At 36.1% G+C, this 288,358-nt stretch overlaps 2 protein-coding genes and 2 pseudogenes across 3 annotated transcripts; 1 reads left to right on the top strand and 3 right to left on the bottom strand.

Moving 5' to 3' along the window:
* Window positions 1-8,288: 8,288 nt before the first annotated feature.
* On the bottom strand, window positions 8,289-11,400 carry LOC149564565 (putative disease resistance protein At1g61300; annotated as a pseudogene).
* Window positions 11,401-110,394: 98,994 nt separating this feature from the next.
* On the bottom strand, window positions 110,395-110,691 carry LOC149564564 (protein RALF-like 19). Its single transcript, XM_089816199.1, has one exon. The coding sequence runs from the start codon at window positions 110,689-110,691 to the stop codon at window positions 110,395-110,397; it is 297 nt and encodes a 98-aa protein (XP_089672325.1).
* A 7,733-nt stretch (window positions 110,692-118,424) lies between these two features.
* Window positions 118,425-118,787, bottom strand: LOC149564563 (protein RALF-like 33 pseudogene; annotated as a pseudogene).
* A 23,363-nt stretch (window positions 118,788-142,150) lies between these two features.
* On the top strand, window positions 142,151-282,655 carry LPXB (lipid-A-disaccharide synthase B). 2 transcript variants are annotated; one of them, XM_089818116.1, is made up of 8 exons: window positions 142,151-142,606; window positions 202,403-202,487; window positions 202,856-202,961; window positions 203,132-203,355; window positions 214,895-214,973; window positions 273,953-274,191; window positions 280,107-280,333; window positions 282,062-282,655. In XM_089818116.1, exons 1-8 carry the CDS (start codon window positions 142,350-142,352, stop codon window positions 282,264-282,266), a joined length of 1,422 nt encoding a protein of 473 aa, XP_089674242.1. In that variant the 5' UTR covers window positions 142,151-142,349; the 3' UTR covers window positions 282,267-282,655. The 2 variants fall into 2 exon arrangements, with proteins under 2 accessions (XP_089674242.1, XP_089674241.1); XM_089818115.1 differs by having other exon boundaries at window positions 202,388-202,487.
* Window positions 282,656-288,358: the final 5,703 nt, after the last annotated feature.

Genomic DNA, 288,358 nt, shown 5'->3' with positions numbered 1-288,358 from the left:
CTGAGCAGGTTTTCTCTAGAGGTTCTACTTACATTTGGTTGGGGCTAAATTTGCTTACATTGAGGGTAATGACGCCTCTAGTGGCATTGCCATGATGTGGAACCCAGACAAGGTGGTCAGAATGGTCACCTATATTAATTCCTATTTTGTGGTCACGAGTTTCACCTCTCATGCTATTTGTTTGAATCTTTTCAATTTTTATGCCTACAACAATAGGAATGGTAGACTAGCTCTCTGGGATGAGGCTACTAAAGTGGCTAAGACTATGAGACAAGAAAGACTTGTGTGCATGGGGGATTTTAACACCCCTCTATATCCATCAGAGAAACTAGGGGGTTTGGAAGACTTTTCTAATAGTATACAAGATTTGGAGGGCTTTCTTGGAAGGAATGACTTGATTGATATTGATCTTCAGGGTCTTGCATTCACTTGGTCAAGTAATAGATTGAAGAAAAATTTGATTCTGGTTAGACTTGATAGGGATCTTATTTCTTCTGGTTCGGACATTCTTCGACATTCTTCCTTAAAGGCGAAGCCGATGACTATTTTGGATCACTCTATGTTGGTTTTTTCTTGGTTGGAGAATCAACCTACTAGATGGAGGCCTTTTAGGTATGAAATCATGTGGCACTCACACACGAATTTTAGAGATTGTATTGTGCAGTGGTGGAAGGACCCAGTTGAGGGAACGACCATGTTCCGTATCGCTAGAAAATTTGAAAGAATATGAAAAGAAGTGCAGGGATGGAGCAAATCTTCATTTGGGAACATCTTCAAAGAAAAGAAATCTACACAGAAGAAGTTGGAATCCCTCCAAAACCAACTTATTCAATACTAATGATCAACATCAACAGGAGGAGAGGGAGTGTCGGAACTTATGGAAGACACTCCTAAATCGGGAGGAAGTTTTTTGGATATAGAGATCAAGAGTTTAGTGGTTGGAGGAAGGTGACCGAAATATTGCCTTTTTCCATACATCAACATCAAGAAGGAAAAAATGTAACACCATAAAAATGTTGGTGGATGATAATGGTCAGAAAATTAATGATATGGAGGAGTTAGAAGGTAAAGTTTATCTCTATTTCAAGGATCTATATAATCCCACTATTGTGTAGGTCAACAGTGACATGCAAAATGATATTTTGAGATCTTTTCACCCAGTTGTGAATAACCAAATGAACGAGGACATGATTTCTAAGGTCAAGGAGGAGGAAGTCAGAAAAGCTGTGTTTAGCATAAATTAGTACAAAGCCCCTGGTCCTAATGGATTTCCCTTAACTTTTTTTCAAGAATTCTAGGATATTGTCAAGTACGTTTTGATCCATACTGGTAGAGACTTTGTTAGAACGTACAATTTACTGAAGGAACTCAACCAAACATTCATTATTCTTGTCCCTCAGACTGATAACCCTAGTCATCTAGAGGACTTTCGACCTATTAGTCTGTGCAATACAATTTATAAAATCCTTGCCAAGATTATAGTTAATCGAATCAACCTCCTTGATAAGTTCATTGGTCCCTACCAAAATGATTTTGTCCCTGGGAGGCAAATTCTAGATGCAATCATAACTACTCATGAGGTTATCCACTCTATGGATAGGAAAAAGAACCCAAGTATGGCTCTCAAACTATATATTTCCAAAGCCTATGATAAGGTTAGGGAGGAATTTTTGTTTTCTATTCTCTCTAAACTTGGCTTTAATGAAAATGTTATCAAAATTATCAAAAATGTAGTTAATATTGTCACCTTTTTGGTGCTTGTTAATGGGGCTCCTAGAGGTTTTTTTTCTTCATCCCAAGGGCTATGCCAAGGTGACCCCATATCTCTTCATTATTGTGGTTGAGGTTGGAAGGTTAAGAGGTGTTAAACTTGCACCCTTATGTCCTCAAACTATTCAACAATTTCTAGATGACACCTTCTTATTTGGTATCTCCTCTGTCCATGAAGCTAGGGAGTGGAAAGTTGTCCTAAACCAATATGCAGAGGTATTTGGACAATACATAAATTATCAGAAAAGAAAAGTGTATTCTTCAACACTATTGCCAGTCTGAGAGGTAAGGTTACTCAAATTTTGGAATGTCAGGAGTCATTTTTCCTGAACACTTATCTGGGGCTCTCGCTCACAATTAAAGAAGTTTCAAATCAGTTTTGGAATGGTCTTGTTGAACGCTTCTAAAGAAAACTGACAAGATGGAAAGGTAAGATTCTGAGCAGCGTTGGGAAACTCTAACTTCTCTCTGCCTCCCTACAAGGCATCCCAATTTACTTCCTATCCATTTTCAAACTCCTTAGTAGATTCAAAGATATCTTGGAAAAAATATAGTGGAACTTCTTATGGTATGGCATCGAAGAACAAACTACGATGAGTTTGGTAAGTTGGGAAAAAGTCTATCATCCTAAGAACCTTGGAGGGTTAAATATAAGAAGGATTGGACATATGAATAAAGCCCTCCTAACCAAAGTTGGTTGTAGGTTGATGAATTCGCCAGGTAATTGGTGCAACATTATGAGAGCCAAGTACCTTGGAGGAGAATTGTTTAATCATGCCCTATGGACCCAAGCTCTCCCCTAGGGCTCTAAAATTTGGAATAATTTGTTTCACACCCAGAAAATTATGAAGATGGGGTGTCATTGGATTGTTGGGAGTAGTGACACCATTGATTTCTACGAGGATCAATGGCTCCAAGATTACCCACTCAAACACACTAAATTCCTCCCTTTGCATGAGATATACACCAGAGTTTATGGATCCATGACTCGAAACTATATCACCCTAGATCACCAATGGATTGGGATCTAGCACCAGGGGTCCTGAGGGGTGGGTCTTGCTCTAGAACTTCAAAATCTACTGAACAATTATAGGATCCCCCTTGTTCTGATTAAGGACTCCATGGTTTGGAAGCTTACTCCCTCAAGGGACTTCACAGTGAAGTTGGCTTACCTATGTTGCCTTTTGGGGGGGGGGGGGGGGGGGGGGGGTGGGGTGCTAGAGAGATTAGAGAAAGGTTTGGCACCCGTGGATCCTTCCAAAGATCATTTTTTTCTGGTGGACAACTTTACATGGGTCTATCCTTACTATGGACAATTTCCAAAGCAGAGCATGTCAGCTTGCAAACTATTGTGTCCTTTACCTTCAAGATACAAAATCTATATCACACCTTCTTATTCACTACCATTTTTCCTCAGAGGTGTAGAGGGAGGTACTTGCCTTTTAGGGAATCCAATGGTGTGCTAATGAAGGTCTACAACAATTTGTTCACTAGAATGGCTCGTCTTCCCACCCATGCCTAAATAACTTATGGTTAATAATTCCTCCATATGTTTCATGGGAAATCTAGAAGGAACAGAATAATAGAATATTTAGGGATAAAGCTACTACCAATTTGGGGATGGCACAACAGGTTATCAGACTCCTAAAGGAATGTAGTGGTATTTATTAGTGGACGTGAGAGGTAGTGGGCTTCTTCCTAGGGAGTGGGACATATGGTGGCACAATTTGATAACTCCAAAGCCTTGTCTAGGAAGAATACGGTGTGGAACCCACCCCCTTGAGACATGGTTTAAGCTTAATTTTGATGGGTCAGCCATGATGGGAAGTTTTTATGCTGGGGGTGTTTTATGCAATTCTACAGGGAAAATGGTTATGGCTTATTCTGGAAACTATGGGGGTGGCTCAAATAATGAAGCTGAAGCCTTGGCTCTTCTATGGGGCTAGAGACTTATGAGGAAACATGGAATTAACAAGTTGATGGTTGAGGGGGTTTTGATGCTAATTATCAAAGCCGCTAAAGGGGACAGTCAGAGTTGTTGGGCGATCAAGGTGATAATTGAGGAAATTTGTAAGTTCATGGAGGAATACTAGGAAATCCAGGTGGATCATATTTACTATGAAGGTAATGGCATGGTGGATGAGTTGGCTGAATTTGGACACAATGCCACAAGGCTAACTAAATGGGAGGACATCGGCCTAATTCCATCATCAACTAAAATGTTGATGGAACGTTAAAGTACTTCTAACACTTCCATATGAATCATCACACCAAGTGGCACATCTTCAAGTTTCTGCATGGGTAGGAAAGAAAAAGGTCTGATAAAGTTTACATTTGGAAAGATTATTTGTGGATATGCTTTTATGATCTCCTTGTCGTAAATGTTATATATTTCTAAAAAAGGACGAAGGTAATGGATTTTCTTAGATTCAAAAAACTGAATGCAAAAGATAATAATGACACCTCGCTCATACCCCACTATATTTACAATTGGCGTCATGCGATTATGGAAAGAAGGGGATAATTCACACGTGCCATGGAAAGATGTTTTTTGGGCTTCGAAAAACCTTGTGGCTTTATGATGGCTTTCTACTGTCTCTACATTTGCATCTTGAGTATATTTTGTTTAACTTTCGAAAAATGTCTTACCTATAACTCAAAAATGTCAGAAAATTCTAAGGAGTTAGCGGAAAAATATGAAGAGTTGCAGGTTGAGTTGGGTGGTGATATGGGCACTAGTGATCATGTTGAACCTATGGGAGTGGAGGAGTACATTCGTAAGAGTGAAGCGGTGACTGTTTATCTACGAGAGGGCGACCTATTACCCTTTATGGAAGGGATGATAATACATGAGGAAAACATCTCTATGCGGTACTTCAATTTGTGGAATGATAGAAGGGTGCTTGTCAATGGGATGAGTTTTGAAATCACTGAGGGTCTTATTATTGGGGTTGGTGGATTTCCCATGGGTGGCAAGAACTAGTGCAAACAAGCTCGCATGAACGATAAAATCAGCCTATGGAAATTCTTCAAGTTTAACAAAGAATTGGTTCATATGCGAGGTGGGTTTTCCAGGGAACACCTCCTTAGGCCCTGGGACATCATCTGTTATGCCATTATGACCTAGCCTCTCTTGACCCTGGCCTTGAGCTTAGTCATAAAAAAATCAAGAAAACCCCAAATCCTAAGGTCAAAATTAGTCTCATAGACTCTGACACAGATACTAGGAAGAGCAAATAGAGTGCTCACAGATCCAGAAAATGCCTCCAAATGGACAAGTTTAAGTCTCCTCCCAAACAGGTCCTCAGCTTGAAGTCTACTAAAAGTGACATTAAACCCCTTAAGAGGAAGAAACCCCACTAGGAAATTAGCAAGAAGTCTAGCTCCAACCCTTCCAGCCCTTCCCATATTTATGATACCCTGGAGGCTAACCCTTCCTCGGCTAGAAGCACTGGTGGGGACCTTACTTCCCCTGGGAAGGACACTCCCAAAGTCAAGGGAAAAAAAGGAAAGCATAACCATGACTGAAGTTATTGCAAGGCTCGACTTGACAGGCTTGAACAGTCAATGAAGTATTTGGTTGATAATCATACTAGCATCTGCCAAAGATTTGAAACCTTAGCAGAGTTCTCCACCAAAGTGATGCATTTTGAGGCTACCACCCTTTACTTTCTACTAGGTGAACAAGGATGTGAAGGACCTGGGAAAGGAAAGCGAAACTTCCTACTCCATATATGGCTTCCTAGCAAAGGACTGGATGAAGACCCTCCTGGTCAAACCTGTCAAGGAGGAGGGGGTGACTAGGGACAAGGATGCTCCTAAGACAAAGGATGTTGAGGAACTAGATAAGAAGGAGGGCAATTAGCACTATTGGTTGTTTTTTTTTCTTTAATGATATCTTGTAATTTGAACTTGATGCCTTATGTGGCTTTTTGTTATTTGTATGAGTTTAATTGCTGGAGTGATAGTAGTAGTACGATGTTTTACAACTAGAATACTTTTCCCATTTATCTTCTTGGTCACAATAGGACTAATGTTGTTAGGGATGTTATGGATTATGTTAGTGTTTTGAAGTCTAAAATTGGCATTGGTTAGATGATAAGGAGGTAACCTCTGGCTGATCTTTCAATCTTTTTGTACTCCAGGGTCAGTCCCCCATCTCTCTTGGCTGCTATCTATATACTTCAAAACTTTAAGAGAATTGTGCAGTATAGTTGCATTATTAGAAGAATTATTCTTTATCTATTGTAACAAGTTATATGTAGCTTGTCCCTAACATAGCATGTCTTCAGTTCACATGTTCTTTTTTGTACCTTCCTACTTTGGCAATGAACCTTAGTTGCAATTCTGAAGCAGCGAGCTCATATCTATGTTCATGTGTTGTTTTTTTGTTCATTATTTGATAAATATTTTATGTTTTGAATATTGAAGCTAGTTGATTAGTCAAGTAAGATTTTGATTTATGTTGATAGATCTAGGAGAGAACTTTGATACTATGTTGAAAACATGGAGAAGAGGAGAAACCATATTAAGAGATGTAATTAATATAAGCCAAACCTATTAAAATTTTAGCCCAAATTCACTATCTTATAAATATTGTAGCATGGAGTTAAATGCAAACTTGATAGTGGAGAGGTACAATGTGATTGACATTGGTAGTTCCAAACTAGGTTAGGCATTTGGTTCTATGAATTTTCGGTTGGTCTATGCCAACAATGTTGGGCTAATAATTAATTTTGTCTACTAGTGAATTTGAAATATTCTTAATGAGTCCATTAGGAGTCAAGTCATGTTGAATACAACGCTCCAATATTGAATAAGAAATGAGGTTCAAATTGTGCCTCAAGGAAATTTGGTGGAATGGGTACTCCTTGATCCTTGGCAGATTAGCCAATGAGGTGCAACCTAAGGCTCGTGTTGGCATATCAGGTAGCTAAAAATTGACCTTTTAGATATCAAATCCTCCATAAAAAAATATTTTATACCCATATCCAAGAGATCTATTAAGAGAGTTTCTCCTTCAATTCATATTTATAACAATTCCCAATTCTGCGTTGAATGGACCTGTTGAAAATGTTTCAGAGACTTTCTAGAAAATGCAAAAGGCGGGTATAGCACCAATCCCCACAATCTCTACTAGTGTTCTCCTTGCAAGGTAGAAAAATTGGATTAATTGAGTTCAAAACCATGGCACAAAGGTTTAAATATGTTCTCAGATATGTTCTCATGCAATGGTGGTGCATTGTTGCACACGCACCAATAGACGTGTATTGAAAAATCCTTAGAAATTTAAAGCAATGTAAATGACAAGTGTGAATTCAAATGCCACTGCTATCCATTCCTCCTTGTTCTGTACCAAAATATGTATAAAAAATGTGGAAAACATAGTGGATTTATCTGAGAATTTCAAGATATATCGTATTAATGATCTGCATCCTCTGTATTGTATATTTGTGAAAAAAAATGTTAAGAAAATAGTGTGTTTTCTGCATCTGTAGATTTCTCTGAATTTGTTTTCTCTGTCTATCTATACGTTCTGTTGAGTGCATAACTAGTAGCAATTCTTTATAGGTAATATGGTTCAAATGCATGGTTGACACACATACAAAATGTGGAAGCGCAGACTGAACGCGACAATTATTTAAAAATCACATTCGATTTTCTGAAAATTTCAAATAATCTGTTCAAACTTTTATGTGAAGTTGTTTAACTTTGTTTTTGTATTTTCATTGCGCTTACCGTATGGTTGCAGGCATAGGAATGGAGAATAGGAATGCATGTTGGGAATATGAATGGCTATTCCAATAACAACTATTTTTTGGAATGGGTATAGGCTCAATTTAGAGGCAAAATGGGAATATGTATTCCTATTCCCTATTCCAATTAACTAACCAAACGGAAAATAGAAAATGTATTTCAAATTTTTTATTCCTATTCCAGCAACCAGAGACATAATTTGGCCCATCGCAATCACTAACTCGTCTTCCATGATGGGGAATATAACTAGGATGAAAAGGTCGGTAGAAACATGAATATAAAAGTCTTCGGTCAAAATATTGACCGACCAATGGCTAGGGCTAGCAAGTTAACAATCAATTAGACAAAAAGAAAACAAACAAAACAATCTAGATAAAATCTTAAATTTAAAAAATGCTACATCACTATTGTGCAATATTTAAAACTATAAAAAATTATGCACATTAAAAGAAAATAAAATAGCATCGCTAGAAACAAATGCACACAAGCAGTACATGAAAAATATGTATATTACAACAACATAGAATCGCATCACCAGAAATAAACGCACACATGGGAAAAAGCTTGATGAATTTATTCATATGATGTAAATATAAGAATCAATGTTAATATAAATCAAAATATATAATAGTATATATCAAATATAACAAAAATTGTACCAATTAGAAATCAATCATCACAATTATGATCATTGGAAAACATGAGTAAAGATGAGGAATGTAAAATTACACATTTCATACAATTCTTTAACATATCTCTACTTTTGTTCATCAATACACATGTCGATTTCTATTAAATTATACCCATAAAGTCGCTCCAGAAAATTACACATACAGTATCCGAGAAACAGTGAGATGGAAGTCACACATACAGAATTCTTAAGAAAGAAGAAAGCAGAAATTGAAACAGACGGTTGTATAAACAAAATCCTCTACCTGTCGGTGATGATCACCCGCGGATTACGGGCTTTAACTTCCCTCCAATCTTCCCCTCCTTCTTGCAACCTGGAGCATAATCTATATGAACCACGATAGTTGAACTCCTTGAGCATTACTAACTTCTCCAATCCCCTTAATCTGGTCAGAAAGCGACACACGAGTAGCTTAAAAACCTCAAGGCGCGGCATGGCTCCGTCTTCCAACTCTGGAAACTCCTTCAGTCGAGGGAAATCTTCAATCAGCAAAAACCGAAGTTCCGGAAAGGCCCTTGACTTTCCAAAACTCCTGGGTATCTCTCTGCATCTCTCGCTAGACTCCAACCACAAACTCACTAAGTTTGGCATATTCTGGAATTCCGGACAACTACTCCATTCGCATTTCACTAACCTGAGCTCCCTGAGATTTACAAACCTGCTAAAACTACTCGTAACAGCAAAGTTTCGTAGCCGTAATGTTTCAAGATCTGTCATTATTTCCAATTGATGCACTGGAAAGGCCGGCGCATCTTCTCTTACTCTTTGATATCTGGCATTGTTTTCAATGGAGTTTTCAACAGCGAGATGGCGCATCTTCCTCAACTTCCTTAAAACTCTTTGGTTTATACACTCTAATTGCGATTGCGTGTGAAGGCAAATGCTTAGTTCTTGCAGCTGCGTCATATCGCCGACATCCTCCAACTTCAACTCTTCATCTCCGTGAACAGAGAGGTGGAAGCAGTGAGATCTCAGCGTCCGGAGAGACTGGAGATTGCAGAATTCCTTTGGCAAATAATTCAAGAAACGTACTGGTGGAGATTGCAGTATATTGATATGCTCGAGACGTTTCAGTTCACAGATCCACGCTGGTATCTGCCTTAAAATCGGGCAAAAAGAAACATCAAGGAAGCGAAGATTCTTCAACCCTCTAACACACCCCGGTACCTTCTCGATCTCTGTCCAGGATAAGTTCAACACTTTGAGAAGCTTCATGGCTTCAACACAGTCGGGCAGTGTTTTGATGCTACTCCCGCTCAAGTCAAGAACCCGCAGCATTTTCATATTCATCAAGTGTTTTGAGGCCGCAGTATTATCATACATGTAATCTTCATACAATGATAATGTGCGGAGACGTTTGGGGAAAAACGCGGGAACCATTTTAGCCATGACATTGTTTTCTGTCATTTTCTTGGGCAACAAAACCCTGCACCAATCAACGCTGTTTTTCCTGAAAGAGTTATTTGTGAAGGCATCTTCGATATCAAAAGTACATTTGTTTTCTTTACATATATGCACAGCCAGATCGCGAAACAAATCATGTACCATGCAATATTTCTCGAGTCCAACATTGATTTTGTAGTCATATAGCTGTTCTTCCACCACTTGAACCAAACAAAGATTGGCAAGCTCATACAAGCAATTCCATCCAAGGTCCCGCTGGTCTTCTCCCTCTGGAACAAACCCTTCTGCTATCCACAGATTTACAAGGTACTCGCAGTTTATTTTCTCATCCTCCGGGAAGAAAGAGAGATAAGCAAAGCAAGCCCTGAGGCGTGCAGGCAAGCAATCATAGCTCAATTTCAGAACTTGCAAAGGTTTATTAAGAGCAGATACATCTTTCAGCTGACTTAACTTGGACACCCATTCCCTTTGGAGTGTGACACCTGCCAGAGAAGCTGCAGTGGCCTTGATGGCCAACGGAAGGTTCCCACATTCCTTTGCAACATTGCGCGCTACATCCATCAGGTACTCAGGTGCTCTGTTTCCTCCATACCCTGGAAACCCATAAATACAAAACAATCTCCAACTCTCTTCTTCACTCAAACATTCCATCTCATAAATCATTGCATTTTTCACATTTCTGCAAACGTTTCTGTTTCTGCTCGTGATCACAAGCTTGCAGTTGTGCCCAATTCTCAGACCAAGCCTTTGTATGAGATTGTTCTCTACAATTGACTCCCACACATCATCCAGAACAACGAGAATCCTCTTTTCTTTCAAGTGGGGTTTACTCAGTATCTCATTAATCAATTCCTCTGCTCTTTGTTCAGACACTCCATGAATCTCATCCTTCAGATCTAAGTGAGAGGCTATGTCATGCTGCAACTTGGAAACATAAAAGGTTTGAGAAATTGAAAGCCAGATAGCTTTGTCAAACCTGGCTTTGGCAAAATTGTAGAGATGTTGGAGAAGAAAAGTCTTCCCTACGCCGCCCATTCCAGTGACGGCTATAACAGAAATTGTAGGCTTGTCTAGCAGGCTTGCCAAGTGCTCAACTTTGGCCTCTATACGTCCCACTGGATGTGAATCAACCGGCAAAGTGCTCGATCTCTTCGAGTACGCTCTTCGGAATGTCATTGTGCTGCTTGATGCTTCTTCTCTGGACGAATTATCATGAACTATCCTTAACATCGTTCCCACCTTGATAAGAGACTTGATTCTACTCTTTAACTTGCTAATTTTTCGTACCATCTTGTAACGAAAACCCAAATTACCAGTAAAAACACTTCGGACTCTGTTCGTGTAGAGAGGCTGTGCAGTGCATCGTTCAAAAAGGTCCTCTGCACGCAGGGCAACGTCTCGAACATCTTGCAGCCATATCTTCACGCTCTCCCTTTAACTGCACTGTTGCTCGGCATCGTTGAGAAAGCCCTCAAAAAATGCAAGTTCTTTCTTCAGCCATTCGAAGTCCTCCCTGAAGTTCACGACAAGGCTTATCTGCTTTGATATCTGTTCAAGTGCCAGCTTAACAGACATCTCGCACAGTTTCCCAGCCACAGCTCCTCCTACTAGAGATGACATCTCTGGCATCTCTGAATATTGCAGGCAAGGAGCCAAAGAATTGACGAACCTCCACTGTCACTCTCTCAAACGACGACTCTCAGAATATGTGCGACTTTGGAGTGAGGGAAGGTGCACGGCTATTCATTAACAACCATGGTTTAACGGCTATAATCATATTTTGATTATTGATCGTCATTGATAAGTAGTTATATTCATAAAATAGACTAAGTTGAACAGAGAGATAAGTATTATTAGTCCCCGGCGCAGGAACTAGTGTCTTCATCTTACCCTCTATTTATTAATTTTTAGGGAACAATTATTCTATTCCTATATGCTTATATACTTTTAAATCTATTTATGAAAACAAAATTCACTTTTTTCAATTGGCTAATAACTATTTTTCTGGGACAAAAATACAAATATTTTCTAACAATTTAGCATGCATTAATGAATTCATTAATTACAACTTTAGCTTTTCCATATTTGTAACAAGTTCATTATTAATTACAACTTTATCTTTTCCACATTTGTCACAAGTTTATTAGAATTTCAAAAAAGTAATATTTTTATCTTCCACAACAAAAATAATGTCCAATCAATATTAATTATCACAATTTTTAGTTTTGAAAATAGTTTTTAAAAATGTTAATATATTTTAAATTATTTTAAAAATTAGTTTTATATAAATCAATAATCATTGTAAATTATCAAATTTGATTTTTTATTAAAATATATTATTCATATTAAGAGTTGTGTTGCTTTATATATATAGACTTTACTATATGTTAATAAAAAAAATTTAAAACATTTAATTTCTAAATTTAACTTATGTAATAAAATTCTAAAAATCTTAAATTTTTTAGTTAAAAAACTATTAATTCAAATCTAGTGAGTTTACAATGCATTACATTAAATTCTATATTTTTAGACAATGGTTAGTGCCACATTATTCTATAAAACTAAAATTTAAAATATTAATTAAAAATCTAAATTAAATTTGTTAAAATTTATAACTTCTCTTTTCAAATACATTGTATGTCTTTAAACATTGTATGTCTTTGACTATTACATCCATATGGTCTAAAGATTAAATGATTTTTTATTCTATTATTAAAATATAAATCATTAACTGCAAAGACAGGGACTCAAGCTCTTCCAGAGCTCTTGTTAATTCATAGATTTGAAATTCAACATTTTATTTAATTGAATTATAGAAACCAAAACACCATTAATCTATTTTTCACAATTTGTTTAGTTCTAAACCATTTCACATTTCACATTTTTTGTAATAAAAAAGTCACATCCACAATATTTCAGACATATTGTTTAACTAGGACTAAAAATATAATTTCCATATGTTATTTTATATTTAAATGTCATTAATGCATGAATTTAGTATGTGTTTGCATTAATTTGATGTAATATTTCATTTGTTGATTAAATTAGTTTATGGTTTGAAGAGAAAATGTAAAAGTCTTAAATATATTTAACATTTTTTTATATGTGTGTAAACCATTGCTCTTATTTGAAAATGAAAGATTTAAAAAATTATGACTGCTTATCTCTCTATTCAACTTAGCCTATTTTATGAATACAACTATTTATTTCTCTGTTCAACTTAGCCTATTTTATGTTCATACTAAAATTTGTCCATGCTTAAAGGAGGAAATATATAAGGATTTTTTTTTTGTTTGGTTAATTGTTCAATATAGCCATTCACATCTTATCGGTTCATGATCAGAGATAGAAATATGAAAGGCTTAAACATATATAATTATTTTATATAAATACTTCTCGGTTCAATATGAGAAAATCTAAAGACAACTTTTTAAAAAACCAATTAATACCATATACCCTTTCATATTCTAAAATTGATTTAAAATTAGAAGAAATATGATAGCCTTAAATATATGTGATAATTTTTTATGACTAAATCTTTGTTCGACATAACATAGTCCTTCATATGTTGAAATTGGTGAATGGATAGAAGAGGAAATTGAAAAGCTATCACAAAATTGTAATGATTGATTATATGTTTAATATCACCTTTCATGTGTGTTGGAATTGGTTCATTTTTACCAAAGGAAACATTAGGCATAAATATATGGTAAACAATTTCACCTTTTAATGAATTCTCAACTTGCCTCTAAATCGATATGTTGTGCCAGCTTGCCTATATCATAACATAGTATTTCCCACCTTTAAATTAACAATAATTGGTCTCATTAAAATACACGAAAGGGCAAAAGTTAAATAAACGACTTTGAAGAAAATGTGCTATGCTAAGGTTTGTACAGTTTTCATCTGAATCCTCGTTGTTTTGTCGCCTATCATATCGTATTTACTGGGGGACTCATTTTCATTTATAATGGCCTCGGTATTCTCCGACCCAACAGTTACTGTTGCTATTGGAGTCACTATAGCTGGAGAGAATGGCTCCACCGAATAAACACCTCCGCAAGTTCATACCCAAGGTGTTCCATGAGGTAATTCCTCTCTTGATATTATTTTGAGTGTCAAAGAATTTGATAGTGCGCACACTTGGCTAGAATAGAAAACCCTAATTGGGCATTCTTTGAGTCACACTCCATCTAAAAGCATGTTGCATGAATGGTTTCCAATGTCTGGACACCTCAGGTTGTCCACCTTGAAGGTATTCAAAGCCTTACCAAAGGGTTTTTCCTTTTTGGTTTTGGCAATCCTAGCCTAGTTGAGCATGTGGTTATTTGAGGCCCTTGGACTATTAGGTCCTTTGTTATGGTTTTTTAGCATTGGTCATGCAATTTTGTTGTTTCTAATGGCTGCAAGCTTAAAGTGCCCATATGGTTGGAATTCCCTAGGCTTCATATCCCATGGTGGTCCTTTCTACTAGCCATTGTGCAAAGTATCGGCAAGGTTGTTTGCCTTGAGCTATACAAGTTTTTCAATGCTCGGCCCCAGCGTAGGGTTTATGTTGAGGTCAACCTCTCTAGGGACCTCAAAGAATCAGTGAAAATATAGATAGGTGGTACCACCTTCACTCAGAGGGTGCTTTACCTAAACCTCTCGAATACATGTTATCGGTGTCAATCTGTAGAACACAAGATTAGGGATTGCCCTCTACTGGAATGCAATCATCCATTATCCCCAAAGCCAAATCAGCACCGATCACCAAAAAAAGATGAATGGACTATTGTTGTGAAAAAAGGCAAGGGCTCCACTGTAGCTAAGGCAGGCTCTTTGCCTAAGGATAATGGTTTTCACAACTCAAGCTTGGTGTTATTAAAGCCTTTAGTCCCTATGCTCCTATCTCCACCTATTTTAAACCCTGTTGCTTAGGGGACAGCAGGCATTCATATCCTTAACTCTCGTCCTTCATGAGTTTGAGCACCACAAGCGACGTCAATGATTTCATCTTAGATCCTATGTCATTCTCGTAACCTAGAAGGTCACGATGAGGTACATAAGAATGGGGAGAAGATATGGTGGGTCACCTCTCTTTAGGAAACTTCATTTGATACTTCCACATTTTTGCACAACAAATTCTCCTCTCTTGGGGATGAGGAAGAAATGCAAGCTAGGTTACCATGAATTGGCTCTCATGGGATGTGCAGGGGCTAACAAACCTCCCTAGAAAATATTATATTTGTGATACCAGGCATCGGCTTGGTCATCTTCATGTTGTTTGTCTTCAAGAAGTTAAAGTTGTTGGGTTTCTTCTCACCTTAGCATACAGTGTTATTTGGTCAGACAGTGGCTTATTTGCTTCCCAAAATGAGGCTAGACGAGGTGGTGTTGTTACTCTTCTCTCTCCTCATTTACTTTCATCTGCTATTTCGCATGGCTCTAATGTTTGTAGAGGATTGTTTGGATTTTGTTGTCTTTTTAAAATCATTCTTTTGGTATTGTTAACATTTATGCCCCTAATGATGTTGTTGAACGTTCACACCTATGGTATTGGTTAGCACATCACTTGCCATCTGTGACCTAGGTTTTTTGTGGGGATTTCAATATGGTTGAGTTGGGTACTAACAAGGAAGGGCTTCTTCCTTTTTGATGGGTAGTTGACGAGAAAGAGGCCCAGTTTTACATGCGAAGTGGAAGCATGATATTCCTACTGCAAAAGGTACTTGCTTAGCTGAGACTGATTTCAAAAAGATAAGTATTGACATGGATGTGTTACCTGAAGATCCTACTTAGTTTCTTTTTGCAAGGGGAGAATGGTGTAGGAGCACCTAGGGATCATTGTGTAAGGTCCTAGGAGTTTTGGCTTGTAGGTGGTTCTAGCCAGCCACCAGGCAATAAGGGCTGAATATGAAGCCCCAAGGGTGTGATTACAGTCATGCAAATAGGTAGGTGAGTGTGAGAAAGTGGGGATTTAAGTAGTGTTCTTAGAATATTCAAAGTTGCTTGTAATTGTTTGAATGGATCAAGGGTTGACCAAGATTTGACCAAAAAACCTAAGTTGGTAAATCATGTTAAAATTTTGTTTTGGACCTTACTTGACTCATTTAAGAGGTCTTGAGGTCTATACATAGTCAAACTTCAAAGTTGTGAAAAGTTGCTCAAGCAACTTTGTATTTTGCAAAAGTTGCACTCGACAAAATTGACAATAATTTGCCAAAACCAAGCAACTTGCAATTTTTCAATTATCGGTCCATATAGGAAGTTGCCACACATTCAAAAGGGGTATAAAATACCATTACACACCCAGGAGAAGGGTTGGTGTTCAGATTGTGCGAATTCAACTTTAAAGTAATATCAAACTTGAAACATTTTCTTGTTACAGTCAACTTGCATGCTCAAGATCCAAATGTGAATGGATTGATTGGGCTTATTGCTTTGAATTTATAGTTAGAGGAATTAATGTAGTTTTCAATAGTTTTATTTGGGTTCTTGAAGTTTTGTCTAAGTAGGTGTTAGAAAATCAATTTGTTATTGTATAGTTCACTACCCTGTTTGGAGTAGCATTGAGAAAAATGGCTCTCTCTTTAATTCCAATGGTCAAATATTTCTGAGACTTTGGAATAAAGAAGATATATATATTTCTATTTTGGAGTGGTTGGGAGATGGTTTTCTATTTTTAAAGAAAAGTCCTGGGTGAGTAGGAGGCTACTCATTTAGGTGAAGTTCAACAAGATAGAGGTCAAGGGTATAGCAGATGGATTGAAATGATCAATCCAATTGTTTGGAAGGGAAGAGTGATGAATTAATGTACAAAAACCCAAGGGACAGTCCATCCTGGAAGGGTTTCAAATGACCCTAGTAAATTGTTGTTTGGAATCCTTAATACCCTTTAAAGTAGGGGTAAATTGGAAAGGGGTTGTACGAACACCTTGGTGACCTAAAACCAGGTGGATCTTGGAGTACTCTAAAAAGGGTATCTTGATCTAGAGTTTTTTTGACAAGTCCTTTGGAAAAAAATTTGGGACTAGAAACCAAAAGGTCAACTAGGAGGCCTAATTGTTACCAGCCCTAGTAACCCTTCTAAACAAAGAAATCTTGAGATCATATGCAAACTAATGACTTGAGTACCTTCAAGCACCTTCAAAATTATGGAATGTATTATAATGGAAGCTCTAATAGTTATGGAATACTGATGAATGTCTTAATTCATTCTATGGTGGGATTTAAGACAAGGAATGAAGTTGAACCTTGGAGTTTGTGAAGAAGTTAGAATTTATGGGAGTGCATTGGTGGAATAAGGGGATAGAGATAGTATTCCCTTAGTGTCAAGGTGAAGATAAGACCCTAAGAAGGCTTTAAAAGATCCTTGAGTTCCTTGGTGGATAGATTAAGGTGAAGTAGCAATACCTCCTCATTATGGTCCTTAGACCCCTTTTAAACACACATTACTTGAAAATTTAGAAAACTTTTTTCACATATAAATATATATTATGCCAAGGAAATTCACAAAATGCATTAGTGCTATAGTGTGCATGTGTTAAAGCACGCTAGTGATATTTTTTAAATTTCCTAACCATGTGGTTCGCACTATCCAAACCATAGTGCGATTGTGTAATACCACGATTGTGTTATTGTGCGATCACATTATGCTTTGAATTGGGTAAAAAGGAAAGTGGCATCTTTTTGGTACCACAACTTTGTGCACTTCCCCATGATACATTTTATGTTTGGATTCAAACTTGAAATGGTCTACTTTATCACATGCAAGGTTCTATCAATCTTCATTTGACTATTTCTAGTAAGGTTACGTATACTACCTTTGTTTTCAGTCCTACTTTCGAAGAATTTCAAGTTAAGAATGGTATTTCATGGCTCTCTTCTATGAAATTTGTATCTTCTCCTATTCACATATGCATTAAATTTCCTCAAAATGGATAATTTGCTACCATTAATCATTCTCTTTATAAAACTTCACATCCTTGTGATTGTGCTCAGATAGACTTTTACTAGCCATCTCCCCTCAAAAACCACTTTCTCATCTTGATCCTTTATCAATTCTATCATTGATACAAGGTAGATAAGATTGTTGAGCTTATCAAGTTCCTAAGGCTCATCCTCCTATAGTTTTCTTTCCTACCCCACCTATGTTTACTATTTATAAAACTTTTCTTGTTCCCTCTTTGAAACCTATGTTAGTTAGCCCTAATCTTTCAAGTTTGTCTCGCAAGACCATTTGCACTAAACATGTTTATTAGCATTGAAAGAACCATTGAGCTAAGGTCGATGCTCGTACTCTTACTTCTCAAATTGTGTGTCCTTCTCAATCTTTTCTATCCTTTAATAAATCCATACTTGATCCTTTGCAAGTTAGTCATAATAACAACATGCAAATAGACAAACACAATGATTTTGTTTGTGTCTAAAAATTTGTTAATCTTGATGAAAAGGATCCTCTTGATGATGACATTATTGATTCTAATGAAAAAATGCATGTTAGTGTTGACAAGAATAATTAAAAATATCGACATGCATTATGATTTTCCTGACTGCTTTCTACCAAATGACACTTACTCTTTGTATCGAGCATAATGACTCCCACTAGAGTCTCTACATGGATATGCTTATAGTTCCTACTACAATTAAAATATTGCTCCTGTTGTGAGTTTTCCACCTTTCCCTGATGATACAAACTTCTATGGGGGGTGGGAGTAAGTGACACAATTTAAGTGGACTTCTCTTTCATGGTAGTCTTTTTGTATTCATGTCATGTTTCCTCTGCGTTTAGATCTTCGTTATATGTTTTATCTGTTGAAATAATTGATTAATTATGCATTGTCCTCAAGATGTTACACAAAATTTCATATCATTGTGATTCAATGTATGTTGAGTTCACTCAGGCATTGAAGACAATTTTTTGTGTCTACCGAGCATTCCAAAGTTTGCATAGTTTAAAAGACAATGTCTACAGAGTTCACTTGGGTGCCAAAGGAAGTTTGTAGAAGTTGAGTGTAAACCAAGCTCACTTGGTTATGAAAGGAACTTTGTGAATATGCAATGTTAACCGAGTTCACTTGGTTAACACAGGAAAATCATTTATGAGTTAGTCTCTATCGAGCAGGGTTGAACTAACAAAGGATTTTTTTATTTTGGCATATTGAGTTCAATTGGATTATTTGTTGGTTCTAGCCAACAGAGGAGATGAATATTGATTATTCTAAGTTATATTCCAACTGACTTAATATGAAAGATATAAATATAAGGTCAAGTTTAGAATTAGAAGAAGAGTATGCATGGAAGATAATTGAATATTTGATGATGCCAAGAGGAAGTGAATTAGAAGGATAAGAAAAATATCCTTGTTGTGATGCAAAGATACATTCAATCAAGAAGGATCAAGTATACAATCCAGAATCGAGCTCTGAAATCAACAATTCAATTACATAAAAAATCAGGTCATCTCATTATTACTCTCTAACCATTGTAGCAATTATCTAAATCTCTTAACAGAGTTGTCTTAACAGCCATTAGCAAATCCTCTAACAAGATGACATTTTAAATTGAATTGTCTCAAGACCTCTAACAAGACCTCTCCTAATAGTGTGATTAAATCCTCTAATGGGGTCACACCTAACAGTGTGTTTTGTAACCTTTAACAAGGTTGGCTTCTAATGGGGCTCACTTCAAAAGAGTGAAAATCAGTAACTAGTCGTAACTGGTAGTTTTTTCCAAATTGGGTTTCCACGTTAAATTTTGGTGTCAAATGTGTTTATGATATTTCTATTATATATTTGCAACTAAGTAATAATATTAATCACAGTTAACATCTTAAGATTTTCACGTTAAGCATTTGTCAAGCTATTTTAGTATTTACCGAGTTACAACATTTTTCTGTGTGTTTGTCGAGCATCAGCAAAGTTAAGTTTTCATAGAGTTGTTTTGTATTGACATCTAAGTGATCAAATATTTATTTTAGTAATAATTGATTCACCCCCCCCTCCCTCTCAGTTACTCCACTTAAATTTGCAACAATTGGTATCAGAGCTTTTAGTTCTTACAGAAAAGATTTTAAGGACCTAAGCTAAAGATGAAGATGTCTTATAGAAGAGAGATTCCCAAGTTGAACTGAGACAACTTTGCAGCATGGAAAGGACTTATGAGATTACATCTAGAAACTATTGGTAATTCAGGTTGTAAATATCTTGACACTAAATACAAGATGCCTACTGTAACATTATCAGTTGAAGATATTGCTGAAAAGAAAAATCATAACATCATGATGATTGACATTGCATCTGCTCTTAATTATGTTGCATTTGATGAAGTCAAAAGTTATACTACAGCTCATGATATGTGGATCAAATTGAAAACCATCTATGGAGGAGGTGACAATGTAAGCAGAGCCAAAGCCAAAAGTCTCAGAGGACAATTTGATCAGATGAAGATGAGAAGATGAAAACATTGCAAAATATGTTGGAAGAATCAAAGCAAGCATGAGTGCAATCAAAGCATCCAGAGGATATATTGATGACAAAATAATTGTAAGCAAGGTACTCAAAACCCTTCTTCCTATCTATGTAATTAGAGTGTCTACTATTCAAGAAATGAGATTTGATCCAAATAGCAATATAACTTTGGAAGATTGACAACTTTTGAGTTGGAAAACTATGATAACTATATTCCTAGTTCCAAAAATATTGAGTCTACATTTGAAGCCAAGCTTTCACTCAAGAAAATGGGTAAGAAATCAAAGGCAAATCAATGAGGAAGTGAAGAAGAAGAAGAAGAAAGTTTATACAATGATCTTGACATTGTTGAAGCCCCACTTGCAAGAAAATACTCCAAAGGCAGAGGAAAGTACAAGTGTAAGATTCCTCTAATATGTTTTTCTTGTGAAGAATTGGTCACATTGTTGCTAGGTGCCCAAACAAAGAAAACAAAGATGAAAAAAAAAGTAATAATACAAAGGCAAGAAAGAATTCAAAAACTACAAGGACTACAAGGAAAAAGGTAAGAAATTTTGTTTTATGGCTAAAGATTCTGATAATAGTGAATATGAAATGGTATATATTGTTGTAAAAGATGAATCTTATGATGAAGGAGATAAGATGACACTTATCTCTAAAATGATACATGGATTATTGAAAGTGGTTGCTCACAACATATGATTGGAGACAAAATAAAGTTTGAGAACATGGAATATTATGATGGTGGTAGTATGAGATTTGGAAACAATAAACCTTGTTGCATAAAAGGAAAAGGATGTATCTTATTAACCAATGAACTTAGATGTGACAATGATTATTGGGTTGAAGGACTAAAGTATAATCTACTGAGTGTAGCATAGTTGAATAACATTGAATTCAAGGTAAAATTTATGAATGGGAAGGCCAAACCATTAGATGGAAAAGGAAATCTAGTTGGATCTGGAAAACAAACAAAAGATAATTTATTCTATCTATATCTTAGCAAAAGTTTATGTTTTATTGCTCATGTAGAAGAAAGTTGGTTATGGCACAAAAGAAAGAACTATCATTCTGAAGAAGTCTTATAACTTGTTCATACAGACTTATGTGGACCTATTGGAATAGAGAGTTACAGTGGAGATAAGTTTTTCATTATTTTTATTGATAACTATTCTAGAATGATGACTATAATGTATCTAAAAGAAAAATTTGAAGCTTTTCAAAAATTCAAGTGGTATCTGTCAAGAGGAGAAAAAGAAATTAAAAAGAAGCTGAAATGTTTGAGACAGATAGAGGTGGTGAATTCATTGAAAATGAATTCATTTCCAATGAGTTCAATGAATTCTGCATTGAAAAAAGAATTAAAAGACAAGTGTCAGGCCCTGCTACACCTCAACTGAATGGTATAGCTGAAAGAAGGAACAAATCCATCATGGATTGTGCAAGAACGCTAATGATAGAAACGAATGTTGCAATCAAATATTGGAAGGAAGCAACAACACTGTAGTACATACCTTCAACAGCTAAAGAAAGACTCAAAGCAAACTCCTTATGAACTATGGTATGGCTACAAACCTAATATAAGTTACTTGAAAGTATTTGGAAGCAAATGTTATATCTTGAAAGAATCTACGAAAGGTAAATTTGATGTCAAAGGTGATGAAGGAATATTACTAGGATACTCCTGCAGAAGTAAAGCATACAAATATTTGAATTTGTCTACTCATTAAATCATAGAAAGTGCACATGTGAGAATTGATGAGTTCGCAGAAAAGAGTGAAGAAGAAAGCAACAAAGAGCTTGAGGATTACAAAAGATTTGTTTACTACAAACCTAATACCCTACCAAATCTATCTGGAAGACAGGAGGCCTCACCTCTCGAGTCTTCAAAATCTCCAATAGCTACCGAGTTGCAATCATTACAACCTGGGTCACAATTTGAAGGACCCGAGTCGGAATCAAAAGCTATTGAGTTGTTACTAGAGCAAACTGAGTCTGAAGGACCTAAGTCATAGACAGAGGGAATCAAGCTTAATACAAAAGATCATGAGGAAATTTGTGAAACAAACTCCAAATCCAAACTACTTGTGCTAGCAAGATATGTAAGAAGGCATCATGCACCTAATCAAATCACTAGAGACAAGTCAGATGGAACAATGACAAGAAATAAATTGAAAGGTACATGTTTACTTGCTGAATTTGAACCTAGAAATATTAAAGATGCTTTGGATAATGAAATTTGGATTGAAGAAACAAATGAAGAAATAAAACATATAGAGAAGAACCAAACCTGGACTCTTGTTCCTAGACCCAAGGATAAAAATGTAATAGACACAAAGTGGGTATTTAGAAATAAGCTAAATGAAGATGGAGAAGTTTCCAGAAACAAAACAAGGTTAGTATGTAAAGTTTATTCTCAAGAAGAAGGTATTGATTACGGTGAAACTTTTTCTCCTATTGCAAGATTAGAAGGTGTTAGAACTTTACTAGCATATGCAACTCATAAACATTTTAAAGTTGATCAAATGGATGTAAACTCTGCATTCTTGGATGAAATTCTAGATGAGAAAGTCTACATAGAACAACCTAAAGGTTTTGTAGATCCTAGCAAAAGAGATATGGTCTGTAAATTACACAAAGCATTATATGGTCTCAAGCAAGCTCCTAGAGTTTGGTATGAAAGACTTCCTAACTACTTGATATAGATTGGTTTCAAAGAACAAAATAACAGTAGTATTTATATCAAAGAAGGATTAAACAAGAAGATTGTGTTGGCATAAATATTTGTGGATGACACTTTATTCACAGGAAATGATGACTTGTGCAAGGCATTTTTAGAAGAAATGAGTAAATAATTTGAGATGTCTATGTTTGAAGAGATAAAATTCTTTGTTGGATTGCAGATCTAGCAAAAGAAAGATGGTATCTACATTACTCAATCTAAATATATCAAGAAGATACTAAAGAAATTTGGAATGGAAGATTCAAGACCAATTGGAACCCCTATGTCCACTAGACATAAGCTTTCCAAAAATTGCAGTATGTAGTGCATACAAGGCCTGATATTACATTAGCAGTCTGTATGGTGGTAAGATTCTCAACAAATCCCAAAGAAAATCACATGATGGAAATCAAAAGAATTATGAGATATTTGAAATGTATCAAAGAATATGGTTTATGGTACAAAATTAGAGGCAATTTGAATTTAAAAGTATTCACAGATGCTGATTAGGCAGGAAATATTGATGACAGAAAAAGCACTAGTGTGGAGCATTCTTTCTTGATAAAAGACTAGTGTCTTGGACAAGCAAGAAACAAATTGTATTTCTCAGTCCATAGTAGAGGCATAATATGTGGCAGTAGTAGTTAATTGTTTGGTTCAAATAATTGTTGACACGTATAAAGATAGAGATCGAGGATCCAATGGCTATATACTGTGATAACACTAGTGCAATCAATATATCAAAGAATCTAGTGATGCATACCAAAAAAAAAAACTTTGCTATAAAATATCATTTTTTTAGAGAATTGGTACAAGATAAAGAAGTAAGATTGGAATATGTCAATACAAAAGAACAAATTGTAGACGTATTCACCAAACCATTACCTAAGGATGCATTTATGTATCTAAGAGGTAAGTTGGGGGTCATTCCCCTATCTAAAGCTCCCTAAATGAAGTTTAGTGATGCATCAACTAGAGCATGTTGAAGATCAATCAGTTGGTGCAGTATTGACAATGGCATATTGCAAATGAATCAATACTTGAGGTACATTGATACTCATTGAATACTGTCTTTGGCATGAGATGTCAAAGAGAGAGAAGTTTACTATAATATCTCATAGAAATTTTGTAAAGAGAGAAAGAAAGAGATGTCAAAAGGGAAAATGAATTTGGTCTGATATCAAAGACATAATTTGCTGCAGACAAAAGTTTTCTGACAGAAGAAGAAACTGAAGGCAGAAAGAGTTCACACTAATAGAGGGAGTTCTCATGGATGAGAATCAGAATGAAAGTAAGGATATATTCCTTACTTTATTCTTGCTCTAAAATTTCATTGCATTATGACATGTTGTGTTGCCATCAATGCCAAAGAGGGAGATTGTTGAAATAATTGATTAATTGTGTATTGTCTTTGATGTTACACAAAATGTCATGTCATTGTCAGTCAATATATGCCAAGCTCACTTGGGCATTGAAGACAATTTTTTTGTGTCTACCGAGAATTTCAGAGTTTTCCTAGTTTAGTAGACAGTGTCTACCGAGTTCACTTGGGCACCAAAGGAAGTTTGTGGAAGTTGAGTGTTAACCAAGTTCACTTAGTTAATGAAGAAAATGTTGGATGCAACCAGTGTTAATTGAGCTCACTTGGTTACCGAAGGAACTTTGTGAATATGGAGTGTTAATGAAGTTTACTTGACTAACACAAGAAAATTATTTTTGAGTTTGTGTCTACCAAGCAGGGTTGACTAATGAAGGATTTTCTTGTTTTGAAATATTGAGTTCAATTGGATTATTTGTTGGTTCTAGCCGACAGAGGAGATGAATATTGATTATTCTAAGTTATATTCCAACCGACTTGACAATATGAAAGATATAAATATAAGGTCGAGTTGATAATTCGAAGAAGAGTATGCATGGAAGATAATTGAATATTTGATGATGCCAAGAGGAAGCAAATTAGAAGGATAAGCATAATATCCTTGTTGTGATACAAAAATACATTCGATCAAGAAGGATAAAGTATACAAGCCAAAATCAAGATCTGTAATCAGCAATTCAATTGCATCAAAAATTAGGTCATCTCATTGTTACTCTCTAACCATTGTAGCAGTGATCTAAATCTCTTAACAGAGTTGGCTTAATAGCTATTTGCAAATCCTCTAACAAGGTGGAATTTCTAATTGAATTGTCTAAAGACCTCTAACAAGGCCTCTCCTAATAGGGTGATTGAATCCTCTAATAGGGTCACACCTAACAACACATTTTATAACCTTTAACAGGGTTGGCTCCTAACAAGGCTCACTTTAGAAGAGTGAAAATCAATAATTAGTTGCAATCGATGGTTTTTCCTAAATTGGGTTTCCACATTAAATATTGGTGTCAAATGTGTTTATGATATTTCTCTTAAGTGTTCGTAACCAAGTTAAAATAATATTAATCACAGTTAACATCTTAAGATTTTCATGTTAAGCATTTGCGGAGCTATTTTAGTATTTACTGAGTTACAACATTTTTTTGTGTGTTTATCGGGCATCAACAGAGTTAAGTTTTCATAGAGTTGTTTTGTACTAACATCTAAGGGATCTAGGATTTATTTTAGTAATAACTGATTCACCCCTCCCCTCTCAGTTACTCCTCTTATATTTCAAACATTATCTAGATTGCTTTACACAATTCTTGTTGTTATATTGGCCCACAAGATGATAAAATAATTGAACACATCATACACAATATTCTATTTGTAGATCTCTTCTTTTATATGTTGTATGTGTGCTATTATATGTACATACACTCTTGTTTACTCTACTTGGATGCTTGCGACATGGTAGAACCAATTCCCTTTGGTCTCTTAGTTGTCAACCTTAAAAGACTCTTCTTCATATCTCTTATGTATTTATCCTTCATTCAGTTGTATCTCTACTTACTTTAGGGAATGATGACATTTCATACTTGATATAATATTGCATATTATTGTATGATCATATTGATCTCAAAGTTAGTAGATTTCTTTCATGTTCTCTTCTTGTCATGTGTATATCTCCCTTGAAGAGTTCTCTCTTGGGGGCATTTTATAGAAGAAAATTTCTGGTAGATGCATGTATGCCTCCATTAAAGATGTTTATTTCCATTAAGTCATATGAAAAAAATCTTTAACATGCAGGCATACTCTTTGAGCACTTGTGCATGCACACACTTTAATAGTTCAATACCTCTATCAAACTATAAATAGATTAGGTGTGTTGATCCTCATTTCTCTTTCTGGACCCCTCTTTGATTATTTATACTCTAAGAGCACCGATCCTTTCTTTTCATCTTTTTTTGAATTATTAATAGTTCAAGAGGTCTAATTATTATTTTTTATTGTTATTTGGACAATTGACAGTCTAAGAAGTTTGATCTTGTTTCTGATCCCTTAAGGGCGCACACATCCTTATGCTTGGGTCTCTTTTTATCTTATTTTGGGACATAGAGCTCTTTTGAGGATGATTCTTTTCTATGAATTGACTAGCATGTTGCATGCACTTCCTAGACTATTATTCAACGCCATCTTTTGCAGCAACACACTTTTTTTGTATAGTTCAAAATGAAGAACACAAACCTTATTGGACGAGTTGACTATAATTTCTCTCTTTTTCTCTTTCAATGTCACCTCTCTTGTTATGATTTTGGGTATGATGAAAACTCAATTCAATTGAGAGCTTGGTAGTTTCTTCATCTCCTTACTCATGATGGGATTGAATCTTTCTTTCGATCTACTTTACCATGGGTATAATGTAACTTGTACTCTCACTAAAGTGGGGGATAAATTAATATTATCTCAAAATGGAACCACTCATTATTTAAGACCTTTTAACTCTCACCTTTTAGTGATCTTATGGGCCATGGATGGATTCATGTTCAATCACCTTTTTGTCTTGACCAATCTTGCTTCTTCCATTTTCATTTGTATTCTTCTCGAGACCCCAAGGTTAAACCTTCTTATGATAACCTTAGAATAAGTCGATCCAGGTCAACCTATTCCCCAAGGACTTTGAGTTTCGGGGCCACTTTTGTCTTAGAGATTCTAAATTCGAAAACTGGATGACCTCGTTGGCTTGCTTTATTTTTGTGCCCAAAAACCAAGTATAGAACGAAGCATATGCACTTCATTTTCACAATAAAAAAAATCATGCTATGTACAAGAAAACTTAAGATAACATATTTCATAAGGCACTTCAATCATCCATCAAGGATGCAAGGTACTAAAGATTCAAGGATCCATTGTGAGCATTTCCTCTTCAAGATCTAACATTTTGTTGGCCATCAAGGGAGGAGATCTACACTACGAGATTCATCTTCTTTTGCTTTGATGTACATTTACATCCATGACTCCATGATGTGGTTTTGGTAGATCCATTGTAGATTTCCTACATCTTTCATTGCAAATTCAACATCTACAACATACAAGCATTGCAAAATCCTTATTGACAAGGGGTTCATCCAGTAAGGTAAATATTTATATTTTTCTTGCATTCTTTCATGCTTTACATTTTATTTCACTTCAAGGTTGACTCCTCAATCTATGGCTTGACCAAGGCAGGCCAATCCCTAACAAAAAAAACCATTTTTTCTTATTTGCAAGAGTAAGATATCCTAATTATGTTTATAGATATGAAAACTATTCACATAAAGATTTCTAAAGATCATGGATTCAAGTTTTCTATAGTGCCTGAGAAACATGTCCATCATCCCATAAAGAGTCCAAACACATTTCCTCCAGCTTGACATGTTCCTAGAGATCTGAGACAAATAAAGTTTGCAGAGTTTTATGTCATGATTATAGATCCACAGTCAAAATTACAGTTACAGTTTCAAATTTATGATTTTTGGAATAAAAAGACATCTTCTCTTGCATATTCCAAGATAAGTTTTTAATCATTTCTTTTGTCTCCTAGTATAGACCTATTTCTATATTTTAATTGGGATGATTGCATACATTTAGTACCTAGAACTATCTTATTGTTGTCATTAAATCAATTGGTTCAATTTCACATTCATATTGCACATCTAAAATCAAATAACATTGCATGAAAGAGGACTTGATTGCATACTTCCTTGATATAATTTGGGTTTAGTATTGGTATCCCTTCATCCTACTTGGGTTTGGCTAATTTAACTTGGGTTATATTGAGAGCTTTGTTTGGAAGCCCCTCTTTCTCTTGTATTATATAACTTAATGCATAAATGGTAGGTTAATGACCTCAACTCACATAGTTTATATTAATAAACTCATTGACCCCATTTCACCTATTAAACAATAGCTAAATCTTTGAAAAATTATTGTAAATGACCAAATCCTAAACTACAAGAAATCACCACATGGGTATGGGAAATGACCACTTTTGGACCCTTATATGCATAATAGATTCAATAGTGTTCATCTTTACTACTTAGAAACCTGAACAATTAGTATACATGACCAAACCCTAAACCACACATGTAAATCACAAAATTATCAATTTTACCTAAGTTTGTCTATCTCATTTCATTTCTTGAGAAGAATAAGTTACAAGCTATAATATTTAATGCTATGCTATTAATCAATAATCACATGTTGCAGTGATTATTTTCCCCTGCTAGAAATTTGTGAAAGAATACAAATATTTGTGGATTGATTTTCATTGTAGACTCAACTATGAAACTTGTACAGTGAAAAGGACCCAGGGACTTCAAAATACATCCAGAAACACTGAGCTTTGAGATTAGAAAATCGAGATTGGTTTATTGGTCACATCAGTTGTCCTTTATGGTTGTAAAGTTTGGGATGCCAACATGACAAAGTGTGGCTAGAGTCAGGTAGAGAGGATTCAGAAGCACTTAATCACAAACAATCTTAAAGTCAAGACCTAAGTACCATGTGGAATTTTCTTAGTAGAAGCAAGTAGTTTCTTGTTGGGGGTAGCATCAACAATGCGACTAATAAGTAATTCAATGAAACTTGGAAACATGGATAACCAGTGATGACCCAAAGTTGCAATGAAAGAGGACTTTGTCTATATGAAGAAAATATGGATGAAACAAAACATTAAATGGTTATGTGGAACATCGAGTTACAAGAATGCCCTAAAACCAATGCGGAAAAAAAAATGTTTGTCATAGAAAAATCTCAAAGTGCCATGTGGACTAGTGACCTGGGTAAGAAAAAAGGTCCATTACATCAAAGTGTTTAACCCAACTCAAAAAACACGGTGATAAGGCTTATGTGGGGGAAACTATTAAGGGGAATGCTAGATTATAATAACTCAATTGAGGATAGGTTCTCATCACCTTTGTTTTGAAACAAGTAGATGGAAAAGGCTCAAAGACGAATGAAATCTTCTAGATGGATATGATTGAGGTTGGATGTGATTGAGGCACATTATATGATGATATCATGACTCAAATTCATTCCAAAGATGATATCATATACATTGTAATTGCAGAGGGTGAAAGGAGATAAGATCAGCCAAACTCCCACTCAAGATTCAATGAATGAATGAAAGACTTTAGTAACATCCATGAAGCCACAACAACCAATAGATTCGGAATCAGCACACATCCTAAAAGACAAAGAAAGAGAAAAGATAATTTTGGTGTTAGGTGGCTTCCGTTGGGAATAAGCACACATCCTAAAAAGACAACAGATAGAAAAGAGAAATTTGGTGTTGGGTAGCTTCCGTGAGCCCTTAGACTATATGGTTCGAGGGAGTCCAATTCTATTCATTCATTCATTTCCATGCAATTTTAGTGGGACAGCGCAATTTGAATGATGAAAAGCTTTAAAGACAATACGGTACGATGTCAATGTTATTGATGACTCGCATGGGAATTGTCGCACTGCACTGCATGTCATTTCATCCGACTTCCATCGTAGTAAGCAAGATAATGGAGTAGTCAAAGGCTGTAAGGAGAATCGAGTACGATAATAGCTCACATGCGAGCTGTACAGCTTACTTTAAATAAAGTAATGTTATCGTCTGCTCCACGCCAGAAAAGTAATGCTAGGTACGTGAAAGTGTGGACAAATCAAGTCACATCAAAGATAATGCGATACCAACTCAGGTGCTTTCGCGGAAACAAGATCATGTCGCAGACGAAAGACAACAAGGATAAGAGAGAACCTAATAGACCATGAGTACATTGATACTTAGTACTGTAGGATTCAAACAACAGCAGCCACACAATAAAAAAAATTATAATAATCAAAACAGGGAGGCTCTGTTTTACTGCAGAGAAAAAAAATTGATATATTATTTCGACAACAAATTGCTGTTCAGTCAATACATTTATTCAAATAAAATTTATTAAAACTAATTTCTAACACAGATCAAAATATAGAGTAGGAGTTCTGGGAGTAGTTTTAGCATTATTCCATGCTTATGATTAAGGATGGGAGAAGAAGTAACTAAGACTAAACTAAAATGCATTCAAAAATACCATCTAATGCATGCCATATGTACAGCATGCTTCTTGTTTAAACTACTCCTAAATTGAAGTATTCTAAAAATTATTTATAGAACGGTGGAAATGGAGCGGTGGAGCTGGAGTTTGAATTGAAGATCTCAGCATCAATCTTCATGTACATCCCCTTGTATAAGATCCACAATCCAAATTGTGTGAAAGTAAAATTTAAATTCTTAAGAACTTTGTATTGAAACTTTGAATGTATTGGCCTCCATACCATCAATATTCTTGTGACACATTGTAGTCATTCTTGTGGCAACTAGATTGTACTTCCATGCCTAACATGTTATGCTATAAAATTAGGGTACTTGCAAAGATAATTTTATTTACCAAAATTTTCAATGAATGTTGCATGTACCTCGCTTTCGCATAAGTGAAGTCAATTATTATCAAGAGCCTAATATTACCAAATATTTTGTTAATTCTTAATATCTCAACAAACTCTCTTCCCCCAAATTTGAGCTTTTTAAAAAGGGATGAGGTCAGGATCGTGCCTCAGGCGAATTTGGCAGTGTGGATGCTCCTCAGTCTTTGGCTCTAAGCCGAAGAGGTTTCAGGGACGCGTGGGCTCGTATCAGGTACTTAAAATGTCTTTGTGGATGACCTCCATCAAAAAAAATTGTGTTTTTGTCTTGAATTCCCACTTCAATGGTTGTCACATAATACATCAAAAGTCCCATAATATATGATGTCCCATAATATATGATGTTAATTTTTTGTGACATAGTCAAAAGGTATTGCTACGAAATATAAGGGGCTTCAATATTTACATCAAAAAGATAACTTAATCTCCATTACTATAAATAGTTTTCTCGCCCTTAACAGAAGAAGAACATGTCATAAATCCCATAATGAGATAAGCCATAAACAATAAAATGTGATATCAAACCATCCAACTAAATGCACAACATCCTTACAGAGATATTAATGAACTAGGGGAAAAGACCTAATTATTGATAATGAGTTTTACAATTGTTATTATTATAGTAATAGATATCTCTAATCAAAGTTTAAAAAATAAAAACACATGTACTAATAGCCAATCACACATGTACTAATAGTTAATCATTATTTTATCTTTTTTTGGCTCATTTGTGCACCGTTATTGAGACATTTCCTAAAGACTATATGGATATTTAGCCATACTTAATGTCATTTTTGAGTGAGCAATGATTAGTGATGAACATATCAGGTATTGGGTGAGCATTTTGAAATGGTACTTTTCGACCACTTTGCACTCTAAAATTCCTATAGAGAGATTTTTTGAATTCCCAAAAACTAAAGCCTCAGCTTTAATCACAATACTCACCTATGAAGTTACACTGAAAAAAAACAACAAAATTTGACTCACATTTTAGGAGTTCTAGGTACGTGAAGTTAGCTTGGGCAGCTCTTGGGTGTTTTCCCCCACTTGAGAAGGGAAATCATAGTTTACGTTCAAGAGTTTTTTGTAGCTCTTATACCTTGCAAAATTATGTTTATAAATATTTTAGTATAGAGTAATATGCTTATACATTTGAGATATCTAATTAATAGTTATCATTAATAATATTATCTTTTAAAGTTTCTAGAAATTCAAGTGACTTGAAGATATTATTATATTATAAATGTCTCGATATTAAACCCCAAGTTTAACAATGGATGTTACTTCTACAATTATTTTTATAATAGATTACGATCAAAATTACACACACACACACACACACACACACACACACACACACCATAACAATTAAAACCTCGTAATCTCAAATACTAGACAATATTCTAAAATCCTAACTTCATCATGCAAAGGACAAATCATATTTAATACACATGAAAGTCCAAATATCACATTTATTCCTTCCATCTCGCCCCTTACCACACCCCCCCCCCCCAACCTCTCTCTCTCCCACACACCCTCCATATTCATTGTATATATTCCTTCCTCTTTCTTTATCCCTTTCTCACACACACAAATCCCACTCTCTCCTTGTCACGAACATAACATGAACATGTTGATAATGGGACATGATTATCTTTGTGACTCAAAATATAATATCATTTGGTAAATAACCTATCAATTAACCCGTCTTTCTCTTATGTATAGCCTACTATTGAGTAGCAACTAGTTTATTTTCTTGAAAAGTTATAAAACAGTACATACAAAAAGTGAAATTCATGGTTGGATAGCCACCAGAGGTAAGAAAAAGAAACTTAGAGAATCAAGTTCATGGTTGGATAGCCACCACCCTACTATTGCACTTAGTGCACTAAGATATTAATTAAGTTGATAGACTTCTTCTACTATTGCACTTAGTGCACTAAGATATTAATTAAGTTGATAGACTTCTTCTCCTTGAAAGACTTTGAACAAATTGTTTGGACAATTCGACAATCTTACGAAATCCAGCGTGGCACTTTTGGTTTTGGCCAACTCATTCATGTTAGACATCACAACTATTAGAAAATTGTAATGGAAATTTTGTGTCTTTAGGTAGTTCTTTGGTAGCGAGCAAGGCATAATTTTAATGGAAATGCACTGAGTTTAATGAAGCTGACATCACGAGGAAAACTGACTTTGGATTTTGTAGATTTCTCAAGTCTTTTTAGAGTTGTCGATGCTAGTTTGTTGTTGTGCTTAGTTTATTCTTATGGATGATGGGTTTGTAAACAATCCATGCCCTCTGACACCAAACCTTACCTCTTGCTATTATTTGGGTTTTTCTATTTATGTCTGCATGCATCTGCCTCCCTCTAGCCTTCATTGTTGCGTCACTATTTTTGCATGTTTAAATGAAGATTTGGTAATAGAATAAATAGGGGAAATGCAAAGACAAGAATTGTCGAGGTTGTGGATGGAGGGGAGCATGCTACTCCGAACATTGGATTGTGGTGCTCCTAACTGAAGGATGAGATAAAAGGATTTAAGGATAACATAAATCTACCAATCTGAGACCAAATCAAGAACACACAAATCCTGGTGATGTTTATTCTTGTATGCCTTATGAAAAAGGTTTTCAAATCTTTGTTTGTTTAGCCATATGATACGACGTGGGCTCCCATTGAGCTTGCGTCTGAGGCTCTGTAAAGTTAAAAATGTAGCTTTCTATCAATCTAGGAGAATCTTAGTACTAATTATGTCTAAACATTGTCGGTAATATTTGCACTGAAAGCGGTACCCGTAAATAGGATAAACAGTGCACACTTTTTAGAAATGTTCACTACAATTGAAACAAACTTGTGTTAGGAATTTACTTCTTGTACCAAAAATATTTGGGCATGTCAACCTTGACATATTTTTAACCTATACCTAGGATTTTATAGTGGTAAAAAGCATTATAATTCACACGATAATAAAATGTTGGAACTACAGTTGAAACAATTGTCATTGATGTCAAAAATTATTCGTGAGATACTTTCTACTCGAGTAGAGTGACATATCAAGTTGATTAATGAAGAGGATCTGAGAAGAGATAACAAAGGGACCTAGGGGAAAGGTTGAGTTATATGAAATTACAATGGACACTTGATTAGTTAGACTTTGACAAGATAATGTGTTGTTTAATCATAACACTAAGTGGAGAAGATAGTTGTATTGAAGACTAGAAGGAATGATCAAAGGAAGCCCAAATGCATAGGCTTGACTAAGAAAAAGAAAAAAAGAGCAGAGGATTAAGGAACTAGAAGGATATGCCTAGTGATGCTAGTATTGATCGAGTGATAGAATAAGATGAGCAGAATATAGTATCAATCGAGCATCAGTATTGATCGAGTATCATAGTGTGCCAAATGGAACACTTAGTATTAACTGAGTAATTCAATGATGATTGAGTGTCAGATCTTGACAGTGTTGGTCGAGTGACAACATTTGATAGTTTGTGAGAAAATCTTGATTTCCAGTCGACATAGTTAAATTCTTGGAATATGGAAAGTGTGTTGAAGATAAAAATTGATGAGATGAAACATTTAACATAAGGAAAATCGTGTTTGAGCATTTCTATGCATGGATTCAAAGAGAAGTTTAAAGAAGTTTCTTGAAGGGAAAAATGATAACGGTGAATTCAACGAATCTAATCAAAACCCTAAGATATACGGTGATGTTTAAGTGGCAAAAGGTCAAGGCCACCTATTTAAGGAGGCATAAGAATAACCTAAATAGAAGGAGGAATTTGTTTATGCTATTGACTGACAAACTTAAGCAAGAGGCTGAGAAGAGTTGTTAAGAGGTGAAGTGTGATAGCTTGAAGGAATGCCGAGAAGATTAGAGACAAATATGATAATGGAGGTAAGTTTATGGATCAACATATGAGATACATTATGATTTGAATTTGCAAAGTGAGTTGTATTTATCAAATCAACCTATTGCTACTTTCTGACCATTGTGTCATTTTGAAATCCTTTAACTAAGGTTTACCTAATAGTCATTTTTAATCCTTTAATCAAGGTGACATTCTAATGGAATATTCTTAAGCCCTCTAACCGAGCCACTCCTGACAGGGTGATTAGATCTTTTAATAGGGTCACACGTAACAATGTGTATTGTAACTTTTAATAGGGTTGGCTCCTCACAGAGATCACTTCAGAAGAGTAAAAATTTGGTAGCATGTTACTAATGGTTTTTTTTTTTCCAAATTGAGTTTCCACATTAAATCTTGGTGTCATACTTGTGTTGATGTTATTTAATATGTTTTACTGTTAATGTTGTGCATTCTGCAAGTTTGTTACTATTAGGACAATGGATTACACTATTTATGTTGCTGAGTATTTCTTTATAGAGATCGAGCTACTTAATGCTTAGATATGAAGTACTTGTTCAGTGATTAGAAGTTGAATTGGTACATCTAGACTAGAGGATAACTAATTTACCACCCCCCCCGCCCCACTCGTTATTCTAAATCATTCTAACAGACAATGTATAGATGGTGTTTTAGATTAAATAACATTGTAAAATATGATACACTCATTTACATTTGATTCAGATCAATTTCCTATTAGACAAAGTTAATTTCTTCTCAAATAGTTTGCATGAACTGAATAAAGAAGACTCACATATAGAGTAAACATGTGATAGTCACCATTTGGAGCAATTTGTATTTGCATGAAATAAGGAGAATTGCATGTCCAATTTTGTTTCTTTTGCAACAATAGTAAATGATTAATTTGATTTAGTTAAAAGTTCCATCATCATATATGTCAACTACAACAAAAAATACATAGGAGTCTTGAGTCAGTTGCATGTAATAAACTTGTATTAAGAATAAGATGACATGGATTGTTATTGAGTTGTTACCCACGTAGGTGATGTGATATGAAGTTGTCCTCTCTGGTATTTAAGGATGTTATGTAATCATATTTTTGTGTATGGAATAAAAAGATAATTTTATATATGTTGTAGCAGATCTTTGTGTATTTATTGACATATATATTATGCTCTATTGTGTATTATATATTTTTCCCCATCTCCCCCATGTCACCAAATTTGCATAAGAACTATCAAAGTGGTATCAAAGCCTATTGTAGAAGATCTTGGAGAGCCAAAATAAATGGTTGAATGATCATTGTCCTTTTCAAGGTGTTAGAGAAGCAGAATGCGTGAAAGCACAAAAAAAATTGTGAAAAAGAAAAGTGGATTGCTAGCCATAGAAAATTCTTAGGAGATTGCATTTGTTGGAGAAGAAAGAAATCTCTCAAAGGAGTATGCCATGTTTAATGCCCACATCAGAGCAAGGGAAAAATTGGAGAGTACATTATTGGAACGATCTCTACAACAGATTGTAGTCTTAAAGATGAACATAAGTTGCTTGCACAAAATTTGAGAGGGGATGATTAAAATATTGCCACCATTTGATGATCATTGTTAGTAAAAAAGGAGACTATTATTGTTTCTTGTTTGAAGTTGAAGATCCCAGTTAATCTAAAATTGTGTGAAAGGATATCAAGAAGGAGAAGGCAACCAAAGTTAAATTAGATAAGGTGAGTTGAATTTTTTAATTTTTTAGTTGAAAAATGGGGAAAATAACAATAAAATCTGAAAATGCAATTTTAATAAATCGTTTGAAAAGGGTAAATAGTGATTTTTTTAAAGATTTGTGGAAAGTTGGAAAAAAAAAAAAGAATTAGAGGAAAGGATAAAAGTGTTTTATGAGATTAAAAAGAAAAATGAAGAATTAGAAGAAAAGGAAAAAGAAAAAAATAATTATGATATTAAGAGAGGGAATGAAGTTCTAGAATAGAGGTTGAAAACGTTAGAAGAGGAAAATGTTGAGATTAAAAATCAATATTCATATTTGGAGGATAAAATTAAGAAATTAGAGGAGGAGAATCCTTTGTTGAAAGAAGAGAATGAATGCTTAAGAGAAAACACATTGGCTCATGATGTTTCGTGCGGAATAAAGGATTTGAGTTCATCATTTGATAAAATTGTTCATGCTAAAGATGTTTGTAAACATATGTGTGATGATGAACATGTCAAGTGTAATGATGATGCAAATATTTTTTGTTATTTTCATGATAATATTGGTTTGAAGATCATGAAAAGAATGGGTTTCAAAGGTAAATGCTTGGAAAAACATGACTAGGGAATGACAAATCTAATTGAGAAAATAAGCAAGCCAATGTGTGAAGGCCTTGGATATTCTATAGGAAGCGGAAAGATGAACACGAGTTCTTGTAAATTAGCCGAAGGAATAAAGACTATGTGATGTGCATATTGTCATAGGTCAGGATATCCAGAGGAAAGATGTTGGGATTTACATCCATGTGGTATTTTGGGATAGAAAAACCATAGTGAGAAGAAATGTTGGAACTGTTGGAGTTCCAATTTAACAATACCAGATGACAAAAAAAGGATGATACTTAGGTTTTAACCACTTCCCATATTTGGCACATGCTATTCTAGATCTGGACCAACTAACAAGGCAAATGGTGCCTTCTACACTTTAGGTTCTGCTAACCAAGGTGGGTTAAACTAGGGATTTCAATCATTTTTTGAGTATTATCACAACACACATCCCTTACAGCAGACTTCATCTCTAAAATTTCTTGAAATTGCAAAATGACAATAAGCTCACAACAACCAAGTAAAACTTGCTAAACTTTTGCAACAAGTGATGACCAACATTGGATTTCATTTCCACAAAAAAAATGTAAATGGATTTTAATTTTAAAATGAATATTTTTTTTTGCAAATTATGACTATCTGACATAGTGCAAGGTAGGAGAATCCCCAAAGGAGATGTCCAAACCCCGAACAAATAACCACACTATGGAAACACAACAAAAAGAAACAACAATGCAAGATCTGATACCAAATCACAACTCTTTATTCATAAAATAACTAATTACATGCAATATGCTTGGCTATAAGGCCTTCTGGGTTAGGGCCAAATATATACAGAAATTACAATACTAGTTCTACAAGATCCCACAAGATCCAATTACTACACACAAATCCAGCTAGTCTAGATCTACAACTGGATAAGAACACCAAGAAGAATCCACACATATACCCTTAGGTCCACCAAGCAATCCTCTTGTTCTTAAACCACAACCCTAACTCTTCAAAATCTACACTTCATCCCCTTCTCCAAGCTGGAATGAATCTTAATACAAAAGACTCTACAAGACCCCTTTTTATACCCAACTAAGCCACAAGTCGGCCCAACCCATTACAAACTAAATCAAATCCCTTATATTAAATATAGGTCAAGCCACAAGTCAATTACAACACTAAATTAAATACCCATACATAAATTAAATGCCAAAAATTGGCTCATAAACAACTTAGCACCAACAGAAACCAAGTGTCAGCAAAACCAAGCTGAGCACCAGTAAATTTTCAAGCATTGTCGAGCTCTAGAGACCATGCCGAGTTCCAGAGACCATGCCAAGTTCCACAGACTATGCCGAGCAACACAGTGTATGCCAAGCTCCTAGGCATAAACAGTACCCAATAGCGACCGAGCACCACTCCTTTGACCAAGTGCCTGTCCAAGAACCATCCAAAGCAACTATTGAGCCTCCTCCCATGAACTCCAAAGTAGTCATTGAGCAAACCCAAAATGCTCTTGCATTAGACTCCCTAGGTAAATAGAAAAGTGTGTCCCACACTTTGATGCCCAAAGAAAGATCAACAACCATCTTCATCTTCACCAAAGGCTTGTACTCCAATAGGGACAAGAAAACCAACATGCAAATCATCCACATTTGCATCACCAAAATCTTAACCATCCAATCAACATGCTCACTTTCGGGAACTTGAACTAAATACAATGATTCATTAGCAAATCCTCATCCACAACAATAACTAGTGAATCCACGCCAGCAACAAAAAACTTCACATCAACAATAATATGTAGATTTCCATCAACACATTCCAAAATCACAACACTAGCGGTCTCATTGCTTATAACAAGATGCTCTACAACACATAACTCATCACCAACAACAACCTAGTCCTTCACAATCAAGTGCTCTATAATTTCTATGTTAGACCCAACTGTCTGATCATGAAAACCAATCTCCATCTCAGCATCAACAAGGTTAGGAATATCCTCAGCAATAGCCTCCAGTTGCTCTATAGGTTTTGTATCAGACTCCACAAACTAATCAAAAAATTCAAACTTTTCCACCTCAACCTTGCTATGCCATCTTCTCTCTCAAACAAGTCTTCTAACCAACTCTCTTCCAAATCAGGAAACTCCAACTCCACAAACATCTACAAAAGTCAACCATCCCTTCCTTAACTCGATTAACCAAACTAGCTTCAAACTGAGTAGATATCTTAGAAAGCTTCCTCTCCACCACATCACTGAGATTCACAATCATCCCAGGGTTCAATCCTCTCGGAGCCATCTTTCCAAGATCTTCACAAACAAATATTTCCCACGTTCCTTATGATAAACCTGAATTGTTTGCAACTCAAATCACAACCTACCACCTTGCATAAACAATCAAGAACCAAATCACAAGTCTAAGAACATGGATCAACAATCCATAAACTCCCTGCGATCATGCCAGATCAACCTTCCATATTCGCATCCATCGATCCATCTGTAAGCCCTCTGCAATTGCAAGTCAAAACCACGATCTACCACCTCACAACCAAGAGATCTAGGACTCCAAAATCAAAAATTCAGCACTAGATCAAGATATTCTTAGATCAACTTCACCAACACAAGGTCTTGGTGTAAATGCCACAACTTTGACCATCTATCCATGCACTCAGGAACAACCTTCACTCTGATACCACCTAACACAATGCAAGGTAGGAGAATCCCCAAAGGAGATGTCCAAACCCCCAACAAAAAGCTACACAATGAAAACAAAACAACAAGCAACAATAATACAAGATCTGATACTAAATCACAACTCTTTATATTCATAAAATAATTGATTACATGCAATATGCTTAGTTGTAAGGCCTTTTAGGTTAGGGCCAAATACATACAACAATTACAATACTAGTCCTATAAGATCCCACAAGATCCAATTACCACACATGAATTCTAGCTAGTCCAGATCCATAACTAGATAAGAACACCAAGAAGAATCCACACTTATACCCTCAGGTTCACCAAAAAATTCTTTGGTTCTTAAGCCACAATTCTAGCTCTTTGAAATCTACACTTCATCCCCTTCTCCAAGATGGAATGAATCTTAATCCAAAAGACTCTACAAGACCTCTTCTTATACCCAACTAAGCCACAAGTCGACCCAACCCATTACAAACTAAATTAAATCCCTTACATTGAATATAGGTTGAGCCCCAAGTCAGCTACAACACTAAATTAAATACCCATACATAAATTAAATGCCAAAAGTTAGCTCATAGACAACTTGGCACCAACAAAAACCAAGATCAAACTAAGTGTTATCAAAACCAAGCCGAGCACCAGTGAATTCCCAAGCATTTTCGAGCTCCAAAGACCATGCCGAGTTCTAGACACCATGTCAAGTTCCACAGACCATGCCAAGAAACACAATGTATGCCGAGCTCCTAGATTATGCCAAGTTCCTAGGCACAAATTGTACCCAATAGTGATCGAGCACCACTCCTTTGACCGAGCACCAGTCCAAGAACCATCCAAAGAAACTACTTAGTCTCCCATGAACTCCAAAGTAGTCATCGAGCAAACCCAAAATGCTCCTACATCACTATCTTGCTTGATATTCAAATTTTTGACCAATGCCTTAATCCATTGTTATAATAGAGTCATATCACTAAACTAGATCTATTTAATTATCTTGTAATCAAATATATCAATTGAACATTAAACCCTAAGTTCCATACTTATAATATCCCCTCCATACACCAATAACCCTACCACTTCACAAAAACATTTACTTAATTCATTTAATTAAAAGAAACAATAAAGTAGTATATGACTCATTGATATTGCATTCAAATAACCTGAACTTTGTTTGAATTTACTCTCAAGGTCATAGACACATAAAATGGAGACAAAATTTAGAATGCATAGATATCTTGCAACTGCTCTTTGTATTTATATTTCTTAAGAATGATACATTTCAAGATATAAGACTCTAAAACATAACAAAGAACTGAAGAACACTTTCTCATTTAATTTACATAAAAAATTTGAAAATACAAGCTAGAACAACATAAACTATGCATAAAGCATGGGCAGACTCAAAGTGATTTTTCTATCAAAATTGACTCAAAATTAGGAACCTCACTCCACATCTTGGAAATCCTTTTATAGAAAAGTGATTTCAACAAGCTTCAAATGGGAGGACACATGTTCAAAAACTAGATGTAACAATATTGTTCCACAATAGACAAGACAATTACATAAAAGAATATTGGAGATGGCCAACATTGAACAACTATCATTTTGGATGCTCAAGATCAACTTCACTATTTGTAATGTGAGACTACACACAATATGTGAACCAAAAAGATAAGATATCCCTTTGATATAGCTGTCCTTCCTCTATTTTTTCATTTCAACTCCTTCCAACTTGCTCAGTCACTATCTCCAAATGGTATTTCTTTGATGTTTTCCACAACCTTCCACATGGTAATATTAGAATCTTCATCTAGCTAGATGGCTTCCCTAATAGTATTCAACTCATTTAAACACTTATTCCACTTTGCATCTACTATAGCTCTCACCTCTGCAAGTGTCTTGTTGATAACCACCTCAAATTTATACATAACATCAATAACACCAAAAACTGTACCAATATCAGTTTCATTGTTTCAATAAGAAACAAATCTCTCATGCTTCAAGATGTTATAAAATGAATCAAACCATTCCTTACAATCCCTTAAGTTATTCTTATCATCAATAATTTTTGTAATAAAATGAGGTGTCCCATTAGGTCTTCATCTTAGTGTTTATCAACTGCATTTTTCAGGAGAAGAAACCATTTAACTCCTTAGCTCTATTTATCATCTTCCTTGTGGAAATGATAATTTCTTTGGGAAGTTATTTCTTTTGTGCCAAAATTGGGACAATCTTGTCAAAAAACAAAATGTAAGGGCCCCACTTGGTAAACAATGGAGAAAGTAAAGATAATGCCTTTGAACATTAATACTCTACACCTTGTAAAGTAATGTAACTACTATGGAGATTTAGTGAAGCCTTCTTTAGGATATTTATCTTATGTGACATCATGATTTCCATTGTCCTTACTTCTATTTCTTTATCCACTTCCAACTTGTTGGCACTCAAAATTGAAGCCCTGATTTTGAGTACCATTCTAAATCTCGAGTCAAGTTGAGCCCCTATAAACGTTTTTCATGCATGTGTACCTGACTGTCATTTTGAGGCCTATGAAGTGTTTCATGTTTATAACACCTTGAATTCAATACATACATGTATCTTGTGATGATATATTGTCATTCCAAATCATTCTGTGAAGTTTCATTTTGAGCATTGTTTAAATTTGCATTTTGTCAAGCAGCAACATGAAGCCTAGTTTGCAATTGAATATCTTGCACTCAGTTAAGTTTCATAACTTGCCACTTTGGGAGCATTTAGTATCCATAAAAGGAAACCTATCCTTCATATTTCAAGTCATTTTGATATGTTTTGACTTGATTTTGAATCCCTCAAAGTTGGTTGTTTATCATTGTCATGTTGATGCATATTTCTCAGAATTCCAGGAAGCCCTATTTGATCAGTTATAGCTTTGACCCAATCGATCAAATTGAGAAACTTCCTTTTGCATTACATTCTAGGGGTCAAATGTCTACTATGTTCCATATTTGAGCCTATGAAGAATCCATTTGAATAGTTTTTAAATGCTATTCCAAATGTAACTTATGATGTTTTACTAGTGTCTAAAAGTGCAGATTGATTGGTAGCCTTGTTTGGGTGTCATAACTCTGAATCTGTGATAGATGAAGTTAGGTTGATCGTACGATTGTGTTATAGACTGAAGATATTCCAAGTATGCCAATTTGCAATTCTTGATGAATCCATATGCATACTTTCCCAGACTCATTTTGTTTGTGAAAATGCTATTATGCTAGTTGTCCTAGTCCCATAATTAAAAGTGCCTAACTTTGTAACCTTGCCAAATTTTTTCAATTTTTCATCATAGGCCTAAATCAAAGACCTATACTCTCTATATGACATAAACTAATGCCCCAATTTTTAGAACCCCTAGTTTCAAAGCCAAAGTCGAACACACTTTATTGTTTTCTGACATTTTTTTTGTAGATAGTTTTAAGTGTGAAACTTTGATGGTCAATATCTCTTGACCCAGATGTCGTCATGACATGAAGTCTGAAAGGGTACAAGAATGTAGACCAAAGAAGCGATGTGTCAGTTGTTAGAGCCTGGTGGTTTTTTTTGGTAAGTTTTTTAAGCCACTTTAGGAGCCTCTTAACAGGAAATGGACTGTTGTCAGAGCAATGAAAAATGATTTTTAAGATTTCATGAAATTTGAATCAAATTAGTAAGGCAAGTAAATTGGACCAATCTAAAGAATCAACTATTTCAAATGCAAATTATTTTTAGCCAAACCCACTTTAGGGGCCAACTAATCTTATTAGGACAACGAGATATTATAAATTAAAAATGTTCAAATGTTTGAATGATTCTAGTTAATTAAAAAAAATTACTATGTTAAATTATCATTCAAGTCTCAAATGGAACGGTGATTATCATTAAGTGGAGAGATCATTCTATCATTTAGGAACATAAATTACAAATGAGGACTGTGGATATGGGCCAATCATGGTGTACATATCATCATACCATTAGAATAGGTAAAACATTGGCTTAAAAATTTTTCATAAAAGCTTGGAGATGGTGGTGATAATAAAGAAAATTTTGGAGCATCATTTGTTCGGTAAGTGGCCCCAGCCTTCAACGATGAAGTGAAGATGTGTCACATGACTTTTAATACAAGTGTAAGGATTATGCATGGCAAAAAATGAAGGAGAAAATTGAACATACCCGGGATGTTTCAATACCCATACTTGTAAGTATAATGGAGAAAAACTAACAGGGATATTTACATCTTATCTTTATTATGGAAATAATGCTCAACCTACTTGTCACCAAGTATGAGCATTAGAGACTTCACATTCCAATGTGATGATATGCTATATAAATTATTCATGTGGGGACATCTTCCAATTAAAGTGCAGATACTTTTTCTTGAATGAATTTTGCAGCCTTTTGATGCAATGATGCATACTAAATAGAACTGCACACACATTACCTCTATCATGATTGTGAACAAACTTTTGAGTCCCTACTACCAAAGATCTCAATCTGTTTGCTCAGCTACTACATGCTTAAATACTAGGAATAAATGATTACATTGTGATTTTTCTACCTAGTTCCAAGCCAATACATTACTGGAGTTGGAAAATGTGAGAAAGGCAAGGAGAAGTTTGAAATATAATATTTTTATTAGGTATCAAGAGGAGATGCATCTTGGTATAGCCTGAACCATTGGCATAATGACTGTCGCTGCTTAGTGTGTAATTCCATGTCAATGGTGAGAAGGCTTGATTTAATCAAGCATATCATAGTGCATAATAGGTGTTATGATTCAAGTTTTTGGTATGGATATCCTTTCATATTTGAGGGTTAAACAAGTCACTCGAATGGAAAATGCATGAGTATCTAAAACAAAAAACAAGTCTTCAATATCAGTTGTGGTGGGATGAGGAACATTGAACAAGGAAATGAGATACACATGGAGAAGACTAGCACCATTTTAGAAGTCTTTTCCCCAACTTTCCTAGATGCGTCTTTAGCCTGCGCTAAAGATGAAGTATGAACATCTTGTTTGGAGTTTTATTTCTTCTTTATCAAAGAAGGAGCTAGTGAAACATCCAAGGATGAAAGTCTAACTTATCAAAAGGCACCGTGTATATGCCTTTGACCACTTCCCTCATCTATGGTGATAATTTTGATTGGGTAGGCACTGACCAAAAGCCAAAAATATCATAAAACTATTACAATTTTCTTCTAAATGGCTCACAACTAAAAAAAGGGGGCAATAATGAACATGGAGGTGCTTTGTGTATACAGTGTTGCTTTTGTCAATTAGTGGCAGGAATGCATGAGCATGTTTTGAAGTATGCATTTCATAGGAGACGGTATTGATTTCAGATATCTATGTGGGAGAGATTAGAAATAGTTGTCACAAAAGCCACATAACTGAAGCATGAGTGGGAGGAAGAAATATTTTGCTAATCCCACATTGTCAAGGGTGTGGTCTCTTTTGTTCTTTTTATACCTAACCCCAAGACATGTAAGTGTCTTAAGAGATACAAGCCTTTTAAAGGCATCTAGCTCATGCATGTGGGGCCCATGGCTAGCTGGCGATGATGCAAGACAAATATTGGACAAATGCATGCAAAGTAAGGTGGTGATGTGGCATAGTTCCAGAGGTGGGCTCAAAATTTGTAGCTTCATGGCAGTATGGGCATGGTTAAGGGAAATAACTGAGAAGTGGAGATAGCCATTAATCTCTACTTCTCTGGTTAAGTCTGGTGGTCATCCTAACAAGTGGAGAAGTAGAGATATGGTTATCACAACATTGCAGTAGTTTGCTTGCAGTTGAGAGTGAATGCGGAGAAATGGTTATCTCATCTCAACAATTCGAGGCAAGTTGAAGGCTAAGGTGGAGATGCAGAGAAAGCTTGACATGTGGCAAGGAGGTGTTGATAGGGCGATGAGGTGGCATATCCAACTTAATGCAAAGTTTGAAATATTAAAAACTATTAAATTTGAAATATTAAAAACTATTAAAAAATCCCTTTAGAAGTTGAGTGCACATTCTCAGATATGACAATTTTAAATACACTTGGGATATAATGTAAAATTAAGACTTTATTAAATGATCAAATATTTTGAACATTAAAATGCTCTGTTCATGACCAAGGGCCAAAATTTTCAAACGCACACCAGGGGCCTTATTTTTTGCCAAAATATCAAGTGTCATATATCAATAGAAAGGGGACGATGAAGTTTTCAAATTTGTAGCCAAAAAATGTGTAGGTCATTAGTGGTGAAAGATATGGGCAGATTTTTAAAATCAAGGGCATTCTTAGTAGAACAAGTGTTTTTCATGATGGAGCTTTAGATTCAGTTAAAAGAGAAATAGAGAAGTTTGTTGGCTCCAAATTTGGGGGAAAATGTTTTTAGGTGTATTATTATGCCTCTAAAACTATTTGGCATGTGTTTTGACATGAATTTTAATGACATATTTGTCTTCCTACAAATTAGTTGTGTTTTACATTAGTTTGAAGATATTTTGATCACATGGTATAGGAAAAATGATGGTATTTGATTTTCAGTTGAAGGAAGTGAAAAGAGAGGTTCTGCAATAGCAAGTGGAAGATTTTTAAGTGGACAAGTAGCAGTTTCAAACAAGATTTGAGAATTATTCCTGTCTTCTTATTCTCCTCTTTTCTCTTTCTTTAGGGTTGTTGGTTGGTTCCAAATTTTTGGAGAAGTTTTCCATAGCTATGATACTACCATGCCTAACATTTCTCTCTTGTATGAACATCAATGATGAAATTATAGAGATAGATCTACTCTATTCAATTGTTTCATTAGTTATTTTCATGCATCTTTTATGTATTTGTTTCAAAGAAATGAATAAAATGCAACAATGAGTTTATCTTCAATTTGATTCTTGTCTCCTATTTATGTTGTTTGTAATCTTTTGTGGTTTGTGAACAAAGAGCACAAACCCAGTTGGAACATGTTTTAGGTTGTATGTTTTGGCATATTTTGCTTATGATTCAAGGAGTCATGTAAATGCTTGATTTATCATCATAGAGTTGCAGATTTCATGAAGGGGTTGGTTGAGTATGAGATTTACTTTTGATGTAGATGTCTTATTCATAAAGTGATAGGATAGATCTGGATTTTGTTGAGAAAAGATTGATACAAGTATGAGGATGTGTTTCAATCATTGTTTTGTCACTGATGTCAAACCTACTACTTGCTGGTAAGGCAACTGCTTAGTTGATTTGAGTACTATCATTTGTTTGATTGATAAAGAGAATTTGATCAAATGAGATAACAAGAGCACCTAGAGGAAAGGTTGAGTTATGGTATGAAAAAGGAGTACAAAGATTAGTTAAGAAAATGATGATATAGTGTATTGTTTATCTACTTAAGGCTGCAAAGGTTGGATACACTGATTAAGTCTAGAAGAACAAGAATGAATAATTGAGTCTACCAAGCTTGACCAAGTGCACAGTAGGTGCCAAGCAAAGTTAGTGCAAACCGAGCATAAACTCAGTTGGAGTCGAGCAAAGTGAAAATTTAGTGTATGCCAAGTGAACATAGTGTAAAAAAAGTAAATTTTAGTTGGTGTCGAGCATCAGTAAAATTTAGTGTTTGACAAGTAAACTAATGGAAGATGAGTGGAAAAATAGTACGGAAGCCACATGACAACATATTGATGCTGAGTGCCAATATTCATGTTAAATCATAGGTTTGACATATTTGAGCCCTATTTTGTTTTCTTGAATTGTGTGAAGTGTGTGGAAGATAACTATGATGAGTTGGTGGCACAAAATTCATGGTAAACCATTTGTGGTAAATTCAAGGAGGATTGAAGAAGAAGTTTCTAGAGGAAATAAATGGAAAAGTGGGTAGATTCATTATATCCTACCTAATCTAACCTAACCCTAAAATGGATGATTGTGGTTAAATGGAAAAAGATCTTAAATCTCTATTTATAGAGAGAGCTGGTCAAAAGTAAAGGTTATCATATGCGAGAATCTTGAGTCTAGGGTATTGCTTCATTTAGTGGTCAAAAATAAGAGACTACAACTGGAATGCAAAGAAAGAAGGCTTAGGAGTATGAATACTTGAAGGGTGAACAAGCTATTAGAGCTAAAGTGTGTGAAAGCCAAGCAGAATGGAGGACTAAAACAAAGATTTATAATCTAAAAGTGAGTTGTAATTTGTTATCAGATCAAGCCTTATTACTACTCTCTAATCATTGTATTAGTCTAGGGTAAATCCTTTGGATTAAGGTTGATCTAATAGTCATTTGTAAATCCTTTAATCGGGTGACATTCCAAGTGAATGATCTAAAGTCCTCTAACAAGGATTACTCCTAATAGGGTGATTGGATTTTTTTAACTAGGTCACATTTAACAACGTGTATTGTAACCTTTCATAGGGTTGGTCTTTCATATGACATCACTTCAGAAGAGTGAGAATTAGTAGCATGTTACTGGTGGTTTTTCCCAAATTGGGTTTTCACATAAAATCCTTGTGCCAAATGTGTTATTGAATGTGTTATGTTTTATGTTTACATTTCTGCAAAGTTGTTTTGACCTAGGACAATAACCTGCAAAGTTTAAGAGTTGTATGATCTAATGGATGCATGCATAATAATATTTTATGGATATGGGTCTACTAAGCATTGAAAAGTTTTATTTGTACATCTGGACCTTAGATAACTAATTCAGCCCCCTCAGTTATTCTAAAGAATTCCAACAATTGGTATCAGAGCCTAGTACTTAAGAGGACTAGTTTGAAGGTACTAGAAGTAAAAGATCAAGATGTCAAAAAGAGAGGTACCCAAGCTTAACAAGAAAAAATTCCCTACATGGTAATGTTTGATGAAGCTACACCTAGGAGGTCTTCGAGATCATGCACAATCTACCTTTATCATTGAGAATGTCAATCCTACTAGAGCCCTAACTCTTGATGATCTTAAAAAGAAGAAAGAACATAATCAGACAATGTTGGAGATTGCCTCCGCCCTAAGTTATTCTGAGTTTGATGACATCAAGGGTTGTGATTCTACAAAGAAGATGTGGGATTATCTTTACACCATTTATGGAGGAGACATAAATGGTCAAAGAGCCAAATTTGAAAGTCTTAAAGGTAAGTTCGATGATATGAGAATGCAAGAAGGTGAGAATGTTGCTCAATATTGCACTAGAATAAAATATGTTGTTAATGCTACAAGAGGAGCTACTGGTAAGATAGATGATGATACTATATTAAGCAAAGTATTGAGAACCCTGTTGTCTATTTATGCTATGAGAGTTTCTACCATACAAGAATTAAGATGTATACCAAGTTCTAATCTGACTTTGGAAGGTCTAGCAGGTAGGCTCACTACCTTTGAGCTCTCAAATTTTGATAACTTCAAATATGACAATGTTGAATCCACTTTCAAAGCTAAGCTATCATTAAAGGAACCTAAAGACAAGAAGAAAAAGGTAAATATGTTTCTAGTGACAATGATACAGATGAGGAAGATGAAGAACAACTTGAAGCACTGCTAGCAAAGAGATTTCATAGAGGCAAAGGAAAATTTAAAGGTAGGTTACTTATCACGTGTTTTAATTGCAATGAGGTTGGCCATATTGTTGCTAGATGTCTAGAGAAGAAGAACAATAGGAGTGGAGACAAATATAGAAGTAAAAGAGACGAGGACAACAAAGATTAAAGAGACAAAGGCAAGAAGTCTTGCTACATTGCAGAAGAGGAAACCATAGATGGATCTAATGATAATGATGATGTAGTGGTGTATGTTGCAATGAAGGATGAATTTGATGAGGATGAGGCAACTGCACTGGTATCTTATGTGAACAAGAGCGATAGATGGATCATTGATAGTGGGTGTTCACATCACATGATTGGAGATAAAAGTAAGTTCATTACCCTGAATTATTATGATGGAAATAGTGTAAGGTTTAGTAATGATGCACCCTATTTGATAAAAGGAAAAGGATCTATCAAACTCAGAGAAAAGATTTTATGTGACGAATAGTTTAGGTTGCAAGGTTGAGTTTGAGAAGAAGATAGCTAAGATCTATGATACTAATGGAAAACTAATTGGGAAAGGTGATCAAGCTAGAGGTAATCTATTTTATCTTGATATGAATGATGCTACTTTTCTTGTTGTAGAATTTGATGTTGTGTGGTTATGGCACAATAGGTTATGTCATGTTAAGCATGATAACTTGGTAAGTATTAGTAGCATGAAAAGAGTGAGAGGTTTGCCTAAATTGAAGAAACCTTACAATATAATTTGTAAACATTGTCAGTTAGGAAAAATGATATAATCTAGTTTTAAGAGTAAGACTCATGCCTCTGAAGAAATTCTTGAGATTTTTCATATTGACTTGTGTGGACCAATTAATGTGCAAAGCTACAAGGGTGACAAGTACATTATCCTATTTGTTGATGATTATTCTAGGATGATGAAAGTTATGTTTTTGAAACAAAAATCTGATGCTTTCCAAATGTTTAAGTGGTACTTAGAAAGAGTTGAGAAGGAGACAAGCAAAAGCCTGAAATGTTTGAGGTTTGACAGAGGTAGAGAATTTACATCAAATGAGTTTGAGATGTTTTATAATGACAGAGGAATCAAAAGACATGCATTTGCACCTAGGGCTCCTCCACAAAATTGAATTGTTGAAAGGAGGAACAAATTTGTAATGGACTATGCTAGGAAACTTATGATGGAGAAGAATGTTTCTTTGAAATACTAGAGAGAGGCTATAAGTATAGCCTTCTATACCTTGAACCATGTGCAATTCAAGAAAGGTGCTCATTCAATAGCTTTTGAATTATGGTATGGATACTCACCCAATGTAAAATATTTTAAGGTATTTGGAAACAAGTGCTAGATTCTTAAAGATTTCAAGAATGGTATATTAGATGTTAAAAGAAAAGAAGGTATATTCCTTGGAAATTCCACAAGAAGTAAAACTTATAAGTGTTTAAACACTAACACTAACAAAGTTGTGAAAACTGCAAATGTTAAGTTTGATGAATATATAGAGGTACATGAGGCTGAAACTATGAAGGAACTGGAGGAATACATAAATTTTGTATAATTTTATGAAGGAATACCTATAATGAAGATTCTTTAAACCAAGTTTCAAATCAACAACAAGTTTCAGTGACTGTCGAGTCACATACAATGAATGTCGAGTTGCATTCAGGAGCTAAGTTACAGACAAAAGATGAGACTCATTCTGATTATGAGATTAGTGTACACAAAAGAGATGTTGAATTACCTATTAGAGAATTTCATAGTGATTCAAAAGTTGATAGACCTAATGAGGAAGGTAGATTAAATCCAAGATTTTCAAATTATGTCAAAAGACATCACCCTAATCAACAAATTATTGGAGACAAAGATGCTAAAATAATGACAAGAAATATGATGAGAAGTGAGACATATTTATTGAGCATGCATGAGCCTAATTCGGTGAAAGATGCCTTAGATAATGTGGATTGGAGTAAAGCCATGAAAGAGATTGAGAAGAACAAGACATGGACTCCAGTTCCTAGACCAGAGGACAAGAATGTGATAGGAACCAAGTGGATGCAAAGAAACAAGTTAGATGAAAATGGTGAAGTCACAAGGAATAAGGCTAGATTAGTTTGCAAGGGGTATGCATACGAATAAGGAATTGACTATGGAGAAACATTTTCCCCTGGTGCAAGATTGGAAGGAGTAAGAACTCTACTTTCTTACTTTTCATACAAAGGTTTCAAAGTTTATCAGAAGGATGTGAAGTCAACATTTCTAAATGACATATTAGAAGAAGAGGTTTACATAGAAGAACTAGCAGGATTTGATGATGCTAACAACAAGAACATGGTATGTAGACTACACAAAGGTTTATATGGTTTAAAGCAAGTGCCAAGAGCATGGTATGAAAGACTTCACAATTATCTTGTGAAGCTTGGATTTGAGAAGACTAATGATAACAACAATCTATACTTGAAGACAAAAGGAGGTAAAGGTATTTTAATAGCAAAAATTTTTGTTGATGATATCATATTTGGAGGTCAAGATGGATTATGTAAGGTATTTGCAAATGAAATGAAGAAAGAATTTGAGATTTCTATTTTTGGAGAGATCAAGTTCTTTGTTGTTTTGCAAGTATATCAGATGAAATATGGTATATACATCACTTAGTCTAAGTATGTGAAGGAAATATTGAAATTTTTTGGAGTAGAAGATTCAAAACTAGTATATACACCTACAGTGATAGGACACAAGTTGTCAAAGAATGATGATTCAGCTTATGTGAATTAGACATTGTATACATCTATGATTGGAAAATTGCAATATGTAGTACATAACAGGCCCGACATTGCATTATCTATTGAGATTGTTGTAAGATTCTCTGCTAATCCTAAGGAGAATCATTTGATGGTTGTTAAGAGAATAATGATATATCTAAAAGGAACATAATACTATGGTTTATACTACAAAAAAAATGAGAAGTTTGAGTTGAGAGCCTATACTAATGTTGAATGGTCTAGAAACATTGATGACAGAAAGAGCACTAGTGGAGGAGCATTTTTCTTAGGAAAGAGGTTGGTCACCTGGACCAGCAAGAAATTAAATTGCATATCTCAATCTACTACTGAAGCTGAATATGTGGCTACTATAGTAAACAATACCAACATTGTATGGATCAAATCGTTACCCAAAGGTGTGAGGAATGAAATCACTGAACTTGTGATACTTTATTGTGATAATGCTATAAATATATTAAAGAACCCTATGATGCACATAAATACTTAACACATTACAGTCAAGTATTATTACTTGAGAGAGTTAGTTCAAGACAAAGAAGTGAAGATGGAATATATGGATACAAAAGAGTAGATAGCTAATATCTTCACAAAAGCTTTACCTAAGGATGCTCATGAGTATCTAAGAGGTAAACTAGGGGTGATACTCCTATTTAAAGCTACTTAAGAAGCATGAGTAAGGCCTTTAATCAACCAAGCTGAATGTTGCATCTTACAATTTGATGTAGTGGATATTACTTTGGGAGCTACCTAGAGCAATGAAGTAGCCAAATTAGAAGATTTACAGTCACAATGAAAGGTGATAGAGGGAGAATCTAAAATTGATTATATCTGCATGTTGAGATGATAAGTCTTTGGCATTGTTGTCAAAGAGGGAGAAATAAAGAATACCAAACAAAGGGAGAAATGAATTCAATGGGAGATAGTGTACCTGATAGTTACTAAAGAGGGAGAAATGACTAAAAGAAATCCATCTACCGTGTATTGAGGGAGATATAAGAATATAGAAGAAAAAGAGACAGATACCTAAATGTTAGAAAGAGGGAGTGATTAGATAAAGTCAAAAGGAGAAGCCTTGCAAGATGACAAATGAAGGGAGTCATAAGGTAGAGTTGATTGTCTGTTGATCATAAGAAAGAGTTGATTGTCTGTTGATTAGAATAGAATTTTGTAGCCTATACAAAAGATGAAAGCTACTGATAGAGGGAGAGATTTCAATATAAGGAATTATTTACTTTTTGGTATTGTTGTTGGTTTTGGTTTTCCATCAATGCCAAAGAGGGAGATTGTTGAGAAAAGATTGATATAAGTATGAGGATGTGTTTTAACCATTGTTTTGTCACTGATGTCAAACCTCCTACTTGCTGGTAAGACAACTGCTTAGTTGATTTGAGTACTATCATTGGTTTGATTGATAAAAAGGATTTGATCAAATGAGATAACAAGAGAACCTAGAGAAAAGGTTGAGTTATGGTATGAGAAAGGAGTACAGAGATTAGTTAAGACAATGATGATATAGTGTATTGTTTATGTACTTAAGGCTGCAAAGGTTGGATACACTAATTAAGTCTAGAAGAACAAGTAAGAAAATTTGTGTCTGCCAAGCTTGATCGAGGGCATAGTAGGTGCCGAGTAAAGTTAGTGCAAGATGAGTAGAAACTTAGTTGGAGCTGAGCAAAGTGAAGATTGAGTGTATGCCGAGTGAACATAGTGTAAACTAAGAAAAGTTTAGTTGGTGCCAAGCATCAGTAAACTTTAGTGTTCATCGAGTCAACTAGTGGAAGACGAGTGGAAGAACAGTATGAAAGATGAGTGACAACATAATGATGTCGAGTGCCAATATTCATGATAAATCATTAACTTGAAAAATCTAAGCCGACTATTTTGTTTTCTTGAATTGTGTGGAAGATAACTATGATGAGATGGTGGCATGGAATTCAAGGTAAACTGTTTTGTGGCAAATTCAAGAAGGATTAAAGAAGAAGTTTCTAGAGGAACCAAGTGGAAAAGTTGGTAGATTCATTGTATCCTACCTAATCCGACCTTACCCTAAAATGGAAAATTGTGGTTAAACAACAAAAGATCTTAAATATATATATATAGCAAGAGCTAGTTAGGAGAAAAGGTTGTCATGTGTGAGAACCTAAGGAAGACAATGAGTCTAGGGTATTGCTTCATTTAGTGGCCGAACAGAAGAGACTATAATTGGCATGCAAAGTAAGAAGGCTTAGGAGTATGAATTCTTGAAGGGTGAACAAGCTATCGGAGCTAAAGTGTGTGAAAGACAAGAAAAATGGAGGACTAAAATAGAGATCTTTAATTTGCAAGTGAGTTGTAATTTTTTATCAGATCAAGCCTTACTGCTATTCTCTAGTCATTGTATCAGTCTAGGGTAGATCCTTTGGATTAAGTTTGACTTAATAGTCATTTGTAAATCCTTTAACCAGGTGACATTCCAAGTGAATGATCTAAAGTCCTCTAACAAGATTCACTCCTAATAGGGTGATTGAAATCCTTTAACCAAGTCCCATTTAACAATGTGTATTGTAACCTTTAATAGGGTTGGCCTTTTACAAGGCATCTAGAAACATCAAATGATGGATGATTAATTCTTAGTAGAAATTAATATTTCTAACAAGGAAGTATGTAGAGTTTCCTAGGTCTAAACACATTAAGCATCTCAATAATAAAAAGTAAATTATTTCCTATGTTGCATAAACCCACCTCAAATTTTTGATGTTGACAAAGTAAAGAATAAAAATAGTCTCCATTAACAATATTTAATACCCTCATAAATTGGAGAGGGGAAGCATATTTCTATTTCCAAATGGATTACTTGCAATTTCAACATCTAAGAGCATGGTATTCACTGCTTTTGACAATGTTTGGAACTCCAATTCATTTTTGGGTCTAGTCCTAGAGTTTTTACTTGTGTTCATATCCTTTTGATCTCTATGCTTTTAATTTCATTTTTCTTCCTTGATGTTTTTCTTTTTTCTTTGGGTGGCAAAAAATTATTTTTAAGAAATAATAATTGGATCATATATAATTTTCTCCCCTTGCTAAACAGATGAGTCTCATCCACATTGATTACATAAAGAACTATTTGAAATATTTCGTTTCACATTAGGACAATCTATTAGAACTAAAATTTGCAATTTATTCCTATGAAAGTTGTCTAAAGTTAGGCTTTTGTAGGCTTTTGGAAAGGGGAACTACATATTTATCAAGATTAGAGTTGAAGAAAATAATATAAATATGACAAGTAGTTAAAAATTCAAAGAAACCCAGACAAAATAACTTATCCCACTTAAGATTTCAAAAAGGTGCAAGTAATCTCTTGGTTCATTTATGAATAGAAACATAACAAACTAGTATAAAGAAAAAGATTAAGAAAATTTTACTTGCCTTATGTAGGTTACAAAAAGGGAAACGCATTTGTCCTCATGATTGAAAGATATGATTTAAACAAGAAATATGATAATATAATGTAATCTATAACCTTTCAAAAGTATAAGAAAAATTACTCAACTCTAATAGGTTTGGATATGCCGCCTCAGATTGCAAAGAATAGCAAAGGAAAAATAACAAACCTGACAAACCCTCTTAGGTCTATGAAGTTGCAGTGCTCATTGTAGGGGACTTCAAACCTATGCAATTGAAAAAAATTAAGTCCCAATATGTCCTACCACAAAATCCATGATGAAGGAAGCATAAATGAGTCTTCATAAAAGCAATTCATTATATTGAACATCTACCTCATGCTTTTCATTGAGATACATATTCCTAAGGCCTCAACCATGAAAAATAACACTCAAAACCAAATCTTAACCACACGCCTAAATATTTTCTACCTTAAAATAATGGAAAATTGAGAAGGTTTACTTTAGTATGAAATATTTTCTACAATGGTCTTTTTCTCCATTTCTTTTCAAAATTTCTCTCCTCCCTCGTAATAGAGGAATTGTGTGATTGGTGGATGAGGAGTTCATCGTTGATTTACACAATGAAATCCTACGTAATGGTCACATTGTTGGAATGAAATACATAATTAAAAAATGAAAACCTTAAAAGATGCAGATACTTATCACTATAGAAAGAGGACATCTATGAGCTTACATGATAGATCACTATAAAGAAATACAAAATGTCAAACCACAAGAAAGATAGGTAAATAAGATTACAAAATGCCATGTAGCATGTCATTCTACATTGAAGCTCATTTTTATGGAAAATTTTATGAATAAGAAAATAAAAAAGATCACTGAGAAAAATAAGCTTCACCAATGAAAAAGAGGAATTTGATAGTGAAAAAATCAATTTAATAAATATGAATCGGAGAACCATATGATATAGCAAATATTTTCTGATTTGCATAGTTTCCTAGCCGTGAACTAATATGAAAAAGGGAGTTGAAAAAATCACTCCTTAACTTAGATGACAAGGACTAATAAGGTGTAAAAAATAGTACATTTGGAAAACATTTAATTTACCTCATGCTTATATTAAAATCAAACTATTATGAGAATAATTAAGCATTGCATCAAGCATCCAAGATGTTTGAATACCCATAACAAATGGGATATCTTCATCCCAGGAATTTTTGGTAGAAGAAGGCTTATTACTATAACTTGCAAAATGATTTAAAAGAGAATAAAATAATATATAAACAAAACTTGACAATACATACAATTGGAAAGGAAAAAATTAGATATTTAGAAATGCATGAGGGAAACCCAAAGATGTTTTTAATAAAATCTAAAAGTATTTCTAAACATGAGGGTGTAGCTTGTCAAATAAGATATTATTTTTCTTTCCATTTCCTCTTAACACTATATTTGTAAATGAGTTGCAAACCTTACCTAATTAGGCAATTACTTTTTAGCGCCCATTTGTATTCCCCATTTCTTATCAGTTTCAATCAATCAACACTCTGATAAGTACAATTTTGATTTAGTCATTTATTTAACTAGAGGAGATGAAGTTGGAAGTGGTCTTTTATGTTTTAGTGGGGTGATCAATGTCAACTCTACTTATAAAATGTCTTTTGAGTTTAAAAAAAATGAAAATAATGACTGAAGCTAGCAATAAATAAGAATATGAAAGGATTTGGCCCTTCTATTATGAATGATTTGGTATGTAAATACGAAATTGTTTCAATCACTTGTAATAGAAGATTTATTAAGTGGCACTACCATGTTATTTTGATTTACCTTTTGATTTAACTATATTGATTATCCCTCATTCTATAAAAAGACACTTCTAAGCATCCCCATAAAATGTAAGATTATGTCTCAAATGTTTGTAATATTTAAATAGTTTCTGTAACAAAATATATGTGATTTTTAGATAAGATAAATAGTAAGGCAGAGATTAGATTTATGAATAAGATAAAACAATAGTATAAGTATTATTGTCATTAGTTTATATGTGTAAAAAAACTTTCATAACTTTTATATTTTTAAATAGAACAAAATTTGATAGAATGAACATAATTATATGTCACTTTCTTAATCTTACTTGTCCTAATATCTATATTTGATTTACATTTAGGGTTTAGGGTTTAGAGTTTAGTGTTTTGGTTTTCATGATGAGTTAGGGTTTTAATTTTTCATTAAGTTACTCCAATTGTAGGGCTATGGCTTGAGTCTTAGGAGTTGTGGTAGAGATATTTTTAAAATAAAAAAAGGAGAACATTTTTTTACAGAAGATGAAATTGGCTTTAGTCATTACAAAGGGCTGAAGCTTGGGAAGGTATTATAAGTTTGCATGAAAGTTGATATGGATTGTGAGATGGTAGGGTTTTATTTATACACCAAGGGGTAGTGAGATGGAGGGTTAGGATGCAAGGATGGAAGAATGATGAGGAAGAACTAGGATGCTTTGAAAGGGGAGCATATGGATTGTGCTTGTTTAGGACTCTAGCCTTGTGACAAGTGCCACAAGGGAATTGGGTGGTCAAAATGGAGGGTCAAGGGAGTAATTAGGGAAGATGAGTGTTTAAGAGGATGTAAGAGGCATTAATTCTCTTGGATAGGGATGGAAGAGGACAAGGGAGACTTGTTGAATTTGGCTTGGGTTACCAAGTCTAAACCCTTGCTTAAAGTTGTGCACATGTTTAGGAGGGGGATTGGGCTTGGCTTAGGAAGGGGGTTGGGGGCAAGTGGCTTAGGTTTGATGGGATGGGTTAGTTATGAGGCTAAGTGACGTTAGTATGGGTGGATGGGTTGGTTTAGGGGTTAGGATGATTTATTAAATGATTTATTTAAAAAATATGGGGATGTGGGATTAAATTAAATAGATTTGGACATTTATTTAGTTTAATAGAGGAATAGGGTTTTAATTGACAAATTGATTTTGGGTTATCCTTTGATTCTATCAATCAGACTATAGTTAATTAAATAAATTAATTAACTAGGAGATGATGATTAATTAATTAATTAATTAATTAATATTTAATCAGTAATTTCCTAGGAGATGACTAAATAGGATTACCTAATGGTGTAATCAGATTTAGGTGTCTACAGATGCCACATAGATGCCACCTCCCAAAGGCCTCTCTCAAGCCTATAAATAGAGCTCTTGTCTCAAGCATTTATCATCTGCCTCATTTGCATTGTTATCATGATAGTGTAGTGTTAGAGATTTCTTAGAGATTTGCATTCTTATTACTAACCCTTTTGTAAATGTTAGATTTCTTTCATTTATGCTTGCATATTTCATGATAGCCTACTATTGATAGTTTACTTCATTGCATACCATTTCCATATTCACATATTTAGAATCCTTTGAGGTTGGCTCACTCATAGCCATTTCTCAAAAGTATTCTACACACTTTTAGTATAGATTCATGTTCATACTCTTTCATTCATTCAATCAATTTTGAAGGGACTCATCATAGTTGTGTTTGGGGAGAGCACATCCACATCCCTCATTTTTTAGCATACCAACAAGGCCTCTTATGGGCATCTTTGTTTAGTTTCTTTGAGATTGCATGAGGATTCTAGTTTTTTAGTTGCATAGTTTTAAAACTCAAGTCTAACATTAGTTGTATTTTGATTTGTTTTAAATCTTTGATATGCACATGTACAACTAATGTTTGTTTGTTTACACGTGCTCCTGACAAGTTAGTTTTTCTTACATATAGTTTGATATGCCATTATTCAAACATGTCAAGATTATTTGCATTGATCTGTGATTTGATATTAAACATATGGGTCATGATTAGTAATCTTCTACATACGTTTCTATCTGTTAAGCCATATGCTAGATCAAGTACTATTGGTGTAACATTGGGATCTCCATTATGATGATTTTCTTTAACCAATGATGCAACATCATCCCATGTTAATGACTAACCATTTTCTTGAGACAATTGAATCCATACCATCATCCAATCAAGATTATTTGCAATATACAAAGCGACTAGACCAGTTAGAAACAACTTATATAGATGATGGATAAGAATTAATTAACTACAATAAAATCTTATAGTTAATTCTCACTTTTCTCAATCTACCTTTCCGCATCACCTCCCCTTCAAATCTATTAATGGAGTTGGGATCCCAAATGTGATCTACATAGAACTTTGATGAAAATTTGAGAAGATATTCACTAATGTACACCATGGTCTGGTATACTATATATCCCTCTACCATAGAACACTCAAGATGTGCTCTTTATTGAAACAAGCCCTTCATAAATTTCAAGTACCTCTCAACCATCCACATTGACCTAGCTTGTATAGGTCCACACAATTCAATCTCTTCAACTTGATGTATGAGGTAATGTCCTTGAATATTAAAAAAATTTGAAGGTAGACACTTTTACATTTCACACATAAGCTATGGATTTTTTCTCTTCCAATATTTTATATTTTTTTTGTCAATTTCTTTAGATGATAACCACCTAAAAGAGATTCAACACACAAGAACATATAAATGAGATTTTAAATAAAAATATATAATAAATTACATAAAAAGTAAAGTAAGTCATAAACATAATATATGTACAACAAATCTAAAAAAATAACACTTCCAACCTCATAATTTTTCCAAGATCATATATAACTTGTTTAATACTATTGTCAAACTAGTGAGGGAGGGATAGAGGTAGAGCATACTGGAATCATTAGAAAATGATATTTTCTATATATTATAAAAAATACAATAGGTAGTACATGCAATTTTATAAATATATTGTAAATAGAGAACATATCTTACCTTGACGAAGGTATGCCAATCATGTGTTTTCAACCTTGGCCCAAAATCACCTTTCTTTGATACAAGACTGCTTATATTTTTAGCGAATCTTGTGGAAAAATAAATATCATGACTTCTTTTAATACATTGCTTTGCTGCTCCATTAATAACCAAGGAATGACACTCGTATTTATGTGGTCTCTATTGCTATTTGATTCAATGAAATTTTTTACTACATGATTAAATTCATGAATGTCATTACAAAATTTGGCAATTTTTTTCTCTATCATGCCTTCCATCCAATATTTTCCATAGTGTCTTTGTTACATTCTTTCCAATATGCATAGCATCAAACAAATGCACAATTGGGAGATCTTTGTAGTATGGTAACCTACTAAATTGAGTAGGACAACTTTTTATTCTTCTAGGAATTTGGTCATTGATGCCTTGATGACCTTCATGAGTATTAATTACATCGTTACTAAATAAAAGATAATATCAAAATATAAATTTCAAACATTAGACCACAAACTGAAAATTACCTTGGTAATTTAGTCAATCATATTCCAACTTCCATAGATGTGGTGTCATTCTTCGTGGCCTTGATGTTGTCTCTTCTTTCTCATTAAAAATATTTTTTTTCAGTTATTTGATACTGATGATTATTTTGGAGAAAGTGCATAAACTCATCCAACACCTTCTTTCCTAAACTTCTTGAATGTTGAAATTTTATCTTCGGACCACAAACTAGACATGCAAATTTTCTCTTTGTCTAAAGACCTAAAAGATCATGTAAAATTATCATGCACAACATAAACATACAACAATAATTTGTAAGCATTATAACAAACCAAAAATATGTGACCTTAACAATATTGTTAGTGTAAATAATTATTATTTACGCTTTACATAAGTTTACTTAGGATAAATGCATTATTTTATTATTTATTAGGTTAGACACCTTGGAGTATGCTCACTCACATGAGTTGTCATGTTGAAAACACAACACAGGAGTATGCAACTCTAATTTAGCACATGGTGTCTACAACACTAGAGTTTGCATAAACAGTTGAGTCATAATGTAGAGAACACAATTTTTCGCACTATTATTCTAGCACATATTGTCTACAACATAATTGTACTTGTTATACCTTTGTAGGCTTATCCTCTCATCATTGCACTAACTCCTGTGCTTAATGGAGGATAACCCACACCTGGTGGACACGTGTCTGGTTGTAAGACTTATCATGTTGCTAACTCCTAGGCATTCTAGATGCATCATAGAGGCCTTTATATAGAGGCACCTCTAGTGTACTATACAATGAATTGAATATCATTTTGATCATACTTTGTTGGTCTTTTGTGCTAATTATTTTGCTTCTTGGTCTTGGGTGAATTTTGCCCTAAGATAAATTCTTACATGGTATCAGAGCCATAGAGGTGTCATTCCATAGTCATTGGAGACCGATCTTGCTTCACCTCTCTAAGGACACCTCGACTCAGATCTGGAGAATCTGTAGATATTGGGAGTGTCTAGAGCCAAAAAAGACCTCATCATTGCATCTAGAACGTTGATTCGGTGAAAATCGACTATAAATTTTCCTATGCAAGACCAAAGTCGATTTTGAGGCCAATTTTTTTTTTGCAAATCGCCACCTAAAGGCCCCGATTTGAAATCTGGTATGATCTATTAGATCTGCAATTTATTTTATTTTCAGATCTATAATTATTTTTTCTCTGCAATTATTTTTGAATTTTTGCATTTTTCAAAAAAAATTTAGCCAGTAGGGCTTGTAGAGAATTTTTTTTTGTAGGCACTAGGTGGTGAAATCCCAGCCTTGCATGGAATATTCCATTCTAATATGTAGAATATTCTATTTAATTGGCAACATATTCCCAACAAATTTTGATAGGCTTCATCAAACTATCTAGCCAACAAGATTATCGGCAATACACATCTGACAAGTTTATCCAAAACCCAATGGTCTTTGTTATTACAAAATTCGTGACTTTCTTTTTTTAAACATCTTTCGGCACCATTTTTCAGTGCATGTGGGACAAAACAAATCCTTTGCAGTAGTTTTAAAAGTACTCTCGATGATGGTCTCTTAACTCCTAGCAGCTTTGTAACCTCCAGCCCCATGCAAAGCTCTGGCACCCGACACTGGCAAGTCCTTCCCGGTGGCAATTGTCTCCCTCCCAATGATAGAAGTCTAGCTGGCATTAGAAATCCTCCGTTGGTCACCGTTTATTAAATTTTTGTCAGCAACTCCGACACAAGATCTAGCCCTGCCACACATCAAATTGTGCAGCCCCACCAATGCTGCAACACGTAGGTAGACTCGTAGCACTTCAATAGACTAACATGTGTGTACCAGTCAACACCCTAGTGCCTAACACATCCACAGTCGTATAACTAGCTAAGCAGTCCACCTCAATGCATACGTAGCTTGACACATTAGCATGCACACTTAGTGATCTGTACATTTGATTCAGCTGGTCCATACAGTCTATATGATGATGACATCATCCTAACATCATCTTCCATGTCATCCTAGGGGCCAAATTTTGCTAACATCATCATTTTGCTATGTTAAAATGGACGGTCATCTAATCGTCATCCAGAGGCAAAATAGAACTACTGCGAGGGTCATTTGACTATAAAATTTAACCTCGTGTTTTGCTGATCAAACCCCTCTCCAGATTCATTTTTGATTTGATAGTCTAAATTTGGGAGGCCATATCTCAGTCATTCAGGCTCCAAATCAGGTGCAATTTTTTTTTATTTTGGGTAGAAACTTCTAAATGTTTTAGTGGTATAGTTATTTTCTAGCTTTGGTGCATGAATTTTTCAGAAATTTTAGTTTTTGGTGGTTGCACCTATCCAATCTTGTATTTTGCAACTTCAAACACTCCATACGGGCTCATCTAGACTCGAAATCAGGTTCCATTTTTTTGAAAGTTTGCAATTTTTTTGTCTACTTTCCAAATCTACAATCAGATTATAGGCTTGTGTGGATAAAAATATCACTTTTAGAATTAGGTCCTTTTCTACATTGTAATGCTTTGATATAACTTCAGAATTATTGTATATCTGAGATACATAGTAATGTTCTAGTTTTGAACTTCAAAAGGAGGTTGTAAATAGCAAATCAGAAGACTACTAAGGCCAAAATTGGCAAGTGGCTATTGTAAATGCACTAAGTATAAAGTGCCAAAATCTTTCATTTGGGGGGTGGGTGGTTTCTTGATTGAGTAAGTAGGGGGGTGTCTCTTGTTGTGTTCCTCTTTTTCTACTGTTATCTTTCATTTCTTGCATCATGAGAAATTTTCAGTTTTCAAAATTAACACCACATAACTATGCTACATGGTCAATTAAAATGTGGTGTCAATTAATGCATAATGAAGTTTCTTAATATGTAGATGGTACCCTTCCTAAACCAATAGGTTATCAAGTATCTAAAAATGATATTATTGCTTGGGAAATGGCAGATAGAAAAGCCCTAGGTGATATTATGTTAGGGGTTGCAGACAAAATCTTCTATCAGATCAAGTATAAGACATCCAAGGATGCTTGGGATGCCCTTGAAAATCTATAAATGTCTGAAGAGGATGTTTACAAAATAGAAGATGAGCTTGTCTCCCTAGATCCTAAGACATTTGATTCTATTCAGGATTTCATCGTTAAGGTGAATGAAGCTTGACAACTGAGTTAGTCCTATTAAAGATGAAAGGTTAATCTATCTCATTCATAATAAGCTTCCATCTAAGTACTCCACATTTGTTTCTTCTTACAACACCACAAAGACTACATTAGGGGCTGCCTATCAGAAAGTCACTTTTGATCGTTATGTTCAACTGTTGGATGATGAAGAAAAGAAGTTGAAATCAATGGGAATTCTCAAGTCGTCGAAGTCTAAGGCATTGGTGGCTAATAATGAGGGTTCTCAAAATTGAGCTGCTCAAACTTCAAATAAAGGAAAGGGTAAAAAGAAGAAGTGGAAGAACAACAAACAAGAGGAAACAGAAAAGTCAACACCAACATCAAATCAACAAGGCAAGTTGCCTTGAATACAAACAAGAAGGGGGACACTAATAAGGGGGAAAAAAAGTGTGCTTATTGCAAGAAGTTGGGTCATGATGAACATGAGTGTTACCATAAACAGATTGATGAGTTGAAGAACATCATGAAGAAAAACAATGTTCCAATACCTAATGCTTATAAGGAGAAAGGATCTTCATCCTTAGATTCTAAGGGCAAAGGGCATGCTTTACTCACAAACAGTATTAGTCAAGGAGAATAGATCATAGATTCAAGTGCCACACATCATATGGGTGTGTCAAAGTGAGATTTCTCTTCCATAACACATTTAGAGGTACCACACATCTTCGCAGGTGATGATACAAAGGTGGAAGTTGAAGGTAAAGGTGAAGTGGAGATGAACAATGGAATGTTCAAGGATGTTCTATATGTTCATAACCTTACCTCTAACCTTCTTTTAGTCTACCAAATTACTCACTATGGAGGTGGTAATAAAGTGGAATTTCTTCTAGATTCAGTGGTAGTGAAAAGAATTAAGAATGGCTCAATGATTGCAAAAGTTAAAGCCAATCATGATTCAATGCTTTACACTTTCTCCTCCTTTGTGCCAAAATCAAATGCACAATCCTTGTTATTACATTCAAATGAAGATTTAGTAAATTGTGGCATGAGAGATTTGGACATCTCAACTATAGATATCTTTAGTAGCTTAGCAGCAAGAAAATGGTCAATGGTCTACCTCAAATTCAGTTTTTAGAAGGTGTTTGTTCAGATTGCTCACTTGGAAAACATCTAGAAAAATTGTATGAAAAGGGGAATTTTTGGGGAGCATAATGTGTTCTTGATGGTTTATAGTGATGTAGCAGGACCATTTCCAGTACCATCATTTGGCAAGTCATGCTACGTACTCACCTTCATAGATGACTACTCTCACTTTACTTGGGTTTTCTTCATGGCTCACAAGAGTGAAGTGTATGAAAAATTTCTCAGATTCAAGGCTCAAGTGGAAAAGTAGTCAGGGAAATTCATCAAAGTTCTTTGAATAGATAATGGGAGGGAGTATGTGAACACAAGACTAATAGAATTTTGCACTCAAGAGGGTATTGTTGGTAAAAGGAAAAATGGAACTCTCAAAGAGATGACCACTTGTATGCTATTAAACAAGTCTCTTGATTAAGTCTTTTGGGTAGAAGTAATGAATTGTGCTAACTATATCCAAAATAGAAGTTCTCAAAAAGCTTTGGATGGTGTAACTCCTTTTAAAGCATGGACTGGCAAGAAACCTACAATTAACCACTTTAGAGTCTTTGGTTATCTCACATGGGCAAGAATTCCTCCACAGAAACGCAAGGCATTGGAAGCTCAAAGAAAACCTTGCATTTTTGTTGGATATGCAAACTCACATAAATCCTACATGTTGATGGATCCAGAGACACATGTTATATTCTATGAGAGGAGTGTTCAATTTGAAGAAATTTGTCCAAGCTTATCTTCTTCAACTCCTCCTTCTTCCTCCTTCATTGAAGAGAGTGATAGTGAAAACAGTGACTTGGAAGATGTTTTTCCCTGACCTACACAAAGGTATCAACCAATTGAAGTTGAGGATCCTCCCACTACATCTTATTCTAGACTTATATGGGCCAAGCAAACATTGGATACCGTAGGACCATTGGCAGGAAATCCTTCTAATACAAGGAGGACAAGATCACAGTACAACTCACTCCCACATGCTTATATTGTAGTTGTTTCATATCCACAATCATTTAAAGAAGCATCAAGTATTCCACAATGGGACAAGACAATGGAGGAAGAGTATAACTCTCTTATGAGAAATGATACATGGAACTTAGTCTCTCTTCCTAAAGTAAGAAAATTAGTTTGGTGTAAGTGGATCTATCGGACCAAATTTGTAGTGGATGGAAGTGTGGATAAAGATAAAGCTTGACTTGTTGCAAAAGAATTTTCTCAATTACCAAGCATTGACTATGCTGAGACCTTTGCACCAGTGGCAAAGATGAATTCCATTCATTTGATAATAGTTATTACAACAGCTTAGAGATGGGTTGTTCATCAAATGGATGTGAAGAGCGGATTTTTGAATGGTGATCTGTATGAGCAGATATATATGGAGTAGCCATAAGGATTCATAAAAGATAATTCCTTGGTTTGTAAGTTAAAGAAGTCTATCTATGGACTTAAACAAGCTCCCAGAGCTTGGTATGCCAAGATGGATTCCTTTCTTCTCTCTAAAGGCTTCACCATATGTCATTCTGATCAGAATGTCTACATTTTTCATAGGGATGATTCACATTTGCTCCTTGTACTTTATGTGGATGACTTGATCAGTATAGGAAGTATTGCATCCATCATTAACAATGTTAAGGCTACTCTCAAGGACAAGTTTTTGATGACAGACTTGGGACTACTACACTATTTCCTTGGTATAGAGATACATCAGTCTTCATCAAGGATAACACTATCACAACCCAAGTATGCTCTTGATCTTCTATCTCAGTTTCACATGATTAACTGCAAGGCTACATCCACCCCATTCCTTTCTGGTGTTAAGTTAGAGACAAAGTGTTCCTCTCCACTTGTTGATGCGACTTTGTATAGACAGTTGGTGGGAAGCCTCATCTACTTGACACATACATGCCCTAATATTTCAGTTGCAGTTGACATGGTTTCTCACTTAATGAAAGAGCCACATGAACTTCATTGGAAAGTAGCCAAATGCATCCTACATTACATCAAGGGTACACATACATGTGGGATACACTATGTAGCTAGTACAGGTCTTCAATTAGTGGGATACATAGACTCAGACTATGTAAGAGACCTTGATTCTCACAAGTCTACTTCAGGATATGTGTTTCACCTTGGTTTTGGCCCCATTTTTTGGCAGAGTAAAAAGAAAAACAACATTTCTCTTTCATTGACTGAGGTTGAGTATTGAGGAGCTATGAATGCAACCATAGAGGCTATTTGGCTACAGTAAATTCTAAAGGAGTTTGGATTTGATCTACCCCAACCCATAGTCATCCATTGTGATAACCAGAGTGTTACTAAGATCTCAAAAAATCCAGTGAAACATCAATGCACCAAACATATTTAGGTTCATATGTATTACATCAGAGAGTTGATCCATGAGCAAGTCATCACACTACAGTATTGTCATATAGAGCAGCAAGTAGCTGACATCTTCACCAATCCTTTTGCATAGGTCAAGTATATTCATTTGCAAGATCTCCTAGGGGTGAGGGATTTTTCACCAGGGGGGTCACATGATCCTTCTCTTCTATATTATACATATCTCTCTTTTTGGGGGAGGGGTTTTCCCATGAGGTTTTCCCTCTTTCTCCAGTTGCAGAGAAATTTCATGCATTTTAGCATTGCATTGTACTTGGGTACCTAACACGACCTAGTAGCCAAGACCCTTTATATGTTTCATCATAGTTTTTGTAAGCTTAAGTGCATTCCCCCAAGTTGAACTTAAGGAGGGGTGTTAGTGTAAATAATTATTATTTATGCTTTACTTAAGTTTACTTAGGATAAATGCATTATTTTATTATTTATTAGGTTATACACCTTGGAGTATGCACACTCATATGACTTTTTGTGTTGATAATACAAGAGTACACAACTCTAATTTAGCACACGGTGTCTACAACACTAGAGTTTTCATAAACAGCCGAGTCATGTAGACAACATAGTTGTTCACACTATTATTCTAGCACATGTTGTCTACAACATTATTATATGTGCTACACCTTTGTAGGCTTATCCTCTCATCATCGCACTAACTCCTATGCTTAATGGAGGATAACCCACACCTAGTGGACATGTGCCTGGTTGTAAGATTTATCATGTTGCTAACTCCTAGGCATTCTAGATGCATCAAAAAGGCCTTTATATACTTTATATATAGGCACCTCTAGTGTACTATACAATGAATTGACTATCATATCATTATTATGATCATACTCTATTGGTCTTTTGTGCTATTTATTGTGCTTCTCGGTCTTGGGTGAATCTTTTCCTAAAGAAAATTCTTGCAAATATCATATACCACAAAAATGAGTAGCCCAAGTGCATCATGTATTGTCCATACAAGCATTGGACTACATGGAATTGAAATTGTCTTTGTCCTATTGATCTAGAGATTTCATACATAGAAACACCATTCCATAACTTTAACAACTCGTCAATAAGGGGCTCAATATACATGTTGATATCTTTAACTTGGTGCTTACCTAGTAATTGAAAGAAAAAAAAATTACATAATTATTATAACCATTTTGATTAACTTTTTATAAATTAATTTAAATAACTATTAAATGAAAAAATACCTAGTACAATCATTGAAAACATTATGTGCTCCCTCTTTATAGAAATTCAAGGAGGAATGTTATTGTTAATAACAAAAATAGGCCACACTAAGTAAACAGATTTCATATCTCCAAATGGGCTGACACTGTCGGCTGCCAATGAAAGCTTGAGATTACGAGGCTCTTCTTTAAAGTGTGGCCATGTTTTTTCTATCTCTTTAAATGTAGAATCATCCATAAGTATTCATATAATGTCATCTTGAGCTCTATTGCATGCATGGTAATCCATAAATTGTGCCAAGCTAGTGCACCTGAATAATCGTTCAAGATGTGGAATAATGAAAATGTACTTAAAAACCTTGTGAGGCACCTTTTTGTTATTTGATCTCACTGATATCTACTATTATGACAATTAGGGCATTCTATTACAAATTCATGTTGTTTATGATATAGAATGTCATCATTAGGACATGCATGTATTGTCTAATACTTCATTCCAATTTATTTCATAATGGTGGATAATTATTGGTAAGAACAAGGCAGAATATTTGATGGTGGTAACAAAAAATTACCTATCAACCTACAACAACAAATATGAATTGTTAATATAATGAATATTAATGGTAGGCTAACATTCAAGATGACAAAAATGGCATACCTTCACATACGTGACATTGTTACATTGGATAAACCATTCATAACCTTCAAGTTCACCAAAAACACTTTAGCATAGAGAAGATTTTTTTGGGAGCCTTGGTATAGGGGCTTGTATGCCTTCTCAAGTATAGGTATATCTAAACCATCTTCATCATCATTATCACATGCATTAGTACCATCATCATGATCATCTTTATCAGTTGTGCCAATACCATCTTCTTCAATCATGTCCTCTTGCACATTATCATCTTCTTCCATGGGAGTGTTGTCCTTAGCTTGGATATTCACACCTCCATATTCTTCAAGTTGGAAATCCACGTTCACCAATCAATGAATTTTGTGGCCCCCTTCAACATGACCATGTTGCCTATGATGACTCTGCGCTGTTGTGATTAGAATTCTTCAATTCCTTTCGTCCTTACACTTTTTGCAAGGACAACTACATTTATCAACTTTTCTTCATAACTGAAACCACAATCTAGCAATTGTCTTGTTATTTTGTTCTAGGTTCATATTGCTAGACAAGGTCTTCCTTCACTAGAAAAATATATCTACAAAATTATTGGACATGTACTTAATGTTTATATTTGCACATATGGTTGTGAAAGAAATTTTTTGTGTAATTAATGTGTATATTTGCAAAAATATTGGACATTTTTTATTTAATGTTTATATCTGTACATATGGTTTTGAAACAAAAAAAATAGTCTAATTAATGTGTATATCTACAAAAAAAATTGTACATGTTTTACTTAATGTTTATATCTACACATATGGTTTTGAAAGAAAAATTTGAGCACCTTGCTCAAATTCACCCATATTATAATCAATCAAAAGTTGTCCACTTACAATGCTCTTTTTTAATTGTACAATAAAAAATGCTCATTATATAATATTTTGATGCAAGGAGGGTGCGAAGAACTAGGGACAAAGGCACACTTAGCAATCCAAACCAACCTTATAGAGTTAACACAATGAAAGCAAACAGACAAAGAGAACAACACCATAGAGAAAGAGAGAAAGAACAATATTCTTTTATTGATTCATCAAATGATCAGCATCCATGCCCAGCTATAAGGCCTTCTGGGTTATGACTAGATACAAAATATATTTCAAATCCAAGATCCAACTTCAAATTCACACTTCTAGACACACGCATCAAACTTTCTCAGTCCTCCAAAATTTGCCCCCAAATCTCCTCTAACTCTAAGCCTAAACACCCTATTGATACTTGCCAAAACGACTTATAGAAGATTCTATAACATATTAAAATAGAAAAGCCAACCTAAAAAATGGTCTATACATATCCCAAGACAAGATCTTATCATAAAAGTCACAATCAAAATTAATCTCGCAAGTCAGCTCCCATTAAGAACCAAAACACAAAAAACTCATCCAAAATGCTGACACTCATCATCAATAGGAACACTTGACACATGAAGGATCACTCAGCACATGAAGGATCACTTGACACACATTGTGGAACTCACCAATAATGTGATCTATTAGATTTGGTGCTCTACACTCTCTCCACACCTCAAAAAAATCAGGATCAATATCATACAACTCTTTCATGTCATGAAAACCAAAAACTTCAACCTTCATCTCAGTCAAGAATGAATGTCTTATACTCAATGCATTAGTAACTCTATTAGTAACTCTACTCTTATGCTTAATTACAAATGTAAAACTCTACAAATACTCAACCTACTTCATATGTCTCTAATTCAATTTATGTTGACTTCCCAAGTACTATAAAGCTTTATGATCAGTATACAACACAAACTCCTTAGCAATCAAATAATGTCTCCACTTCTTCAAAGCTTGAACAATAGCATAAAACTCTTGATCATACATAGAATACTTCCTTTTAGCATCATTCAACTTCTCACTAAAGCAAGCAATAGGTTTACCTTCTTGACTTAATACAGCTCCTATTGCACTACCACTTGCATCACATTCAACTTCAAATAGCTTATTGAAATCAGGCAAAGCCAACATAGGTAACTCATCAACCTTTGGTTCAAAGTCTCAAAACTATTATCAGCTCCATGGGTCAACTTGAATTCTTTTTTTTATCTCCTCTCATTGTCTCAGTCATAGCATTACAAAAACACTAAAATTCTTTATAAACGTCCTGTAAAAACTAGCCAAACCATGAGATGATCTTATCTCACCCACAATCTTAGGTGTAGGCCATTCCAAAATTTCTTTAACCTTCTCAGGATCCATTTTCAAACCATCAACTAAAATCACAAATCCCAAATACACAATATCTTCTTGCATAAAAGAACACTCTTTCAGATAATCATCAACTTCTCCTCTTGCAATCTCTGCAATACTTATCTAACATGCTCAAGATGTTCTTCCTTAGTATTACTAAATATTATAATTTCATCCAAATAAACAATCACAAACTTACCCAAAAATCTTTTTAGAACTTCATTCATTAACCTCATGAAAGTACTAGGTGCATTAGTCAAACCAAAAGGCATACCCAACCATTCTTACAAACCATCTTTTGTCTTGAAAGCAGCCTTCCATTCATCACATTCTCTGATTTTGATTTGATGATAGCCACTCTTGAAATCAATCTTGGTAAAATACTTTGCCCCACTCAAACAATCCATTATGTCATCCATCCTCGGCATAGGAAACCTATATTTCACAATGATCTTGTTAATTACTTTGGAATTAGTACACACTCTCCATTCTCCATTATTTTTAGGTGCTAATAAGTAGATAGAACACATGGAATCAAACTTTCTTTGATTAATCCCTTCTGCAACAATTCATGCACTTGTCTATTAAGTTCTTCATTCTCAGTAGGTGTCAATCTATATTGTGCTTTGTTCGACAAACTAGCTCTAGGAATCAAACCCATACAATGACTTATACTTATTAATGGTGGTAAACCATTAGAAATATCCTCTATGAAAATCTCTTTATACTCGCTCAACAATTCTATAATTTCCACTGGTACTTGGTCAATATCACCAGTTTTTGTTGCTTAGTCATTACTACCAACACTCGGTCCTCTAGAAACTATAGAAAAACAAACTCTATTCTTCTTCACTTATTTTTCCAATTGCTTTCCATTAACCATGCAAAATCTCACAGTGGTACACTTAACCTCATCTAGACTTTCAATCAAAGGTAGCAATATTTTCTTTTTCCCACTACCTAGAGAGTTTATTGATTCAATCTTCCATCATGTACAACATATCTATCATATTGCCAATGTCTACCCAAAAAAATATGACAACAATCCATAGGCATAATATCACACAAAATGTCATCAAAGTAAAGTCCAATCTTGAACTTCACAACACATTGCTCACATACCAATATCTTATGGTCATCTTTGATCCATGAAACATGATAGGGTTTAGGATGCTTTAGCCTCTGCAACTGCAACTTTGTAACCATCTCTTCTAATGCATAATTTGTATAACTTCCACTATCAATGATCACCTTGTAGCATTTTCTATTCATCTTACATCTAGTCTTCAAAAGACTTCTTCTAAGGACAGGTTCCTCATCACTTCCCTTATTACATAAGGTTCTTCTCACCATCAAATTTTCTCCAGCCTTAGGTTCACTAGGTGAACTCTCAATATCTTCTTGAATCACAACATTTTGATTACCTTGCCCACTTTTAGAGGATCTACATTCAAAAGATTTATGCCCTTCTTTACCACATTTGAAACAATTACCATGGAAACCACCTCTAGAATAAGAATTATCTCTTCCTTGGGAAGAACCAGTACCTCCTCGATATGAACAATGACCTTTCCACTTAGTCTTGTCTTTGTCATTATTCTTCCATTCAGATTTTCCTTTATCTTGCACAAAAATATCAGATCTACCACCTTTACCATAAGATCTTCCTCTACCTCTTTGGAATCTACCACCTCTACCTCTTTGTCTTTGCTCATGCTTCTTTGTCAAGATCTCCTCAACTTTCAAGGCATATTGATATGCTTCTTCTACACTTTCCAATTTTACAAAACTTATTTCATCTTGAATTCCAAATCTCAATCCATTTAGATATCTTCCAATTTTCTCAACATCATCATCCACATGTCTAGATTCGATGTCCAATCTATAGAATTCCTCAGTATACTCTTTCACATTCATGCCTCTTTGTCTCAAATTTTGCATCTTTCTCAACAAGCTAACTTGGTAATCAGCAGGAAGAAAATCGTTCTTTACCTTGTTCACCATCTTCAGCTAAGTCTTGATCTTTTCCTTTCTTCTCCTTTGTCTATTAGTTTGAAAATTCTCCCACTACAATGAAGCATGATCTTTCAACCTAGTAACAAAAAATTTCACCTTCCTATTATCAGGAATATTTTCATACTCAAAGAACTTCCCCATATCAGAGATCCAATCCAACATAGCATTGGTGTCCATTTTCCCATCATAAGGAACAACTTCTACAACAAGCTTCAAATGTTCCCTAGACAATACTCTTACATATATTTCCTCATCTTGATCTTCTTCAAGTTTTAGGTTAGGGTTTGGTGTTACCGCTTCATCATCACTCATATCCTCAAGATGTGTTCCTCTCCTCTGGGTTGTCTCTACAACATCTAATCTGGCTGCAATTTGTCTCAATGTATCCAATATGGAATTATCAACATTTCTTCTACCATGAACCATGTTTACAAATCGGGTTCCTGCAAGATAATAACCCTCTGCAAGTTATAGGTCAAATCTACAGATCTGCAACCCTACAACCAAATCTAAATCAGGGTTCTACACCATCTAATCTCCACAAGGATGAATCTCAAGCTCTAATACCACCTGATACAAGGAGGGTGAGAAGAACTAGGGCCAAAGCCACACCCTGCAATCCAAAACAACCTTGTAGAGTTAACACAATGGAAGCGAACACACAAAGAGAACAACACCACAGAGAGAGAACAATATTCTTTTATTGATTCATCAAATGATCAAGATACATGCCTAATTGTAAAGCCTTCTGGGTTATGGCCAACTACAAAATATGTTCCAAATCCAAGATCTAGCTTCAAATTCATACGTCCAGACACATATGCATCAAACTTGCTTAGTCCTACAAAATCTACCTCCAAAGTCTCCTCTAACTCTAAGCCTAAACACCCTATTTATACTTGGAAAAATGACTTATAGAATATTCTAGAACATATTAAAATAGAAAGGCTGACATAAAAATGGTCTATACACATCCCAAGACAAGATATTATCATAAAATTCATGATCAAAATTAATCCTGCAAGTTAGCTCTCATTAAGAACAAAAATACAAAAAGCTCATTCAAAATGTTAATACTCGACATCAACAAGAACACTCAGCACATAAAGGATCACTCGACACACACTGCAGAGTGAGATGGGATAACATGCTAATCTAAATGTTAACATGACATGGGATAACTTCAACTTTGAAAATACTACAAAATTATTGGCACTCAACAATTGCTGCAACTCGATAACAATTGGTAGAATCACACAAATGAGTAGAATAACAAATCAACCTAGGATGCTCTTGCATCATATTTAATCACCAAGCTCATCACCTTGGTATTTAATTGTTCATCTACAATAAGTTCATAGTCAACATGGTACACATGAGATCTCATTATAGCATATTATTCTTCTACAAATCATTTTCCTCACAAGGAGTACTTGAGCTCACTCGAGGAGAACATGTTAGCCCAACTTTATAATCAAAGTGTTTTATCTCTTAGCTCCTCAAGTACTATTGTACAATGTGAAATTTTTTATTCTTACTCTAGTTCACATCTATTATAAATTCTCATGGATAGTTATTGAAACTATACCTCTCCATGTTGAAATCAAATTTCATAGATATTCCAATGTTGCTTCTCACTAAATCCTACATTCACATCACTCTAAGCTTTCCTTTTTGGTGATTTTTTTTTTTTTTTTTAAATATAGTAATAAATGCAACCCTATACCTTGAACTAATTAAGAATTTTAGATGAATTGATTATACAAGTTTAAGATATAACTAAAGTTAACCCTAGAGTACCCTTAGATTTTATGAGAAAGTTGGCTCTGCAGTATTTTCTAGTTATATTTACTTTTAGGATGACATAGTGATTAAAGCAGAAGAGTTGGACAAGGTTCCAATAAACTTAAAATTGTTAAATGTTCCAAAAAAATGGAATTCTTATATGTTGGGTGTAAAAAAATCCAAAGTGGGGCAACATATACTTGAAGACATGAGAGGTGTGGACCCAAATGATGAAGGGAAAAAATGTTATATGTTGAAGGCAATATGCAAGGGGATAAAAGAAAACTTGGAAAAAATATCTGCGATGTGAAACAACATAATAGATGCTATAGTTAGAAAAGTAGCAAGGATGAAATATGGCACAAACCATATCTAAGACACATGCAGGAACCAAACTGGTGTATCAACATTCTTGTAAACTTAGATGAAAAATAATAGAATTCCTTGATAATTTTTGGTAAAAGATGCCTAAAGAATAAATGCAATCTAAGAAGAAATATCATTTAATATTATGAGCTCATTTAATATAAGTTAATAGGAATAATCTAAAAAATGTCACAATAATACTTAGCCTACCAAATGAATGTCTTCCATTAAAAAATGGACTTGTTACCTTAACTTTACATAGTTTTACTGTGACTGAAAGTCATCTAGCTCCTTTTCAATCTAGCTACATCTCAGAAGCTTTTTAATTTATCAATTTTCCAACTCTTAAATGAAATAAGCAATTTGGATTCTTCTATCCAAATGATCATTTTCTTGAAAGATAGGATTCCTTAAAAATGCAATTGTTCCAACGACATTCAATACTATAAAAATAGTTGAGAAGCTAGAGATGATGATGCTAATGTTGAAAATCATCTACCTATCACTTATAGGTTACCATTGATGTTCCTAATATAAATGGTCACAAAGACAATCTTAAGGTTCATGCAAGCAACAAGAAGCTGGAAAAAGATGTCTTACTTGATGTTGTTTCCATGAGAACACTGGTGTTTAGTGGTGCTGGTCTTGCAAACCTCTTAAATAAAGTAGCAATTTTTGCTGGAAGATGAGGCAAACAATACATATCAAGTAAGGAAATAGATGATGCAATAGACAGGATTGTGGCTGGTATGGAAGGCACATCAATGATTGATAGAAAAAGTAAGAGTTTGGTGGCTTTCCATGAAGTTGGATATGCAATTTGTGTGTAAGGACACAAAACTAAACATTTATTGGTACTTTATTGTATGCTTTTATGTAGACCCTTCACATATGTATGGACCACAAGCTGGAAGTCTGATTTGCAATAATATATGATATCAATGTTTATTGCAAATCAGACTTCCAACTTGTGGTCCATACATATGTGAAGGGTCTACATAAAAGCATACAATAAAGTACCAATAGATGTTTAGTTTGATGTACTTACACACAAATTGCATATCCAAGTTCATGGTAAGCCACCAAACTCTTACTCTTTCTATTAGTCACTAATGTGCCCTCCATACCAGCCACAATCTTGTCTATTGCATCATCTACTTCCTTACTTAATATGTATTGTCTACCTCGTCTTCCATCAAGAATTGCTTCTTCATTCAAGAGGTTTGCAATATCCCATCAGTCATTGATGTGCCCTCCATACCAGCCACAATTATGTCTATTGCATCATTTATTTCCTTACTTGATATGTATTGTTTGCCTCATCTTCTAGCAAGAATTACTACTTCATTCAAGAGGTTTGCAAGATCAGCACCACTAAACCTAGGTGTTCTCATGGAAATAACATCAAGTAAGGAAATAGAGGAAAAATGGCCACACTTTAAGGAAGAACCTCATAATCTCAAGCTTTCTTTGGTAGTGGATAGTGCCAATCCATTTGGAGAGATGAGATCTACTTACTCGGTGTGGCCTATTTTTGTTAGCAACAATAACATGCATCCTTAGATGACCATAAATAGGGAGCACATAATGTTGGCACTGATTGTTACAAGTATTTTTACATTTAATAGTCATCTAAATTAATTTATTATAAATAATCCATCAAAATACTCATAATAATTATGTAATGTTTTTGTTCATTCAACTAGGTAAGTACCAAGTTAAAGATATCAATGTATATATTGAGCCCTTTGTCGATGAGTTGATGGTGCTATGGAATGGGATCACTATATATGACATCTCTAGACCAATAGGAAAAATACATTTTTTTTCAAACAAATGATACATGTTCTTTCAAATCTATCAAAAACCATCATTCTCTTATCACTTAGGTTTTCTTAGATAAAACTTCAAGGTGACTAGCAACTCTAGTATGATGTAACTCACAAAATATAGTGAAAAAAAATATAACTGACATAATATGCACTCCTTGTAATAAATGGTAGAGTGTGAATGCAAATTATCAATAATAATTGGAAGCTTTAGGAAGGAATGAGAATTTTTTAATGTTGGTTGGATATTTCTTCATAACTATCATTATTGAGACATGGAGTTGTAGAAATGATGTATTATTAGTGTCTAGAGGAGGTTCCACTTGGTGTAGAAGAAAATATTATTTCTTTAAAAGCATAAGGAGATCACCATCCTCTATTGAAACTTCCAGCTCTTGAAGATCATAGAAAACCCAAAAAAGTGCCTAGAGTTACTAGTTCAAATGTGCTTGTTTTTTATATAACCATTTCTACTTATATTGCTACGGATCCATTTTCGTGGGACCCTTTAATCCTTAATTTTTTGTATACTATGAATAGTATGAAAAACTAAATGTATAGATATTTGGACTATCACTTCATGACAATGACTTCTAATTCAATAGTGATTTAAGCTATTAAGAGCGACTTATTAATGGTAATGTTTTCACCTTGTTGGTTGTCATTGGAATTCTTAAGTTGTTTATTGATTTTAATTCTCTAAATATCAAGTGTCATTGTTGAACACTAGATCAACAATTCCCTTCAGTAGGAATTTTTTCTTTATCAATTCAATAATGATTGAATGGAGATTTTGATAGATACAAGGAATATGGTTATGTATTCTCATCATTATTTTTTATACCAGCATTTTGAACTTTCTAGTTGATAAACTACTACTTGGCAAGGGACCCCTTATCATGATGTGAGATTTGTAGTACCTAAGCCTAGACATGCCATGTTCTCTGCAAGGTTCTTTTGTTCCCAGATATTCCTAAAAATCATTACAAGGAAACTAATAGAAAAAATTGAGTTTTTAAATAATGAAGGCTTCTATAATAACTTAGAAGAAGGAAGCCCTAACCACTTCTTGTCAAGATAGAAGCTAGAAAGAAGTGCCAAGACATGTATTTAACTCTAGCATATCTGACTATGATATCAATAATAGTGATGAATTTAGATCTGTGTCAATTAATCATCAACAAGAGTCCCACAAAATTAATCCCTAGATGATTCTTATTACTAGAAAACCTATGATGTTTGATATTGGTGCGAACATGATTCCATTGGGAAGTGGCTCAAAAATTCAAAATACAAAGTCACTCTAGGTAAAGAAAAGGATTAGGTCCCAAGACAAAAAAAAATAGAGGCCTTTATTATCACTAATGAGTATACAAATAATCTCTAGAGTATAAGCTATGAACTAGGAAAAATGGCAAAGAAAAGGTTCAAATACATAAATTCAAATCATCATTCTCTTTAGTGCCTAGAAAATAAAATATGTAATATTAACTGCAAAGTATGTAATAGAAAAAAAATGAAAGGGGAAAAGCATTTTCTCAACCCCAAAATAGAGTAGCACCCATTCTGAAGTAGAAGGATGAACGTTTAATTAAATGCAGTAATAGATTCAAGGAACTCTTGAAACTTCATAGGAAAGAGGGAGGAAGATTTCACATAAATGAACCCAGTTGACTGAAATAGATCACAATGCCCAAAAATGGATAGGCTTCCACAGCCCACCCAAAATACCACAAAATCTGCCAACAACTACAATAGATCAGACTATGGCATGTCTTGTTAATTAGACCAAGTAGAATACTTATTGGAAGCAAAACATTCCAACTAGTTGTGATTGTTTGTTTGTTTGTGTGTGTGTGTGTGGATAGCTTATTCCTCCACAAAATATTAAATATTAACTACTTTTTCTCATTCATTGCAAAGATCAGAATCACAAATCAAGAGAGCTTGAATGTGTTGGTGCTCATGAGATTAGTGAAGTTAGAGAAGTTCATTTCCTTGTAAAGTGGGGGTGATGTTCATCAATGACCTCTAGAGTAGGTCCAATTTTCATCAAGCTTCTCTAGACTCATATAATACCTTGCTTGATAGAATTGTTCAACACAACAATCCATGAATGGAAAAACTCAAGAAATATACATGATAGAGAGTCTATGGGTAATATCATTAAGAAATTAACTTGAAATCACCCATGCAAGTCTATATGCTAGACTCAATGTATCTAAGCTAAGAACTCATGAGCACAATTTGATCAATTATAAAATATGATCCGAAACATCGATCAAAAACATTATGCACAATTGAATGTGCATTCTAACAGATTGGTGAAATTGCATGATTCTTAAATCAAGACATTTTCCTATTTGTAATACAATCCAAATAACATGAACAACCACATATGAATATCATAATGGACACCAAGATCTCATCTCTTCAGTTTGGACTGAAGTGTCCTCTTTTTTGGTTTCTATAGAGGAAGAGTTGGTATAAGACTTTATATGTATCACATATTTATATCTGTCATGCTTGGAAACCTTAGAAGCCACTATATCCAATAAGATTCTGATTATGCCCTTGTGAGTATTCATTACTCAATGTTGTAGAAAAGCATTATTATATAAAGCTTATCTTGGACTTCATTGAATAATTTTGAGTAAGGTATTCAGTGTGATTACAACACATTGGAATAGAATAAATAAGATTCTCAAAGGGTCACTGTCATGTCATGTGCTCTGCCACTAACATCCTTGTGCAAAATACAATCATGTGACTATATTATCATCTCACATAGAAAATCAAGTAGCATCTAAAGAGAAGTCCTCTGCTGGTTGTCGTAGATTTCTAAAATTGCTTGTAGACTTTGACATATTTTCTGAGTTGAGCATAAGATTCCCATTACACCTAAATGAATGTGTCCATTTCTCCTCTGGCAAGATTGTTGTGTGGTTATAAATGCAAAAGGTGAGATGATTTTGAATCAAATCCTTACTAGAAGCTCATAAATCAAAGGGGTACCAGTACTCAAACTCTTTTTTCATGCGCTTTAGCAAGTTAGCAAGAATATTCAAGTGTGGAAAAGGACCCCTACAAAACACATAATTCCAAACTTTGTCTATCATCTGCTCAACTTTTACTGTAGTGGCAGCCTTACCATAGATATCTCCATTTTGCAAAAGGTGAGCAACATTTATAATATGCCATGTATAGTGTGGAGTTAGATAAAAATTCTACAAGAAACCGTTCATCTCATGAATTCTTGTTCCAAGGCCAAATGATCTAACAACAAGAGGTGACCTCAATGGAAGACCAATTACGTCATGTCCTATCAACTCAACCACGCATGATGGATTTTTGGGGACCTTGGACATATTTTGATAAGCAAGATTAAGGGTAGCCCTCTAAGTGATAATACAATCTCTAATTGCACTATCATTTATACATATTTTAAATGATAAATTTTATTTTTTTTAAAATAGAACTAGATGTCGTAATTTCGATGCAAAGGAGCATAGCATTTCGATGAGGATGTTATATGAGCCACATGAGTTTTGACCAATATTTGTCACAATTTTGACGCATAGATGCATAGCATTTCAACGGGGATGTTATATGTGCGATGTGCGTGTCAACTAGTATTCGTCGCAATTTTGACAACCATTGGTCACATAGGTGGAAAGTGTAGTACACAATGCTTGTGAGTTGAGGTAGATATCCTGACAATAGTTTCATTGATATATCTACCATATTAACGTCACAATTTTGACACAAGTTTAGGGTGGCGTAAAATCAATGAAAAAAGACCGATGACAGTGTTGGTCACTTTGTCGACATAGTGGATTCAAAATTATGATGAATCCTCGTCAAAAATTGGGTCTAAATTTACTAATTTTATCTTACACACCTCTTTATTTGTGAGATCCATGTTTGTGTTCTTATCATATTATCATCCTCGCATTATTGTAGATGCTTTTTTGTATAATGGAGGATGATCCATCTTTAGTCAACATGTCATCTTACACCTTGTGTGGTTTATATCTTATCTCTAGCATCTGTCCTACTCATCATGCATTGCCTATATATGCATGCACACCTACATATATTACAATCAATTATTACTTTGATTATCAATCATCATTGTATCTAGTCATTTGAGGATCATATCACTTTTTTCTATCTTGTTGTGCTATCTTTTCAACTTCTAGATCCTAACATTTGTATTCTTTATTGAAGGAAAATTCTTAGAATTTGAAATTAAATTAAATGAATTTAAATCTATTTTAACATAACCCTAGATAAAAATTAAAGTTTTATATGAATATTCCAAATTAAATAGGCAAGAGCCTACAACACAATGGTAAATTGTGAGCCTCTCATGTGGGAGATCTTGCGTTTGAGTGTACTCAATCTTAAAACATAATGATAATTAATTCAACAAATAATAATAAGTAATCTAGGCTTCTACACATAACATATAAAAGAATCCAATTTAATCATAGAAATATATCATTTTGATGTTTTATTAAGATTGAATTATTTGTTCAAATTCTTGCTAGAAATTTGCAAACTCAACTTAGATAAACATAAATAGTCTACTTTACATGTATTTCATTTAAATAATTTTCATATAAATAAAATATTAAGAAATCTTAATATTTATAAAAAAAATATTGCATATCAATCTATTATTATATTAATATGTTCTTATTAAAGTAAACTATGATTAAATGAAGAATAAAAGAGCCAAAACTATGATTTAACAAATTTAATCCATCATCATTAATGTTATTATATTACAAACTTGTTTGACAAACTTGATACATTGTTAAATAATATAATTTCCTTTCCAAGGCCTTAATTATTTCGTGCTTATAAACCTCCAGGAGGAGGAGCCTCCCTTACTCTAGATGAACCTCCTTTTGGGTATCCTAATATTGATTTGATTGTCAAATATTATTTTTGATTAAGACTAAAATGATTTTTTGTTGCAATGGGCCTAAAACCCCAATTGTTTAAAGATAAAAATTAAACTAAAAGTAACAAATTGAAAGTGTTCTGAGCAACAGACACACCCACAACCATTACCAACATTACCTTGAAAAATTTAGCACAAAACCTAGTGAAACAAAACAGAACAAACAAATAGTCTAACTAGAGAAAAAGAAACCAAAAATAGACAACATAAAGGTGGAAGAAAATAGATACATTCTTCTACCTTGTCTTTCATCTCCTATCAAATGCTTTTAATCTTCTTTATGACCTGATTGATGTATTTCTAATCTATCTAAGACTCTTTCTTCTTCTTCTTCTTCTTCTTCTTCTTTATATTGGAGTGTGTTCGTTACAGGGGCTAGCTTCTACATCTTCCTTCTCGGCTTCCTCCAGGTTGACCACTAGCTTCATCTCATTTCCCTGGTCTAAATAATTCAACACCCTATTCAAACACTTGACTAAAGAATCCAACATTTCTCGACATTTTCTCGGAGCATCATTGGTCATCTTTTCCTTTTTCAATCTTCTTCATTTCTTTTATTATCTCCTAATTCCCCTATTGCTCATTAACAATCTCCTTCTTCTCTTGCTCATCAATTTTGTTCTGCATCTCGTAAATTTTTCCTTCTAAATATCTGCATTTTAAGTTCAACATTTCAAGGGAGTGAAACATCCATTTATCTAGTCTAAGTGAACAAAGGGAGACCGCTTGAGTAGTTTGTAGAATCTTGTAAGGAGGATCAATGAGAAAATCATTAATATTATCCTTAGTGATCTTAACATTGAATTCTTCCTCATCAACAATTTACAACATGGGGATTATCTCCTTCCTGTTCTCTTTTTTTTCACAGAAAGCTTTATCCCTTTTCTCAAACTATTTTGGAGTAGGTGACATGCCTTTAGTCTCCTTCTCTTCCAAATCTTTCAGATAGATGTGCACATCGTGGTCAATCAAATCATCATAATCAACAAGCCTAATAGCTTCTCTAGGTTCTTCCTCATCCACATTTTTTTGCGGTGAAATGTTCTCTTTTAAAATGATAGCCATAGGGGTAATCATTTCTACCTTAGTAGCCTATATATCTTTATCTTTTTTTGGAGGAGAAATAACATCATTTTGAGATGAAAAAGGAGAAGTAGGGGAACCCAGAACATCACCCCCACCAAACATTCTTTCAACAGATTCAAAGCTTTCCTCTTTTTTTGAATCATCCATTTCCATCTCTATTTTCCCATGTTCTTCTATCTCATATTTCTCTTCTTCATATTCACTATCTTCTTCATTGTTGGATACAAGTTCTACATAATTAACCTTAGGCTTCTTCCTTTTATTAGAGCTAGGGATTTCCAACCCTAAATCACTTAAAATCCTTTTATCTTATCCACTTTTTCCCCATAATCCATCTTTTTACCACTGTGTTCCATGATTTTCTTTGAAACTAAATCAGGCACAAATTTCTTATCATTCTCATCAAACCCTCTTGTATTATGGGTTTGTTAGGGTTGGACCACAAAGAATTAATACTATATAAGACAATGAACATAGCCAATAAAAAGGAAAGTTCACCCTTTTTTTTATACCTAAAATGGTTTAACAACAAAAAGTGGTAAGTATGGGCCCCATCATATCTCCCATCTAGAGAAAGGTATTCCATTACTGCAATTAGCGCATGACTCCGCAATAACACAAATTCTACCCTTCCCTTTGACTAGCTGGTCATTTATTTCTTTGGGGAATTTTTTAACTACCATTTTAGAATACTTAAGATCTTGGAAGAAGAACTTACCTTTTTCACTGAGCCCTATAATCTTTGCCATGATTGCAACTTTGAGTTGTAGTTTCCTCACTTCCAATTTAATTTTTCCATTGTTCCAGCTTTTCAAGAACATATTCATGACTTCTAATTTCTCTATCCTCATCCTCTCCATATATGATTTGAGACCTCCTTCTACAAATTCCCACACTTCCTTCTCTTTTCTCCATTTTTTATAGTTATTAGGTTCCATTTTCCTTATTTTACCACCCATTTTGGCAAGTTTTAGAGCCAAGTTCTTTATAATCTTCCTAAAAAATTAAACTTCACCAATAAGAAATAACTCTAAAACTACCCATAAAATGTGTGAATTAATTGTTATCACACTATTCCAACTCAGACTTTTCCCAAAATTATTACCTTTCATTTTCCAAAATGCTTCTGCTATGTATAGAAATGAGCAAAATGACTCCACTTTTTCTTGTTATCTTTTCATTATTAATAAGTGCCTTAATTTCATAATTAATCTCATCCTCATGATTCCAATGTGAGATGATTCCCTTAGTAACCAACCTCATTAGCAAATGAGTCAACTACCTTATTCGCTTCTCTATACAAATGGGATATATACACTTTATCAAATTTGATTAAGATACTTTCTGCATCCTTGATAATATTTTCAATACTCCATGATGGGGCCAAAAATTTAGAAATAAAACTAAGGATATTCAATGAATCACCTTCTCTCTTTATTCCCTTAGCATTGATATGACTTACCAATTTTATCTCATGGAGAAGCCCCATAGCTTCTGCTAATTGATTGATTTTTAAACCAACTAGGACCACCATTGCTTTGGGAATTTTACCCTCTTTATCCTTGATAATTTCACCACAACCACCAGGCCCTAGATTTCCCTTTGTTTCTTTGTTGAATTTCATCTTAATCCATCCAACAGAAGGGCGATCCCATCTAGCATTTTACCTATTAGTTTTTATCACTACATCTTGATCATTCAGTCTACTAGAATTACCACTAAATTCAATTTCAACTTTCTCCTTATACATAGAATATAATTTTTCAATTATATACTATGCTTTATATGGAGAGAAACTAAAGAGAAAGGTTGGGATTTATCCCTAAAGACCATATTGTTCCTTTCCTTCCAAAGATTCCATATAACATAATAAAAAACCAACATCCAACGGCTATTTTCAATGTTACCTTTGGAATCTTTTCACATCTACCATAGATCCAAGATGCCCTCTCGCATTGTCCAAGTAAGGTTGCAACACTTAAATATATCCATCCAAGTATACGAGGAAAAAGGACAAGAGATAAAAATGTGGTTCACTAAATCACCTTGGGTTGCAAAAAGAAAACACCTTTTCGTAAAATACATACATCTTTTACTAAGATTTTCCAAAGTCAAAATTTTCTCTTACAAGGAAAGCCATTGAAAAATAACAATTTTTGGAATGAGTTTTTTATTCCACATCGAGGTCTGGATTGGAGGATCATTATCAAAGACTCAAATGGCTTGAACACCATATGAAATGGTGAACACCCCTAAAGGATCTCCATCCCAAACCAAATATTTCTCATTACTTGGCTAAATGACAAAAGCATTGAGACTAGTTGGATAAATTTCAATTCAGGAGCAATTTTCCCAATTCTCGCCCACTCCCTTCCTCTCTAGTAGTTACCTACCTTAGATGCATACCTCTGAACACTATTGGAGAAATGTTTAGCACTCCCCTCAAGATTTGTGACAAGGGCTTAATCACCTCTTGTGTACTATAAGTTGAGTGGTCATATTGGATACTAACAGATCAATCTTTTGGTACAACATAAACCCCAGTCTAACAAGTAGTATTAGAGCTTGGTCATAGGTTTGAATCCTCAGAACCTTGGCAAATGCTAAGGGGGAGATTATTGGAAAAATGTTTAGCACTCCCCTCAAGATTCTTGACAAGGGCTTAATTTATTCCTCTATACTATAAGTTATGTGGTTGTATCAAGCACTAGCTGATTGGTCTTTTAGTGCAACAAAAATACCACTCTAATAAACACATCTCTCAATAATCGAATTGGAGGCAACTATAGAAGAGATAGATTCATCCAAAAGATAGAAATAATTGTAGAAGTTGACAATCTATCCATCACCCCCCTTCCATCGTGTTTTAAGTTTGGTTGTTACTTTGGCATGTTGGATTTCCTTCCAAAAAGTATACCTAGACAAGCTTTCTTGATTTTCAGTGAAGTCAGCCAACAAAGGGAGATCATTTAAGTATTTTCTTTTTGTTATGTTATTCCATTCCTTCCTAACTCCATAAATCCTCCAAATTTTCTTGGCCATAAGAGCAAGATTCATGTTTTTAACAGATATGAGCCTTAAACCCCAACTCATTTTTTGTCAGTGAACCAAATCCCAGGCCACAAGTACAATACTTTTCTTTTCCTTAACAGTAGACCACAGGAAACATTTTTTAATTCTTTCAATTAAATCTTATTACTTTCTCAATATTTTGAACAAGCTTAAAGCTTACATTAGAAGACTTTGAAGGTGATAGAGACATGCTCTGATACCACTTGATGGAGACACAAGTCAATTATAAAATGGACACAACTGGAAAGGGAAAACTTTATTAATTATGAAAATATACTAATACACTTAGTGCAAAGAAAAAAAACTCCAAAACATGTCCTATGGGCTTACAATAGTAAAAATCAGGAGATAATTTCTTCTCCTAGTACCTTCTCTCAAACTCCACTTCGAACTACCTTTTACAATGCCAAAAATATCCTTAAATAGATTCCAAAGGGTTAAGGATTAGGAATACATTCTAGAAAGTGCTAGTTGACATCCACCGCCAAAATGGAAGGCTCTAGAAGTTACTTTAGAGGTCAGTGCAAAATTAGAAGATTCCATAAATGGTAGCCGAACTTTCGGGAGGCATAACTTTTGAACCGTAGCTCTGATTGACGAACCGTTTACATTTTTGGAAAGCTCTCAAAGTGCTCTATAGCCCTATGGACCAGATTTTCTTGTCCCCCATTTTTCAAGCCTATACAAGTTCATTTAATGCCTCAATCCTGATTTTGAAGCATTCTTAGGAGGTCTCTAGAAACCAAAAAATTGCGATAACTTTCAAACTGTGTAGCCTTTTGACTTGATTCTTTTTTTGGAATGTTCTAAATTATAATTTTAATCATACCTCCAATTTACACCTTATAATTCACCATAATTATGGCTCAATTACATAGTCCTATTATTTTGGCATTTACATGTATCCCAAGGTGCTTAAATACTCTAACTTAGAATACTAATAGTGGAACTGTCAGAGTTGGAAGCTTTATTTGACCCAAATGGGTATCCAGAAATGAAAACACATAAAATAGAAACTATGTCTAGTTACATTTTTTTTGGTGACATAGGATTGCCCTTATACCTCTGGATGCTCCTACATCAAACACCCAGGGTAGATTGAAAAGTGACCCTGTCACTTTATGGATGGTAGAGGAAATCCCAAATGGGAAACCTCGGCTGCTAATATCCAAGTTGAGTCCTCTATTGATTGTCCTTTCCACTTAATCAAGTACTCTTCATACTTCCTATTTCTGGTACTCCTACCCATACGGCTATCCAAAATCTCTTCTATCTCCTCCTTCTTAGAAACAGGAATTGGACATGGTTCTAGCATCACCCCCTCATCTGCACCATCATCATGATACTTTGTTAAGTCTGCAATGTTGAAGATAGGAAAAATGTGAATTCCATCTTGCAACTCCACCTCATATGCATTTCCTAAGTCATGTTTCTTCAGAATTTTGTAGGGGCCAAACTACTTCATTTTCAGCTTGTTGTAAGTATCTACTGGAAATCTTTCCTTCCTCAAGTGTACCATGACTAGATCCCCTACTTGGAACTCCTTATGTCTTCTCCTTTGATCAGCCCTAGCTTTATATTGTTGATTCATCTTGATAATGTGTGCCTGGACCTCCTCATGTAGGCACTTGATATGTTCAAAAAAAAATTCTACTTTAGCACTTGTCCTCTCCCCTTGCTTGATCTTCCTCAATTCTGGTGCACTCCTTGGGCTACTTCCATATGCAATTTGGAATGGTGATTTACCTATACTCCTATTTATTAAGTTATTGTAAGCAAATTCTTCTTGTGGTAGAATCAAATCTCATCCCTTGGGCTCATCCCCAACTAAACATCTTAGCAAATTGCCCAAACTTCTATTTACCACTTCTGTTTGGCCGTCAGTCTGTGGGTGATGTGTGGAACTGAATTTCAAGTCCGTTCTAAACTTCTTCCACAATGTCCTTCAGAAATACCCCACAAATTTAGTATCTCTGTCAGAAACTATACTCCTTGGGAGACCATGTAGTCTCACCACCTCTCTGAAAAACAAGTTTGCAATATGGACAACATCATGAGTTTTGTGGCAAGGAATGAAATGTGCCATTTTGGAGAACCTATCAACCACCAAAAATACTGAGTCATTATTGCATATGAGAAATATGTTAGCAAGTAATACTAATCTATTAAAAGAACAAAAGCATTAACTAGCATAAAAACCATAACATATATGAGAGACAAAGTGAAACCCTCAAATGAGAATATGAGCCATAGAATGGCTCTCCCAATGAGGATGGTCACTTGCTTTGGGGATGAGTCTATTTGCTTAGATTTGGTATGTATGCCCAAGGTTCTCAAAACTAGCTTCAATGGAGATGAAAAATGGCAAATTGGTAGCTTTGTGAGCTCTCAATTTGGCATCATAAGGGTGTGGTTAAGGGCTTTGGTTTCTCAAACTAGCATTATAACTTTGGCTTAAAGGTTGTGATGAAATGGCTTAGGAGGGGATTCAATTTATGGGCTAAGGGCTTGAGGGATGGAGGGCTAAGATGGAAGGAAAGATGAAAGCTTAAGGAGGGCTAGGATGCACTCAAAGGGGAGCACATGGATTGTGCTTGTTTAGCACCAATCAGGGAGTGACACATGTCATAGGGTGAGTGGATGGAGGAAAAGGGATGGATGAGTCAACAAAGGAGGCTCAAGGGATAATATCTTCATAAAGACCCTTCATTATGGCTTGTAAGAGCTTGTAAGAGTCTTTATGGCTTTTGGAAGAGCATTCATTGTTGGCTGGTTGAGATATTTTGGAGGGAGTTGAGATTGTTGACTTTCCTTGGCTTAGGAAAGTCTTAAGCTTGCTTAAGGAATGTGACAAAATTAGGGGGTGGATTAGGCTTGGGTTTAGGATTAGATTAGGGATGTTAGAGATATGCAAGTGGATGGCATTCATGAGGGTGGGTGAGTTAGTGGCTAAGCTTAGTTAGTATGGGTGGATGGGGTGGATTAGGCTAAATGGAGGGTTAGAGATAAGTTAGGGGCTTTTAGATTTGAGGGATTTATTTATGAAATAGATTTATTTAATAAATGGGGATTTTGGAATTAGATAGAAGAATAAGATTAATTGATAAATAATAGGTTATTTGATTTATCAATTAGGACTATAGATGATTAATTAAATTAATCAGCTAAGGGATGGCAAAAGATTAATTAAATAGAAATTTAATTAATGATGCCTTTAGAGATAACTAAATAAGATTACCAAAGCGGTGTAATCAATTTTTAGGTGTCTACATTTTGCCCCTCTTTGACATAGTGTTGAGACAACACTATTTCAAAGAAGTTCGAATGAAGAAGACATGAGGAAGATGTTTTAGCAACAAGGTTGCCCCAGTCTCGAATAAGAAGTGGAGAGACTAGACATAGAGATGCCCCCTCAAGAAGGCGACGAGGAGAGAAAATGAGGCTCGACGACTTCTTGAAAAATACAAGAATTTGAGATGGGAGGACGAAGAGTGGCTTAAGAGAAGAGGCAAAATTAGCTCAAACTCTCACTACAGGAGAATGATAAAAGGGAAAATCAGAGGCACAAGAGTAAATAAGCTTAAGACTTTCAAGATCGGGGGGAGGATGAAGGAGTGGAGTGCTATAAAAGGAATCCAGGATAGGGAGATGGATGAGGGGATTAAAAAGTTGATGCAACAGGATTTCAAAGAGTCAGATTGGCAAAAGATGGGTTTCGGAGATCCCTAGGACTAGGATTGTGGATCTCGAAAGATGAGGCTTGGTGGATTGATTGGATTGGTGGATCCCTAAGACTAGGATTTTGGATCCCTAAAGCTAAGAGTGATGGTTGATTCTGAGAGATACGGATGCACAAGCTGGGGTAGGAGAGATGGATGTTGGATATGGATGGAGAATAATGGAGATGAAGGGAATCCATTGAAGCTTTTTGAGCAAGGGGATACTTCAAAGAGAAGTACCACCATGTAGTTGAGCACTAGATTTTCTATAGGACTGTTGGTTAATTGCCAAGGTTACCAAGAACATCAAGGCCTTTTCACCAACCGTCCAGAAGACTGATGGACTGACTCAAAACAAACACACAAGGATTGCACTAGCATCACACATGAATCTCAGAGGAAGCAGCATGGAAACGACACTGGGTAACCCATAAGAAGAAAAAAAAAAAGCAAAAGACATGATCAAGACCTTACGCTCAGATTGCCCCATTTGTAGTATACCATGATATAGAAGATCGTGGCAACCTTAAGGAGGGAACAAGGAGATTGCTTGGAAAAGATACTTCAAGACCCAAAACAAAAGATTCCAAATCAAAAGAAAGTGAAAATCCAAAAGAGAACCGTTTACCAATAAGATGGGTAGGATGAGGTACTAATAGACCAAGATCAGACATGAGAAAAGCTATATCCTGCAAGGATCTATTGGAGAGCACCTAAGTTGATAGATCTGGATGAGTGATGCATCTGGCAAGCTGAACTAAGAAGGATAACACTTTGGTGACAGGAGATCTAGCTAAAGGATGCATTGGAATAGCTAACCAAGGGTTGTGCGATGTGTGCAAGATGCTGATCAAGGAGGAACTGATACGAAAGCTGGATAGATACAATGGTACTAAGCTAAAAAGGATGTACAAGCTGACAGACCAAGATATGTTACAAATGTACAAGGTTGTGTTCATGTTTGGGTTTTGTGAGATGGAAATGTTTATGAAGGGTGGGATGTCTGCCATAGTTGATAGGCGAATAGGTAGATGGTTTGCAAAAAGCTTAAGGAAAATGGGATTCTTTGTGTGTATGCGATAGGATACAAACTAGGATACAAGCTTTGGACAAGATTTGGATATACAAGCTATGATACAAGGGGGGATACAAGATTTACAAGCTAGGGTACAAGATTTACAAGCTGAGGTACAAGATTTACAAGCTGTATGTACAGGAGGTATTTAAAAGCTCCATTAGATTTTGGATATTTGGTTGGAACATCAAGGGAACAAGTAGGTGTTTTATGGGATGGTGGGTGAATGCATGAGGGATAGGATAGTGATAGATAATGGATTAGTCTTAGTACACAAGGCACCTGAATTACCAGGTTTTCACCAAGGTACCTATCCAAGGCGCTTGAATTGCCAAGTTTTCACCATTGGATACTTATTTTTCTTTACTATTTTTTATTTTTATTTTTCAAAAGCTGGGTATACCAAGGATCTTCAAGCATAGAACTTCTTGAGATGAATGATGTTAGTAGGATCATTCAAGAGTTCTCCTTCCGGTGTAGATAGCTGATAGGCTCCGAAGCCAAAGGATGCAGTGACAACATAAGGACCAAGCTAGGTAGGTTCAAACTTGCCTTTCTTTTCTCGATCTGCTTGGACTTTCATGTTTTCTTTGAGGACCATGTCACTTGGCTGAAAGTGTCATGGAAGCACCTTCTTGTTTAAATTCCTTTTGAGACGAGTTTGATAGACTGTGAGATGATCATAGGCTTGTTGTCGCTTCTCATCTAAGAGATCTAGCTGGGTGAGTCTGGCTACTCTGTATTCTTCATCTGATATTTGCCCTTGCAAAGATATGCGCAAGGAGGAAAGTTCAACCTCTATAGGTAGTACCACTTCGGCACCATAGACTAGGGAATATGGAGTTGTGCCTATGGATGTACGAAAGGAGGTTCGATAGGCCCATAGGGCTGGATTTATTTGTAGGTGCCAATCACGGCTGGAATCATTGACAACTTTCTTTAGGATTTTGAGGAGGGTTTTGTTAGTTGCCTCTGCTTGGCCATTACCTTGTGGGAAATATGGGCAAGAAAAGTGGTGATGGATGTGGAGGGAAGTGCATAATTCTTCCATGTTGAGATTTTCAAATTTACCTCCATGGTCGGTGAAGATGGTGGATGGGATGCCGAAGCAGCAAACAATGTGGTACAAGATGAACTTGGAGATTTGAACTCCTGTAGTTGAGACTAGGCGGACTGCTTCCACCCATTTAGTGAAATAGCCTGTAGCTATTATTATCCATTTATGTCCATCAGATGAGAGGGGTGTGATAGTTCCAACTAGATCAAGGCCCCAACAAGCGAAAGGCCAAGGTGGTGCAATAGGCTGTAGATCCTGTGTTGGAGCGTGCATAAGATTTGCATGCTGCTGACATGGGAGAGACTTTCTAACAAAGTCACAGGAGTCTTCTTCAATGGTAGGCCAATAGTAGCCTGCTCTAAGGATTTGTCACGCTAGGAAAATACCACTCGTGTGGGCACCACAAAGTCCAGAGTGTACTTCTTTTAACACCATCGTGGCCTCATTTTGGTCTAAACATCGAGAGAGAGTATCGCGATAACCCCGACGATATAGGGTATTGGCTATGATAACATAGCGGGATGATTTTTGGATGAGGTTCTGGCATTGGGTATGTGTGAGGTGAGGGGATATGATACCATCGTTAAGGTAAGCGTGAATCTCATGGTACCAAGGGGATTGGGAACCAACCAAGATACAAACACGATTTGAATCCTCATTCGCATAGGTAGGTGTGAGGAGCTACTCAACTAAAAACTCATACTGTGTAGCTGCTTGGGGAATTTCCAAGAGCAAGCTAATAGTAGCCATAGCATCTACTACTTTGTTCTGCATTCAAGGCACCTGTGTAAACTGAAGCTTTGTAAAATGTTGGGTTAGCTGATCAACTAGCTCTTTGTAGGGTAATAGCTTTTCATCTTTGGTTTGATATTCATTTAGGGCTTGCTTGATGATGAGCTGAGAATCGCCAAAGATTTGTAACTCAGTGATGTTCTATTCTGTAGCTATCTTTAATCCTGCTATGAGAGCCTCATATTCAGCTATATTGTTGGTGCTAGGGAATTGTAGCTTGAAAGCTTTTGGAATGTAATCTCCTTGAGGTGTGACCAACAATATTCCTGCCCCTGATCCACGAGATGTGTATGAACCATCAAAATAAAGTTTCCATGGGGGCTATTCTTCAATTAGGTAGATATGCTCATCTGGAAATTCTATGATCAAAGGATATGCATCTATGAGAGGTGCATCAGCTAGGTGATCTGCTATAGCTTTCCCTTTGATTGCCTTTATGTCCACATACTGGATGTCAAATTTGCTAAGGAGCATAACCCATTTGGCCAAACGACCTGTAAGTGCTATTCGGGAGAGCATATACTTGAGAGGGTCGATCTTGGAGACTAGTTGGATGGTATGACTTAGCATGTAATGGCGAAGCTTTTGAGTTGAGAAAACAACTACCAAACAAGCTTTTTCCATAGGAGTATAATTGAGTTCATAACCAACTAAGGTTCTACTGATGTAGTAGATGGCTCTTTCTCTGCCGTAGTCATCAAGCTATGCTAGAAGTGCCCCTAGAGCAGTAGGCGTTGCTGATATGTACAAGATCAAGGGACGACCAGGAACTGGTGGAACCAAAATAGGGGGATTGGTGAGATACTGCTTGAGTTGATCAAAGCTGCGCTGACATAAAGGATCCCACTTGAAGTTCTCATCCTTCTTCAGTAAATGTGAAAATGGTGTACACTTATCTGCAAGCTGGGAGATGAAGCGTCAGACAGATTGAAGCTTTCCCTGAAGAGAGTGAAGCTATCGCAGTGTCTGGGGAGGAGGCATGTCTAAGATAGCCTTGACCTTCTTGGGGTTGATCTCTATACCTCGTTTAGAAACTATAAACCCTAGAAGCTTTCCAGATGTGACCCCAAAGACACACTTCTTGGGATTCAGCATGAGATGATATTTGGCTAACCTATCAAAGACTTTCTCCAGGTCATCAAGATGATCCATGAAGGTATGAGATTTGACCAAGATATCATCCACATAATCCTCCAAAATGTTATGGATGAGATCATGAAAAATGGTTGTCATAGCTCTTTGATAGGTAGCCCCAGCATTCTTTAGACCAAAAGGCATCATGTTGTAACAAAAGGTTCCCCAAGGGGTAGTGAATGTTGTCTTATGTTGATCCTCTTCCGCAATCTTGATTTGATTATACCCAGAAAATCCATCCATGAGGGACAAAATTTCATGTCCAGGTATAAGATCTACAATCATATCTATGTTGGGCAAGGGAAAATCATCTTTTGGACAAGCTTTGTTAAGATCTCTAAAATCAGTGCAGATTCTGATGTCACCAGAAGGCTTAGTGATGGGGACCATGTTGGAGATCCACTCTGAATAGTTGATAGGTCAGATAACCTTAGCAACTAACATTCTTTCTAGTTTAGCTTTAACCAGTAATGCCACCTTGGGGTGCATTTTTTTAAGCTTTTGTCTGACGGGCTTGATCTTTGGATCGACTGCAAGATGATGAACTACAAGCTCTGGATCAAGTCCTGGCATGTCCTGATATGACCATGCAAATTGGCCAATGTTCTCTCTTAAGACCTCAAAGAGGAGATCAGCTTGGTCCTGTGATAGGGATGCAGCAATGTGAACAAGTCTGGGGATCTCTGAAGAACTGATGTTGACTTCTCTAGTATCTTCAATTAGAATAGAAGACACCTCTAGTCGATTATCTTAAGGAGGTAATGCTAAATCCTCATGTTCTGCTTGTGGCTCTGGATGTTCTTGCCGAGGGGTTCTCTTCACTGCCTTAGCTAGTCTCAGATTCACCTTAGTTCCAGTTTTGGGTGTATCGGAACTAGGTTGGGGATTTTCTCCAAAATACCCCTTGGGATCTAGCTTGTAGATATAGGCAAAATCTAGCTTTGTTTTCTTATAAGGAGTTTTGGCTCCCATGAGTCTTAGAAGTGCTTCCTCTGATGTGAACTCATCAATGTGTATGACGCTTGGTTGGTCCCAATCTATGAGTTGTGGATGGGCGAGTGGTAGGTCAATGAGGTGGATGTATAGTTCTTGGAGAACAGAGTCTCCGAGGGAGATTTGGTCTAGGATATCTTCGTAAGCTCTCTTTTCAACTTCCTCAAGAATGTCTTCGATTTTGACAAGGTCGCGATGAATGTTTAAAAAAGCATGACCGTCTGCATTGGTGCCCCCAATTGTGGGTATGCCAAAGCCAAGACCTGACTTTGATTCCCACCTGTGTGCGTCGATGGGGCACTGCATGCCTCTTTCTTCTCATCCTAGACCACCACCTTGATAGTTCCATTTGTTAGTGATGAGCTTATGTTCTTGGGGATATGTCTGGCTGAAGTGATCAAGGCGTGCTTGATTTCTTGGAGGTGTATCCTTATGTAACCAATTATTGATATCTGGAGTGAGCTCCTCATGAAGAGGGATTTTTGAGGATACAAAGGTTGTTGGGCCAAACTATTTGTATTGAGGAGGTGGAATCTCCTTAGCTTTGTGATATGTCGGTCGTCCATGGGCATGTGGATCAAATGGGAGTGCCCCGACAGCAAATGCATCTGACAGACTATACTCTCCACAACCTTTGTTATTGATCTTCACAGTAGACAGGGTGGAGGCGAGGATGGTTTCTGGGTCATTACAAGTGTGGGATGAGCTGGCGATGACTGTGCTGATATCAATTCCAGGGCAATGGTTTGTATATGAGGCTTCAACCGCATTGCAGTAAGCAAAGGGTTCTGGATCGGCATGGATGGTTACCTCAGTGCCTTGATGTGGAATTTTGATGCACTGATGGTAAGTGGATGGAACAACTTTCATGGCATGGATCCATGGGTGACCGAGGAGGATGTTAAATGGTAGGTTTAGATCAATAACATGGCAGAGTGTTTCTTGGATGACTGGCCCAACCTTGATTGGCAAAAAAATAGTTCCTTCTGTGGTTCTTTCCAAGTTGTCATAAGCTTTGATGGTGATAACCTCACTGATGATATCTACCTCAGTATACCCAACTTGTTTTATGAATTTTAGGGTGCAAATATTCAAGGCTGATCTATTATCTATCATTACTCTTTTCATGGCAAAATTGGATACCATGATGGCTATGCGAAGCGGAAGGGTGTGATTTGGCTCGACCATGGGTATGTCGGTGGGTTTGAATGATAGGGCACATGAGGAGGATAGGTGTCCAACAAGATTACGAAAATCAATAGCGTTGATATCTGAAGGGACACGAGATTCTATAAGACCACTGTCAAGGATGTTCTTGTACATAGGACTGGTGCGAAGAAGGTCTAAAATGGAGATTTGGGTTGGCATGTTCCCAAGGTGTTCCAAGATATTGTACTGGCTTTTTGATGGAGCTGATGGTGCTGGTGGAATGGGTGGACCTGCAATGTTTAATTGCGCTCTTCGAATGGTGACTGCACACTCATTGTTTGGTCCTTGGATATTGATAACATTGACAGAAGGCTCTTTCTCGGATATACAACCTATAAGGCTACCATAGTCTATATAGGATGAAGTGTGGTCATTGTTCTTCCCATGCTGGTGGTTTGGCTGGCAGTTGTTGGTGTTGTTGTTGTTGGCTTGGATAGGTGCTTTTTCAGGATTTTGGTTGTTGTGTGGAGGAAAAGCATTTTGATAGATCTATAAGCCTGCATTGGGAGATGTTTGGGCACCAACGGTGATTTCTTTCCGATCAATGAGGTCCTGCACATAATCTTTCAATTTCATGCATCTGAGGGTGGTGTGACCTTTTACCCTATGAAATTTGCAGTACTCATTATCTTTCTACCATGCAGCTTTGGATTGGCTTGGGTCGATTTGCTGGGTAGGAGGAAATTTGATGAGGTTTTCCTTGACTAATTTTTCAAAAATGACATCCAAAGGTTCACCAAGGGGTGTATAATTTCTAGGTGTAGGTTGGAATCTGGGCTTTTGTCCTGCAGCTACATTGATGGCATTAGCTTGATTGCTAGACCCTTGGAAGTTGGGTCTTGGATTGTGGTTTTGATAGCTTTGGTTATTCTGCTATTGGTAGTTGATAGCTTGCTGATTGTTTGGTTGATATGGTGGGTTGGACTAGTTTTGAGAAGGACCAACAATATTCACATGTCTGGTATCAGTGACACCATCTGTTGCAACGTGCTTATTTTTGTTCCAATACCTAGACTTGTCATTGGAATGTGATTGATTTTGGTTGGCTTCCTTGTAAATCTTGACCACACCATCCTTAATGAGTCCTTACTCAAGGATCATTCCTTTCTCTTTGATATCTTTGTAAGTCTGCAAATAGTTCATGGTCATGTGGTGAGCCAAGCTAGGATGGGCATTATCAAATAACATTTTCACCAAATGGCGCTCTGGCAAGGTGCAAGATATGCGAGTGGTAAGGGTTTGCCATCTTTGCAGATATTCAGGAAGGCTTTCTCCACCTTTTTGCTTGGTGTGGACAAGATCAACTACTGATAGCTCTGTTTCAACAAGATGGGCATATTGGGCTACAAATGCCTCAGACAATTCAGCAAAGTTTTTAATTGTGCCATAGGGGATTCTATAAAACCATTCCAGAGCTGGTCCAGCCAAGCTTTTGGGAAAGAGATGCAAGAGGAAGATGTCATCGTACACCACTTCTTGGCAGTGCATGTAAAATTCTTTGATATGTGTGACAGGGTTTCCTTTTCCTCTAAATTTGTCAAATTTGGGTGTCTCAAAATGCTTGGGAAATGGTGTCATGGTAATGGCTCTGTCAAATGGGTAAGGACACACATTCTCAAACTTGAAGGTTTTTGGATCATTTCCCTCTTGGATGTTTTTCAAAGCTATCTTCATGGCTTCCCATTCTGCATTAATGGGTGATGGTTGGGGTACCCCCAATGTAGGAGTGCCCTGAGGTAAGTATGTGCTAGATGGGGCAATGGAATATGGATGGCTTTGAGGTATGGTCTGGTAGGGATTGTACATGGCTTGGGAAACTGAATGGTGGATGATGGGTCGTTGTGGTGGAGGTGGCACATATTGCTGCATGTGTTGTGAGGCTTGCTACTGATATTGGATTTGAGGTTGGGATTGAGGAACATAAGCTGGCTGTGGGATAAATGGATTGCTTTGTGGAGGTAAGGTATAAGATGGTTGTGAAGCTTGGGGAAAGGATCAGGGAGCTTGTGGAACTTGGCTTTGGATTTGCGGAGTTTGACCAATATATGTGGGTTGTGCCCCCATCTGGGAAGGTGTCTACATGGAAAAAGAGGCCAAGTAATTGGTGGTTGGTGGATTTCCTCCTAGTAGTGGCATAGAAAAATAGTTGGTAATAGGAGGTAATGGATTAGTTGGTGGTGGAGGTGGTGGGAATTGAAAGCCCTGAAATAGAATTGACGGGGTTTGATAGCTTGGTGGCTGGATTTGAAAGCTTGGTAGAGTGGTGGTAGGAGCTTGGGTCACTTGAGATCTGGGCAGAACATTGGTACTAGCTTGTGGGGTTTGATAGCTTGGTGGATGGATTTGAAAGTTTGGTAGAGTGGTGGCAGGAGCTTGGGTCACTTGAGAGCTGGGCAGAACATTGGTAGTAGCTTGTGGGGTTTGATAGCTTTGTGGAGTGAGGTTAGTAGCTTGTGGATTTGTGGCTGATGGCACTGAGCTCCAAGGACCTAGTGGAAATGATGGAATTGTGTTCTGAGCTGAGGTAAACAAGCTGGGGGTGATGAAGGGTTGATTACTTGGCCCCATGGATGGCATCTCTATTGTATATTGCTGAGGTTGGCTAAAGATGCTAGCACTGATTTGGGAGATGGGTGGATTTGGAAGGCTAGGTTGGAGAGCAGCAGCAGCAATAGTGAAGGGAGTGAATGGTGAGGTGTTGTGGGCAAAGGGGGTTTGGGATGAAGTGGTATGGACCAATGGTGGAGTGGTGGTGGCTGGATTGGCTTGTGGAAGGGAGAGTTCAACTTGAGTGGAGGCTGGTATGTTTGGGTCTGTTGGATCATATGGGGTGGGTTAAGGCTCTTCTTTTGGCATATATTGAGGATAATTCGAATCATAAGAGCCTATGGGTGGTGGGAGTTGCTCAAACAAGGGGTGCGATGGATCTGATAAGGGGGGAGGTCTTCCAAAGTCGAAGGCTCCAATGTTGTCCCTTCGAAAGTTAGCCATGATTGTTTCCTTGTTTTTGTCTATAATGGCGTTCACCAATACTACATTTCCTGGTTGGTTCATGAAAGCTTCAATGTCAGTAGGTGATGGTATAGCATTCTTTGGGCTAAAGGATGGTTGAGTGCTCAAGGGGAGTGATGTTGTTGGATCCAAATGATAGGGCTCCATTTTTTCCTTCTTCTTCTTGCCTAAGCGAGTGACGGGTGGCATGAAAAATGCAGAATGTTTCCTAGGGATGAGATGCAACAATGCTGATGGATGCAGAAGGGGAAGGCTTTTCTATGCAAATGATCTCCTAGGTTGAGGCAAAGCTATATGAAAAAACTTAAGGAGGATTGGGTTGGGGATGCTAACTTCAAAGATATGTTGCCAAAGCACGAAAGGTCTGCTTTCCTATGTGCAAGCTTAGTGGTGATTGTGTCAACTTAAGGATAGACTGATGATCCTTTAGGAAGAACACGAGATTGACCACTTGTGGATCCCAACCTTTAGCTCAAGGTGATGTGGGATGACAAGTGACAAAGCTAGATTACCCTAGACAAAGCTCTGTCAAAGGGATTACCTTTGTGAGATTGATGGATTTGGAAGATTTTAGGAAAGGAAAACTTTTGGCAAGGTGACAACAATTTTGAAGGCTTGGATGTGAAGATTTTGATTGCTGGCTAGATGGTTTGATTCTAAATGAGATGAATGAGCTAAAATGCTTAAAGGGAAGGCTAAAGATGGTTGGCTTTCCTACAAAGATGACTATAATGCAAACGTGAAGCTTATGCAAGAAGATGTGGAGAAACAAGGGGGTCTAATCATAAAAATCATGCCTAGTTGGTAAGGCATAAGCATTGTTAACTCCTGGATGTTGGTTAAATTGGATGGTGCGATCTAACCAGGCATCTTGAAGGGCTTCCTCAGCAGCTTTGTCCTCTGCTTTGTGGAGTTTGGCAATTTGAGGACTTGGTGTTAGTTCCTTTCTCTTGGCTGAAAGTTCTTGGTATGCCTGAGATGGCTTGAGTTTAACTTTGTGGAACTTTTGTTTGGGTTTGGGTTGTTCTGACATGAATTCTTGAATCTGCTTGGCTTTGAGAGATCTCGGTTGTTTTTCTTCAACTTGTTCAACTTCTGGAATAGGCAGTGACTACGCTAAGTATGCCCTAAGCTAGGATTGACCAAGTTTGGAAAACATTCATCCAACAAATAAAAAATCAAGCAATAGATAGGAACAACCAGATAGAAGTTTTTGATTCTTAGAATGTGATACTTGCGCTGAGGAGTGTGTATGTTTTACAAATGTTTCGATCAGTCACTTCAAACACATTAACACTCTAGATGGTTGTCTACAAGGCTGGCAGTTGGTTTAGCTAGGGAGTCCTCAATATACCTAAGGTACGTGAGGCCCAAGTCCATAGATGAAACCAAAAAGATGTCACACAGCCGAGAGGAGTGGTAAGCCACTTCTCCTCTTTCACTTCTCAAGGGTATAAAGTTCCTTGAGGCTTAGCCCGAGTGACAAAATCTTGATTCCAAGAGAGGTGTCTTTAGATTCACCTCCCGATCTTTATACTCCGTTGGAACGCTGGAGTTGAGGTCATCCCAAGGGGTGATGAAATCCCCAAGTAGGCCTCCTAAAAAGAGAAACAAAGTTTTGGATCTTAATCTTATGCACCCAAGATGGCCTCGAAAGACAACAAGGGGAGAGAAGACTTGGATGACCTTGGGCTAAAAAACACGCTTGTTCTTTTACCAACTGACTCTTATGTGTGTTGATCTAGACTTTGCAAGCACTCATGTTTAAGAGACAATGTTCAATTCCAACTTTGAAATGCGCCAACAAAGCAAAATCGAGCGAAGAATGAATACAAGAAGAAGAGTTAGGGTCAACAAAAAAGTAAACCCGTGCACTCGGAGGCCCTCCACGTCAAGTATCGATTAATTTTCTTTAAGGCATTCAAGAGTTGGTGTGATTTTGTTTTAAGCCCAAAACAGAGGTGTGTGAGATTCAATTTCAAGTGCACGCCCGGAGGCCCTCCACGTCAAGAGTTGTTCAATTTTAAAATCCAAACTTGAAGTGTGATCAATTTGATCTAGATTTTTGGTCATTTAAGAATTTTGATAAAGTTAAAGCAAACGTTCAAAGACCAAGTGAGTGAGTTAGATTGTAGAAAATTAACACCTTTTTCAAGTAGACCCATCCCCATAAATGGCGTTGAGATTGCAACCAATGGTTGAATTGATGGGTGATTAGAAAAGAGGTAAGTCCAAGGACCTACTCAAATTGATTTTTGCAAATTTGTATTTAACTTAATGAAGTTTCCTAAATGTCCAAAAATCAAACTTTGCCTAAATTGCATGTGGAAAAAAGATTTGTTTTGTTCAATTTTAAAAGCTCCAAATGAATTGTTTGATATTGCAATGGTTAATTGATCTTTTGCATTCAAGATTGAGTTGTTTCTTTTAAGCATGCATTCCAAGGAAAATTGATTTTAATCCATGGCATTCAAGAGTGTGTTTTGAACAACATACATTCAATGAAAAATGTGTTTAACCATTCAAGTTCATTCCACAAAAAACTTAAAAAACATGATTAAATTTGTTGCTTCAACCTGCAATACGACAAAAAAAAGCAAATGATTAGTCACCCAAAATCTTCCAAAATGAAAGCTTAATTATGGGAAAAAAATTTTAAACTTTTTTTGTTGTTTTCCTAGGTGTGAAAATGCTTAGAATGGTCTAAATTCGAAGATATTTCATCAGGTAGAGATGCCAAAATTTAGAGACGCTAATCTACACAGACGCCAATCTGCGGAGACGTCAAAACTCGCAGACGATGATAAAAGCTAGGCAGAGACGCTGATCTGTGGAAATGACAAGATGCACTTCAGAGACGACAGTTCAGGATTCGGAGACGAAAGTCGTCCAGTCAAAGACGCCAATCTGCGGAGACGACACTACGCAAAACTGGGTTTAAAAAACACGGGTTTTCTTCAGAAAAAATTTGGAATTTGATTTTTGAAGTTTTTTTTTTTCTCCCTAATGCTTCCTTTAACCTGCAAGAACAAGATTAAACCCTACAACTCACTCAAACGACAAGAAACATTAGATTATTAGCAAAAAATAATATATAGATAGAAATAGATGATTAAATGACCCATAGTGGGGTCCCACCAGGCGTGCCAAAATGTATATGAGAAATATGTTAGCAAGTAATACTAATCTATTAAAAGAACAAAAGCATTAACTAGCATAAAAACCATAACATATATGAGAGACAAAGTGAAACCCTCAAATGAGAATATGAGCCATAGAATGGCTCTCCCAATGAGGATGGTCACTTGCTTTGGGGATGAGTCTATTTGCTTAGATTTGGTATGTATGCTCAAGGTTCTCAAAACTAGCTTCAATGGAGATGAAAAATGGCAAATTGGTAGCTTTGTGAGCTCTCAATTTGGCATCATAAGGGTATGGTTAAGGGCTTTGGTTTCTCAAACTAGCATTATAACTTTGGCTTAAAGGTTGTGATGAAATGACTTGGGAGGGGATTCAATTTATAGGCTAAGGGCTTGAGGGATGGAGGGCTAAGATGGAAGGAAAGATGAAAGCTTAAGGAGGGCTAGGATGCACTCAAAGGGGAGCACATGGATTGTGCTTGTTTAGCACCAATCAGGGAGTGACACATGTCATAGGGTGAGTGGATGGAGGAAAGAGGATGGATGAGTCAACAAAGGAGGCTCAAGGGATAATATCTTCATAAAGACCCTTCATTATGGCTTGTAAGAGCTTGTAAGAGTCTTTATGGCTTTTGTAAGAGCATTCATTGTTGGGTGGTTGGGATATTTTGGAGGGAGTTGAGATTGTTGACTTTCCTTAGCTTAGGAAAGTCTTAAGCTTGCTTAGGGAATGTGACAACATTAGGGGGTGGATTAGGCTTGGGTTTAGGATTAGATTAGGGATGTTAGAGATATGCAAGTGGATGGCATTCATGAGGGTGGGTGAGTTAGTGGCTAAGCTTAGTTAGTATGGGTGGATGGGGTGGATTAGGCTAAATGGAGGGTTAGGGATAAGTTAGGGGCTTTTAAATTTGAGGGATTTATTTATGAAATAGATTTATTTAATAAATGGGGATTTTGGAATTAGATAGAAGAATAGGATTAATTGATAAATAATAGGTTATTTGATTTATCAATTAGGACTATAGATGATTAATTAAATTAATCAGCTAGGGGATGGCAAAGGATTAATTAAATAGGAATTTAATTAATGATGCCTTTAGAGATAACTAAATAAGATTACCAAAGCGGTGTAATCAATTTTTAGGTGTCTACAATTGCCTCTTTGTGTCCTCGGCAATCCAAGAACGAAATTCATACTTATGTCCTCCCATGGCTTTTATGAAACGGGCAATAGCTGATATAGTCCAGTATTGTGACTAAATCCCTTGGGTGCTTAACAAACCTAACAACTCTATACAAACTTCTTCACATCCTATGATATTTGAGGCCAAAAATAATGTTCTCTAAGAATGGCAATGGTCTTATCTCGACCAAAATGTCCTGCCATCCCTCCACTATGTTTCTCCTTAATCAGATTTTCCCTCATGGAACTCCTTGGAATGCACAATTGGCTGCCCTTGAACAACATACCATCCTGAATCAAATAGTCTAGCCACCTTGTTCTATCTACAGCAACAGGTTCTTTACAAGCTTTCCACGCTTTAGCAAAATCAGGATCCTTAGGGTACAGATTCTTGAGTTCATCAAACCCAACTACTTCAACCTGCATTACTATAAGCAAAAAGTGCAGCCTGCTTAATGCATATGCAACCCTATTAGATTTCCCACTTCTATGCTTCAATACAAATGTATAGCTCTACGAGAACTCTACCCACTTCATATGCCTCTGGTTCAATTTACCTTGGCTATTTAGGTACTGTAATGCCTCGTGATCAGTATATAAAACAAATTCCTTTGGAAATAAATAATGCCTCCATTTCTTTAAGGCTTGAACTATTGCATAGAACTCTTGATCATAAACAGAATACTTCCTTTTCACATCATTCAATTTTTCACTAAAATAGGCAATAGGCTTACTTTCTTGGCTCAATACAGCTCCAATAGCACTGCCACTAGAATCACAATGCACCTGGAACACCTTTCTAAAATTTGGAAGTGCCAATACGGGTTGTTCTATCACCTTCTTCTTCAGCAATTCAAAACTTCTCGCAGCTGTTGTAGTCCATTTGAACTCTTTTCTATCCCCTCTTATTGTGTCAGTCAAGGGTGCACATATGCCACTAAAATTCTTAATGAACTTCCTGTAGAAACTAACCAGACCATGAAATGATCTTACCTCAGTAGCAAACCTTGGAGTAGGCCATTCCAAGATGGCTTTTACCTTTTCTGGATCCATTTTGAGATCTTCAGGAGATACAACAAACCCCAAGTAGGCTAACTCTTTCTTGGCAAAGCTACACTTCTTCAGATTAATTAAGCTACACTTCTTCAGATTAATTAATAGTTTCTCTTCCCTTAACCTTTCAAGGACACTATGAATATGAAATAAATGTTCTTCCAAAGTCTTTCTCAAAATTAAAATATCATCCAAATAGACAATAACAAATTTTCCAAAGAACTTCTTAAGTACCCCATTCATAAGCCGCATGAAGGTGCTTGGGGCATTTGTCAATCCAAAGGGCATGACTAACCACTCATAAAGACCCTCCTTGGTCTTGAAGGTAGTTTTCCACTCATCTCCTTCTTGTATCCGTATCTGATGATAGCCACTCTTAAGATCTATCTTTGTGAAGTACTAAGCTCCACTCAAGTAGTCCATAAGATCATCCATTCTTGGAAAAGGAAACTGATACTTGATGGTTATCTTGTTTATAGCTCGAGAGTCTATACACATTCTCCACTCTCCATCCTTCTTTGGTGCTAGTACCGTAGGTGCTGCACATGGACTCAGGCTTTCTCGAATCAATCCCTTCCTTAACAGCTCCTGAACCTGTCTATTTAGCTCCTCAGTTTCAGTAGGAGTCATCCTATGAGCAACCTTGTTAGGCAAACTAGCTCCAGGGATTAAATTTTTTGTATGACTAATTTGCCTCACTAGTGGCAATCCTTCTGGAACATTATCAGAGATGATATCTCCAAATTCACTTAATAAATCTAAAACTTCAAGTGATATTTCACAACTACCTTCCTTATCTTTTCTAGGAATCAAAGCATAGCACATACGCTGATGTTTCATGCCATCTAAAAACTTTCTTCCATCAACAAGACAAATCCTAGCACTGCTACATACCTTTTCACCTTCCTTTGTCATGGGCTTTAGTTTGTGGCGAACTCCATCCTTTGTCGGTGAGCATGTGTTTGCATGACCATCATGCACTGCATGCTTGTCAAACTGCCATGGTCTTCCCAACAATAGATGGCAGACATCCATTGGAATAATATCATAGAGTACTTCATCATGGTAACCACCAATTTTGAACTTCACTAAACATTTTTCACTTACCAGGACCTTATGATCACCCTTCACCCAAGCAATCTGATAGTGCTGGGGGTGTTTCTCCCTCTTGAGCTTCAACTTAGAGACCATCTCTTCTAGCACCAAGTTGTCAGTGCTACCACCATCAATGATCACATCGCAACATTTATCCTTACACTTGCACCTGGTACAAAATAAACTCCTCCTTTGTCCTGGTTCAATCTCACCACTTAGTAGGACCCTTTCATTAACTAAAGTTTCTCCTCTTTCTGCATCCTCTGAATGTGATGACTGTGCATCCTCATCCACATGAGCAACCCTAGCTTGGCCCTCAGCTCTCCTATCTGTCCTTCCTTGTCGTTGAGGGCATTCAAAGGCTCGATGACCTTGTTCATTGCAATGGAAATAGGTACCACGAAAGCCTCCTCTTCTTGAACCTTGTCCACATCCTCTACCTCTTCCTCTCTGATCTCAAAAGTTCTGATAAAGGGAGCAGTTGAAATCCTCGTTCCTCTAGTTCCTGCTAGTATCCACATCTTCATTTTTCCTTTGGGTCTCATTTCGGCCCCCAGATGACCTACCACTGCCCCTTCCCCTTTGACCACGCCCTCTTTGTTTCCCTTCAAACCTTTTATTTAGCTTCTCTTCAACTCATAGTGCAAACTCGTATGCCTCTTCAACATTGGTCATTCTTACTAGACTTAATTCCTCCTAGATGCTAGGTCGCAACCCACTGATATAATGAGCAACCTTCTCCTTATTTACTTTTGCATGCCCTACTCTAATCAAAAGTCGATAAAACTCCTTCGTATAGTCCTGGACTGATTTTCCTGCTTGCTTTAACCCATGCATCGTCTTAAACAAATCAAGCTCATGGTCAACAAGAATGAACTACTTCTTCAATTCGTCCACCATACGATCCTACCTTGTGATCTTCTCCTTTCCTCTTCTATTTCTTTCCAATTGAACCTCTTGCCACTAGATTTTGGCATGGCCTTTCAGTTTGGCCTTTGCAAACTTAACCCTATCTAGATCCCTGATATCCTCATACTCAAAGTACTCTTCCAATTCATTGATCCAATCAATCAACTCATCTGGTTTCAGATTTCCTGAAAATACACCCACATCAATTGTAGGTCTTTTCCCAAACTTAGTAATGGCCCTAAAAACCCTTTCCTCTGCTTGATTTAGAACTTTCGCGTCAACTTCCCCTTCTAGTCCAATTTCTTCTTCTTCATTGTCGTCCTCACTTTCGTCACCTGCAGCAACATTTGTTCCCCTACAGAGCTCTTCCTGCAATGCTTGGACCTACCTTTAGAGGGCTCTAACCTCCTTAGGATTAATAGCTCTGGACCTTCCACCATGCTCTCTTCGTGGAGGCATCTTCTTAACTCGAACCCAAAACCACACAGTCCTGGTGCAAACTACCTCACAGTCGGCGCTCTATCTACACACTCAGGAAACTCTGCTCTGATACCACTTGATGGAGACACAAGCCAAGTATAAAATGGACACAACTGAAAAGGGAAAACTTTATTAACTATGAAAATATACTAATACACTTAATGCAAAGAAAAAAAACTCCAAAACATGCCCTATGGGCTTACAATAGTAAAAATCAAGTGATAATTTCTTCTCCCAGTACCTTCTCTCAAACTCCACTCCGAACTGCCTTTTACAATGCCAGAAATGTCCTTAAATAGATTCCAAAGGGTTAAGGATTAGGAATACATTCTAGAAAGTGCTAGTTGGCATCCACGGCCAAAATGGAAGGCTCCAGAAGTCACTTTAGAGGTCGGTGCAAAATTAGAAGATTCCAGAAACGGTAGCTAAACTTTCGGGAGGCATAACTTTTGAACCGTAGCTCCAATTGACGAACTATTTACATTTTTGAAAAGCTCTCAAAGTGCTCTATAGCCCTATGGAATAGCTTTGCTCATCGCCCATTTTTCAGGCCTGTAAGAGGTCATTTAATGCCTCAATTCTTATTTTGAAGTATTCTTAGGAGGTCTCCAGAAATCAAAAAATTGCGATAACTTTCAAACCATGCAGCCTTTTGACCTGATTCTTTTTCTGGAATGTTCTAAATTACAATTTTAATCATCCCTCCAATTTACACCTTCTAACTCACCATAATTATGGCTCAATTACATAGTCCTATTTTTATGGCATTTACACGTATCCCAAGGTTCTTAAATACTCTAACTTAGAACACTAGTAGTGGAACTGTGAGAGTTGGAACCTTTATTTGACCCAAATGGGTATCCAAAAATGAAAACACACAAAATAGAAACTATGTCTAGGTACATTTTTTTTGGTGACACAGGATTGCCCTTATACCTCTGGATGCTCCTGCATCAGAAGGATTGACCTAACCAACTGCAATTTGCTAGCTTGACTAAGAAAAAACCTTTCCACCTAGGTAATTTCCTTTTGAACTTTTTTGCTAGAGAAGACCAAAAGGAATCCAAAGGCATTAAACCAGGGGGCAGACCAAGGTATGAAGTTAGAAAAAGATCCTATTTGATAGTCTAGATTTCTAGTAATTCTTCCTTGTCTAACAATAAGAGTATTAATGAAGTACAAGGGACTCCTTTCTTAGTTAATGAGCTAACTCAAGGCTGAAGTATAGGTCTAAAGAATCTTTTTACACACTTTTGCCTCCTTAATCAAAGCCTCTCCCATAATAATTTTATCATGTCAACAAACTGTTCATGGGAACACACCAAATCCTCCAAAGAAGGTTTGAGGCATTTGAGTAGACCTAAACTGACTCCATGTCTCCAAAGATGACTAAGAGACTCTCCCTTTAAAGTAAACAAGAATGACAAGATCAAATATCCTTGCCTTAAACCCCTAGAAGGCTTTAAAAAAACTTGAAGAAGATCCATTCACTAACACCAGAGCTGAAGAAGTGGTAATCAAGTGATGAACAAGTTGAATGAATCACTTGTAGAAACCAAAGGAATTTAGTATTTGGAACAAAAAAATCACGATCAACGTGGTCATAGGCCTTAGAAAGATTAAGTTTAAGGAGGAAACCTTGAGATTTAGAGCATTAGGTCGAATGGATGACTTCATGAACTTTGACAATTGAATCAAAGATTTGATGACTTTAGGAACTATACCATTTTTCTCCAGAGAGATGAGGGAAGAAAGAAAAACCAGCAAGCATGAAGTCAACACTTTAGAGAACACTTTGTACATAGAATTACACAACCTGATAGGTCTAAAATCATTCGCAGAGTTGGCTCCAACTTCAAAGAACACTTTGTACACATAATTTTACAAGATGATCACCAAATATTGTTGAAAGACCTACATTATTAAATTATTCCAATAATTCCATGTAATTTTTTTCATTATTGAAGATGTCAATAATAAAATTTAATCATCAATTTTTTTTGTCATTTAAACCTAATGTTGGTTTGGAAACATTGAATTCTTGTTTTCGAGGTTTTCATTTGAAATGTTGTATTGCCTTTGATTATAAAATTCTTGTAGGATTTGTAAACTATTGTTGGAGGTTTTGTAACTACTTTTTTATAGTCCTAGTTAGAGTAGAAAGATATGTTTAAAGGGTTGAGCTTTGAGTGAAGTGATTTGAAGAGCGGAATATAAATGGAAAATTTTTCTCAATAAGTAGAAGTGTGGATTTTCTTTTTATAAAATGGTGGAAGAATGGATTGTGATGACAATGAAAATGGAGAGAAAAATAATGGAAAATAAATTATTGAATTAATTATCATGGAAAAATGAAATTATTTCATAAATTCTATACAAGCATTTATTTATTAAAAAATGTAGAAAGAATACAAATAATTTGTGTCTAAGATAGAATGAATATCATCATTGTTGGCCATGATTTATTTTGAGACATTAAAATAATAATAATTATAAATATAAATAACACAAAACAAATAAAAGAAGTATAAATTCATTATAAGATGTGTGGATAAGGCTTTTAGTAGTTTCCTCATATGAATATAAAATTGAAACCATAGTAGGTTGCTAACTCATTCAGTCTAATCATAATTTTAGAATAAAACAAATTGTCATAATAGAGGTTCACATCCAAGTCATACAACTATAATCAATAGACTATACATAGTACGAACTGCATAATTCATTGATCCTAATTCAAAAAATTATTCAATATTAAAATTTATAACATATTAGTATTAAAAGACAAAGCTATTAAAGAGTTGATGATCTTGCTGATATTTATAAATATAATTGTAAACAATAAAACTTTTGCAATCTCTACACAACACCCATCAACACACTAGTAAAATTGTGAGTCGTGAGAGGTCTCTTAAAAAATAAATTAATCACAAGAAATAATAAATTAATCTAAAATTCAACCTATTACCTATTAAAAAAATGGATGAGGTTATCCTCCTACAAATTTTTTAGAAAATTTCACTTGTGTTTTCGTCAATTTAGAAAAGAATCACATTTTGTGTGGAGATTAACCAACCCTTAAAAAATGCTTACAATCCTATCCCTAACCTAATAATACCTAATATTAATTGAACATTTGTTTTGATGAGATTGGCATGAAAGAAATCAGTGACCAGTATCCCTGTGACAATGAGTGATCTTAGTGCAGGGGCGCTTGTAAGGATTTGCTTGCCCAGACTCCCCACAGTGATGATGACCAATCTTGCTGCACGGCAATCTGTCCCCATCCATTACACCCAACAACATCCTTCTAGTGTTCATCGCCATTTTTTCATCTTCACCACCCACAGAGATTTTCACACCATTTTCATCTCCTGTAGAACCCACAGAGTTCTCCGCATCCGCCATGAAAAGCAGCAACACCAGCATTAGGCTCGCGCACAGTTTCGAACCTGTGACCATCTCTTCGGCCATGAAAACTACGACGTAGACAAAGAAACTTGTTTGGAGAAATCATGATGCTTAATGGCCTTTTGAAGACGGCGATGAATGAAGTGATAGTTGGCGGCGGAAACCCCTGGCTCGTTACATGGCTAAGAATGAAATGGGACAAATTTTCTGTTCTTCTTGGTGGTAAATTTGGTAATGGTGATTAAATGTGAGTTTAAATTGGGTGCTCTTGTGAGAGGATGTTTTAACTACTCATTTCATGGGTTGTTTCAAGTTGTGCAGATTTGATAGATAAAGAGAAGAAGTTAGAGCAGTTCTTACAAGGGTTTTAATAGTTTTGTTACAAGATAGTGTTTGTTTGTTGGGCTAGTAATTTGTTGGAACGTAACATGGTCTTTTTAAGGTTCAATTTTAAAAGTAATTTTTGTTTTCTCATAATAAGATTTTATTTGTTTTATACTATTTTGTATGGATGGATTTAATATTTGGTTTGATACTATTTAAATTTATTCCGTATATAAATAAATTTGAGATTTAATGGAGAATTATTTTATACTACATTAAACATAGAATTATACATTCATTCATTACTTTCATAATTAGATTGAATAATACTTAAATTTTGTCTTCTATATTAGATCATGGATGTAAGCAACATTTTTTATTTCAAAATTTTAAATTGTTTAAATTTAAAGGATAACAAGTTCCAACATGGCCATTACATATTAATATGTTCCTTAACATATCATTGTTTCCCAGTGTAACACTAGTGTTGGGGTATGTTGGGACAACAGGATGCTAGGACGAGTTTCCACAACGCAAGGAAAATGGGTCTCATTTTTCAGGATGACAGGGGACAGCCAAGGGACGACGACAAGGGGAGGATAGGGCAAGGAAGGGTGTTGTATTGTATACATATAGAACTTGAAATGCTAGAACTATGAAATGATGTTTCAATAGAAAATACCAAATTAAAATGCTTGAACATAGTAACATCACAACATGAACTAGAACCCTTGAACATTCAACATAGTAACATATTACATACCCAATAGTAACATTCAAAATTCAAATAGAAATTCAAGTACCCATCCCAGTAGTGGCATGGTTGCGGAGTGACAAAGGTGGGGTTACTTGGGTACTCAAGTACTTGGTGTGAGGATGTCTCGAGGACAGATAATTTGAGGTTTACAAGGGGGGTGAGAGTCCTCATGTTACACTATTGTTTCCAAAATCAATGAAACTTCATCTTCTCCAATTAAGGATTTAATTCATCTCCTCCAATTAAGGACAGTTTCTCTACTATTGTTATATCTAAGTTCAAGGATACTTCTTTGATAGCTTCCAATGTTGTGTTCCATAAACAATTTTCCAAAAACATTGCATTATTATTTATAGAGTCACATATTGAAGACTTGGTGGGTAGGTATTGAGCATATCCATATCATATTTTTGAGTAGCTCCTATGTAGTTGACTTGTATTCTTTTGATATTATAAAGGTACATATTTAAACCCTTTTGTTCCATCTCTACATCATCTCTTGTCATCATTTGGCATTGATATTAAGGCATTTAAGAAACATTTGGAAGCTTTATCTTTGTCTTTGAACTATGATCTGCATTGGTCTTTATTAGATTCTAGATTGTCATCTTCATCATAATAGCATAGAACGCTTGAACTTTTTTGGAATATATTCCATCAGCATGAGGCTACTTGAGCAACATTCTTGAAAGGCTTCATTTATCTTTGAGTTTTCTTTCCTTAAATCCTTTTTAGGAATGGAGATAGTTCTTACATACTTATGTGGTTCTAATTTTTCCTAAGGAGAGGAATTTTGTTTGGTTGCCTTCGATCAACTTCAATATTCATTGTCAAGCATTTACCATCATAGATTATTCATTAGGGGTTTGTGTAACCTTTCTTTTCTTTCATATGGGAATGATTTTTCCTCACATGAGGTTTCCTACTTCACATATTTTTCCCTTGTTTATGGAAGATTTTATTCTGACTAGGGTTTCTCCAATCCTTATTGAAGTACATTGTACTTATTCATTTCACTTAGATACCTTATTAAGATACTCTTATTGCTTCACCTAAGTTATGCTTAAGGTCAGTGTTAGTGTACAATTACATTTACTTGTACCTAGTTTCCTTACATAGCATCTTGTCTAGTTAGCAAGTGGTTGCGAGGGTAGATGGGATACACTTCCTATATCTACACCACCCTCTTTTAATGTTAACTCACTCATTAGTACATGTCCAATTTTCTCTCTATTTTTTTTCCACTTTCCTAGTAGTCCTAGGAATTCCTACAAACATGGCATATAGTAGCATGTCATACAAGTGTGTAATAACTTGGCTCACAATAGCTAAAAGACGGGGATGTAAATTTCTAAGTCTAAATTTGATAATTTATAGATTCTTAAATCATTCAAGTAGATATCTTAGAAATGAACTAGATATATTTCTTACTACTTCAAAATGAGATGTAGATTAAATAATTCTAAGACATGGAATGTATGCATAGAGTTAACTTAAACAAAGATATAATTAAGATGAGTAAGTGAAAAAATTATGAGAAATGATATAAACAAGACCAATTAAAATATAAATTGAAACTCCTTAAGCAAAATTCAATATAAAAATAGATCACTTGTTCATATCTAATGTGTCTAAACAATCACAATAGAATACACACACACACACACACACACATACATATATATAGAGTTAACTTAAACAAAGATATAATTAAGATGAGTAAGTGAAAAAATTATGAGAAATGATATAAACAAGACCAATTAAAATATAAATTGAAACTCCTAATTTAATATAAAAATAAATCACTTGTTCATATCTAATATGTCTAATATATATACATACATACATATACATATGTATATGTATATGTATTTATACATACATATATAGATACATACATATGTATGTATATATACATATACATATACATATGTATATGTATGTATATGTGTGTGTGTGTGTGTGTGTGTACCACACACACACATATATACATACATAGACATATATATAGAGTTAACTTAAACAAAGATATAATAAAGATGAGTAAGTGAAAAAATTATGAGAAATGATATAAACAAGACCAATTAAAATATAAATTGAAACTCCTTAAGCCAAATTTAATATAAAAATAAATCACTTGTTCATATATATATATGTATGTATGTATGTATACATACATATGTATATGTATATATATATACATGTATATATATATACATACATATATATATACATATATATATATACATATATATATACATATATATATATATATATACATATATATATATATATATATATATATATATATACATACATATATATGTATATATATATATGTATATATATATGTATATATATATGTATATATATATATGTATATATATATATATATGTATGTGTGTGTGTGTGTGTGTGTGTGTGTGTGTGTGTGTGTTTTCTATTGTGATTGTTTTAGACACTTTAGATATGAACAAGTGATCTATTTTTATGTTAAATTTGGCTTAAGGATTTTCAATTTATATTTTAATTGGTCTTGTTTATATCATTTCTCATAATTTTTTCACTTACTCATCTTAATTATATCTTTGTTTAAGTTAACTCTATGCATACATTCCATGTCTTAGAATTATTTAATCTACAAATCATTTTGAAGTAGTAAGAAATATATCTAGTTCATTTCTAAGATATCTACTTGAATGATTTAAGAATCTATAAATTATCAAATTTAGACTTAGAATTTTACATCCCCATCTTTTAGCTATTGTGAGCCAAATTATTACACACTCGTGTGACATGCTACTATATGTCATGTTTGTAGGAATTCCTAGGACTACTAGGAAAGTGGAAAAAACATAGAGAGAAAATTGGAAGAGAAAATTGGACATGTACTAATGAGTGAGTTAACATTAATAGAGGGTGGTGTAGATATAGGAAGTGTATCCCATCTACCCTCACAACCACTTGCTAACTAGAAAAGATGCTATGTAAGGAAACTAGGTACAAGTAAATGTAATTGTACACTAACATTGGCCTTAAGCATAACTTAGGTGAAGCAATAAGAATATCTTAATAAAGTATCTAAGTGAAATGAATAAGTACATGTATGTATATATACATATGTATGTATGTATATATGTGTGTATCCATACACATATATACACATACATGTATATATACATATATATAATTTCAATTATATTAAAAAACTATCTAACAAATTTAATCATTTCTAAAATTATTTATTAAAAATATATTAAAAGAAAAAAAAGAATGAAACCCTTCTTCTCTTGGAGTTTGTTAAACACTCCAAAAGTACTAGCTTTCCACAAAAAAAAATTAATAATTGTTTCCATTAATTGTTTTTATGTTCTATATTTATTCTTTAAAATTTCAATTATAGAAAGAAATTATTTTTATATTTTGTCTTTAAAAATAGTACTATCAAAGTTTTTTTTGAGAATATTATAATTCAATGAAAAATAGACTAATATACTATAAAAATTTTAATCTTGTTTTTCTTTATAATAGATAATATTATTTTTAATAATAATTTTTTAAATAATATAATTCAAAGAAAAAATGAAAATAATATATTATTTAAAATTTAAACATAGTATCTATGGTAGATAGTGTCTAAACTTGATGGTCCAAGTGTCTCTCAAGTAACATTATTCATTTAAAATAATTTTACATTTTTCAGTATTTTTTTTTTTGATGGAGGTCATCCACAAACAAGTTTTAGGTATCTGATACAGGCCCACGCATGCCTAAAACCTCTTCAGCTAAGAGCCAAGGACAAAGGAGCATCCATACTGCCAAATTCACCCAGGGCACCATCCCTTATGATGTCTTCGAGCCTTGCACTTAGGAAGACTTCATCCCTAGTGGGCTCTTTGTAAGCCATTTAACTTCACTAGTAGACCAAGGGCCCATTGACAATACATTAAATAATTATAAAGAAATATTGACAATATACTTTCAATAAAAATTATATTTTACAATCTTTAAGTAATGTAACATATAAAGTTAAATTTCTAAAAATTTAAATTTACAAATATATTAATCTAAACATTAAATTATTTAAAATAGATTAATTTGATTTCTTTTTTTTAAATAATGCTCAATTTTAGATTGAATTTGTTCGTTAAATTTTTTTAAAGATTGTAGAAATGTCTTATGCCATTATATGAGCCATGGGAGACCTAATCTAGTAAGTTCTTGTCAAATGAGTTAGTTCCCTAGTTTAATTTGTTTACCAAACTTCATAAAAGTATTTATATGAAATTATTTTTCAAATCTTACACTTTTTTATAGACCATTTTTCATCTACAAAGTGGTAGACTAAATTTTTTTTTTATAGATTGTCCAAATGTCTTCTCTCATCAAATGGGTCATGGGAGACCACCTAACGTGTAAGCTCTTGCCAAATGAGCTAGGACCTTAGCTCAATTGGTTTATCAAACCTCATAATAAGTAATTATATGAAATTAGTTTTTCTAATATTATTCTTTTTTATAGTGCATTTTTCATCTTGGGAGTGGGAGACTAAAACCTCTTTCAAGGATTTTATCATTCCATACAACAAAAAAGTATTAAATCTTTTTAAATATTAAATATTAAAGAAAAATTAAAGCAATACAATTAAAATATTTTAAATAGATTATATTAATTAAATTTCTCTTAAATAATGCTTAATTTTAAGTTGAATTTGTCTATCAAATGTTCTTAAATATTGTAGAATGGACTATGGGAGGCCTCCTAAACTGAAAAGTTGTTGTCAAATGAGCTAGGCCCCTAATTTGTTTATCACACTTCATAATAATTATTTATATGATTTTTTTTTTTTTAATATTACACTTTTTTAATGACCATTTTTTCATATAAAATCTTCAAAAATTAAATATTAAAAAATATTAATTTAGTACATCTTTAAGAAGAGTACTATTAAAATTAAAATTTTGAAACCAAGTTAAATTCAAAGAGAGAGAAACAAATAGTATATAATAATTAAAAAAATCAGTGTCTATAATATTTAAACTTATGACCTTTTCTTAAAAAATAACATTTATTAAATTGAAATTATTTCTAAGGCTAAGTACTATTGTGACACTTTTTGCATTTTGTTGATTAAATTTTTCTTAATAATTCCTATAAAATACTTTTCTATGGATGAATCATTTTAAGCTGGAGTTATTTGCTCATGTCCTTGATACAAAGAAAGTTGTTTGGATGGAAGGTGAACAAGGGTGGACAGCCTGGGTTGAAGATTTTAGTGATCTTTTGCATTGATTTTCTTTTCTGTGGCTCTCTTTGGGTGCTTCTCTCTCGACATCTACTCTATTTTCTTTTGATCTAGTCCTATTTTGTATCTACTTCTTATGATGTAATCTTGCTGGCCTCCCCTCACATTTTTGTACCTATCTTTTTGATCAATCAATATATAATATAAAAAAATCATTTTAAGATAGTTTTAAAGAATTATATTTTTAATAATATGATGTATATCATTTTTTGATGAATAGTCCCTATATATATATAAACTTAAAATATTCTCTATACTATAATAAATCTATTAAATGGAAACTAAATTTCTACTAAAAACAAGCCATTATATGCCCACTTGTTCAGAAATATAATGGCACATGCGAATTTTCCAATCCATAACAATATTATAGAACCTGTGAATACAACTATCCCTTTTAGTAAAGACGGTTTAGCAATCGATCGCAGAAAAAAGTTTCTCTGACAAAATTTGAGAGTACTGTTAAAGAGAAACTTTGACAATCTGACTGAAAGCTCTCCGTCCAATTTTATTTATCTATTACAAAGTAAAAGACTGAATACAGCCATCAAATTAGATCGAAAATATTTATTTTATTGCATTTCAGTCGTCCCAAATTCTCAGAGTTCTCTTCAGGGAAAATTCTACCAGGAAGCTTGAATTTGCTTTCCGATAAAAAAAAAGAGCAAGGAAGTCCGGCAAATAAACACATAAATCGACAAACCCGGGAAAGAAAAAGAGGAATTCTTCAAATAACGCATAACGTTACAAACAGAAATTGACGAAAAAGAAGCCCTTACAAAGAACTTTGAATAAAAATTTATAAATTTTGTAAAGAACATTCAGCAATCTATTGGACTAAAAAACTTTTCAATAAAACAGAAATGCATAGAACCTTTGAATAAAACTGTATAAATTTTGTAAGGGACGTTCAGCAATCTGTCGCACAAAAGAAAGATAAAAGAAAATTTCACTTTGTAATAGAACCTTTGAATAAATCTATATAAATTTGATGAAGGACGTTCATCAATCTATCGCACAAAAAAGGGGAAAAATCTTCACTCTTTAAAATTTCACAGTAGTATTATACAGAAACTTTGACAATCTGACTAAAATCTTTCCGTCCAATTCTATTTATATTTTACCACGTAAATGATTGATAACAGCCATCAAATTTGGGACAGCTAGCGAACTAATCTAAAATATTTATTTTCTTGCATTTCCATCGTCCCGACAATAGGATCTCAGAATATTGCTGTCCAAGAAAAATTATACAAAGAAACTTCAAAATGCTTTCCAATAAAAATTACAGCAAAGAAATTCTGCAAATAGACACATAACCTTTGAAACCCGAAAAGAAAGAGAGAATTTCTGCAAATAAAACATAACCTTAGAAACAGAAACCGACGAGAGAAACCTTTAGCTCGTATCTCTTGCACAGCGAGTAATTACAGTGCATGGCCTCTTGTAAGGATTCGCCTCCCCAGACTCCCCACAGCTATAATAAGAATTGCCTGTCTTGCTGCACGGCACAGAATCCCCTTTCAGAGCTCCATAGCTTATGTATTGCGTCGTGGCCAAAATCCTTCTGTTAATCTCCGAATCCATGAGCATTTCTTCATCACTAAAACAGTCCCCGATCGGTCCATCGCAACTTTTTTTCGAATAAAAAGAAGAAATTTTCATCGCATCATCTGTAGAACCAGCAGATTTCTTCATATCCGCCATTAAAAGCAACAGCAGGAGCACTCCGCACACGCCCTCTCTCGAACCCGCGACCATATCCCCGATCTGAAAAATTCCAACGTAAACTAAGAAATTTGCGAAGAGGCAGTTGAGGGGCATTTTAAAGAAGGGAACGGATGGATTGGGAGTTGGCGGGGATCCCTACGAACACATTTTTTTACACTTCACAAATTTGGATGGTGGCTGAGAGAGTGCCCCGTGGCGGGCTGAGATTCCAATAGGAGGTGGGTACAATGCAATGGTGAAATTATTTCTTTATTAATCGTATTGTCTGTTTCAATTTGTTGTTCTATGTGGATCTCGCCCTTCCTTTTGAGAAGATTTTTCTTTTTGAAAAAAGAAATTTTTAAAATAATTTACATGGAGCATAGATTTCACCCAAAAGAAAGTGTAGCAATGCACACATTTGATATGCATTTTTTTAATGAAATATTGGATGACATCATTAGTCCTTCATAAAGTGGAGAATTTTAAGTTTTTTATAGTGTTAATTAACTATTTTTATATTTAGAAGTAGCGAAAACCAAGGTGTTGTCTTTTATACAATTAATTAAAGAAGGCTTGTATAGAAAGAATTAGGTGCATGTTAACAAAACATCAAAAATTATATAGAGTATAACAATTAATTTTCAGCATGCTAATGGTTGTTTTAGAGAAAGAGAGTATCAAATTTTTGTACTACCTGGTGCTATTTATTTAGGAGCTTGTTGGATTTTTTTGGATATTTCTTATCTCTTACAATATTTATGACTTATTTTTTTCGTCTTCTCATATTCTACAGTGTGTCAGATTAACTTTTTAATGGGAGTAATGGTGCTCTAGTACAATACACATTATGCTACAATGTGGGTTGAGGGGAGAGTTATGACCTCGTGCCTATCACAAGAAGTTCTTGATCATTGAACAAAACAACCAACCTAATTTTTGTATTAGTTTGAGTATTCTAAGAAAACTATCAAATCAAAGATAAGAACCCTGGATTAAGATATCGTTGAATTTTGCAACCCTTAAATTAGTTTCATGAAGACAATCTTATTCTATAAATGAGTGAATTTTGTGCTTTAGCCAAAATTTTGCTAAATGAGTTTTCACTACTTTCACATTACGGTTGTGACTAGTTTACTACCAAGTAACAAATTAAATCTACAATCCTAAAATGATATAGATGAAATGTTTTTAATTAACTAGAGGATAGAAGAATTTGATGAAGCAATGTTTTTTTAAATATAAAATAATAATTGACAAGCTTTATTACAAAACTAAAAACATCATCTAACAAATAGAACTTTGCATCAAATAGAGAAAGACCCTCTTTCTAGACAATAACCTACAAGTACAAATGAAAAAGCCATAAGATGCAATGACATAAACAGTAACAAGTATTTTAAAAGAGCAATACAATGAAGTAATTTATTGAAAGAAAAATGTTAAGATAATAAGGAAATAAGAAACATGAAAAAAAAAGAGTAAGCTCCCAAGTAGCCAAACTTCCTTGTGTGAAGAATCATGTACCTACAAAGAAACAGGAAAATAGGGAGGTTCTTTAGAGGTTTTCCATTAGTCAAACCCTTGCTTAGAAATTTCTACTTTCATAACAATGAAAGATAGAGAAGTTAAAATAGTGTGTGAATGTTTCAATCCCAAATGTGTTTAGGAATGACTAGATATGAATATGTATTAGTGTAAACTAAGATGAAAATGATACATGAATACCCATCATTATGTTGAAGATACAACAAGACTAAGAGTGGGGTGAATCGATTTGGAACATCAATAAATTTAATTGATGTAAGAGCATCCAAGGTGTAAGGGCAAGCTTGCATCACCCAAAAATATTGTCTAGTTTTTCAATAAGGGCTATCTTTATGTAGAGTTCCAATTTCTAAATATTTTAGTATTTTTAGTAAGGTGTTCATTTGAGCATATAATGCTCTAATTTCTTTCATGAAGATTGATAAGTAGGAGATAATTTCCACAATAGGTCAAATTGGGATATTGCTATCAAGATTTAATGGTGTGATTTTGAATCAAACTCATTGACCCATGTTTCATGAGTAGTGATTCAACATGAATCCATCTCTCATGAGAATAAACGAAACAATTAGCACTCATTGGATCTAGGCGATGCTCACGAGGGTGAAGTACTAGGACTTCCCAGGAGGCCACCCATCCCAGTACTACTCTAGCCTGAGCACGCTTAACTATAGAGTTTCCTTCATGGTTAAACCCAAAGCTTGCAACCCCATTTACAAAACCTTCACCAAGTGTTGTACACTATGAACCATTCATTAGAAAGTCCCTTAAGTTTATCAATTGATAAGTAGGAGATAATTTCCACAGCAGGTCAAATTGTGATATTGCTATCAGGACTTAACTGTGTGATTTTGAGTCAAACTCATTGACCCATGTTTCATGAGTAGTGATTCAACATGAATCCATCTCTCATGAGAATAAATGGAACAATTATCACTCATTGGATCTAGGTGATGCTCACAGGGGTGAGCACTGGGACTTCTCAAGAGGTCACCCATCCCAATACTACTCCAGCCTAAGCGCACTTAACTACAAATTTTACTCCATGGTTAAACCCAAAGCTTGCAACCCCATTTGAAAAAAATTCACCAAGTGTTGTGTCTTATGAACCATTCATTAGAAAGCCCCTTAAGCTCATCAATTGATAAGTAGGAGATAATTTCCATAGTAGGTCAAATTGTGATATTGCTATCAGGATTTAACTGTGTGATTTTGAGTCAAACTCATTAACCCATGTTTCATGAGTAGTGATTCAACAGGAATCCATCTCTCATGAGAATAAATAGAACAATTAGCACTCATTGGATCTAGGCGATGCTCATAGGGGTGAAGCACCAAGACTTCCTAGGAGATCACCCATCCCAGTACTACTCTAATTTCTTTCATGAAGGTTCACTTTGGTTACTTAAGCCTACCAATGAAGTTTCATTACAAGATCAAGTCTAGTTCCAAAGATATTTTTTTTAAAAAAAATTTTCACAAGGGGGTAAGAAAAACTTTGGACTTAGTCTTAAGGGACTTAGAGGCTACTAAAAGGGGTCAAACCTTAGTTGCTTCCACTTTTCTAGGGGTAAAAGCATAAACCCGTGTCACCCTTTTATAAAGGAGAAGGCTAACAAAAGTATAACCATTCAACTTCAATTACATAAAACAATATTATTATTTAGAATTTGAAAATGAATCAAACAAATGAAATTTATAGAAATGGATGAAGTTTAAGATTATTATTTTTAATGATTATTTATAATAAGAATTTATATATTTTCCTAATTTTTAAGGTTCCTTTTTTAGTTGCTGAAAATTAGAAGTCTAGTTCCCACCACAAAACTATATGGAAATAAACTTTTTCCCTTTGATCTTAGATTATTTTATAGATGACATATATAGCTAGATCAATCAAAAATAAGTTTTGGCTTTTGACCTATACTTCTCTTTTATAACAATTCAAATTTTAACTCACCTGAAATTGATAGTTTTCATCTCCCACACATTTTTCAAAATAAATCTATTGTAACAAAAAGAAAAATTATAGATTCTAGAACAGGACTATCTCTTCTAGAATATCATATCTTTTTAAATCTTTTTTATATGATTTACCATTTTTCTTTCTCAAAATCGACATATTCTCAAGTGTTAAAATACATACTTGTATTTTTTAATTACAATATACTATATCCAATTTTAAAATGCTATAAAATATATATGAGAATATTCTTGACTTTGATCTCTATAAAATGGTGTTTATATGTTGTTTTAGAAATATAATTAAAAGGAGTAACAGTTATTGAAATGTTAGTTTTCTGAAATAATTTTATTTTTTTAGTAATTGAATACAAACTAGTAGAAAACATGCATTTAATAGACATTTCCAATTGGAAAAGTGTGAGAACATATATAACTTAGCTAGAATGGATTCATCTGTATCATATGTTTGAACAAATTTGGTTTTTTAAAAAGAAATGCTCAAATTCTATCATTCTGATGAGTCAGTCTAAAAGGTGACATAATTTTGTATGTTTACCCCTAGTCAAGCTTTATAGAGCACTTTTAGAGTTTTTAAAATTGGTTGTAATAGCCAATCAGGTTAGTGAGTTAAATGATACAACTTCTAAAATTTGGACTACTTTGGAAAGAAAGATATTTTTCCTTCAAACACTCATTTGAGTTCAAAAACCCATTTGGGTTATATTTTTGGCATATTCCAATATAAAGAAAAATGATTTAAGGATGGTTGATCTCAAAATTGGAGGTTAGAATTTTTATAACCTTATACAATAGCTAAAATTACTCATTTAAAGAAGGTCAAAAGAGTTATGTAGGGAAAATTTAATGGTATATGTGATGGATTTTTCTTGTAGATTATTGTAATGAAGATGCCCATTGTTGGAATCACCATTGTCATTATACCAAAAGATCAAGTTGTCAATGAGCATCACAAAAACTAGAGACAAGGATCCATGAGAGGTAGTTAAGCACATGTCACAAATCCATCAATCTATGTTGAATGGTACCTTCACCTAGAGGGGACGAAGGCACCAATCTCCTAATAATCACCCCTCAACATGAGCCGATGGATTTGAACCCATAACCCGGCGCTCTGATACCATTTGTTTGAATTATTGTTGTCATTACACCAAAAGCTCAAGATGTCAATGAACGTCACAACAACTAAAGACAAGGATCCATGAGAGGTGGTTAAGAAAATATCACAAATCCATCAGTCTATGTTGAATGATACCTCCACGTAGAGAGGACAAAGGCACCAACCTCCCAACACCCATTTGGTTGTAATATGTTATACTTTTGAATGTTGTAATATCATTTCATTGAGGATAATAGTGAAAGAGTGTTCATGTTCTTGCAATTGTTATTTCTTTCTCTATTTTATTGTGTGTAGAAGTGTTATTAAGGGGAGCACCCTTTACCATTAATTCAAATATTATTGTACTTATAACTTCCATAAAAAAATTACTTCAATGAACCTAGAAAAAATAAGGCGCAGTCACCATAAGAACACCAAATTGATGTGGAAATCACAAAATTGGAGAAATTTACAATGATAATCAAAATTGAAATAAAAATATCTTGAGTTATAATATTTTAGGATCACTTCCAAGGAGTAACAATGTCTAAATGACTTCCACAACAATGGATCACTATCAAGGAGTGACAACACGTAAATGACTTGTGCACAATTAAGGCTTGCTACATGTTGAGCTGTCATTTTTCATGATGCTTGAACAACAAGAATCCTTTTGAACTCCTCTCTTGAAAAGCTAATCTAGGATCAACTCCAAGTTTCCAAGTGATCTTGTAACCTACTAGAATCCACTCAATTGAAGATAAATGTGTATGTTCACAAGGAGGCCTTTACTAGTTCAAACAATTTTGGATAAGATGTTTGATATATTGTTTGAAAAGTAAACACAAAAGAGATATATTTTTGGTATTTTATGTTTTATGATGAATGAAATTTATTGATACAACTATATGAATTCTTATTTTAACCAAGTGTTAGCAAAGAAAATAAAAAAGATAACGTAACCAGAGATTAAAGAAAATAACTTGAAAGGGAAATTCCTAACAAACATAAACCATGGTAACAACACATTTGCAAGTTAAATCATCAAAAAGATTAGGTACACAACCAATGAAAATAGGAGCAACACTTCCTCAATTCCACTGATGCAATCATGGATGGGAACTCAATAATAACAGAAAAATGTTTCACTTCTCATAAAATTGCAAGGCCACAAAAAGTGTGCTCATGTGAGACAAGAAGTTATGCAAGAACAATAAGTGATCTCTTCTCCAACTCGGTACGTCAGTAAAATTCATTAACATGAGGATAACACTAAAACTAAAAGGTTGCACAAACATAAAAATGCAATAAAACCATTAGCTCCATTATTATTCATGAACATGCATTCACAAAAATAACACACTCTGACAAGAATAATTACACTCAGAATGAGAGTGCCAATAGCACATATTATTGCATCGAAATAACAACCTAGAGCACATATTACACCCATGTATTTATAAGAAAGCATCCCCTCCCTTCGTGCTAGGAGAGAGAGTTCTTAAAATGTAACTCGTGCTAAAAACTAATAAAACAAATCTAATTATATACAAACTAACTCTCTATATGGTGCTAAGTAGTTCTTCACCCTTGTTTATATTAATTCATGAGTGCATGATCCTTTGCATGACTTAAAACAATAAAAGAAGAAGTGGATAAGAAGAAAGAAGCTATAAGATGATCTGGGAGTCTCTGGAAGCTCTAAAATGGAAACTCGGCCTTCTCTAAGCATTTCTAGGAGTTGAACTATCGTCAAAATGTGTTTCTAGTAAATGAAATTCTCTAAATTAGGAACTAACAGTTAACTGTTAGTCATTGCTTCTTCTTCAAAACCAAAGCACACTTGCACACCTCCTCACCTTGATGGCAGGTTTCAAAAAATGCAAAATTTTCCCCAAGTGTCAAAACTAGATTTCCAACATCTGGGTTTTTTTTTTCCTTTATACCAAAATGATATATGGATGTTTGCTCTTGAAATTATCTATTATCCCTGTCACTTGGGCAGCTTCCAAAAAATCCAAAGCTCCATATTTATCCTTTACTAACTATTGATAGTTGCTAACTTCTATTCAGGTTGCCACAAAATTCTCAAGTTTAGTGTCCAACTCCAACAATACCTCTTCAACATTGAATGCTTGCCTGATATATTCATCTGACAAAGCATCTTCAAAGGTTCCTTAAAAAAAATTATTACTGATTGCACCATATTCAACTTAATCTTTGACTAATCTTCAAAAATCTCAAGGCAAGCAGTGTTGTAATACCTTTGTGCTTCCAAAATTTGCTCTTGAGTTTGGTCTCTTATTTTTAGAATATTTGCATGTAGACCCTATTGAAAATTTGGTCAACACTCCCCTCAGGATTCGTAACAAGGGCTTAACCACCTCCTATGTACTATAAGTTGAGTGGTTGTATTGGGCATTGATAGGTCAATCTTTTGGTGAAACAACGACCCCCCTCTAACAAGTGGTATTAGAGCTTGGTCACAGCTTTGAATCCTCAGACCCTCGGGTAATATTGAGGGGGAGATTGTTGAAAATTTGGTCAGTGCTCCCCTCAAGATTCATGACAAGGGCTTAACTAGCTCCAGTGTACTATAAGTTGAGTGGTTGTATCAAGCATTAATAGGTTGATCTTTTGGTGCAACAACAACCCCACTCTAACAGACCCTCCATGACTTTATTGCTGACAAATATCTTCTCTATCTAGTCATCCAACTTATCAAGCTCCTTAGCAGTGAATACTTCCATGAGTGTATGATACCTTTGGCCTTTTATTGATTGGAGTTCCTATAGATCTTTAGCCTAGGCATGTACCTCATCCATCAATCCAAAATCCCAATTCACTATGGGTACTAGCTTATCTGCACTCGACTAAATATGGTTTAACAAGTTTAAGTTCCCCTATATTATTTGTACACCTTTTTCCTCAAAATTATCATGCCATTACTGACATGGCTCCAAAAATGGGTCTAATTGTGCATTCCCCTTTTCTTTCCTCTCTAATTTTGTAGCAAGAGTGATCTCTAGATTATCCAGTTCTATGGAGCCCACAACTCCATGCAAATAGCCTCTTAAAAGCTCATTTTGTTTTTGTAGCACAATCAACTTGGACTCATCTCGGTTCATATGTCTAAACACCTCTTTCATCCCTATAGTGATCATCACTTTTGCAGTGTCTACCATGGCTCTACCCAACATGACCTCCTTTATTTGATAGTCCTTAGGAGTCAATTGTTTGGTTTTAGCATGTGAAGAGGAATAGTTGTTTGCACACGCAAGTCCTAATATTGATTCTTCATTATGAAGGCTAGTATTCATGCATCACCCATAGGTGGTTCAAGCTTCTTGATGGCTTTGACCAACTCTATCATTCCCTCCTCAACAATTTAATCCAACTACTTCTTTTGTTGAAACGTAACTTCCCTCTTCATCCATGTCAGTCTAGTGCCTATTGGAGACATGTAATTGACTAAAGAGGTGGTTTCCGCTGCAGGTCCCTTTCCCTAATTCGTCCTTTCTGGAGTCTTCCCCTATTGAGAAATATCACCAGTTAGAGTCTACATATTTTCTTGGGCTAAGGTCCTAGCCTTTGTATTGTGAGGAGTTTGTTGAGGCTCTTCAGGTATTTGCCCTTCCTCTAATACTTCGCTGGCCACTAGTAAAATTCAACCCATTTTTTGATGAATATTGGTTGAAATTTTGACTCGTGATGGTCAAATTTGTGACCAAAGGATGTGTCAAAGTTTTGACGAACCCTCTGATTGGTCAAAATAGGATTCCTTTGGTATGAGCATTATCGGTGGCCATTGGTCAACTTTTTGACCAAACTTAGTCGAAATGGCCATTGAAGTGTGGTTGAAAGTTTGACCAATTCTGATCTATCAATGGTCAAGATTCCATACTTACAACCAAAGAATTGGTCAAAATTTTGACCAATATTAGTAGAAATGGAGACCAAGTATTGGTCAAAAGTTTGATCAATTATGATCTATCTATTAGAAATGCTTTTAGAGTAACTGAGGGGGGGTGACTCAATTATTCAAGGTCCAAATGTCCTATTCAAACTTTCTCACTAAGTGTAGCGAGCCCATTCAACCATTCATTCATCCAAGCATTAACTTTTCTAATCAACAAGTTATTGTAAATCAACATGCAAGCATAACACATAAGAAATCAACACATAACACAATGATTTATGTGGAAACTCAATTTGGAAAAAACCACCAATAACATGCTACTCAATTCTCACTCTTCTGAAGTGATGCCCTATGAAAGGCCTACCCTATTAAAGGCTTACAACACTGTTAAATGTGACCTTGTTAGAGGATTGAACCACCCTATTAGAATTGGGTCTGGTTAGAGGACTTTGGAACATTCACTTGGAATGCCACCCTATTAAAGGATTTACAAATGGTTGTTAGACCAACCTAAGTCCATAGGATTTTCCTTCTATCTTAACTGATACAATTGCTAGAGAGTAAAAATTAGGGATTTTGACCTGATTACAACATACAACTTAACTTGCAGATCTCAAATCACTCTTCAGCTCTTCTCATTGTCTAGCCTTCAATCTTTGCAACTCTTGACAACTTGTCCCTCTTTCAAGCTTAGTCTCCTTGAGTCTCCATGCTCAATGTACCAGTGCAATCATTCTCTCTAACCACTTGTAGAAGCAGAGCCTCTATGCTCTTCCTTCTTCTAGATGTCTTCTAGTTGACACCCTTCTAACCACTTCGCAATTTGGCTCTTTAGCAGTAGCAATATCAGCAGCATTTGCTTCTTGGTCTGTGGCTCCTTAAATAGAAGTCTTGGAGCTCCTTTTCTCACTCGATTCTTCCATTCTTTAATTTCAATTCATATAGATTAGGTAGGATTCATTGTATCTAACTCGTATGTTGTTTTCTCTAGAAACTTCTTGAAAAATCCTTTTTGAATTCGCCCAAAAATAGTTTACATAGAATTCTGTGCCACCAACTTATCATCCTTATCCTCCAACTGTTAGGATAAAACCACGGACAGAAATAAAAACTACATGTAAATATAACCAATAACAGAAAATAATAGATCACACAAAAATGAACACAAGACACCAAGATTTAATGTGGTTCACCCAATCCCTAGGCTATGTCCACCAAACAGCAAGTATGATCTTATTACAATCCAGTGATTACAACCTGATTACAATCTGTAATCCCTTACAGCTCAATACCACCGCAAGAACCAATTTCCAATCACATCATAATGATAAAATACCTAACCCTAAACCCTTTTATACAAATATTTTATGTCATTTTAGGATTATGATTAATAATTACATGTTGGCCCAAAATCCTGATAAAATAGGGCCCAAAAAAAATTTCGAACCCCAAAAAATTATGGAGTATGTATAGTACTTTCCTAATCAGTCACCACAATCTAACACCAACTAGTTAACAAAATTCAAAGTAACCACTAAGTCGATTCAGATTTGGCAAATCTTCATCATTTAAAATAATGTAGTAGCTTGGCACTATTGAAATACTGGTGTTCGGCACATACTGTGTTACTCAGCATCAACTAAATTTTTACTAATGCTCAACACCTGAAGTTCACTCAGCACCAATTGAGATTTTCTGATGCTCAGCACCTGAACTTCTCTTAGCATATGAAGATCACTCAGCACACACGAGAATTTCTTGTTACTTGGCTCCAACTGAGAATTTGCTTAGCTTCAACTAGCTTTCTTGGCACCCACTAATGAACTTAGTTTAAGCTTTGCAATCAAACTTGTTACAACTTATTCCTCAAATGTTTCTAAGTGTGACCAGCCTCTATATCTTTGAATATGTTATTAATACATCATTTAACCATTGTCTTATCTAATCCTTGCACTTCATTACAACATCATAACTCAACCTTACCTTAGGTACTCTTGTTACATCTTGTTGATCAAATCCTCTTCATCAATCAACTTAAGTGATAGTACTTGGATCTTATAAGCAAATGTCATTCTTGCAAATAGCAGGTTTGATAGAAATGAAAAAACAATGATTGAAAACATTTTGTTAACAATAATCTCCCTCTTTGATCATCAACAATGAGCTTTTCAATAAGATTTTCAACAATCTCCCTCTTTAGCATTGATGGCAAACCAAACTGATCAACCATTAGACTAAACTACTTAACCAAATGCTAGCTAGGTTATAACAATAAGTCAAATGCCAAAAAGTAATTGTATTATCATTACCATCAGTTTTCACATCTCCCTCTTAGCTGTTGTATCCTTGTTCTTTGTTTTCTCTCCCTCTGTATTGCTCATCTTTTGCTATACTGATCAACTATTGATCATTTCTATCTACTTCTCCCTCTATCTTCATTTGATCATTTTTTGCATTTTCTTGACATTTCTCCCTCATACTTTTGATCATTAGCATTTTATCAATTTCTCACAACTTCTTCCTCTTTGACAACAATGCCAAAGACATATTAGCATCTTAATATGCAATTGTATCTTTTGCAAGTTTATTCAATTTCTCCCTCTGTCACCTTTCTTGTGACTGGTTTGGAAGTTTAGCACTTTAATTACTTTAGGCATGAATCCTAAAGTAAACATCATCTGCATCAATGTGTAAAATCTTCAACAATCAGCTCCTTTGATGCATTACAGGATTCTTTGATATGTTAATAGCACTTGTATTATCACAATAAAGTATCATAGGATCATTTACCTCTTCCTTCATACCTTGAAACAAATGTTTGATCCATACAATATTGGTGCAATTTATAGCAGCTGCAACATATTCAGCTTCAGCAGTGGACTGTGTCGTATAGCTTTGCTTTTTGCTAGTCCATGTAATCAATCTTTTTCCCAAGAAAAGTGCTCCTCCACTGGTACTTCTTCTATCATCAATGTTACCTCCCCAATCTGCATCAGTGTAGGCTTTTAGATCAAACTTTTCACTTCTCTTATAGTATAGACCAAAGTCATCAGTTCCTTTTAGGTACCTCTGTATTCTCTTCACTACCATTAAATAATTTTCTCTTTGATTTGCAAAAAATATTTCCACTATTTCAACAGCTAATGCAATGTCTAGTCTACTATGTACAACATATTGCAACTTTCCAATCATTAATCTATACAATGCCTAATTTACTTCAGCAGACTCATCATTCTTAGATAGCTTATGTCCTGTTGTCATTGGTGTGCTAACTGGTTTTGAGTCTTCTAATCCAAATGTCTTGAGTATCTTCTTAATTTATTTGGATTGGGTCACAAATATGCCATGCTTCAATTTGATTTCTCCAAACATTGACATCTCAAACTCATGCTTCATTTGATCTGAAAAATCTTTGCATAAAGCATCTTTTCCTCCAAATATTATATCATCAACAAAGATTTCTGATATCAAAATGTATTTACCTTTTTTTGCTTTGAGGTACAAGTTGTTGTTGTCATCTATTCTCTCAAATCCTATCTTCACAAGATATTTGTGTAGTCTCTCATACCATGCTCTAGGTGCTTGCTTCAATCCATAAAGTGCCTTGTCTAGTTCCCAGACCATGTCCTTGTTCTTGTCATTAACAAACCCCTCTAGTTGTTCTATGTAGACTTCCTCTTCCAGTATACCACTCAGAAAAGTAGACTTCACATCCATTTGGTAGACTTTGAAACCTTTGTATGCATCATATGCAAGCAAACATAAGGTTACATATGTTAGCCATTATTCCTATAAGATGTGTCATCAAACAAATAAAACCAGTTTGAAAAGATTGTAAGTGCAATTTTCATAGAAAAATTGACAAAATAACAAAATATTATTTTAAAGTACCTCAATCTTTAATAGAGATGTTGTGGGTACATATCTATCAACTACATTTCCATCGTTTTCAACCAAAAACTTAGTGAAGTTTTACTTTATGCTATCACCAAAAAATCCACCTTTGATTGATTTCAAGAACTTGTAAATAGGGATTGCATTACTACCATTGACCTTAAGCTACATCATCAAAGTGCAATACAAACAAAAAAGATAAAATGTAATAACTTTATTTATTAGATAAAAAGTAATAGCTTTCTTTTTCATAATCTTTCTATCCCCTTTCCTTCAAAAAATTTGTCACTTTTAGTGAAGCATTTTATAGGAGTTAACCCAGAAACCAGAGGTCTCGCTTCAGTATCATGTCCCACATCAAAGTGATTCCCATATTATGCATGAATTGATGAACTCTTTCAATTTAGTATATGGTGCAAATTTGGTAGTTAACATGTTCAAAATTTGTGCAGTTCTATCTTCTTCGAGGTTAGGAAATGAAAATTTTAAGCATGTAAACAAAAGGAGGAGATGAGTGACTAGATTTTTAATTATTCCCCTCCCAAATATTATAATGGGAAATAAATAAAATTAATTTAAGAATATTACAATTAATTTTGAAAAAAAAATTAACATTTCCCATTAAAATCAATAGCTCATTAGGAAAAAATATTACTTTTGATTGGTAACTAATTTGGCCTTTGCACATTAATCAAGTGTCAAGAGGAATGGGGTAACCATAACCCATAAATTTGTATTCATGAAAAAGGTTTTTATAACAAAAGTTTAAGTATTTTCGTATTTAGGTTTACATGTTTAAATAATCTATACTAATTGGGAGAAATGATAGTCCATAGAAGGAGCAAGTAATAGTTGCAAGTGTTAGAAATTTTTGGAAAAATTGGGGTGGAGGCAGGGGGGTCGGGGAGGGGGGGTTGTGAATCAATTACTCAAGGTCTATATGTACCACTTGAACTATTAAACATTAAACACATCAATATTATGCTCATCCTACTTGACTTGTTGTTGCTCGGTCTATACTATAAAATTGTCATAAACTTAACTTGTATTGCATAATAAAAAACATCAAAACATGTAAAACTTTCATAGGCATTCATCATAGTTTGACACACGGATTTTACATGCAAACCCAAATTTGGAAAAAACCACTAACAACATATCACTCTTTTTCACTCTTTCAAAGTGAGCTCTATTAGGAGCCAACCCTATTAAAGGTTTACAATACACACTATTAAATGTGACCTGGTTAGAGGATTTAATCACCTTGTTAGGAGTGGCCTTGTAGACGGCGTTGATCATTCCATTTAGAATGTCACCTAGTTAAAGGATTTATATAGATTGTTAAGTCTTTTGATGACTGTTACGTCAACCTTTGTTAAAAGGATTTCAATACAAACTGTTCACAATGATAAGGAAGAAAATAATAGGTTTTGATTTGTGTGATTATAACTCACTTTTGTTGGTTCAGATATCTATTCAATCCTTATGTTGGTTCACTGATAAACCTTTCATTGTCATCTCTAATCTTGATCTACTTGGACACCCTTCAAGCAAATACTCTACACTTCTCATCAACACTTAGGCCTTCTGCTCAAAACAACTTATCAATAATGACATCACATCTACAAGCTTTCTCCTTTAGCTTCACATTCACATTCTTGTGTGCTTTTGATCAACCTTGCTCTATACATGAAGTCACTCATACACACTAGTTGGGCTCGGCTAGGCTCGACTGGATACAACACCAAAAGTTCGATTCAGTCTCCCTTTAAATAGGCAATTTGTGCTTTACCATTTTCTACATCCACCATAGATCTTAGGGTTTATGGTCAGCTTCAAATCGATTTAATGTATCTGTACAACTTCTTGATCATTCTCTAGAAACTTCTCTAGAATCCTTCTGTTAGGTATTTACCTAATCACCACCTTGAATTTAATGATCCAACTCATTAATCTAATCCTCAACACATTTTACATCTCCCAACAAATCAACTAAGTTGGCTTGACTTACGATTCCTTTGAATTTGATCTTTTACTATTGCTCAACAATCACTGAATTTTGATACTCAGTTGACACATAAATACTTAGTCGTTATTTATTACTTTCTACCTTGGCATCCACTAACTTTCTTAGTCAATGTTAATGCTCGATCAACGCTAGATTTTCTCGGCACTAACTGTGGCTTGGTTGATACTAGCATTACTTGGCACTCTTTAGTAATTTACTCTTTTACTCGGCTTGGCTTAGCTTCCTTAACATAAATAATTACTTTGCTTAATCAAAGTCTATATAATCAAATATCCATTGTAACTTCCTTTTCATAACTTCAACCTTTCCTCTAGGTGCTATAGTTATGAGTAACTCTCAAATCCTCTTCATCAATAAAATATATATGATATTTAGATTAGGTAGCAATTTGTCTCATCCATAGATCTGACATCAATGACAAAATAATAATTGTTCCAATTGTAAGTTTCCAACAATAAGGACCTTATGGATAGTTTTGTAAGCTCTCTATTCTAGATGTGTACATAGATCAATGATGATATGCAATAATCAAGCATGATTTTGTATGGACTAAATGCAATGAAAACTACTAAAATGTGAAATAAAAAATAGAAAACAAATAGTAGAACCCGAGTGAGAAAAGAAACACTTATAATGGTCCATGAAATAAAGATTCCAATCTACATACAAAATGCCAATTTTTGAAGGTTGGGAGTGGCTATATTTAGATTTGTCATAATTAAACCCAAATTAGTATTTTTTACCTCCACGAACACCCTAAATAAGAGATTATATAGAGGACAAGTTAATACAAATGAGAACAATATGATAGATACCTTAGTTTAATGGAAATAAATTAAGTACACAACTCATATGAAGTCACTCTCCTTTCAACACCAAAAGTGGCATGACTTGTCAAAATAGGGGAATTGCAAATGACTTCCAAGTCAGACAAATATTTTCTAGATGATAAATGTCTCATAGATTGTGAGATGGTGTATGAAATACAAGAGGACTTCAAAAAATACAAGAGAGAGTGGTTAGAATGACCAAGGGGCAAAGTTTAGACCAATTAGCAAGGTGTAAGTGATCGTTAGTCTTATTAACATTGGTACAAGCTAGGTGGGGTGTTACATAGATAAAATTCAAGATCTATAATGTCCCAATAACCAAATCAGTCATGAATAGTCATATGTTAGCACAATACATATGTTCCTAGATGTAATTTAGACCTAACAATCAAGAAATCAAACATGATGTGTGGTAATTAATGTTTATAGAGTCAAAATTATATTATTGTTTTTAATTTGGCTAAAGTCAAAGACTATACGACTTGAAATTGCACAAGGTGCTATTTATGACATTGAAGGTTATTTTTGGTGGCAGCATAAGAAAAATAAAAATATACATGGATGAAAAAAAATAAAAAATGATATATTTTACTTGAATGCTTGCCCTATAGACAACAAAGAGATAAAACGTCTTTCTCTATAAGTTCCACAAAGGTGTATGGGGTAAAGTGCTAGGGGGAAAAATAAGTACTATCTTGATGAGTTCAAGCCCACATTTAATCATAAACAAAAAAGTGAGATACAACTTAGAGTTCCCAATTTTTTTTTCTCTTTGCTAAGGTTTCATGCGATCTTTGAGTTTCCTTGCGTATGGCTCTCTGTTTGAGCTTTCCTTTTATGTCCTCTACTTGTCAAACCACATTTACTGTGGGAGTTTTTAGGCTAGTTTATAATGGCTCTGACTAGTGGTGAGTTGATACTAATATTCACGTTGCTACTTCAGAAAGTCATGATGCCTCCGTTGAACAAGCATCCTTGCAAGTTCATCCTGAAGGTTTTTCACAAGGTAATCCTAATATTTTCCTTCCTTTGCAAGAATTTGATGTTGCTTGTGATTGGTTAGAACAACATACCTTAATGGGGTATTTTGTGGGTAGGACTCCTCTAGAAGTATGCTCGAAGAATGGGTTAACAAGAGTTGGAGTCCTCATGGAGTCCGCCTGGACGTTGTGCCAAACCTTACCAAAGGTTTTTTTTTTAAATTTCACTTTCCTAACCTGTCACAAGTAGACATGGTTTTTAATAATGGTCCTTGGTCTGTGCATTCTTCCTTGCTTGTTTTTCAATGATGGTCTAGAGATTTCACCATCTAATGATAAAAAGCTTAGGGTTCCTCTGTGGGTAGAGTTCTCGAGTTTACCCTTGCTATGCTGGCCTTTTATTGAGTCCATTGCCAATACTCTTGGCAAAGTTATTATAAAGGAACATGAATTTTTTTCAATGCTCATCCTGAGAAATGTGTTTGTGTTGAGGTTGATCTTTCCAAGGATCTTAAGGATTCTCTAGAAATATAGATTGGTTCCCAAACCTTCTCCAAGAAGGTACTTTATTTGAACCTGCCTAACACCTTCTATAGGTGCTAGTCAGTGGAACACAAGATTAGGGATTGCTCTTTAGCTGTGTCTAGGGTTAAACCCCCACCTAAAGAGGCTCCTGCCAAACCAGCAGAAGGGAAAAAAGAAAAATGGACTACTATTGGGCGCAAGGACAAGGCTCTCTCAGCTCCTAAACAATCATATGCGGCCATTTTTTTAGTTCCTCTATCTCAACATGAGTGCAAACCCCAGCTAGTGTAGGGACGCAAGCAATTTTTTCAGAACCAAACCCTAGTGTTTCACAAGTTTCAAACCTTGGTTCATAGGGGATTAAGGTGACCACTAGGGCCAACACCTTGGTTGTGATTCACATCCCTCTTGCTGCTTCTTCCATAGCAACTCAAAATGTGTGCCATTCTTGTAGTCCTCCTAGACGTGCTAAGAAACCAGAGGTGAAATGCCAAGCCATCAATCTAGAGGATCTTCTTGTTGGCTTTAACCCAGTTTTAACCTTCTTGTAGAATAACTACTCCTCTCTTGAGAACGAGGAAGGTATGGAATAATTTTTATGAATTTTTTATCATGGAATGTGTGAGGTCTTACAGACCTCTGTAGAAAGTACTATGTCAGGGATACCTATCATAGACTTGGTAATTTAGATTTTCTCTGTATGCAAGAAGTTAAGATCTTTGGTTTCATGTTTTCTTCTGCATGTCACATCATTTGGCCGAATGACATTATGTTTTCCTCTCAACACGATTTTGGTAGGGGTGGTGTAGTTACTCTCTTGTCACCTTGTCTTCATTATGCTATTATTTTGCATAGTTCTGACCCCATGCACATAATCATTAGGCTTTTGCTTTCCATTAACAATCATTTTTTTGGAGTCGTTAATTTTTATGCTCCCAATGATGCTGTGGAAAGATCTCAATTGTGGGGCTGGATGGCCAACAACTTGCCTCCAGCTACTTTGGTTATGTGTGGTGATAATATGGTTGAGCTAGCCTTTGACAAAGATGACATTTTGCCTTTTTGCTGGACAACTGGGGAAAGGGAAGCCTGATACTACATGCACATTAAATTGGGCCTTTTTGATCCCAATACTAACTGCCGCTAGCATAATGGGGTTTGGCACACTTGGTCCAACTTGCCTTCAACTACTTTGGTTATGTGTGGTGATAATATGGTTGAGCTAGCCTCTGACAAAGATGACATTTTTCCTTTTTGCTGGACAACTGGGGAAAGGGAAGCCTGATACTACATGCACATTAAATTGGGCCTTTTTGATCCCAATACTAACTGTCACTAGCATAATGGGGTTTGGCACACTTGGTCCAACTTTCGAGTTGGCTCTAACTGCATTCTAAAGTTTCTCGATCGTGCCATGATTGTTGCACAATCTCTTTTCTCCTTTTATGAGGATTGAGATTTACCTATCATACCCTTGCTAGACGTGACATTATCTGACCACTATCCCATTTATTTTTCTATCTCATGGCACACAACTATCTAGAGAGTTGTCAGATCTCAATTTTTCCTCAACATGTTAGTGATGATGCATGCCTCCACTATTGCTCATATCCTACGTATCTAGAATTTGGAGCCATGTCTGCATTCCCAAACAGGGTGGATTTAGTGGTGGAATGATGTCATTATTAGAACTACTCGCTTTCTGCACATCTATGGGTGACAGTTGGTGGTTTTCAAAAGGTGGTCTTATGAATCCACTACCACTGCTCTCAAAAAAGCTTCTGAGGCTCTCACCCTTAACCCTTTTGATCTTGATTTGCAAATTCAGCTTGCCAAATTTTGTCATGATAAACAAGTTGTGGATAATTATGCTGCTTGAGGGGCCTAAATCAAAGCTCGCTTCCACTAGTTCGAGGTTGGCGATAAAGCTTCGAAAGAGTTCTTTCAGGCTCTTCGAGCCTGTCATACCAATTTTGGGATTAAAACAATCAAACAAGGCACTTCTATTCTCTTCAGTCTCCTTGACATCATGTAAGCATTTGTTCATCACTATGAGAATGTGTTTGCTTTGTAAGGAAATTCAGTTGCTCAAGAGGAAGTTCTCAGAAAGCGTATTTTTGTTACTTCAAACTGCCTAATAGTTGAGCAATGTGCTTTCTATGAGAAACTTCTTACCCTTCGAGACCTTAAAGAGGTGGTTTTTTCCATGGCAAATGATAAATCCCCCAAGTGTGATGGGTTTTCTTGTGAATTTTACAAACACCTCTTGGAGTCTATTGGTCCTGATCTACACAAAGTTTACCTTGAAGCCTATCATTCTAAGAGCCTAGGAGCTATTATCAACAAAGGAAACATTAAATTCATACCTAAAGCTGGAGATCCTAAGGATATTTTCAATTGGCAACCCATTACCCTTCTTAATGTGTCTTATAAGATTATTACTAAGGCACTTTCTCTCAAAATTTTCCATCTCCTTCCTTTAATTGTGTGGCCTAAGCAAACTAGCTTTATCAAGTCCAGATATAGTCTTGACAACATCATTGTTATCTGGGAAGGTATGGAGTGGGCTCGCAAGTCCAAGTAGCCGACTGTCTTTTTGAAAATTGATTTTGCTAAAGCTTATGACCAGATTGAATGGCCTTTCATTTTGGCTATGCTCCGTGCTCGTGGTTTTTATCCCAATTTCCTACAATCCATGGAGATGCTTTTTGGAGATACTAATGCTTGCATTACCATCAATAACTCCCAATCTAATGCCTTTGGGCTCTTCCATTCCATCAGGCAAGGTTACCCTCTAGCTCCGACACTTTATGTTCTTGCTACTGAAGGGTTTGGTTGCTTGTTAGCTCACTATGTGTCCTCAAGATTGGTTTGTGGCATCTCTCTACCAGAATCCTCTTCCTAGTTGGTCAATGGCCATTTTGTTAATGATTCCTTTCTCACTCTTTTGAAGGATGAAGAAAACATCAATAATGCCTTGAATTACCTTGAAACTTTTTGTCAAGCCTCTGGTTCTGCTATTCAATGGCATAAAATGCTCTATTATCACTAATCTTTTTTGCTAGCTCCTCCTTGTCTTAACCAATTTGAATAGAAATGGGTCACTCACAGAGAGATTTTCCACTTTTTAGGCATTCCTATTGCCTTTCAAGCGTTGCCAGTGGATTTGTGGAATGTTGTGCTTGCCAAGCTTACTAAGAAGCTAGATTATTGGCTTACGAAACTACTTTCTCTTGCAGGCAAATTCTAGATTTGCTCTAAAGTTGTTGTTGCTATGCATGTCTATATTCTTCTCATTGGGTTCCTTCAAAAGCCCCTTATCGAAAATTAGAGCGTTTGCTTCATGATTTTCCTTGGGCTTCTGGTTTTGATCATCATGGCTTTCATAGAGTTGCTTGGGACTTTTGTTGTCTCCCCAAAGAGTCTGGAGGCCTTGGCCTTCTCTCTACTCAGAAGCAAGGCCTAACTTATGTATCAAATGGATTATTCATGCCATCACTGAAGATGAAGCTTGGAAGATTCTGGTTCAGCATTGCATTTCCTTTGGGTTTCCTATTAATAGACCTACATGGAAGGGTATTGGCTTTCAAACCCTTCTCATCATGCGAGAACCCATACATATAAAGGGCTCTTTTGTTATTAAGAGCATATAGAAAGCTTGGGAAGCTGTTAAGCCTTAGCTTTGCTGGTCTGGGGATGAGTTCTGTAATCGGCTCTCTTTGAATCAATAGAACATCTGGTGGTCTCCCCTGTTTGCCATCAAAGGTATTCCCTTAGCCAAGACTCAAGATGCTAGTGCTTTGCATTTTTTCAAATGAGGCATCAAGACTCCTAAAGATCTTTTCTTTAGGGTCTCCATGAGTCTACAATCTTGGGAAGATATGCAAGTCTAGTTTTGTCTTGCTCGTTCAGATCGACAGACTTTTGACTTATTGCCTTTTGCAATTCTAGATCACTTAATTCATGAAGTGGGTATCTAGTTTGTTTGACCTTGGTGGATTGATTGGAAGTGGTATCTTGCCACTCCTTTCACCAGTTACCAACCAAGGCTGGGTTATCGATGGCTTTCTCCCCATTTGCCGATGGTGGATATGCTCAATCAGAGATGGCATTTGCAATCTTCCCTTTCTTAATGGAAAAAATGCTTTAACACTATTTGGAGTGCCATTACAGAGCCCAAGATTGCCCATTTTGCTTGGTGCTTGGCTTTTCAAGATCTTCCCCTTGGGCCTCGGCTCAGCATATTGGTGTTCTAGATCCTACGTGTCCATTTTGTGGCCAACCAGAATCTTTCTTGCATATTTTCTGGTTTTGTAGACATGCTCAAATTTATTAGCATCGGATTCCCCCATGATCCCTAGGAAATTTACCTAGATTTGACATACCTTCAAGATGGAGATTTTGTTCACTCTGTGGAAAGACAAAAATGTTGTTATTTTCACTCACAATTTTCTTGATATAAATATTGCTACGTACACTAAGGCATGCATTTGTAATAATGTAATGATGCAGATACAAGTACAAGCAAACAAGGTGGCTCTAGAGGTGGCCCACCTTCAAGAGCTTCTTAATCACTGGGGCAATGCCCCTTGTATTGTTGCCAGGGTACCTCAAGATGCCTCAGTTGATACCTCGATGCCTAGAGGCCGCTGTTAGAGGCACACTTCTTTAGGTTGTCGCTTGCACACTCCGTGTTCCTAGGCTTCCCGCCATCACTCGCTTAGTGGTGATGATGGTGGCTGGAGGCATCGCTTGGTTTCCCCGCTCCATAGTGGCACTGGTTGGTCCCTAACTTGTCCTCCTGGTCCTCAACGAGTGGTTTCTAGAAAGTGGCCTTTTTGCTTGAAGTTGGCCATCTATCCTCTGCGGCCTGATACAAAAGATGCTGAGCAGGCCCTTGATGAAGCTGTTGACGGCTAGACTATTCCCAGCCTACTTGCCAATCCCAAGGATGATTGGGGATTTCATGATCAAGATGAACCACCCTCCTCAGCTAGCACTACTTTAGCTGCATGAGGGGTTGCTTCTTATATGTTTTTTTTGATGAATAGTTTCTGATTCCGGCTTCGGTCGTGTGAACTCTTGCAGGGTGATCTTGTATCCTTCAACCCCTTTTTTTGTGAATTGTTCTCTTAGTATATTTTTATTAATAGAAAAGGACTATTCATAAAAAAAAAAGTGTAAATGATAGCCCCAATATCATGAAGAGTCAAGATCAATATTTCTCAATGAATCTAATGGAAATGTAGAGATGAAATACAACCTAAAGAAACATGATAGTGAAGAGTGCATATTTATTACAATGGTAGAGCATAGGAATAAAAATAATAATTAATTAAAGAATATAATGCCTTCATATATATCTAAGACAAATATACCAATATAATGACGATAATTTATTCAACAAAACGACTATTAAAAAAACATAAATACTTATCATCTCTTAAACATAACAAAAAAAAAAAAAGCCCTTCATAAACCTCATAAACAAACATACAACTGTTTTCTTAACACCATTTTTTTAACAAAAAGACTATTGTAAAATGGAAATGCTTGTCATCTCCTCAAACACTGCTAAACTCAATGTCCCCATAAATTATTTTTCAGTTTCATAGATTTTGGAAGAGTCAATCAATATTATAAAATAAGTGCCACATAGTGGCATGTAATTGTCATAATAGTTTAGAAATTATTTATTATATAATTTTTTGTTTTTAATTCAATATTAGAAATAATTAGAATATTAAAATTCTAATTTTACTATTAACTAATTAAGATTAAAAACATTTAACATTAATAATACTATTGTTAAAGAACAATAGTTATCAAATATGTACATTAAATATAAACCATAATATATTTAATTATACAGTTGTAAAATTCAAAACTATTTAATTCTCCATTCTTATAATTGTTATCTTCAACCAATTAAAAAAGAAAATAAAAAACTACATTACTCAAGGCTTATATATAATATAATTTTCTAAACTTTTCTATTCTTTTTTAGACATTTTTTTTAATAATTAATACTTTGGTATAATGATATTAAAAAATATATTTTAATATCACAAATTTTAATTAAAAATTAATATTAAAACTACAAAATTAAATAGTAATTTTTTTATAATTAATACTTTCTATAATGATATTAAACAAATTATTTTAATATCACAAATTTTAATTAAAAATTAATATTAAAACTACAAAATTAAATAGTAATAAAAGATATGTAAGAAAAGTGAATATTACTAATGAAATTTCAAAACTAAATCTAAAAAATCTAAAAATAATAATTTAGTATTAAATTAAGTTTTGAAATGAAATAATTAGAACTAAGATTTAAAGATTAAGTTTGTTTATAACATGCATTCCGAAAATCATGGATGTGGTATGGAAATAGCTTAGGCAAAAAGGGGTCTTATAAGACCCAACCAAGTTAACCAATCATATTTCAAATAAATATTTTTTATAATATAAAAATTGTATCAATAAATATTAAAAGTTTAAAAATATGTCAATTAGAAAAAAATAATAATCTATCATTAGTGGAACTAATTCAGTTTTAGTGAACTGAATGCAATATTACAATAAATCAAGGGTCATTTAAATGAATCCCACGAAAACACACTCAGTCTGTCGAGTCTCGATGTCATCATTTGGTTTTGCGAGTCTCGGCTGCTAGGCCTTCGTGCGCGTCATACTACTAGCAACAAATGAATATGTGTTTTCCCCTCCTCGTGCTCTTAACCAGTGAAAAACAAGAATTTTGAATACGTACTCTTTTAAGTACGATCTATCTAAACAATATGACAATGCCGAGAGCCCTGCAGTTCATGAACTACCGCAGTTTAACACAAATTACAAAAGACAGAACAAGGAACTCATGGCACTGGAGTAGCAGACTTCTTACAACCAGAGTGATAAGAAGTCCTGCAGAAAGTGATGAAGAATTGAGGATTTTTGTAGTGGCTGGTGAAGTCTCTGGAGATGTGATTGGCAGCAGACTCATGGCGTCTCTCAAGCTCCTGTCCCCTGTAAATATCAAATTTGCTGGAGTTGGAGGGTATGCATATATAATCTTTTTCATTCACGGAAAACACATCCATTTTGGTTTTCCGACCTATGCTTTGTATGCTTGCTACGGTTGAAGTCAATGCCCATTTATTTACTTTTTCATTCTAGAGTTGAAGGGAATGCATTTTAGAGTTGAAGGGAATGTATTTTAATATTTTTACCCAAATCTTAACAGTTGGATTCTAGGGTATTGAGTCGTCTATATTTACCGGAGTTGGAGGATATGCATATTTAGGTAATTATCAATGAAATTTGTACACTTGGTGTTTAAGTTTTATGCTTTGAATGGTTGCCAGAGTAGAAGGGAATGCATGCTTATTTGTTTATGATTATATTTGCGGTTTAAGTGTTGTATACTTGCTGGAGCAGGAGGTTATACATTTTTTTAAATTATTAATGAAAATAGTTACAGTTGGCGTTCAAGTTTTATGCTTTTTTTGTATGCATGACGGGTTTGAAGGGAGCACAGATTCTTGGTTAAAAAAATATTTGCACCGGAAGTTTAGATTTATGTTTTGTATATTTATTTATTTGTCAAAAGAGACAATCACGAACACCTCTCTACATTAATTCAGATACTCTACCGTTACAACTTGATGTACACTATCAAAGGAACTTACTTACCATGATGCAGAGGTCAATAGAAGCGTGAAAGTTAGTTAATTCGCCAGAATGATGAATTTGTATTGCATTAGAGGTGGGAGATATACATCTAGAAATTCATGAAATTTTACTATTTTTGTGACTAGGGATAAAAACAATCATTCAACTTTTCTTACAATTGTTTTTAATTGGTAATAATATGTCTGATTTTCATTAATACTAATATAAAAAAGTCTGAAATACAAAAGCAGGGGATGTCCTGTTTAATATGAGAATAACATGCCCCTTCCCTTTTCCTTGATCAGCGCTTATACAAAAACTATATATCTACTTTATGACTGCTAACTTCTTTACAAGAGATATGGACAAACCAGGTGTAAACACCTGAACCAGAGACCGTAAACAATATAGACCACTCACCAGTAAGACCACTCACCACTAAAATTCATTGCACACTACTATCAAAATGGGGCATTTTCATCTATACTACCAATAACATTCTGCTCATTGAAAAACTTAACACAAAAAAAAGCTGTTCATTAGGAGGACCCGTGCCTCACACAATCTTTGTCCAGCCTTTTGGGCTCTTGTTCTGCTTGTCCTTTGACGCTACAGCCATCAATTTTGCTTTGTTCTTGGCCCTAATTCCTTCTCGAAGCTCCCTTTCCTTCTTCCTCTCCTCTGTTTCCATAGCTTGGATGTGACCTTTTGGCAGTTCCCACTTGTCTCGAGCAGCGTTACTATGGTACTCCATATTGGAATTGGCACTTCATAATCTTGCTCTTGTTCATGCACTGCACGCCAGTCACCTTCAATGGCTGTAAATCCTCTTCCTCGTTTTGCGGCTGCCACAATGGGAACAAGCCCTCCCAATCACTCTGGCCTCATGCTTACTTTCAACACCCACACGGCTTCTTGCTTAGAGCCAAGCTTTAGCACCCATGTGAGCACCAAGGTTGCAATGTCTATATTTGATCTGTATCTTTGCTCAAAATTCAAGTACTCCTCGCCAAGAAGTAGATCAATAATCTACCAAAAATGGGGATTATCAATGATAAATATTCGCTTTAACCTTTTCTTGGTAATTTCCCCCCAGAGAGCATTGCTGTTGTCTTGCAGCATGCAAGGAGAAATTCGCTTCAATCTCTGCCCTTCAACTCCAAAGCTTTGATTTGTAAATAAACCAATTGACAAAAAGCCTCAAATCAACTTCTATGCAAATAAAGACTGCCTCACCACCTTCTCATGTGCTTTATTTAGCTTGTTGATATTCTCAATCAGATTTAACTAATTAGCATAAATACGGATACACCAAGGTGCTCTGGAAAGTCTATACTCTTGAAGGCGGATAACCAAATAATGAATCTCTGAATATATAAGAATGTTTAATGTCAGATTACAATCTGTCAAGATCAATGTGTGTGTGTATACTATATATATATATATATATACACATACATACATTTATTGAATGTAAATATAAACTGTGATCGATCCCACTATGTAGTTCTGTGATCAGTCTCAATATATATGTTCTGATATATATTCTTTTGCAGTATATATGATGTATATTTTGCTATATCACTATAGAATTATGGATGCCGTTTATAACACTGTAATCTCTGAGTTATCGCCTCCAAAACTGGATGTAATTTATCTGCTGCAATCACAATATCTTCAGATATATGTGTGTGAACTGTTCACAGTATAATCTCCAGTGTTGATGTACTTTATTGATCTGAATGCTAAGTTTTGCCGTGTTCGTTATATGCAACGCAGGCCCTGGTCTCATGATACTCTGCAACGATGGTGAGAGACTCAGTAAATAAAGCGATGTCAGATTTGACTGTGATGAGTTGGACAAATGAGAAGAGCTGTGGACTAGGAATCAAGACTTGTTTCAGTTGATGTGTTCGATGATATTTGATAACTGTCGATGACACATTTATATGGAGAAAACTAAGTTTGGAGACCTGACCTGAATGGACGTGTCTCCTACATGGGAGGCACATCCATTCAGTGACATGTCTCCCTGTCTCCCTCCATTCATGAAGTGATGTTCGGTGAAACCAATGTAATGTGCCCTTTGTGATTTACATATAATCACTCACTTAGTTTTGTCATTCCATGTTAGTTTTGAATGGTCAAACTTATCATTTGACATTTAAGTGAAATTCAATAAGGTAGATAATGTATCTAATATAATATAGATTTGTGTGTGTATATATATATATATATATATTACATTTTATTTGTATTCACAATTTATAATTATCCAACTAAACTATAACTTTAACACTCCCTCTTAGTTAAGAAGGAAAAACACATAAATATTACTGTTGAGAGTGTTGACTTGATGGTCAACACCACCTTGGAGATTTGTGCTATGGATCTGGGTAAGTCTCACCATTTGTATCAGGCATTAACAGTTCAAGCTTTTGGTGCAATGACAAATGCTACCTACAATTGGTATTAGAGCCCTTAGGTCACGAGTTCGAGTCTCCCTTTAGTTGGAGTTGAAGGCTCAATTGGTGTTGAGGGGAAGATTGTTGACAGTGTTGACTTGGTGGTCAGCACCTCCTTGGAGATTCGTGTTGTGGATCCAGGTAAGTCTTACCATTTGTATTGGGCATTATCGGTTTGAGCTTTTGGTGCAACGACAAATGCTACCTACAATTACACAATTGGTAATGTTCGGAATGACACAATTTAAGTATATCTTTGATCAGAAGATATCCACCATTTTGGTATTACATATGATATCATGAGTATTGGTCTCCCAGAATATCAACATATGATATTCTCTAATTACTCAAAAATGTTTTGATATCACATCTGATATCATGAGTATTGGTCTCCTAGAATATCGAGATTCGATATTCACCAAGTACTCAAAAAGGTTTTGATATTGTATCTGATATCAAGAGTATTGGTCTCCCAAAATATTGAGATCCAATATTCACCAAGTACTCTTTGAGTAATGACCTTCTAGAATGTTGAGATACAAAATATTCACCAAGTACTGCGAGTAATGGTCTCTAGAACATCAAGTCACATGACATTCACCAAGTACTCTATGTAATGGCCCTCTAGAACATCAATTTGCATAACATTCACCATGTACTCAAAAAAATGTTTATAAGGTATGTGCACACACATTCTTATAATGCTTACCATATAAACATTCACCATGCAAAGCATAAGCTATCATGATTTGCAAAGACATTGTAAGATATCCATCATAATAGAAAATTAAGTTATTGTAAGATCGTCACCTTTGAATAACTTCTGCAAATACAAGTGATAATCATTTGGAAGTTGTCACTTCCTTATGATGTACATAGGGGGTAGGCCCATTAAAATCATAGTCAATCACAATGACTTTTGAACTTCTTCTAAATATCAATCTTCTCCTCATATAAGATTGCCTTTGAAGAAGTGTCAGACTCCCTCTTCCTGCGATAACATTCTTGGAGGAAAAGATCAAGATACATAACTCTTATAGTATGTATTGAAATATACAATCAAATAAATGTGATTTTAAGGTTATATTTATATAAAAAATATATTACAATTATTTGGTATTCTGAGACTCCATCTCAAAAATTGTTACCAAACCAAATTCACTTTTAAAAACATTTCACATTTATTTTGAAATTTGATGAAGATGATAAGGAAATAGAGAACTTCCTCTTAATCCAATGTTTCACATGTGTTATGGATATTTGAAGTTTTTTAGAATGGACATCTTTTCGAATCTATATCTAAATTGCTGACTTTGGCAAAGGATGCTTGATGTTTTAGTCTATGGGCACATTGAAATGCTGAGTGACCATAGTTGTCACATCTAAAGCACTGCATTTTAGAGTAATCTCAATGTTTCCTTTTCACTTTGAATTTCGGTTTCTTCCTTTTATCAACTTGAGTCGTAAGAATCTGAAGATCACTTCCAGTAGAAGTATCATTTTGAGATATTAATATGCACTCCTCTTGTATACAGTCAGCCTTTAGTTGAGCAAGTTTAGGAGGCTTGGATCTAGAACATGCTCCTTGTCTAAAAGTTATACATGGTGGTGGTAGTCCTTTTAGTGCTATCATGGTTAGTTTTTTGTCATCATAGATGTGACTGTTGTCACTTAGGTTTGCACCCTTGTCCAAGGCCTATGCGCGAGGACAACCTAGTGAAACATGGAAACAACCTCCAAGCTGTGGGACTTGAACTGCGAGGTTGAGTCTCCGGAGAAGGCCAGCTTCCTCTTACTATCAGGGCGCACTTATCTACTCTTGGAGAGGAAAAGGGAGAAGGAGGGCACGAAAGCAAATCTACCTAGTCTAATCTAAGGAGGTGATGCACCAAAATAGAGTGTTCAGACTTCCTTTCTGCCCATATATGCCCTACAAAACCAAGATAACATTCGAAGGACATACACACCCAGACTTATGTCAATCAATAACCACATACAGATCAGGAAACCAAACTAAATAACACAAGGAAAGGATTTCACTTATATATTATCCAATAGGCTGAAAATAGACACAGTATGCGAGCCACAGATCTCAACAATACACCAATGAGAGGCAAGACGGATGCACATACACATCGATGGCTGAAGGAGATGATACAGAATGTTATACGGCTCAGAGACAAAGGGAATTTTACACCGCAGACCTGCAAGCAGTAGCAGAGAAATCAGAAGGAGTCCCCTTAGAAAAGATCACAAAATTGCCTTTATAGTTCAGGCATAACTGAGGATTTTTGCATTGTATTTACTTCTCAACTACTGGCATTAACTTCTCACCCTGAAAATCCAATCAAAGATCTGGTGGTTTTAAGTACCGAAAAATTTGATATTCCTCTGAGAAAGAGCCTGGAGAAGACAGAACGGTGCCATAACTGCGCTCTGACCAGGTAGTTGGATCGACTGAGACGGTGGAGTGTCTTTCTATGTTTCGCATTCATTTCTGAGTCGGTGGCATTGATCACAGGATCGAATTCTCGCGGCAAAAAAACTTGATTCATTGTTTTTGGCTCATGAATCTGCGAGGTCAAAGCAAGTCAAACAGTTCCTTATGTACCAACTGGGCCATGCGGGCCAATCGCCTCTCTTTATTTTGCCACCTCCTCAAGGTCCCACGCGCTGACCATTCCTTACGTTGGACTAACTGCGCCACCTTCGAACTGTTATCTTTAATTGCGGCGGTCACACTAACCGTCAGCCGTTAACCGCCAACCCTAGCCGAGCCAGCGAGACACGTGTCAACAAGGCGCTGTGTCGCCATGGTATCCGCCGTGCAACTTCGGAAGGCGAGATAGTGCCGACCGTCGATCTGCCTTAAATCTAACGATCGTGGAGACTCGTCGTACCACTATACTGTTCTTATCCCGGGCCCATCATATCTGGCGCCACCTCAGCAATTGCTCTACACCCAAACGACACCTGGCAACATTTGACCGACGTACCCTGTTGCAACCTGGCCCCGCCAACACGTGGTGAATGGGCGCCATGTCGCTATGGTAAAGATCGCACAACTTCACCATAGCGACATGGCGCCTTCTGTCGATTTTCCTTGATCCGACGGCAAGCAAGATAGATACTGCCCCCTGCCCCTCAACGTATCAATCAATGGGAACCGGCCAGGTGCCAACCATTTGTATTTCCTGTGCCTCCAAACTTGGACCCACCGGACACGTGTCATTAGGGTGCCATCTCGCTAACGTAAATCTCGTGCGGCTTATTCATAGCGCGATGGCGCCTGCCGTTGATCTCTGCAGATCCGACGGTGGAGATCTTAACCTTTGACTGCACTGGCTGCGCTGACTGTATTCTGACCTGGCATACATGGTTGTTCCCCATTGGCCTAACAAAGCACCACCTTGGTCTGACAAGGCACCAACCTGGAGGGTTCGTACTGCTTGACCCTACTGAGGGACACGTGGCGCCCAGGCACTATGTCGCTGTTGTAAATCTCGCGCAGCTTTTCCATAGTGCGATGGCGCCCATCGTAGATTAATTTCAATCTGACGATCAGAACTGCCTCGTACTCTGCACATCCTTCCCTCTGAAAATCGCTGGGCCCGTGAAACTGATATGCTCTGACTCATACACCTGGCACCTCCTGATTGGCCTCGAAGCACCAACCTGGCAGAAATTGGTATTGTTTAATCCTGCCATGCCACGTGTCGACCAGGCGCTATGTCGCTATGCAGACTTTCCGGCCAACACACGGTAGCGACATAGCGCCCACGGTGCCATGGAACCTTTCCGACCCGTCGCGAAACTTTTCCGTCGCCAAAACATGTTGCTCGGCCCGTTGGACCCACCGGACACATGGCGAAAGGGCGCCATGTCGCGAACATAAATCTCGTACAACTTCGCCATAGCAAGATGGCGCCCTCCGTAGATCTTCCTCAGATCTAACGGCAGAGAACCTGCAGGCCGCAAAATATAACATAAGGCTTGGCATTAAAATAATACTAACTTTGGGAATTAGCCGTTGAACGAGCCGAACGTTTGAAATTTGAATCTTTGGCGGGTGACAAAAGATAACAGTGACTAATTGTAGAAAGTTGGTTTCTTAGTTCTGTTATCCTCATAAAATATGAAGCGATGGATTCTCCTTTATTCATCTTAGTGTTGGAGAGTTTTATCTTTCAATCTGAGAATTCTGGTAAAGGGCGCACTTGCCAACTCCTAGAGAAGGAAAATTTCTTTTGTGGAATATACCAACTTTCCTCGAGCTCAAGGAGAGTAATTGGTAAAGGTCCTTGCCAATCCAAATGGTTCAAAATAAGCTTCCAACAAGATTGAGACGAGTCATAGTTCAAAAGTAAATGGCCCAAAGTTTCCTCCGCTTTGTTATAAAGGAAACACTTGAAGGGGCCAAAAAATACAAGCTTCTTTAATCTATTGAAGGCCAGCCAAGCAAAGGGACCAGCCTTTGGTAAACAATGCTCCCTCAACATAGATATCTTGGACACTCCTCCCACCTTGCCTCATTTTCTAGCAGCTTATAATTCAACTTCCCTGAATATTCACCATTCCGTGAGCTACACCAAATGACTTTCCACTGTTTATGTAACAACCACCAGCCTAGATTTAAAGACGCCTTTCAGCAATGAAGCACTGCCTACATCCAAATTGAGATCCATGTTAGATTTTCACTTCTTGTCTGACTAAGTGAAATCATTCCTTTCTTCTAGAAAATTGAACATTTTATCACCCCAGGTAGTCTCAGTCTGATAGCTCTGATTTGATCAAATTGATGATTGTCCTCAAGCACAGGGTTCCTATCCCAAGAGTACCTAGAATTTGGCCTTCTTCCCACTTCCAATCTACCTTGATATGTGTTCAGTGCTAATTGGTCTACAAATGATGATGAAATTCCATTAAGTTGAACAACGAGGTGGATTGCTGTAGGAGCAGCTACAGGTGTTGGGCACAGGAATAATGTTTACGTATTGTTTATGGGGGGTATTTTAATGTTTTGTTATTATTAAATTTTAGGGCATAATTTAATGTTTTATTATCACTTTAGTAAAAGATTAAATAAAACCTTTACGGGTCTAGTGGTTGCCAAAAATAGTTTTTAATTGTTTACCTGTGTTTATATTTTCTCTTTGAAACCTCTGGGAGAGTATGATTTTTTTTCTTTTTTGTGGGAAGAAGGCCGAGATATTGTGAAGTTATTTGTACTCTGCCCTATATAGATGAAATAAAGAACATTGTGGTGGTTTCCTGTTACTTTAGTTTATTTTCTGTTCACATTACAAATTGATTAGAGATGCATATCATATTTATTGGTTTCTTTTGAATAAAATAGTAGTGGCATTTATTTTGTGTGTAGAAGACATTGCTGTAGGAAGCTAGACTCACACAAAAACCTCTGGGAGTTAATTTGGGCAGAAATGCCTCTTGCTCACATGAACGCCATGTGAAGTGGCCTGAATGTGGTGGAGAGCGAGTAGGAGGAATGTACAGTATTTTCGCCATGGTCAATTCTAGGAACGGGCTGTGAGTTGAAGAAAAACGTGTTTGGTAAGGCAACATCTCTATGTGCTTGCCTTGAATGAATGGATGCAACCTGTAAGGTGCTGTTCGTGTTTGATGTTTCTGTCATTCATCTCATTACATTGTTGTAGTTTTCTCTAGTTTCTTCTTTCCATCTCATAGTGAAGCTAGTACAGACTTTATTCTTGTTTTCTCCTCATCATATTGGTATCAGAGTGAGACAAGGTCTTGCTGGGAAGTGTATGTCTGCAGAAGAATCACATGCTGAAGCTGAGGCTCACACCATGCCTCTCAAAAGTATGACTCCAAATGCCATCAAAAAGATGATGGAGGAACTTCTAGAAGAGAAGTTGAAGGAGTTCAAGAAGGGGTCCAGTGATAAGGATAAGGAGAATGCGATAGAAGAAGGTGCCAATAGAGATGAAGACGGAGAATGACACCAGGATCCACCAACAGAATTGCTTGCAGATCAAAAGGCATTTGTTGATGCTTTAAAGTTAATAAGAGGGGATGTTACTGACAGGCTACCTACATATGGAGGCAATCTCAATAGTTAGGAAGTGATAGAATGGATTGAAGCAATCACCAATCACTTTGAGTTGAATGAAGTTCCAAAGAATGATAGGGTGAGGATTGCAAAAGGAAAATTGAGAGGATCTGCTCTCTCGTGGTGGAATTATATTCAAGGAGAAAGGATACAAAATAATAAAAGTCTGATTTCTTCATGGGAAGTGATGAAAGCAAAAATCAAGGCACGATTCTGCTTGTAGATCATGAGGTGCAGTTGTTCAAAAAGTTGCAAAGCCTGAAGCAGCGAGAGATGGATGTGAATGCCTATACGGATGAGTTCCATAGGTTAACTCTAAAGGCAAAGAAACAAGAGGAACCGGAAAGAGTGGCCAAGTATTTAAATGATTTGAGAATGAACATACAAGAGGAGATCAGCCTCTTGGCCCCAGATACATTGGGGAAGTGTTTTCAACTTGCTCTCAAAGTTGAAGAGAAGCTGAAGAGGAAAGGTGATCAGCAACAAGGAGGGAGAAGTGGAAGGAATGACTGAGGTAGGGGAAACTTCAGCAATAAAGGACAAGGCCAGAGGTCCCAAGGCGAGTTTAACCCCAAGGAGCAAGTGGGTGACTCAAGTAGCAGAGGAGGCTATGGTGGAAGGGGATCTAATGGAGGAAGGTCAGGTGGATTAGGCAGAGGGTCTAGGCTCTCGGGAATGAAGTGCTACAATTGTGGTCAGATGGGACACCCAAAATATAAGTGTCCACAAAGGGCGTCTACTTCTCAAAATGGTGAAAGGAGAGTCACTTATGTGCACGAAGATAATGTGAGTATGAACTCACTAGAAGTTCAGTTGATGACAGAGGCTCAGGGAGAAAGTCTCATGATAAGGAGGACACTTCTTAAGAAACCGGTGAAAGAAGATACCACTCAAATGAGGGCTCTTTTTCGAGTTTAGTGCAAGGTGAACGCAAGTTGTGCAAGGTGATAATTGATTCGGGTTCCACGGATAATATCATCTCACTTGAGGCTGTAAACAAATTGAAGTTGGAGAGACTTCCACATTCTTGTCCATACAAGGTCGGTTGAACAAAGGGCAGCAGGAAGTTGTGAATGAGCAAGCTTGGGTAGAGTTTAGTATAGGGGGATATAACGATAAAATATTGTGTGATATCTTGCCCATGGATGCTTGCCACCTCTTGCTGTGAAGACCTTGGCAATTCGACAGGAAGGCACGCCATGATGGTGAGAAGAATTCTTATAGCTTCCAAAAGGATGGAGTAACATACAAATTGAATTCTGAAGGAGAAGAGAAAGGGGCTGGGCAAGTTGGACCAAGTGTGTTGATGGTGGGTGAGAAAGAGTTCATTAATATTCTTGAAGAAGAAGATGGAATAGGCTTTGCATTGGTGTTGAAGCCTAAGGAAGATAGGAAGAAGCAATGTAGAACAACAGGCCCGAAAGAAGTTGAAGAGTTGTTGAATCAGTACAAGGACACCATTGCTGAGGTAATACCTGAGTCTTTGCCACCGATAAGAGAAATAAGTCACCAGATTGATCTTATTCCTGGAGCGGTGCTACCCAACAAGGCAGCATATAAGATGACACCGCATCAGAATGAAGAGATTGCTAGGCAAATACAAGAGTTGCTTGACAAGGGGTTGGTAAGGAAAAGTCTTAGCCCATGTGCCGTACCCTTGGTTCTTGCTTCAAAGAAGGATGTTAAGTGGTAGTTATGTACTGATTCTAGGGCCATTAATAGGATAACTATAAGATATAGATTTCCTATTCCTAGAATAGAAGATTTGTTGGATTGTTTGGGAGGACCTTCATATTTCTCTAAAATAGATCTCAAAAGCGGGTATCATCAAATAAGGATATGAGAGGGGGATGAATGGAAGACTACCTTTAAAACTAATGAAGGGTTGTATGAATGGCTGGTTATGCCATTTGGTTTATCTAATGCTCCTAGTACATTTACGCGACTAATGAATGAAGTTTTGCAGGACTTCATTGGGAAGTTCGTTGTTGTCTACCTTGATGACATTTTGGTGTATAGCAAGAATAAGGAAGAGCATTTGCAGCATTTGAAGATGGTTTTGCAAAGGTTACAGGAACAAAAGTTGAAGATAAACTTGGAGAAGTGTGACTTTTTGAAACAGGAGTTGGTGTATCTTGGATTTGTGATATCCAAAGGAGATCTGAAAATGGATCCATCTAAAGTGGAGGCCATCATTAGTTGGCCAACACCAAGGGCTGTTGGAGAGGTTTGAAGTTTCCATGGCTTGGCCACATTCTGAAGGAGTTCATAAGGAACTTTACCAACATTTGTGCACCGATTTTAGACACCATCAAAGGAGGAGGTAAAATGAAGTTTGAATGGAATATTGCAGCAAATAAGAGTATTGTGGAAATCAAGCAAAAGGTAGCCCAGTATCCTATTCTTGTTTTACTGGATTTTAATAAAGTTTTTACAATAGAATGTGATGCTAGTGGCTTTGCAATAGGGGCTGTTCTTAGTCAAGAAGGCAGATCCGTTGCATTTTTCAGCGAGAAGTTGAATGAGGCAAAGAAGAAATATTCTTATGATTTGGAATTGTCTACTGTAGTACATGCATTAAAAAAATGGAGGCATTATTTGCTGCTGAAGCAGTTTATTGTGTATATTGACAACCATGCTCTTAGTTTCTTGAATGGACAAGAAAAACTCAACCATAGGCACATGAAATGGGTTGAGAGTTTGCAGGCTTATACCTTCACAATCAAGCATAAGAAGGGACAAGCCAATAAGGTGGCTGACGCACAATAGAAGAGTGCTAATAGTGCAAGAAGTACAACTCCAAAGCATGGGTGTAGACGCATTGAAGGGAATGTCTATGGAAGATGGAGATTTCAGCGAAGCATATGAGGTTTGCACTAAGTTGGAAGATAGTTTTCATTCTTATTTTTCTGAATTCATTGTGCATATGGACTGTTGTTTAAGGGCAGCCAACTATGTATTCCCAAATGCTCTATGCGGGACAATGTCATTAAAGAGAAACATTACGGAGGTTTCGGTGGTCATTTTGGACTCAACAAGACATTGGAGTTAGTGCAAAGATTTTATTATTGGCCCAAGATGCAAACAAACATCAGGAAGTTTGTGGAAGGTTGTCTTGTATGTCAAAGGGCAAAGGGAGTGTCAACAAATGCTAGACTTTATCAGCTTTTACCCATACCGAACAGACCTTGGGAGTGTTTGAGTATGGATTTTGTGATGGGATTACCAAGGACAAAGACAAGTTATGACTGCATATTTGTGGTTGTTGATAGATTCAATAAAATGACTCACTTTATTCCATGTAAAACCACTAATGATGCTAGTTATATTGTAGGACTGTTCTTTAAAGAAATAGTTCGTATTCATGGTTTGCCATTGAGGATTGTATCTAACGGGGACAACAAGTTTGTGGGTCACTTTTGGAGTACCCTATGGAAGAAGTTGGGCACAAATTTGTCTTTGAGTTCAGCCTATCATCCTCAAACGGATGGGCAAATTGAGGTGGTTAATAGATTGTTGGGAAACCTTTTGAGATGTTTGACACGGGAACATGGAGGTAGTTGGGATGCCATCATACCTCAAGTAGAGTTTGCATACAACGATTTGGTGAATCGTAGCATAGGCATGAGTCCTTTCGAAGTTGTTTATGGGAGATATCCAAAGGGAGTTTTTGAACTCAGGAATATTGATGGTTTAGAGAAAAGGAGTGGACATGTGGAAGACTTTGCTGAAGCAATGATGGAAGTGCATGAGCATGTGAGGAAAACGTTGCAGCAAAATAGCCTTAAGGTGAAGGCTAAGGTAGACTTGAAGAGAAGGAATGTGCAGTTCCAAGTTGGGAATTTGGTTATGGTACACCTGAACAAAGATCGGTTACCTCGGGGCAGCCATACGAAGTTGACGATGAAGAAGATTGGACCGTGTGAAATTCTAGAAAAGTAGGGAGAAAATGCTTACAAAGTGGCATTGCTTCCAGATGTAGCTATTTCACCTATATTTAATGTCTTAGATCTCACATTGTATAAAGGGTCTAATCATATTGGCGCCGCTGAACCCGCACATGAATCAAATGACTAGATTTGAGAATTGCCTTCTAAAGAGAAGCCACAGATGGGACGCATCATCAACATTAGAGAGGCCATGAGGACAAGACACAAAGTGCACATAGAGCATTTGATCAAGTGGAAGGGCCTTCTAGATTCTGAAGCCACTTGGTTAACGGAAACAGAAATTCTAAGGCAAGGTGGGGATCTACAACAGTTGGTCTCCAAGAGGACTTGAGACAAAATTTTACCCCCGAGAGTATGCTGCAGGAGCAGCTACAAGTGCTAGGCACAAGAATAATGTTTACGTATTGTTTATGGGGGGTATTTTAATGTTTTCTTATTATTAAATTTTAGAGCATATTTTAATGTTTTGTTATCACTTTAGTAAAGGATTAAATAAAACCTTTACGGGTCTAGTGGTTGCCAAAAACAATTTTTAACTGTTTACTTGTGTTTATATATTCTCTCCAAAACCTTTGGGAGAGTATGATTTTTTTCTTTTCTGTGGAAAGAAGGCCAAGATATTGTGAAGTTATTTGTACTCTGCCTTGAATAGATGAAATAAATAACATTTTGGTGGTTTCTTGTTACTTTAGTTTATTTTCTGTTCACATTGCAAATTGATTAGAGATGCATATCATATTTATTGGTTTCTTTTAAATAAAATAGTAGTGGCATTTATTTTGTGTGTAGAAGACATTGCTGCAGGAAGTCATATTCACACAAAAACCTCTGGGAGTTAATTTGGGAAGAAATGCCTCTTGCTCGCATGAACACCATTTGAAGTGGCCTGAGTATGGTGGAGAGCGGGTAGGAAGAATGTACAGTATTTTCTCCATGGTCATTTGTAGGAACGGGCTATGAGTTGAAGAAACACGTGTTTGGTAAGGCGACATCTCTATGTGCTTGCCATGAATGAATGGATGCAACCTATAATGTGCTGTTCATGTTTGATGTTTCTTTCATTCATCTAATGACATTGCTGTAGTTTTCTCCAATTTCTTCTTTCGATCTCATAGTGAAGCTAGTACAAACTTTATTCTTGTTTTCTCCTCATCATGGATCCTGCATTGTGAAGATTCTTGTTCTCTAATAATTGTTCAGATACTTGGCCTTTAACTTTCAATTTGGATAGTTGTAGATATCCCAAACAAGTTTCATCCCCTTGAGTCTGAGTACATGTTACTAGAGATGGAAAATGGGAAATGGGATGGCAGTGACAATGTGATAGAAGACGGGGTTGGATGAAGTTGCCGATAAGAAATGAATTATAAATCATTTTAGTGTGCATACATATGTGCATTATTTTGCTTCATTAGTTTCCTCAATAATTGTCAATTGTCACAATGTAACGAGACTACTTATTGCATGCTTTTTAAATGCATATACCTGATTCTGGAGCCTAGATGCATTATTTTTCGATGCTCATATGCCTAACATATGTGGAGAAGATGGGAATGAAATGGATAGAGGAAGCCTATGTACTAGACTGACACCTGATCAACTCTACTCTCCGTGTCTCTATCGGACATCAGTTTGAATTATCTATTTTGGCAATCTTGAAATGATCTGTAATGGATTAGTATTTTCCACAGTTTAAAGATTTAGTTTCAGCAATATCTCGGCCGACCCAATTTTTTTGAAAATCTCGAAATCGACAAAAACTTGATGAAAAATTCAGCAATAAATCGACACTTTTATATAATATTTGAAAATATATAATTTCTTAAAATATTCTTAAAAACACATACATACACACCAAATATCCATCATATATTAATCAAAGTTTTGAGTTAAACAATACTTCATAGCAACTAAAACTTAGTAGATTAACATAGTGATAGAATCATATAACAAAAAAAAGTACAACATCTAAAATATAAATAAGTTCAACTTCTGAATACATATTAAGTTGAAGTCCCCATTGGGCTTGCCATTGCCTCAAATGTCTTCTTTTTTGCTGCCTTATTTTGTGCAAATTTTTGAAAGCTTGTCATAGCCTCTCTTGCAGCCTCTTCTAGAGACATAGTACATGTTGTAATGTCATTGCATAGAATCTTTGCAAGATGGTATTTCAATTGACTTATGCCTGAAGTCATATGCTTTTTGCAATGGATACATTGGACTTGTCCTTTGCTTGCTCCTAGGATCTCGTGTTTCCATATAGGGTCCTTCTCTCTGCCACTGACCATCTTGTAAAGAAATCGGTAGACTTTGAGAACCTAGAAAGAAAACAAAGAGTTATAATTAAAAAGCATCTAATATTTTATAAAGTTATTAAAACAGTGTTATAAAACTACTAAAATCTATTATAAATCAGAGATCTATTAAAATGTATTATAAGTGTATTAATATACATTATAAATCTATTGAAATATATTACTTAATAATTATAAATCTATAAAAAATAAAATAGTACTACTGTAAATTTAAAATAAAATAAATAGTAATTACTTAAAATTTATTGTCTTTTGAATTTACAGTATTTACATACTTCGTTTATTTTGTTTACAACTTAATGAATTTTAAATTTACTGTAACTTCAATATTTTAAATTTACTATATATAACAGATTATTTACATTTTTATATTAAAATTTAGTATTTATTGTATTTTATTATTTTAGATTTTTTACCTTTAAAAATTAATTAAATTTAAAACAAATTTTATTAATCAAATATACCCAAAAAAATTACTCTCTGTTGACTGTGAATGGACGTTGAATGAGTTGAATGTTTCAAAGTCGAGTGTTGAGTGGATGTCGAGAGATGAGCCAAGTGAGTTGAATGGATGCCAAGAGTCGAGCCAAGTGCTGCACTTGCAGTCGTTGCAGACTGTAGAGTTGAGTGTTGCAAAGAACTAAAGCTGTCATTTTTCTTCAAATTCATTTGCTTTTCTATCGTGTTTTCCTTCAGAACTGATGGCTTGCGAGAAACGAAACAAAAAATGACAAAGGATAACCTAATATTCGTTTGTCTTTTATGTTGATGGGATCTGTTTTGTCTTTTCATGCTGATGGGGCAGCGAAAATTGCGATTTACGTGCATTACAAGCCATAAAACACGCTGTCTGCATTTACTTCGACTTCCCATTTCACTCGTGATATATTGTAAGTTGTGTGATATATGGCAGTTTTTTAAAATTTAAATTATGGCATTTTCAATTATAGTTTCAGAAATAACAAGTTGATTGTGGCACTTGGCTTGTTCTCTCTCAACAACAGTAGCTTATGAGTTGATGAGCTCAATGTTAGCAGCATGGTATCATAAATCGTGAAAACATCACAAGTAATTGCAATAATCTTAACAAAAAGCAATTTTTTTAAAGAAATGTAACAAAATGTCACAAACAAAGTACTATACAGGTCTAGTGGTCTTAAGAAGACCCATTATACTCCGGGATAACCAACTGGGAAGAACCCAGACAAACATAGAATAAAATAGAATGCAAAATAAATTTAGCTTAGATTAACATTGTTGACTGTGGGAGTAATTAGAGATCATCTTAGTAATCAATTCATCAATAATTAATTATTTAGCTCTCCTATTATGTTATCATACTTAAACTTAGGAGTGCTTTTCTAGATTCAAGTTGAGCTAATTATAGGCCATGTTGTCTGAAGTTCTAAGATAGAGGAAGTTTGTCATGGTCTAATTTAATCCTTACCTAGGTTTAGATGCAGGGTTTTATCATTATGCTTTTATAAATATTTATTGTATCATTTTAATCTAGGTTTATTGTATCAATTCAATATAAGCATATCTATCGTGTTTTTTTGGTTCCATATTCTTTTTCAAGCATATAATCATGGCCTCTCATTAGATATGATAGTATTTTTTGGGTGCGGGTGATTTATGGGAATTCTAGGGTCAGCTATGATTTCATAACGCCAAATTTGTGATTTCCTATCCTTCTAAGTGATCTGGCTTTGAGAGAAAAATCAGCACATCTAGGAGCAAAATAGGCATAACCATTGGATTTAGAGCAGGGGAAAACCTAAAGATCGATTGTAGTTTTGCCTAAATCTTAGCAATTATTATTTTTGATTTTTTAAGAGGATACAACATTCAAGGCAATTTCCAACTTAAATGAAAAGTTGATGCAGATTGGAACAAAACTGTTAGGAAAATGGTGTTTCAACCTTGCATTTACAAAAGGTTACTATATGTAGTAAGTTTATATTTGATCATAGATTGATTTGAATATTTCCTTAGAGCTAGAGTTTGGCTAGATTTGCATGTTGGTAAATTTTCATTGTAAGATCATGTCTACATTTAAATATTTAAAGTTTCAATTTTTATTTTTAACAATTTCATTGAAAGATTTCGTTAATGTTTAGCATCAGTAGAAGTAATGATGTTAAGAAAATTCTGTTTATTAAGACATATGCAAATCTGTAACAGGTTCTTCTGATAATATTTATTGATGTTACTTACATATATATATATATATATATATATATATATATATATATATATATGTTTGAATAATTGTCTTAACAAATATTATTGGCAGGCAGTATTATCTTCAGATTATCAGTGGACATCTTAACATGTTCAGATTACATGCCATCGGGAGTCATGTGTTGATTTAGTTTAAACTAACTACTAGTTAGTTGTGCCTCCGTAGAGGCATGACCTTGCGTGGCCAAAGGCCACATAGAGTCATGACTCTAAGGGGCATGACCTTGCATGGCTAAAGGCCACATAGAGTCATGACTCTACGGGGCATGACCCTTTGCATATCTATATAAACAAAGTGTAGATTGATGGGAATGTCATCAATCCAAGGCATCACAGACCCAACGATCTGCACATTAACCTTGCAGAATATATTCTCAGCATTCTCCTCTTCAATTTGATTTAGAAGACCATCACCATATTCATTCTACAGTCTGTGTTATCAGCGATATACATTGAAGGATATCTAGTATCTCAGCAACTAGAGAAATTCATCATTTGAAGAACAAATCTGCAATGTAGTTATTCAAGTAAGAATATCTATTGTTATTCATATCTACTGTAATAGTTTTATCTATCAGAGATCACTAAAACTAACACGGTATCAGAGCCATTCTGATAAGCAAATCTATTACTCAAAAGTAAAATCTAAAGTCACAGATTTATAAAAGTTAAATTATATTCTTAAATCAAAATGGTGAATCATGTAAGGCTAGAAGATAAGCTTGAGGGTGCATCAAATTTTTCATCATGGAAAATGCGGGTCATGATAATATTAAGAGAAATGGAATTAGAGGAGTATATCGAAACAAATATATCTATGCCTGAAAATGATCCAGAGAAAGTAACATGGAAAAGACACAATAACAAAGCAATGTAAATTATAATAGTTTTTATAAAAGATCATATTCTTCCATCCATATCTAGTCTCAAGACTGCATTTGAGATGTTTTCTACTATAAGAGATACATTTGAAATCAACAATACTAGTAGATTATTAACCCTAAAACAAAATCTATATATAAAGATGAAAAATGAAGAATCTATTACATCCTACTTTCTAAGGATTTCTGAATTAAAAGATCAACTTGCAACAATGGAAAATTGTGTTGATGACAAAGAACTAAGCATGATAGCATTAAGAGGTCTTCCTCTATCTTGGAAAACATTCATTGAAGGTTTAAGCTCTCAACCCAAACTTTCTAAATTTGATTTACTAAAAAATGAATGCACACAAGAAGAATCAAGATTAGTCTCAAGAGGACTAAGTATAAATCAAGAGGGAGACATTCAAACACTTCATGTAAATTCAAACAAAAAAACAAAATTCAAATATAATAGAAGGGAAACTGACAAGACATATAAGAAATGTAATTGGTCCAAAGTTAGATGTTTTAAATGTGATAAAATTGGTCACTCCCCTAACTTCTGCCTTGAAAAGAAAAAAATTCAAGCAGCCTTAGCAGAAATCAAAGGAGAGGAAATAGAGAAAGAAGAAAAAGAAAACTATGCTTTTTACTTGGCCCTTTCAAGTGAATTAAACTCAAACAACAACACTTGGATCATAGACAGTGGAACATCTCAGCATATCACCGGTTTTAAAGACAAATTTGAGACTTTCTTAGAGCACTCCTCAGAAGAAGTTATCATTGGAGATAACTCTACTCATCCTATCAAAGGCATTGGTTCTTGTTCAATTTACCTAAATTCAGGAATTACTCTCCAACTCAAAAATGTTTTATATGTACTTGGAATAAAAAGAAACCTAGTCTTTATTTCTGGTCTTGCTGATCAAGGATTTAGAATCACTTTCTAGGAGGACAAAGTTCTATCTTGGCCAAAGAACTCTAATATCAAGAAAGCCATTTCCATCGGATTTAGAGATGGAATCCTATATAAACTTTTTAATAATCAAAATCTAGCTCTTAGTCATGAAACATCAAGTTAAACCAAAATTCAGCATAGGAGGCTAGGTCACCTTCACTGTCGTGCATTATGATCCATAAGAAAGAATGTAAAAGGTTTACCTAGTCTAAAAACTGATCACTTAAGTATTTGCAAAGGATGTGCTTTAGGCAAAAACACTAAGCAATCATTTCCTAAATTGTTTACAAATCAAAATCCATTCTTGAACTGATTCACACTGACCTTTGCGGTCCTATGTGTGTACCTTCTCTTAAGGGGTGCCTTTTTAATGTAATTTTTATTGATGATTACTCTAGAAGAACTTGGATCTACTTTCTGAAACTGAAAGAATCAGCAGAAGTATTATCAAATATAAAAGAGTTCAAAGCCCTAGTTGAAAATTAGTCAGAATAGAAAATAAAAATATTAAGGTCACACAATGGAGGTGAATACATATCTGAAATTTTTAAAAACTTTTGCATTGCTGTTGGGATTAAGAGGGATTTTTTTGTAACATATAATCCTCAACAGAATGGAGTTGCTGAACATAAAAATAGATCAATTGTTGAATCAGCTAGAGCAATGATGCACAATCAAAACCTTCATACTTCCTTCTGGGCTGGAGCATCTAACACTACAGTCTACATTCAGAACAGATGTCCACACTCAATATTAGAGAACACCACTCCTGAAGAAGTATTTATGGGCATTAAACCAGATCTAAGTCATCTAAGAATATTTGGATGTCTTGTTTATATTCACATTCCTAAAGAGAAAAGAACAAAACTAGAACCATCTAGAAAGAAGGGATTACTCATTGGATACAGTGGAACAACAAAAAACTACAGGGTCTTCATTCTAGGTCAAAGAACAATTGAGATTAGTAGAGATGTGAAATTCAAAGAAGATATCGCCGTTAACATTTCTAGAAACAGTGATGAATCTATTATTGAATCTCTTCCTGAAGTAGATGAAAATCACCAAGAAAAAATTGAGAGGGAGAATGATGTTGAACCATCCTCTACCACTACATCTAATAATGAAGATTCTGAAAATGTCAACAATAAAAAGAGGCCTCTTTGGGCCAGGAAAATGATAGAAAAAAATCAGGTTGAACCTAATGAAGTGATTCGAGAAAGTAAAAGAATGAGAAATCAATCATATTATGTTGCATTATTAACCAAACTTATAAAAATTGAACCTTCAAATGTTAAAGAGGCACTTTCAAATCAGTTTTGGAAAGAAGCAATGATTGAAGAATATAGCTCCATACTAAAAAATGATGTATGGGATTTTGTACCAAGACCTAAAAACAAATTAGTTGTTTTTTCTAAATTGTTGTTTAAAATTAAGCATGCATCTAATGACAGCATTGAAAAGTATGAAGCCAAATTTGTAGCATGAGGTTTCTCATAGAAAGAAGGTATTGATTATGAAGAAACATTTGCACCAGTTGCTTGATATACTTCAATTAGAACAATCTTGGCTATCGCAGCATCCAAGGGATGGAAGGTTCATCAAATGGATGTCAAAAAAACATTCCTAAATGGCGAAATTGAAGAAGTTTGTACCGAGCAATCAGAAGGATTCAACACTCATGATAGCAAAACTCAGGTTTGTAAATTAAAGAAAGCTCTATATGGTCTCAAATAGGCTCCCAGAGCATGGTATGAAAGGATAGACAACTATCTAATGAAGTTAGGATATTCTAAAAATGAAGCTGATTATTATACTTCAAAATAAATGGTGATGATATGATTATTCTTGTGTTATATGTTGATGATTTGCTAATCATAGGTGAAGAACATCTTATAAAGAATTGCAAACAAGAACTCACAATAGAGTTTGAAATGAAAGATTTAGGTCTTCTTCACTACTTTCTTAGATTGGAAGTCTGGCAATAGGATAATTACATTTTTCTGAATCAAGAAAAATATACAGTCAACATTTTAACAAAATTTGGAATGATGGAATGTAAGCAAGCTTCTACTCCTATGGAAGTCAATCTATACAAGTTGAAGGATGATATGATCAAATTAGAACCTACAGATTCTACTTATTACAGGCAAATTTTTGGATCTTTAATATATTTAGTGAATACTTGTCCTGACATATGTTATGCTACTAACACTTTGAGTGAGTTTACGTGCACACCAAAGAAGATACATCTACATGCAACTAAATACATTTTGAGATATCTAAAGGGTACTATTGGTATGAGAATCAAATATGATAAAGTCAACATCTAACTTCATGGATATTCTGATTCTAATTGGGTAGGTAGTCCTACTGAACGTAAGAGTACTTTTGGATGTTGCTTCAACCTAGGATCTGGTATGGTTTTTTGGTTCAGCAGAAAACAGTCTTCAGTTGCATTAAGTTCTACCGAAGCAGAATACATTGCATCTTCCTTGGGTGCTAGAGAAGTAGTATGGCTACGAAAGTTGTTAGTAGATTTGTTCAAAAGACCTTCGAAGCCCACTGTGATTCATTGTGATAATTAAGTTGCATCAAGCTTTCAGCTAATCTTTTTTTCACAATTGTTCCAAACATATTGAAATTCCTTACCACTACATTAGAGATATGGTGGATTGAGGAATCGTTCAACTGGAGTACATTAGTACTAATGAGCAAACAACAGATATCTTTATTAAACCTCTTGCTAAAGTGAAGTTGAAATACTTCAGAGAAAAATTTGGTATGATTAAATTGTAATATTGAATAATGAAATTTGAGTTTTCAATTCATGTGAGTTTATGCTTCTATTGTTGTTTAGTCACATCAAATATGTAATGAAAGGTGACGATCTTTCATGGACATAAATATTCAAAAGGCAATCATTTGTAAGGTGACGATCTTGCAAATTATAGGCCTGTTATCATGGACATCTCTAGATGTTGTTTCAGACAATTAGAGATCATAGATAACGAATCCATTATGTTATCATGGACATTTCTAGATATTGTTTCAGACAATTAGAGATCATAGATAATGTATTCATTATGATTACGCTAGATATTGTTTTGTATAATTAGAGATCATAATATATGTTATGATAGTGTTCATAGCATAGTGATTTTAATTATTTGACTAGTCACTGTTTCAGAGTGTTAAGATCAGATAAAGTGTTTAGATATTCTATTTTGAAATCTAAAGGTGTATTATTTCTCCCTTTCTAAGAGGGAGTGTTAATGTTTAGCATCAGTAAAAGTAATGATGTTATGAAAATTCTGTTTATTAAGACATGCAAATCTGCAACAGGTTCTTCCGATAATATTTATTGATGTTATATGTGTGTGTGTGTGTGTGTGTGTGTGTGTGTGTGAATGATTGTCTTGACATATATTATCGACAACCAATATTATCTTCAGATTATCAGCGGACATCTTAACATGTTCAGATTATATGCCGTCGAGAGTCATGTGTTGATTTAGTTTAAACTAACTATTAGTTAGTTATGCCTCCGTAGAGGCATGATCCTAGAGTCATTGACTCTACAGGGCATGACCCTTTGCATATCTATATAAACAAAGTGCAGATTGATGAGAATGTCATCAATCCAAGGCATCACAGACCCAATGATCTGCACATTAACCTCGTAAAATATATTCTCAGCATTCTCCTCTTCGATTTGATTTAGAAGACCATCACCATATTCATTCTACAGTGTGTTATCAGCGATATACATTGAAGGATATCCTGCATCTCAACAACTAGAGATCATTCATCATTTGAAGAACAAATCTGCACTGTAGTTATTCAAGTAAGAATATCTATTGTTATTCATATCTACTGTAATAGTTTTATCTATTAGAGATCACTAAAACTAACAGATTTGAAGTCAATTTTGAAGGCCCTAGAGGCATTGAATGGGCTTGAAAGTGGTTGTAATGGGTGGAATGGGTTACAACTTGACATAACACTTCATAAGCCTTATGATACTTCAAATTGTTTGTCAATTGGACACCCAAATCAAAAATTATGGCCTCTAGAAGTTGGCTCTTCTAAAATGGGAAATGTAAAAACGTGATCATCACATAAACGAGCTATAAAAGGGAGTTGCACGTGTTCGTATGTGTTTTGACACATTATAGGGCATCTTGTATTGGAGATAAGGTGTGTGCCACTTTTTGGGTGGTTTTAGCTCATACTTTTATAGTATTGTTTGACTATTACAAATTTGACAATCTCATGTATTGTATGTGATGCAGGAGCATCCTGGGTTAGTTGGCAATCCTGCATGTTGGAGTGTTTTGACCTTGGAGTTAGAAGACTCGGTCAAAGAAAGATGTGTGGCTTGGTCATTACTGAGTAGTTGGGATGCAGTGTTAATTTAATTTGTAACTTGCTAGGCCGACTTGTGGCTTAGTTGGGTATAAGTAGGGGGTCTTGTGGAGTCTTAAGTCATAATCGTCTAGCTTGGAGAAGAGGATGTGGAAGAGGAGCGAACTTTGAGAAGGGCTAGTATTTGAGGCTTGGGAAACAAGGAGATTGCTTGGTGGGCTTGCGAGCACAAGCTCAGATCTTCCTTGGAGGTTTCTACCAAAGTGTGGATTTGGACTAGCTAGGGTTTGGGGTTGGATCTTGAGGGATCTTACAGAATTATTATTGTAATTGCTTTTGTATTTGGCCGTAACTAGGAAGGCCTCACAATTCGACACATTGCATATAATCAGTTATTTTATGAATAAAGAGTTGTATTTGGTATCGGATCTTATTTCTTGTGTTGTGTTTCCGCCGTGTGGTTATTTGCTGGGGGCTAGGACATCTCCTTTGGTATCAGATGGTATTAGAGCGAAGGTTTTCTTGAGCATGTAGACAGATCGCCGAAGGTGAGGCAGTTTGCACCAGGACCTGAGGTGAAGATTATTTGATCGAAGGTTGGATGTGGTTGATTTGTTGTGGAGGGTTTGTGAAAATCTTGGAAGATGCCTCTGAGACAATTGGACCCTAGGGTGATTGAAGATTTTTGTGATGCTGTGGAAGCAAGGATCTCAGAGAAGATTAAAACAGAATTCAGATCTGAGATGGCGCTGATGAAGAGTGATATGATTGCTGAGACCATAAGTGCTATAGGTGGTGTACCTCGGCAGGCATGTATTGAAGATGGTAATGAGGAAGTTGCTGAAGACTTTGAGGTTGCTGGATCAAGTGGTGAGGACAGAACTGATCATGTGGAGAGACCTATGGGAGATAGGGTTGGTCACTTTGCTAGACCTGGATCTTAGTTAAAGCTGAAGCATAAGATGGAGGTTTCTAATATATAGGTACTTTGAATCCTCAAGACCTGATTGATCGGATTGGTGAATTGGAAGACTACTTTGAGCTAGAGGATATTGGAGATCTATTCAGAGTGAGGTTGGCATAGACTAAGCTGAAGGGACATGCTGCTCTTTGGTGGAAGGAATTATAGTGAGATTGAGAAGAGGAAGGTGAAATTAAGATCACTCGTTGGAGATTGATGGTGACTAAATTGAAGGCTATGTTCATTCCTGCTGATTATGAACTTGAGTTATTTAAGAAGTAGCAGAATCTAAAGCAGAAAGATATGATTGTGAAAGATTATACAGAGGAGTTCTACAATTTGACTATTCGGTCTTGGACATAGAGAATTGGCTAAGGAGAAGTTGGCTAGATATATTAATGGCTTGAGATTCAATATTCAAGATGAGGTTGGTATGCTGAATAGTACTTCGGTTGAGGATGCTTATCAGTATGCTTTGAGAGCGAAGAGAAGCTAAAGAGGAGACATCAAGGTAGTTCCCGAGGGAAGGAGAAACAGGATTACTCAGCAAAGGCTAAATCGAGTGCAGAAGATGAACACCAAAACCTGTTGATCAAAAGAGAAGGACATGTAGAGGTGAGTTTAAGGGTATTTGTTTCAGATGTCATGAAGGACATAAAGCTTACGAATGTCCTAAGGCTGGTGGCAGAAGAGCTGCTGTTGTGAATGAGGCTGAAAACCATATCAGCGAACCTGAGAAAGGAGAGAATTTACTGGCTTGGCGAGTACTAGTTGGTCAGAGGAAATTGGAATCTTGTTAGAGGAGTAATTTGTTTAGGACTCATTGTAAGTCTGGTGGTAAAGTCTGCAATGTGATTGTTGATAATGGTAGTACTAACAACCTTGTTGCTGAGAAGATGGTTCATAAACTTGGTTTGAGAAGAGTAAGACATCCTCGTCCTTATAAGATTGGTTGGTTGCAAGATGAACATGCTTTAGAAGTGAGGGAACAATGTTTTGTTGATTTTTAGATTGGGTAGTATAAGGATCAAGTGTTGTGTGATATTGTGGACATGAGTAGTTGTCACATATTGCTTGATAGATTTTGGTAGTATGATTGCAGGGCTATGCATGATTGTGTCAAGAATGTGATTACTATTGAGAAAGGTGGTAGGAAGCATTCCTTGATTCTTTTGTAGAATGAAGAACTTGGTAGGAGGAACCTGAGTATTGGCAGCCGAGTCGAGTTGAAGCATTATGAGAAGGTTAGAGATTAGTGTGGAAAGCAAACCTGTAGCACACTGAGGATGGATGTGAAGAAGCAAAAGTGGAACAAGGGAAAGAGTGTGCAAGTTGAAGACTTGGAGAATATGTATGTGAAGAACCAATTTGGGATTTATGTGTTGAATCCGAGAAGACATTCTTCCAACTATTGAGAACATCTTTTTCACACTTGGGGTGTTTGATGTAGGAGCATCTTGGGGTAGTTGGCAATCTTGCATGTTGGAGTGTTTTGACCTTGGAGTTAGGGGACTCGCTCAAAGAAAGGTGTGGCTCGGTCATTACTGAGTAGTTGGGATGTAGTGTTTACCGAGGAGCTCAGTTGGAGTAGCATTACTTAGTTATTTTCTGGTGGCACTCGACCGTTGAAGGTATTGGGCATACACTGGGAGCTCGGTTTATATTGCATGGCTCAGTTATGCTTGGTTGCAGTTTTGACCAAGTAGCTCAGTCAATAAGGGGATTTGGTTGATGGAAGACTCAACACATACTGTGCTCGGCAATGCTTGTGTGAAATCGGTTATGCTTGGTGGATTTGCTAATATTTAGAAGTAGTTCTTCTGATGCTCGTTCATGTCGTGGTCCTGTTTTGACCAAGTTATTTGTGTTTGGTTTCTAGTGTGAGCTGACCTTGGCATTTACTTTGGCTGTGTGTATTTAATTTCTGTGGTGAGCCGACTTGTGGCTTAGTTGGGTATAAGTAGGGGGTCTTGTGGAGTCTTAAGTCATAATCATCCAGCTTAGAGAAGAGGATGTGGAAGAGGAGTGAACTTTGAGAAGGGCTAGTAGTTGAGGTTTGGGAAACAAGGAGATTGCTTGGTGGGCTTGTGAGCACAAGTTTAGATCTTCCGTGGAGGTTTCTACCAGAGTGTGGATCTAGACTAGCTAGGGTTTGGGGTTGGATCTTGAGGGATCTTGCATAACTGTTTTTGTAATTGCTTTTGTATTTGGCCATAATTGGGAAGGCCTTACAGCCCGACACATTGCATATAATCAATTATTTTATGAATAAAGAGTTGTGTTTGGTATCAGATCTTATTTCTTGTGTTGTGTTTCTGCTGTGTGGTTATTTGCTGGGGGCTAGGACACCTCCTTTGGGGATTCTCCTGCCTTGCACTGCATCAGTACATTAGTATGTCCTATATATTAGGTGCGTGAGATGGAGGTTGTGTGCAAGAGTCTTATAATTGTTGACCTACCTATGGATCTTTGGTTGTTGATATTCTTGTGAGAAGCTTGCTCAACAAGTATATTATATTCTGTTGTTGATTTATGAATAATATATTGGGCGGTGTCTAGAGTGTGGGGTTGTTCTCCTAAAATTTTTTTCCCCACATAAACCATTTTGTTGTGGTATGCATGTTGTTTATGTTTATTTCTATCAAGTTTGTGTCACCTTGTAATGATCTGAAAGGTTTTGCACAACTCTCCTCTCAAGGTTAGTGTAGGAAGTTGTTATGCTATCCTAACTTCCTTTCAATGGGTATCAAGGCTTTCTCACCTTAGGTTTTAGTTGTGGGTGGTTGTTTTTTTTTGAACTAATATAGATTCAAGCGAGAGCTTGTATAGAAGATAATTTGTGGTTTTCTTGTAGATTTTTTTAAAAGAGTTTGTGTGGAAATAACTTTGAGATTTGAAAGTTGAAGATGGAGGATTTGTTAATATATTGGATTCGTGGGATGCTATTGATGAGATTGCCTTTAGACCTACATCCTAGTGTAGTCTCACAGTATGATGTTATGATATGTAGAGTCAAGTGTTTGACTAGATTATGCTTGGCAGATTTAGTATATTTGTCAAAAATTCACATAATTGGATATAAGTTTGTTAGTATTATGTGATTTAATGTATTTAATTATTGTTACGTTTATTGAGTTGTTACAAATAACTCATATATTTAGAGAATTTGTTACCTCTAAATTAGGATGTGTGGATCCTACAAATATGTACAACATGCAAATAAATTGACATTATATCATATTTTATGTTCTTTCGACTTTAATATGGGTACTAGAGTTGGCACCTTGGCAAGGATCATATTTTTTTTGAGATGTGGTTTTAGATTGACCTAGCTAGATGAAATGCAAGGTGCAGATTCATTGGGATTATATTTTGCACAATAACTAAGGCTTTATCTCTTAAATTCCTGACTTGCATCTTTGCAAAATGTCGAATATGTGTTGATGTGAGTTTTGTTCCCCTTGCATCATGACAAAACACTCAATGTTTCAAGATGAAACACCAAACGTTGAATCCTCTCTTGAACAAAGATGCATTTTATACTAAGACTACAATGGAAGATCATAAGGTGACTCCAAGATTCCTTCTTAATGGTGGATACTCTCAATGAAAATAATGTGATATGTTGGTAGCATGGGGGACTTGTGTTGTTTACTAAGGCCTGTTAACTTTGATTGATACGACTTCACAATGTGCAATGAAAATATACTTTAACTTCCTAACTTACAATATCCAATTGAACTTAAACTTTGGATCTAAATTACTTCTACTTCTACCTATAAAGAGTGAATACCCTTGGACTCTATTAGATGTAGTCTTTTCATTGACTCCGCTCTCCTATGTAAGCTTCTAAGTGTGTTCAAATGATTTTCAAATCAATACCATTTCCTTATGCCCATGTATGGAAAATCAAAGAGCAAATAAGGATTGGAGTTAAGTGCATTTGAATGGCATTTGATCATGCAAGGCAAGACACACAATTAATAAGCAACTAGTGGTTTGGTCTATGATTGAGCCAAGCAAGGATGTATTGATAATTGCTCTTATCCTACTTTATTATTCAAAGCAAATTCTACTTAACAACTTAAAATCAAGTGAGGAATGTAGATCACCATGCAATACCTTCAAATAGATCACAATTATTTACCTCGTAAAACACAACAATGAATATTAGAGTGAATTTGGAAGTATATTAGCAACACATCTCCAACACTTCCCCTCTACAAATGATGAGAGCAAGCTTTAAATAAGGAGTTTATTTACAATGAATAGCCAAGATTGAAGTAGAATTAATGGCCCAAATCAATCCATGAGCCCTAGTTAGGGTTTCCATAATTACTGTCGACAAATATTAAATTCCCACCCAATTACAAATAGGCACCACCACGTGGGCCAATAGAAAAGTTAAATTGCTTTTCAAGGACCAATGAAAAAATAGAGCAGGCATAACCACTAGATAAGATGCACCAATAAATGGAACAATGAGAAGAGAGATCTTGTAGAAGTCACCAGAAAACAAACCAAGAAGAAAATTCAACTACTTTTGAGAGCCAATTAGAAAGAAGGCCATGTGGGCCCTATGCCACTTGGCACCAAACGAGCCAATAAAAATGAAGCATTTATTTGCTAACCAATGAGCAAATCTGGAGCCATGTGGGCCTACATCATGTCATTTTCTTTGAAATTGTTCCCCTTATCTCCTTTTTCACATTCATTGAACCTAGACACTATCTCCTTGAGCTCCTCCATGGGGAGACTGGGCACCAATCCAAGCCTATATTCATGATATCCCACATCACTTGTACAAGTGACACAAGTCTTCCTCCAATCATCTGCATTACAAATAGCCATGAAGCTTGAAAACTTTGTAGCTGCTTCCAAATTCTCAAACATCCTCCTTGAAGTAGATATTATTCATCTTTCCTTGCAGTAGTTCAACACTTAATCTCGATCATCTTCCATCTCTAAGTGAAATAAGGTACTTGTGTACTCTAGTAGATATTTATGGACTTTCAAAATATCTTCTTTCATACCCTCATAGTTTGATTCGTTTTGCTTGAGTACATCACTTAATCTCGATCATCTCCCATCTCTAAGTGAAATAAGGTTCTCACGTACTCTAGTATATCATTCTTGACTTCCAAAATATCCACCTTCATACCAACACAATCTGATACGTTCTGCTTGAGTACATCACTTTTGTGAGACAATGCATGATGCCAAATTAGAAAGTCGACATTTTGTCCTCTTTTCAATACTTGATCTTTTTTCAGCATGTGTGGTGGTACCTAAATGAGTGCCTATAAGGCGAGGAAGAATTTCTTTTTGACTTAATGAAAAATCTTCACATTGCTTCATTATCCCTTGAATTCATTCCTGAAGAGAGATCATAGTATAGTATCATGAACTTTAATAAACCTGACAACGAATCCATTTGCCTCCTCAAATTGCGATGCTACCCACCTCTTTTCTTCTTTCCTTGTTAGTTTTACTCCTAATCTATTCACTGACTCATTGGAACCAGGATTTGGGGGATGAAAGTCTGATCAACTTGTTGAAGTGGATTCATTACCTTTCTAAGGCACTCTTTTAACCGCTTGTTCTCTTCTTTGTATTTCCTTTTCTTTCCAACTTGCGTGTTTATCCTATTCTTAAAAGCTTGAATACATCCATGTGATTCTTCGACCTCATGTTTTTTTGTAGTTTGCGCCAATTTATACTCTTCTATGTCATAGTTTTGCAGTTCCATGTCCTTTCTAACCTTGTCTACCTTTGGAATAACAATTTGAATTGTCTTTTGTAACATGATAGAATCTCTTGGCTGACATGTTATCTTTTTCATCATCATTCCTCCTCACCATCTCTTCCACACTATCAACTGGTTGCTCAACTACCACTTGCTTCTTCATTATTTGATCCAACAACCAAGCTGGCATGGTGAGCTCCCCCAAGTCTTCTTCCCATTTCTCTTGTTCCTGATTTTGTTCTTCAACGACCCTATTAGCATCTTTGTTTGCATTCACTTCCTGTGGTTGAATTTCACCACCTTCTGAAAGTTTTTCTATATCTTCTTTTGCTCAATTTGGTATCCTTCTTTCTTTTAAGAGGGTGGAATTACCTCCTATTCATCATGATCAAGTGGGATATAGCTAGAACTCTTACTAGCTGCTGATTCATTTGCAACTGTAATTGGCACCTCTTTCTTTGGTACTTGCTTTGAAGATGTACTTGCTGTTTGAGACATTTGTTTCTTTTGTTGTGGCTCTTTATTGATAATTTCTCTTCTTTTGTTATCCTTTTCTTGGGAAGGCCTATGGCCACCTCCCTCTGACTTTCAAATCCAACGGTCATTCCTTGTGGCCGTCTGAAAGATTCCTCTTCAGGTTCAATCACATCTTTTATCAATTCCTGTAAATGTGCTAGCTGCTCTTTCAATCAATTGTGAGTGAATGTTCTAATAGTCACCATCATCACATCCAAGATTTCCTCGCTTTCATTTGTCCAATAAATGCAAGAAATATCATCTTTCTTGGCTATCTCCTAATCAAGGTGAAAGTGTTTTCTATCATTTGCAAATTGATCAGGGATTTGAATCCACTTGCTTGCTTTGATTAGCTCTACCGACATCGTAGAAAATAATCTCTTTATCTTCAGGTCATCACTTGCAGTGGCCTAATGATCCTCTCTGTATATTGTGCCTGAAAATTTGAACTCCACAGATTCTGATTCGATGATGATGATCAAAGTGAGCTCTTCCTTGATACAATCCTTACGAGTAAAATTCAAACTCCCCTTCTGTTGCCTCTGCTGTAGGGAGAGATGGGAAAACTTCACTCCCAAGGTTGAATGGGAACATTATTCCTGGTCTATGCTTGTGATTCTGAATCCTATCGTAAGATACCAAATGCCTTGCTACTTGCATTAGCACCATTTTGTATGGTAGGAACCTAGGTAGTTTCTTGGGCATATTGTGCTTGCTAAAATCCATTATAAGTGAATTTGGGAATTTGGATATACCATGCACCACGTTTCTTCACTAGATCGTCAACTTCGTTTGGTAATCTTTACAATGGATACTCTTGTAATAGTCTCACGTTACTCATGACAAATACATCATCGACGGTCTTGGAATCATTATTGTTGTGGAGATGTAATTGAGGATAATTGCCATAAACCATAAACTCCTCTTTCTTGTTTCCTACTGTCCCAAGCCATTTCAATTTGGGATACTTACGCATCCAAGCCAATTTGTAAACCAAGTAGGAGGTCTTGTAGAAAGCCATAGTGTTTGTTATAGTCCTCAATTGCTCATCAATGTTTTTGCTAATCAGGACTGCCCAACAAGATATCTTATCCCCACTAAGTATCATTTCTACATAGTAACACATCCATGACTTGAAAAGTGCCACTTGGGGGCTGCCTGTTGCCCTGTTTTGCATCACAATGACATCTCCCACTATTTCTTTCAAATTAGTCTTTGTTAACTTGGGGAGCTGGGAGCAATCTTTTTAGGTCCTGCTAACCATTCCTTGTTGACAAGGCTGATGTAATGACCGGATTTGTTCTCATACTCTTTCGTGACTTTCTGTTTTATTTTGTGAATGTCCACCTTGTGGTCTGGGATGTTGAAGACATTTGCTGTGATTTGGACTGCAACATTTATCTTTGGTATGAACACTTGTCTTGGTTTGGGATTGTATTTTTTTGCCATTTTCAAGACTAACTATGTTTAGTAATGTGTACGTGGGAAGACTGTTGCCTATACAATGCCATTCTTAATCATTTTCTTGATTTCCTTGGATTGGTCTGTTTACCCTTGTGTGGTAACAAGAACTTATTGCATACAAATACAAAAGCAATGTATTTAATACATAAAATAGAGAGAACTCAATAGAATTTAATTCCTTTAATGATCACCATATACAATAGTATTTCCACTTTTTCCATATCCCATTCTATGAAGAGACTTCATATATGTAATGCTTGAGGCGATGCAAGGCAAATGTGGCACCCATGTAACTCCCTTGGTTATGTCAACCGTTTAACTACCCAAGTTTCTTGACAACATCATCCCCCCTAAAAGAAAGTCATCTCTAGACGAGAACATCCAAAATGTCCAAGATGACAAACAACAAAATGGGAATGATGACAACTACAAAATTTATGACTAAGAAGAAGAAGGGGGCATAGGAAGCATCTTTGAAGAGGATGTTTGCCGTTCCATAGGGGAAGAGATGACCTGCACCATGGAAGGTCCCAATTGAGCATGTAGCTCATAAACCTGTGCAATCCTCGCCTCCAACTTGTGCTCAACAACCGTTTGAAGATCTAGGGCGGACTTCACCATCACCACAGCCTCCCGAAGCTCTTTTCCCTTCTCATTAACCTCCTTCCTAACTCGGATTGAGTTGGACTCTAAAGTCTGTCTCTGAGTACTAGCCGCTACCAACTGTTGCTCAAACAAAGCTATCCCTCTGGACAGTCTATCCTCAATAGCCACGTATGCTTCCTTCTTGGCCTCCAGCTCTTGGGTATGCTAAGTCTTGCACCATTGCCTCCAACTTGGTGGTTAGCTCCTCTCAAGCTCTCTGTGTATCCACCAATGCAAGCTCATGGTGAACTGAGGTATACTTTGAACACCTCAAGGCGTGGTACCCCTCACGGAAAGCTTGCTTTATTTGACGAATAAGAGCCTGTACCTCACTCTCTACTGCTGGTGTGGGGACAACCCATGTCTACAACATCTTTGGGGTCTTCTCAACATGCCATGACCTGTGCTCAAAACATTCTGCAAAAGCTGCAGGACAATCTTGCCGTATAAAGGTAAGGAGACGATTTAAGTCCGTAGTCACACCTCTCAAGGCCCATGTCTTTGCGACAATCACTATTCGACAACCTCACCAAACCAAGTCTACCAAAGATGCCTGTACCTCATCTTCCTCCAATTGCATCCTTGCCTCGACCAAGTGCACAACCTTACCCATCGTTGGGATCTCATCTGCCTCATGTAGTTCTAGCTCGGCGACCAACTCTTCTGTCTTGCCCTCCTCCATAGGTAAGTGCTCAACCTGCTTCCCACCTAGTGGTTTATGGCCTCTATGTCCATGATTTGTGGAGGTTCCTCTTGTTGTGGGGAAAGAACTGCTGCACTGACTAGTTCCGAAAGTGACATCATGAACCGTTGTTCAAGCCAAGAGCTCATGGTCGCCTTCGATGGACCTGTTGGAGGTGGGAGATCATCTAAAAGTTCAGTATGAACAAAGACTACGACATCGGACCCTACTGCCTCTAGACGAACCTGATCCTCTAGAATATTTTGGCTGCCCTGTTTCTGCTCTCCACCCATCACATTCCCCTTCTCCAATCCTGCAACCTCATATACCTCAAACTCCGCTACCACCTCTGCAATGGGTACCTCAGAAGGACCCTCAACCATTTCTTATGTAGGTGGGACCTTGACCTCGGCAGCCTTAGGTGCTCCTGATGGTGCTACAACTTCTGTTCCAAATGTCGAACTCACCATCCTCGTGGGAGTCAAATGTATTGAGGACGATAGAAGAGGCAACACAAATTGAACTAATGGGGTAGCTTCCATTTGAGTGGACTCCTTTTCTATTGAATCACTAGCTTTCGCTGTTGAGTCGCTACCAGAAGGCTCTATGGCGGCCTCCCTGCCACTATCAATGTCTTCAAGATCAGATTCCCCTATTGTTTGCCTATGCCTCGTTTGACCCGTCATCATCCCCTCTGTTGTTAAGGTTGTAGCTTCAGTCGAATTGATTTGATCTGAGATACATTATTATTATTGGTAAATCATCATTTCCTATGAATACTTATCCATGTTAAATAATATATATTATTGTACATTATATATATATATATTATAGTATATAATATATGTATTATATTATATATATATTTTATACATATTATTTTTGTTAATATATTATTAATTAATGATGAGTAAATCATAGAGACATGTCTTTTCTCATATTTATATTAGATTCAAATCTGCATTTGGAACACACCTATAACTATGGCAATGTTAGTACATTTGTAGTGATCCTAATAATTCAACATGGTATTAGAGCCAAACTGCAAATGTAAGAAAAGAAAGAAATTGGAACTTAAAAGACAAAAGATATTCTAAATATCTGATGAATATATGAATAAAGAAGCAACTCCCAAAAGAGTAGTAACCCAACACTGTATGATATTCCTCTCCTTGCTAGCTATCTACACTGAGATGGCTTCCTGTAGTAGTGGCATAATTAGTTCCTCAGACTACAAGGCTACCTTTCGGTATTTGAAGGCTATCAATATTTTAGAATTTTCTTCGATGAAGGGAAAAGAGAATCTAACTCTGCAGATATACCTAGTCAGTGGAGGGGAAGAGAAGGTAAAGGCCGATAGAAGGGAATATATGGGAGAGATCGCATACACCAATAGGTATAAATATCACATTGAAGATTTATGGTTACATGGAGTGGCAATGACTCCAAAAAGGAAAAGGAAGCAGGTGTCATGCTTCAGTCACCACATAGCTTTCAATCCAATGGAGGAACAGAGTTATTTGGAGCAGGAGGCAATATTTACGTTATCAATGATGCTCCTCTGTGATTTGCCAATTTCAAACTCCAAGTCAAGCCCGACAAAAGTTTTGCACTTCTCTAAGATCATTGACCCCCAACAATAGAAGTTGACACCTGCATGAACTCCTCCAATATCTCTTCATGTGATGGCATAATCAGGACAACATGTTGCCAAAGAGAGTTAATCATATAGAACTTATGTTAATCATTTCAAAGGATAGTAATAAAGTTGGCTTTGTTCATTATTTAGATTGTACAATCATGATGCGATGGTTATGGCCCAAGCATTATTAGACTTCTCAAAAATTTTGAAAATAGTCTGTGACTTCTTGTTACCCCCGACTCTCATGATGGGCATTTGAGGGAGTCCAACGTTTTTTCCAGCTTGCTTGTACATTAATTAGGTGTCAGTGGCTTGTTTTTTGCCTTCATGCTTGGCAAAGACTGCATATACTTGGTTATGACCTTTAAGTCCTAAAATATACCAAAGTTCAGATAGAAATAGAGAAATTTTCGTCAAACATATAGAGTCATTGATGATTGAGGAAATATAGATGGCATTGCTCATCATTCGGGCTGAATAGTCATGGTGCAAGTGACTATGAAAATCGATTCGATTATCATTTGGGAGGTATCGAAAGCATTGAAGGAATTCAAATAAGCAAACTAACCAACTTTTTGTTTAGTGGATGAATTGTGTTACATCCCAATTTTTGGCCTAATTTAAAATATAGCCATTGAGGTTCACATGAAGTTAGTTGACAGTTAATTTGGTTATAATCCTGTGAAATGTTAAGATAGTTAGTCGTTCTAATTTCAAGAAAGGATAACAAGTTAGTTGATCATTTATCACGAACTCATGAAATTGAGAAGATGGTTAATCGTTATGATTAATTACGATTATGATAATTACGGAGAATTTCCTTGCAGGAAACACGTCGAAGGGGTGGAAGCATTGTTAGAAAAGAATTAGGCAGGAGCATCACCATCACTGAGCAAATGGGTTGAGGACCTGGCGACTTGAAATATGATACATATGTGGGACCCGCATGAGCTATTAAGGAAACAATATAATTAAAACATAAAATAATTTAAATTAAAATATAATGCATACCTTTAGAGATTTATTATTGAATTTCCTTATTTTATCATTATAATAAACACTTAAATATGATCACATAAATATAAAAATGAAATGGCACCAATAAATTATAATTATGTAATTTAATGATGTCACCTCATTGATATACTTATATGAATGTATATAAAAGCATATTATAATAATAAAATAAAGTTTATAACTCTTCAAACTCCTTATTTCTTCTCCTCTTTATCTCTCTTCCTTTCAAATTGAATTAGTATTTGAATTTGAATGGTCATCCTGGAATTTGAATGGATTCTTTCTTTGAAACTGATGGAAGCTGAGAAGTCATGACTCGTTCTTTTTATGTGAACCTAGGAAGGAGTTGGATTCATTTCTTTTTCCCACTCGGCTATGATTCTTAATATCTCGGCCACTTATTATATCATAAGGAATCGTAATAGGAGTAGATGATATACGTTCTTCTTAGAATCCCGACTTTCTCTTATTAAACTCCACAGTCTTATCCAGATGAGCCAAGAATTCACGAGTTGTTGATGAAAGCCATGAGGAGGGAAAGAACCATTATTCTGTAACATCCAAGCTTCTTGTGGCAGCAATTTACTCCCTTATAGATACTTCTGTCTTTATTACTTCAATCCGTGAGTTGAGAGTTTCCTCTAATTATCAGATTCAAATGTCCAAAGCAAGCGGCAGCTTTGTCATGCATTTCAGCCATCGAGAAGTAAGTCATCTGCCAGTGATATGTCTACTGGTAACGTCTCAGCATAACTGGAAAGGACAAATCAGAGTTCGGGATTATCAGATCAATACCATTGTTACATCCCAATTTTTGACCTAGCTTGAAATATAGCTGTTGAGGTTCACATGAGGTCAGTTGGGAGTTTAATTTGATGTTTAGTCATTATGATTTCAAGTGAAGATGATATGTTAGTTGATTGTTAATCGCGAATTCATGGAATTAAGATGAAAGGTTAATTGTTATAATTATTTATGAATAAATAATTTAATTACTGAGAAATTTCTTGCAGGAAGCATGTCGAAGGGGTGGAAGCATTGTTAGAAAAGAATTAGGCTGGGCATCACCATCGCAAGGCAGACGGGTAAAGGACCTAGCAATTTGAAATAGAATACATCTGTAGGACTTGCATGAGTTATTTAATAATTAAATTAAATTAATTGAGTTTAAATATAAAACATATCTTAAAGGATTTTAATTTATCTTTCGTCATATTATTTTTAATATTTAACTACATGCTTTTTAATATAAAAAAAATGATTTGGCACCATTATCATTTAATAATTTAATAATTGTGCATTATAATAATGTTCGAATTATAATAATTGTATTATTATAATCTTCGAATTTTAATCTTCCAATTCTTTTCAACTTCTTATTCTTTTCTTTCTTAATCAATTTAATATTTGGAATCCGAATGGTTACCTAGGGAATTTGAATAGCTTCTTTATAACTGATAGTAGCCGTAAGGTTGGGTTTTAACTTATTTATTAAACCTTTAAACATTCTCGGCATCATCTTTTATCGGCATCCTGCATCTGTATTCTTTTTCAGCATTCTTTCCTAGCCTTTAGCGTCCATTCCTGCTCTCGGCTTTCAAGTCATTATACTTCCAAACCTTCCAGCTAGCATATGAATAAATTGCAGGAGAATAATTGCAGGACAACAGCAAGTGAATACTTGCATACGGCTGAGAGTGCTTGCCGTGGTTTGGAAAATTCAGGGACAACAGCAAGTGAATACTTGCATATGGCTGAGAGTGCTTCATAGTCTCCAGGCAGAGCCATGTAAAGATTCTTAAATGCATTTCATAGGAAACGTGTTTCAGTCCTTCCATGTTTGGTGATAATTATGCAATCGTCCCTGTATCAGATGTAAATGAATTAATCATCCTTCATTGCAAAGGTATTGTTTCCTTTTAGTGAAATAGATCTATTGTTAGAGCTAATGTTTTTCCAATTTCAGTTTTCTTTTTCTTTGATGTAAGACCATGAATAATGCCGTCTATATATTTTCAAAAAAATCATTATAACCTTCTAGTGATCAGTCAACTGCTGTAGCAATGTTTCTAATCAAAGTCTGAAAATTGTTATAATATCCGAATATGCAACTCTCTGAATTATTCCTAAAAATCTATCTTCTCTGATGACATTCATTATGCAATTTGATATAAAGTTGATGAGATAATAAACCAAAGCCGGTTTCAATCGTTTTAGATCAATGTAATCCTCTGAATTCAGCCGACTGCCCTATGCAAGATTACAGCAATGGTATATATTCATGAATGCTATTCTTTTAGAATCTGAATACTTCCAAATTTGATATGACATTGAAATTATAGAGTTGGTTTTTCTTATTCTTTCTTATATATGTATATATGTACGAATTTGTAGAGCTACTTTGAATTATCTTTGGATCCATGATAAAAAAAAATGTATATCAACCCAGTTTAGAATCAGATACATCCTGAAATATATTTAACTGAGAATGAGGTATTGAAACTAGAACACCAAGGAACTCACCAGGCGAAGATGCGAGTATGTGGTGAAGAAGTTGTAAAATATCGTTGTGATCTTAAATTTGATAACACCTGGGAATCACCGGCTTGGAGGCCTGAATAGGGTGAGGAGGTGAAGAGAACCGGCAAAATGAGACTGACTTCAGTATTCATAAAAACATACATAAAACATTTCTATAGCTTATGCATGTTTCACCCAGGAAGAATGTTGTCAATTTTATGATCTTAAAAGAATATAATCACAGAATGTGAAATGATAATTGTATGTAATCTTCTTGAATAATTGTTAGAGCCATCTACTCTGAGAATTCCGGATACCTGGGACTCACCCGACTGTGTAGCCAAGAAGATGGGTGATGAGGTGTGAGAAAGGAATCATCAATATTATGAACCAGTATTAGTTATGACATTTCAATAATTATCATTTAATATGAATTAATAGCTCATGCACATTCCTGTTATTGTGATCTCCTGTGGCCAAGTCGTATGGTGAAGTTAATTATCCGGAAGTCCAGTGGATGGTAAGATGTTCCCTGTCAATTCCGGGTAGGGAGGGCCTTTCTTGTTAGAGATCGTGTGGGGATATGTTGTGGTCCGAGGTTGGGTGGTTAAGCCCCTGACAATGTTTCACCTCTCTCAAGATGCCGGACATGCGTCAGACAGAGATAAGCTATGCATTCAATTGTTCATCGGAAACAGGCAATATCATTTTTATTATGAGGAGGTCAGATTAAATTGAGCTAATTTATTGTTACCGTTAGATGCAAGATTTAGAATCATGGATTGTTATTCACTTATATGGATATCAAATATAAGTATATTTCTAATCTTGAGTTACTGTCACAGTTAAGCAATCAGAAGGACATGAATCTCAAGCCCTAAGTGAATCCATCGTCGCAGAAGCCCTAAATTTAATCCGTGGTATTGGAAGCCCTAATTGAATCCGTGGTATTGCAAGCCCTAATTGAATCCGTGGTATTGAAAGCCTTGATTGAATTCGTGGTAGTGGAAGCCCTAAGTGATATAGCGGTATCAGAAGCCCTAAATGAATCCGATGGTATGTGATGCCCTAATTTAAAATATAGTGGTATTCAATTGTAATTATCCTTTGATTTTGAGATAGCAGTTTTTGGATGATAGTCATCATGTGAAATTGTTATAGTGTATTTGTGGACTAACTCGGGTGGTTGCAAAAGCATCCCTAGTTTGATTTCGATCTCAGTTTTTCCGAGGTATCTGATTTTCAATTTTTGTAGTAATTTCATTTGATGGTATTTCAAGTTTATAGTTAAGAAATTTTGTCTAACAGATTGTTAACGATAAATCTTATTCACTTGAACATGAATGATATAACTGTCTTCCTATGAAATGAAGTAATAACTGTATTCTTTGAGTATGGTATTTGTTAATTTAGACCCGGGAGATTTGGATGTTACAATCATATACACATTAGGTCATTCTATTTCAATATCATTTTATAACAGCTGGTTAGGTTCACAAGATTCTTCTTTTCAAATTTATTCCAAGTTACAACATGAATCTGATGTATATTTCGTGTCTTTTGATTATCAGTTCTCTTTTTAGACTTTCATAATTAATTAGATATTATCCAATGTTATTTTTCAAATAGCCTCAGAAACGTAATATTTCTGGTCACAGTTGTGATTCTATGCATAGTGAGGTTTGCAACAAGTTCAATAATCATCATGATGATATTTAGATGATATCTTGTTGAAATTACAAATTGTACTACTTTAATTTAGCCCTGTGCATGGCAAGTGAAAGCCAAAAAAAACATAATATGGATCCATAATCATTATGCCAATGGATATTATAATTAAACAATCAAATTTTGAACTCTTAAAGAACATAATCATGTAATCACAGATTGTGAAATGCCGGATGCATGTAATTCTCTTGTATAATTAACTGAATTGGTGGTTCTGAGAATTCTGAACACCTGGGACTCACTCAGTTGTGTAACTGAGGAAATGGGTGTTGAGGTGAGAGAGAGGAATCTGCAATAACATGAAACAGTTATCAGTTATGACATATCAATGTTTATCATTTTAATATGAATTAATTAATAGCTCATGCTTGACCCTGTTGTTGTAATCTCTTGCTGTCAAGGCGTATGGTGTGTTAAATATTAGGATGCCCAGTGGATGGCAAGATGACCCCTATCTATTCCGGGTAGTGAAGGCCTTTCTTGTGAGAGATTGTGTGGGGATAAGATTTGGTTCGAGGTTGGGTGGTTAAGCCCCTGACAATGTTTCACCTCTCCCCAAGATGTCAGTCACGCGTCAGACAGAGATAAGTTATGCAGTCAACTGTTATTGGAAACAGGTATTATCACTTTTATTTATGAGAAGGTAAGATTAAATTGAGTTATTTCATTGTTACCGTTATTTTACACCTAGATGCAAGAAATAGATTTGTGGATTGTTTTTCATTTATATGAATATCGAATATAAGTATATTTCTAATCTTGAGTTACTGTCACAGTTAAGCAATCAGAAGGAAAGTAACCTGAAGCCCTAAATTGATTGAGTGATGACTGGAATCTGTAATGACCCTCCTCAAATCTGCTCTCAAAAAATGCTAATGAAAGCTCAAGGAATTTCATCAAACAATTCACATGCAAGGGACGTATGACTGATATAGTATTTCAGTTGGCTTTAAATGACTCTTTCTTCAATTTGCATCAATGAGAATCTTGTGCTAGAAGACTCCAAATGGACTACACAATGACCTAACATGAGTGTGCTACTAATTTTGACAATATTCAGTGCATATATATGATCTAAGTATGAGAAATGAACACCTACAACCAATTGGCATTTTTACAGACAGTTGGTAAGCAAACTAACTAGCTGATAAATAATGACATTGAATTGCTTAAATGACACCAGCAACTATTATCTTCTTAATTGCAATGAAATTTTTAATACAATGCTCATGAAATATGGCCAAGACTTTTGGCATTTACATGGATTACAAAATGATAATGCTGGTATAATGCACACTTACAGCTGAAACTTGTAACACCTAAAAAAAAACAATACTAACAAAGGAACCTGGTTGTAGATGGCTGTAATAATTTCCTTCAATGCTGCCCCTTCTGCTTTGCTTTTCCGATTTGCTTTTTCGAACTGTTTTTTCGGATCTGCTTTTTGAACTGCTTTTACGGACTGCTTTTTCAGCCTGCTTTTTCGGTTATGCTTTTTCAGACTGCTTTTTCGTGTCTGCTTTTTCGGACTGCTACCGTGTTGAATCTCAAGACCATATCTTTCAATAGCGTCAAGATTTCCAGCTTGAAGGGATTTCGTCTTTCAAACTATTGAGACATAATCTTCAGAAAATTTTCCAATTTCTTTGATATTTCCAAGCATGAATAAATGGGAGCCTCTTTCTTTTAATCCCTTCCTCACTTACTCCACGGTTCCGTCTTGCCAATGTGGGATAATACATGAGTTTTAATATTACTTCTTTTTTTCCTTTTACAAAGTCCATGTATGTACTCAAAAGGGGGACTCTTGATTTTTTATAAAGTGACTTTATGAAACATTATAATATTTAATTTAAATAGTCACTTTACCGTTGTAACTTCAAACATTAAAATAATATACCAAATAAACTCGAAATCCCACATATAATAGCTCATCAGAAAGAGCTCAACAAAACGCATCTCATTCTGTCACTGAAAATTGAAGGCACTGCATCCCCCTATTGGCTTACTAAAAATAGTAAGTCTTTCCGAAAACCCAACAAATGAACTCCTTTTGGCCTGTAATTAAATTTGACTAGGCCAAATAACCTCAGGATCCCTTTTGAAGTCCTGGTTAGCCCTCGGGACCATACAAGAATGGGCTAATGACAACATACCTCCAAACTGGCTAAGTGGGGGACATTACAAAATCTTAAGTGATACAGTGGGCTCAGAAGCCCTAATAGAATCTGTGGTAGCAGAAGCCCTAATAGAATCAGTGGTAGTAGAAGCCCTAATTGAATCAGTGATATCAAAAACTCTAATTGAATCCATGGTAGTAGAAGCCCTAAATGAATTAGTGGTATCGAAAGCCCTAATTGAATCAGTGGTATCGAAAGCCCTAATTGAATCCGTGGTATTGGAAGCCCTAAGTGATATAACGATATCAAAAGCCCTAAATGAACTGATGGTAAACGATGCCCTAATTGATCCAGTGGTATGTGATGCCCTAATTTTATATATAGTGGTATTTAAATTGTAATCATCATTTGATTTTGAGATAACGGTTTTTAGATGATAGTCGTCTTGTGAAATTGTTATAGTGTATTTGTGAACTAAATCAGGTGGTTGCAGAAGCATCCCTAATTTGATTTCAATCTTAGTTTTCCAAGCTATGTGGTTTTCAATTTAATGGTATTTCAAGTTTTTAGTTAAAAAATTTTGTCTAATTGATTTTAATAGTAAATGTTATTCACATGAACATGAATGATATAATTGTCTTCCTATGAAATGAAGTAATAACTGTATTCTTTGAGTATGTTAGATGTTAATTTAGACCTAGAAAAACCGGATGTTAGAAATTGGAGACTATAATAATATACACCAAGTTTCATCTCTATTCCTCAATCAAACTGTGGAAACTGAGAATCAATTTAGCTTCCAATGAAAATAAAAAATCAATCCCAATTGCAAAATGGTATTATATAGGAATAAACGACTCACCTCAGTTAGAAATTACAAAAGCATTGAACCAAATCTAGAATGATATATCGCAAATACTTATCAGATTGGGAAGGAGGATGGTCATAAGTCCAGTTAGCAAAGACGAGCATATAAAGGATAGGAGATTAACAAATCTCTAAACAAATAGCAAAAGTCCAAATGATAGCTGAGAAATGTAAACTCAGGGGGTGTCTACATTAGTATCTAATACATAAACTGATTGATTTGTTACTACTGGTATGGTTCATATGGATGGACAAAATGAAGAATGATTGGAAAACCAAGTACAGACTGCGTTCAACATTTTCATAAATACTAGACTCAACCATAACATAGAGTGACAACCATTGCATGACCCTCTCTTAGCAGCAGAATATATAGAGAATAGAATGGGATGCCAGATCACCAAAACTTGGTAATGAATTCATATATGTAACAACTTCATTAGCAGAGGGATCATTGACAAATTAACCTATAATAACTGTCAGCGCCAACCTTATGCAGCCCCACGAGATCTATAAATTCACCCAAATATTATCAAGGTTGGTGTAGATCAAAGTGAGTTGATATTGTTGTGAAAGTTGTCATAGAAGCATACAAAGATTATGGATGGGGAATCAATATTTATTAAGTCTTGAAAATATATTAATGGGGACATTTTGGAATCGCTGTGCTGTATCAAAATTTACATTCCGAGCACACCCTACATTTGGATAAGTTCATAAGGAAGGTACACAGCAGATATATATTATCGAGGAGATAAGTCATCTAGTAAAGATAATGGAAGTGGAGTAAAAACATGAGTGTGAGATAAACATATAGTTTATATAGTAGTTGATTAATAGTGTGGCATATCAGATCCATGAAAGCAGAAAAATAGATGGAGATGAACGATATGATTACGGAATCATATAAGGGAAACTATGAATAAGATGTCAAGAGTTAGAAATCCAAAATTATATGTGCTTCTAACAAAGAAAAGATCAAAAGATGTCTCATTCTATAGTTGGAAGCATTGTTACTTCCTAGGAAATGAAGTAAATTTCATTATCCAAATTCTAATTCTAAATTTTTGAAATCAAGTGAGTCTAGTTGGCAAATTGTAGAGATGAGAGTTCATTTGCTAAGTGTTTGATCATATTCCCTAAGAGTTTGATCGGTTTCTTGAGTATTGGATAGCAAGGGACATTGTAAATAATTTGGTTCAATTTGATTAGTAAATAATGAGAGAAGACGAATAATTACAAAAATACAACTTCTATAAATTGGAAAGAGATGAAGCATAAATATAAACATATTTCATGTTATGTAAAGTTGTTTAATGATATAAGAGTGGGAATTTGACATTGTGGGGGATGGGGGTGATAATAATCAATGTTCCATTCCCATTTGAACCTTCATTAGAGGTGATATGTCAGAGAAGGGACATCATCAAAGTTCAAATTTGAACCATCTTTAGAAAGGAGTTGTTCCATTCTCAAATGTCTATGAACCATCATGTGCAAATAAATATTCTTATCTTTTACATTTCTCTATTCATTGCAGTCTCTCTCCTATTTCTAATTCTATACATGCTATAAGAGATATTTGCCTTGATCTTTTTTCCTTTATGTGTAGGGATGATCTACAATTGATTAGTCATCAGATGATTTGGCTGTTAAAGTGAGGCTCAAGAAGTGAATACCTTTGATGATTGAGATTATAAGTATCCTTTCATATCAAGGGGGAGTTCAATACTTCATCAACTCAAAAGATTGATACTTAGACAAATTCTAACATACATGTGTATGACTACATGATTGTGGTGGGGCTACTCGTGTACATCATGATGAAGTAATAACTTGTCACTTGAAGGTTAAAAGATTAATATCAGATTCAAAGGGAGTCCGATAGGCATCCTTGGGTGAAGAGAGTCTCAAAGGGAGTAACTACAAGACCTAACTTCCCGAGATCATTGTTCAGAGGGAGAACTTTTGAGGTACAATCCTTTGTGAATTATATTTTCTCTATAAGGGAGAAGTTCTAAGTGAAATTCATTTTAATGTATTCTTCTCTATGAGAGAGAATTGAGGTGAAAGCCCTTGTACCACCCTCTGACTTGGTTCATGGTGGTTACTATTTTGCATATGATATATAATGAATGGTGATTATCATTCATTGACATATATATAAAAGAAGGTAACCATTGAAAGGTGACGATCTTATAAATGGTAGACTTGTTATCATGGCAAATTTCATTAAGTTGTTGTCCCAGAGTGCTAGAAGTCATGATAACAAACGTATCATGATCATACTTCATTAAGTTGTTGTCCCAAATTGCGAGAGATCATGATACTTGTCATGATAGAGACCATTACATTGTGATTTCTTGTTAATTTGTTGTCCCTGAGTGCTGGAAATCAAATAACTCATATCCTTCTAGGATATAACATATTCTTTTGGTAGACGTCAAGGATTTTTTCAGTGCACATATCAAAAGAATCTACGCATGATGAATATCAAATGATTGATATTTCTTATTGAATCATACTTCGGATTATATTGAAAGATAACATTTGAGTTGATGGATTTATGTTGATATCCTTAACTATGCCATTCCAAGAATATCATAGTGAGATGATATCTCTTCATATACTTAAGAGCATAATGTGTTCTACAAACCCTCCCTAGCTAAGATAGAGTGTTAAGGTTGTAGCTTCAATCGGGTTGATTTGATCTGAGATACATTATTGTTATTGGTAAAATTATCATTTCCTATATATACTTATCCATGTTAAATTATATATATATATATTATAGTATATAATATATATTGTTATACATATTATTATTTTTGTTAATATATTATTAATTAATGATGATTAAAACCATAGAGACATGTCTCCTCTCATATTTATATGGTATTCAAATCTGCATTTGGAACACACCTACAACTATGGCAATGCTAGTACATTTGCAGCGATTCGGATAATTCAACATCAGTATCCAAATTCTGCTAGAAAAAGACTGGAGGGTCTTTGGTTACCAATTTGTCTTGGGACACTAGTCTCAACTCATCTACAAGAATCTTCCACAGTGTAGCCTCCAGAAATAGGCCAATGGCATGGTGGGGCATGTAGATTGTGCAGTGTTTTAGGGTCATAAACTCATACATTCCATCTTCTAGCACATATGCCTAGTCATTTACAACTCTGTTCATGAGGCCATCCATATAAAGTATTTGCGGTAAAGCAATATTTGAGGCCCTGCTTGCTTTGGCGAGTCTACTTTTTATTACATCAAGTATGCATTGCCATACACCCTCTGCAACAAGTTCCTTTCAAATGCCTTGACTCTTGGTTGCCTTCACTATGGATTCTAACTCCATTGGGGTGAGGTGATGGAAAATCCACTTGATCCAAAACTCTTTTTGTCCCTGTGTCATCTTTGTGTGTTCAGCTCGACTTTGTGCCCATCCTTCCCTGGCATGCCAATGACCTATGTGAAGTCGACCGCCATGAATGAAACTATTACCACACGCTTTCAATACTGAAATGTGCTCTTCCTTGTACGCCTATCAAATGTATTAATCATTATTTGTAGAGTAGTCTCAAAATAGAGACATCTGAATCGCCCAATGAACTCCAACCTTCTTCAAGAATTTTTCCACCTCATCCGTCTCAGGGGTTTCTTGCCACCACTTCCAGCATTAGAAGTCCATTAAGTCCTTCAAATGTAATGCTCTGGTATGTAACTTTTTCTTTTTGGGCATCCTTCTGAATGTTAGGCCATGTCTTCTTTTGGTTACTCGCGATTGCCTCCATGTGTCTTGAAATTTGAACGCCTGAAGGTAAAATTTTTGCCTTCTTGTCCATGCTCGAACTCCTTGCCTATAGTTGAGCTTTCCAATTTTGTTTACCTGTGAATGCATAACTGTTTCTTTGTCCTCTGTGCAAGAAGAAATGGTTAGGGTTCACTTCCTTTCCCTTTACATCTATGGTGTTCTTTGCTCCTGCCTATCCAATTCTTATGCCACCTCAAAGGTTCAATGTATTATCTTTCTTTGGGGATAATAGTAATTATGTTGCTGTATGGTATCAGATCTTCGCTACAGTATGGTGCTACTAGGGATTGCACGCCAACTTCTCATATGCCGTATGATGGCTTTATGCCTTCGCCTCGCCTTTCCAGTTCTTACACTTCCCATACGATGTTCTGCCTTCGGATGTATACTGTCTTCAATGCATCAGCTTGAGTTTTCCCCTTAGTGATATTTGATCATACGGTCTTACAAAACCATTCCTCTCCCTTTTGTTATTGCACGGTGAATAGGTTGTTGCTTGCAACTCCACCAGATTTTGTATCCTATTATGAATTCTGTTCGTTGATAGTGATTGGTTAACAGGAATTGCTTTCCTAGAAATTCTCACCACTATACTTTGTCACTCAACATTAATCTTTGAAAATATTATGTATTTGCAATCAGTTCCCTTCTGTTAGAGTAAATAATTAATTATTAATTATTTATTCTGTTTACTTAAGCTTACTTAGGTAAATGCATTTATTTATTAGTTGTAGTCTCCTTACTTGCACTCTCCTTCTAGGTCATTTTGGACCTACATGTGGTTTTTTGGCCATAACTTGAGCATACAGAGGTATTTTTCTGATCCGAAAGAAGCGCCGGAAAGCTGGTTCTGAGACGGAGATTTTGGTGCAGGTATTTTTAGGTTTTGATGCATTTTTATTGCCTGTTTTTTCAGTCAAAGTCCAAAGTTCTGTTTTTGACTCCGACAACCATATCTTTTGCGTCCCATGCCTGTTTTTTGAAAACTTTATATGTTTGGAAAGCTGGTTCTGTCATCTTTTCAAAAATGTGGTCCTTTTTCTTAGTTTTTGGCCCATACTCTTTCTATCATAGTTTTGGCATTTTTGCTATATGGTGGGATATTTTGAGTGTTTTAGGCCCGAGGATCGTTTTCTTGGCATGGTTTCCTTTGTTTTAGGCTGTACTTTCTTTTGTTGCACCTTGTTTTCAGTTTTGATCATTGTAGCTATCATTTTGAAGCACTTTTTTGTATCGCACTGAGATAAAGTGCCACTTTTGCATTCCGGGGATCATGAACGTTGTTTTGAGTCAGTTTTACATGCACTATTTTCATAAAGCACCATGGGGGGGATAGTTGTTTTTTGTTTTAGGCCTTCTCCCTTTGTCAAGTGAGTGTCCCTTCCACGACATTAACCCCATGTAGAGTCAGTTTGACCGTGTCTTTATAGGTGTCTGTACCTCTTTTCCTCTCTCGTCGTTCTTGGTTCGTCTGCAGGAGACTTTGGCCCACCTTCTCAGTTGCCTGTCATCACACCCCGTCTGTATTAAGGGGGGGTTATGTTATTGTTCTAATGCATCTGTGGTTCGATGGTTCGTTAGTGTGAACTATGTATTCAGTGGTTGATCCTATGTACAAGGCGATTGCAGTGGCTGGCTACCTATGCATTTCGGTGAGATGGATCATCTACCATAGAGACATGCTCGGTTCGTGCCTTCTTCTTCCATGGAGGTTCTTCAAATCAGCAATTTGGCAGATTTGCAGCTTCTTCATGCTTCAGTGATGCTCTTCATGATCACTCCTTGTTCCTGTTTTAGGGAACATTTCCCTAGTTGGAGACTTTTTCAGTTCTTCACTAGGTTACCTCTTTTTGGGGGAGGGTTTTTCCCACGTGGTTTTCTCTCTTTCCCCGTTTTCAGAGGTTGCATTTTCTTTGCATTGTAGTTGGGTACCTAACATGGCCTCGTTGCCAGGACCCATTCTGCATTCATCTTAGTTTTGTGAGCTTAAGGCATTTCCCTAAGTTGCACTTAAGGGGGGGTGTTAGAGTAAATAATTAATTATTAATTATTTATTCTATTTACTTAAGCTTACTTAGGTAAATGCATTTATTTATTAGTTGTAGTCTAGGAGTTAGTTATAAGTTGTTGACAATATGGGAGTTTGTTCTCTCCTAAGTCATACTTATCCTCTCACATTGTTCGAGGACTTTCCACCTTATGTGGATGTATGCTTAGTTGTCACACTTATCTCTTAGCATCTTCTAGCTTGTTCTAGAAGATTCCTTGAGCTCTTTATAAGCGAGCTCTCTCATTGTATTTAACATCACTTCTTGCATATTGTAAATACATTTTCATTGTGTTTCAATATCTTGTGGTCTCTCATGTCCGTTTAGGGTTTTTCCCTTGCTCCATGCTCTTCCTCTCGTTGGCTTCTCTTTGATAGGTTTTCACATGCAGGTGATCTTGGGCATCTTCGGAGTTGGCTTTCATCAACTCCAACACCTTCAATATCTCTACCCAGGGTCTTCGCAACACAACAATACCTATCTCCAATGTCATTTAGTAAAGTAACTTTGCACTATTCAAATTTCTTCTAAAGGCAACCTCGAAAGACAAAGGACACTCCTATTGATGATAATCACAAAAATCCCTTCTAACCTGCTGAATTACTTCATTAGTAAATGACGTTGATTCAGAATGAGAGTTTAGTGCGCCATATACCATTCGATCGCTGATTCTGAATAAGAGTTTGATGTGTCAATTATCATTCGATTCACTATGTCAATTTAATATTGACAACAGGATGATACATGATGGCCTCCTGCATTAATCTTCACAAATCAACAATTCCTCTCTGGATGATATCTTTGGTTATTTGCACCAACTGAACCATACCATATGTTGTACAATCCACTAGGCCAACTGAAAGTTGACAAAAGGATGATGGAAATACCTTCTTTGATAGCCTTTGCAAGTTCAATTATTTACGCCTGCTTCTTGTCTCACCAAACTAGTTTAAAAAGAAGTAATATTCAGTTGTCATACCCATTCCGAAATTGACTTGTTACTTAATAATAGTTTTGTTAATAACTATTATCATTTTATTCACCTTTCTTATTATTTATTCAAATATTATTATTTATAATTTATTAGTTTGTAAAATTGACACTAATATAATAATTAATATATTTATTATATTGTCTTTCAAAAAGACAATTTTGGAGAATCATTACAAATCTTCCCCTCCCCAAGTTGCTTGCCCACAAGCAATTGTAAATTAGGATGATGTAACACCTATTCTCCTTCCCATGTAGCATCATCTATGGGCAGTCTTCCATTGTATCATATCTTCCTTGATAGACCGATTACGTAATTGCTTTTTGCGTATATCCAAGATTTTTTCAGGAATGGTTTCCAATTTTCCCTCTAAATCCAAAGGTGGTAACTCTTTTGATACCGTCATCTGTTTGCCTATTGCCTTATGCAGACAAGAAACATGGAATACATTATTGATTTGACTACCCGGTGGTAAATTCAATTCATAAGCAATTACACCAATTTTCCTGATAATCTGATAAGGCCCATAGAAGCTAGGCTTGAATGTTTCAACACTGTTGCGTTTGAGCGAAGACTGTCAATATGACTGTAATCTAAGGTACACCAATTCTCCTTCCTCAAAACTGCACTTTGTATGCTTCCTGTCAGCATAAGTTTTTTGTTGGTTTTGTGCAGTTTCCAAGTTTTCCTTAAGTGCTTTCAAAATATCCTGACATTCTTGAAGCCAATCCTATGATTTGGGTACCTTACTATGGTCAAAAGCAAGATCAACAAAAGATATAGCATCGTACCCATATAGTGGCTTGAATGTAGTCATACCATTAGACATATGATAAGTCGTATTCTAGCAATATTCTCCCAAATGTAACTTGATGGAGCTCAAAATTCTTTTGCCTCCATTTGAGCAAATGTGTTGCAAATCAATACTAATGATCTAAAAGATTTTTCATTATGCATCCTTCACAATGAGAAGATATAATATGCTCTTATAAAGAAAGTCCAAGAAGAGAGTGTTTTGTTTATTGACAGGAGTTGAGAGACACACATATCCAAACTGATATTATACGGTGATGCTAAAGCTGGAGTGGTTGAGGGAAAGCAAAGTGGAAGACCTGCAACAGGATGAATAATGCAACCAAGAGAAGTATTCTCATCAAATAAAGTAAAAATATCATAGCTAAAGAACAAAACAAATTTGTTGAAAATGTCTCAGGTTCTGTAAACAGTAAGGCACAAATACAAGTCTTATGACATGTATGATACTCTCTTCCAGACTCGTCCCAACCATCTTGAGGATGTTAGTTGCAGTTGTTATGGATGCATGGGATGTTGTGGCAGAAATAGGATTCGTAAATGCTGGAAATGATTTTCTTGAAGAGCTTATTATTTTGACATAATCTCTAATTCATCTCCCATCCTTGAAAATGGAGATTCTAGCGCCCATAACACAAATCCACATGAGTGATGAGAACAATCAAAGAGAATGAGTCTTATAATTCAGAATAGGGATGCAAGGCATGAAAAAGGTACAGAACATAGATTATAGTCAACCTCCAAATTCATGAGAAGTATCATGGGATTAATGAAAATACAAGATATATACCTAAGAGACTTTTATTAACCGTCACTTATGGATGTAGTTGAGAATCATGAGCGATGCATATATTGATGGGAATCATTTGCTCCAAATGGACATTGGTCTACATACCTTGCGTATATGGATGAAGTCAAAGAACTGGAAGCCTTTTTATAATCGTAACAACAACATGAGTAAACGGATACACAACAATGGGCATCCTGATGACACATTGAATACAAACTTATATAAACCAATACACATGAGGATGAGACAGCTAACACAAAAACCCGATAATACCCAAGGTTTTGAGTGGAAACCTGTTCCTATGAGTATATGCAGATATCGTGGCTGAGCGGTGGCCTTGAATCGCACGGTATTGTGCGAGAAGCAACTTAAAAATGACTCCACTCATGTATGGGATGTTCAATTCTAGCTAGGAGATATCGACTTAAAAAGCAGTGGTTTAGGAAAATACAAATCAGGAGGAGCTTGCGAGAGAATGAAATATTATCACCAAATATATTCAAAGGACCAAGACAAAGAGACTTACAGCAATCAAATATTAAAATGATATTCATTGATAATGTTTTAGAGTAAAGTGATTACGATGAATAAAGTTATCACTTGATAAAATACATTATTAACTGTTGTAAATGATAAATGATATGATTAACTAATTAGGAGGTGTAATATCTATTTAAAAGAAATATGACTTTTCATTTGAAAAGTTACTTCCAAAGACATATAGAGGATATAAATAAGGTTAGAAGTTGGAGAGGAAGACAGATTCAAGATATCTGAACATTCACACATTTATATATGAACACTTTATATTCTCTCGCTAGAAAGTATTTCATATTTTTTATTGTATGGAGGAATGAGGGCTCATTATGACTTTGTAATAAAAAATATATTATTTTATTTTAATAATAAAATAAAATGTTCTTTGCTTATTATTAAAAGCGTGGAGATTTAAACTACAGGCAAATCATCCTTCGTAATTATTTTCTAGAATTCTGTATACAATTTAAATATCGGATAAGTGGACATGGTCATTTAGCATTTTGAATTTGATCATTACAGATATTGTGAAATATTAAATCATTTCCGTATTTGTATCTAGTTTGTCTCCCTACCAGAGGAGTTAAAATTCAATTTGGACTAATTTAAGATTGCATAATATTTGGTTTGTCGCATCTCAATTATTTAATTGTTGGTAGTAAAGTGTGTAAAGCATTATAAAGTTGTACGTGATAATTCATTGAAGTTGACTCTATTGCCCGGATGAGCAGAGGCATTGGTCTTTTTATTATTGAAGTCAGAAAATCTATATATTCCTTTGACAAGCATCAAATTAATTATTATTTAATTATACAAAACATTTAACCATCATCTAGCATCTAGTTTTCATTTTGATCAAGTTCAAGGACCTTGCCAGTTGGAGAACTCTAGAAGTTTAAATTCGCTATAGAAAAGCCTTGAACCAGACAGTTAGCGTTTGAGGTGAAGGTTTACCGACCTGGGTGTAGCGGAGCCTGAAGTGCAGGGGAATTGAGAAGTGTTCCTGTTCGTTGGCTAGAACTGATTGAGAAGTCCTATTGGAGAAGTGGCAAGCTCTTGGATTTCCAATCTGTGGTTTTGGGAACCAACAGATTGGCGACTTTATTGGGGAACTTCCATTAGATATTTTGGAAGTTTACCTACTTTGATTTACAAAAGATTTAGAGAACTTTTACTCACCCATCTGAGTCCACCAATAGATTGGTGTTTCTGCTAGGGAGAGTTGCTCGCAATACATATTGCAAAGTTACTCAGAATTTCTAAGTTCGTAGATCAGTATCAGAAAGTTGTATTAGTTTGTTTGGAAGTGTACTCTGCTGGAAGTAAGAACCCGAAAGATCAATTCATTCCTCGAAAGAGGTGGCGACTCTATTTAATAAAGGGTTTCAGTTGGCATCTCTTCTGAGGGAAAATACTCATAAGGAAATAATTTGATCATGCACAATGGAGAATATGTACTATGATTAGGAAGCGGATCTATGTTACACCCTAGAGGAATAATACATACACCCCTAGATGTGTTTTTCAATTTGGAAAGATATGAAGGCGAGACATTGGCACATTTGTTTATAAGGATGGTGGATATTTTTCGGGAAGTACCTTTAGACATTATGCCTTCACGCAAGGAATTGATAAGAAAGTTTCATGAGTTGGGAATCTTGCCAAAAGATCTTGATTTGATGCTTCTCTTCCAAATATTGGATGAAAGTCCGAGTTATATATCTCTTTTGGGTGCATTTTGTAAGTTAGAAAAGCAAGAAGATGAATCTGCAACACAATTCTTTATGAGGATGTTTAATGCTTATCAAGAAATACCTTCATAATACAGACCGCCATCATTTGATCTTCTCTATAGGATGTGGGAATTAGGCCTCTTATATGATCATTAGTTTCTTAACTTTCTCAAACTTATGGATAATTAACTAGTTGTAGAGAAGAATGAATTCAAGACTAAAGTAACATATGAGTCAAATGAAGTTTCAGATTCAAATGGAGATGAAAATTTTGAACATTCTGAAGGAGAATTAGCCCATGATGATACTTATATGCTTGCAGATGACAGTAAATGTGAAAGTGAGGAAGATGATTCTTTGAGTGTGGAAGAAATTTCAGCCTTATTAGATTTAAAATATCAGAAACATATTGAAAGAAATGGTCCAAATTTTTTCTCAAATAACCATGGTGAGTAGGTTGATTGATTAGTGCATTCTCAAGAAGTACTGGATGAAAGAGATGATCATTCCGAGGAATCATATAGTGAAGATGATATAGAGTTGCATACGGCATATGAACATGAAGAAGTCTTAGAATCTATTGTTGATGAAGATATCCATCTTACTGGTCAAGAAGATGATGATTCCCAAAAGGATGAAATTAGTACACTATTTGATGAAACATTTGCTGATTTAGATGAAAGCTCTCATGATAGTATGCCTCAATTCTCTATATTCTTGAACCCATTGTTCAAAGAAGAAGTAATAGAAGATAGATCCGAATTCACTATATTCTCAAATCCATTGTTTGAAGAGGATTTTCTCTGCAGCCAAATCCATCAGCACCATGATGAGGATAGCAGGTCTAGTTTTGAAATTGATGAAACTCATGAAGTGTATTTAGAAGGTGAAACATCTTTGAATTCATCCCATGAGCAGGAGTTGCAACAAAGCTTTGAAGGAGATACAAAATTAGATATGCATAATAAGGAGAATGTGTTGAGTAATTTTGAATATTTTCCAAGTATCATATCTGATGGAATTCTGGATGAGAGAGAGAACATTTCTCGAATGCATTAGAATTTTTTTTTTTGTGGTGATGGGGCAGATTGTGTGGAGAAGGATGCCCAAGAAGATGCTTGTACAACTGCTCAAAGGTGTTACCCAAAAGAACTCCCATTCGGCAAAGACCACGTTGATGAAACAAAGCCAACATGTATTGTCTATAAAGGTGATTCACCTAATGTAGATTTGAAGGATGGACAGAAAACCAAGGAAATAAAAGAAAGGCATATGTCACATGATGATTGTTTTCTAACATTTGCTAATGGATCAGATTCTACTAAGGAGCAGCATGCCATGATCAAAAGAAAGGCGTTACATAACCAGAACTATGTGTTTGATAGAGGGAAGAGTTGGTGTTCACTTTTGGTGGGCGGGGGGCCACCCAATTTTCACCCTTGCATCATGTTAAGCATGAGTGCTCGGTTTGCTCTTCCAGAGATAGCTGGAATCTCATTATGCTCACAAGGAGCATATGTCCCCAACAAGAGCCACTGATGGAGCTCAGAATTCCTTCGCCTCCATTTGAGCAAACGTGTTGCAAATCAATACTAATGATCTAAAAGATTTTTCATTATGCATCCTTCACAATGAGAAGATATAATATGCTCTTATAAAGTAAGTCCAAGAAGAGAGTGTTTTGTTTATTGACAGGAGTTGAGAGACACACATATCCAAAGTGATATTTAACGGTGACGCTAAAGTTGGAGTGGTTGAGGGAAAGCAAAATGGAAGACCTGCAACAGGATGAATAATGCAACCAAGAGAAGTATTCTCATGAAATAAAGTAAAAATATCACAACTAAAGAACAAAACAAATTTGTTGAAAATGTCTTAGGTTCTGTAAACAGTAAGCACAAATACAAGTCTTATGACATGTATGATACTCTCTTCCAGACTCGTCCCAACCATCTTGAGGATGTCAGTTGCAGTTGTTATGGATGCATGGGATGTTGTGGCAGAAATAGGATTCGTAAATGCTGGAAATGATTTTCTTGAAGAGCTTATTATTTTGACATGATCTCTAATTCATCTCCCATCCTTGAAAATGGAGATTCTAGTGCCCATAACACAAATCCACATGAGTGATGAGAACAATCAAAGAGAATGAGTCTTATAATTCAGAATAGGGATGCAGGGCATGGAAAAGGTATAGAACATAGATTCCAGTCAACCTCCAAATTCATGAGAAGTATCATGGGATTAATGAAAATACAAGATATATACCTAAGAGACTTTTATTAACCATCACGTATGAATGTAGTTGAGAATCATGAGCGATGCATATATTGATGGGAATAATTTGCTCCAAATGGACATTGGTCTACACGCCTTGCGTATATGGATGAAGTAAAAGAACTGGAAGCCTTTTTATAATTGTAACAACAACATGAGTAAACAGATACACATTGATGGGCATCTGGACGGCACATTGAAGACAAACTTAGATAAACCAATACACATTAGGATGAGACAACAAACATAAAAACCCGATAATACCCAAGGTTTTGGGCGGAAACTTGTTCCTATGAGTATATGCAGATATCGTGGTTGAGCGGTGGCCTTGAATAGCATGGTATTGTGCGAGAAGCAACTTAAAAATGACTCTGCTCATGTATGGGATGTTCAATTCTAGCCAAGAGATATCGACTTAAAAAGCAATGGGGTGGAATGAAATATTATCACCAAATATATTCAAAGGACCAAGACAAAGAGACTTACGACAATCAAATATTAAAATGATATTCATCGATAATGTTTCGGAGTAAAGTGATTACGATGAATAAAGTTATCACTTGATAAAATACATTATTAACTGTTGTAAATGATATATGATATGATTAATTAATCATAAGGTGTAATATCTATTTAAAAGAAATATGACTTTTCATTTGAAAAGTTACTTCCAAAGACATATAGAGGATATAAATAAGGTTAGAAGTTGGAGAGGAAGATAGATTCAAGATATTCGAACATTCACACATTCAGATATGAACATTTTATATTCTCTCGGGAGAAAGTATTTCATATTTTTTATTGTATGGAGGAATAAGGGGCTCATTATGATTTTGTAATAAAAATTATATTATTTTATTTCAATAATAAAATAAAGTGTTCTTTGCTTATTATTAAAAGCATGGAGATTTAAACTGCAGGCAAATGATCCTTTGTAATTATTTTCTGGAATTCTGTATACAATTTAAAAAATTGGATAAGTGGACACGGTCATTTAGCATTTGGAATTTAATCATTACAGATATTGTGAAATATTAAATCATTTCCATATTTGTATCCAGTTTCTCTCCCTACCAGAGGAGTTAAAATTGAATTCGGACTAATTTAAGATTGCATAATATTTGTTCTGTCGCATCTCGATTATTTAATTGTTGGCAGTAAAGTGTGTAAAGCATTATAAAGTTGTACATGATAATTCACTAAAGTTAACTCTATTGCCCGGATGAGCAGAGGCACTGGTCTTTTAATTATTGAAGTCAAAAAATCTATATATTCCTTCTACAAGCATCAAATTAATTATTATTTAATTATACAAAACATTTAACCATCATCCAGCATCTAGTTTTTATTTTGATCGAGTTCAAGGACCTTGCCAGTCGGAGAACTCTAGAAGTTTAAATTCACTATAGAAAAGCCTTGAACCAGACAATCAGCGTTTGAGGTGAAGGTGAGTGTAGCGGAGCCTGAAGTGCAGGGGAATCGAGAAGTGTTCCCATTCATTGGCCAGAACTGATTGAGAAGTCCTATCGGAGAAGTGGCAAGCTCTTGGATTTCCAATCTGCGGTTTTGGGAACCAACATAACCATTGAACCCAAGCCTTTTGGTGCCCAGCCTTTGGGATTCCTTGTCATTCAGCACCCAATGTATCTCTTCTTGAGTGGATATCAAAGAGATAGGATCACGTAGCCTAATATATCTCTTCTTGAGTGGAAATTAAATAGGTAGGATCATGCGTTTTCTTCTGCATTAACAAAGTATGAAACTCGTTCCACTAGGTCAAGATATTCTCGATGAAAGGAATTCATTACTATGTCTTTCCTCAATAATTTACAAAAAACTTTAATTCATGTCCTCTCATCGAACATTCACCCCTTTAAATTTCCATCTGCCATTCCCGTATTCAACCAATTCTCCTTGAAATCCTTATTTAATTGATGTTTTTTTTTGATCGGTAGGAGGCCGAAGACAAGATTATTTATTATGTATTGTTATTAATTATTATTTAATTAAATGCGAGTAGATTCGAACCCAAGACCTCTTTGATAAGAGGCTCACAATTTAACATTGTGTTGCAGGCTCTTGCCTTTATTTAATTAATAGTTGCTTGGTTAACTATTAATTAAATAAAATTTTATTCAATAATTTACCTATCAATTATTTAATATAAGTTTTTATAAACAAATATTCAAGAATTAATATTTTATTATTTAGCTTCAACTTTTAGTAAACTTATTGAGGGGATATTACAGCTATGCAAATTTCAACAGATTAAGCTCAATACAAAACCTGTTATTGCCGAATATGCTGGATCAAACTGTCAACTTGATTCCCCTAACCCCAACTCATTAGCCTACAGGAACCAGCTAAATAGGTTGACATTCACCAAGCTAAAAGTGCTTAGGAAGGGGACTGTACAATATACTTCCACATTCTTCATGTGTTTGGCCGTGGTTGTGAAGTTTTTAAGCATTCATGTGTAGTAGAATTTTATGTGTTGGTGTTTTAAATGATTCTGCATGCCTTTGATTTTCCTTTTACAAGATGCAAGATAAATTCATACAAATCTATTTTGTAAAATGGTTCAATGCCTATTTGTTTGAAGGATTCCATCTTCTTCTTTGTCTCTATGACTATGATCCTTTGAATATCTGTATGGTTGTTTTGATCCCGAGGTTTTATTATTTTGTGTCTTGGATAATCAATACAAAGTTAATAACTGTCATTTCTCTATTATTTCCTTTTAGAAAATTCTAGGTTAGTTGTAAGTTCTCTTTTAACAATTTTTTCTATAGAGGTGTAAAGGAAAATACGAGGACAAAGGTCTTATTATTTGAAGTGATTTATATTTTTCATATTTAAGTATGACAAATATACTTTGGAGCAGCAATTAACTCTGAATATATTAGAATATTATCTAATGTTCAAGAGATGAAGTCCCTATGGCTGTAAGTAATATCTAATCCTTATCATTTTCCTTCTATGGTTCTAACTTTGCGATTAGGTCCTTGATGGCTAGGGAAGGATTGCACTCACAATTTCCTATGGAGGATCTTGCGGTAATGGGCGCTTGGGAATTGGTTCCTCATATTCGCACATTTTGGGTAAGTGAGTAGTTTATCTTTATTGGATATACATGCAAATTTCTAATCACAGTCACATAACTCAAATTTAGGAATGAGGTGATTAGATGGAGTGTAAGGGTGGAGTGACTACAATACAAAACTGGAAATGTTAAAAAGAACAAAATTGAGGAAATATAATTGGTTTTAATTTTTTAATAGTTTGAGTCTTGCTGATTGTCATGTTTCTATCAAACCAAACTAAATTGAGTACTGATTTCTTCACTCATTTTTTATGCAATTTGTGTTTGACTAATGTATGATAATGAGACAAGCCTGCACTGTAAACATGTTTTTGAGAGCTCAAATATATCTATATTTTAAATTAAGTTTGAAGTTCTGGTTTGCAGGCACGGCTAAAGCAAGCAACACAATCTGCTTTGGATTTTCAAGCACATGTTATTGTCACAGTTGATTCCAAAGGATTCTCTTTTCGACTATTGAAGTATATACGTGGTCAGTTTCAGCGTAGTTATTGTTTTCTGGAACATTTATGCTGGGCATGCTAGTTTTCAGATTTTGTTTGGAAAGTTTGGATCATATCCTCTGACTATTGATCTGTGGCATGACAATTTTGGAATTCTTAACTATCTTAACAATTTTAATAATTCTGATTCTCTTGACAGCTGGGTGTGCTAAGAGGGGTCTATCTTGTCCTGTTTGTGTCCATTATGTTGCACCTTCATTTTGGGCGTGGAAGGGAGGTGAGAAGCGATTGAAGGGATTGAAAAACATAGTTGATCACATACTATGCATTCTACCTTTTGAAGAAGAAATATGCAAAATAAATGGATTAGCTGCAACCTTTGTGGGACATCCCATACTGGAGGATGTTTTTAATGAACCCGCGGTACAAATCTGCTGGTACCATCATTTTTTCATTTTTACTTTTTCTATTTAAATATGTAATTCCTGGAAATAAATTGTGTTTGACTATGTCTTTTAAGAAAATTTCAACAAATTGTTATAAACACCCAGGATCTAAATGTACATGCAAGAAACTTTCCCTGAGAAATAAAAATATGGAGCTAGCATTATTAAACAGATGAGGGGATGGTAATGAGAGAAGGATTGCATAGTTTTGGGATTTTGGCAAATGTATAAAAGCTTTTCTGATTTTGTTTTTTAAAATCCGCATATTTCTTTAGGATTAAATATACAATTTGAAACATTTAAAGTGTCCAGTAATTAGAATAAGAAGATCATTCATAAGACATTTGTTTGACACAATGAATTGTTAGAACTGATCATTGCAATGAACTCAGTCCCCTTACATAACATGCCAAAACCATTTTATAATATGTATTATTTTTAATAGGGATTTTTATCTTTGTTCAAAATCCCGCACAGAACTGGCTGACCTAGTGTCAATATTGTTACAGGAGTGATTGCAGGATTTATCTTTTCTGAACAGTTAATAGAATCAACTTTTATCTTTATATCAACTATTTTACAACTGACAACCCAACGGATGTAGTTGAGAGATATTTCAAATAAGGTTTTTTTTTTCTTTTTTTATGGTAGACCTCGGTTAGGTACCTTGAGGTCACAAAAAAGAGTGTTAAAAGCTTGGATTCGGGAAATGATGTGTTCCCTAAATCCATCTATGCTACATATTATCCGTTTCAAATCTATCATGCTCAAAATGCCAAACAAAGGACTCAACCCCAAGGACAACTTTTTTTTCAAAATAAAACTGTCACTATGAAGAAGATACTACCATCAATAGTGAGAGATGCTGTAGAACTATGCGAATTTAAAGGCACATATCATGACATTGACAATGCCATAAAAGTCTTATATTAATTCCCATTGTCTCAAACTTGTTAAAATATATTATGTATCTTAAAAAAGGCACACACTGCTATGACATCAACTGTTAACCATAGGTTCTAATGAGTCAAGATATATTAAGGGAAGGACAAATTACGGCGACCCTCACCCCACAAGTAATAAATTGGAGGAGTCGTAGAAATACTAACAAACAAAAAATCTATATTATGATTTGGATGGTTACATTACAATGGCCCTCATCCCAAAGTACTAAACTGAAGGAATCTTAGAAATACCAACAAATGACAAAAATCTTATAGTACTGTGGTTGGGTAAATTACACAGGCTGCAAAAATTATTTTCTTATGTGGTCATTTTACCCACTTTAAACATTTTTGGAGCATTTTTATACTTGTATATGGCAAGCAATAAGTTTAAGATTTGTGCTGCAGGAAAATCTAAATGAAAGCACAAACTTAAGTAATCCAGCTCTTAGTATTAGTAGCATCTTTGTTTCACACTAAAAGGCAATACCATTGTGCTTGAATTAATATCCATCACTTGACATGGCTGAAATGTTGACATTTGCACCATCATCCCTATAAATCATTGGGGAGATAAGATAAGATAATTTTTTTAATGTCCAACAAGAGACCGCAAAGAGGGTTCAAGGGACTGCCAAGATACAACAAAAGAGCCCAGCCACCATTAGGAGCACCAAGTGGTGTTAGGGAAAAGAAAAACAAGGAACAAAAAGGGGTGGGAGCGGCAGCCAACCACAAGCTATCTGCCCTCTACTACGAAGATGAAACCAAGGACTGAAGGATACGACACAACATGAGTGGGGTTCCTATGTTGTCTATGAGTACTATTGGTGGTGGTGAGCTATTGCCTCATGTAAGTCCTGTGAGGCCTCATGGATCTGAAATGCTCAGTGGGAGGAGGTCCAAGCAACCGCTTGGTACCCCTTGTAGGAGAGGTCATTGAGAAAGAGGAGGTCATGAGCTGAGTGGTGGTCTGTCTTGAAGCAGGCTTGATATGCAGGTTACAGTCCCAAAGCCCCCAGAACTCTTGAAGATAGAGAGCTAGACACTGCAAGTTGGTGTGATGAAAGAAAGCTGAGAGAGATCGACAACCCTTGAAAAGGAAATAATACCTCCCTCTAGTCTTGTAATGTATGGGTGATAGAAAACAAATGCACCTCAATCTTGACCTCCCCCAAATCACAAAGCTAGCAGATCTAGTCCACTATTTCAATATGGTATTCAGTTTGAATACGGAGCTGATTGACCCCATCCTGAAATAGCCCAAGGAAGTATGAAACACGAGTCCAATGGCAACAATGGTACGAGGGGCACACAATTACCCCATCGTGGATATCAAAAATTGCTTCGAGTAGAAGGCTATCCTCCATTAAAGACCCACTCGACGGGTTGACCCAAGTGGTAAGAATATATTGTCTGTAAAGGTCCATCCTGATGTGATTGTTCAATTCCTGCCAAGGAGGAAGGAGATGAGTAGGAGCATCTAGTGAATACCAAAAAGGGGGAGGTGGTCAATATCATTCCCACAATCCTTAGAAGAGTAGTAGCTTGCGCATATTAGTTGTGGGCCCACCTCGTGGATTCGACCACCACAATTGCTTTAGAGGAGAGTAAGTCGAATAAAAGTACCTATACCTTCCCTCGCCTAAGTTCGCAAAGCACCAAAGACGATAAAGGAACAAAACTAGATCGAAGATGACCCCAAGATTGAAAGGATGAGCCCCAAACTTTGCCAAAAAGACATTGAGAAGAGACTCGTGGCACTTGATAATGTGTTTGAGAAGAAGGATCTAGACCCTCTCAATTGAATCCTTATCTGACTCCAATAAAGAAGGTCCTCAAACCACCAAATCATAAAGAACTATCGGCCTAACCAAGGTGTCCAAGAGAGCCATCTTCGATGTGGTGTCATGAGGTTGAAAGTGATGGCATAAACACTCTACCCAACAGGGCAAGGGAACCAAATCCTATATTGACCTAGGATTGCATGGCCGGCCTCATATAGAAGCGGGGGCACAAGAATCTGATACCTAGGTTCATTTACTAAGAGATCTCAACCTTTGAACCCTAGAAGAAGTGAAGGTGAGAGGCCTTCAAGCAATCAAAGACCATCACCTAGGTCTTACCAAGGTTGACCACAAGCCACCTCGTGTCACAAAAAAAGGCTAAACCATCAAGAAGCCTTTGGAGACCCTCTGCAGATGAATTGAGGAGAACCACATCATCCAAAGAGAGAAGAATGGATATTAGAACTTGGTGCAAGGAGCATCCATCTCTTGGAAGATAGTGCACGCAAAGGAAGGACTCCCACTCATCAATATAAATACCCAACAAAGTGGGGTTAGTCCTGCTTCACCCCAATAGTGCTCTGTATGGGGTCCAAGAATCCCTCTAGTGTCCTAAATTTGCCCATGATGCTCTTGTAAAGTCTCACAACGAACATCAGAAAAGTCTCATAGATACCAATGTCACGAAGCCTATGGAAAAGAACAGTCTGAGGAACAAAATCAAAAGCCTTGCAAAAGTCTACAAAGCAGCAGTAGACTTTCATAGAGTGGTGCTTAGTCTCCTCAGTGACAACCTAAAGAGTTAGAATGTGATCTATACTTTGAAAATCTGCCCTAAAATTTGCCTATCCCCTTGTATGAAGATGATGACTATCAAGCTCTTTGGAGATAATAGTGTACAAGAAGGTAGCATAAAACTTGGAGAAAGTGTGTCCCACCTTTATGGTCTTGTAATTATTGGGATAAGAGGCCAACCTGGACTTGTGGATGAGGTGTGTAATATGTTGCAACCAAGAGGGGGGGATGTTAAGTACGGATGCTTGATGTAGTTGTATGGGGGAGTTTGTTAGTATGCCAGAGAGAGGATTGAGTACTTATGTGTTGCATTCATGAAAATGTTTGTCATTGATGTCAACATATCAGTTTTTTGGATAGTTCAGCCAGAGTTGCAGAAGAAGATTCATTCGGTGTGGTTTGTGGTTAGTGAGTTATGTTATGCGCACTTGAAGGCATATTTGGGAACCTATTCATGATGCTATGACTATGTTTGTGGAAAGAGTTATGAAGATTCGTGCGAGTTACAATAAGTTTTGTGGAGACTGTTCTCACAGAGAGTTTCTGGTTAATAGTTTCTAGTAATTGCATTATATCTTTTTGGTGAGGCCGAGGATTGTTCAGGGCGCTTGGATTATGGTTAAAGACATGTTAAATATGCTATGGTTAAGATGGCGGAATCAGGTGTTCATTCTGTGAAGCTTTATTAAGACTCTTCAGTGAATTGTTCCCAGGAAGTTGACTATTGTTAAAATCCTTATGGGAAGCATTATTTTTAATGTAACATGAGTTGTAATATCTTAATGAGGTCCTATATTATTCATTGTAAATTGAGAAAGCCTCAAGGCCAACTTGATACTTGTTTCAGGATTTGTTATAAAGGAAAGTTTGTTTCCTTGTGGTAAAGTATCTATGGTATTTAGTGCAAATGGTTATTGTTTATGCAAGCTTTGAATGCAAATTTTGTATGATGAGAGCAGAGATTGATGTTGAGTCTGTATTGTGAACTTCAAAGGAATTGTATTGGCAAAAAGTTGTTGTTTAGTCAATTAAAGAACTTGGATATGTTATCCTGAAGATTGTTCGGGGAAGACAGTCTGAGGCTATTTGAACACTGGTTGCTGAAATGTGCCGCAAATCAAGAGTTCAAGGCGTCAATCATGAAGGTGACAATCTAGAACCTTGTGGAAATGGATGTAGAACATAATCCAAAGTTGAAACTGAATTCTCCAAATATTGCTTGAGGATCTCCAAACCAATGCCAAATTGTGACAAATGATCATGTAGACAAAGAAAAAGAGGTATAACATCTGAGAAGATGATGCAACCCTAGAGGAGCTAACATCACATAGTAGATGTATATCCTTAATAATGTTCTCCAATCCTATAGCATAGGACTCACATAACAAACCTAAAATATTTGTGAAGTACTCATCTCAATCAAGTTAGGAACTATATGTGGAAGATGATGTATGAATCGTTATGAAGAATTATTGGAAACCATATATGTAGCAACACTAGCATCATTAGAAGTAATAATAGTTTATGGAGCATGTGTAGAACCTTATTCAACAAAAGAACACCAAGATTCAAATGACTATCTCTATCTACTCAAAAGTGGCCACATTAGGTGTGTGTGTGTGTACATCAATCAAAGAAACGATAGGAGCAAAATGCAAGGTTTATACTCAAGATTGATGATCTACCTCCCCAATTGTAACAATCTCTACTATGTGAATCTTGGATAATCATAGAATCTAGTGTGAACTTAACGCTTTTTCTTCTCCACCATTGTAATCTGATGGATAGAAAGGTTATTGGTAAACAATGAAGGATCAGTAAATGATCATTTGACCATGTCAATAGGCCTTTTCCACAAATACACATATATGTATTGTTAGCCATCAAGATTTATTGTGATGAACAAGTCTCAAATGAAGAGATGCTATGTGATAAAGTCATATGATGAGAAGCTCTAGAATCGAGTATTTATCTCTCTGATTTAGAATCTGCAACTGCAACTAGTTGATGCCCTTATATTTGTTTGACTTTGAATCAGAAGATGATGGACCCGTCATAGTTGAAGGCAAACTAATGTGATCCTTTATAGAAGATGCTGCATTTCATCAATTTATTTTGAATAACATTGATGTTCATCATGCCCTTTTTTCTTGTAATAGGCACACTTGGGCTTTTGTAGTGTGCCCAAATAACAAAAACCCAAATAAGGGTCTTGAACAATGTGCAGTTTTTGTGGAATGCAACTGAAAGTAAAATACGGTTTTTGGAATATAGAGATCAATACTCCTAGAAGAATTTTTTTTAGTTGCCAACACAGACATGCATCTTTTTGCAATGCATTAATCATCTAGAAGGAATGTGAATTCAGCTTGTAATCATGTCCGAAAATTCCTTCTGCCATTACATTTACTCTGTTAATGTTTTTGGAGCTTCTATAGGATAAATCCTATGAGACAACTATTGAAGTTACATATATATGTATTTAGTACACACACACACACAAAAAAAAAAAAATATAATTATTATGTAATGCTGAAGAAATTATATAATGATCCAAGAGATATTATGTGCATATACATATAACACACACACACACATATATATACATACATAGTCACAAATATAATTGTCATTATATTAATCACATAATAATGAATAGACATGTCCCATGAAGGGAGACATGTCTCGTGAAGGGACATATCTCTCCTTGGCTCATCCTCAATATAAATGCAAGAGAGATCACCGCCTTTAGAACACATAAAAATTACGGGCAGTGCCATTACATTTGCAGTAATCCTTCTTCCTGAACATGGCATCAGAGCAAAGCCTGGGAGAAATAATAAGAGGAATAAGGTCACACAAATAATAATATTTCATAAATGCTTGACGCATTTCGGGAAACAACTATATTAAGATGCTAGAATATTGCTTAGTGGAGGAGACTGAGACAGAATCTTGCAGGTCCATCAACAAAAGACATGCATATATCCCACTCACTAAGATTGTCTTATATTCTGTAATACATCCTTCTCCATCAATTATTTTGAGCATTTGCTTTATATTACCTATTGATTGTAATAAATGATGCAAAGATTGCATCAGCATTGATAGAAATGATAGAAACTGGTGACATTTGATTTCAGGACTCCTTGTTCTGTGGTCTCAATATTATCTCGACTTTTACCATAAGTTAACAAACTATTTCTGTTTTGCTAGCCCGCGAGGAGAGCATCCAGCTCACACATACTAGATCTGCATTCATAAAGGTGCTCTTGTGGTCCGCGTTTTAATGAAACAGTCTGTTCACGACTGTTGTTGAATATTCTCCAACATTGGAAATTAAACAATGATTGAAGGTGAAGGCTACCAAGTCATAGAACCCGAGCAATTCTTTTGAAGATGGAAGTAATTGATTGTTAAGATATTAGAATAAGAGTGGTGGTAGCCATACTTTGGCAGGTCTGCGTGAGTGTTGGACTAGATCGGGTCTCTCCTCACATTGCTTGGATTAACGATCCCAATCCGGTTGATTGGCCTAGAGTAACCATTGACATGCATATTTAGTGCTTTTTGATAAGCGGATTGGGCTCTATTATTTTTATTAACTTGTCTAATCAATTTGAATTGGTACACGATGATGGTCATTTGAAAATGTGATGTCTCAGTAACAAAACTATAGTTACCATAATTCATTGATGAACACTTGCAAATGAATTTGCGTGTCAAAACTGTTCTTAGAAGTGTCTTCTCCAAATGGCAAAGATTTCTGATAAAATATCTGTGTGGTCCCACTGTATGCAATAATTATAGTGTGTGTAAAAGATATATTTTTTGGAAAGGCTTTGGAGGTTTTCGAGCAGATGAATGTCGAGGCAAAGTGAGAATTTAAAACTTTATTAGAGGATTTACATTTCACATTATCATTGCAAGATTCCATTGTCGACATATGAAAATGTGGAAACATGGAAGAGACATCGTCAATCATGGATTAAAGAAACATTTGTGCATCAATATGGTCATCGAAGGAATGAGATCAATAGTTATAGATTGAACTTCAACGCAATGTCTTGCATTTAAAGACATTCCCGAATACACAATATATGACACCATTTGTATTTAACATCATATGCAATAAATGAATTTAGTAATGATGATATATGCAACATATGATTATTTTCATGGACAATGGTTTGCAAAATAGTGGAGTGATAAAATCAATTCATGACAATGATGAGTAAAAGAAAAGGAAACAAAATAAATCGACAGTGAAAGAGCCAACTTATTTTCCAAGTTGTCAGCAATTCCATGACATGGACACCAGATCAATTGTGGAGCTGAGCTAAGTGAATCACCAATGAGATTGCAATTATGTGCTGGTGTTATGTTGTTGATAATATTGCTATATTGCAGAGCAACTCAGAAATGAATTTGCAAAGTTGATATTGCCCTTGAGAATCATGCCTCCTCCAATGTAAAGTCCAGATGCAAGGATAGGGAAGACTATTATATATAATTGTGTTGAGTATATAAGTGTTGTGGTATGGTGCTGCATGCTTTGCTGGCATGAAGACACAATGTTTGGGTGCTAAAGTTGCAATTGATAATGATTCCATATCAGGTTTGAAATAAGAAGCAAAAGATCAATTAGAGTCTCGATGAATAAATCTCCAAGAGAAAAATAATTCTTCATACAAATAGAGCAATAATATGCACTGAGAACTGTCAAAAGAGCCTTTATGGCAATGCTTAAACTAGAATAACACACTGAATTGAATATATACTACCACACAAAATTGTTTTGCATAGTATATAATATATCACTGAGAGAGGGAGCATCGATAAAGATTCTAAGCATTATAAACTATGATTACTTCGTATTGAAGTTGAACATTACCATATGATACAGACGTGATCACTTATATTGCATCCTCCCATAGCGCAAATAGACCAAGGTTCTGAGATCTTCCATATTTGATGTGATGCAAAAATTGTTCAATGATATAAGATTGTTAATTTTACATTGTGGGGGGGGGGTGGTGATAGTAACCAATGTTCCATCCTCATTGTTTTGACAAATGCTTATATGGAGCCATTTTTTGATTTGATGCATATGGACCATCATTGGAGCAACTTGTATAATGGATGTTGATCTACAAATAAGTATTTATTATCCTTAAGTATTAAATTAATGTACTCATTGTAGTCTCTTGTATTTCTATACGTACTATAAGAGCTATTTGCCTTAACAAACCTTTCTCTTCAGGGATGTTCTTGCAGGAAAAGAAGAATGGTGCATTAGGCATGCTACCAAATATTGCGCAAGACTCAATCTTATGATAAGAATTATGAGTATCCTTCTATGGCAAGAGGGAGTTAGGCACATTTGTCAGCGGTAAACTTCAAAGTCAAGAGGTTGATGCATGAATTTGGAGCCTTAGAAAGGAGCCACTTTGGCATGAATGTTTGATGTAACCAAACTTGAGGATAAATCCATAGTTTAATTCACTCATGTTACTATGAAGTAAGGTATGCTTCCGTGACAGAGGGAGCAAAGAGAGGATATGCTTCAGTGAACTTTTGAGGATCTTGTTTATATTGATTTAGAGGGAGTAGACCATGTTGAAATGGATTCTCCAGTGATCAAGAACCGTAGCAGTCAGAGGACTTTGATTCGTGATATGAAGTTCCATATGTCCAGACTAAAAGGCCTTTATGCATATGCCTGAACTATAGATGGATACTTGGAACATTATTCATTAAAAGTACATTATTACTGAAGATCTTACAACTGATAGTTTCTCCAAGCGTTCTGCCGAACTGAAGTTTGTTCATTATTGAAGATAAGCTTGGAGTTATGGATCAGGGCCTTTGGTGAGAGGGAGCCTCAACATTAGTGATTACTTGAGATGTACTTTAATGCATCCTTGTTTGTGAGAGAAAAGTTTGACATGAAAGCCTCTGTTCCACCCTTTGGAAATGTTCATGGTGGATGTGATGTGAGTTACTACATGACTTTGTGGAAACATTGTGGAAGGTGGCAATGTTTCATTGATGTTTGTTTGTGGTTACTATAGTAAGGTGACGATCTTACAATAGTCTACCCTTCTATTATGATGGATATCATATAAGCAGATCATAATAGATCATATCTTGTAAATCAATCAACTAAGAGATAGATGTCATTGCATAGATATCTATGAGTTTTATTCGATAGATATATCATCATGGATTAACTTCCTTAAACAAACCATGATTTAATGTTCCTATTGTAAGTATCATAAAGTGATACGTGTGCACATACCTTATGAACATTTTGAGTATTTGGTGAATATCATGCGACTTGATATTTTGAGGCCATTACTCTTGATATCATGAGATGATATCTAAATGGTGGATATCTTTTGATAAAGATATCCTTAATCATGTCATTCTTAATATTACATTGAGGTAATATCAAATCATGTGTTTATGCTCCCTAGCTAAGAAAGATTGTTGATTTTTTGTACCTTTTGTCAGATAAATTTTATTAGACAAAACTATTGAAGATACATATGTACTAGGTTGCATTGGTATGCGTACCCACACCCCTAGTACGTGTACCCATGTACCCAAGTATTGGGTACATGTGCCTCAAGTATTGGGTATTCAATGGAGAGCATCATAGCTAAGATCTAGATTAAAATTTTTGTTTTCTGTCTCAGTTTTTTGTTTGCATATCAACTTGTTTATCAAGCTTAATTCAATACGTAATCAATTTGAAATTTTGATACAATGCTGATTAACAGTAAACTTTATCACTGTTCAAATCAGCAGTTTATCATATGCAATTATGATCTTCTTGTTCATGTTTAAAGTCTGCCTTCTCTGTTATGCATCTAAACATTTATCATATATTATCATTACAAACATATTGCAAATCTAAAACTGAAAACTAATACACATTTGCAAAATTTATCACTGTTCTTGTTTTGAAAAACCATTGTTATGACTCAAAATTTCAGATTTTCTATAAATATATAGTTATAATAAATAAAAGTTTGATGTACCCAAGTACCCCTATTTTGAAAAAGTCGTACCCATACCTGTACCGGAACCCTAACTACCCAAGTACACCCATCCCTGTGCAACCTTGTATATATATATATATATATAGTATATATGAGATATGATATAATATATATATCTAAAATATTATTATTATGTAATGCTGAAGAAATTAATATAATGATCCAAGAGATATTATGTGCATATATATAAATATTTATATTTATATATACACAGTCATAAATAATTGTCATTATATTAATCACATAATAATGAATAGACATGTCCCGACATGAACGGACATGTCTCTCCTTGGCTCATCCACAATATAAATATGCAAGCGAGAACGCTGCCTTTGGAACACACAGAAATTACAGCCAGTGCGATTACATTTGCAGCAATCCTTCTAACTCAATATATTGAATATGTGAAACTGAATATATCTCCGGAATCAGCATATATGACCATTTTCAAAAGAATCTGTTTTTCAAACCTCTGTAAATTACTGAGTACTGGCAACTCCAAGACAGTGTGTCTGAAAGATGATTTTAATTTCCAAATATATTGGCTGTTTTATTTTCACTCAACTGCAGAATTTCTTATGCCTCACTTCAAGTTGAATTGCAGAGCAATGGTAGCAACATACCTGCTTGTCGAAACAAGTCTTTTGTCACCTATGATGAACATGCTACTTAGATTTCTCAGATGTGTGACTTCTTGTTTTAACATCCAGTATTCAATATGAGTTGCAGGGTGTGCAAATATGCATTGTTGCTAAAGGGCAGTTTTAGATGTTTTCACTATTGTGTACTGAAAGTTATTTTTTTTGAATTGGAATATTCAGATATTCTTATGCATGTATAATAACTTGTAGCACTGTGACAATTTTAATGATTCAGTTATCTTCAATTGTGTACCTATTGTTAAGATTTTGGCCTTTGTACAGGGTGACAACTTAGAGAGGAGTAAGTGGAAGGTAGTTGGAGATGGTGCGAAGTTTCGAAAAGAAAATGGACTATCTTCTGGTAACATATCTTTTTATAGCTGTGGTTAATCCTTAGCCAAAAAGATAAACAAAAAGATTTGTGCATCTGTCTTCTGAAAGTATGCATTTGAGGAAAAAAATGATAAGAAGACAACATTTGTATTTGTTGTATTAATTTCTTTCAGAATTATGGGAACTGCAGAATCCTGGAATTGCAAGTTTAAGCTTAGAGCTCAAGATTGAGAAGATACGAGAATTATTGTATGTTAACTTCTACAAGCCTTATTATGAAAGATAACAATAAATTAATCAGCATTGATTTTATGTATTAAACTCTAGTAACATATCTTTTGTAAGGAATGGAACTGCTTACCAAAAGTAGGCATTCTATGAAATATCTTAAGTATGCAACAACACAAAACACATACAATTCCCAGCAGATCTTGAACAATGAATAGCAATACTTACATATTATTATAACCTGAAGCCAAATACATACATTTGGTCTATTAAAAGACTTCCGCATCAGAAGGCGAGGAAGTTGATATCTTGGATTGAAGGGAGCTTGATTCTGTTCAACAGATGTGGTGCTAATGCTTGAATCGGATTTTCTGATATGCTTTAGTCCTCCAAATCAAGCCTGAACTGATTCCATTTATGTTAGAGTAAGAAACATTGTTCTCTAGATCTGAGAACGAAACCTACAAGCAATCTTTTCAACTGATTCCAAGTCTGAGCTTGATGCCCCTGATCACTCTGTCTGAGATGCATGATAATTTTGCGAAGCCAACTCAATCTACTGTGAGTCTGGTCTTGCAGATGTCTATTGCTCGACCCTTTAAGAATGCCTTTGGATGAAACTAGTTTTACGGTACTGGTATTGTGGCTTTGATTGTGCTCTGCGATATTGAAGTGTCACAAATCAGAGTATGATCTGAGTGTTATACCCGATAATTTCATCATACTAGTCAATGATGCAAACTATAAATCCTGAGGGTTGGTTCCTGCCACGAAGTTCGCTGTTGACATCTTGGACACACGTTGACAAACTGTATGGAGAGAGATACTGAAATTGCCATGATAATTCTGTTATAGTGGGGTTGCCGTTGCACCAAAAGACTGATCTGTCAATGCTCAATACAACAACTCAACTTATAGTACACAGGAGGCGGTTAAGCCCTTGTCACGAATCCCGAGGGGATAGCTGAACAAATTTCTAACAATCTCCCCCTCAACATTACCCAAGGATCTGAGCATTCGAACCTGTGACCAAGCTTTGATACCACTTGTTAGAGTGGGGTTTCCGTTGCATTTTATGGCTGATCTGTCAATGCTCGATACAACCACTCAACTTATAGTACACAGGAGGCGGTTAAGCCCTTGTCACGAATCTTGAGGGGAGCGCTGAACAAATTTCTAACAAATTCAGTGTTGTCTTGATGCTGTGCGAGCTGCGATTTATTTGATGGGAGCACTGTGATCTATTGGATGTTGTGAGACCACCATATCGTGGATGAAAAATGAACTGTGATGTATGAGAAATAAGGGTGCACTTTCAACAACAGTGATGTCTTGAACTAGCTTACGATTCAAACCAAGTGCAGTATCCTGAGAATGTCAACTGGATTCACTCGTGAATTTTTGTCTCGGGATGGAGGCCTGACAAAATTTGAGCTTGTTGGGCAGACTGGGGTGAATGCAAGGTCACCAAAATTGACAAGAGATACTGGTGCTGGTCGATGTAGACCAACGAATAACAAATGCAAAAGTCATCCTTGCCCTTCTCCATGACGGGTGATCCTTTACATACACATTTGTCCAAATGTGTCCCTCCAAAGTTAAATGGGAGTCTGCCCAAACAAAGAGGAAAGAATTAAATGGGCATCTGCTTATGATCAAAGCTGCTGTTATCAGTCTACACTTCACTTGTGCTATGAATGCATAGGCAGGCAAAGAATACATGTGTTGAGCTACTAAAGAAGTAACAACTCCCAAAGAAGCTAGAGCAAGATTGATGGAGACTTGCCCAATGTAAATTCCCATTGTCAACCTGCCTTTAATTATACTTCTAATTGATTGGCATTTCATCAAACATTTCTTATACAAATTACAGAGTTCTGATTTCTGAGTATTTCTATGGTTTGCATTTCAATCTCAGGGAAAGATAGACGTAATCACTTGCTCAACATATACGATAATGCAGATTAAACAATTGAATTCAGGAATTAATCACTATAGTAAGAATGCAAACTTCCAAACTGATCATTTTCTTTAGGATGAATAAAATGTACAGTTTGACATGGTTTTACTTATTCTTTAACTATCCCTTGTTTTCAACTGTGAGTTTAAATTATTTTTCAAAATAATAACAAGACAGTTATTCCGATGGGTTTCAGGACAAATTTATGCAGGGAGTAAGCAGATGGATTACGGCGACTATGAGGCTGATACATATACAGGGTGGACTTAGATTTGTGCCTGCCAGTTAGCTGTTGGAGTTGCCAGAAATAATCCTTTTTCATAAGATATCTTCCACAGGTTATACCCGTCTGCAGCATATGAAGTCTTCTCATAATTTATTGATGAAGCTTCATGTTAGAATGGCTGGAGTTGCTTGCTGTTTCCACAGAAACATATACTGGTGTCACTTAAATGGGCCCTTCACATGTTCACAGACACCTCCTGATAGTAGAAACCACGATTCTGAATAGTATATTTGTGCACCTTGAAGTTGTCCACCCAGAATAAATAAATCTCCAGAATGCTACACCAACATTCTCGGATCATATCAATATTTTGTCTTCAGGCATTCATGGTGTGGGGAGCACTCAGAACGACTACTGCACAGGACCTTTTTAGTAAAGAATCAGAGAATCAAGAAAAATATTGAAATAACAATCAGAGAATCGACATAGAGAGAATCAATTTCCATATTTTTGTAAAAGAAACTTTCTATCAGAATTAAACTTGGGGAACACTATTTTTGTGGTAATCTACTGTGGAAACTCTGTCAAAGCAATTTCATATTATACATTCAAATCTGTTACAACTGTTTGTTAGACAGTCTACATGGTAAAATTGTGGAAAATCACAATAATTTGATTTAAAAAACTGACCACCTTATTACATCTCAGAAATTACGAGAACATGGGAGAGAGCAACAACAGAATTCAAGACAAAACACCATTATGGGAGAAAACTACAACAAAAATGTGAGCCAAAACTCTCACTTAATCACTATCTGTAGTTGCAATAGAAATCTGGTACACAACAAGCTGAATATAACTTATTTAAGTCCCTAAGATATCTTGCAAACTGCCTAAATATCTCTTGAGTTCTAAAAGTTTGGCTAATCACAGTCTGTTAGAACTATAAACTCACTTGAGTTCAATTCTAATCCATAATTCAAATTACATTCCACAGTATTGCATGTTTTGAGTATACAATGGTATACATATGCTTTACAATTAAATACAAAGGTTCAAAGCTGAAGGAAATTGAACAGTTAAGTGTTGTCGATAAATTCTATATTGTAGCCGACAGGTAGAATTGTATCCGAAAGGGCACGTGACGGTTGAGTCACCCCTTTGGGAAAGTATATTCACACCATCCGGAAGGGACTATTGAACATCATCGTAATGAACATAATCATATTGTAAGCATTGGAGTGCATATTGCGTATATGACTAAAGTATCTGTTTTGTGTTATATCTTGCTATACTACATATGATAAGTATCCTTTTACCCTGTATGGTAAACATTTGGCATTGTTGTCAGTTGAACTTGGAACGAAGGAAGTGTTATGAAGAGTAATGCCAAATCTTCTTAACAACGATATGAATGAGATAAAAGATAAGGATGAAATACACACAACACAGGAAGTTTTAATTTTAGCACAACAAGTAGAGCGCAGATATAAGCTTCAGCTGATTACTGACAGACACTGAGGGGGTGAAGGAGCACAGACGGAGGGAGTGCATTCACCTAGCAGATTGAGGAGTGCTAAAGAATTTCTAGGAGAGACTCAATAGCGATTAAATTTGGTGGAAGAGACAAGGGAGGAGTTCCTTAACTTGTATATGCCGAGGGTAGAGAATCCGAACGAAAGGGAAGTAACTCGCATGGCTTGAAATGCCGAAGGAGCACGAGCGTGGAGTGAACTCTTCGTTCTCGATACACCCAACAAACGGATACAGGCAGAGAATCAAATAACTTCACTTGAGGAAGATCTTTTCTCACTAGGTAATGCAATTGTTGGAAGTAGGGCAATTGTTCGAAGTAGCACGGTTGTGTAGAACAGTGTGGGTGTTCTAAACATGGGTACTTAGAACAACGCGGGTAGTCAGAACAACATGGGTACTTAGGATAGTGCGGGTACACAACAAGTACTTAGGATAGTGCGGGTATAGCAATGGTAGGACCAAAGGAAAAATTGCTAAAGTTCAACGGTGATGGGACAACAGATCCGATCAGACACTGCAAGACATGTGAAACAATATGGATGGAAAATGGTGTAACGGACGAGGATGATTGGGTCTGGCAGTTTTGAGTGAGCCTACAAGGTGTAGCAGTTGATTGGTTTGCTGATGTCGATCCTTAAAAATTAATTGCATGGGCAGATGTTAGGAAGGAGTTCATAGCAGAGTTCTACCTGCTAAGGGATGATAACGAAATTGTAGCAGAAATATATAGTATAAAGTAGGGAAAGAATGAAATGATCCATGTCTACACAAGAAGGCTGAAAGAGTTGGTGGGGAAGATGGAAAGCCTACCGGCTGACGGATTAAAGAAATGATGGTTTGTTGAAGGGCTACGGTCGACTTTGAATAAGAAAATGAAGATTGCACCTCCAACATTATATGTAGATGTGTATAATCAGGTGATGGATCTGGAGAGTGAACCAAAAAAAAGCAAGAAGAAGCACAAATCGTTGGACTCAGACGATTCATCGTCCGAAAGTAGCAGCAGCAACAAAGAATCGAGCAAGAAAGTTCGAGCATTGCAGAAGGATATGCTATGGATGATGAAGGAATTTAAAAATCTGAAAAAGAATGCTTACTCAGTGAAGGGGGAATTGTGGTGTACGGAATGTAAGGAGGATGGCCACACAAAGGGCTCCTGTCCGAAAAAGCAATTTTGCAATATCTGCTAGATTACGGGACATTCCACAAAGGAATGCCCGTTCAATATGACGACAAAGGGACATTAGTAGGTGCTATTGACGCAGGAAGTATCCGTCAGAGTAGGAACGAGCACAAACAATAACGATGCAACCTCAGGAGGATATCGCAACAATAACCGGCACGGAAGGGGTGATAATAATAATATCAATAATAACAATGGAGGCTGAAGTTAGATACAGTACGACTCGAGTGGATGACCGATGATACAACGCCGTGTGTGCAACCTTTGGGGGCATTTTGCCAGAGATTGTACCACGAAGGAGACACTGCAGCTGTTATGCAGATGGTGTGGTTCGGGAGATTGCGAAGATTCAAAATGCCTAAAGTAGGGGGTGAATTTGGTAAGCACCAAAACATGTGATGAGGAAACACTAGCCGTTACGTGTGAGCAAGCTAAGAAGGCAAAGTACCTTGATGTAGAGGAAGAAAAGAAGAGGTTGCAGCAAGCACGAACGGAGTTGGAAAAACAGATGGAAACGGGAAAGTTGCAAGTAAAAGACACTGCCGACACCTCGAAGAGGAACCTAGCTGAATAAAACATGATAAGGTAGGTAATGCAAATAGAAGTTCCTATAAAATTAAACGACCTTACAATGCCTCAGTTACTGATGACAATTTTGAATATGACACCACTCTCGAAAGCAACGGAAGAAATAAGAAAGGATGGTAGTGGAACAATTGCAATAGGCCCAATCCTACTAGCACTCACAATAGGAAGACATCTGGCAGACACAATCATGGATGGAGGATCAAGCATAAATGTGTTACCAAAGGATATATGGAAAAAGTTGGGACAACCTACGTTGTGGCCACCTACATTTCAGTTATGATGGATCAACACGGAATCAAGCCGTTGGGAACCTTGATGGCGCAGTTGGTAACTATTAGAATGCAACCTTTTCTACTAGATTTTGTGGTCATTCCGCTAAAAAGAAAAGGGTATGCCGCTATCCTTGGACGAGAAAAAGTGAAACATGATTGGAAACAAAATACCCTATCCATGGAATGTGGAGGCCGAAGATTTATAATTGACTTGCACACACAAATGGTAGGTGAGGAGGCAACATTGTTAGATTCTGAAGGTGATGATGAAGGAAAGAAGAGAATGGAACCGGATGAAGAATGAGTATTGAGATTAGGAGGATCGAATGATGATGACCTAGACTCGGTGAACGGCCTACTCCACTGGCAGATGGAGGATTACGAGTTCTTTTCGAGTTGTAACATGTTGGGAGTCGAAGAGGGAAAAGAAGGGAACGAGTTTCCAAAGGAATATGACGAAGTGAAGGAGGGAAAAAGCACATGTAGATGAAACTTCGACGCATACATTTAGCGATGACAAACTTATAAAGTATGAAGAGCCTAATGTAAAAATAATGAACTTTGGAGATGAAGCCAATCCGAAAAATATTCTTGTGGGAGATGATTGGAATCCAGTCCTGAAGGCAATAGTGTTCAAAATATTCATGGAGTACAAGGACGTCTTTGCATGGACATATAAAGATTTGAAAGGATTACCACCAGAGTTATGTGTTCACCATATACTGTTGATAGAAGGTGCAGTACCCATATGGAAGCGACCGTACTGGATAAACAAAAATTTTGCCGCATGGGTCATTGAAGAGATTAATCGAATGCTGGAAGCAGGAATTATTTTTAGAGTGCAAACAAGTGAATGGGTATCACCGATTGTGATATCTTTAAAAAAGGACACCACGCAGATAAGAATATGCATAGACTTTCGATGCCTAAATGCGATAACGATCAAAGATCTGTTTCCAATACCATTCACTGATAGCATTTTGGAAGAAGTTGCGGGGCATGAGATTTATTCATTCATGGATGGGTTCTTAGGATAAAACTAGATATCCATTGCCAAAGAAGACAAATTAAAAACAACATTCACTGTAGAAGATGGAGTATATGCCTACAATAGGATGCTGTTTGGACTGTGTAATGCTCCGACAACGTTCCAGAGAATTATCCTTCACATATTTGATAAAATATCTATCAGAAATTTTAAATCATTTTTGGATAACTGGTCAATTTTTAGCGCAGAGGATAAACATATAACAACACTTAGAGAATGCATGGAAAGATGTAGATGGGCGAGATTGGCATTGAGTCTAAAGAAGTGCAGGTTCATGGTACCAGAGGGAAAGCTATTAGGACACATCGCCTAAAAAGCAAAGTTGAAGATGGATCCTAACAAAGTACGTGTAATTTTGGATATGCCATTGTCGGCGGATGTATCAAAAGTAAAATCAATCATTGGACACATTGGATACTACTGGAGGTTTATCAAGAACTTTGCGAAGATATCCTACTTGCTGGACAAACTCATCTGCAAGGGTGAACCTTATAAATGGGAAGCGGAGTAGAATGAAGCTTTTGATGGATTAAAAACAAGATTGGTCACAACACCGATTCTAGCCTTATTCGAACTGGGATAAGGAATTTGATGTTCATTTTGATGCATCAAACTATGCGATTGGAGCAACACTAGCACAAACAAGGGATCATGGATTGGACCATCCGGTATATTTTGCAAGTAGACTATTATCTAAGGTAGAGAAAAATTATAGTACGACGGAGCGAGAGGCACTATGGATGGTATACACTGTATGCCTAAAATGTGAGTACACTTCTATGAGTCATTATATCCAAGATTGCTCAAGAATGAGGTCTCGAATGGCGGCTCATAGTTCTCTATTCATGGAGTGCAAGGGTTTTTGATGGAGGCCCTCAATTTGACCTAGTTTGTGTCGTTGGTAGAAATTGTGTATCAGCCGAAGGGTCCCTTCGGGAAGGAAATTGTGTATCAGCCGATGGGTCCCTTCGGGAAGGAAATTGTGTATCAGCCGACAGGTCCCTTCGAAAAGGAAATTGTGTATCAGCCAACGAGTCCCTTCGGAAAGGTTTTTGTTATGTAACATGTTGTATGTGGCCGACGGACTCCTTCGGGAAAGTTCTTCGGAAAGTATTTATAACCCCTTCGAAAAGCATTGTATTCAGGAGATCATATCATTCAAGCATAATGTAATGTTCTGGCATATGCGAATAATAATAAGAAGAGTTCTGCTGTTTGCTGTTTGTATTCATTGTCTGTGTGCAATTCTTAATTAACCTATGCGGTAAACATTTGGCGCCGTTGCTCAATGGACCTGGTACGCAGGCAGGCGGATATGAATTAAATGCCGAATCAGTTGAACAAAGATAAGAATAAGCTGAAGGAAAAAGATGACATACGCGTTGCGCAGGAGAATTTAATTCTGGCTCAGCAGACAGAGCGTCGAAGGAGATTTCAGAAGATTGCCGACAGAAACAAGAGCACGGAAGGATTGTTGAAGGAGACTCGACAACGGCTTGATTTGGTGGAAGAAGCGAGGGAGGAGTTTCTGAACCTGCATACGCCACGAGAAGAGAATCATGACGGAAGGAGATCGACTCGTACGGCTCGGAGTGTCGAGGGAGCACGAGCGTGGAGTGACCTCTTCGTCCGAGATATACTTCCGAAACGAACAGCTTCGGTTGACGAAACCTCTTCTTCACCAAACGGCGCGGAAGCCAAAAACAGTGCGGGTATTGAAAACAGCGCGGAAGTCGAAAATAGCGCGGGTGTTGGCAACAGCACGGGTGTGCGGAACAGCGTGGGTGTGTAGAACAACGCAAGTGTCCAGAACAGCGCGGGTGTTGGAAACAGTGCGGGTGTGCAGAACAGCGCGGGTGTTCAAAATAGCGCAGGAGCTCAGAACAGCGCAGGTGCTCCAAACAGCGCGGGAGTGCAAAACAACGCAGGTACACAACAAAACCCTCAACATACAGTGATAATGGCAGGTCCGAAGGAAAAGTTGCCTAAATTTGATGGTGATGAAGCAGTTGATCCCATTCGACATTGTAAAACATGTGAAACAATCTGGAGGGCAAATGGCATAATAGATACAAACGAATGGATTCGACAATTTCCCACTACCCTACAGGGTGTTGCGATTGATTGGTTTACTGATGCTGATCCACAAAAATTAAACAGTTGGGATAATATTAAGAAGGAGTTCATCGTAGAATTTCAACTTTTGCGTGATGATAATGAAATTGTAGCAGAGATATTCAATACCAAGCAAAAGAAGAATGAAACAGTACGGGTCTTCGCCAGGAGATTGAAGGACTTAATCAGTAAAATGGAGAATAAGCCGGCAGATGGACTCCAGAAAAGATGGTTCATTGAAGGCCTTCACCCGAAGTTGCGGAAAAAGATGAAGATCGTGCCACCATCAACATACAATGAAGCGTACAATCGGGCAATGAACCTCGAAAGTGACCAGAAGACAAAGAAGAAGAAGAAGAACAACTCGTCCGATTTAGATGATGATGCATCTTCAGGAGAAGATAGCAGTGATGACGAGGGAAGCAACAAGAAGGTTCGTGCCCTTCAAAAGGACATGCTTCGAATGATGAAAGAATTCAAAAACATGAACAAGGAGACTAAGGGCAATGACCTATGGTGTACGGAGTGCAAGAAAGAAGGCCATACGAAGGGATCCTGCCCGAAAGATCAATTTTGTGAAATTTGCCAGATTATGGGACACCCGGTAAAGGAATGCCCTTTTAATTTGAAAACAAGAACACCGCAGCAAATGTTCCTGACACAGGAGGCATCCCCGTCAGGAGGGAACGGGAACACCAGTACGGAAGGTGCCACATCGGGCGGATACAGAAACAACCGGCACGGTCAAAACAACAGCAGAAATAACAACAATGGCGGCAATAACAATACAGGCCGAAGGAGTCGAATTCAGTATGATGCGAATGGTCGACCGATTGTTCAATGCCGCGCATGCAATCTGTGGGGTCACTTCGCCTGAGAGTGTACAATGGAAAACACACCGAAGTTGTTATGCAAATGGTGTGGACCTGGCGATCATGAAGATGCTAGGTGTCCGAAGTCGGGAGTAAACTTGATCACCGTCGGGACGGACAAAGAAGAGGTTTTGGCCATCACATGACAGCAAGCGAAAGTTTACCCCGACCCGGCAGAAGAAAAGAAGAGACTGGAGGAAGCACGGGTAGAGATCCAGAAAGCAACACAGGCAGAAACGGCACACCTGAAGGACACGCCGAGTACTTCCGTACATAACTGCGCAAAATAGAACATTGTACGGCAAATTTTGCAAGTCGAGATACCTGTCAAGATAAGTGATCTGTTACTCACTATGCCTCAGCTCCGATCGGCACTCACAAACATCGTTCCCGCTGCTCAACTACCAGGAGAACATGGAAGGAAGCAGGAAAGTGGAGCAAGTACAGTGGACAAAAAGGAGAAGGAAAGTGGCGCAAGTGCAGAAGATCCGATGTTGTTAGCCCTCTCATCCGGACGCCATTCGACAGTCGTCGAAATGGGAATTCTCAGGACTGTATTGACGGAAACAATTATGGACGGAGGGTATGGTGTCAATGTGTTGCCTGAAGACACTTGGAAAAAGTTGGGATAGCCGACATTGTGGCCACCTACCTTCCAGTTGTTAACAGCTGATCAACATGGAATCAAGCCATTGGGAGTACTCACAGCGCAACCTGTGACAATTGGAACACAACCATTCCTGTTGGACTTTGTTGTGATTCCTCTTAGGCGGAAAGGGTACGATGCTATTCTGGGTCGGGGGTGGCTGATACAAGCAAAGGCAAAGCACGATTGGAAGAAAAATACTTTATCACTTGAAAGCAAAGGCCGGAAGTATGTCATCGATCTACACACTCAAATGGTTGGAGAAGAAGCTCTATCGTCGGATTCCGAAGGAGGAGATGATGAGAGGAGGCAGAGTATGGAACCCGATCAGGAGGGAGTCCTACGATTGGAAGGAGATGACGATCTGGATTCACTAAATGGTCTTTACCACTGGCAGATAGAGGATTACAAGCTCTTTCCAAGTTGTAATATGCTAAGGATTGACGAAGGTAAGAATGAAGAAGGAAATGAATGTTCAAAGGAACACAGAGAAGCTGAAGGAGAAAATGAATGTCCGAAGGAACATAGAGAAGCCGAAGGAGGAAATGAATGTCCGAAGGAACACAGAGAAGCCGAAGGAGGAAATGAATGTCCGAAGGAACACAGAGAAGCCGACGGAGGAAATGAATATCTGAAGGAACATGGAGAAGTCGAAGGGAGAAATGAATGTTTGAAGCAACACAGAGAAGCTAAAGAAGAAAACGCGGATATGACTGAAGCTGAAGGACAGAACATACAGTACAAACCCAAAAGAAGGAAAGATTCTACTGTACGAATGCGCAGGAAGAAAGTATTACGTCGAACCACAGATATAGCAGAAAGGTACTGGTAGCAAGGAAGGCACATGATACGGTCTGCACAGGCAACAAAGAGGAAGGGTTCAATAAAAGTTGTAGCAGTACAGAGTGAATGTGTTATAGACGGACAGAAGGGGCAACTGACGGAGTCCATGGTAGTGAACTTCGGGAACAAACTGGGCGATATGGAGATGACACAGAACAGGCGTAGCAGGTTTCAACTCGGACAGTGGAATGAGATCAAACCAGACAAGTTCAAAGTTAAGTGGGTCGGGCCGTATCAAATCCGGGAAGTAGGGGACAATGGAGCAATAAAATTATGGACTTTGGATGGACAGGAAGTGCCTCAGGCGGTGAATGGCTCAAAGCTGAAGGTATACCATGGCCGGAAGACTTCTGTGGCACAGAATGGCCTTCGGGAGACCCCTTCGTCCGTGCAGACCGACGGTGACGACGGTCGAAGGGAAAACTGACTTTGTTATTAATTTTTTTTTAAAAAAAAAAAAAAGAAAAGAAAAGAAAAGAAAAGTACTGTACGGTTTCATATTTGAAGTGAAAATACCGTACGGTTTCATATTTGAAAGGGAGAATACCGTACGGGTTCCATACTGGAAGGGAGAAGGTAGTATCGTACGATTTTTCATAATTGAAGGCTGTTGTACGGTTTTAGTACGGTTTTAAAGACAATTTCATATTTGTAGTACGATTTTTAAGGTAATGTACGGTTTTCATATTTGAAGTACGGTTTCCATTTTGAAAGTTGGTGTATGGTTTTGCTGCAGTACGGCTTTTTCTTGTAGTGTACGGTTTTTTAAAAGAATTGCATATTGTAACACTGAGACCACCGTACGGATTTTAATAGCCTGAGAAGGTTAACGTACGAACCTTATTGAAATCACCGTATGGTATCCTAGTACAGATTTTCAACAACAGTTATGGTATGGATTTCTAGTGTAGTGACCGTACGGATTTTTTAGGGGTTTGATCAGTACAGATTTCTACATGTGCTGTACGGATTTTTGAGGAAAGCCATTGACACTGCGGATTTTGGCCGTACGGCATACGGAATTTGGAAGTAAAGACAACATATGGAAATTATAATTTGGAATGCGAGGTAATTGTACGGATTTTGCAAGCATATCATGTGTATGGATTTGGATTGCAAGATTACAGATTTTGAAGAGTGGGGTTTTGGTGTGCGGCTTCTATTGCATTCAGACTTTGGAGGATGTTACAGGATATTGCATAAGGAAGGAGTCGATACAGTGGTAGGATGTATGGTGTAAGGGTGACAGGAGGTTTTCTAAAAAAAAAAAAAAAGTCGACAAATCAAGAATGCTCAGAATGAGTAACAGATGATGCCACAGGGTAGAGGAAGCATCAGCGATTGCCAGAAAGAGTGTAGAATCAGCAGGAAATGACAGAAATGGTGTGCTCCGTGCAGTTTTGTGTGGGTTTCAGAGCGCACCCGGGGTGTTGCCCCAGGACCTTGCGGGGGTGCTACCACTTGACCTTGCCAGGGGCGTTGCCCCCTGGACCCCCAGTCGTTGCGGATATCAGTCGTGGGAGTCTGACCAGTTGAGAAGACTTAGAGCTGTTGCAGGCATGGAGTGTCTGTGTACCAAAGGCACTGAGAGTAGGTATTGGCCGTGAGGCTATCTTGGTGGATGTGTAGAGAGCTCGGGAGGAGCTGATCATCCAGTTGGAGGCAGTGCAACAACATTTGGTTCAGTGTACTCGGAATTGGAAGGCAGAAAGCGGGACAGGTGGCTATTAAGGTCAGATGTCAAATTGGGTAAGGTGACAGTGTTGAAGACCAGTTATCAATGTATTTTGGTTGGTGATTTGTCTCAGAGATTTTGTAATAGTCGTTAGGAGACGACTTTTCTTTTTGGGGGGGATGATGTCGTCGGTAGAAATTGTGTATCAGTCGACGGGTCCCTTCGGGAAGGAAATTGTGTATCAACCGACGGTCCCTTCGGGAAGGAAATTGTGTATCAGCCGATAGGTCCCTTCAAAAAGGAAATTGTGTATCAGCCGACGGGTCCCTTCGGAAAGGTTTTTGTTATGTAGTGACATGTTGTATGTGGCCGACGGACTCCTTCGGGAAAGTTCTTCGGAAAGTATTTATAACCCCTTCGGGAAGCATTGTATTCAGGAGATCATATCATTCAAGCATAATGTAATGTTCTGGCATATGCGAATAATAATAAGAAGAGTTCTGCTGTTTGCTGTTTGTATTCATTGTCTGTGTGCAATTCTTAATTAACCTATGCGGTAAACAGTTTGTGCCCATGCAAGTACACCATAAAACGAGAGATTCAAGGATCAAAATATGAATGCAAATGAAGATGCAAACTGATCTAAATGATGACAATGCAAAGCAATGCAAGAAAGAAAATCTAATCTATGAAAGGAAATAACAATGCAATATTAATCTATGAAAACAAATATGAATCTAAGCTAATATGAAAATGCAAGAATGGATCATGATGATGGAAGCCGTGGATGCATGAGAGAAGAAAACAAGAAGATAGAAGTTCTCCATAAAAAGCTTTAATGCTCAAACTCCTCCAAAAATTGCTCTCCAAATCTGTAGCATAACAATAGCATAATCATGGATGTCCAAAATGAGGAGAGGGCTCTCCTTTATAAAGAAAAATGTGGTGATGGGAGGCTTCTCACAATCAATATGGGATAATAGAGTTTGATCCATGTGAGACAAAATTCCACCAATGAGAAAAGAGGAAAATTAAATGGAATCCCACTTAGAAATATGTGCATGTAAATGTAGAGAAAATAAAAAAAGATTGGTTTAATTTATTTCCTTTTTCAAGTGGGATTTTATTTATTTAATTAAAAGGGAGCAAGTTCTTTTAATTAAATAGGAAATATTTAATTAAATTAAAAGAGGGATTTCTTTTAATTCAAAAGGGATTTAATTATTTAATGAAAAGAGAGGTTGTCTTTTAATTAAATAAGACTTAGGATAAAATGATCAAACCTTTAGGAAATATTGAAATAATTAAATTAATTACAATCTGATCAAAGAAATTGATTTCAATTGATTTAATAAAATATTGCAAACCATTGATTTAGGAAATTTTATAAATTGAATAATGGGGGCCCATAGTCTAGGCGACCATTTTAGGGTGTATACATACGTAGTACAAAAATTTAGATATTATTTGTTGGCAACGCCATTTGTATTTAATGTAGATCATCAGGCATTGCTATATTTTGTAAATAAGCCGATCATTTAGGGAAGGATAAGTCGATGGTTATTGTTATTGCAAGAGTTCACATTGAAGATTGTGGTGCGGCCAGGAAAGAGTCATGCAAGTGCGGATCACTTGTTGAGAATAAAATAAGGAGAGCCACCAGAGAGAGTCAATGATGATTTTCCTGATGCACAGCTATTTCATGTTGCAATATTGCCATCCTAGTACGCACGTATCAGAGAGTATCTATCGGTAGGATAGTTTCCTAGCGAGATGCCGCCGAACGAGAGAAGGAAATTGGTGCTAAGGAGTTGAACATTTTAGTTGATCAATGGGCTACTGTACAAAATGGGACCGATCAGATTCTAAGGTGATGCGTTTTGGAGGAGGAAATTCTGAAAGTGTTGGAGGAAGCACATTAGGGACCAACAGGAGGACACATGGGGCTAGACACAATTGTATGGAAGATACTTCTAACAGGGTTATGGTGGCCAACTGTGCACAATGATGCCAGGGAGTGGGTTGTTGCATGCGACACATGTCAGAGAGTTGGAAAACCATTGTAGAGGGACTTCATGCCTCTGAATCCTTCGCACACACAGGAGCTTTTTGAAAGATGGGGATTGGACTTTGTCGGACCCCTTAAGATAAGAAAAACTAGAAGGTGCAAGTACGTTGTGGTGGCAATGGAATACTTGACCAAGTGGGTGGAGGCATGCGCACTACTAGACAACTCCGCGGTGAGCACAACAAAATTTATTTATGAGCAAATCATCACTAGGTATGGGATTCTGTTGAAGTTGACTTGCGAACAGGGAGGACACTTTGTCAATCATGTCATTTGACTGCTCACTACCGAGTTCAAAATTTATCATTCAGTATCGAGCCCGTGCTACCCGAGAGCCAACAGAGAAGCAGAAGCCATGAATAAGATCTTGGTCTGGGTGATTTATAAATCTTGTGCAATTGAGGGAGAAGATTGGGAAGAAAAGCTACCATCAACATTATGGGCGTACTGCACATCATATAAAGTAACTATGGGACACACTTTGTTTTAGTTCATGTGTGGGCAGAAGGTCGTGGTATCGACAAAATTCATGGTACCGAGTTTAAAGATTGCCATCGAGAACAAACTGGGAGATATGGAAAGTCTGAGAGTGGTTGTATAATTTAAATAAACTGGATGAGTGACGATTGCACATACAGTGGGCCACAAAAGTTATGTAAAACAGGCGTAAAGTATGGCATGATAAGCATTTAAAATTGAATAAGTTTCAACCAGGATAGTTAGTTTTGAAGTATAATGGGTGGAACGAGATTAGACCAAGAAAGTTCAAAATGAAGTGGGTAGGGCCATACAAGATATGCAAAGTTGGTGATAATAGGGCAATCAAATTATGGACACTCAACAGTAAGGAAGTAGTGGATGCAGTGAATGGGTCAAAGTTGAAAATCTACCATGAAAGAAATAACACGTCTCTACATCCGAACAACTTGGGAAAAATATAAAAATAATAGATAAAGAATGTATATATGTAAGATAAGTAAATGTAGATAATATATAAAGTTGAGCATATTTCTTTAGTACGGGTCAGAAATAATAAAATAATGAGTATATAGAACAGGAATATTAAATTAAAACAAAATGAGTACCGTACAACCCTTGAGATCCTTATCATAAATAGGAGAGATTTGGAACTGTATGGCTACTAGTGGAAGGAATAGTACATTGTACGGTCCGTTCAAGTTCAAAGAGGAACTGTCTACACAAACAACCATTGTACGACCATACGGACAAAGGGAGAGACAAACAACACCATAGGATAGTAATAGAAGGGTGAAACAAACACACCGTACGACATTAGTATGACACATGTGGAAGAAGACTGTATAGACACACGACGAAGGAGAACTTTGACCGTACAAACATGTGGGAAGGAGAGAACTTGGCCGTACGGCCCAAGGAGGAATAAAATTCAAGCAAGAAGGAAGATCGTACGGTAAGCTAGAGAAAGGAATAGAACGTCGTATGGTCGAGAAGAAACACCATACAGCCCCACCTAGAACACCGCACGACTAGTCAAAAGGGTTATAAGAGATAGGAAAAACCTGTACAGCAAAGACAAAAGGAAAAAATTATATAGTACGGCACATCAGGAGCATATAGACCATACGGACAACATTTGAGGGGATTGTAGGAGGGAAAAAGAAAGCCATACGACCTTGTAATAAAGGGTTAGTATAAGCAAATTGAGGAGTAGTTGTAACAAACCTTGGAGAGAAATATTTCATCTGTACGGCCACGGTAGATAGAAGAATGCAGCCATACAACAGTAGAGCAAAGGCAAATTTAGAGTAAAAGAACTGTACGGATCCGTATGAACACCAAAAATAGGAAAAGAAACTTCAAAATAACATTGTACGGAGGGAGGTAATTGACCTAACGAATTTTTGTTTTTATTTCGAGCAAAATGACAAAAGGTGGTAGTTATGCATTCAACCGGAAAGAGAGCTTGGAAAAAGAAATTGGACGAAGATTCAACAACAACTGCAACCATGAATAGGAATGTAAAGACTTTTCCATCCGGAGTCCGTGTAGTAGGAGGAACAAGTACATGACCAATCAAAAAGAAAGCGAAGCAACCGACACAGTCAGCTGTGATGGATAATCCCACAATGTAGAATGTTTCATTTGAAGGATTGAATGGTGCAGAATGTTGGAAGTGTTGGTAGGAGACACCTGATAACCATCCAGTGAAGGCCAGCATTTGGAAGGCACAGGTTGAGTGGGTAATACAAATGCCTATATTCTCTATCATAGATTATGAAGGGTTTTTATGTCTCATGATAGAAACATATGATAGGTTCTCTTGAACTAGTACGTTTTCTTATCTTGGTTGCAACTTGGTGATATCATTCAAACCAACCGACTTCACATGGGCATTCGAGATACCTGGTCATGCACAAGGGGGAAGGAAAATAGATAGCAAACCAAAAAAATTGAGTCGGGAGGTAAATACACAATTGATACAGGAGGTATGTGGGGATCTAACGCAGGCAGAGCAAGAAGCTCTCACAGACACATCGAGGGGTAGAGGATTGAAGAAATCCAATGTGCAGGAAGGTCACTAGCGTTGTCTTATGGATTTCATGAAGAGTTGCCTCACAGGCTCTAGCCACACCGCAGATTATTAATTTTCATAGGTGGCAATGATGAACGGTATTCTGCATGGAAGAGTGTACAACTGGGCTGCATTGTTGGTCGAACGGATGTATGAATTAATGACATTATAGCACAAGACATTCTACATGCCCTCATTATGCCATTGGCCTATTCTTGGAGGCAACAATGTGAATCATCCCCAGTGATGCACTGGAGGCCAAACCGGGACCACTTGCGCCAGGCGAATCCCCGATACATGCAATGGAGGCATCTTGATACACTTGGCACCAAGACCACGATTGGACAGAAACGACCGAGACTGGATAGTGGAAATACTGACAATGGTTGTGAGGAGACTTCTTTTGAGGAAAGTGGGACCGATGGGGAGGAGGAAGAGGACGAGGAGGTAGAAGTAATTACGGCTACATCATTGAGATTCCCACGACCTGCACTTTCAGCGACGACACACTTGGCTCCTGTAGGTATTCATGGTATTGCGGGGTTTGGTCAATTCAGGCAGCCAGTAGTGATGACTCCAGCTTCAATTGCGATTTAGCTTGCTGTGGAGGCATGAGTGGAGACACGAGCTATTCCTAAGGCATTAGGAGAGGCGCATGATGTAGGAGCATTCTGGCTGTCATGTTATCCCCCTGATTTTGTTGGTTGCTGCCAGTTACAGCAATTGCCGAGTGCTAGTTATTTTGCAGTGTAAGCTGAGTTGAGGTTAATGGTAACACACGTCATGTTAACACTTAGATTAGCGTGTTATCCCATTTTTACTCTGCAGTGTGATGGAGCCTAAAATTTTAGGTCTCCATTTGTGAAATGATGTTGAAAATTTGATGAAATATCTCTATGTGAAGATTTTGAAAAAATCCTACAAGTGGAGGCTTTCATATCCTTTACAACAAATTGCCATAAGGAAATAGGATTGAATGAGATTATTGTGACAAGCATTTTTCCAACCATTGGGTAGGATTTTCAAATTGATCTTTTTGTTCTTTTATCAAGGCATTATTTGAATTATCATGTCAAATAATGTAAGAGGTTGAAGCATTTATTGGAAGTTGTTCATCACTTGCAGCCATTTCACAACCTCAGGCTTGCAATATAGCTGCTGTCTTCACTACAGGCAAGGAATTCTAAGGGCAAATGTGTATTATATCAAGAAACGATGGAATGTTTCTAGACCGGTATCCAAGATACACGAGGAACATTTTCAGAACAAAAGAATGCATGCAAAATAATGCATAATGAATATTGACAATGAGAAACACATTAGATATAAATGTTACAGAAAATCTGATAGAAGGGGAGTTTCCTAAGGAAATATGTAAAACTTGCCTTGTGTATACAAACAGGAGGTAAAGAGTTTGTGCATACTGAAATGAGCATTTCTTGCATGTCTGTTGCATGCTTGGACTAGAGATTATGTGGGATTCTATTCATATCAAGAGGTTGTAGATGACAACAAAGAAAACTGCATGAATTTAGAAGAGATAAGTATTACGGGTGTTGTTATTTTGCTTAGGATCTATTCATTCTCAATTCAATATGTGTGTATTGCAAGTGATACAAAATACAAAAATCAACTGGGGTGTGAGCAGCATTGATGTATTGCATAAAGGGCAATTCCATTCACAGGAACATGAACATGTTTTTGTCTCAGTTCTTTCCTTCTAGCATGTTCTCAGTACTGATGCATTTTACCGATGCATTTCAAGCTTTCCTATGAGGTTTAGTATCGTCCTTCAAAAATTCTATATATCTAGTAATGATTATTTGAGCAGCTAAATAAATGGGTCCACTTGTCTGTAGCTTTGTTTTCAGAATCGTGCCCAAGGAGCTCTTGTATAGATTGTTTGACAATGATGAAGAGAACAGGCTTGCAGGCTTGAAGTGTGTAGGACTGAGGAGTTTGATCTGAGAAACACTGTAAGATGTATCCAGCCTATGAAAGCAAGGAGACTAGTGTATTCATCGTTTTGCAATTTATTTGAGGTAGGCAGAATGTATTTTTCTCTAATTTTGGTCATATCTAATGTTTGGCATGTCTATTGCAGGGTTAGGAACACATACGCGAGTGAAAGGGAGGTCGAGAGCTTGAGTAATGGGTAACGAAGGAGGATAAGCCAATACTTCTTCTTACACAACAAAATGAGAGGAGCCATGTTAGGATTGAGCCCATGATATGTGAAAGTGGGGAGATTGGCAAAAGACTTGAAGATGAATTGGATTTTGTTGGAACTATTGGAGTGCCGAGATATGGACGGGTTTTAACTTGTGGATGTTGGACTGTGGACGCATATGGAGAAAAGGTGGAGTTACGTGCAAGCACAACAAATACAAGAGTTATAAACATCTGCCGTTTAAGATATATAAAACATATGAATAAACCGGTGGTTGTTCTTGGCTTTGATATATAAACATTAGTTAGTTTTTATTATGAAAAGGTGCGATGTTTGATAAAGCAACAAACACCCTTCTAAAGCTTATAAATATGAGATGTAAAAGCCAAACCAGAGGGGAGACTTACAAGAAAATTCATTCTTATATTTTAGCTATCCTATGCTCTATGATGTATTATATTTTCCAATTGGTAGAGAAATGAATTTTTGAACTAAGCTTGTGGATTTGAGTTATTGGGTGGATTTTATGCGATCCAAATATATTTGCAATAGATGGATCATCTGTAAGGAATGTCTTTGTTGTGATTCTATTTCCGGCATTATTATTTACTTGAAATTTCTGGAGTTCTAATTTATTATTAATAAGTTGTGTCCTTATAAATGTTTTTTATTATTTTCTATAAATATTTTAATATTTGTATAAGTGGACTAGGTCATTATTGCATTTTAAATTAGATAAACATAAATATTGTGAAATATTTTAATTATTTTTGTATTTATGTCTAATTTGTCTCCGCAGCAGTTAAAATGCATTTTAGACTAGTTTAAATTGCGTTTACATAATTGATCCGTCACGTCAGAATTATTAAAATTGTTTATAGTTTAAATATATTAAACTTTATAAAGTTGTACGTCTCAACTTATAATATTGACTCTAATTGCCCATTTAATTAAGCATTGGTCTTTTACTTCTGATTCATAATCCATATGCTGGCAATTGTTTCATTTCTTTCCTTTGAAGAATTAATATATTCATTTGTTGCATTAATCTATAATTATTCTTTATTTGAAACATTATCACATTTATTATTCTTAATTCGTAATTTGCAATCTTAAAACTTTCCATAATTCTTGCTATTTTGAAAAGCTTTTGTTGTATTTGCATTCTAATTTATCTGCTATAAGCATCTTGGATTTAAGGTTGTTATCTAGGATCAGGTACACCCGCCTTGGTTTTGCAGAGCCAAAAGCACAGGGGATTTAGATTGCGTTGATCAATCCTGTCAAGTTGGCCTTAACCGGTTGTATATCCTAGCATCAAGCAAGCAAGGCTCATAGGATTCCAATTTGCGGTTCTGGGAACCAACAGATTGGCGACTCTATTGGGGAAGAGTTTCAAAGAAAACCTTAAGAGTTTCTGATTGTAGAATAGTAAGAGTTAGATTCTATTTTTAAAGCATTTTGATATATTTGAAATTCTAGATTGATAAGTTTTACTGTGCATTCAATTTCCTTAAAGATTTCAATCTCTCGGAATTATTTTGCTTTGTAAAGATTTGATCTTGTAGAAGCATTCTATGTTTTTCTTTAAGCTTTTTTTGCAGATTTGATGTTTGGTGACGTATACTCTGCTGGAAGTAAGAACCCAGATTCTTGAAGATTATTAATTTTCTCCATTTGGAGGTGGCGACTCTATTCTATTTTGATTGGTACTTTAACAAAGGAAGTGCCTGGATCATCAGTGACTATGCTTAGGGAGTAGACTTAGAAGGAAATGGTAGATGGTATTTCAAATGTATCGATCATTTGAAAGAAAGCCTTTTACTCCAGATGGCCGAGTAGAGGCTTTGACTCGGGAGATAGTGGAGATAAATAGGGATGCATATTACACCCTTTGGAGGAGCTAGGCACACCAGGTAGCAGCGGAGAGGGCTTGACAGGAATCATCTACCAGGCTAGTTGCAGAGAGGGCAGCTTGGGAAGCTGAGAGGGCAGCCTTGTTAGTTAGACAGAGTTAGCTACAGAAGGTGGCAGCAGAAAAAGAACAGTTAGCAGCTGAGAAGGAGCGGGTGGCAGATGAGAAAGAGAGAGAGTTGGGATGATGCAGTCAGCTTTGGAGCTTCAGATGGATGGAGGCTAAGGCCAAATTGAAAGTTCGGAAGGAGCAAGTGTACAAGCTACGGGCAAAGCTGAATGAACAGAGGGCACAAACGGCCACTACACTAGGGATGCATTCCTCTTCTTAGTAACAAAAAAATGATGTAATTGGTTATTTATTTTGAGTTTTGTTGTTTTGTCGTCCGAAGATGACTTTACTTTTGGGTGGGGATGATGTTGTCGGTAAATTCTATATTGTAGCCAACGGGTAGAATTGTATCCGAAATGGTGCGTGACGATTGAGTCACCCCTTTGGGAAAGTATATGTACACCATCCAGAAGGGACTATTGAACATCGTTGTAATGAGCATAATCATATTGTAAGCATTGGAGTGCATATTGCGTATATGAATAAAGTATCTGTTCTATGATATATCTTGCTATACTACATGCGATAAGTAATCCTTTTACCCTGTACGACAAACATTAAGGAGATTTGATGACCATTTACCATTTTTTGTCACATAAAGAAACTGTCTTTTTTGGATTAAACTGCACTATCTATTGTCAAACTGCTAATTACAAAGCTACCTCTTTTCTTTTGTTCAAAACCATTGGTTGTAAGGAGGAAACTACTTCAATAATTACAAAACAACCCTGGTGAATATTGAAACAACCCTAGCAATTACAAAATTGCTGTTACAATTATGAAACCATCACTTGTCTATCACCAGCAGTTTTGCATCAAAGCTAGAAACATTGCTTTTTCTTGATTTTCACATTTCCGAAAGCCTCTTCAGAGATTTACCATAATATTCCTGAAAATTCTGAAACATTGAATATCTAACTCCATAATGTGTGCAACAAAATGAGATAGGTAATTGCATGATTATTATTGAGAAATGAGGAATCATTTATAAGAAATCACAATGAAGAAGTTTCTAAAGAAAATACTAACTACGAAAAACAAGAATAGAAACATTCTTTTTTAAGTAGACTGAAAGAAATCTAAACTAACTAATTACATTGTTTATCATTAATTATATATAAATATTATTCTAACACCCTTCCTTTGTAAAGAACCCTCTCCTAGTTATAGCTTAGATAAGCACTAAATCCTTCTACAATTTGTTCACTAATCTAAGCTTGACATTTTGTCAAACAATTGGCAAGCAATTGATATGAACTTGGACTGTCTAAGCTGTTAGATTTCAATCTATATTTCTTGTTTGCTTTTGTGTCTTTTACTCTTGGGACTTTTCAAACATGCATATATGCAGACTGAAGTCTGAACTATCTATCAAACCAATGCTAGTAATGAATATGGAATGGAACTTTTATTAAATATGCCAATGATCAGTTTACATGAGAAATTAAATATGAACCTGTAACTCCAGCAAATACTCAAATTGCAGTGATGGCCACCTTGGGATAGGTATACCTGTGTGTGTCAATCTGGTCCAAAACACCTGAAATGCTACAGTCTCAAATGCCTGATGGAGAGGCGTTAGTTTCAGCAAATCTCCAGACCACTTTTCAGTCATCCATAGAAGGGAAAAGCACAGCACCGACAGGAAATTCTGGGTGACTATGAGCAGCCAATCAGTCGCTCCACACAGGCAGATCCAACTCCAATGATAGAGAATATCAGATGCTACAGCAGGTCTAGCAAATACCCAAATTTCAGAAAGATAATGTGCTCAACAATAATTATATCCAAATGCCCGTAGTGCAGATTGAAATTTAGAGGAAATGCCACCCAAAATCAGATGCTCTCTTCTGAAGATTGACACCGATTGCTTGTAATTAATGTCACCTAAATTCCACAATACCCTAATGCTAATGAACTGGATTCCCAGGTACATGAAATTGCAAAAGAATGATAACAAATTTCAGACTCAATCCATGCTGCAACAGAGACCATTCACATGCTGCCAATCTCTAGGTAGATTAATGCTATTTAACAGAATAAGAACCACATCCCAAACTTGGATAATAATTACTTAATTTTCAGAAATGCAAGATGTCAGCTAGCAGATACAATGGGCATTCAAACATCAGACAGTAATAGAGCTCAATTCCAAGCTTTCAATATCAAACCCTCAGCTTTGAGAAGATTGCCAGATACAGTAAAAAAGAAGGTAACCTCAACCATTCAACTGAATCAAATTCTTAGAGAATAATTCACAATTCCTCAGCTGTGAATTACCAAACACTTCTCCAATCCAGACCTTTATACTTCAGTAAGGGCACTGTTGGTGTAAATAGGTATTTACTATTTACACTTTACTTAAGTTTACTTAGGTTAGTGCATTATTTTATTATTTTGCATTATTTTATTATTTCTCTTTATGAGACACTTAGGAGTTTGTGCATCTTCTACAGTTGTCATGTAGACAACATAGAAGTACGCAACTCTAATTATGCACATGGTGTCTACACCACATGAGTTTGCATCATTCACTGAGTTGTCATGTAGACAATATAGTTTTTTGCGCTCCTAATTTAACACATGCTGTCTACAACACTGATGTGCGTGTTTCACCTTTGTAGGCTTATCCTCTCATCATCGCACTTACCTTTGTGCATAATGGAGGATAACCCATATCTGGTGGATATGTGCCTAGTTGTTGGACTTATCATGGTGCTGATTCCGAGACATTCTAGATGCATCTCAGAGGCCTTTATATTGAGGCACTCCTAGTGTACTTGTACATAGAATTGAATGCTATACAGTTATTCTGATCATACTCTAGTTTAATTTGTGCTTGTGTTTTGAGTTCCTTGGTCTTGGGTAAATTCTGCCCTAAGGCAGATTCTTACATGGTATCAGAGCTGAGGGAGATACTCGTCACATAGCCATTGGAGACCTCGTTGCTTCATCTCTTTAAGGGATCCGATTAAGATCCGGAGCATCAGCAGCAATTGGGAGCGTCTAGAGCCGAAGCGGATCTCGCCATTGCGTCCGGAGCGAAGATTCGGTGAAGATTGACTATAAATTTTCCTATTTTAGGCCATAGTCAACTAGGAGGCAAATTTTTTTTGCAAATTGGAATCCGAAGGCCCCGATTTGCAGTTCGGGTATGATCTTATTCAGATCTATTTAATTCATTTTTTGGATCTGAATTTAATTCCTGCAACTTTATTTTTGAAATTATTATTTTTCCGTAAGAGAAAATTTTTGTATAGCACTGGGTCATCACATCCCAGGATGCAGATTATTTTAATAATTTCGCAGGATATTACATTATAATTGGTGAGCGATTCAGCCGTACTGCGCATTGTTCTGGCGCATACCGTATATTAATTTTGGCCATCACACACCCCGACCACATATTCCGGCGGTTTAAACCAACCCGTACTGGGAGCCCTTTCAATCGGCAAACGGCAACATTTCCGTCAGGCGCCTATTTACATTGCAGTCTGCGGAGGTTTTAATTTAATACCGCATAATCCCCTTACCCCATGGATGTGGGACAAATATTGGGAATCCGGCGCGCTCATTAACTCTAGCAACTCTCCGCATCTCGACGATTGTACACTTCCGGTAGGTCTGCAAACTCTGGCATGGCGGGAAAATTTCGGCATCGCTTTTTGCCTTTGCGGTATCCGCAACTCCCTCTGTGCATAGTCCACACGGCGTAACCTGCGCTGGACACGTCAATGCTTCCGAAGCTGACACGCGTCCGCCACGACATCTAGTCTGCATTTCCAGTTATCTGCCAGTTGTCAGATCCAGTCAGCGTCTACTTGGCATTCATGTAATCAGCCTAGTTAGCAGTACACATCGAATCCAGTCGTACAGTCCATACAGTCCGTACACGCCGACGTAAGCAATCATACAGGATGACGTCGTCATAAGCCTGCGCAGACACTGATGTCATCATTTTGGTAGCCTAAAATTGATGGCCGTCAGACTGTCATTCTAGGGCATTTTTGAATTGCTGCAATGGCCTTTTGACCGTCAAATTTAACACAGTGTTTTCCTCTGCAGACCCCTCTTCATATGCAGTTTTGATTTTGGAGCTCAATTTCAAATAGCCATAACTTGGTCATACTGACTCCAAATTAAGTGCGATTCTTTTTTATTTTAGGTAAAATTTTCTGAATTTTTCAGTGGTGCAGCTTGTTTCTGGTTTTGGTGCTCGGATTGGTCAGAAATCATAGTTTTTCGCAACTGTACCTATCTAATCTTGCTTTTTGCAACTTCAAACGCATCGTACGAGCTCATCTGGACTCCTTTTTAGGTTCCGTTTTTTTTGAAAGTGTATATTTTTTCATCTAGTTTTCAGATCTGCAGTTAGATTGTAGTCTTATTTGGACAAAAGTATCACTTTCAGAGATAGGTCTTGTTTTGCATTGTAATGCTTCACAATTGTTGTAATTTTGAGCTACATTGTAATAGTCCATATTTGTACTCTATACAAAGGTTGTAATTAACAAAATTAGAAAGCCCACTTTGTCCATTTTGGCAAGTGGCCCATTGTAAACGCACTATATATAAAGTGCCAAAATCATTTTGGGGGGGGGGATTTTTTGATTGAGTGAAAAGGGGGGGTGTGTACTGTGTACTGTGTCTCCTTTATCTTGTGTTCCTGCATTCTGGGTTCTTTTTCAAAGTTAACTCCACATAATTATTCTACTTGGAAAGAAAACATTAAAGAGCCATTGGTAGAAAAACATTTATGGCGTTATGTCACTGGTGCAGCCAAGAAACCTCCTGCTGATGCTGATGAAGCTCGTAAAGAAGATTGGGAATCCAAAGAAGAGATGGCCTTAGGAACCTTGTTGAAAAATATCTCTGATCCTGTCAAATTTCACATTAGGAAGCTTACAGATCCAATAGATGTTTGGGATAAACTAGAAGCTTTGTATGGGACAGTAGATGAAGACATGACTTACACAATAGAGGATAAACTTCTCAAGTTGGATCCTAGAAATTTTGACACAATTAAAGACTATCTTACCCAAGTAGAAATGTATAGGGCACAACTGAAGGATTGTGGTGAACCCATTAAAGATGGAAAGATGATCAAACACATCATGACTCATCTTCCACCTGAATATGCTCCTTTTGTTTCTAGCTTTAATACACACAAATTAACAATGGGTAGTGCCTATGTTAAGCCTTCATTCAAGAAATTCTCAGAAATGTTGATCCTTGAACATGACAATCTAGTAGGTATGGGAATTCTCAAGTCTTCCAAAACTAAAGCCTTGGTAGCAAATGAAAGTAATTCAACTAGCAAAAACTCAAACAAGAAGCAGAAGCAATGGAAAGCTAAGCCACAAGACGACACACAATAATCCTCCTCAAAACAACAATCATCCTCCAATCAATCTTCTTCCACTCAACATTCTTCTTCACAACAAGGAAAGTCTTCTTCCAAGAACAATCAAAAGGGGAACAATTCCAACAAGAAGGAGAAGAAAACATGTTCCTATTGTAAGAGGAATGGACATGAAGAACATGAGTGCAAAGATAAGCAGATTGATGAATTAGTAAACATTATGAGGAAACACAAAATTGATGTTCCTAATGCATACGAAGACAAGGGTTCTTCAACCACTTCAAAGGGCAAGGGCCAAGCTTTAGTTGCAAGTACAAACAATGCGGAGGAATGGGTCCTAGATTCTGGAGCATCTCATCACATGGGTGCTTCAAGGGAGAATTTTTCCTCTTTAAAAACTTCAAATGTACCTTACATCTATGTGGGCAATGATACTCAAATCAAAGTAGAAGGTAAAGGGAATGTTGAGTTAGAGAATGGCGTCTTCAAGGATGTACTTCATGTTCCTAGCCTTAGCACCAACCTTCTCTCCATCTATCAAATCACTCACTATGGATGTGGCAACAAAGTAGAGTTCCTCCCCGACACAGTAGTGGTAAAGAATCTCAAAGATGATTCAATGGTGGCGATTGGAAAGGCAAACCATGAGACTAGACTTTATTCTTTCTCACATTTTGTGCCTAAGTCCATGTCTCTTGCCTTGTTGATTCATTCAAACACTCAAAGTAAACTATGGCATGAAAGATTTGGACACCTTAATTATCGCTACCTTCAGCAATTAAGCGGCAAGGAAATGGTCATTGGTCTACCTCAAGTCAAGTTTTCAGAGGGAGTATGTCCAAGTTGTGAAGCAGGTAAACATCCCAAAGAGAAATATGACAAGGGGAAGTCTTGGAAGGCAACTGGTGTTCTAGAATTGGTACATAGTCATGTAGCTGGCCCCTTTCCAGTACCTTCTTTTGGTAAGGCCCGCTATGTTCTCACATTTATTGATGACTTTTCAAGGTACACTTGGGTCTTTTTCCTTGGTCATAAGAGTGAAGTCTTTGACAACTTTATCGCATTCAAAGCTCAAGTTGAGAAAAAATCTGGGAAAGCCATCAAGATACTAAGGACAGATAATGGCAGAGAATATGTCAACTCCAGACTTATAGACTATTGTACACATGAGGGGATAGATCTTCAACATTCAGTTGCATACACGCCACAACAGAATGGTGTAGCTGAAAGAAAGAACAGAACCCTTAAGGAAATGACTACTTGCATGCTTCAACACAAGTCTCTCGATCAAGTGTTTTGGGCTGAAGCCATGTGCTGTGCCAACTACATTCAAAACAGAGGTCCGCATAAGACCTTAGATGGAATAACACCTTTTGAGGCATGGTGTGGCAGGAAACCAAGTGTTAAGCACTTCAAAATTTTTGGTTCTCCAGCATGGGCAAGGATACCTCCACAAAAGCGGAAGGCATTAGAACCACAAAGCAAACCATGCATATTTGTTGGATATCCTGATCATCTCAAAGCATATAAATTAATGGATCCAGAGACTCACGAAATCTTCTATGAGAGGAGTGTTCATTTTGAAGAGACATGTCCAAGTTTGGCTTCTTCAACTCCTTCTTCCTCCTATGTGGATAGTGATCATGGTGATGAAAGTGACTCGGAAGATGAAATTCCTCCAATCTTGACTCGTAGGACACCACCTTCGCAGGGTCAACAAACAGTTGAGGACATTCCTTCATCTTCTTCCACTAAACCTCGTTGGGCACTGCAGACCCTTGATGCAATAGGTTCATTGGTGGGAAATCCTTTAGATACTCGGAGAACAAGGTCACAACACAAGTCATTTCCACATGCATACATAGCCATTGCTTCAGATCCACAGTCTTTTAAGGAAGCATTAGGGATTCCAGAATGGGATAAAGCTATGGAGGAAGAATACAATTCTTTGATGAAAAATAACACATGGGACTTAGTTCCCCTTCTTAATGGAAGAAAAGTGGTTCGATGCAAGTGCACCTATCAAACCAAATTTGCAGCGGATGGAAGTATTGATAAACATAAGGCTAGACTAGTTGCCAAAGGTTTCTCGCAGGTTCCAAGTATTGACTATACAAAGACTTTTGCACCAGTTGCCAAGATGAACTCCATTCGCCTGACACTAGCAATTACTGCAGCTCAAGGATGGGTTGTACATCAGATGGATGTTAAGAGCGCATTTTTGAATGATGACCTTCATGAGGAGATTTATATGGAGCATCCATAGGGGTTTGTACAGGATTCTACTATGGTTTATAGATTAAAGAAGTCTATTTATGGCTTAAAGGAGGCTCCTTGGGCTTGGTATGCCAAAATGGATTCATTTCTCCTCTCAGTAGGTTTCAGAAGATGTCATTCTGATTCGAATGTTTACATTCTTCAAAAGGATGACTCTCACTTGATCTTAGTGCTTTATGTCGATGACTTGATCATTACAGGGAGCACTGCATCCATCATAGCCAGTGTCAAGACCTCTCTTCAGGACAGATTTGCCATGACAAACTTGGGTTTGCTACACTACTTCCTTGGCATTGAGATCATACAGTCTTCAGCAAGGATTTCACTTTCACAGCCCAAGTATGCTCTTGACTTGCTTTCTCGGTTTCACATGAGTGACTACAAGCCTGCTCCTACTCCCTTCCTATCAGGTGTCAAGCTAGAGGCTAAGTGTACCACTCCACTTGTTGATGCAACATTATACAGACAGTTAGTTGGGAGCCTTATCTACTTGACACACACACGCCCTGATATTGCCTTTGCAATTGGTATGGTTTCACGCTTTATGCAAGAACCTCATGAGCTTCATTGGAAGGCTGCCAAGCACATTTTGCACTATATCAAGGGTACATATACACAGGGGATTCATTATGTAGCAGGTATAGGGCTTCAGTTGATTGGATACACAGATTCAGACTATGCAGGAGACTTAGATTCTCGGAAGTCTACTTCAGGGTACACATTTCACCTTGGTTTCGGCCCTATTTGTTGGCAAAGTAAGAAGCAGAACAATTTTGCTCTTTCTTCCACAAAGGCTAAGTATCGAGGGGCTGTCAACGCAGCTACAGAGGCTCTTTGGTTACAGCACATCTTGGAGGAGTTTTGGTTCGATCTACCTAAGCCAACAATTATTCATTGTGACAATCAGAGTGCCATTGAAATCTCTAAGCATCCAGTTCAGCATCAGCGGACAAAGCATATTGAGGTTCACATGCACTATATTAGAGAGCTAATACATGAGCAGATCATTGCACTTTAGTACTGTCCTACAGCAGAGCAGGTCGCTGATATTTTCATCAAACCCTTCACCGAGGTCAAGTATACTCATTTGCGAGATCTCTTGGGGATGTGGGATGTTGCAGATAGGGGAGTCCCTTGACTTCTCTCTTTTTCTTCTTCTGGGAGGGATTTTTTCCTCTTATGAGGTCTTCTTCTCTCTCTTTCTCTATTGTGCTTATCTCTCTTTTTGGAGGAGGTTTTTTCCCATGAGGTTTTCCCTCTTTCTCCGCTTTATGAGAGATTGCATTGCATCATTTTAGCATTGCTTTTGTACATGGGTACCTAACATGGCCTCGTAGCCGGGACCCATTATGCATTAGTGAGTTTAAATGCATTCCCCTAAGTTGCATTTAAGGGGGGGTGTTGGTGTAAATAGGTATGTACTATTTACACTTAAGTTTACTTAGGTTAGTGCATTATTTTATTATTTTGCATTATTTTATTATTTCTCTTTATGAGACACTTAGGAGTTTGTGCATCTTCTACAGTTGTCATGTAGACAACATAGAAGTACGCAACTCTAATTATGCACATGGTGTCTACACCACAGGAGTTTGCATCATTCACTGAGTTGTCATGTAGACAACACAGTTTTTCGCACTCCTAATTTAGCACATGCTATCTACAACACTGATGTGCGTGTTTCACCTTTGTAGGCTTATCCTCTCATCATCGCACTTACTTTTGTGCATAATGGAGGATAACCCATATTTGGTGGACATGTGCCTAGTTATTGGACTTATCATGGTGCTGATTCCGAGGCATTCTAGATGCATCTCAGAGGCCTTTATATTGAGGCACTCTTAGTGTACTTGTACATAGAATTGAATACTATACAGTTATTCTGATCATACTCTAGTCTAATTTGTGCTTGTGTTTTGAATTCCTTGGTCTTGGGTAAATTCTGGCTTAAGGCAGATTCTTACAGGCACAAACCACAAACTTAGAATTGTCACAAAGACAACAAAGGAAAATAGATAATCAAATAATCAGATGCTTTTTCCAATGAATTGAGCTCATATTTATAATCCTTTATTAACAAAAGTTTATAAAAGATCTCAACTCTAGAAACTTTACAACACAACTCTTTTTTTTTGTTTTGGTTGAGGGGTTAGGAACCCGATACGGGCCCATGTGCACCTCTTCAGCTTAGGGCCAAGGATTGAGGGGCATCCACCCTGTCAAAATTACTTGGGGCATGATCCCGACCTCATCCCTTATAATGTCAGGCCTTGCATGTAGCAAGACTTGATCCTTGGTGGGCTCATTGTGAGCCGTTCAACTTCACTAGTAGATCAAAGGCCTTTTGATAGTATTGGCTCTAGATACATGAATTTTTCAAGCCTTTTAGGCCAGAGCCTTGGCATATGCTTCTACTGGGTGATTCCCTAGAATCCCTTTTAAGTATACCTAGAGTTGACATGCTTTCAGGATGGAGATTCTTTTCACTCTATAAAAGGATAGGAATGCAATTCTCTTCACTTGCAACTTTCTTGATATAAATGTATCTATATACACTAAAGCTTGCATATTTAATAATGTGATGATGCAGATTCAAGTACAAGCCAACAAGGTGGCTCACCTGCAGGAGCTCCTTAATCGCTTGGGCAATCGCCTAGTACAGTGGCTTGGGTGCCACTAGATTTCATTTCGGTAGATCAGACTCCACCCCATGGTGGCCGTTGGGGCAGTAGCTCCTCGGCTTGCCACTCACAGATGCCGCCTTACTAGGCTCCTTGCCACTCTCCCAGTGGTGGTTGGGATGTTTGTAGCCGCCACTCTGCGTCTACGTGGCGGGGCTCTTGTTGGTATCCAATTGCTCTTCTTGCTACCTTTGGTGGGCTCTTTATAATGTCTCTTAAAAAAATTATTATAAGAAAATATTATTATTATAATGCTACTTTAATAATTAATTAATTAATATGAGCTCACACAATTAATAATCACATCCATTGTAGGTGACAACCAATTGCTAAAGCCACCCATTGTACTGCAGAAAATGGGAATTGTCAAAAATAGACTTTCTAAAAATAGTAAGTTCGCAACTGAGACTCCCAAATCACCCTATTAGCTCACAAGGGTCGCTATGATGAGATAACTCAATTATCTGCACAAACTGGCCAAAAATGGGGACATTAAATCCTTAATGCTCAATCTATCAATGACACCAAGTTGCCCCTTGAATTTGACAAAATTCTCTAGGCTTACAGACTTGGCGAGATCCATAGTTTGATACTCTCTTGGAACATACTGCAGTTGTAGTGATCCACCTTCTACCAGCTTGCAGATATAATGACAATGAAGCTCAACATGCTTGATATGCTCATGGAATATTGGATTTTTGGCCAATTTTGAGCACCCTACCAATTTACAAAGGAGAAGGATCCACTTGTGATATTGCATGTCAAAATGCATCTTTCAAAGCTAAATTGCCACCACGAACTGCCTTAACTATTCCTCAATATTTTGCTTCAGTAGAGGAAAGAACCACTGCCTCTTGCTTCTTCCTGGTACATGTTACAATGCTTGTACCCAAATTGAATACATACCTAGAATTGGTTTTTTTGTCATCCATTGGATCTGCCCAATCTGAGTCTATATGATCTATCAGCTTTGGATCCTTGCACTTGCTATACAAAATGCCCAAATCTGAAGTGCCCTTTGCATATCTCAACATGAGCTTTGTTGCAATGCAATGATCAACTTTTGGATGAAGTGAAAAAATGTAGCTCACCACAAAATTAGAGATCAGGTTTAGTGGCAATGAGGTAGATGAGGCTACCCACTTGTTGTCTGAATGTGGTTTTATTGATTGTAGATGAATCATATTTGGCTGACAACTTCAGCCCCTTCTCCATAAGTGTGGAGATAGTTTTACAATCTTGCATCCGAAATTTGTCAAGTAGACATCTGGCTTACTTTGATTGAGAGATAAAAATGCTACCGTCTATAAACCTCAAATTTTATGCAATAATGGAGAATCCCCAAATCTGTCAAGTCCCGGTGCAAATCCTATTTGATTGTTGAAATTAAGTGTGCTAAACTGCCAATAATAATCTAGTCATCAACATAGACAACAAGAAAAATAATATCATCACCAAAGTGCTTGACATATAGGTTAGTGTCAGAAATGTTGCGGTGAAAATTGTGATCAACCAAGTACTGGTCAATTTTTGATGTACAATGTCTGTGGAGCCCATTTCAATCCATAGAGTGCTTTCATGAGTCTACGTGATATTCTTTGCACAAAACCATGTAACCAAGTGGCTGTATCATGTACACTTCTTATAACGCACTGTTGAGGGGCACACTCTTGACATCCATCTGAAGAATGTGCATCCAAACTGGGCTGCAATGACGAGAAGAAGATGAATTGTTCTCATCTTGGCATTAGGAGCAAAGTTCTTCTCATAATCAATGCCCCTTGCTATGTGAATCCTCAAACCTTGCCTTGTATTTATCAAGAGTACCATCTCTATAATAATTATAATTGACCTTATAAACTCATTTGTACCTGATAGGTGTCTTTGGAGGAGGAAGATTAGAAAGAATCCTATTGTGGTTGTTTAGAAGACTATGGTATTCTGCCTTTATAATCCTTTTCCACTTGGGAATTCCTTTAGCCTCTAAATATGTTTGCGGCTCATAGATATCGTGGATGTTAGCCATAAACTGTGCTTTGCATCTTTTTTCTCTGTGAACTGATCTACCCTCAATAAACTCATCATCATGAAGATCCCCTATAGTCTTGGTCCACCAGTTAGGCTGGAGAGTAGAAGTACCGACATCTGGCATAGGAGAAACAACATCTCCTAGGGAGGCTTGAACAAAATCATATATATATGTAGATCCCAAGGAAAATAAAATGGTGTTATATCATGACTAGTAGAGTCTTAATTTTCAAAAGTGTATAGTGATTTAATTTTGAATTTGGTTGAATCTCCTTCCTGTATATGTCAGTGGCTGGGAGAGAACATTGTAGCTGAGAAATCTAGAATTATCATTAATTGTATTCACCACTGTTGAAAGGCTTGATTTAGCTGAGTGATTGTATTTGAATTGAATTAATAAATTCAATATGTCTGAAGCTCTCCAATGCTATATATTTTGTTACTGGGGAGGCACCATTGTTGAAGTTTGGACTGCAATACATCTGCACTTTGCTATCATGAGATGACCATATGTTGAATTATTCTCTTAAATTGTTCATGCGCTTGTCCATGCTTTGACATGCATGTCCATGAGAGCATTTTGAACAAACTTATTTGAGTTCAATGGAGGAGCACCATTATTTGCAAATGTATAAAGTCAAATTAGAAAAAGCAGTTGTTGTAAAGGATATTATACACATTTGCATATTCATAAAGACATAGTAGGAGCAGCAGATCACACATTGCTATAAGCAATAAGAATACATATTCAATATGAGAAATAATTATCTTTGTGTAGTCATTGGAGTTTGGACGTTAGACCATGAATCGATTCCTTTTGTCACACAATGAGACCTTAATGGACATCATTATTTGAGCAATATATAGATCAGCTATTAGCATTCATTGCCAATTACACTCCTTGCTGAGTTGGTGTATCTATATGTATATTTATATATAAAATCACCGCACGATGATTAAAATACCATACAATTACTAGTTCATTTGCGTGTCAAGGCAATATCATTCGGGTTAAATCGAAATATAATGATATGATCTGATAATGAAGACAAAAGCATTGGGGACAAAGATGTATTTTAAGTGATAATACATTGTGGCATTTCTAGGAATGAAGGAGTGACTCAAGAGATGGTTAATACTTTGAAGATCTTTAACATGGTATCGTTAAAGAAGGGTATCCTATATTACTGTTCTATGATTGGGATCGTGTAAGAAGGGCATCCTTTTGCGACTGAAGAAGCTTTAAAATTGATATATCAATTCCGGGAATTTGGAGGTTCATTAATTTGGAAAACCCATTAAATATGTGGTGAGAGTAAGAAAAAGAAGAATAAAAAGTAGTGTGCCATATTTGATGTGATTCAGAATTGTTCAACAATATATGAGTGGGAATTTTGCATTGTGGAGGGGATGATAACCAATGTTCCATTCCCATTCGAACCATCCTTAGAGGGGAGATTTCAAAGAAGAGACACTATTAGAGTTCAAATTTGAACCATCCTTAGTAGGGAGATAATTCAAAGGGGAGATGTCTCTCAAACAATTTGAGAAGGTGTTTTCTGATTTGATGTATATGGACCTTTATTATAGCAACTTGTATCACGGATGTACAGATCAGTATTCATTATCTTTGCGTATTACATTTATTTGTTTATTATAGTCTCTTGCTTATAAGTATGAACAATAAGAGCCATTCACCTTGGTATACTCTTGTTCCTTTCCTTTGTCTCCAAGGATGTTCTTTCAGGAAGAGAAGAATGGTGCATTAGGAAAACTGTCGAGGCATTTTTGCGGGTGATAACATTCGGGATTATGAAATAAAGTCAAGTCAAGGGGCTCTTCCAATAAGAGGGAGCAAACTGTGATATGATTTTGTTCAAATATCAAGATGGTCATAGAACTATTTTCCCTAGGACTTGATCTTATGATAGTGACTCCAAAGTGGTCTTGGATCTAGCACCTTTAACAACATATGGATCATGTTAGATAATAAGAGATTCTTGAAGCAAGATATCTTTGATGATTAAGATTATAAGTATCTATCTATATCAAGAGGGAGCTTGGCATTTTATTAGAGGCAACGTTGGACAAAGAGGTTAGGAGGTTGATACATGTACTTAAGAGAACCACATTATCTTAATATGTAATATTGCCAAACCTAAGGATAAATCCACAATTTAGTACATTCACTCATGTTACTATGAATCAAGGCATGCTTTTGTGATAGAGGGAGAAGATGAGGATATGCTTAAGTTGACTTTCAATTATCTTGGTCATATTGATTCAGAGGGAATAGAACATGTCGAGATGGATTGCCTAGTGATCAAGAAACTATCGCAGTCAAAGGACTATGATTCATGAGATGAAGTTCCATATGTGTAAACTAAAAGGCCTTTATGCAAATGCCTAAATTGTAGATGAATACTTGGAATTCTATTCATTAAGAGTACATTACCATTGAAGATCGGACAACCGATATTTTCTCCAAAGCCTTCAGCCAAAGTGAAGTTTGAAGACAAACTCAGAGTTATTGATCAAAGCCCTTATTGAGAGGGAAACTCAACATCAGCGATTTCCTAAGATGTATCTTAATGCATCCTTCTCAGTGAGAGAAACATTTGAGGTGCAAAACTCTTGTTCTACCTTCTGGGAATATTTATGGTGGACCCACACTTTCATATGGTTCATGGCGGATGTCAAGAGAGTTATTACATGATCTTGCGAAAAATTCTTGAGAGGTGATGATCTTTCAATAAGTTTACTTGTGGTTACTATTGTAAGGTGACAATCCTAACTATAGTTTAACCTTCTATCACGATGGATATCATTTGGTTGATGCCCCTAGAGATCATGTGAGCTAATGTCTCTTATGTAACCTTTGAAGTTACATTACTGAGATATGGCATGGTGTATACTACGATACATAGTATTGGAGACACCATGTGCATATATCATGATGGATGTTATATTGATGTCCTTGGAGATCATGATAGCGCATATCTCATATAACTCAGTTAGTAGTCACTAAGATGTTGCATTAGTCTCCATTGCTATCATGATGGATATTATATTGTTGTCCCTGGAGATCATGATAATGCATATCTCATGTAATTGAGTAAATAGTCACTGAGATATGGCATGGTGTATACTAAGAGACTTAGTATTTGGAGACACCATGTGCAGATATTTTCCTCAGTAGGCATCATGAGACTTGATGCTTGTGCACATACCAAGGAAAATATAAGTATGGCGAATATCTTATGGTAGATATTCTTAGATGCAGGATACTGTTGTGAGGTTTTCACACCATCGCCCTAAAATTTTTGGGGACACCCTTTTTATCGCCTTGGCAATATTTTTGTAGCCCAAAAATTTCCGGTCTTAGAAAATTTTACTTCTTGGATGCCTTCGGGTCAAGAGGGAGGAGGTTAAATTTATTTTTCACTCGGTTTTAAGCTTGATTTTCCAGAACGACTAATTTTATCCTTAGGCCGAACAAGTTTCAAAGAACAACACTTGGTAAGATAAAATTGTAAATTTTTTACGTAGATGATTTCTTTTGAAAATTTGGATATAATTTTATAAACTCAAGTAATTTTCAAAAAATCAAATTTTTGTTAGATTTAGGTTTTTTGGAAAATCTTGAATTTTTTCGGTGAAAAAAATTAATTTTGGATTCTAGAGAAATGATTTATTTTTGTTAAAAAATTAAAATTGCATAGAAAAATCGATTTTGATTAAATTGCAAAAATTGGCATTAAATGAATTAAATCTGCCTTGAAGATTTTAAAATATTTAAAGAAATTAGTAATTTAAAATTGAAAAAATCAATTTTGGCTTGCCAAATCCGATTTGTAAAGATATATTAATTACTGAATTGTCATCAAATGAAAATGTTTAGCATCTCTGAGGCTTTATTTATTTTATTTTTGCAATTTTGGTCTAACCGGCAATTTAAAAATGCAAATTTCATTGTGGAAAAATTAATTTTTAGCATATCATTTAATCTGGGGCCAAAATTGTGCATTAATTAATGTTTTTTTCCCCTCCTAGGTGCAAGTCGGCCAGCTAGAGAAGGCAAGTGAATTGGGTATAAGAGGGATCTCCTTCCCCTTACCTCCTCATTCATTCCATCCTCCTCTTCCATGCTTGGGTGAATTTTGAGGAAGGCAGGGACTTTTTTTTAAGGTGATTTTTTCCAGATTTGGGCATTCTTGCAAAGGTGGATTTCCATTGTTGGCAATCTGATTTTTTTCCATAAGGCTGCATTTTTGCCCTAGGTGACTTCTTGTGGCAAATCAAAATTTCTTGCCCTAAGGTGAATTTTGTGGAGCCGAAATTTGTGGAAGACAAAATTCTGATTTTCTAGAGAGGGTGCGATTTTTCTCCTAGAGATTGGACAATTTTGTTAGTGAAGAAAACAAGTGATAAAGTCTGATTTTTTTGGCACATGCGTGGGCAATTTCAAGTAGACAAAATTCTGATTTCTTCAGCTAGGGCATCAATATTTGCAAGGGGCTTGAAATTCTTAGGTCTAATCCAAAATTTAAAAGAAGGCTCATTCATTGGTAAAGGTAAATTCAATTCATTTAGAGTTGAAAGTGGTCCTTAAGCGGATTTCGCTCTTTTGTTCTTGTTTAGTTTTGTTTCTCTTGGTTCTTTTTGCATTCATCATCCACCACTTCATCATCCCATCCTAGGTTGAAGATTGGAGATTGATAAGGGTAGAATCCATGATAGGACATTTGAAGAGGCAGAAATAAGCTAGACCACCCTAGGAATGAAGTTGGGAGATATAAGTGTAGTCCATCCTAAGGAACGATGAGGCAGAAATAAGTGTTAGTCCCACCCTAGGTTAAAAATTGGAGATTGATAAGTGTAGTGATAGGACTTGGCGAGGCAGAAATAAGTGTAGAATCCATCGATAGGAAGAAGGTTGGAGATTGATAAGGATAGTCCATATCACTTAAAACGAAGGGGCAGAAATAAGTGTTTAGGATGGTAGATGTTAGTGCAAGGAAGAACCTTAAGGGAACAAACACTAAGAAAGAAAAAGAGGATATGATGCCCAAAACAACTTTCTTCTCGAAAATGAGGCGAATAACCGATACCAATGTCGGTATAGTAAATATGATACAGGTAAAGGATAGACTAAAGAAAGGACAATCCCCCATGGCAAAGAAGATATATAGAAGTGGAATTGTACACGCAGCTGCTTTTCCTCCTACCTTGCCTTGTTCAGAGTTGGTTATGGAATGCACATCCAGGTTTGATCTGATCAATAAATCCATCATTTTTGGTGAAGGGAAGAGGGTGTTAGCCAACATTGGTGGACAGGCAATTGAAGAAGCATTTAACATTCCCTAGTACAAGAGCATGACAGTGGTGATGATGGATCAGGCCTCCAAGTCATTTCAGGATAACCAGGAAGCTTATTTCATGCATCTAAAATAGGATTGGCTACACGAGGGAAAGAAAGGAGTAACCAGATCATCCAGGCTTAGGGTGGCAGATTTCAAATCAGAATATGGAGATTTCATTGTGCTCCTTAGCCGGATCATGGGCCTAGCTCAAGGTATGCAATTTGAAAATTGGATGTACTTCTTTGTTGATGAAATTGAAAAAGAAAAGAGAAGATTTGATTGGGCTAGGATCATAAGCGAGAATCTAGAGTTGCAACTTAGAACCGTACAAAACCAAAAACAATTCTACATGGGATCCTATCTATTTTACCTAATTGCTAGATTGTATAAAAATCCGGGACTTAAGGCCTTAGGAGAAGTTGGCAATGGGCCGGGGCAATATTTGGTGCATGAATGCTATCCACAGCTTCATTTGCACAACAACAAGGATTACAAAATGTTTTGTGATGCCTTTGCTATGAAGACAGCAAGGGTATTACAAGGGACACTTGCTAGGAGACTCTCATTGGAAGCAGAAGCAAAGATAAAGAAGTATGGGAGTTGGTTTATCCAATTTCCGTAATTCACCTACATTAGAGTAGCAGGAAGTACAATTTATCCCAAGAGGCTTCCAAAATACCCACTCGACAAGGTAGTTTTGATGGAATTGGCTAGGCAACTTGAGCATTATGACAAAATAATGAAACTCAAGGGTAAGATAGGGATTACCTTCTCATTCAAGATTGGCAATGATAGTTGCCCCAACCATGTTGCCTTTGCAACTGCGGAGAAGGAATTGGAATGGTATCATCTAAGATGGTACAGAGCAAGGCAAGGATTCGATCCTAATGGTCTTATCAAGGTATCTCATGGAAACACATTTAAACATGTTCCCCCTATAGAAGATTTTTGGGCCAATGCTAAGGATGACTTTCATGTGAGAAAGCTAGCTTTCTCAAGGTTGTTGGTGAACATGATGAGAGATATGAAATGGAGAGGCCTTGACATTCCTGATCAACTGGAAGATGATGAGGATGTACTGAGAGAAGATTATGATACAGTAGAAGGACCTGAGTTGAATCCAGTAGATTGGGATGATCATTAGGATCCTTCCTTGGAAGCAGTCACAACGACAATAGATTTGCATACTGAGTCATGGTATAATGAAAAGTTAAGGAAACTACAAAGTCAAAGGATACCCCATACTTATGAAAAGATGAAGCCAAAAGAGGGTCTAGCGGAATTAGTCGGACAGAAGGGCAAAGGAAGTAGCTGGCAATAGGAAACAGTTAGGGACAAGAAGAGAGTTTTGGAGGTTGAAAAAAGCAAAGAATAGCAGGAACCTCCAACAAAGGGACAACACGTATCACCATCAAGGGAAAGTATAATTGAGGCTAGAGGCCAAGAAGATAACACAAGTGAACAAAGGACTGCGGTAGAGGTGAGCTCTGATTCAAAGTCAAGTGTTTATACTGATAGCACCGAGTACTCTCCTCTCTCAGAAAACCAATGTGGAGATGACATGGCAGTTACTAATGAAGAAGATGGGCCGATTGATATAGAGGAAATGAGTCAGGCGCTTGAGGCTATTGGTGATGCTTTGTTAGTCGAACCAAATCCAGATTTGGGGAGATGCACTGCACCACTATGGTTAAGGCAAATGCTTATGCCAAGAGGTGAGGTAGTAACTGCCCGAACAATTGAAGACATCCAAGGACTAATAGAAAAGGGTGATAGCGAGAACCAAAAAAAAATGGCAAAAATGGTGGCAAAGGTAATCAAGAGTGACAATGATAGTCACCAAAAGATTCAAATTGCTATACCAACAGTGAACAAGGCATTGGATGAGATTGCAGCCTAGGAATACTAGATAGTGGAGCACAACTTGGGAAGAAACACAAATGACATGGAATTGAAGAGATCTAGGAGGGTATAGCTTCAATTAGGGAAGGGATGAGGAAGGCAAATGAAAGGATCATAAAGTTGGAGGCCGAGAACAAATATTGGAGAGATTGCTAGCCTATCCAATAGTTGCACCAGGCAACCCTTCCTCAAGACAGCAAGAGCAACCTAGAAGAGATATCGGCTCAGCTACATAAAGTTAGGGATTGGATCCATGATACAATCCAAGATGGGCGAAATTTCTTGCCTTCCTTTATCTCGACATGCCGATCATTAGTGACTGTCAGAAACAAATTCAGAGTATTTGAATAGGAGTGGAAGGATTTCCTTCCAGTCAAGGACTTAGCTATTCCCAGGCTACAGGCGTTCATTGGGCTACCAGAGACATATTTGGAAAGGGCCAAGTTGGTTGATGAAGGAGGATTGAGTACGGTAGAGTCTTGGTTTGTTGCCTTGACTACCAGATTGAAAACACTCGAGGTGATACAGAATGTAGTTGCATAGCATGGCCCAAGCGTCGACAGTTCCATTTCAACCATTATGAGCGACGTTGGGACGACACTTGATTTTGAAGACATTAGAGAAGAGGACATCAATGAGACAGGACTTGGATCAAGATTGGATGAGTTAGGAAAGGTTGCTATCAAGAAGAAACATTTGGGCACCCTTTCCTCCCTCAATGCCTTTATCGGATATGCAAAAGATTATGAGAAGGACCATGAGAAGACACTACAGGTAGCAAGTAGCATGATGAAATCAGCTGAGCTCAAGATAAAGCGTACACCTTGCCCTCCCATGGAGGAAGTCAACGAAAGGCTAGCTAGGTTCATTGCCTTAGCTAAAAGAACGAAAGAAAAAGGGAGATTTATATTAGATCATTTGATGTAAGCCTAAGTGGCAATTTCTCTCTCTTCTAGGTTAGGACAAGTGTCTAATTTTGATTGGCCACCATTTTGGTGCCTTGTCATTGGTTGCTACTTTTCCACTTTTTTCATTGGTCCATTCACGAGGTGGCATCTTCTCATCGGTCGATGGGGTAGCAACCCTAATTAGGGTTTATAGGATTCAATTTGGATCGTCGGTTTTGCCTCTTTATCTCTACCATCGGTTGTACATTTTGGCCTCTATATAAGGCCATTTGCTCTCATTTGTAAGGGTTGGAGAAAATTGTTCCATAAGATAATGCCAAAATTGCCTCTCTTTATCATTGTTGTGACTTGCATAGTGATGAAGAACATTTGGTATTATTGCATGGTTTCTACTTCCACTAGTTAGAATAAGATTTTCATTTTAAAGTTGCTAAAATAGATTTCATTTCAAGTTGCTAAGTAAGATTAAGAGTAGATGGATAGTTGCATGGTAGCATTACTGGATGTTTGATAGGGATCAATAACTAGGCCACTAGCATTCTAGCGGCTTGTTGGGAAGCCTTGTGTGGTAAACTAGTTTATTTTGCTTTGAATCATTGCATCTATGGAGGTGGAGTCGCTGGTTAACTTTTATTAGATTCGATCCCGTTCATTTGCTAATCTTTCCATTCATAGGAGTAGGAGTAGAATAGCAAGTAGTTTAGGAGTTGGAGTCTTGAAGAAGAAAGTTAGGAAGGCGTAAGCCACAAAAACATTCACCCTCCATTACCATCACCATCACCATCAACACCATTTGGAACTCATGCCATCACCACCATCATCCCACCAAAAGTCCAAGTTATCTTTGAATGAATAACGTAAGCCTGTGTAAGGCTTACGATATACTGGCAAATCGATATACTGAGTTAGTATCCGCATGTGTAAGGAACATTGGAGTTTTGCTTATGTCCCCATGAGTATTAACTTTTGAAGAGAGGAATTGTGTGTTTGATACTCCGTATCAGATATTCAATTGCTAATATGTTATGTAGTGGTACAAAAACTGACATCAATAGATACTTGTGATGATACCGTAAGGTAACATCTTATTGATGGAAAGTTGCTATCCTTATCACATTATTTCTATGCTATCATAGTGAGATGATTATTCAAGAGTAATTGTGTGATTGATCAAGCTACAATCCTCCCTAGCCAAGAGGAAGTGTTGATGTTATAGCTTCGGTCAGACTGAATTGATCAAAGAAAATAAATAGTTTTATCGATATATAAAGAGTATGTGTTTACCTTGATTAATAATTATTAATCAAAGTAAATATGCTGATTATCAAATTGATTAATTGTATTCTATGAAACAGCAGTTTGTTAAGTGTTTGATTAATGATGAAGCATGACTCATGGAGAAACATGCCACTACGCCTAGGTAAATGTCTCTTCATGAGACACGTCCCTTGTGGCATGTATATAATCTCATCAGGTTTCTCTTGGAAAATACAGAAATCACAATAACAGTGCCATTACAAGCAGCAGTCCTATCTAACACTTGCATTCTATTTTGATAGCCCTGCACAAGGAGAAAGATATCTCTAATAATAAGTAAATTATCTAGTACCATATCAAGACTGATTACATATTAATTAAATATAAAAGTATCACATCTGATCTTCGATCTTCAGCACCACTGATCCAGCTGCAAAAGTTTGGTGCAAAGCTCATAGAACTTTAGATCAACATTAGTTGAGGCAATGTTGAGCATCCAGACAATGTGCTCATAAGACTTAGGTAGATTTTTCAAAGTGATGACAACCATGTCTGCCTCCATTTGTCTTCCAATTGCCTGAATATGATCACAAATTTCCTTGTTTTTTGTCAAATAATCTTGCAGAGATGTCCTTTGATCCTTCATCAAAAAGAGCATGATCTTAAGAAAGAACACAACTCTGATCTGATATCTCATGGGGATCCTTCAAATGCTTCCAGATCTCAGCAGATAACCTGGTTTAAGGCACTTGCAACAGCTGATTATCAGTGATGGGGCTTGTGATGAACACGATAGCTTCCTTGTTGCACTCATCCCATTTGTCCTAACCTTTTCCAATAGTGGCAGGAAGTTTGGACATGCCCAGAACAACACATCAAGACATCGATACTTAAAGATAGTTAGCATGTGTTGATTCCAAGTGTTATAATGTTTCCCATTAAATCTCTAGCTTCTTTCAAGCATTATATTTGTCATAGATGTTGTCACATATCCCAAAGTTTTAGTTTGAAAATCTGATGAAGCACGAATCCCAATGCAAATGGAAAAAATGTATCAAGCAGAAAAATATCTGGAGTACCAAGGCTCTAAATAAAACATTGAAACTCGTAGGTCTCAAAGAGTTGTAGCAGAAAAGCTTAAAAAGTTGGCTTCAACCAAGGTACAACTCTAGGTCAAATTTCTGCTCTAAAAAATGCTCGAAAGCAATTCTACAAACTACCTCAACAGGGTTTAAAAAATCCTAGCTGCAGACCGAGAGGAAAACATGCCCTAGCTTATCAAAGAAGCTCATGAAAGTTTGTAGAGAAAGAACCCTAGCTTGTGGGTTTTTAAGATCCGATGAAGAAAAATAATGTTGATAGATGCCCAAAAATTAATCATTGAAACCCCATCACATAGGAAACAACCATCACATTTGTGGAAAAAATACAAAAAAAATGAGGCCTCGAGTTGCAGAGGTTGAAAAACCTGTGTGGGCTGACACAAAGTTTGTCAAAGCAAAAAAAAAAAAGATAAAAAAGGGATGCAAGCAAAAAATGTGACACATGAACCCAAGATTTCAACTTGCAAACAAGCTGTAATTTCCAACAAGCTTTCATAGACACAAGAATGACCTTCGGCATTGAAAAATCACATAGGAACAATTTTCTTTGAATAATGGCTTAGAAGAACATATGAAATTGAGCTAGGAAAATTCCCGCTTTGGTACCATGTGAAACAAAATGAGCTAGGTAATTGCATGATTATTATTGAGGAATGAGGAATCATTTATAAGCAATTCCAATGAAGAAGCTTCTAAAAGATACTATTGACTATTGAAAACAAGAACATAAACATTCTATTCTAACTAGACTGTCATGATCTTCTGGGTTGTCTTTCTAAAGACAATATAACACATAATAAATAGTAATTATCTAATAATTGCTTAATATTTTTAAAAGCTTATATTAAATAACTACTAAATTAAGTTGAATTTATTTCATAAATTAACTATTATTAAATAAATAATTCCCATATTCAGTTACACACGGGAACAAGAGAAAACCTTAATAAATTGTCAGTTCGGGGCTTAGTATAGACAGGATTGGAATTAATACGAAGTTATTGATTTTGGAAGTATCTGTTGAATAAAGAAATTGAAGACAGTCGACTCCTTCCGTTAGTTTCCACGACTAGACTAGTGGGGAATACAAATGGAGACATTTGGAGAAGATAGAAAGGGATTGTTTCATCTGAACAACGGTTTGTTTGTCTGGCCTCCATACGCATTACACTACTTGTGACCACGCTGTTGAAGTAAGGAAGTAATTAGGGAAACAATCATCAGAGTGGTCTGTCCTATACAACGAGATAGTAGTCATCATCGGCCACAAGGAAGTCTGAAATATCTCGGTTTAGCAAGTGTTTCTACGTATCGGACAGAGACTACACCACATGAAGGAGGCAATAAATATTCAGCCATAATTAGTTTCGTGATTGGAATGAATACATGAAGATATATTTTGTCGTAACATTGGTGCTTACTGTTGTTTTGTGCGGAAGTAGATCTCTTGTACATGAAACATAGTTTATCACCTTGACTGAAGAAAGAACATTTTTGCCGGAGTAGAACTCAGTGCTAGTTTGAGGCATCATTCTCGAAAATTATACAAACAACGACTATATTCTTGCAAGGAGAAGTAGACGTGATTAATGTACAAGACATAATATTTGTTGTTGTATTGTATTACAAATTTCCAACAGGAGTAACGACATTGCAAATTGAAGAATAACCAGACAACATCGTTTATCATCTTTTTGAGTTAAACCAGTTTAAAACAAGCCGATATACCAGGTACATATTGTTTACATTCTGTATGGTGCTAATAAATTTTGTTGTTGTATTGTATTACAAATTTCCAACAGGAGTAACGACATTGCAAATTGAAGGATAACCAAACAACATCGTTTATCATCTTTTTGAGTTAAACTAGTTTAACACAAGCCGATATACCAGGTACATATTGTTTACATTCTGTATGGTGCTAATAAATTGTGTTAATATATTCAGTGTTCACAGATTTCATTAAACTGTTCGATGTTTCTTGTTAAGGTTAAGATTCTTAGTTTGACTTATTAAACTTGTGCAAGAACTTTGGGCCTGAATACATTTTACAATGTCACTACATTTAATAGAATTTATATTCAAGTATAAATTAGAGAAGCTTGTAATTTTATTAGAGAAGTTTGGGATTTTACATTGAAATCAGTCTTTCTTCCTGCCAGCCTGAGGAAATTCACAGGTCGGACATGAACAACTAAGTATGCAACAAGGGCCCAAACAACCATGTAGAATCATCTAGTTCATCTATATAGGTTGATATTGACGATAGTCATACCGAATCAGACAAAGAAATAATTTTTTAACATAATAATAATATGGGGGAAGCAAACAGTACTAGCGATCTTATAGCAGCATTAATTAGAAGCCAATAGGATATGTAGGACAATGTAAACCCCATGACTGATTTGATGACTCAATTTATGGCCCACATTTTAAACCAAGATTAGAATAATGCATGGGGAAATGGTGGTTGAGAGGATCATTCAGTAAATAATCATCTTGAGGGATCCACAACATCAAGACCTTCTATGCCAAATTTAACTCCTAGGAACCCACAACCAGAAAGAGAACCTACTATTAGAGAACATCAGGAAGAAATATATTAGGATTGGTTATTCTCAGGGGATGAATTTAGATCATCAATGACTTTTAGAGAATACTTGGATGAAGCATAGGCCTAAAGGACAATGGGGATAACAATGAGGATGAAGCATAGGCCTAAAGGATAATGGGGATAACAATGAATTATAGAGGAAAATTGGTAAGATGTCTATTTCTTATTTTGATGGGTCAGGGAAAACAACTACTAGAGCTTGGGTACAAAAATTTGACTCAAACTTTCAATTAAATCCTATGATGGAAGATGAAGCAATCAAATATGCAACCTTGCATTTAGAGGGAGTGGCGAATGAATGGTGGCACCATGGGAAAATAACTTTGGGTCACAATCAGATTTGCACATATGCTACATTCACTGAGAAACTCATAGAAATATTTGATTCTAAGGATCCTGAACTTCATCTAGAAGATTTAACCCAACTTAAACAAACTAGAATGATGCAACAATATGTTTCTGAATTTGAAAAAATACCATCCTAGTATCTGAGATTACAAAAAGACAAAATACGGTCATATTCATAGATGGGCTACCTAATGCACTTAAAGGATGGGTCAAATCTTTAAATCCCCATTCATTGCAGATAACCATAAAAAAGGTAAGAAAATTGGAACCTTCTTTAAAGGGAATTTTTTTAATAAAGGAACACTACTAGATAATGACAAAAACCCTTTTATTAAAGACACCTACTAGAATCAAGTAGGATAAAGAGGAGATTGATGAACGTAGAAGGAAAAAGTTATGTTTTAGTTGTAAAGAGGCACGGGCACCGGGTCATAGATGTTTGGGAAAAGGGAAAAATCATTATATTGAGGTAGTATCAGATAGTGAAGATGAAAAATTGTTCAGGGTAATAGGTACAAAGTTGAATCACAACATCAACTATCATCCACAAACTGATGGTTAAATGAAAATAGTGAACAGATGCATTGAATTGTATCTTTTCAATTATGTTGTTGGACATCAAAAGGCTTGTGTTCGATGGTTACATTTGGGTGAATATTGTTACAATATGCCTTTGTTAGAAAGTAAGGTCCACCAAGATAACTAAGAGGGGGAGGGGAAGGGTGAATCAGTTATGCATTTAAAAGAACCCTCGATATCTTTAGTAATTTTGAAATATGTAAGCAATAGATGCAACAACCATATAAAGATAACCATGCACAATCACACCAGATATGTTAACTATGGAAACACTTAATTAGAGGGAAAACCCGTGCGGGAATAATGCCCACAATATGTACTAATATAAAAGTTCCTTGTGAAAGGATGGACTTTCTTAGGAGCCAATGAAATACAATTAGTATATATGAGTCCTTGTTAAGAGACTTTGAGTCCTTGTTAGAAGATTCCAACTTTGTTAGGAATTGTGCCAACCCTGTTAGAAGTTGAAAGGAGGACAACTAAACCCACTGTTCAAGTAGTATTAGATTGTCTTCATGAAACAATCTTTAGGATAATCTATCCAAGTTCTTGAACTAACCAAACGACTTCTTTGCCAATACAATTCCTTTGAAGCTCACAGTACATCCTTAACATTAATATTTGCTATGACCAAAACAATTCGCATTTAAAGCTCACATAAACAATAATCATCCGCATAGTATCTCACTTATCTCTATACCACAAGGAAATGACCTTTCATTTATACCAAGTCCCAAAGAAAGTATTGAGTCCGTCTTGAGGCTTTCTCAATTTACAATGAATAATATAGGTGAATAATATAGGACATCATTAAGATATTGCAATACACATTACATTACAATTTACACCTTCCTCAAAGATATTTGCAATAGCTGACTCATTAGAAACAATATGATGAATAAACTTCATAAGTTGGCTCAAACTACATATCTGATTTTTCCATTTGGGACATAGCATCCCAAACATGTCTCTGACCATCTTTTAAATGTGGCGAACATAATTCCATCTTAGCCAAAAGATACAACTTATTTACCAGTAACTGCTTTCCAGAAACTCTTTGAAAGTTACATCCAGAAAACATCACATAACTCTATCATAATTGCTTATCTCTTTTTGCGCAAATAACTGTAGCATCTATACACATGTCTAAGAGTGCACAACCCAACACGTTGACTGTTGACTATGCCAAACGCATCTACCACAACAACTCTAGAAATCTGCATAGAATAAGGTGCATGTTGACATCAATGAAAAATATTGTCATGAATGCAACACATTAGTACTAAATCATGTCTCCAACAATGTTAACATACTCCCTCACAAGAATACCATCAGCATTCATGCTAACAATCTCCTCCTATGGCATTGATGGCAACATATATGAAAAACATTTAAGTACCATAAATACCAATTATATTTCTTCCTCATCTGCCTTTACTCACCCATTCATGCTGCCCATGAATGCAAGCATACATCTCAATCTTAGACAGTACATCCTTTACAACCTGTCTGGCTCATATCTCTCCTTCATAGATATCAATCAATGTATTACTCTCCCCTATAAGGAATATTCTCTCTCCCCCATCAAGAGTGTATCAAAATAATGTTTTTCATGTACTAATCTCCCCCATTGTCATCAATGAAAAAGGTATCATTTTGTCAATTATTGAAGTTCAATCATTTCCAAAACAATCTATTCAATCTCTCAACAAATCATTTCCAAAACAATCTATTCAATCTCTCAACAAAGTGTCCAAAAACACTGTTAAATACCAGTACTAAGAGTCCTTAATGACTTAGCTCAAATGTAGATACTCCCCCATAGGAGAAGCATCAAGCATTCAGTCTAGATAAAGAAAATAGTGTTGTGCTACATTTTGAACTGATGCAATCTCTGCATTAATTACTCTAAAGTAGGTTGGGGCGTAACCCCAAGCATACCTCTCAAATACTCAAATGTGTCCTTAGCCAAAGGTTTTGCCATAAAAAAGTGATACTTAATAGATATATGCTTTGTCTTTGAATGTAAAATAAGTTCTTTGGCATACTCACTGTAATTATGTTATCATAGTATATGATAATAGGCTTAGTAAACTCAATTCCAATGTCTTTTAGCATTTGTTTCATCCAAATAATCTTATTACAATTATTTGCTACTACTATATACTCTACTTTTGTTGTACTCTATGAAATGCAATCAAGTTTCTTGCTCAACCAAGAAATCAATCTTCCTCCCAAGAAGAATGCTCCACCATTGGTGCTCTTTCTATCATCTACACTTCCTGCCCAATTAGCATTAGTGTATGCACACAATATGAAATCATATGATTTGTCATACCATAAACCATAATCAGGAGTTCCTTTCAAATATGTGAACTAATTTTTACTGCTGCAAGGTGTCCCTTTAGAATCTTCTTGAAATCTCGCCACATTTCCAACTCCATTAACTATATTAGGTCTTATAAGTGTCAAATATTGCAATCTTCCAATCATAGATCTGTACTTTGTTTGTTCTACACTAGGAGATTCATCTTTGCTAGATAACTTACATCCAATTAGCATAGGTATTCTGATAGGTTTACAATTCTCTAATCCAAATCTCTTTAACAAATCTCTAAGATACTTGGCTTGTGATATGGAAATTCTATCTTTGTTCTGTACAATCTGCAATCCCAAAAAGTATTTCATCTCTCCAATCTTGCTAATCTCAAATTCTTTCTTCATTTCTTTTGAAAATGTCTTGCTAGCTTCATCATTACCTCAAAAAATAATGTCATACACAAATACTACAACAATTAGCAAACCATCTTCACTATTTCTGAGGTACAAATTACTAACAGCATTACCTTTCACAAATTCCAAAATTGTCAAATGTTTATCCAATCTTGCATACCAGGCTCTAGGTGCTTGTTTCAGTCCATACAATGCCTTCTTGAATCTGTAAACCATATCTTTTTCATTTGTTAAAGGAAAGCCATCAGGTTGCTCAATGTGTATCTCCTCTTTAAGTTCTACATTAGGAAAAGTTGGCTTGACGTCCATTTGATAAACTTTAAAGTTTTTGTTAGCTGCATATGCCAAAAACATTCTCACTGCATCAAATCTAGTAACAGGTGCAAATGTTTCTTCAAAATCAATTCATTTTTGTTATGAATATCCTTTGCAAACTAATCTTGCTTTGTTTGTCACAACTTCACCTTGTTCACTCATCTTATTTCTAAATATCTATTTAGTTCCAATAACATTCTTATCTTTAGATCTAAGGACTAGTTCCCAAGTGTTATTCTTTTCAATCTGCTCTAATTCCTCTTTATAGCTTTTAAACCTAATAGTCATCTTTACAAGTTTCATCAGCATTCTTAGGTTCAACTAAGAAATTAAACACAATTCTTCACTAACCTTGTTTCTTGTCATAACTCCTTTGTTCACATTTCCAATGATTTGTTCAACAGGGTGATTCTTTGCCACATTTATGTTAGGTGTCACTTGTTCAATTCCTATTTCTGCTCTAGGTTCAGATCTAGGTTATCCTCTCCGAACTTCACCTGGTAATTTAGTCTGCAAATTAGTGTTAGTTACATAAAACAATTCCTTTTCAACATTCTGATTATTAGTCTCTTCATTAGAATTATAATCAAGTATCCTTTCTTGTATTGGAAACTTTTCATCAACTCTCATATTAGCACTTTCAACCATAGTCTTCAATCTTTGCTTAAAACATCTATATGCTTTGCTTTTCAAGGAATAACCAAAAATCTTCTGAAAAGTTTCCTCTTCCGCAATGTCTCGCGACTATCTTTGATAACCTCTTGCAGCTATCTCCCAACCATTACCTTTTTTCATGCGGCCATCACGTGAGCTTGGTGACTATTCTAGTTGTCAGATTGCTGCTGTTGTTATCATCGTTGTCCCATGCCCATTGTTTTGTTTCCTTCCTTCTACCTTTTGCGGTTGTTGGGAGTGAATTTGTCTGCCTGTAGTCATCGTCACTTTGATCCTCACTCCTTACAAACGGTATTTACAATTTCGTTTAGTTTTCATCTTTAGTCCATTGTTATTGTGTTGCTTGCTTGGTCATTTTTTTTCTTGGACTTTGGATTCAAGTTGCAGACAATGTTTTCTTGGACTCGAGCTCTTTTCTTTGTTTTCTCACTTATTTATAGTGACGGGGGCTATTGTTGGTGTGTGGTGTTTGTTTGTTCCCTATTGTTCCCTTTGCCTTTTTTTGCGGGGTCCTCTTTGTTGTGGCTGGTTGGGCAGTTTTGCGGTTGCTAGTGTGGTGTTGTTTGTATGCGCTTTGTTTACAAGCTCCTTTGGTTCTCTTCCTGGGAGTGTTTTCCTTCTTAGGTCTTCAACACTCCTTTTTATGGGTGAATTGCTTCATTGGTGTTGATTGTGGGCTTTTGTCTTGTTGTGGTCTATTTCTCTGACAGTGCCTATTTTCTGTTGTCGAGTGACATTGTGCTTGTTTTCTTGGCTTCTTCTGACAACTTTTTTCGTGTTTGGTTTCTCCTAGGTTCAATTTTTGCAGGTGGTTATTCATGGAAACCCAAGCTGCCTCCATTGGTCCAATTTTCACCATTCTCATGTACCAAAGATTGGCGGATCAAGTAGCAAAACTTGAGATAAAAAACTCCATCCTTAAAGACAATGCTAATTCTTTAACAAGTCTGCTTGCTGATTACAAACTTATGTTGGAGTCAAATACATTACAAATCTCTGACATTTCTTTTAAGCTTTCAACAACATCGGATATTGTTGCCCACAATACCACATTTAATTCCAACAAAGTGCAAGCTTCTGGTATTAAAGATATCATCTCTAAGCAATTTGAGCTTGACAACAGGTAAAACTCCCTCAAAATTGATATCGAATAACAACTTAACTCCTAAGCTTCCATCTGTAACAACAACAATTTGGCACCTTTGTTGGGAGTTGAGGAATTGGTGCAAGCGAAGCTGGCAAACGAAATGGTAAGACATGCACGCAAGCTCAACCTGCAAGTTTGGGGTCTTTTTGCTCTCACCAATGATCCTCTTTTAGTGGATTATTCCTTTCTCAGCAAGTAACTTGACCTTATTGACATTATAATGGGTAGGGCCTAGGTTGGGCACGACAACACCCTCTTCCTCCGTTTTAGCTCACTCAATGATCGCCTTTGGGCTCTTAGGGTGAAAAATAATTTTTTTCCTCTTCCTTCTAAGATTTATCTTGATGAGGACCTCACCAAGTGTTTAGTTGTAGAGTTGAAACACTCCAGGGGTTTAATGGATGAGGCTAGGCGTATATGAAGTGGGTAGTTATCAGGAACCTCAACCATATTATTTGAGACTCCTCTCCCCTGAGGTGGGACTTGAGGGCGATCGTCAACGCCAAATGATGGTCAGGGGGCAATTGGGCATGGAGGAGCCTTAGAGCTGCTCACTATGTGTCAACTATTGGAATGACAATGACACTCTGTGGTCCATGTTGGGTCTTCTTCATGATGCTATGGTTTCGAGGAAGATCATTATGATCATCGAGACACAAAGAGCCCCATCTGCATTTTTCTTGGCACCCATGGGTTCCATTAGTTGTCTTCCTTCAGAGATGAGGTCAAGCATTAGGCTCGGTCAGGGGGTCTAGTGGGGTTGTCTATTTGGTCAAAAACTATCTTTTGTGTACGATCTTTGTCGCTCACTTTGACATTGCTACTAGATCCATGTAGATCCACATCGACCAGATGGTGACACATTGCAGGGACATTTTCATCATAGTTTGATACTTTTGGTCGACATCGTCATCCTATAATATACATAGTGTGTATTCGAGGTACCTATTTGGTGACTCGTGTGACTACATTGCACAGCTAGCCATGGGAGACATCATCTTTGTCAAGGATTTAATTGCTGATACCAATGATTACGAGACATCTCTCCAACACCGTGCGATTGATTCTCTTTGTACTTTGAAGTTAGACTAATTGACTTGGCCTATAGCGGTCTTCAAAGGATAGGGATGGACCTTCCACTTGGTACGACCATCATCTTCTGCAAATATCTTAAGTCATTAGACCTAGTCATCCTGAATGGCCTTTCTAACTTCCTTGATTCCAATCAGTTCACTTGTTGGCCCCACTAGGGGTTGGGGGGGGCTAGTGTGGTGGACTACACCCTCTCCTGGCCATCTTTTATTCTCGCCATTAGCCACTTTGCCATATCTCATCTCTCTAGCCAATCATGTGCTCCTATTTTTTTTGTTTAGGCCTCCTCTTAACACCCTCCCCCCTCGGAGTAGCCTCTCACCCATATGTCCATCTCCTTCGTCAATAGCGACCGCAACATCATCTCCCACCTTAGGCATATCCTCCCCCTTGACTCCCCTGCCTCTGTTGGTTGCGCTTCCTCCCTTTTTGACCAACTTGCCTCCATGCTTTGGGAGTCGGCCGTCCTCACTTTCCCTCACCACTCTATCCCCGTCTACCCTAGTCCCAAATTGCCAAAGAACTTGCCCCAGAAACTAGTGGTACAATGAGGATTATAAGTCCTTCACCATTTGGTTAGCATGGCCCTTCCCACCCCCTCCCCCTTGCTCACCCATTTGAGAAGCTCTCATCATCATGTCCTTCACAAAAAGGTCTTCTCCCTTTCATAGTGTAAATCCCTTTGTGCCTTGCTTTTGTAGTCCCCAAAGTATTTTTGGCGTACCCTCTTCCCATGTCATCCCCCCTTTGCTTCGGACCATAGTTCCTTGGTCCTTCACACATTCACTCTCTATGATATCCTTGGCTACGCTCTCATATCACCATCCCTCACCCCATTGCTATATTTTCGTGTTCTCCAACATCTCCAAAGTTGTTAGGCCCATGAACAGTAGCATGACAACTAATGAGGAAGGGTTCTAGGCAAAATCCTTTAAGCTTGGCATGATGATTTTGTGCCCCTTCCTCACGATTCTCTTCAACAAAGTGATTTGCACTAGGTTCCCCTGGTAGAAAGTGACGTCCACTGAGATAACTTGGGGTGGGGTGGGGCATGGTAAATCAAGTGTGTCCTCAAAACAACTTTTTATTAACTTTATCAAATCTGAAACATGTAAACAAAAGTTGCAACAATAGAAAGATAACCATGCACAATAACACCAGATATGTTAACTAGTGAAACCCTTGATCAGAGGGAAATCCCTGGTGGGAATGATGCCCACAAGATGATGCACTAATATAAAAGTTTCTTGTGAAAGGATGGACTCTGTTAGGAGCCAATGAAATACAGTTAGTACATACGAGTCCCTATTAGGAGACTTTGAATCCCTATTAGGAGATTCTAACCTTGTTAGGAATTGAAAGGAGGACAACTTAACCCACTGTTCAAATAGCCTCAGTCTGTCTTCACTAAACAGTCTTGAGGATAACATACACCTATTCTTGAACTGACTAAACAACAACTTTTTTGCCAATACAGTTCTTGTGAAGCTCACACTACATCCTCAACATGAATCTTTGCTTTGATCATACATAATTCGCATGCAAAGCTCACATAAACAATAACCATCCACACTGGATACCATAGAAACTTTACCACAAGGAAACAAATTTTCCTTTATACCAAGTCCTAAAACAAGTATTGAGTCGACCTTGAGGCTTTCTCAATTTACAATAAATAATATAGAACCTCATTAAGATATTACAATACATGTTACAGTACAATTTACACCTTCCTCAAAGATATTTGCAATAGTCGACTCATAGGAAACAATATGCTGAACAAACTTCATAAGTCGGCTCAAACCACATATCCGATTTCTCCATCTAGAACATAGCATACTGAACATGTCTCCGACCATCCTCTAAATGCGCCGAACATAATTCCACCTCAGCCAAAAGTTACAACTGATTTACCAGTATCCGCTTTCCAGAAATTCTATTTGAAAGCTACCTCCAGAAAACCTTGCATAACTTTGTCATAATTACTTAGGTCTTTCTGTGCACATAATTGTAGCATCTATACACGTCTGAATATATGTCTAAGAGCACACGACCCAACTCATTGACCATTGACCTCACCAAATGCACCTATCTGTGCAACTCAAAAAATCTTCACTAAATAAGGTGTATGTTGACATCAATGACAATCACTGTCATGAATGCAACACATAGACACTGAATCTTGTCTCCAACAATGCTAACATACTCCCCCATAGGAACACCATCAGCATTCATGCTAACAAACATATCATATATCGATCAATATGACTCCATTCAAGGCTTTGTATGGGTATGATGCTTTATCTTTTGTTGATCTTGCCTTTGAAAATAGTAATGTGTCCAAATTACAAAATTGGCTTCAAGAATGTCAAGATAGTTTAAAAGAACTTAAGGAAAACTTGCGAACTGCACAAAATTAACAAAAATTTTATGCAGACAAGAAACATAAATGTACCAAGTGCAATTTTGAGGAAGGCGAGTTGGTGTATCTTAGATTGCAGCCATTCGTCAGTCTTCACTCGAATGCAGTTGAACTGAGAAATTGAAGCATCGTTTCGACAGTTCTTATCAGATTGTCAAAAGTCTAAATGGTTCAGTAGCATATGAACTAAACTTACCAGAAGGAAACTGAATACATAATGTCTTTCATGTATCTTGTCTCAAAAAGGTGTTAGGCCAACAAGTGGCAATATCTGAAGATTTATCCCCATTAGATGAAGGGAAGTTAACCTTGGTTCTTGAAAAGATCTTGGACTTGGACACTCGAGAAAAGCAATTGTGCAACAGGTCTATCAAAGAATATTTGATTCAGTGGAAGAATCTACCAATATAGGGGCTACATGGGAAGGTGAATTGGTGTTACAACATCCTAATTTACGGTTGCTTATGGGCAAGCATCTTGGGAAAGGGGAGATTTGTAATGATCCTCCAGGGTTGTCTTTCTAAAGACAACATAAAACATATATAATAAATAGTAATTATTTAATATTTGCTTAATATTTTCAAAAGCTTATATTAAATAACTATTAAATTGAATTGAAATTATTTCATAAATTAACTATTATTAAATAAATTATTCCCGTATTCAGTCGCACACGTTGCACATAGGAACAAGAGAAAACCTTAATAAGTTACCAGTTCGAGGCTCGGTACAGACAAGATTGGAATTAATACAAAGTTTTGATTTTGGAAGTATCTGTTGAATAAAGAAATTGAAGATAGTTGATTCCTTCCGTCAGTTTCCACAACTGGCCTAGTGGAGAATACGGATGGAGACATTTGGAGAAGATAGAGAGGGATTGTCTCATTGGAAACAACGATTTGTTTATCTGGCCTCTATACGTGTTACACGACTCACGACCACGCTATTGAAGTAAGGAAGTAATCAGGAAAACAATCATCAAAGGAGTTTGTCCTATACTGTGGGATAGCAGTCATCATCAGGCACAAGGAAGTCTGAAATATCTCGGTTAAGCAAGTGTTTCTATGTATCGGGCGAAGACTACACCACATGAAGGAGGCAATAAATATTCAGCCGGAATTAGTTTCGTGATTGGAATGAATGCACGGAGATATATCTTGTCGTAACATCCGTGCTTACTGTTGTTCTGTGCGGAAGTAGATCTCTTGTACATGAAACAGAATTTATCACCTTGACTGGAGAAAGAATATATTTGCCAGAGTAGAACTCAGTGCTAGGTTAAGGCATCATTCCCAAGAATTATACAAACGGCGACTATATTCTTGCAAGAAAGTGGACATGATTAATGTCCAAGACATAATATTTGCTGTTGTATTGTATTACGAATTTCCAACAGGAGTAACTGCATTGCAAACTGAAGGAAAACTTGACAGCATCGTGTATCATCTTCTGAGTTAAACCAGTTTAACACAAGCTGATATACCAGGTGCATATCGTTTACATTCTGTATGGTGCTAATAAATTGTGTCAATACGTTCAGTGTTCCCAGATTTTAATTAACTGTTCAATATTTCTTATTAAGGTTAAGAACTTTTGGCCTCACTGCATTTAATAGAATTTACATTCAAGTATAAATTAGAGAGGCCTGGAGTTTTATTAGAGAAGTTTGAAATTTTACATAGACTGAAGGAAATCGAGACTACCTAATTGCATTATTGACCATTAATTATTTATAAATATTAAATATTATTCTAACATACTGAATCCTCTTCTTCCTTCACTGATATCATTTTCTTGAGTTGCACCTTGTTGCCTTGAAGTCTAAAAACACTTCCAAATGTTTTCATGAAAATTTCTATCGTTTTAATCATTTTTAATTTGTAAAGTTGCTCACTAGCTTTTGCTGTTTTCAGGTTATTCTCAAATCCGAGTTGGTGACTATGTGCTAAATATTAATCCAATTATTATTGCATGTGTATAGTTTTTAATTTTTAGAGCATCTGATTTATAGATAAATTTTCAGTAATAGTCCCTTTAAAAACTAAGGCATCCTGGTCAAGGAAATGGATTTTGAATTATCTTATTATACTTTATTCTTGCTGGTTTTTCTGTAAAAGGGCATATGCAGTATGTTAAATATGAAGTCAATTTACATGAAAAGATCTATCTTATGATAATGTTTGCGATACAGATGCAAATATAATCAGCTTGCTTCCTGGGAGCCGGGTGCAAGAAGTTGATCGTATGCTACCTATATTTGGCCATGCTTTGGAGGAATTGAAAGACAATTTTAATGACCTAACTGCAGCTATTCCAGTTGCTCCAAATCGACAAGTTGCAAGGTCTGTCAGAAAAATTACTGAAAGGTGGACTGTACCTGTTGTTGTACTATCTGGAGAATCCTTAGAATCAATATACAATGCTTTTGATGTATGTATATTCTGGTTTCCTTGTTGAATGCTCGTAGTATATAAGAAGTTGCTTTCTCCAACACTTGTGTAGTTATGTGGTCAGTGTTGAAATCTATAAACCATCCTAAATGGCCATTAATATTAATTTAGGTCACTATGAATATCATATTGTACAGCAAGCACTACCAATGGCTGGGGAAAGATTTTCATAAATGAGGCATATAATTATTTTATACTGAAGATTGTGGCACTTTTACTATTTTGCTTCCATCATTATCAAGAGTAATAACTTACACCTTGCTAAAATCAAATACATCCTCATTTACAGAGTGAAATCAAATCCTAAGAGTTTCTATCATCACATTTGATTGAGGAGTTACCTCTGGAATGTCTTGAATCTAACTTCCAAAGCCAATTATTGGTGACATTAGTGTGTAGATTTGTCCTTATAGGAACCAAGATTAAATGAATATTACATGAGAGAGATCATCTCCTCTAATTAGGGAAGCTCACTTATTGTAAAAATAATTTCAAATCACAAATAACATTTAGAATATTCACAAGTATTGATTTCGGATTGCCACCATGCAACAAAAAATTAAAATATTAGGAAAATAGTGTCTCAACATTGCAATACTAAAAGGCCCCTCTTGATACATGAGTGATGGGGGTTTGGGAGTGTCTTGACCATTTATCATTAGATCGTAGGTCCAACATAGGATGTTTTTGTGCCATTTATGGGTGGTTTTAGTTTATGGTTTTGTAATACTGTTCAATGGTTTCATATTTATATATTAGGCATGTTAGAGGTATTATGATGTATTTGTATGAATTTGATAGCTCTTGAGCTACCTACGGATTTCTATTTGTGATACTAATATGTAAAGACCTCAAGGTCTATATTGTATAAATCTTTGTGCTTACTTCTATTAAATTAAATAACAAACTGATTGCACAATCTAGATGCAGAACAAGAAAAATTTCACCTTTAAGGGTCACCAAATTGCTCATAGATCATTCAGATAGTTAATAGTGCTGACACAGATTTAGAGCATCAATAAACAAGCTTAACATAGAAGCTGCAAATTCAGGAATCAAACATACATAAAACTAATATAGAATCTCTTAACAACAATAGTTTAAGCTTATAGATTACACAGATTTCTTGGGGATTACATCCCAAGATACAACGTTCTCAAGGGAAAAACAAATAACAAAATAAATGTGGTGTTGGGTACAACCGAACTGATTGGTGGGTCAGGGATTGTGTCCTTCCTCACCTGGGCGCTGAGATTGTTGCTCAACTCCTTGTGTGCTTTGAGACAAAAGCAAAATATTCAACATACCAAAACACAAAGTAGAATCTTCAACATATTCCCACTTGGGGCGGCACATTAATTTGAAGAGCAAGGAAAGTAAGCAATTTGAATGTATTCGGTGAAGGGATGCTAGTTTGTAAAGAGGCAAACCCACAGTTAGTAGAGAGTTGGCTGAAGTTTGTATAATTTTGCCCAACATCTACAAATTTCACAATAAAACCTCTACATACTAGATGTTTTCAATGTATAATAAATATGGGAACTTGTGTCTCAAATTGGTGCAAGGGCATCTTGGGTGTAAGGGCAATCTTGTATCACTCAAAAATATTTCTATTTCTATTTGTCTTTTCAATAAGGGCTATTTCAGTGTAGAGTTCTTGTTTGTGGAAGCTTGTTATTTTTAGTAAGTTGGTCGTGTGAGCTCAGAATGTTCTAATTTCATAGGTGGAGGTTCCTCTTAGATATATTAGCCTACTAGATGAGTTTCATTGCTATATCATATGTATTAGTGAAGTTATTGAAGATTTACGATATGAATTTTTGGTATTAAAACTTCATGCTCAGTTTTGAAGGCCTAACCTTGAATTTTTGAAATGAGGTCAAACCTTGAATAATGGACGATTGCGCTATCTACCGTTGTGGAACAAAAGCTATTGTTTCCAAAAAGGGGTATAATAGCCAATCAAGTCAATGCTTTGTAAGTTATGGTCTCTAGAAGTTGGGCCATCCGGAACGTAATTTGTAAATTGTCTTGAGACAATTCTATGTAATAAAGTGTAATAAAAAAAATATAATTTGAGGTTGGTCAGCCTCAAGAGTTAGGGCTAAGTATCTAGAACCTTATTGGGCAGTGGAAAATGGCTATATAAGGAAGACCCCTAGGTTTTCGAGGGCAGTTCTAGGTGGTTCTTCGCAGCTTTGTATTGCTGAAAATATTGTAAGGAAGGCACCCATGTGGGTTTGCATATTGTATATCTGAATTATATAATTGCACGCTTGTGGAGATAATAAGAAGCCCATATTTTGTTCTGGCAAATTGTTGTTGTTGATCTATTTTCTGTTGTGTGTTTGTGGTATTAATGGGAGCACCCTTCATCAGAAATATGATAACTTTTCTCCCTCAATCAAAACTGTTCTGTAGTATCAGCAATCTGTTGTTCAAATCGATGGAACAATCCCACTAGATCAAACTCAACTTTGTTACAATATCACTGTCATAATTTATCTGATAAACTTCTGATTAATCATGCAACTGAGTGGTGAACATATAGATACTATCAAAGAAATTGGTAGACTTTAAAATCTGAATAATCTATGTATTTAATTGCATATTATTAAGCTGTATTATAAAATTAGCAGAGAGAAGATGATTGTTATTAACACCTCTGTGGTCAATGTGCCTGTGAACATTTCTCATCCGTTTCAGTGACATACTAATGCTGCTGTGTATATCCTTTGTATTCTTCTACGAGTACACTGCCTTTCTAAGTCTCAGTTCTTCACCATGTGTTCTTCATTATACAGCTGCAAAGTCTATGTTCAGCGTTAATTTCTTTTGTCTCACATCTTTCATTTTAATTATATCGCAGTTGTAACCACCCTGTGTGGCTAATTAAAATTAAACATGTCTCTTGTAATTGTAAACAATACTCAACAGTTTGTAACGTTGTGACATTCCAGTTTAAAAGCCAAATTGCCACCATAGAATGTACTAAGGAAATAATAAACGATAATTGGAAATGCATATTAAGACTTGTATCAAGTCTCAGTCTATAAAAAATATGATTCATCCTGTGCTGATGTGTTATTGGAAGAAAACCATTTGTCGTCTGCTGAGAAATACCTGGACACCTATCAAGCTGGTAGACTCTCCAACATGGCTTATTTTGTTTATCTTATTCATACATGGATGACATTAGTTAAATTCCGACAACCTCTCGAAGAAATAACCTGTGTGCTAAGTAGCCGGACCTACATTTTACTTGTCTTCCAAATAAGACAAAAAAATGTGTACAAATGGCATTGAATTGAACAAACAGATACAAAACATGAAGACTCCTTAGTCACATGTGAACACTGCTTTCAAGTTCTAGATTGCCAAACAAATACCTTTGTTACATCTCCCGATTGCCAAATTTGTGGCATGGTGCTTTTGAGTGTTTGCCAGCATTCAAATTAATGCTTTTGACATCAATGAATCTCAACAGTATGAAGTGGACATTATCATGCCAAAAACATCTCACTTCTGTGTTGCTGTAAGTTATGCTATTGCAATCTGAAAAGTTGTTTGTTCTTTTTATGGGAATGGTTAAGCTTAAAGGAATTTTGTATTGAGAATTGGCTTGGAATCTTTCAGTGGTATCATAGCTAGATTCCTGTATTTTAGTGGGAATTGTGGATGAGTGTCATAGGATTTCTCACACAAGACGAGTTGGGTTATAGGAATTCCTTAGGATTTTTCATGGAATCAGATCAAAATTGTGCAACCGCTTAGGAATGTCATCAAAATTTAATCGATGCTTAGAGATAACTTGAGCAAAACTTATATCAGATTCTGGCAACTAACTTATACAACTCCATCTTGCAGGTTGGAAATCAGACTTAGGAATCTTTAGCTTGAAACAAGAGATCATTTGCACTCATCACTTCCCACTTTTCTCAAGAGTTCAATTCCTCACAATACACACCTCTACATTGTCCAAGATTCTACTTCATCCACATCTTAGATTTGCCAAAATTGCTGCCAAGCTAATACCACTCTAACATACCACCAAACCACTAAGCAACAGGCTAAGAAACCAAGCAAAAAAGTGGGGTTCCCCATTTGCAATGGGGCATGTGTGTGTTTACAACACAACACAGAGAACATAACTTTTGAACTGAGCATCTGATTGACAAACCATTTTAAGCGCTAGAAGGCTTGTGATGTGCACTATGAAGCTAATACTTACTACACTGGTTAGAGACACTTTTGGGCCATTTAGAAAGCTCTAAGGCCTTTAAATTGACTTCACAATTTTTTTCAGCAACTTCAAAATTGAAAATTGTAATATCATCATATCTAGACATGATCTTTCTATGTAAATTTACCGGCATCCTTATCTAGCCAAGTTCAAGAAAAATCCATGCTCAAATGTAAATCTACAATAATAGCCACCTTACCTTATTCTCGTTAATCACTGTCAACCAATACTTTTTTGAGGATGAGGATCTCTTATAACCTGAACAGCTTCAACACTAGACACATAGATGCAGTTCCAACTACTAACTAATATAGTTCCTCATCCTTACCATCAGAAGAAAGATTAGTCCTCATATCACAGATGAAATGATTTCTATCTTTTATTTTCTTGCGAGGTGAATATAGTGTCCATTGAATTCTGTCACGTTGTGCGACAAGGCAATACTGATTGTGCATCTATAAATACTGAGAATTTCCACTTAACTTAAATTCAAATGCATGATAAACAATCAGCGCTGTTATGGGCTTATGAAATTTCTTATGGGGCACGTCGTGCATATTTTGTTTCTTTACATCATGTCCATTAGTATAATAAACTCTTGCAAGTAGTCACAATTCTAAGTCATCTTAAAAGGCCTCAATCCCATCCAATGTACAATGTTTTGAAAATGATCAATGCAATTTTATTTCTCAGCTGCAAGATTTGTGCCATTGCAGCAACACCCATTTCTTATAATCATCTTGTGCCACTGCCACCCATTAAATCATCATGGCATTCATATCCTTTTCACATCAATGACCATCTTGGTTTGACATCAATGACAGCATTTCCTACATGGTTTCTGAGTGTCTCAGACTTGCCAAGAGTGGTTTGCCTCCAGACTCACCATGTCTAGGTGAATCATTGCAAGTCTTGTAACTTTGGTTAAAACAAGGAACCTAATTGGATTGTAAAGTTGATCCTAAAAGAATATTTCAGTCACAGCGTCAGTCCCTGCACAGAGATTGTTCATGACATTCTGTTTTATTTCATAGTTTCTTGGATAGGGTTTCCTTTGTGAAAATTTTCTTCACATTATGTACTTTTAAATCTCTACACTTCCACTGGTCTACTTAACTCTACTGACATTGATGCATATGACTACTTTTCCTATACGATTGTTATTTCTGGCCATCTGAGCACAACAATATTCAGGGTTTTATGAAATAATTTTACTAATTTTTCCTATCAAATTTCATGTTCTTTGGGAATAGTGTTTCTCATCCCCTAGGTGTCATTCTATTCAGAAATGTATCACTTTGGAATCTTGGATGCTATTTATGAAACTATGGGTAATGTATTATAAAGACAATGAAAGATCAGCAGCCATGGATTGTATATGGCAATATGCTCTTAATAGCTTCTAAAAGAAAGGGAAGAAGATTTTTTCAAACAAGTTTCAAAATGATTCCATTCTTATGAATTTTCAATTTTTTTTAGTTGGACTTCTTCTGCTGTTCTTTACTGTAGAAAGGTTTTTGTCTGTGGACATTCTTGTTTTTTTTATTGCAACATTCTATCAGGTTTTCAACTAACAGACAACATTTGAAGCATGGATGGATGACACTAAGCGGATCTATATTTTTTTTTATTGACAAGTTGAATGTCTACAGGCAAGCATTGCTGCTGTAAGCACATCAGGCACAGCAATTCTTCAATTGCAACTGGCTCGATTGCCTTGTGTTGTTGCATATCGTGCCAGTCTACTAACGGAGTGGCTGATTCAATTTCGGACCAAATTAAGCTATATATCATTGCCAAATATTCTGATGGATTCTACAGTTCTTCCGGAAGCTCTTTTCTCAGAATGTACCCCCAAAAGACTAGCTAACATGATAAGGTTTCTTCCCTGTTATTCCCATTTTATGTTTTCTGAAAGATGATAATTGAAATGCTAAATTCACTCTTTAAATCTGATATCTTGGTTGGCCGTACCTCACAGTTTGTTGGTTGGATTTAATCATTTGTGAACATGAATATAATATATTGCTCTAAAAAATATATGCAATTTATCTGATAAATATTGTACGGTACAACTTCAAGTCTGAAAAGTAATCTGCCTTTCTGAAGAGCCAATACAAGATATAACAGCACCAAGTTAAGGAATATGAATCTTTCAACCTTTGTGACTCATTTTTTCCTATGGACTGCCTCTGTCTGTCCAACTATCTGTTATTGGTCTGTAATGTGCTTCATATCTGTGCTCATGAGAACCCTTAACAAATTGTAAAATATGCCGAGTAAGTTGTTTTTCTAGAAGTAATGGTTTCTAAATTAAAACCAAAATGGATTGCTATATTTAACTTAAAGGGGATCAAACAGTGATTCAGTAGACCTGTGCACCTTGTTGCTGGTTGACAGTTTTGGCACACAGTTGCTACTATTAATAGGATAATTTTCTACTTGATCAAGATGGAAATATCTGTGCATTGAATGAATGGATCTTATTGAGTTAGAAACACATTCAAGGCTATATATCTGATTTATAAAATGTTAGAAACAGTCCTAAAACATTCTCAAGTCACAGATTCTATTTTGTCAACTCTACACAAAACCTTTTGACAAACAAATACTTGCTTGAAAGTGTTTTTGAATTTCAGTTTTGAATGTTCAACAATGCCGTAGAACATGGAAAACCAGCTAACACATCCAAGCAAGTTAAGAAATATCCATGAAAATGGACCAAACACACATAGACCTGGAGAAACCTTTAAAATGGAAGAACATCCCAGAAGAAAAAGCTTTTGTTGCCCATGTCAAAAATTTCCAATCAATTACAAGTTTTCACAATGTCCAATGAACAAATTGGGGCTATTGAAATATATTGGGGATCTTACAAATTACTGCCAATATTACTATAACAGGGACATACATATGCCTCAGTTTCTATTATATTCATAGATCTAAGATTTATCTAAGCTGCTCCTTAAATTTTTTTTTACCACTTTTATTCAATTCTGATACTTATTCTTCTCATGCTTATCTTCTTGATCATTCCATCTTATTATTCCTTCATGGCTACCTTCTACAAATGAGTCTTCTTCCTTTTATTCCATCCATAATGGAAAGGGTCATAGCTTTGTGTATTGAAAAGATTCAAGTTTTTGTCACCAACTCTCATCTAACCACTGGCTTGAACCGGAAAAATATTTTTCATTGTAGGAAATCGCTGCCCTTTGATAAGCTCTTTAATTTATAACCTGCTTATCTGTGGATTGCAAACATCTTTTATTTATTTTAACTAGCCTAAGGTAAACATTTTAAAGTCTTCAACCATGATTGTAATCGCTGCAATTTCTCTTAATATGGCAGGGATTCAACACCTTGTACCTGTAATTTCGAAGGAGCAATATTTAATTGAATAATTTTCTGCTGTCAGAATCTCCTTTTAATCATGGTTTTTGAACTAATTACAATTCTGTTATCCTGATTTTTCCTCTTGGAGCTGTCTGGGGATATTTGTTGACTACTTGCTGCTCATAATCTTGGTGTCATCAGTAAATTATGTTTTCAAGACACAGAATAATTGGGAAGATTAAACTCACATGCATATCCTTGTTAATTGCAGGCAACTTGTCCAAAATGAACATCTCCGAAATCAGCAAGCTGTAGCTGCAGAGAAGATATTTAACATCCTTATGCCTCCAGTGAAAGATTTGACTAGAGCATCCTTCCAGTGGATCAATTCATCACAGAATTTACAGAAATCAAAGGCACCGACACCAAGCATGGTTGCAGCTTCCACTGTTTTAAGCTTGATTAAATGGAAATAAGATTGTACACCTCTAATTCTTGATGTTTTATCTGTAGATGTTATACAAATTTATTTCAGCAAAGAAACTTTTTGATTGTGCTCAATTGAATAATATCTGTCTCTTTCTTTATTAAGGTGGTAGCCATATGATTCTTTGTCTCTTAAGTTCACATTCTCACTAAAGTATTGATGAACCTGATATTTGTAAATTGTGTTTCGAAAGTGAATGAAGATGGAGCTCCAAGTTTATTCCAAGATAACTTGTAATCAGAGGTAATTAATTGAAAACCATCAATGTATACCCTCTTTGTGCGCAGTTTGTGGTACAATAGAGGAAGCGTTCAGGAAAAGTGTACTGAGGACCATCTGTTTTTAGAAAGAGAAATATCATTGAAATTTTTATGACAATTAGCTTGAGAGAAGTTTTGAAAGTAAATGGTACTTGGAATTTGCAGTACCACTGTTCATTATTTTTTATTATTTAAGCAGCCTAGCAAGAGGGCTGACCCTTACACCACCACAGCCCAAGGGCTGTCCAGAACAACTATTTACAACAAGGTCAAGAAAAAGCTGTTAACACTCGACTAGCAACACAACTACTAAGCCACATTAAGAATGTGTAAACAACTCACCCACAACCTGGGGAGGAGAGTTAAGAGTCCACAAAGTGATTTTTCTTTTGCCTGCAGACAACCATTTAGGCGATACTTTCAGTTGGGTCCCCATGAAAAGTGGAAGGTGGCAGAGCCCTCTTCAAAAAGAATCAGTGAAAGGAACAAAGTGCAAACAACTTTCTATCTCAATAGCCAAGGGTTGATGACAACCAAGCGCAGCAGCTGTGAAAGAAGGGTCCATGCAGCCAGAGGGCTCTGCATCAACAGCAAGAGGTGGGGTTGGATCCACCAGGTCAGGGGAGGCCAATTCGGTAGAAGTGTCACCCTGTGAGGAGCCATCATCAGCTTGTGAAGAGGTGGCATTCTAGGTACCTCAATGTAATAAAACTAATATGATAAATTTTGGAAAAAAAATAATGTGATTGTTTTTCTTGGTAAAAGATGGCATTAACAATTAAAATAAAATCTCAAATTGTAGAGGTAAATGCATAATGAGTTTTTATTATTATAAGGATTTTGGTATAAATTATAAAGATTTTTCTTGTGGAGGATAGAAGTGCATACGCCCACCTTTTAAGCAGTTTGTCGTTGTTGTAAAAATGGTGTTGCAATGCTCAATTCACGTAAGGTTTGCACATTAAATAATCCTAACCCTCTATCATAAATTTGAATGTCATTTTCTTTGTTTAGACAGGATCAATTTTATTCCTTGGGATTTCTACTACTATTCACATGCTCTATCATAATTTGAGAGCATTGGTGGTTAACAATCTAAAAATATTCACCGTGTTTTGAGTGAGATTCTAGCCGACCAATGTTCTAGGTAGACCATATCTTACCACATCACAATTCATCCTATTACACATCCCTTGACCACCTTTGATTATTGGAATGTGGGTATATTTTTATATGTTAAAGTTATTGCATAATAGGAGAAGTGATTGGGTTAGGAGAAATGGCGGTTACATAATATGGGTTCTCAAAATTCACTGGTGGGAGAATTTGTCTTCATAATTTCAAAGTCCCTTAAGGGTGGTGAATGTTAGTCACTAAATAAAGTTAGGAAATATAACACTGCAAAATATCATGTATTTATGAGGATGTTAGGCGATAATAGCTTTGATAAGTGATGAGAACGTATGTTATTAAACCTAGGGGAATGTAATGTCTTTTTATGATGAGGGTGGGGGGCTTCTTCCATACTTAATTCTTATAGATTAATTTGGGCTTCTTGACTATGACGATGCATACTACATCACTTGTTGATCCTTCTCAAGGGTCTATTGAGTTCTAGCAAAGGCAAGGATGTTGCCTTATAAGCAAGGTTCACTGATGTGATGACCACTCTCAGCACATTCAAAGTTCCCAAAAGTCCTCACAATGTTGTACAAAAAGTTCCCTGGTTGTTTGAAATTGTGAACATGGGTGTGCATAAGATGTTTTTTATCAAATAATCTATGTACAACATCTTCCTCGGCCAAAGCCTTCAACACATATACCTCCTTTAGTTGAGTGCTTATATTATGTTCAATGTACTTGGATTTGCATTCATTTATCACCACAATTCCCTCCTCCTCTGTGTGATGTTCTATTTTCCCCACCTATTCATTTATTCCTTTGGACCATAGTTTTGTCATTAGTCATGCTAATAAAGGGTGAACATCTTCATGATTTTCCTTTGAATCTTGTTATGTCTTTGGAAAGATCTTGAATTTGGATAATTTGATCCATTTTTAGGATTTGTTTTCTATTGTGTAAGTTAACTTGTGGCTCCTATCTTTGGAGATTTTTTTTCCTCAAGATTTAATTCAGTGCGATTAAACCTTGATTTTATTGTAGAGCACAATGTATGCCCATGAAAAACACAATCCTAAATTGTCAAATCTCCTCCTTTATTCTCAAATTCCTAAGGAGGTCCAAGGAAAAGCATATCCTCCTAGAGAGCATAGCTAGTGAGTTGGTGTAATATAATCTACTTATACTTTGCTCACTGTAGGTTACATGTAGACACAACATGTAATAAATTAGCCTATGGAACATATGGTAGTTTGATCAACAGGTCAAGATACCATCACAAGAATAATTTATAACATTCAATAGTATGTGATTTAACACCATTCATAGTCCCTAGATACTATATACTATTCAACTTTGCATTCTAAATTTCTTTATTGAGGATGGATTGGATGTTCCTCTAATATGCATACTTGTTTGGGATTATTTCTACAATCAGTTGGTCTACACCAAGCTTTTATATAAAGTACATTTTTTTAGCCTCTCTAAATGCATGCTTGAGACAGTTTTCCTCAATTGCCTTCAAACAAAAACACATTTTGTCTATACACACAATGGAGTTTCAACTAGATGCTCTGTATGACAATTCATTGTGCGATCTTGTTGTATTCTCTCCACCCACCCTTCTTTTTACCTCTACAATTTGGGTGGTGGTTATTAAAAAATGAAACATATTATTTGCATTAACATACATAATATCCTTGAAGATGAAATCCTTGTTTGAATCGTTAAATAATTTAATCTACTTAAAAGTGTTTCTACTACATTCCCGTAAGATTAACAATTTTCTTGAGATAACCAATCCGTCTTCGTCAAAAAGTCAAAAAAAATTGTTTGATATTTTCATGGTTTACTAATGTCTAATACATATGGATTACAAGTGCTTCAAGGTAATTGTGATAAGGTCACTCATACTTGTGTGAATGGTCATCTCTCATTTCCGAATACTACCCATGTTTTAGAGTATATGTTATAATCGTTCATTCATATTTGTATACAATGTAAAACTATTTTTTTTATTGTTAATGCAATTAAGTATAATCAACCGAGTGAAAGCAAATAAATTGAAATAACATTGGAAGAAAGTCACTATATAGTATTGTCAAACCTAAAATCAAACCGAAATATTTTGTTAAAGAATTAACCAGAAACCCTAATATATCAATATATTAAATGAAATAAATGAATGAAGAATGAATAATGACAATAAAATTACCTTCATCCACACATCTTGCTTGTCTCTAATGCTCTTTAAAGCTTTCTTTCGGTGAATGATATGTAGCTCACATATTTTGTAGAAAGCGCAAATCACACTATGATCACATGAAAGTTTGAAGATAGTGGTTAAAGGAAAAACAATGAATGATGGTCAAATTTATTGATTGTTCTAATATTGATCAACGATGGGGATTGCTTAGGACAATTTGAAGGACCACTTTCAAGAATCAATGAGAGAAATTGATTGCTTAAAATTAGGAGTTAATTAATTGCTTGTTTTAGTGAATTGAGTGCATGAATTTATTGAGTAGAATGGATTCGTCAAAGAAGAAAATGAGGAAGAAAGAGTAGTAGAGGAGAGAGAAGGAGTTTGAGGAACCACTGTTAGAAAAGTAAAGATTGAATGGTTCACTTTCGAAATGCATAAGGATAATATATAAGGAAGAGTTATCAACTCCTATACCAAGTTGATAATAATGGCCCATTGGATTGAGGCACAACCTTGTAGAAGATCAGAGAAGATGAAAAAAGAAGCATTAAAATAACTCCAATTGTCAGTTCAAAATTTAAAAACTAGAATGAAATTGCAACAGAAGAGATGATGAAACCAAAGAAAATATAGTGTGCATATTGCTCTAGTAAACATCATGCTCAGAATGACTATTCAAAAGCACAAGGGAGATTGTTGTAGTTAAAACAACAAAGCCAAATCCAATATATTCTACTATCTAAAAAGAGTATGATATTCATCGAACTAAGGATTGTCCTAACACTTATCTTCTAATTCATAATGGTAGAAGTAATGGTAACCAAGGATGCTACATCCACAATAGTAGTGCCACTGGATGAAATGATGTAGGTTACCACCCTTGTTACCTATTGCACAGAGTTGCATTCAAATTCAAAAAAAACAAAGTTGCCTTCAAATGGTGAAAACCATCACGACACAATGGTTAAAATGTGTTTTTAGGTTAATAATTCAATGAACTTAAAAAATAGGTCATTTAAGCTTTTTCTAATCCTCAAAATGTCAAACCTTGGATTCAATTCCCAATTCCTGTTATCTTGAGGGAAGACTGGTATCCTCATTTTGGGCCAAAATTAGAATTTTGCAATTCTAATTCCTTTTAAAGATTTTCAACCCAAACACCAAATTTTACTAAACTTGATTTTGCATTTTCCAATTCCAATCCAATTCTGTGAAACAAACGGGCCCTAATAGAAGAGGGAGAGGCAGAGGAATGAAAGATAAGAGAAGCAATGATGCAAAATGCTTTAATTGTGGGAAGGTTGGCCATTATTCCACAAAATGCTAAGAAGAGAAGAAGAAATGTGCCTCCTCATGTAGTGTGAAGATGAATTATATATGTACATGTAAGAAGACAAGGCAATTCTTACAAAATGCAACTACAACATTTGGAAGTGATGAGTTGCAGTGATGGCCAAAGTAGTTAAGAGAAAATCTCAGCAAGCAATAATAGGTTGTTAAAGGATGGACATATGGTCATCAATCATCTTTAATGGAGAAAATTTTGCAGAAGAAAAGATGGTGGAAACAAAGAAGAACAAAAAACATAAGGTCATTGTCTTGATTAGTCACGAGACTTACACTAGAAAAAATAAAAAAGAGATTGATGAAGAGTATGAATATTATAGCATGGAAGAAGAAGGAGAACCATAATATTTTTTGCCTACAATAAACATACATGAAAAGATAACAAAAAAAGCCAAGAAACATATTACTCAATTTAAATAAGATGAAGTGATATGCCTCATGAAAGAATGTTACAAGACTTTGCATCTCAAGCGCACTAGAAATACTTAGTGGTTAAGTTGAAACAATTGGAAAAATATTGAAATAAGTATAAACAATAGAAATACTTAGTGGTTAAGTTGAAACAATTGGAAAAATATTGAAATAAGTAGAAACAATAGAAAGCTTACCCTCTAAGGACTTGAATTGGAAGAATGGTCTCTTTTAGTCAAATGTTTATCTCAATAATAATAAACTAGGATGTCATCAATAAATATTAGAACAAAATAATCCTAACAATCCATAAGCATATTGTTAATTAGATTCATAAAAGCTTTTGAACCATTAGTCAACCCAAAATACACTACTATATATTTGTAGCACGACCATATCAAATCCTAAAATTTGTATTGGATACATCTTCCTTGTTAATCGTCAATGGCATCCAAATATGAGACCAATTTCAAAGAACATTGTTTCCCATTTCATCTAATCAAAAAGTTCATCTATCCTTGGAAGAGGATATCTACTTTCCTTAGTTTCCTTATTTAGCTTTCTCTAGTCAATGCACAAGCACAATGTACTTGACCATTCTTCACAAATATGACTAGTGCTCCTCATGGTGACACAATAGATCCAATAAATATCTAGTGTATTAGTTCTTATAGTTGAACCTTAATTCATTTAAATATATTGTGTTCATTTTGTAGGGAATCTTATACTGAGGCTCAA

This window comes from Cupressus sempervirens, chromosome 3 (assembly GCF_028749045.1).
Source record: "Cupressus sempervirens isolate cs-2001-9-10 chromosome 3, ASM2874904v1, whole genome shotgun sequence".
NCBI classification, from domain to species: Eukaryota; Viridiplantae; Streptophyta; class Pinopsida; order Cupressales; family Cupressaceae; genus Cupressus; species Cupressus sempervirens.
The sequence above is the reverse complement of the archived record's forward strand: the minus strand, read 5'-3'. Positions and strand labels throughout refer to the sequence as shown.

What these genes read in the sequence shown, in the direction of transcription:
- LOC149564564 (XM_089816199.1), bottom strand. Translation starts at nt 110,691, where the DNA reads ATGGTCACAGGTTCGAAACTGTGCGCGAGCCTAATGCTGGTGTTGCTG.
- LPXB (XM_089818115.1), top strand. Translation starts at nt 142,350, where the DNA reads ATGACAATGCCGAGAGCCCTGCAGTTCATGAACTACCGCAGTTTAACA. An exon ending in ACTATTGAAGTATATACGTG is followed by an intron (nt 202,962 to 203,131) that starts GTCAGTTTCAGC and finishes TTCTCTTGACAG; the next exon opens with CTGGGTGTGCTAAGAGGGGT. An exon ending in CAATATACAATGCTTTTGAT is followed by an intron (nt 274,192 to 280,106) that starts GTATGTATATTC and finishes GAATGTCTACAG; the next exon opens with GCAAGCATTGCTGCTGTAAG.